We start from the raw sequence: 246810 nt of genomic DNA, 5'->3' as shown, positions 1-246810 counted from the left end.
TCAGTATGTTCAGGTGTCATATCAGTATGTAATGTCTCTACTTTAAAGAGTCCTCTCCTACTGATGTTCAGGTTGTATTATCAGTATGTAAGTGTCTCTACTTTAAAGATGTCCTCTCCTGCATGATGTTTCACGGTGTATATCAGTATTCGTAGTTTCTCTACTTTAAAGAGTTCCTCTCCTCATGATGTTCAGGTTGATATCGATATGTCAGTGTACTCTACTTTAAAGGAGTCCTCTCCTGCATGATGGTTCAAGGTGTATAATCAGTAATGTAGTGTCTCTTACTTTAAGAGCTTCCCTCTCCTGCTGATGTTTCAGGTGTTAATCAGTATGTAGTGCTCTTACTTTAAAGAGTGCCCTCTCCTGCTGATGTTAGGTGTATATCAGTATGATGTTGTCTCTACATTTAAAGAGTCCTCTCCTGCTGATGTTCAGGTGTTATCTCAGTATGTCAGTGTCTCTACTTTTAAAGAGTCCTCTCCTGCATGATGTTCAGTGTATATCCAGTATGTAGTTGTCTCTACTTTAAAGAGTCCTCTCCGTGCTGATGTTCAGGTGTATATCAGTATGTAGTGTCTCTACTTTAAAGAGTCCTCTCCTGCTGATGTTCAGGTGTATATCAGTATGTAGTGTCTCTACTGGGACATGTCTCCATGCTTTAATGTTCAAAAAGCCCATTTTTTTATTTTTCTCATACTGCCTGTGCTGCATTACCTCTTTTCACCCTCTGTCTGAAACCAGAGCCTAGTCTGCTCTGATTGGTTAGCTGGCCGGCTCTGTTGTGATTGGTAAACCGCTTAAAAAAGCCCCCCCCTTTGCATGCCACGTACAAAGTGTTGGAGCGCTAGCCAATAGAAGCGCAAGTGTTACAAAGCAATTTCACTATCGTCAGGAAGTCCAAGGGCAACATTGGGATTTTAGCCTTTGCAGACCGTTTACATGCACCAAAACCTATACAACACACTTAAAGAAAGGGAAAATTGCTAAAAGCATAATAGAGCCCCTTTAAAAAACCCTTCCAACTAAACGGTACTAATTTAAAAGTGAATTTCTGAGTTACGACATATCAACTTAGATTATTTGACAATGTTAGTAACAGAGTTGTGTGACGCTGGAACAAGCCACTTATTACTTGGTACCTTGAAATGAAAGGTGACTTTGTAACTCATTATTATTCAAGAGGATTAACAGAGAACAGTGACTGATGACTTTTTAAACTACCGTTACAAACACCCAGGCCCATTTTCCCCCTGCATTCAGCTCCATTTACATCAGGTCACCCCCCCCCCCCCCCTCCCCTCAGTAGCACATTGATCCCCTGGGTGCTCCTCATGAGAAACAAACACCGAGGCCAAGTCTCTCGGCTTTCTAAAGACAAACAAACGTCTCCCTGAGCTCAGTACACAAAGCTTTCATGACGCATTGAAGCTGCCCTCCTTTTGATTCAGAGAAACCCCCCCCCCACTCCCAGCTTCCAATTTCAAAATACAGATTAAAGACAAAGTCATGCGCCGCATATCAATGGGAGTTTTTTTAAAGCCATGCTTTTCAGAAGCACAGAAAAAAATGGGGACTTTTTTAATGTTTCCCCCCTCAGCACAGCGAAGGTTTATCTCTATTTGTGAGGGCGCAGCTTGAATTAATCAGTGTTCTGACACAGGAACGCCATTGTGCTCGCTGCCAAACTCCACTTGGTGTAAGCTGATTAGCCAGGAGCACTTTCACTCTAACTATGTCTGTGTGGTTTATGAAGTCGCCCTTTATTTTGTTGTTTTGCAAACTTGTTCTTTGGTAACGGGTTCCTGCAGTTTCATGCTTGACACGTAAATACATCTGTTACTGAGGGTTTGGTGCATAGAGTCGTAACTCACTAACTTTATGATTAATACTACATTTATAATATTGTCCTAGCGGCTACAGTTGTGGTCAAAAGTTAACATACACTTGTAACGAACATGTATTTCATGACAGTCTTGATTTTTCAATACAACTCTTATGTGATAGTGATTGGAGCACATACATTAGACGCTTTCACACCGGAGTACTTTTCCCGTTTAGTTCTGATAGTTCCTGGGATTTTGCGTTCACACCAAAAAGAGAACTTAGTTCAGAGAACTTTTCCCCCATTGTTGTCCCTGCTAGAGAGGTGGTACTTTCCTGGGGAGAAAAAAGTACCAATTTCTGAATGGCTGGACGGATTGCAAACCACGCCCCGTAAAACTCGGGAAAGTTTTTTGAAGCCGCCATTTTATTTGCTGGCATTAGCATTATTAGCATTAGCATTAGCCCCGCGCACCAACGGAGAGAGACTAACTTATGGCAACACAAAATAAACCATGGGAGCGGTGGAGATGAGGAGGTGTCGGCGTTCAGTAGAAGCTGCTGGGAGTCTCTAGTTCTACTGAAGTCAGTCCCCAACTCCGGGGACTTCGGGCGGCAGTATACGCCTTGAAGTGGTTTGCGGCCTGCCAGTAAACCCAAAGCAGAAGAAGACTAAGTGACGTCAGCGGCTTCATTTGCGTAATCTTCACTCAGGGACTTATTCCTGTGTGAACACGATCTGCTCGTTAGTTCCATGGGGGTACTGAGTGCTGGGAACTAAGTGCTGGGAACTAAGTGCTGGGAACTAAGTGCTGGGAACTAAGTGCTGGGAACTAAGTGCTGGGAACTGAGTGCTGGGTACTAAGTGCTGGGAACTAAGTGCTGGGAACTGAGTGCTGGGTACTAAGTGCTGGGAACTAAGTGCTGGGAACTAAGTGCTGGGAACTGAGTGCTGGGAACTAAGTGCTGGGAACTAAGTGCTGGGAACTAAGTGCTGGGAACTAAGTGCTGGGAACTGAGTGATGGGTACTAAGTGCTGGGAACTAAGTGCTGGGAACTGAGTGCTGGGTACTAAGTGCTGGGAACTAAGTGCTGGGAACTGAGTGCTGGGTACTAAGTGCTGGGTACTAAGTGCTGGGTACTAAGTGCTGGGTACTAAGTGCTGGGAACTGAGTGCTGGGTACTAAGTGCTGGGAACTGAGTGCTGGGAACTAAGTGCTGGGAACTGAGTGCTGGGTACTAAGTGCTGGGAACTGAGTGCTGGGAACTAAGTGCTGGGAACTGAGTGCTGGGAACTGAGTGCTGGGAACTAAGTGCTGGGAACTAAGTGCTGGGTACTAAGTGCTGGGAACTAAGTGCTGGGAACTGAGTGCTGGGTACTAAGTGCTGGGAACTGAGTGCTGGGAACTAAGTGCTGGGAACTGAGTGCTGGGAACTGAGTGCTGGGAACTGAGTGCTGGGAACTAAGTGCTGGGAACTAAGTGCTGGGAACTAAGTGCTGGGAACTAAGTACAGCAAAGTACTTGATGTGAAAGCGGCTTTTGTCACAAAACAAAAATCATGAAGTTTGGTTCTTTTATGAATTTATAATGGTCTTCTGAAAATGTGATCAAATCTAATACATGTTCTTTACAAGTCTATGTCAACTTTCGACCACAACTGTACTAGGGTTGCCAGAAACTGACCATGATCAAAATCGATTATTCGGCAGCCCTGGCGAATAATAATCGATTAATCGACCGACCCCCCCGCGGGACAAAAAAAAAAACTCAGACAAAAGGAATTCCGTTGTTTTCTTTACTGGAACATGTTTAACAGTACAAACAAAATAAACGACAAAGAAACCAACATCAACATGATGTTGGTTTATTTTTTGTTATTTTCTAAAGTGCCTGCCATTGCCTTTATTTGGAGATGCGCTATGCGCGCACAATGTATTTATTGCAATGCTGCCATTATTAAATACAGGCTACAGCTTGTATTAATAATAGCAGCATTGCAATAAATATTATTATAGCAATTTATTTATTGCAATGCTATTATTAATACAGGCTGTAGGCTGTCAAATGCGAACGCATTGCTGAGGTTGAGCTATGATAGACCAACATCTTTTCGCAGAGCCTGCATTTCACTTCCTTTGTACTTATAAGTTCGAAGTAGTTCCACGAGGAGGAACTCTTTTTACCTGCCGCTTTGTTCATCTTTAGTCGCACGTGTGAGGGAGGGCGGGGGCGGGGGCGGGGGCGGTGTGTAGCGTGCTTCCTCCAAGTTTACAGTAAAACAAACTGGTGGTGTGACCAATGGCCATTTACAATTGTTAATACTATTATTAGCATTAGTCTATATTTTGGTTGAAACTAAAAAAACATAAATAATAATAAAAAAATATATAAATAAAATCGATTTTTAAAAATAATATTCGATTATGGAGACTGTAACGAATAATCGAATAATCGCTGGCATCCCTAAACTGTACATAAGTTAGAGTTATTTGAACAGACCATTGTCTAATGTTCCTATATCTTAAATATTTCAATGAAATCACACATGGAATAAAATTGAGCTTTGATCAATTGACATAGCTCTCAATCTGCAGCGTGTGTGTCTGTGACGTAAACTCATATTCGATGCATTATGTAGACGCTAACACGAGTCCTTTCACAGTGATTGTGGTTGTTGTGCGGAGACATCAGCAGCTGTGCAGTGATTCATCATCGATATCCATGTTTGCTCTGAACGGTGAAAATGTGCCTCATCGCTGGGTTTGTTATGTACTCACGACTTAAAAAACGTTGAGCAGAACAGCTAAAACAATAGACCTCTCACTGTCTAATTGTTCTGCATCGGACACAACTAGACAAGAGAAATAAGAAAGGCCATTTTATGATTCACTTTGAAGACACATTTATTCACAATGTTTATTATTTGTGTCAATAAGTTGGGGAAGCAACAGCGCTCTATGCTAAGTCTCAAATGACCCCTGGTTTCCTGTCAATGTGCTGAATTAGCCGAGTCATTTAGTACATCCATGATTTTGAAATGATAAATTCTGTGTGACAAAGGCTGATTGTGTTCTGGTCATTTGAATATGTGAATGAGTCCTTTTGTCACTAAAATGATGTACCTCTCTGTGTATTATTATATTATATCAGACACAACTAGACAAGGGAAAGAGGAGATGCTCTTTGATTCTGAAGGAGAGTCTATTTTATAATATGGGGTCACAGATAGGATCAAGGAGTCAGACTGAAACATTCAAGTAACAGCTCCTCTGCTACGAGAGGCGTTAACAATGGAGATGACATCACAATGATGATGGCTGCCGTGTCTATGGCTCCTCTCCATCTCTCTTCACTATTGTATCTGTTTGTTCTATGTCCTATATATATGTTGCACTGTTGGAGGAGCCCGTGACCTACGTATTTCATTGCCATATCTACACTGTAGCTAATGTGCAAATGACATTAAAGCCATAAAGGTCCCCTATTATACTGTTTTTCATCAATATATTACAGGTCTCAGATATATACAGAGCCTGTCTCTGATTGGCTGAAACACCAAACAGATCATTGCAGCATTACCCATAATCCCCTCTGTTTCAGCCCTGTTTCCAAAGGGCTGATTCTTTGTCTGTTACTTTAGATGAAATTAAGGAGCCCCTCCCCACGCCCCTCTGAGAGAGATTTGGTTACAAAGTAACTCAATGGTGCTCTAGGAGGAGATTCAGGTGATAAGGGGGGGGGGGGTTACCTTGGTTGCTGATTGGCTAATGGTTACTCAAGACAAAACATCGTTATGACATCATAAAGTGGCCAAAATCTGATCAGCTCATTTTCAGACAGGTTTTGATAGAAATGGATCAAAAAGAGAGAGAATGTTTGTTCCTGTAACTTTCAGAGTCTCTTTCCACAGAGGGGACACATGTTGATGTAGAAGAGACATGAAGAAGAGGGGACACATGTTGATGTAGAAGAGACATGAAGAAGAGGGGACACATGTTGATGTAGAAGAGACATGAAGAAGAGGGGACACATGTTGATGTAGAAGAGACATGAAGAAGAGGGGACACATGTTGATGTAGAAGAGACATGAAGAAGAGGGGACACATGTTGATGTAGAAGAGACATGGAGAAGTAGATTTAGCATAATAGGTGAGCTTTAAATGGTCTCCTCATCATTAGACTGATCGTGGACACGGCAGCAGAAAGCACTGAAACACTCAGAACATGAAGAGAAACGTCGTCAATCAACAAATGGAAAGATGTGAGGAATAAAGACATGATGTTTTCTCCTCCAGGAAACTACCAGCTGTCGCCCACCGTCAACATGCCGCAGGACGACACGGTGATCATCGAGGACGACCGGCCGCCCCTCCTGCCCCCCCCTCTCTCCGACCAATCATCATCCAGCTCCCACGATGATGTGGGCTTCACCGCCGACCTGACGCCGCCCTGGGCCAAAGAGCCGCCTCCTCAGAGCAACAGGTGGGCAACAACCTTCACTTTCCCTCCCTCAGTCTTCAATTCAATTCAATACGCTTTATTGGCATGAATGTCACATGAACAATATTGCCAAAGCATCAAGGATAATACAATCCAATAGTGAAATGATAAGAATTCATTCATTAAACAATTTACAACAATATATTATTACAAAACCACAAGTATGAAATGTAGAAGAAGGAAACAAAACAAAGACACATGAAGTATAGTGAGCTGTGAGGAGATGAACAGCTGTTGTTGTGCTGGTTGTCTCCTACGCTGTGACATCAGACTAACGTAGTGTTTAGATGTACAGGGTGGTGCAGGAATAAGTCCTAAAACTTGGCAATGAATCAGCATTTCTGCACTTTTTGTGTCCCTCGTCTTCAAGCCACTGCGTTTTAAGGAGTGTCCGGCCAGATGCCTGAAATAAGGTGTGGAGATATTCACATGTTGTCCTCCGACATAAGCAAAATCAGCTTATAGTGTATGCTATGCCTTTATGTGTCATGAGTCTCAGTGTCTCAATGAAACTGTTTAACGCCATCTCGCTGAACATTAGCGGTGGTGACAGGAAGTCATGTGACTGATTTATGTATTTTATAACCTAGAGTTAGCGTTTTACTTCTGGATATTACATCTACGCTTCAACCGTCATCAAGTGGTTGACCTCCAAAAAGACGCTATCAGTGCAGAACTCTAATCAGGAGATGTTCTGTGTAATTATATTAAGGCATGCTTTGCAAACATTTGACATTTCAAGTTAATTCTAAGGGCATGGACAAGCCTAGAATTTCAATAATCACTTATATAATAATCCTCTTATGAGAGCTTGTAGTTTTGAACGAGGTCAGTGTGTGTCCTGTACAGTGTGTGTGTGTGTGTGTGTCCTCTCTCTGATTGGCCCCTGATTGTAGGCAGCTCTCATCCGTATGGCCTCTCAGATGTGAAACACACACACACACACACACACACACACACACACACACACACACACACACACACACACACACACACACACACACACACTGCTGCTGTGTATGCACCTCAATGTCAGGGGAACACATCGCATAACACTGCAACTAATCATTATCAAATAATATGATACATGTTATATATTTTTTGTAAATTCAGAGTATTATATTATATGATATTACAACATGTATATTTTCTACATTTGTAATGCTGTTTTATTTCTATTTGCGATGTTTACATTTTAGAATTGTTTATTTTTACTCTTAATTTCTCTTATGTGCAATGCCTTGTCCTTTATGCTGCGACGCAAACATTTCCCACATTGGAATTAAATAATTTACATCTCATCTTATCTTAAACACCGGCTACTGTTGCAACTTAAAGGGGACCTATCATGCAAAATGCACTTTGTGATGTCTTTTATACATCAATATGTGTCCCCGGTGCGTCGAGGAAATCACGCAGCGTCAGAAAATAAAACCTTCTCTCTTTTCCTCCGTACCCAAATCTTTTAAAAACGGGGGTACAACGAGCGGATACAGATTCGCTGCCGATATGACGTCAAATCGGATGGCGGACCCGCAGAGAGTTGCTATCAGAAACAATGCCTGACCTGTTTTGGACGTAATCTCGTCTTTGTTTACATTAGCATCGCTAACACTCAGAGCTAACCTGTACTGGAGAGCACGTGTTTAAAAAGCAGGAAATAAAAAAGGAACTCACCTTGTGATAAACCGGCAAGAGAAAAAGCTTTTGAGCTCCATACTGTTTCTGACATAATCCTTGATGTGGTTTAGAACAGGATGGCGTTTTATCACAACCAAATGTAACTTTTATTTGTATCTCCGGTAGATTTCTGATCAGGCATTAGCTCCGCCTCCTCTTTTATTTTTTAAAGCTAAGGACCCAAGATCTGCGTTTCTCTAACAGGGCTGCAAAAGAGGGGTTTGAGCAGTTTGAGCTACAATGGGGGATCTGTTTGGGATTTTAAGCAAAAAACCTCACAGACATGTTTTGTATAGGTATGGCCCTATATGTTTCCAATATAGCATGATAGGTCCACTTTAAAGATCAAATGCAAAGCTTTTTGTATAATTGCCAGTACAATCGAAATAATATAGCTACAACACTATCTAAGATATTGCAGTATTAAAATCGGAGATAATATGAGTCTGGCAATGCGCAATATTAATTTTGTTCAACCCCCAACACCAAGTCCGACGATTTATTTTCTCCGCCGCTCCTCCGCAAGATGGCGGCGCGTGACGTCAGATGTGCCAAACATATTTCCACCTGGCTTATCAATCACAGCGGCTTCCGCCGATAGTACAACTAGTTTCGTCTATCATGTCTGATTCTGAGTAGACTATAGACTAAAAGCTTTAGGAATCCAAACTATAACATATAATAAGTACCCTGTATCAAGATTGATGCAAAACAAGTGAAATTTGACCTTTTTAGAGAGGTTTAGAGAAATAAAGTCCAGGCGGACTCACCTCACAAGGACGAGGTGGATGGGAATTTGTTCAATGCCTAACATATTTCCACCCGGCTTATCATGTCTGATTCTGAGTCGGAGGCCACCCAATATCTGGAGTATGTTGTCGACATCCAACCCTATCTCTACGAGCCTCTGATGTCGAAGAGGAAATACTATAATCACTCCTAGTTCCCTTATTACTTATCCTAGCTCCACATCCAACACATTGTTTATGATCGTAAAGACACATAATCTAACGGTGCCCACCTCTATAAGCAATACAACTTAATAAAACTGAAATTCCGTTATCTGCGTTATCTGCTGTGCTCCGTGCGCTTTGAAATCTAATCAAAAGTTGTTTACCTCAATTCTTTGGCGTTTCTGCATCGCCCGGCTCTTTCGTTCTTTCAGTGGTTTCTTGTGCTGAAATATGGAGGGGACGGCTCCGGGTTTCAGCCTCCGACGTGCTATTAATGCTTCTCCACCAACAGACTTCATGATAGCAGGATCAACGTCGTATGCATCACACGCGAAGTGATCAGAACACAACCTGCTCCATTTTGTCGGTTGCCAGCCAACACGATTCACTAACAAAATCCATTTTTTGCGGATGATTTGGTCTTTGGGAAATACATGAAAAACTCTCCCAGATCCCGCACCGTTCGTACAACAAAAAGCACAACAATAACCCATGTTAATTCAGTTTTCTTGTCGAAAAACTTGTGACCGAGACTGCCGAGTCGGGATGTTTGGTCCAGAGACTGTTTGGCATGTATGACGTCACGCGCGCGGAGGCTGCTGGGGAGGTCATGTCAGAAATTCAGACGGCTTTGGGTCGAGTTTTGTATCAATAAAAAGCTTTTTTTCGGGTGTATTATCTCGATTTAAATTTTTTAAATCTTAAAAACAACATTTCTATAAAAATGTAGCATATTTGGAAGCTTTGCATTTGATCTTTAAGTGTAATCTGGTCAGCGATGAGAAATACTTTGGCTCTCCGATACATTTCTATATAATGTTTCTACAGTTTCTATGTTTTCTCATTCTGTTCCTTGTTTGTTTGTCTTTCTTCCCCGGTGTGATCTGGTGTTCCTCTCTGTCCCACACCACCTCTGAAGCTGCATTCCTCTTTTCTTCCAGCCTCCTCTGATCGCTCTGCCCTTTCCTTTTCTTTCTCTTAATATTCCCCCCCATGCTCATTTCCTGTCTCTGACTTTGTTCTTTTTAGCCTCAGTCACTTATTCCTCCAACACTTCATTTTCTTTCATTTTTCTTACTTTTTAAACCCTCCCAATTCTTCTTTAGATTTCCCTCCATCTCTTTTTTCCTTTTTCAAATGTACGAGTTGAAAGAAAATACGTTCTTTGAACATTTGTCACCCTATTGTACTTAAACCCACCACTTTCTTACTTCCTCTTCCTCTCATTACACCTTTCCTCAGTCTCCATATTTGAGATAGAAATTGCTAGAAAAGTGAGTTATCGAGCTTCTCATCTGTTCGCATGCTTCCTTTTAGAGCTGTCACACACATTGTGTCCTCTGTGGGATCATTACAATCCTCTTATCGTACCTTTTCTCCAGCTCGGTGAATCCAGATGAAAACGATCCGGACGGCAGCTTTCAAAGGGAAGGCTTCGGGCGCCAGAGCATGTCGGAGAAGCGCACCAAACAGTTTGGAGACGCCGCTCACCTCGAGATCATCAAGACACGCAAGTCCAAGAGCATGGATCTAGGTACAACACTTTAAAAACCTCTTCATTTAAGATATTCATCTCATTACAGGGAGGTAACACATGTTGTTTCAGAGCAGGGCCTGAGGCAGGATGTGAAACCAGTGGTGGATAGTGTAGATTTTATACTTAACTAAAATTAGCAATACTAAATTAGACTGTTACAAGTTAACCAGTTAAACCCCGGGCGGGGGAAAAACGCAACATCTTGCAAGAAACGGCGTCTGAGGGCTTCTTAACATTTAATAAAGTATGAATGTGTCATACCCACTTACTCAGAGACTCAGCTTTCAGACGATACTAACCATTTTTAGCTAAACGAAACATAAGGGTAATAACAAAGGCTCTGAATTAGCCCTGAGCGAACAAATGCTAACACACTTAGCACAGAACTCACGTTTAAATACCCTTGTTACTTATCGGATCTGCACAAACAAGATATCGATTAGCAAGCTGAGATTCCACAGATTCCAGACATATAAGTATCACCACTGAGCGATCCGAACCCAGCTAAAAACGTCTTAACTTTGTGGTGTTCTGATCAGAAGTTGTGTTCAATGGCATTACAACGATAAAAACGCGGCTGAAGGATAATCCAATGTGTCCAGGTTAGGCTCCTTCTTAGGTAAAAGTAGTATTGGCATAAAGTATATTTAGGTTTGTAATTACCCATGTCAGAATAATATGAAATGATTGGATTGTTATCAGTTATGCCTTTGTGTCAATGGTGGAACAGATTTTAATTAGTTTTAGTCACGTTAATCACAACACTAATCCGTGAGGAATCACAAGTTTAAAGTACTAGTATCCATAGTATAAAACACTGTTATTTGTAGTATAACATACACTTATTGTGATCGGAGATGAATAAAATATATTCGTAAATTGTCTTGATGCTTCTGCTGGATATTTTAACATGAATAAATAAACATGTATTTCAATGTTTATTTAGTAGTGTACTTATACTTTCTTTTAGATTATAATCGGAATTAGGTAGTTGTACTTAAGTGCAATATTTGAGTAATTTAAATTCCACCACTGGTGAAAACCTCCGCCTGGGTTCAGTCACACATTATCATCACGTTAAACCTTAAATGGTCATTTGACCGGCTGTCTCCATGCGCGATATGGATGTAATATTGTGACAATGGGTGTAATAACAGTGTAGTAATATGGTTTTAATATGTGTGTCTCATTTGTATAAACGGTGTAAAAACAGTGTTATATGGGTGTATTGTAGAAAATAGCAATCGCTTAATTTTACAAAATATTTAAGGGTTAAATTCCACCATCGGTGAAAACCTCATTCAGTCACACATTATCATCACGTGGTATCAGCTATAGGAGGTTCAGATATTACAATCTGTGGGTCATTTTGAACTTTCCTAGCACACCTCAGCTCCTTCAAACTCTGTAAAACCTTTTTAAAAAACCTCAGATTTCCTGTAACCGTTTCCACACATCCCTGCACATCTCCCCAACACTCGTTCTATGTAAATATATTCTGCCTCTGTACGGGACACCTCTCGCCAAAAAGTGGAGAAGTTCCCCCGAGTTGATTCTCCTTGAAATGGCTCGGAACAGTCGCTGATTGCTTTGGCTGCACCAGTCTCCCCGCTCTCACTCTCTATAATCATATCTAATCTTCCCGAGCAGATTGCCGCTCTGTGCCGTGTTGATACCACAACAACGTCTTGATTGCTATCCTCAGAAACCCTCCTTTCATCCCCCTCCACCTCCACCCCCACCCCCTCGTCTCGCATGGCGTCCCGTCCTAATTGAGATGAAGCATTGTGTGATGTGTTTGCAGCGCTACCTGGATGTTGCATGAGGAATGTCATTTACTAACTGAAACCCCCAAATGTTTGTACCCCTCCCTTTCTTTCCTTCCACTTCCTTTAACAGTAGCCGACGAGATTAACCTCACCCCTCGTGCCTCCGACTTCACAGGTAAGGACCGGGGAGAGGAAGGTAGAATGGAAAGAACATTACCTTCACTTCCATCCCATCACTTTGTCTTCTTAAGGTTCATATCTAAAAGCCTGGGACTGTGGAGTAGAAGTGGTGTTTGACTTAGAGGTATAATTAAAAGCCCCCAGGAGGTCGGATTTACACAGAAAGTATTGCTGTGTTATGGTTTTATTCCGCATAATATGGTGTTATCCAATCACATTCAGCACTTATACACCGTAACTCATAAAGCAAAGTAGAGAAATTACCTGCACTATAATCGCTCGTATGGCACATTTTGTATTAGAGAGGTTCTATTAAGCTTTTTGGGTTTTTCCCTCTCCTGTGTTTATAAAGTGCTTTTTGAACATGAACTCGTGTCAGAGTAGAGACACTAAATACCAATATGAACCTGACAATGGTCATAAAAGGGCCCTTTAAAGGTGGGGTAGGTAAGTTTGAGAAACCGGCTCGAGATACACTTTTTGTTATATTCCATGGAATGCTCTTAACATCCCGATAGCTGTGTGTGTGTGTGTGTGTGTGTGTGTGTGTGTGTGTGTGTGGTGTGTGTGTGGTGTGTGTGTGTGTGTGTGTGTGTGTGTGTGTGTGGTGTGTGTGTGTGTGTGGTGTGTGTGTGTGTGTGTGTGTGTGTGTGTGTGTGTGTGTGTGTGTGTGTGTGTGTGTGTGTGTGTGTGTGTGTGTGTGTGTGTGTGTGTGTGTGTGTGTGTGTGTGTGTGTGTGTGTGTGTGTGTGTGTGTGTGTGTGTGTGTGTGTGTGTGTGTGTGTGTGTGTGTGTGTGTGTCCTAGCATTAATATACTTGTGGGGACCTAAATCTGTTTACACAGTCACGTGTGGGGACTCGCCTCCCTTATGGGGACAAAATGGAGGTCCCCATGAGGTGAATCATTAATTTTAGGGTGAAGACTTGGTTAGGGTTAGGGTTAGGCATGTGTTGGTTATGATTAAGGTTAGGCTAAGTCTCCAGGAAATGCATGTAAGTCAATGTAATGTCCCCTGAAGTGATGTTTACATGGTGTGTGTGTGTCAGGATTATACATATGTGTGTGTGTGTGTGTCAGGATTGTACATGTGTGTGTGTGTGTGTCAGGATTGTACATGTGTGTGTGTGTGTCAGGATTGTACATGTGTGTGTGTGTAGGGAGAGGAACAGCAGAAAAAAGCACTGTGTCCTTGGTTAAGGCATCGAGCCGACAGAGTCATCTGTCTTTGTCAAAGTCCTGTACGTTTACACCGTCGCCTGAGTAGAAAGACTTCTGAGAGCATCAACGTGAAAAGGACGTGCAGACACGAGAGGTTTAGTGTCTCGTAACTTGTTGGTTTGGATGTGAACTCTCACTCCGTAGTAAAACAGAAACGCAGAGGAAGTGATGTGGAAAATCTGAAAACTGTATTTATCCGGAGAGACATGATAGGGTTTCATGACAGTGGCTCTGATTTCAAATATAATGAAGTCAAATAAGAGAAGAATAAATAAGAAAATGAAATATAAATATTTATATTAACGGCTAGAAGTTGAAGAAGGTCTGTGCAATACGAACATTTAATTAAATTGTAATGTTATTAAAGCATGTAAGGTTAAAGTAAATGTCCAATAAAAGAGAATCATAATAAAATAAACATATTTATAGAAACGTAAGAATTCTGAAATGTGCAATAAAATGATTAAATCAAACGAAATAAAGTTGATATTAAAATAAGAAAGTACAAATATGCACATGATATATGATATGTTCATTGCAATGTGTACAGTGTTAGCTAGTATTATAAGTATTGAATACAAAATATTCTATCAAAGTTCAAATAAACCAAAAATATAAAAATAAGAAGTTTATTAAAGAATCTGCAATTAAAAGTCAAACACAATAAAGTGATTAACATAAGAAGTTAAAGTACAAATGTACACATTGTAATTCAATATAGAACAAGTACATGTTTATTAAAATGTATACAGTGTTGTTTGTAGTACGATATAAAAGCTAAATTGCACAGTTTTAATTTGGTTTGCTGCCGATGGCGAAGTCTACGGACTCAGTGACTGACGCACAACACTCTGACTGACTGACATTGGTTGTGTTGAAGCGTTTTAGAAGTGTGTGGGCAGCCGTGAGATGGAGAAGAGATTGTTTCCAACTTTCTGTCACATTATGATATCATGAGTCGGCAAAGGATGAGATTGTGTGTTGCATATTTTATAATATCTGCCAAATGGAGGCAACAGATGAGTCGGCTGTTTGTTTGCATAATGTCACAACACTTAGGAAAAGTTAACAACTCAGCAAGCAAAATAAATCCTGAAATCCACACAGTCATCATCCCTAAGTGACAGAATAGGTAGTTTGTCAGTGTATTTCAAAATAAAAGCATATGACAGTTAGAAAGAGGATTCATGAGCATTTTCTGCATAATCTGCAATAATCTGACCACTTATTCAGACCTGTAATGACTTCCTTTCCATCTGACACTTCATAGGATCTAGTTTCATCGTCAAACTCTTGAAATGTTCAGAATACTTATTATTATACTGTATTCGTCCCACAGAGAGGAAAGTTGCATTTGTTACAGCAAAAAAAGACAGATTAATATTACCCAAGAAGCATGCATTAAAACATATTAGAGATATATATATACAATTAAACAATTTACAAAATACACATCCTTCAAGCACCATTGTTTTGTCTGAATCAGTGATCTAGTTTTACTTTGAAAATCTAAAATGTAGTCGTTAAATCTGCAGGTTTCTAGGGTAAACATACTGATGTATAATATATGTTTTAAGGTAGATGTTAAGTGTGAAGAAGATATGTTTTCCTTTTTGGAATCTAATACCCTCTCAATTCCCTTAATGACGGCTGCTAATAGATTTACCCTGTTGTCTTAAGTGTCCGGGGTTTATTTTCACTTTGTGGCCCGTGGTGTCCCCTTACCAGCATTCTAACAAACCCTAACCCCCAGTAAGTATACATGATCCATGGTCCATTTCCCCAAGCCAGAACACAACCATCCTGCTGAAACCAAAGACAGTGATACCTCTGAGAGGCGGGATGAAGTAGACATTGAATCCTGAGCTGTGATTGGCTGAGAGCTTTATTGACACAGGCTTTGGCCACATGTTGGATGAAGACACTTCAGTGATGGAGGACAATGCAGGACTGTTGGCAGTATCCACAACTTAATGCAGAATTTGTCTAGACATGTATTAATACCTGTGAAGAAGCGTCCTGTTACCGATCCCATGTAAAGGTCATCTATTATGCAAATCCACTTATTCACGTCTATTCACGTCTATTCTACATCAACATGTGTCCCCTCTTCTTCATGTCTCTTCTACATCAACATGTGTCCCCTCTTCTTCATGTCTCTTCTACATCAACATGTGTCCCCTCTTCTTCATGTCTCTTCTACATCAACATGTGTCGTCTCTTCTCAGTCTCTCTACATCAACATGTGTCGTCTCTTCTACATCAACATGTGTCCCCTCTTCTTCACGTCTCTTCTACATCAACATGTGTCCCCTCTTCTTCATGTCTCTTCTACATCAACATGTGTCCCCTCTTCTTCATGTCTCTTCTACATCAACATGTGTCCCCTCTTCTTCATGTCTCTTCTACATCAACATGTGTCCCCTCTTCTTCATGTCTCTTCTACATCAACATGTGTCCCCTCTTCTTCATGTCTCTTCTACATCAACATGTGTTCCCTTCCCCACATCTTCTTCATGTCTCTTCTACATCAACATGTGTCCCCTCTTCTTCATGTCTCTTCTACATCAACATGTGTCCCCTCTTCTTCATGTCTCTTCTACATCAACATGTGTCCCCTCTTCTTCATGTCTCTTCTACATCAACATGTGTCCCCTCTTCTTCATGTCTCCTCTACATCACCATGTGTCTCCTCTGTGTCAAGAGACTCTGAAAGTTTCAGGAACAAAGATTCTCTCTCTTTTTGATCCATTTTTATAAAAACCTGTCTGAAAATGAGCTGATCAGATTTTGGCCACTTTATGATGTCATCAACATGTGTTGTCTTGAGTAACCATTAGCCAATCAGCAACCAAGGTAACCCCCCCCCCACCTTATCACATGAATCTCCTCCTAGAGCACCATTGAGTTCTTTGTAACCAAATCTCTCTCAGAGGGGCGTGGGGAGGGGCTCCTTATCTTCATCTAAAGTAACAGACAGAGAATCAGCACTTTTGAAACAGGGCTGAAACAGAGGGGATTATGGGTAATGCTACAATGATCTGTTTGGTGTTTAGAGCCAAACACTTCAGAGACATGTTCTGGATATATCTGAAACCTGTAATATATTGATGACAAACCGTATAATAGGGGGCCTTTAATACCTGTGAAGAAGCACCCGGCTGCTCATCCCATTTTAAATGAATTTTGGGAAGAAGGACGTTTTTCCTAGAGGTAATAATACTCTAATCCTAAAACAGGATTATGTTTCGTTTTGTGGATTAGTATGTTAGCGTTACCGATAATTTACACATCCTGGGTTTCAGATAACAGGAAATATGTTAAGAATGGAAAGGCTCTATATAACTGTTGTTTCACCATCTGACTCTTCACATATAGAGGTGTCAGAGCCGGCTTAAATAAAGAGAGATTTCCTTTCTCCTCTCTGAATCAATATCTCCAGTCTGACCTCTGCTCGTTTCAGGCGCTACACGGACGCTCTGTGTTTGTTATTGTAAGCCAACACTGCTTAACTTGGTGGGATCATCTTTATCCGTCTCTCTGAACAAACACACTGACAAAGATTACTCAGAACTCACTCACCAGATTTTAAATAATCCATTTAGCTATCTTTTAAAATGAGACTGTACTACTGTGTGCCGTTTGGCCTGACATGATTTAATACCTTTGATGTCAGAAAAGATATGCAAAAAGGCGAGAACTTTATTTGTAAAGTATTTTATGGCATATTTTTGGACATTGTCACAAAACCTCCTCACTAGGTTGTTATGATGCGATATTATGCAATAAGATTTGAAACGATTAGATGCAATATGGTTGGATACCATACATTACGATTCTATAAGATAAGATTAAATGCGATACTTATCCGATACAATGCGATACAATGCGATACAATGCAATACAATGCGATACATATCCGATACAACGCGATACATATCCGATACAATGCGATACAATGCGATACAATGCAATACAATGCGATACATATCCGATACAACGCGATACATATCCGATACAATGCAATACATATCTGATACAACGCGATACATATCCGATACAATGCAATACAATGCAATACATATCCAATACAATGCGATACAATGCAATACAATGCGATACATATCCGATACAACGCGATACATATCCGATACAATGCGATACAATGCAATACAACGCGATACATATCCGATACAATGCAATACATATCTGATACAACGCAATACATATCCAATACAATGCGATACAATGCAATACATATCCGATACAATGCGATACAATGCAATACATATCCGATACAATGCGATACAATGCAATACATATCTGATACAATGCGATACATATCCGATACAATGCGATACAATGCGATACAATGCAATACAATGCAATACATATCCGATACAACGCGATACATATCCGATACAATGCAATACAATGCGATACATATCCGATACAACGCGATACATATCCGATACAATGCAATACATATCTGATACAACGCAATACATATCTGATACAACGCAATACATATCCAATACAATGCGATACAATGCAATACATATCCGATACAATGCGATACAATGCAATACATATCCGATACAATGCGATACAATGCAATACATATCCGATACAATGCGATACAATGCAATACATATCCGATACAATGCGATACAATGCAATACATATCTGATACAATGCGATACAATGCAATACATATCTGATACAACGCAATACATATCCGATACAATGCGATACAATGCAATACATATCCGATACAATGCGATACAATGCAATACATATCCGATACAATGCGATACAATGCAATACATATCCGATACAATGCGATACAATGCAATACATATCTGATACAATGCGATACAATGCAATACAATGCAATACATATCCGATACAACGCGATACATATCCGATACAATGCGATACAATGCAATACATATCCGATACAATGCGATACAATGCGATACATATCCGATACAATGCGATACATATCCGATACAATGCGATACAATGCGATACAATGCAATACATATCCGATACAATGCGTTACAATGCAATACACTGCAATACACTGCGATACACTGCAATACAATGTGATGTGATGTGATTTTTAAGGTTAGACACTATACGATGCATTTTGATACAATTTGATTCTATTTGTGGGGGCACCGCACCGCAACCTCCCGGCAAGAAAAGCCAAAGGCCCCTTAACCTATTCGGGTGGCCCACGCATCCACCCCCCCCCCCCCTCAAATAACAAAAATACATGCGAGTTCATGGCTACTGTAGACAACGTTCTTGTTGCTCTGTGTTGCGTTGTTAATGAGTGAGACACACCGGAGTTGAGGATCTGTGGGGTTTATTCTCCCAAAAATATCATTTACAATTCAGGCATTTAGCAGACGCCTTATTCCAAAGCGACTTACAATGACCGATTACAGGGACATTCTCCCTGGAGTAACTGAGGGCTAAGTGCCTTACTCAAGGGCACACTAGTAGTGGTGTTCCAGGCGGGATTTGAACTCACAACCTTCCGATCATCAGCCCACCTCACTATCCATTAGACCACCAACATTTATAAATAAATTATATTAAAAAAAATAAAAATATATATTATTTATTTTTATTTTTTTACGAGATCCATTTGTGGTGGACGATATTTAATTGAGGCGGCCTGCCACAAATAAATCAATATATGGGAAACACTGGATTCTAAAAGATAATATGATAATCTATACAATAGAGTAAGATTAGATCGGATAAGATCAAATATAATAAAATACAATAAGCTACGACACGATAACATAATCCTTTATTAATCCCCTCAGGAAAATCCAGATGTCAAAGCAACAACAGCAATAAGATTGAAACTCAGGACAGATAAGAGTTGAGATAAGATAACAATATAAATAAGAGTAAACATGTAAGTAACAGTGTCAATACAAATACAATCGACCTAATACTGTCACAAAACTGTTGTAACAAATTAAACTTTTCAATACATTCGTCTTACTAAAATAAATACATATTTAATAAATATATTTGTATGTGACAATTCCCCCTTTGAGACAAATATAGGATGTCCGATTTCTAATCAACAATTAGATAAGGTTAAACTATGTTGCTAAACCTACATACATACAGATTATTATAAACAAGAATGAATAAGTACATTACAAGTCTTTTGAAAATAAAATGTGTTTTTGGTGTTTGAGTAAATGCCATTGGTCAGATCTCCAGCGCAGTGTAAATGATCCTGTTTTCAGGCGCTGTGTTGACGCCTTAAAATAAAGTGTGTGTGCAGCGTGAAGTGTGTGTGCAGCCAGCGTGAAGAGCCTATCAGCCGCTCTCAGTGAGACGTTCAGGGAACAGGGCACACTGATGAGGATGAATGGGAGGTTCCACCCGCTTGTTCACTCTGCATTCATTCAATTTTCCACTTCTTTTTTTGTCTCGGTCTTCATACTTCTCTTGGTCAGTCTCTCTGTAAACAAGAGGCTTGGCAATAGTTTTTAAGTTTGTTTCCAGGCTTGAGATCATTCAACCACACTGGCAGGTAATTACATGTGATACATACCTTAATTAATGATGTCAACATTTAAAGGTGGGGTAGGTCATTTTGAAGAAAGCAGCTTGAGTGCGCTAGAATTTGAAAATACACAACCGGAACAAATCTGCCACTTCCTCACAGAGCCCCTCCTCCAACACACACGAACGCGCACATGACCAATGAGGGCACGAGATAAGTTTGTGCCCAGATGGAAGGCTGACAGGCAGGTAGGCCATCCAGTTACTTTAGCCGGCTCAGATGATTGGTCGTGCTTTTTACAGCGCCACGGCTTCCAGAGATGATGGCATTTGTATATGTGTTTGTTGTCAAAGCCCTTCAGATATTCATTGCTATCGGGATGTTGAGAGCATTCCATGGAATATAACAAAAAGTGTATCTCGAGCCGGTTTCTCAAACTTACCTACCCCACCTTTAAGGACAATATGCTAAGAATAATTATTGAAATCTTAAATAGAAAAAACAATAGAACTGAAATATGTCCTTTTGCCACTACTGAACACACACATTTATATATTTAAAAATATGTTTAATTTATAAAGATATATGCAGACATTTCTTGGTAAAAAGCTACAGGCAGCATACCAGGTGTAATATTTATTTTATAAACATTTGTTTTCCTTTTTAATTGTTTACTTGGACATGGAAAGGTGCCTTGTTGTATGCCCTATATCTCAAAGTTAAAATATTGTAATATTATACGTACAGTATTAATCCTACTATGGGGGATTATAATAAAATGTAAAACAGTGAAATATTTAGTTTTAGTACAAAGTTTATTGCAAGACAGAGGTATACAAAGTAAATAAAAGTACTTCCGATAGCTTAACTTTATAGAACAACATACTTCACCAATGGCAAAGTAGCATATATATGATTATACATATAAATGAATACCCTTAAATAAACATATAAGCATTTCAAAAACAATAAACTTCTGTCAGACTTCTTCTGTTTTTGCAAACTTCTCCCACAGTTGCTCTACAGTGACACCTCCCAGGAGATTAGGCTCTTCCACTTACCTTAACTCCTCGTCACCTTATCTCCTTACATTTATTTTCCACCGTTCACATTCTTCAGCGTGTGAAGGGAGCCATATGGGAACAGAAATTATGCCTGTACCGCCGTACAAATAGTCTTAGTTTAATTAAACTGTCATGTTTCTCCTATTTTGCTGATGGTTATTTTCATTCGGAGGCACATCTTGTAATGAAATGTGTAGTCAGTCAGGAGGAATGTTACACACACACACACACACACACACACACACACACACACACACAATCGATCATCTCCTTCTCGGTGAAATGAACAGTTTCCAGGTTTAAATATGTTCTGCTGTTGTCAGAGTAGCTTATTGGTCCTCTGAGGTGTTTCTTTACTCGGTGAGGAGAGATGCTCCTTCATACCAAAGAATGGAAGACTGATTTGATTTTTTTTGTATTACTTATACAGAGCGGCTTTATATGATGGTTTGGATGTTCACTGGGCAAAGGAGCCTTAAAGGGGCCCTATTCTGCTCATTTGAAGGTGTATATCAGTATGTGGTGTCTCTACTTTAAAGAGTCCTCTCCTGCTGATGTTCAGGTGTATATCAGTATGTAGTGTCTCTACTTTAAAGAGTCCTCTCCTGCTGATGTTCAGGTGTATATCAGTATGTAGTGTCTTTACTTTAAAGAGTCCTCTCCTGCTGATGTTCAGGTGTATATCAGTATGTAGTGTCTCTACTTTAAAGAGTCCTCTCCTGCTGATGTTCAGGTGTATATCAGTATGTAGTGTCTCTACTTTAAAGAGTCCTCTCCTGCTGATGTTCAGGTGTATATCAGTATGTAGTGTCTCTACTTTAAAGAGTCCTCTCCTGCTGATGTTCAGGTGTATATCAGTATGTGGTGTCTCTACTTTAAAGAGTCCTCTCCTGCTGATGTTCAGGTGTATATCAGTATGTAGTGTCTCTACTTTAAAGAGTCCTCTCCTGCTGATGTTCAGGTGTATATCAGTATGTAGTGTCTTTACTTTAAAGAGTCCTCTCCTGCTGATGTTCAGGTGTATATCAGTATGTAGTGTCTCTACTTTAAAGAGTCCTCTCCTGCTGATGTTCAGGTGTATATCAGTATGTAGTGTCTCTACTTTAAAGAGTCCTCTCCTGCTGATGTTCAGGTGTATATCAGTATGTAGTGTCTCTACTTTAAAGAGTCCTCTCCTGCTGATGTTCAGGTGTATATCAGTATGTGGTGTCTCTACTTTAAAGAGTCCTCTCCTGCTGATGTTCAGGTGTATATCAGTATGTAGTGTCTTTACTTTAAAGAGTCCTCTCCTGCTGATGTTCAGGTGTATATCAGTATGTGGTTGTCTCTACTTTAAAGAGTCCTCTCCTGCTGATGTTCAGGTGTATATCAGTATGTGGTGTCTCTACTTTAAAGAGTCCTCTCCTGCTGATGTTCAGGTGTATATCAGTATGTAGTGTCTCTACTTTAAGAGTCCTCTCCCGCTGATGTTCAGGTGTATATCAGTATGTAGTGTCTCTACTTTAAAGAGTCCTCTCCTGCTGATGTTCAGGTGTATATCAGTATGTAGTGTCTCTACTTTAAAGAGTCCTCTCCTGCTGATGTTCAGGTGTATATCAGTATGTAGTGTCTCTACTTTAAAGAGTCCTCTCCTGCTGATGTTCAGGTGTATATCAGTATGTAGTGTCTCTACTTTAAAGAGTCCTCTCCTGCTGATGTTCAGGTGTATATCAGTATGTAGTGTCTCTACTTTAAAGAGTCCTCTCCTGCTGATGTTCAGGTGTATATCAGTATGTGGTGTCTCTACTTTAAAGAGTCCTCTCCTGCTGATGTTCAGGTGTATATCAGTATGTAGTGTCTTTACTTTAAAGAGTCCTCTCCTGCTGATGTTCAGGTGTATATCAGTATGTGGTGTCTCTACTTTAAGGAGTCCTCTCCTGCTGATGTTCAGGTGTATATCAGTATGTGGTGTCTCTACTTTAAAGAGTCCTCTCCTGCTGATGTTCAGGTGTATATCAGTATGTAGTGTCTCTACTTTAAAGAGTCCTCTCCCGCTGATGTTCAGGTGTATATCAGTATGTAGTGTCTCTACTTTAAAGAGTCCTCTCCTGCTGATGTTCAGGTGTATATCAGTATGTAGTGTCTCTACTTTAAAGAGTCCTATCCTGCTGATGTTCAGGTGTATATCAGTATGTAGTGTCTCTACTTTAAAGAGTCCTCTCCTGCTGATGTTCAGGTGTATATCAGTATGTAGTGTCTCTACTTTAAAGAGTCCTCTCCTGCTGATGTTCAGGTGTATATCAGTATGTAGTGTCTCTACTTTAAAGAGTCCTCTCCTGCTGATGTTCAGGTGTATATCAGTATGTAGTGTATCTACTTTAAAGAGTACTCTCCTGCTGATGTTCAGGTGTATATCAGTATGTAGTGTCTCTACGTTAAAGAGTCCTCTCCTGCTGATGTTCAGGTGTATATCAGTATGGAGTGTCCCTACTTTAAAGAGTCCTCTCCTGCTGATGTTCAGGTGTATATCAGTATGTAGTGTCTCTACTTTAAAGAGTCCTCTCCTGCTGATGTTCAGGTGTATATCAGTATGTAGTGTCTCTACTTTAAAGAGTCCTCTCCTGCTGATGTTCAGGTATCAGTATGTAGTGTCTCTACTTTAAAGAGTCCTCTCCTGCTGATGTTCAGGTGTATATCAGTATGTAGTGTCTCTACTTTAAAGAGTCCTCTCCTGCTGATGTTCAGGTGTATATCAGTATGTAGAGTCTCTACTTTAAAGAGTCCTCTCCTGCTGATGTTCAGGTGTATATCAGTATGGAGTGTCCCTACTTTAAAGAGTCCTCTCCTGCTGATGTTCAGGTGTATATCAGTATGGAGTGTCTCTACTTTAAAGAGTCCTCTCCTGCTGATGTTCAGGTGTATATCAGTATGTAGTGTCTCTACTTTAAAGAGTCCTCTCCTGCTGATGTTCAGGTGTATATCAGTATGTAGAGTCTCTACTTTAAAGAGTCCTCTCCTGCTGATGTTCAGGTGTATATCAGTATGTAGTGTCTCTACTTTAAAGAGTCCTCTCCTGCTGATGTTCAGGTGTATATCAGTATGGAGTGTCCCTACTTTAAAGAGTCCTCTCCTGCTGATGTTCAGGTGTATATCAGTATGTAGTGTCTCTACTTTAAAGAGTCCTCTCCTGCTGATGTTCAGGTGTATATCAGTATGTAGTGTCTCTACTTTAAAGAGTCCTCTCCTGCTGATGTTCAGGTGTATATCAGTATATAGTGTCTCTACTTTAAAGAGTCCTCTCCTGCTGATGTTCAGGTGTATATCAGTATGGAGTGTCTCTACTTTAAAGAGTCCTCTCCTGCTGATGTTCAGGTGTATATCAGTATGTAGTGTCTCTACTTTAAAGAGTCCTCTCCTGCTGATGTTCAGGTGTATATCAGTATGTAGAGTCTCTACTTTAAAGAGTCCTCTCCTGCTGATGTTCAGGTGTATATCAGTATGTAGTGTCTCTACTTTAAAGAGTCCTCTCCTGCTGATGTTCAGGTGTATATCAGTATGGAGTGTCCCTACTTTAAACAGTCCTCTCCTGCTGATGTTTCAGGTGTATATCAGTATGTAGTGTCTCTACTTTAAAGAGTCCTCTCCTGCTGATGTTCAGGTGTATATCAGTATGTAGTGTCTCTACTTTAAAGAGTCCTCTCCTGCTGATGTTCAGGTATCAGTATGTAGTGTCTCTACTTTAAAGAGTCCTCTCCTGCTGATGTTCAGGTGTATATCAGTATGTAGTGTCTCTACTTTAAAGAGTCCTCTCCTGCTGATGTTCAGGTGTATATCAGTATGTAGTGTCTCTAATTTAAAGAGTCCTCTCCTGCTGATGTTCAGGTGTATATCAGTATGTAGTGTCTCTACTTTAAAGAGTCCTCTCCTGCTGATGTTCAGGTATCAGTATGTAGTGTCTCTACTTTAAAGAGTCCTCTCCTGCTGATGTTCAGGTGTATATCAGTATGTAGTGTCTCTAATTTAAAGAGTCCTCTCCTGCCGATGTTCAGGTGTATATCAGTATGTAGTGTCTCTACTTTAAAGAGTCCTCTCCTGCTGATGTTCAGGTGTATATCACTATGTAGTGTCTCTACTTTAAAGAGTCCTCTCCTGCTGATGTTCAGGTGTATATCAGTATGTAGTGTCTCTACTTTAAAGAGTCCTCTCCTGCTGATGTTCAGGTGTATATCAGTATGTAGTGTCTCTACTTTAAAGAGTCCTCTCCTGCTGATGTTCAGGTGTATATCAGTATGTAGTGTCTCTACTTTAAAGAGTCCTCTCCTGCTGATGTTCAGGTGTATATCAGTATGTAGTGTCTCTACTTTAAAGAGTCCTCTCCTGCTGATGTTCAGGTCTATATCAGTATGTAGTGTCTCTACTGTGACATGTCTCCATGCTTTAATGTTCAAAAAGCTCTTTATTTTTCTCATACTGCCTGTGCTGCAGCACCTCTTTTCACCCTCTGTCTGAAACCAGAGCCCAGTCTGCTCTGATTGGTAAGCTGGCCGGGTCTGTTGTGATTGGTCAACTGCTTGGAGATGTCCCGCCCCTTCGCCACATACAATGTGTTGGAGCGTGAGCCAATAGTGTAATTTTGTTTCAGCATTAGCTTCAAATAAGCGAAACCTTTCTAAGTGCTGCGTACAGAAGTTGTTTTTTGTTATGTTTTTTTGCCAAGCTGCAGTTACATATGGTTGGTTTCCAGTATGTCACAGACGGTTTGGATAACATTTTAACCTTTTTAGCTATAAATATCTTATACATTTAAAAAAACAAAACAGCTGTAGAATGCAGCCTGAGATTGGTGTGGTTTATTTCCTGGTTCTGTGTTGTCGACATCACACTTACTGTGATGTTTCCAGTGGCTGTTCACCTTTGGGGTCGTTAGAGGTCGGCTGGAGCAAGTCCCAGAATCTACCTCGTAGACAAAGTACTAAAATGACTGAGGTCACACTTGGACAGCTTCAGTCGCTGGTCATTTTGATTTGGCAGGAAGTGGCTTGTTGTGTCACTTTGCTCAGTCGGTTGTTCTGAAAAGATTTGTCATTCTCTCCATCCATCCCTAAATCATCCTGTTGAGTCATGTGGCATCAAAGCTCTCATGATAATGTTGCTTCTCTCTCTCACTACATCATCCTGTAACACAGCCAAGGTCAATGATGTTGATTCTGGACTCAGTTTGATATGTATTTCTGCACTAAAAGGTGTCATCAAGATATGTTGAAGGTTGTGTAAACATAGAATACATGCAGGCCAGTTAAATCACAGAAGAGTATCCAGAGTGTGGTTTTTTACTCCAATAATGATATCACAACTGATAAGGAAAACAACAATAATATAAAAGACCACATATTAAGACAACTTTTCACTATAATGAAATGCTTTTGACCATATTAGTATATACTTCCAAGTCTCAGTGGTGGAATGTTATTAAGTACATTTATTCAAGTACTTTTTTGACATACTTTACTTAAGTATTTCCATTGTAAGCTACAGTACATATACAGTACTCCATGCCACTGTTGTTCTTTTTACTGCACCACATGTATGTAGTAGTAGTAGTAGTAGTAGTGGTGGTGGTGGTGGTAGTAGTAGTAGTAGTAGTAGTAGTAGTAGTAGTAGTAGTAGTAGTACCACCAGTAGTAGTACCACCACCAGTAGTAGTACCACCACCAGTAGTAGTACCACCACCAGTAGTAGTACCACCACCAGTAGTAGTACCACCACCAGTAGTAGTACCACCACCAGTAGTAGTACCACCAATAGTAGTACCACCACCAGTAGTAGTACCACCAGTAGTAGTACCACCACCAGTAGTAGTAGTAGTAGTACCACCAGTAGTAGTACCACCACCAGTAGTAGTACCACCACCAGTAGTAGTACCACCACCAGTAGTAGTAGTACCACCACCAGTAGTAGTACCACCAGTAGTAGTACCACCACCAGTAGTAGTACCACCAGTAGTAGTAGTACCACCAGTAGTAGTACCACCACCAGTAGTAGTAGTAGTAGTACCACCAGTAGTAGTACCACCACCAGTAGTAGTAGTAGTAGTACCACCAGTAGTAGTAGTAGTAGTAGTAGTAGTACCAGTAGTAGTACCACCACCAGTAGTAGTAGTACCACCAGTAGTAGTACCACCAGTAGTAGTACCACCAGTAGTAGTAGTAGTACCAGTAGAACCTTTATTTAACCAGGAAAATCAATTAAGAACAAATTCTTATTTACAATGATGACCTGACAGGAGGCAAAGGCTTCCTGAGGGGATGGGGTTTGGGAGGAAAAAGACAGACTCCGGGCACTACAGGAGACAACCCAAACACATAGAGCAAAGATGGCAGACATAGCAGTTAAACTTATAAAAACTCTAAAACAATATTGCTGTGGTTCAATCAGTCATGAAAATCAGCATCAGGCGAAGCAGCTACATGTGTGCACCAGGGTGTCAGTAATAGTGACATTGAAGGTGCGGGGGGAGACAAAGGTTTTCATTTTCAACGTTTTTTGAATGACATTATCACATTACATTACATTATCACATTACACTACATTATCACATTACACTACATTATCACATTACACTACATTATCACATTACACTACATTATCACATTACACTACATTATCACATTACACTACATTATCACATTACATTACATTATCACATTACACTACATTATCACATTACACTTACATTATCACTTACAGATAAGTGTTACTCTTTACGTAAACACATTAAGTGCCTGTATGATATAAATCGCGACCCCACTCATAATGTACCCAGTGCTAAATAATATCTTTAATTATCTCCACCTTGACAACTACAAAATGTAAATGCTAACATGTATTTTAGTTGGTGATACAAATAGGATATAATATTGAATAGTAATAATATACTGTGAAAAGAGACATTTGTTTTGTATCGGGCTCTTACATTTAGCTGGTAATACTTGTTAATTATACGTAACATTTTAAATGAATGACCTTTACTTGTACTTTATCCACCACTGCTAACGCTATCTTGCAGCGTTTTTGCTAAACTACTTCTGCACATTATATTTCTGCTCCATCCTCCCATTGATATTTGTTTAAGGACACATAGATGTGCCCTTTGCAGTCTTTTGAAATGAATAGGAATCCAGAAATAAATGTAGTATAGAAATGTAGTAATGTGACACTACAGTATGCAGTACTAAGCTAGCACCACCATTACTTTCCTCCAGTAGCAATAATAATACGTTTATTTAGTATAGCACCTTTCCCAGAAATGTAATTCGCAAAGTGCTTCACAAGAAATAACAAACGTTAAAATTAAGACCACAGAAACATGAATACAATAACAACATGAGGCAGAAATGTCAAGGTCAACATAAAAACAAAACACAGACCACATAGAGTCCTGAATAATAGTACAATCGTCTGTCTCCCCCCCCCATCACATTTTTGCTCCATCCCCCAAGTGATATGTTTTTAAAGAAACCTTTTGAAATGAGTAGGAATCCAGAAATAAGTGTAGTATAGAAATGTAATAATGTGACACTACAGTATGCACCACCATTACTTTCCTCCAGTACAATCATCTGTCTCTGATAACATGTATTTTAGTTGGTGATAAAAATAGGATTATATAATATTGAATAGTAATAATATACTGTGAAAAGAGACATTTGTTTTGTATCGGGCTCTTACATTTAGCTGGTAGTACTGCTCCACCCCCCCCTGTGATATTTGTTTAAGGAAAAGTAGGTTTGCACTTTGCAGCCTTTTGAAATGAATAGGAATCCAGAAATAAGTGTAGAATATAAATCAGAATCAGGTGTATCACCAGATAGGTTGACACGTACGAGGAATTTGACTTGGTGTCGTGGTGCATACATAAAAGTAAAACAAAAATGAAAAACGCAGATAGAGAACTATTTTAAGAAAACTATAGGAGCTCTTCCCTGGTGAAAGAGTTTGATGTACTGTACGTAAACACTGAATTAAGGCACAAGACAAAACAGAGCGCACCAAAACACCTAGTAATGTGATACTACAGTATGCTATCACCACCATTACTTTCCTCCAGTACAATCGTCTGTCTCTTCCCTTCAGGTTCCTCCACGAAGGACGTGGGACCGTCGCTCGGCCTGAAGAAGTCCAGCTCTCTGGAAAGCCTCCAGACGGCTGTTGCCGAGGCAACCCTGAATGGGGACGTCCCCTTCCATAGGCCACGCCCCCGAATCATAAGGGGGCGGGGCTGCAACGAGAGCTTCAGAGCCGCCATCGACAAATCCTACGACCGCCCGGCGCCTCCGGAGGAAGACGACGAGGGCATGGAGACACGTAAGAAAACTCAGATTCAAAATTCAAGGTTCAAGGCTTTTATTGTCATGTGAACATTAGCTACAGTGTAGTTATGACAATGACAATCTTAGGTCACAGGCTCCTCCAACAGTGCAACACAATGCAATCGTTAAAATAGTGTAAGTTAAGCATGCAACCAAGTAGATTTATGAAGTAATGTACTCTATGTAAACGCATAGGATATGCTAATAAGATCTACACATTATTCAAAGTATGGGAAATGGCTTAACATGTACCAACTATCCCATTAAGACAATATGATTTGTTGAGACATGTAAGATAACTAAGTACATTTTATGAAGTAATATACTCTATTTTGACATGTTGAGTATTTCCATTTTATGCTAGAGATATTTCTACTGCATTTTGAAGCTGAATATCATAATGTTTACTCCATTACATCTATTAAACACTCATAGTAAAAAGTTGATGTTCAAACACATAGGATATGCCAATAGGATCTACCCAACATATTAAACGTATTGGAAATGGCTTAAATTGTACCAACTATCCCATTAAGACAATATGATGTCGGTGATAAACACTGATAAATAATATTTCATAAAACTGCGACAAGATATATTTTGCAAACTATTAGCTTTGATATACACATAGTACTATTGCTGATAATACTTCTGTAGCTTACATTTTCCAAACAGCACTTTGACATGGAGTCATTGAAGCCTGAACTATTCCTACCGACAGTAAACAGGAAATACACGGCAGCCATATTGGTTTCATATCCATCAGTATTAGAGTCCTGTCATTTCTCCTTCATCTCTGTCCTTCTATCCCTTGTTAACATGTCTCAAACTGTTCTCCAATGACGTTGCATTATGTCACACTGGAATGAAACTAACACAACAACCATGAACTGATATGGAAACCTTTAACGTGTAACTAAAACGTGGATATGGCTTCCACACTAATGCATGGGAGTGACAGCGTTTTGACTAATGCTCAATATGTCTTGCAGCGGATTGTATCACTGCTTCTGGCAATGGCGTATCGCTGACTCAGGATGATACGAGCTAATGTCAGATGTATCAAACTGTCAATATGAGGGAGGTGGGAGAATCTGTGATTAACTAGCTTATCGTCGGGTAATTGGACGCCCATTAAGCTGAACAGAGAACACCACACATTCATACCCACTATTGTTAGTCTTTCCTTTATTTTCTATGAAGTGCTTCTTTTAAGGCTAAAAATAATTGTATTTATTGAAATGTTTAAGTAAATGTGAATGACACGCAAATACAATTGTATTAGGATAATACTTATATGGCTACCTCGATACAAAATGAATGTAAGAACCGCACATATACAAAACAACAAAACACCCCACAATGCCAACTTGCTCCAGATTATTTTCTTCTTCAGTCTATTTTCCTTTTTCAGCTTTTCAAACGTCATACCCGCATAAAAATCTAGTAAGAATCGGGCACGAGACGGCAGTGTGCTCATATCAATCTCTCACATTATTAAAAACAAAGAGTTGAACTCTATGGCCCAAATAATCTGATGCTGAATCTCATATGTTGTCAGAGTAGCATGCTATTATACCGTCACATAATAATCCATGTGTAGCTTTTGTTCATTTGAAACCAGTCAGTGTCTAATGGTCTCTAAAGATTACTATCTGTTATATGAAATTGAATTATACTAAGCCCCTTTTTGCGTTGAGGAGACATAATTGCACATTTATGGGGCTTGCAGATTGTCATTATCAGGCTCATGGATTCCTGTATGAGTGCTACTTAAAATGACTTAAAGCTCCCTTCTCATACTGTTTTTCATTACTTTATTACAGGTCTCAGATAAATACAAAACATGTCTCTGAAGTGTTTGGCACCAAACAGATCATTGCAGCATCCCATAATCCCCTCTGTATAATAGACATGAGGAAGTGGATTTTGCACAATAGGTGACCTTTAAATATAATAATATGTTCTCCATTCTCCCCATGTGTCTTTCTATGGCCCTCTTCTTCTTCTTCTTGTATATGTTCCTGCAGTGGAGGAGGACACGGAGGAGAGTTCTCGCTCGGGGAGGGACTCGGTGTCCACGGTGGCCGACCTGACCCCGCTGTCCGGCTCCGAGAAACCCTTCGTCAACGGCACCAATCGCACCAAAGAGGAGAAGAAGAAGGACAAAGACAAGACGGGGAAGGAGAAGAAGAAGCCGGAGGGAGGGAAGGAGAAAGACAAAGACAAGGGGAAAGCCAAGAAGGGCATGCTGAAAGGACTCGGAGACATGTTCAGGTGAGACTATAGAAATAACTTGTTGTTACCAAATCAGACTGTTACAAAGTGCTTTTACAGAGCCGTCAAAGAAGTGAACTTTAATCCATTTAGTTACATTCTACAGGTATTTCTTTCAAAATTGTAATTAGGCATTTTAAATATACACAAAGTCTCTTTCAATTGTTTTATAGCACGTTTTGACTTAAGGTTGTTTAAAGTGCTTTACAAGAAACCTCGAACACATGAAGACATAGAGTAACAGCAACACTTTATGAAGTTACATTAAAGGGGCCCTAATATGCTTTTTGGGGTTCCTCTAGTTTGTTATTTAGTATTTGTGCATGTGGTCATCAAAGGCTAACATCCCAAAAGTTCCCTTTGTTGTTATCTAAAGGACTTAAATATATAATCTACTGGTACCAGCGTTAGAACAGACAGTCATAAGTAGTGTTCACAGCTTATCTTGTGTTGCGGACAGATCAGTTCACTTCTGCCGTTTTATTATCTACCCATTGCACGATGTTAGCACAACACTTTCCTAAACTATGCTAACGTTTGCTCTGAATCAGAGATTAGGGCGAGATGTGTTCAATATCAGTGCAGCTGTGCGAGACACACTGATCGATATCTACTGCAAACCGCTGAGTCATCCTTAGCGAGTGTTATCCTCCTGTGGGAAAAGGAGAGCCTTAACTATCCAGGTGTGTGAACTCATGGACAACTCGTTATTGTCTTTAGGTTTGAAAACATTTGACCACATGTTTGGGAAGCTTCGGAGTCTGAGATCTGGTCCTGCAACACGTTAATGAGAGGAAACTCTAATTAGACTCCAAACAACAAGTTGACCGGTTTATTTTCCCGGTTGTTAGTTCTTCTCTCTCTGCAGCCGCTAACATGTTAGCCGTCAAACAATCCTTAAAAGATAAACGGACTACTGCACACACACCCCCCATCAGTGTGTAGTCCTCCTCACCTCTCTCCATCCCCATTACCACAGGTGTCAAGGTCACTTTACCTGCCCTGCCTCCCTCTGATTGGTCGGGAAGCCTCTGGGGTCGGAAAGTAATATAACCGTATATCATATTAGCCAAAGTGGCGGTGACAGGGGAGGAAACGCAGTGACTCTAGTCTGACAGAGGAAGGTAATGAGCCCCACAGAGGCAGAACACACAGAGGAGGGGAGGGGGTACAGTTTGGTGGAATAGGTAGTGGAGGAATAACAAAACGGTTTTGTTCGAGACAGAAAGACCGGGGTAAGATGACCTGTAGGAGGATGTCACCACTGAGAGGAAGTGCATTTGGATTAAACCTATTTTTAACTAATGTCCAATTATGTCTGTGTAAGAACGTGTAACGTTGCTGCCTTCTTGGCCAGGTCAGCATTGTAAATGAGATTGTATCTCAATGTTTTTATCTGGTTAAATAAAATAGTGTTACGGTTTATTCTTGACCTTTCTTTAAAAAAATAATTAACTCAAGGACCATTTACGGGTTTTATTTTTCGGCTTTCAGCTCAGTAGATAATATTATTTATATACCTCTATTCATATGAAATCATAAACCTAGGAAAGGTCACAAGAAGGCAACTACTAGCCCCAGAGAAAGCTAGAAAGTGGTCCTTAAATTAAGATTATTGTTGTCAAATGATTGCTCTCTTTTCCTGTCAACTTTGAAATAAAATAAAATCACAAACAAAGATTTTCATTCTCCCTAAATAAAGAGTTCACTTATGACATTTTAAAATCACATTTTCTTCAAGTAATACCTGTTGTTTAGCCATTAAGAGTCATGTATAAAATAAGTGTAAACTTCTTCCGACCCCTTTTCGGACGTGTAATTAGCTAAAGCTGTGTTGTTTATTGATATCAGACAATGACACTACAGATTATTCAATTATTAATTAAATATTTCGTTTTGTTATTCGTAACATTATCATTCATTTTTTGAAAAACACAACCTATAAATTCATATTCACTGCACTGTCATGGCATATATAACCGTGGCATAACCGTTAAATACACATACTAAAGACTTTCTTCAGAAATAAGGGGTTATACGCAAAGTAGGAAAAGAGGTAGCGGTAAATGAGTGTCTACTTTGGACAAAGGGGTGAAGGAAGAAGCATTGTTTGTGAGTAAGAGCAATAGACTGGGCTGTCAGGAGCTCAGAAGAAGCTGTTTGGCCCTCAGGAGCCTCCTAAGGCTTGGAGTCAGACGGGTGGAATCGCTTCAGATGGCATCAGGGTGAAACTAGAGCAGCAGAGAGACTTTAAGGAGGCAGGCCACACACAATGGAGTAATCAGTCTAATGCACACAGACAGATGAATGCAGGCAAGCTGGAAGAATCAGAAGGGAACACACACATGCATAGAGATGTATTTTGAACTCATACGAACATGGGAGGGTGCACGCAGAAATGTTTAAATCACAAATCCACTCAGTTCACACACACACACACACACACACACACACACACACACACACACACACACACACACACACACACACACACACACACACACACACACACACACACACACACACACACACACACACTCTGTCATCTTCACACACACTTGAATCCAGTGTTCCTCTCCTCCCTGACAATCGTTGAGCGTTGTCTAAACATCAGTCATTTCACCCTGATTGGCTTACTATTGGCCACTTAAGATCCGCTCCATTAAAACTCTTTTGATCAGCGCTCAGTGTTTACTGGCAGACATCTGTGTGCTCCGAAATAATGATGTGAGATATATTCCCTCCATCTGCACGTCTTGTCTTGATCTCACACACACTCAACGTCAAGGAATAATCCACTAGAGTAAACTTGTGCTCCTCTGAACACGATGTGAGGCAGATTTTAAGCACAGAAACTCCTCTGGAACAAGGAGGTGAAATGAATGGAAGACTATTTCTGTCACAACAACCTCTAGCTGACTATGTCAAGGTTTACATCATTTGAATAAGTTAAAATACTAAGCTACTAAGTCAAAATAATGTGATTAGAAGTTTAAATAATGAGATAATAAGTGAAAATAATACGATTCTGAGTCAAATAAATCAGACACCGCGTTGTAATAATGACATAGTAAGTCAAAATGCTAAGTTTCTGAGTCCAAATAATAAGATCATGACATGAGTCCAAATAATGACATATTATTGTGTTAATTTTAACGCCTTCCAGGGCAATGGTTCCCTTTCAGTGGAAAAATACGGGCTTCCATACAATGACTTGATATAGGAATATTAATCAGCTTTTATTTAGCCTTGTGGGTTTATTATGACACATCACACTTAAACAGAAACAAATCCAGAGAGCAGCACATTCAGACGCTCACAGATTTAACACAACATCCAAAGATAAACACCCACATGGTTTGATTGACAGGTGATATATGGGAGCTTCACCACAGCAGTGAGCACTTAGCTGAATATGTCACTAAAAAAGAAAAAAAGATTGCGCTATTTGCATGTTTCACTTGTGTCGATGTCAACATGTCATGATAAAACAGAATCCGTGTGTGTGTGTGTGTGTGTGGAGAAAAAAAAAGCGTATTAAAGTGCGTCCCTATCAATCTACCGACTGTGATGTGAGCAAGTTGTTTCCCCCGAGTGGCTTTAGAGAACGTCAAGAGCTCGCGATGAGAGTCATGTGTTTGAGTGTGTGAACGAGTGAGTGGTGCAGGAGTGTCAGGGACTTTGATGTCTGTTTGCATGTAGGAGGGGTGGATCAGGAGTGGGAGGCCTGTAGCAGTCAGAGGTGTGTGTTTGTGTGTGTGTGAGCTGTGTGTGTGTGTGTGTGTGATCAACAGAGCTGCCACTGCCTGACCCTCTCATGTCTCGAAGGCCTCACACTCAGTCCCAATCAAAGCCTCATTACCATCAACCACTGCCAACAGAGCAGCCTGCCAACTCTGAATCCATCCATCTCTCTCTCTCTCTCTCTCTCTCTCTCTCTCTCTCTCTCTCTCTCTCTCTCTCTCTCTCGGCCTGTTAACTTGGCACCGACAATCTCGCTCCATGCCCAGAAATGTCGAGGGCTGCGCTAATTTTGCAGTGGTTTTAGTGTGTCCTCGTCATGAACAAGCCTGAACACAGAAAAGGCTCACGCTGTGACAAACTTCATGTTGTGTCACTGCGAGGCCCGTTGTGGCCGCTCTGCCAATGGGTTCTCTCTGAAACTCACACTTGCATTTTGGGGGGTGTCATGGCTGGAGGGACATTTGTGAGGGAACAGAGCATGATGGGATAACATGCTTATAGCAGTGGCGAACCGTGTCTATCACAACTGGACCTTCTGTAGACACACCCCTCCCCCCCCCCCCTCCGCGGCATTATAATGTCCGTCTTTTCACTGAATTGTCGTCTTGAAAAGGGTACTCACAACAATTCCGCAACAACTTCATCTTCACCTGTTGCACTTGTCATTTCAACGTTAGAAACAATAAAACGGCATGAATTGCTTCGTCGCATTCATCTAGATCCTCTGTCTCGAGCCAGTTAACTAGCGGGCCTTCTAGAATACCCTGGAACCGAGGGGAACTCTGAAAGAACACGCCCATTGGCTACAAATCAATATCTGATTGGTTGATCAAACTGTCAGTCCAAACGTACGCTCTCATTCAGTGCAACGGCCAGGGCATTCGATCAAGGATGTAGAATACCTTGTTGAAGGATATTCTACCCAGAGACCCAGAACAAGATCTGATTGGTTGCTTTCTTTTCTAACACAAACCCACTGAAATGCGTAGTGCATGGTCCGAGAAGGACAAACAAATCAACGTAACACTGTAATATTACAGATCAACAACACAGATACGATTCTCATTTATTCATTTTATATACATTTTATTTATTTAATTAAATCGATTTTTTGTTCGTTTTATCTGAGTGTTCTAGGGTATTCTCTGCATACCTTGAAGGCCCTGACGGTTCGCCACTGGCTTATAGTCACGCTTAACAAACTGCTGATAATGTTGGACGCATCATAATGTATTGCATGTATCGATTAAAACTGGCCACCACTAGTTTATAAAGCGCGTAACATACTGTATCAATACAACACATTACTTTGTTATTCTCAGATCCCATGAGTATAGTTGTGTTTTTTTTCTCCAATTTAGCTAAACTTTGATTGAGTCTTAAGATGACATTGTTAGCATAACGTTAGCATAGTAGTATGCTATTGGCGGCGAGATAACATAACACACATTTAGCATAGTCAACTCATTCATGTTAAGTATGCAATTTTTAGCTCATAATGTTCTTAGCATGCTAACACAATGATAGCATATTAGCATGCTATGCTATTCTCAGATCCCATGAGCCAGTCCACAAAGTTTACCTAAAGGTGGTGCCTGTACCCGATCCGCATCCCTACCCGATCCGCATCCCTACCCGATCAGCATCCCTACCCGATCCGCATCCCTACCCGATCCGCATCCCTACCCGATCCGCATCCCTACCCGATCCGCATCCCTACCCGATCCGCATTGCGCATGTGCGAGATGGTCCGCCATATTGGACAACTCTATACGGCAACTCAAATAGGACATTTGACGTCTAGACGGCTGCCCGATTTGCATCGTGCATGCGCTAAAATATTTTGTTATTTAATTTGAAATAAAATTGACATTCACCGTTAATGTAATTAGATATAAATGATGAATAACATACATATTGCATACATTCACAGTCAATATTTCTTCAGTACGATAGCTGTCTAACTGAAGTTAAAGGGGACCTATCATGCAAAATGCACTTTTGTACGTCTGTTATACATGAATGTGTGTGTCCCAGTGTCAGAAAACACAACCCTCTCTCTTTTCCTCCATACCCAAATCTCTAAAAACGGGGCTGCAACGGATCTGATACAGACTGATCCAGATTTGAAATTGTTCTGACGTCAGAAAGGGGGGGCTCCGCCTATATGGGCAACTCTCCACCTATCAGGGGAATGAGAGGTTGGCATGGTAACAGCATGGTAACAGCATGGTAACAGCATGGTAACATGACGCTTGTGCCTCGCCCCCCTCCTTTGCAGGGGGGCGTGGTCAGCTGCAGCTCATTTGCCACAGAATCAGCCCTTGTGAAGACAGGGCTGGAATAGAGCAAATAGAGCGAAATGAGGCATGGCTAAAATGCATGATCTGTTTGGTATTTTGAAAAAAAAACTTCACAGACATGTTTTATATAGGTATGGCCCGACAATATATTATTCAAATATAGCATGATAGGTCCACTTTAAATCAATGTCTCACTTATTCTGATAATGTACCCAATAAAAGGAGTTGTTAAATAATAGTGAAGTCACGTTGTAATCACAATAACTCATCTCTCTCGTTCAGATTAATATTGTCGGGTTTTTTTTGTTTTCTTTTTCTTCTTTGCCAAACGCCACTGTGTCAAGTGTCCTATTTGAGTTGCCGTATGTAGTTGTCAAATATGGCGGACCATCTCGCACATGCGCACTGCAGATCGGGTAGTGACAGTGCCAAAGGACATCTTGCATTGAAATCTAAAATGAAATGCAGCGTATGGTAGCCATTTTTGTCCAACCTAGCCTAACTTTTAGGCTAAGTCTAAGATGGCATTTGAGGCATAACGTTAGCGTATTAGTTAGCTAATGAAAGCAGGTTAAAATAACAGTTATCTTGTTTAGCATGTCACACGCTTATGTTTTACAAAATAATAGCATATAAGCATGCTATCAAATCAACACATTTTCATATTAATTAAACATTTTAAGGGCGGAGATTCATGAGCAATAGTTTCATCCAATAACATGACATGGCAAAATGAAAATAAATACCTTAGCCCCCAATATTTGTTATACTCTTTCAAAGTTGTTTTAGGTAGGACCGACATTTCTGGATTATCATTGGCATTGTTGCCATTTGTGTAGATGCCATCTTGCTGTGATCATATTTGAATGACTTTTTTAGCTAGCTTTATCCAATATGCCAACCAAAACCACAAAACCACCAGACTTGTTTTCACTTTCCGTGGGGTTTAAAGGATTAGCAGTGACACACGGGTGCTCTGCTGAATTGAATAAAGCTGGAACCTTGACATTTGGAAGTTGTCTTTTCAAACCACGAAAACCTGTCAAAGCGTCTTAATCGATGGCGTCGGGCACACAAGAACTGTGCCTGGAATATATGAGATTATCAAATGCCCCGGTGTCATGGTTAATACTGTCTGTCCTCTTCAGAGTTTTCCTACTCAGTCATAAATCTTAGTGTGTCTGTGTTTATGGGTGTGTGTGACAAGGAGAGGCGGGCTGTCTTTTAAGGAGCTGTTAATGAAAGTAAGTGGTGTGGAGAGAGAAAAGTGTCAACCGTCTTTCGTGGTGATAGATCGCTCCTGCTCTTAACATTAACGCAGAGCCGTCACTCCGAGCATTTCAGGCGGCCGCAGTCAAATTAATCAGGTAATGGACCTCAGTCTCCGAGCCCCCTCCATCCTCACTGCGGTTTCTCCTCCTCATTGCTACCTCTTGGTTTTTCTTCAGCTTGTCTTTTGAAAACTTGAGAGCTGCTCATTCCCACATTGCCAAGACACATAACAAATACAGTTGGTTCACCACAGATGCTTCTAGTGACCACACATAATGTATTGACTGCACAAAGACATGACTATAAGTAGAGAAGTGACAGGAAATGTGCGGACAGAGAGAGAAAGTGGGAAAATGCAACAGATCTCCAGCCAGAGTTAGGTGTAGAGGTGTTGCATTAACAAGCCCAGTGTCTTCAACATTTCAGCTACCATGATGAAAAGTTATCTTAAAGGTTTATTTTGTTATTCGTTGGATCAACTTTGGCCAGACAAATGGAAAACCAGATTCTTCTGTCGGCCTTGCATGTTTTTAGTAGATGTACCAGATGCCGAAGCTCTGGAAAGCGTCTGTGGCACGCGCCCCTACATTGGGGCGAAGGAAAAACAGGGTGTGTTGCTACTGCCCGTATTTGTGGGCTTTATTCCACTTTGAAACTTAGGTGCTTTTAAGCCAGGAATATTTGTATCATCTTAATGGCATTAAACTGTTGCTTTTTCTTGGTTTTCAATTAACACATTTCAGATCATGGTATATGTTATTCATGTTCAGAGCATTTGCTCTCTTCATATTGGGGCCAAGGGAGAACAGGGTGTGTCCTGCTACTGCTCCTTTGTTGTTGTTATGTTGGGCTTCATTCCACTTTGAAACTAAGGATTTGTTATCAACCTAATGGCATTCAAATGTAGCTTTTTTTCTGTTTTCAATTAACTTTCTATTTCCATCTACTTATCCCGCACACATTACATGAATAGCATGCATAATGTTTAACATGCTCACAGTCTTAGCTTAGTGTGTTTGCATGCTAACACTGGCTACTTAGCACTTAGGTATAGTCAGTATTGCAGGTACATGGTCCCTCATTATAAACACTGTAGAGGAAACTTCTGTGTAGCTATGCAGTGGGAGTCACCGACTCAGGAAGGAGACACGGGAAGAGCAGTAGCTTTGATGTCAAACACATGATGGTTTATTTGGAGTTAACGGCCGGAGGATTCACATCACAAGTCCAAGAGTCAGAGGTTCTGACTCCACGGTAGAGTTGCCACGTCAATTCTGAAGAACTCTACCCCAGACCCATGTATTTAGCTAGTTCAGAGAGCATCATCAACATGCTGCATAACAAGATAGAATGATAACACCTCTATCAGCTGACGCCAACAGGCAGGAACAGGGAGACAAAACACTGAGAGCACAGCAGCCAAGGTTACAGGTGCCTGTGCTCAGTCAGGACAGTTTGAACTGATACACTGGGTCAAAGTTATGGGCCTTGGAAAATATTTCCACAACAAACACCATTAGGATATATCCTCTGGGGACCATTGTGTGATGGGCTGTCGATGTAATCAAGTTAGCGTTGCTTATAACATAAATCAAGACAAAAAAGCAACCCAACTACTAAGATAAGTTTAGTAAAGGATCACGTATCTCATTACAGAAAATACTTATGTTTGAAATTACATGTCAAGATACATTACATGTTACTTGTTAGACGCTTTTCTCCAAAGCGACTAACATACTCAATACTGTGGGCAATCCCCTCAGCAGCAATTTGGGGTGAAGTGTCTCAGGGACACAACGACATGCTGACTGCAGTGGGACTCGAACTTGCTATCCTGTGATTCGAAGATCAGCGCACTAACCCACTGCGCCACACGCTTCCTTAACACATCTCAAATCATAGTATATTTCGTACTCACTTACAAGTATTTACTCACTTTCTCTTAACCTCTTACAATCTGCCTGTTCTGTTTTCGTAGGCTTTAGCAGGTGCAGTTTTAAAATGGATACTGGTATCTTTTAAATAATCTGTTGGTGCCAAGAACGAGGCTAAATAACGATCCAAAGTTACGCTTAATTTAGATAAGGGGAGACTGGAATGCTCATTTTCAAGATAACTGAAGGGAAATAGTTGTTATGGGTACCCACTTTATGCTAATCCCATACAGTTTGTGGCACAAACTATAGAATTTGGGGGGATTTCAGACCATTTACATTCTCAAAAACACACTACAGGAAAGGGAAAAACCCCAAAACCATAATAGGGCCTCTTTAAAAGTCATCTAAATAAAACATAATGTTTATTGCAGATTTTTGATTAGAAGGAAAAGTGCCACAGAGCTTCATCTCAGATTCACCTTCAGGTTTCCAGCTTTCAGATGATGGACACGTCTATACGGCATATACTTCTGACTTCCTGAACATCTCCCGTCCCCCACTCATACCCCTCTAGAAAGGTGGTGAAATGGTATGAGGTTAAACACACTCACTGTTGGGATTTCCACTTCTTTGCTTTGTGTTAGATGTGACTTTCTCTCTCCTTCAATTTCTCTTAATCCTTCCATTTTTCACTTTACTACTTTACATTCTTCACTCAGTTTTACCCACACCGTCACACACACGCACGCACGCACGCACGCACGCACGCACGCACGCACGCACACGCACACAAACACACACACACACACACACACACACACACACACACACACACACACACACACACCTCTTGGGCTTGTCTTTGTATTCTTCCCTGTAGTTTAGTTTTTAGTTCTTAATGTTTCATTCATTGAGTTTCTCTGAAGCGTGTTCAATTTTTCTTCACTGTCTTCTGTCTCTTTCATTAACACACACACACACACACACACCCACACACACACACACACACACACACACACACACACACACACACACACACACACACACACACACACACACACCTCTTTGGTTCGTCGCGGCGTTGTCTCTTTAGAATTTGTAGATATTCTCTGCGGACCAATTTCCCTGTGAATAATCACGGAGGTTCATTGTGGAAACGAGCACGGTGCCAAAGTCATTTCTTCAACAGGCGGCAGCTTTATACCGAGTCAATCAAGCTGAAATATCTCAGCAATGGCTCCTATTTCGTTAAGCGCCGCTCACTCCCTATGAATATAATTACTGCGCTGAGCCGCGTCCACGCCTTCTTCATTTACCATTCCCCAACTTTCAACCATCTGAATTGCTTTTGAACCTGAAATTCTTAGTTTAACTCATACCTGATTTTGTGACTCAATGCGTTTACTAAATTTACTAAATCAGTTGATTTTGAGTAACCTTAAGATGTTGAGAAGGTACCTACTGGTTTATTGTAAGTCCCAATAGATTTATAACAACAATATATAATAATAGGTGAAGATATTTCCTTGAAAATGTTCCGTGAACTCAATCTCGAACTGATCCATGTGTTGACCCCTGGAGGAAATTCATCAGTAAATTGGAAGGAATTAAAATAAGAATTATCTTATTTCAACAACAACAAAGTTATATAATCTTGTTAAATCTTCCAGCACAGTGTCATAAAAGTACCAATAGACAACTCATTGTTGTATTCCAGGTTTGGGAAACACCGTAAGGACGAACGACCGGGGGAAAAGTTGGACCGGAAAGGTTCCAGCAAGTGGAGGACGGAGGAGTCGCAGGTTTCTGATGAAGAGACGATGAAGATGAGGATGGATCAGGAGAGGTAAGGGGCTTCCTGTTGTACCGCCTGCTAAATGCTTTTAAATGTATTTTATTGCAATGCTTAAGGTCCTTTTATCTTTGCACTCCTATATTCTTTGCTACTTTAGCATCAAAGGAAAGTCATTACTACCTTACATAGCCATGGACATGAAAGCTAGCCATTGAGGCATTTACTTTCAATGGTTTTTAAGCTTTAGAGAATTGAATAAAAGCTTGTTATGAATACTCTTGATCGTAGTTACAAAGTTCAAATCCAAACGTGTATTTTAGCGGCCGCGCTCCAGCTCTGTTCCCTGCTTTAATGAACACATCTAGTTTGTGTTCAGTCATTCTAATTTTCTCCCTTAGATATCAGATAATATAGATGTTGTGGCCAACATGTATGTGGGCAACGTTTCACCACTTTGTTGAACATGTCATTTGAAAACCACGGTCATTAATCTGCTATCAACGTCTTCTGGGAAAGCTTTCCACAAGATGTTCGGTTTGCAGGAAGTTGTTTACATTCAGCCGCAGAGACATGAAGTCCAACACTGCCATTGGATGATAATACCTTGGTAGCATTTAGTATTCTAGGTTACCCAAAGGCTTGGATGGGGTTAAAGAGTCCTTTCCTGCTGATGTTCAGGTGTATATCAGTATGTAGTGTCTCTACTTTAAAGAGTCCTCTCCTGCTGATGTTCAGGTGTATATCAGTATGTAGTGTCTCTACTTTAAAGAGTCCTCTCCTGCTGATGTTCAGGTGTATATCAGTATGTAGTGTCTCTACTTTAAAGAGTCCTCTCCTGCTGATGTTCAGGTGTATATCAGTATGTAGTGTCTCTACTTTAAAGAGTTCTCTCCTGCTGATGTTCAGGTGTATATCAGTATGTAGTGTCTCTACTTTAAAGAGTCCTCTCCTGCTGATGTTCAGGTGTATATCAGTATGTAGTGTCTCTACTTTAAAGAGTCCTTTCCTGCTGATGTTCAGGTGTATATCAGTATGTAGTGTCTCTACTTTAAAGAGTCCTCTCCTGCTGATGTTCAGGTGTATATCAGTATGTAGTGTCTCTACTTTAAAGAGTCCTCTCCTGCTGATGTTCAGGTGTATATCAGTATGTAGTGTCTCTACTTTAAAGAGTCCTCTCCTGCTGATGTTCAGGTGTATATCAGTATGTAGTGTCTCTTCTTTAAAGAGTCCTCTCCTGCTGATGTTCAGGTGTATATCAGTATGTAGTGTCTCTACTTTAAAGAGTCCTCTCCTGCTGATGTTCAGGTGTATATCAGTATGTAGTGTCTCTACTTTAAAGAGTCCTCTCCTGCTGATGCTCAGGTGTATATCAGTATGTAGTGTCTCTACTTTAAAGAGTCCTCTCCTGCTGATGTTCAGGTGTATATCAGTGTGTAGTGTCTCTACTTTAAAGAGTCCTCTCCTGCTGATGTTCAGGTGTATATCAGTATGTAGTGTCTCTACTTTAAAGAGTCATTTCCTGCTGATGTTCAGGTGTATATCAGTATGTAGTGTCTCTACTTTAAAGAGTCCTCTCCTGCTGATGTTCAGGTGTATATCAGTATGTAGTGTCTCTACTTTAAAGAGTCCTCTCCTGCTGATGTTCAGGTGTATATCAGTATGTAGTGTCTCTACTTTAAAGAGTCCTCTCCTGCTGATGTTCAGGTGTATATCAGTATGTAGTGTCTCTACTTTAAAGAGTCCTCTCCTGCTGATGTTCAGGTGTATATCAGTATGTAGTGTCTCTACTTTAAAGAGTCCTCTCCTGCTGATGTTCAGGTGTAGATCAGTATGTAGTGTCTCTACTTTAAAGAGTCATTTCCTGCTGATGTTCAGGTGTATATCAGTGTGTAGTGTCTCTACTTTAAAGAGTCCTCTCCTGCTGGTGTTCAGGTGTATATCAGTATGTAGTGTCCCTACTTTAAAGAGTCCTTTCCTGCTGATGTTCAGGTGTATATCAGTATGTAGTGTCTCTACTTTAAAGAGTCCTCTCCTGCTGATGTTCAGGTGTATATCAGTATGTAGTGTCTCTACTTTAAAGAGTCCTCTCCTGCTGATGTTCATGTGTATATCAGTATGGAGTGTCTCTACTTTAAAGAGTCCTCTCCTGCTGATGTTCAGGTGTATATCAGTATGTAGTGTCTCTACTTTAAAGAGTCCTCTCCTGCTGATGTTCAGGTGTATATCAGTATGTAGTGTCTCTACTTTAAAGAGTCCTCTCCTGCTGATGTTCAGGTGTATATCAGTATGTAGTGTCTCTACTTTAAAGAGTCCTCTCCTGCTGATGTTCAGGTGTATATCAGTATGTAGTGTCTCTACTTAAAGAGTCCTCTCCTGCTGATGTTCAGGTGTATATCAGTATGTAGTGTCTCTACTTTAAAGAGTCCTCTCCTGCTGATGCTCAGGTGTATATCAGTATGTAGTGTCTCTACTTTAAAGAGTCCTCTCCTGCTGATGTTCAGGTGTATATCAGTGTGTAGTGTCTCTACTTTAAAGAGTCCTCTCCTGCTGATGTTCAGGTGTATATCAGTATGTAGTGTCTCTACTTTTAAAGAGTCATTTCCTGCTGATGTTCAGGTGTATATCAGTATGTAGTGTCTCTACTTTAAAGAGTCCTCTCCTGCTGATGTTCAGGTGTATATCAGTAATGTAGTGTCTCTACTTTAAAGAGTCCTCTCCTGCTGATGTGCAGGTGTATATCAGTATGTACGTGTCTCTACTTTAAAGAGTCCGCTCCTGCTGATGTTCAGGTGTATATCAGTATGTAGTGTCTCTACTTTAAAGAGTCCTCTCCTCTGCTGATGTTCAGGTGTAATAAGTATGTAGTGTCTCTACTTTAAAGAGTCTCTTCCTGCTGATGTTCAGGGTGTATATCAGTGTGTAGTGGTCTCTACTTTAAAGAGTCCTCTTCCTGCTGGTGTTCAGGTGTATATCAGTATGTAGTGTCCCTACTTTAAAGAGTCCTCTTCCTGCTGATGTTCAGGTGTATATCAGTATGTTAGTGTCTCTACTTTAAAGAGTCCTCTCCTGCTGATGTTCAGTGTGTATATCAGTATGTGAGTGTCTCTACTTTAAAGAGTCCTCTCCTGCTGATGTTCATGTGTATATCAGTATGGAGTGTCTCTACTTTAAAGAGTCCTCTCCTGCTGATGTTCAGGTGTATATCAGTATGTAGTGTCTCTACTTTAAAGAGTCCTCTCCTGCTGATGTTCAGGTGTATATCAGTATGTAGTGTCTCTACTTTAAAGAGTCCTCTCCTGCTGATGTTCAGGTGTATATCAGTATGTAGTGTCTCTACTTTAAAGAGTCCTCTCCTGCTGATGTTCAGGTGTATATCAGTATGTAGTGTCTCTACTTTAAAGAGTCCTCTCCTGCTGATGTTCAGGTGTATATCAGTATGTAGTGTCTCTACTTTAAAGAGTCCTCTCCTGCTGATGTTCAGGTGTATATCAGTATGTAGTGTCTCTACATGTCTCCATGCTTTAATGTTCAAAAAGCTCTTTATTTTTCTCATACTGCCTGTGCTGCAGCACCTCTTTTCACCCTCTGTCTGAAACCAGAGCCCAGTCTGCTCTGATTGGTTAACTTATACATAAGAATGGTAGATTTTACCACAGCTACTTAACAGCTTGTCAAGCCCAACATACGATTGGAAACAATGGTCTTAGTTTTCTGTCTGCACCTCAGGAAGTGTTTTCAAAGTAGCTCAACAGACTGAATAAATTCCCTCTTTGACATTTCCTAGACTAAACAAAATGGATATGTTATACTTTGTTAATGAACTCGATATTTCCAACAGCAGTATGTTAATGGTTTAATAAATGAAGAATGTGTGTAATTACAAAAATGAGTAGATGGGTTAGAGAGCCCATTATTTCCTAGTCTTTCACTGTTATCAGGATAGGCGCCCAAAACCAAAACAGCCCCAGCCAGTTATTTCCTCGCTGCATCACACTGCACCAAACTAAATGTCACTCGGGCGCTGAGCCAGATTTCCGGGCGGCAGTTCATAAATGCCAAGGCCATTACTGCCCTGCCAGCTAATTAATTCCCTACTCTTGGTGTAGGTGCGGGAGTCATTACACCCCCCAACAGTAGCTCGTTATGAACATTTGGTTAGTAATTATTTTCTTTACGCTTGAAGAGAACATAGTCCAATAATATGATAATAGCCAGGTCTTTATTTTTAATTGGAATAGGGTTAACGCAAATGCCACGTCAGATGATTTGATTGTGACGCTGCATGTTGTTAAAAGTTCATAATGGTCCTTTTGTATGTTAATCCAATCTGTTTGAGTCACATTATCACGACGTAGCTTCAAACACCTGTTCAGAAGAATGTTGTAGTATTTCACAGATATCATGCCCCATTTCACTTATTCATTTAGATTCACAATGACAGCAGACGGAGGGTTGCGGGCGAACGTATGTTCATGTGAAAAGCAGATAAACATGCTAATATAGATGTAATTGGTCATTGTGGACGTGAATGTACTTTCTAATGCATTCGGCCTTAATCAGGTTGTGAAATTGGAATTTCCACGGCAATTTAAACAAGAAACCTTCTAGTCAAATACCTTGGGATGCAATCTGTGAGTCTAATTACTTACATTGAGTTTTGTTGCCAATAATAATGTATTTTATGGCGCGTTTCCACTGCAGCGGGTAGCCCCGTTTAAGCGTCCTTAACCGTCCTCAAGCGGCCAGGCCGGTTTTTGGTGGCGTTTCCATATAGCCTAGTACCGGCCAGCAGGTACTTTTTCCGGCCTCATAAAATCGTGGTTCCCTCAGACCAGGGCCAGGGCTGAACTAGTGACGTCAACACTCTCGACTGCTGATTGGTCAGAGAGAATCGTCACAAGATTGCGCGCGAGTTCATCCCTAGCGTCGCATATATATCTAGAAGCAAGCTTGCAGCATTTTTATACACAGCATTTTGTAAACGGAGGAGCTACAAAAATGGCAACGTCAAAGAAAAGCACAACGTGGTCGACCGAGGAGGTGACGACGTTCCTACATCTCATTGGGGATGATCAAATCCAGCGGGAGCTCGACGGAACAACGAGAAATGTAAAAGTGTTCCAGGATGTCTCTGCACAGATGTCCGAGCGCGGATTTTCGAGGACTTTCCTGCAGTGTAGGGAAAAACTGAAAAAGATGAAGAGCGAATATCGCCAAGTAAAGGACAATAACGCCAAAAAGCCGATCGCCCCGCCTACACTGCGTTGCTAGCCCAGGTCCTAAACTGTAATGGAAATGCGCCACGGCCTGGGCCGGCCAGCGAGGCAGCCCGAGGCCAGAGCGAGGACGCTTAAACAGGGCTACCCCGCTGCAGTGGAAACGCGCCATTAGATTGACATTTCCCTGAAAATGTAGATTTAGACCATTCAGTTATGGAGAACAGGACGTTGCCGTTGAGTGAAATAATTGTAAGAGATCATTGCTTTGCTTTGTACAGCAGCAGTTGGTGCGCTGGGCTAATGCTAATAATGCTAATGCCAGCAAATACAATGGCAGCTTCACAAAACTTTTCCGAGTTTTACGGGGCGTGGTTTGCAATTCGCCCAGCCAATCAGAAATTGGTACTTGTTTCTCCTCAGGAAAGTACCACCTCTCTACAGGCACTACAAAGGGGGTAAAGGTTCTCATGAACTAAGTTCTCTTTTTGGTGTGAACGCAAAATCCCAGGAACTATCGGAACTAAATGGGAAAAGTAAGGGGAATGTGTACTTGGCTATATTTTCTATTTACATTTTTAATACATGTTGTGTACCCTACAAGATGTGAAGCTTTTGGGGGATTTTAGCCTTTGCAGACCATTAACTTGCACGAAAACACAACACACTGCAGCAAAGGGAAAACCCTAAAAAGTATAATAGGGCGTCTTCCAAGAATGTAACGCCAATGTTTTTGGTTTTATTTTGGAAGCCACTACACGCGAAAGTATGTGGTCCTGTACTGTATTTCTGCCAATCTATTCAGATGAATGTCAGAGGAAAAGCCTCTACAAGAGCTGAGAAAGAAGTGTTTCAGACTCTTTGTTCATTAGTGCGTTCTTTTGTTTGTTAATGTTTAATGGTTTTGGAGCGCTCAGGGCAAGAGAGAGCTCAGGAATTCAGCCAAGAGAGTATACGAGGAATACAAACCAGCCAAATTAAGGTCTGTGCATCCAAAGAGCAGCAACCATTTTGGGATTGTCTTGACAGTAATTCAATGCATTCATTATTCTGTTCAGAGCTGGGTGTTTGACACACTCCAACCAAGCGTACCTCCTCCCTGAACACCTGAAAAAGCACAAGCACACTTCTCGTTTGAATGCTACCCCCGGCTGAGATACAGTGATATTGACTGGGGAGATCCCACTGAGGATGTGGAAGACTGTGTCTGTTTCGGTGTTAAACAATAATCCAGTTAGATGCGTTTCTCCCAAGGTTCAGCTGGGAGCTTTGGCACCTCGCTGCACAGCTCCTATTGATTGGCCGCTGCTGCCACAGGCTGTGGTTAATCCAGCTGTGATTGACTAAATGGATGGATTTCCTCGCAGGTTTAAGTCTCGGGTCCCAGTGGACTTCGACCGAGAGTCAGACAAACAAATCAAGATGGACAGTTCAGGCAGCAGACGGAGGGTTGCGGGGATGTTTATTTGAAAAGCAGATAAACATGCTAATATAGATGTAATTGCTCATTGTGGACGTGAATGTACTTTATAATGCATTCGGCCTTAATCAGGTTGTGAAATCAATTCGAACTTCCACAGCAATTTAAATAAGAAAGCTTCTAGGCTCAAATACCTTGGGATGCAATCTGTGAGTCTAATTACTATTATTGAGTTTTGTTGTCAATAATAATATATATTTGATTGACATTTCCCTGAAAATGTAGATGTATACCATTCAGTTATGGAGAACAGGTCATTGCCGTTGAGTAAAATGATTGTACTCTATAAGAGATAGAAAAAAACGTTCCTTTGCTTTGTACAGTGCAACATTGAACTGCAAGGTAACACATTCACACACCGTAGGTCATCAGGGAAACTGTTGGTTAAGTATCTTGACCCGAAACACAAAAACAAATTGATTGTAAGGGTTGGGAATCGAAATCGTTGATCTTCCAATCTGTAGACGACTATCTATAAAACCTCAGCTACCCAAACCAAATAAATGTAAATGCATCTATTTAAATGTGACACTCCTTGTTTGGTCAGTCGGGTTTTTGGGGTTTTCCCTTTCCTGTAGTGTGTTTAAAAGGTTTTTGTGCAAACACATTTGTGTAAATGGTCTGCAAAGGCACAAAATACAAATATGAACCTGAAAATGTGCATAGTAGGGCCCCTTTAAGAGTGATGCGGCCAAAGGTTCAACAGTTTAATCTATACAGTTCATCTAACATTGTGCAGTTATCATGCAATGTGTCCATATGAACTTCCCTTGACCTCCACAATCACTACTACTACTTCTCGCTCAAGCCTTTAAATGTCAACGTTCTCCTTTCTTTAAATGTCCAAATGTACTTATAGTATCCGCGGCCCTTCCAAGGTCTTGCAATACTCTCTTTGCATACGAAGTGCTCCTCCCACATAAAACATTTGCACATATCCAATGTTCTTAATCCAAAAGGACCTTCAGCAGCCATCTTATCCAGCTGGACCGTCTCCTTTCATGTACTTCCTGCCTTTCTCCGGGTCTATCAGTTGTGTCAGCACTTACGCTAAGAGGAAGGTTTATTACACGGCGGGTACAATAGCACATAATGGACCATTGTTCTGGCTCGATGTGTTGGAAAGGTCACTCGTCAAACACATTTCTTCCACCGTAATGTCCCATCCTGCCATTTCTATACTCTTTTATCCGCTGTCTCTGCCCTCACCCTTTTTGTTCAACCTCTGACTCTTTTCCTAGATTATTTTTTTTAACATTTACCCTTCACGCTAAGAATATGTTCATCCCTCATGAAGGTTAGCCGTTAGAGAGAAAGCAGGGTTCTTGTTGCGTAAACATGTTGGGATTGAAAGGCCAAGTGTGCTTTTCCTTCCTGTCCCATTTCAATCAGTGTAATTGTATTTGCACAGTTGTACATTTTTAGCAACACTGCTTTCTAAGTGCTTGTCATGTTGACATAGATGGAGGCTTAGATTTTGTCTTTAAAGGAATACAGCTGGAGTCACCCTTGATTTTCTCCAGTTACCCTCGTTCTTCTGCCAAAGAAGGATCAGAACATCCTTAGAAAACATGTCAGCAGTATAATGCTACTCCTCTATTACCATATATAGTTCTGTTTCGTCCAAATACACATTTCTACCCTCCTAAAATAAGTCTAAATACACATCTGCCAAATGCTATTACAGTTAAGTGTGTGCTTTACTGAAAGCAATTTGTGTCCTGACGAAAGTAGATGATGAAGTCTCGGGAAACATGGAAGGTGTTTATTTAGCAATGTTTTAGTAGAAAAATAGATTTTAGAAGTATGCGGCAGAAGTAGTTTTAGGATCAAATATGACTTATGCTAACGGGGTGTATGTTTGATACTCAAAATGTGAAATGTAGTTGAGTATATTGTAAATATGACAGCTTTTCTTTGATTCTGAGAATTGTTAAATCGCAGTTATTATTAAAGACTTGAGGAATGTAGAAAAAAGGTTTTGATCAACTGTCAATTTCAATAATCAATTAATTGCCATATTTAAGCAGAAATGTTGGGACCGGATCTCTAAATGTGAGGATTTGATAAGCCTTTATTGATACCTTGAGGGTGGATTCACAATGTATCATCGTAAATGAACAAGACAGTTGGCTGAAGACATTACCTTGGACTCTGGGAAGAGCTTGGCTTAGGGTTGCCACTGTTTTTGTGTACTGTTTTCTGAATTTGGGACACTTAATGTAACAATGCCATTTGTTTGTAATCAGCAACAGATATTGGATAATGAAAAGTATTCCTTACTTCTGAAATCAGCATATGCACACTTTATATTTCAGACCTGTTTTGACCCCACATGGAGGTAGCTGTCTTTGTTTTTAAAACGTCAGCTCCTAAGAGTTGACATTGTGTCCTTTCTCACACTCCACAACTGGTTCAAAGCTGCTTCCTCCCTCCGTCACAAAGCCTCATTACGGAGCCGGAGAAGTTCAGCTCTGGATTGGTACGTCTGGCCTTATCTTATCAGCCTCTGAGCTTGTGTATACAATCAGGAGCGGCTCCCTCTCCTGCTGCTGCTGCTTCTCTGATGGAAAACACTGGGTTTCCTCTGGGTTTAAAGATAGATCTCTCCAGGGCCCTGCTTCCTGCTGCGCTATTAGATTATTGCTGCGTCCACAACTAATGCAGACACAGCTAGCAAGTCCACAGGCTTTCATGTGACATGGGTTAAGTTATAGGAAGAAGTGCTTATTTAGCAAAAACAGATGTAACCGCTGTCGAGATTCAGTCGGGAGTTAAAGAGGACAGGTTCATATCAGTAGTGTCTCTACTTTAAAGAGTCCTCTCCTGCTGATGTTCAGGTGTATATCAGTATGTAGTGTCTCTACTTTAAAGAGTCCTCTCCTGCTGATGTTCAGGTGTATATCAGTATGTAGTGTCTCTACTTTAAAGAGTCCTCTCCTGCTGATGTTCAGGTGTATATCAGTATGTAGTGTCTCTACTTTAAAGAGTCCTCTCCTGCTGATGTCCAGGTGTATATCAGTATGTAGTGTCTCTACTTTAAAGAGTCCTCTCCTGCTGATGTTCAGGTGTATATCAGTATGTAGTGTCTCTACTTTAAAGAGTCCTCTCCTGCTGATGTCCAGGTGTATATCAGTATGTAGTGTCTCTACTTTAAAGAGTCCTCTCCTGCTGATGTTCAGGTGTATATCAGTATGTAGTGTCTCTACTTTAAAGAGTCCTCTCCTGCTGATGTCCAGGTGTATATCAGTATGTAGTGTCTCTACTTTAAAGAGTCCTCTCCTGCTGATGTCCAGGTGTATATCAGTATGTAGTGTCTCTACTTTAAAGAGTCCTCTCCTGCTGATGTTCAGGTGTATATCAGTATGTAGTGTCTCTACTTTAAAGAGTCCTCTCCTGCTGATGTTCAGGTGTATATCAGTATGTAGTGTCTCTACTTTAAAGAGTCCTCTCCTGCTGATGTTCAGGTGTATATCAGTATGTAGTGTCTCTACTTTAAAGAGTCCTCTCCTGCTGATGTTCAGGTGTATATCAGTATGTAGTGTCTCTACTTTAAAGAGTCCTCTCCTGCTGATGTTCAGGTGTATATCAGTATGTAGTGTCTCTACTTTAAAGAGTCCTCTCCTGCTGATGTTCAGGTGTATATCAGTATGTAGTGTCTCTACTTTAAAGAGTCCTCTCCTGCTGATGTTCAGGTGTATATCAGTATGTAGTGTCTCTACTTTAAAGAGTCCTCTCCTGCTGATGTTCAGGTGTATATCAGTATGTAGTGTCTCTACATGTCTCCATGCTTTAATGTTCAAAAAGCTCTTTATTTTTCTCATACTGCCTGTGCTGCAGCACCTCTTTTCACCCTCTGTCTGAAACCAGAGCCCAGTCTGTTCTGATTGGTTAGCTGGCTGGTTCTGCTGTGATTGGTCAACCGTTTAGAGATGTCCCGCCCCTTAGCCTATCACGAACAATGTGTTGGAGCGCTAGCAAATAGAAGTGCGAGTGTTACACAGTGATGTCACTATGTTCAGAAGTAAAAAAAGGATTCCATTGGAGGCGTGTTCAGGCAGGGAAGGGAGCGTGTGGGAGAGCATTTTCCTCTGGACAGAACACAGGGATTTCAGCATTGCAGACCCTTTACATGCACACAATGGAAACTGAAAGATATAAAAAGCGTAATAGGGCCCCTCTAAAGCCACATTAGCAGCCTCGTTTTTAGTACTTAAACATGTTGTTTATAAAAAAAATTGTACCTCCAATGGTGGAGCCTTCCTACAGTATGTTTAAGACATATTGTTTCATTATGCACACCATGCAATTTTTCTGTATGAAGCATTTAAGTTTTTAGCCCGCTGAGTGCTCGGTGAAGTCGCCCACCTCGTCACGGCGGCTGTCCCATTCTCTTTCCCTCCGCCATTAAAAAGCGTCCCGGAGAAAAGAGAGCAGTGTGATAATTGGTAGTTGTAAAGCTCTGATAATTGGCAAGGCTGTAATTACGGGGCTGCGAGATAGGTAGTCCCCCCGCTGTAGAGGAACCACGTTGCCAGTTACTCACAAGATAATGGCCTACAGAGTGTGTGTGTGTGTGTGTGTGTGTGTGTGTGTGTGTGTGTGTGTGTGTGTGTGTGTGTGTGTGTGTGTGTGTGTGTGTGTGTGTGTGTGTGTGTGTGTGTGTGTGTGTGTGTGTGTGTGTGTGTGTGTGTGTGTGTGTGTGTGTGTGTGTGTGTGTGTGTGTGTGTGTGTGTGTGTGTGTGTGTGTGTGTGTGTGTGTGTGTGTGTGTGTGTGTGTGTGTGTGTGTGTGTTGTGTTGTGTGTGTGTGTGGCCTAGCATTACTATACTTGTGGGGACCTAAATCTGTTTACACAGTCATGTGTGGGGACTCGCCTCCCTTATGGGGACAAAATGGAGGTCCCCATAAGGGGAATCATTAATTTTAGGGTGAATACTTGGTTAGGTTTAGGGTAAGGGTTAGGCATGTGTTGGTTATGATTAAGGTTAGGATAAGTCTCCAGGAAATGCATGTAAGTCAATGTAATGTCCCCTGAAGTGATGTATGCATGGTATGTGTGTGTGTGTGTGTTGTTCTGTATGTCAGACAGAGAGGTGTCAAAAGGTGTGTTTATGTAAGAGAAAATCACGCTAGCTTTACATTAGCAGCACTCTGTATACAAGTCGCTTCCTATTATTAGGTGATGTGGAGAAAAGAGACTATTATATATTGGGCCCCCCTCTCTTCTGTTATTCATAGTTAAAAGGGAACATGACAAAGTGGAAACTAGTAAGGTGGCATTTTGAATTCCCCACGGAGCAGATTTAACCATGATTCATAACTGATTTGTATTTCCAGACGTACCGTTCCTGCACAGTACTAAATATACAGTTATGCTCTGCCTGTGTCATGTGACACGTTGTGCTTTATGTCATCATTTTATATGCTCGGATGTTTTAAGATGAATGATGGAAGCTTGTCAATTACACTGTTAACAGGAAGTATTCTGCACTCAATGTGGATTGAGATGCGATCATCATTGTGATTTTGAGCGATAAGGCTTTGTTAAATATTATTCAGTTTCTATGATTAACTGTCATTTCAATAGAGAAGCCATTTATTGATAAATAACAAGATGTTAATGGTCAGTAATCCAAGCACATCCAAAAACTCCTTCACATTGCTAACATTAGCTACAGTACATATTGTCATGTTTGAATGTGCTTCAGTCACTTTGCTCCAGTAATAGAGGCTTTATTCATCACATTAAACCTTTTCTGCTCAGTAAATATTCTGCAAAGTTAAAATACAACACTATTACAATATTTACAATGAAGGGACGTAAGCATATTCTTCTGCCACTCTTTCTCTGGTCAGTACATATTATGGAGGGAAGTGTTACCTTAAAGCAAAGGTAATTTGCTACCAATTGAGCTTGTTCCATTTTACACTTCATGACAGAATACCTGATGTATGTTGCTCTATGTGATTTTTAAATGCACAAACGATGGATGTGTTTTTCCGTGGACCCTAGGAAGAATGGTTACTACCCTTGAAGCCAAGAAGGAATTTAGATTTAGCCATAAACGTGCAAATAGAAGGAAAAAAGCTCTGTCATTATAACAAGTAATAGTGCTTCTGTCTCTTGGCTGATTTCAATTAATGACGCATTTTCTGCTCAAGACATTTTCTCAAAAATGTATTAACAACACTGGTATAATATTTACAATGAAGGGACTCTGGAGTATTCTTCTCCCAGTCTTTCCAGGGTCACTTTCTTTTATCAGCTAAAAGCAAATGTCATGTTCTACTGCTTCAGATTTCTTGGTATGCATGGTGCATGAATGCAAGAAAGCTGAATGTTTTAACGTGTGTACCCCGGGTAGAATTGTTGCTATCGTCTCCAATCTAACAAATAACGGTACATGTGGCATGACAGTTTCCATTAAACAATACTTTATGGCTACATACAGAAGACAACACAGCACCAAAACTGCATGGATGTTTTTTTACGTGTGTACCCCCGGAAGAATGGTTGCTAACCTCGTAGTAACTAATGAGGATCCAATCTAACAAATAACGGTAAATGTGGCATGACAGTTACACGTTAAAGATACATACAGAAGACAACACAGCACCAAAACTGCATGGATGTTTTTTATCACCCAGAATCAGCCCAGAGCTGCACAGCATGGCACGTTTTTTCTGACCCACCGTTTGTAAATAGAGACAGAAAACCTACAGTGTCTGTCACAATCTGCACCATCAGGATCCAGGCTAAGACCCGGGAGCTGAGGGAGCGCCAGGCCCGGGAGCGGGACTACGCCGAGGTCCTGGACGTCAGCCGGGTGGAGGAGGAGGAGGAGGACCACGCGTACGCTGGGGTCAACGCTCTGAACTGCTCCATGGACAGCGGGCACAGCCGGCCCCACAGCCCCCGGGACGATTACATCCAACACCAGAACATCCACCCCAACCAACACCACCAGAACAACCACCCACACCACCAGAACCAGCACTCTGACTCCCTCTACACCCAAGTGAAGGCCCGCAACGAGCGCCCCCCGTCTGCAGACAGGTAGGCCTGGATTCATGCTTTCGGAGATAAAAAAAGATGGGAGTCATTCACTGGAACCAGATTTATGTATTAAGTCTTTTTTATTTAAGTTAATTCTTTAAGCGGTCACACTAATGAATTTTATCGGACGAAGATGCATCATTTATGATACGATTCACAAAATAAAACTACCGTATTTTCCGGACTATAAGTCGCACCTGTGTATTACTTGCTCTTATTAAAAAATGTATCGTTAAATCCAGCTCGAAACCAGCTCGAGTGGCTAGAATTTGAAAATACACAGCCAGAACAAATCTGCCACTTCCTTACAGAGCCTCTCCTCCAACACACACGAACGCGCACATGACCAATGAGGGCACGAGATAAGTTTGTGTCTAGATGGAAGGCTGACAGGCAGGTAGGCCATCCAGTTACTTTAGCCGGGCCGGCTCAGGTGATTGGTCGTGCTTTTTACAGCGCCACGGCTTCCACAGATGACTTTGTTTATGGATTTTTTGTCAAAGCACTTAAGATATTCATTGCTATCGGGATGTTGAGAGCATTCCATGGAATATAACAAAAAGTGTATCTCGAGCCGGTTTCTCAAACTTACCTACCCCACCTTTAAGAGAAAGAAAACATAAGTCGCTTCGGTGCTTAAGTCGCATTTATCCACTGAAGTCTTCATCCTCTGTGTCGCTGTTAAACACTTCCCCCAACTCCGGTGGAAGATGAAGCAGCCTGTCCGGTTGCCGTGATTTTTTATTTTTTATTTTTAGGATCTGATTTTTAAAGAGGATATGTATGTAAGGAGTATACGTTTCGTGAAGTCTGTAGAGTATGATTTGTAGACCAGGATATATCTGCAGCGCTCCACAATATTTAATTCAAAATGGTATTATAACACTTTTCGACCCTACAACAAGCTTGATGCGAGTTGAAGAGTGCACTAGTCCATATTGCGATTGCGATAAACCTTCGATTAATTGTGCAGCCCTTCAGTTGGAGTCAGAAGACATTCAGGAAGTCGAGTGTGATTCATGCATGGATGTATAATAAGAACTGGATACAGCGTGGGAGGCGGGGTCTCGTTCTTTCCTACAGTATGAGAGCTGCTCATTGGCGCATGAGGACAAAATGGCCCAACTTTTGAGAGAGCGAAACGTCACAGATTACCCAGCATGCCTGGCTGTATGAGCAGAAGAACCTGTATGTGCGCTCACAGAGCATGCGCCCCTTAAGCCCCGCCCCCGAGCTCCCACTCTCGGCTCAATAGAATGAATGGAGACAGAAAATAAATATAGATTCGGCTTTTAGTGCATTTTACAACTTTAAGGACCAAATGATTCTAATAAGGGCTATCAAATAGTTCATACTGGGTAGTTTATTTAGTTTAAAACAAATTATCCGCTGATTTACAGACATCTCTTTCCCCATGTTAGTCAATGGGGGAAAGTGTTTCTGGGCCCAGGGACGTCATGGACTGATACGGAAGTTGTAGTACCGCCGTTTGGACACAACGAATATTTTCATCAGAGTCCTGCGCACTTCCCGGGGGCTTGGATTCATGGTGCTGCAACCTTTTTACCTCCAGTTCTAAAGCCCGCCCCCTCCATGTTGTGTTTTTATTATTGAAGAAATAATTATTTAGGCGGTAACACTAATACATTTTATCGGATGAAGCTGCATAATATATGATATGATTCACAATATTTAAGAGATTGGTTTTTTTCGCATCATTAATCTCATCATGTGATTGATACAATAATACATGATTGTTGGAACGGACAATTATGTTAAAGCCTCTTGGACGTACATTTGATCTGGGATTGACTTTGTATTTCATTTTTAGGATCATGGTCTGATTTTTAAAGAGGATATGTACCCAAGGAATATACGTTTTGTAGAATATGATTTGTAGACCAGGATATATCTGCAGCTCCACAATACTTCATTCAATATGTTATTATAACACGTATCTACCCTACAACAATTGATGTGCTTTTACGAGTTGAAGAGTTCACGAGTCCATATTGCGATAAACCTTGGAGTAATTGTGCTGTCGGAGTCAGAAGACATTCAGGAAGTCGAATGTCATTCATGGTCCAGCAACCTTTTTACCTCCAGTTCAAAACCCCGCCCCTCCATGTTGTGTCACTTAAAGGTCCGTTCAGCCCGATTCTGCCTCCACATCCTCGTAACTCTGAGGCAGCATTACTGCGCCGGCTGGCTATTACACCTGGAGGAGCAAATAATCAGAGCAACAGGAGGCAGGCGGTAAATGTCAGCTCGACACAATGCACCGCTCTCTCTCTCTCTCTCTCTCTCTCTGGGATTACTCTGGGGAGGCAGTGAGTGAACGGGAACCTTTGAATACCCGTCTCTCTTTCTGTCTCCCCTGACCTTTCTACCTCTCTTTCTTCCCGACTTGTTGACTTCACCTTTTTCCTCAGCATTCTGCCTCAGCCACCAACATCTCACACCTTCATGATTGACGCTTTATTTTTTAAAAGATCACCCTCGCCAGGCATGGAAATCCCTTGTTCTGTGTGCAATTGCTTTGTATTTACACTCAGCAGTCGAGTGGTATTACGAATCTTCCAGTGTTGGAAAGTAATTTAAGACATTACCTTAAATACTGCACTTGAGGTACTTTTACTTTCCATGTTATGCTTCTTTATACTTCTACTCCACTGCAATTTGAATGCAAATAATGTACTTTTTTTCTTTTACAATTATGTACAACTTCAGTTGCTAGTCATTTGAAGATACACATAATAATAATACAACATACAAATCAATCTATTATGATGTATTGTTATGGATTAATAAACCTAGAAGTACTCAAATTCATTAACCCTTGTGTTGTGTTCAAAAGCTGTTACCGTTCATGGTGTTCGCGGGTACATTTTGACCCATGATTTATCTCAGTCCAAAACATAAAAAAATAACTATGATCCAATATTGTTTTAACTCCATCATAACTAACTTATAATGCATTCATAACCGTACAATCCTGTTGTAATTTAATGTTATGGCCCAAAACACATTACACCACATATTCCACATGTCCATATATGTGTTCAAGTGTTAGTGTACAAATTATTTGAGAAAGGTCGAGTTCCCGTGGGGGGAGGGGAGACCAGGTGCATGATTGTTACAGTGTATGAAGGGGGTGGGGGAGGGGCGTCTAAAGTCAAAGATGAATCTTGATTGGGCCAAATTTGACCTCGAGTCACCCAAAACTTTGTTTTTAAATCTGGGCAAAGAGTATTTATAATAACTGAGATAAAAGTGAGACTTCAGAAGAAAAAAAATCTTAATTCTGAAAAAAGTCTAAATTCTTTAATTAAAGTCAGAATTCTAACTATGAATTTCATACCAAAACAGACCATATTCTTCTGTATAACACTAATTATAATCCAGAGAAATAAAACTATAGATATTATTCTGAAAACAACCCATTCTGCATAATGAGTACTTTTAGTTTTGATACTTGTGATGCTCATACTGTATTTCTATACTTTTACTGAAGTTAAAACAATGAAAGCATGAGTTATACTTGCAGCAGAGTATTGCTACATTGTGGTATTACTATTGATATTCAAGTATTTAGGACATAAGCACTTTTTCTTCCTCTGGAAACTTGTAATCCCAAGCAGAGTCCACTGCAGTGATAACCAGCTGATCAAAGATATTCTGAACGCCTGCATCTTTTCAGCCGCTCTCAGCACTGCAGGTGTGTTTCTCTCTAATCCTCCTTTCCGATCAATGCTCGGAGAGATTCGCAGGCCTAACATGGATTTGGGGAAACTTGAAGCCGATGGAGGAAAGCCTGCAGCGAAGCAGAAACACAGGAGAGCATCCAGAGCAGAATGAATGAGTGTTATTTGTCTTAGTTTCCCCAGATGGCTCCAGTACCTCCGCAGTGCAGCTCCTATTGATTCATAATGCATTGTGTCACATTATGTTATTCTGTCTCTATTAAATCCCTGATGTGGTCCAGTGTGGAAGTGTCTGCAGATGCACAACAGAAGATAATATACTGGCATTACAGATAGGGAGTCTTATTTAATTAGGTGAGGGAATTCAATCATCATTTATAATAAAGTTAATAGCTCACTAATTCACCATACTGTATAAGCAGTTTTATTTCCCTTCAGTACTCAAGAGAATTTTATACCAATTTGGGTTTATTAAGTTTTGCAAGAAAGCCCACAGCGACAACAGCAACCAGACGTTGCAAAAAATGTTAATACACCAAAAAGTAGGTAAAGTAGGGACACATACTAACATTTCCAGTTGAGAGCAGTGCATCTTTTATCATTGTTTGTGAGGTTATACATTTTACTTTGGGATTCTAGAAATGGCATATTGACTATATATTTACAGGTAAATGATGAATCAGTCTGAATAATAGGAAATACATTAGTGAAGAAGATTGAGCAGCTCTAAAAGGATAACATGACCACACAACTGAAATAGTTTATTACGCTTTATGCACTCTAGGCTTTGTGTTCCTCTTGAGACGTACAGTAACTCTTTATGGCATCTTGTCTCACCACTGAGACATTCAGCTGTGGTTATAGCAATTCATCAGGTCTCACTTTAGTTCGACTCTGGTGGGCTTGTGGGTGTTCAAATACTTTCCTACTTACACTAATAAAGTTGTACATGGGATTATGGACACAGATGTGATACTTAAATGCAGAGGTTGGGAAGTAGTGGAGTACAAATACTTAAGTACATTCTTCTGGTATCAGTACTTTACTCCACTACTTCTTTTTCTGACGACTTTTTACTTTGACTTCTTACATGTTGAACACAAATACCTGAACTTTCTACTTCTTACATGTTGAACTCAAATACCTGTACTTTCTACTTCTTACATGTTGAACACAAATACCTGTACTTTCTACTTCTTACATGTTGAACTCAAATACCTGTACTTTCTACTTCTTACATGTTGAACCCAAATACCTGTACTTTCTACTTCTTACATGTTGAACTCAAATACCTGTACTTTCTACTTCTTACATGTTGAACCCAAATACCTGTACTTTCTACTTCTTACATGTTGAACTCAAATACCTGTACTTTCTACTTCTTACATGTTGAACACAAATACCTGAACTTTCTACTTCTTACATGTTGAACTCAAATACCTGTACTTTCTACTTCTTACATGTTGAACACAAATACCTGAACTTTCTACTTCTTACATGTTGAACTCAAATACCTGTACTTTCTACTTCTTACATGTTGAACACAAATACCTGTACTTTCTACTTCTTACATGTTGAACTCAAATACCTGTACTTTCTACTTCTTACATGTTGAACCCAAATACCTGTACTTTCTACTTCTTACATGTTGAACTCAAATACCTGTACTTTCTACTTCTTACATGTTGAACCCAAATACCTGTACTTTCTACTTCTTACATGTTGAACTCAAATACCTGTACTTTCTACTTCTTACATGTTGAACACAAATACCTGTACTTTCTACTTCTTACATGTTGAACTCAAATACCTGTACTTTCTACTTCTTACATGTTGAACTCAAATACCTGTACTTTCTACTTCTCACATGTTGAACTCAAATACCTGTACTTTCTACTTCTTACATGTTGAACCCAAATACCTGTACTTTCTACTTCTCACATGTTGAACTCAAATACCTGTACTTTTACTTCTTACATGTTGAACACAAATACTTGTACTTTCTACTTGTCTCATTTTCCAAACAGCTGGTTCCTTTAGTCTGAATGTGTGTTTGATGCGTGATCATTATTATTTAGAGTCATTGCGTGCCTATTGATTTGAACACGATCCGTGTATCCATCATTTCCTGGTCTTCTCTAAAGAAGAGGGACCAATGGAAACGTTGTCATGTTGCCGTTGTTCAGCATGGAAACATTCATTAGCTAACAATGACATTATTGTTCTATTAATATAAAGGGAGGTCAGGTACTCTTTAAAACAGCTGCTAGTTATGGGTACTTTTTACTGAAGTACATTTCAAAGCCTCTTTACTTTGAGTTGAGTAAAGAAGTTTAGTCAGTACTTCTACTTTTACCAGAGTATTTTTAAACACGAGTATCTGTTCTTCTACTTGAGTAAAGGATGTGTGTACTTTTGCCATCTCTGCGTTAATGTTACTGATCCTCCTGTACATTCAGTATACTCTCCTCTGAGCCACCCATGCTGCCCCAGAAGTGTCTGTCCTCACAGGGTTTGATCACAGCAGTGAAGCTGCCAGGGACATAAACTCCTCAAACATATTATGTTGCGTTCCCAGCTCCCCAATCGCAATAAAAACATACACAATATACCTCCAGAGAGAACCAGGAAGCGTGTTTCCTGTTTCCTGTCTGCCCCCCTACTGAACAGGAAGTGAATAAGACCCTGCCATGCCAAGCAAGAGGAGGGAGTGTTTGTTATTATGGGATTCAAATGGCAGCACACACTGATATCAGAGCTTTAGCGACGCGGATATTTGATCAAAGTGATAACACGTCTATAGAAACTGAGAGAAAAGGACAATGTTATTCTGTTCCTACACTAACACTTTGTTCTGAAGTTAAACAGTTTTAGATTACGTTGAGTCGGCTCGATACTTCTGGATTTGTGTTTTTCACTTGTTTTTTCTTAAATCAGGAAAGGTTTAAGAATCTAGATCTGAAGTGGTTCTGTTTGTTGCAGAGAAGCACATTCATAACTGTAATCTCTAATTTAGTTTTTTATCATCATGTCATGCCCCAAATCAGATCCGATATGGCTCTCAAAATGTCACAGTGTTATATGTATGTGTATAGTCCTTTTGTTGATGCTGCCAAGTGTGATCGTCACAAGATGATGACTCAGAATCAAGGTCAGAGCTACCAGAGAGATGTTTAAGCTTTATGTACATCCTAACAAGCTTCAGAAGTGTTTTAAACTGCAAATGATACATCGCAACTCGTCTAAATGTGACTATTTAACTATATATTTGCTCCTCAGTTAAAAATACAGAAAGACAGCCACTCGCATGGAAGTTATTGAAGTTATAGGACTCTTTAAAGTAGAGACACTACATACTGATATACACCTGAACATCAGCAGGAGAGGACTCTTTAAAGTAGAGACATACATACTGATATACACCTGAACATCAGCAGGAGAGGACTCTTTAAAGTAGAGACACTACACACTGATATACACCTGAACATCAGCAGGAGAGGACTCTTTAAAGTAGAGACACTACATACTGATATACACCTGAACATCAGCAGGAGAGGACTCTTTAAAGTAGAGACACTACATACTGATATACACCTGAACATCAGCAGGAGAGGACTCTTTAAAGTAGAGACACTACATACTGATATACACCTGAACATCAGCAGGAGAGGACTCTTTAAAGTAGAGACACTACATACTGATATACACCTGAACATCAGCAGGAGAGGACTCTTTAAAGTAGAGACACTACATACTGATATACACCTGAACATCAGCAGGAGAGGACTCTTTAAAGTAGAGACACTACATACTGATATACACCTGAACATCAGCAGGAGAGGACTCTTTAAAGTAGAGACACTACATACTGATATACACCTGAACATCAGCAGGAGAGGACTCTTTAAAGTAGAGACACTACATACTGTACTGATATACACCTGAACATCAGCAGGAGAGGACTCTTTAAAGTAGAGACACTACATACTGATATACACCTGAACATCAGCAGGAGAGGACTCTTTAAAGTAGAGACACTACAACTGATATACACCTGAACATCAGCAGGAGAGGACTCTTTAAAGTAGAGGACACTACATACCAATATACACCTGAACATCAGCAGGAGAGGACTCTTTAAAGTAGAGACACTACATACTGATATACACCTGAACATCAGCAGGAGAGGACTCTTTAAAGTAGAGACACTACACTGATATACACCTGAACATCAGCAGGAGAGGACTCTTTAAAGTAGAGACACTACATACTGATATACACCTGAACATCAGCAGGAGAGGACTCTTTAAAGTAGAGACACTACATACTGATATACACCTGAACATCAGCAGGAGAGGACTCTTTAAAGTAGAGACACTACATACTGATATACACCTGAACATCAGCAGGAGAGGACTCTTTAAAGTAGAGACACTACATACTGATATACACTTGCACATCAGCAGGAGAGGACTCTTTAAAGTAGAGACACTACATACTGATATACACCTGAACATCAGCAGGAGAGGACTCTTTAAAGTAGAGACACTACATACTGATATACACCTGAACATCAGCAGGAGAGGACTCTTTAAAGTAGAGTAACTAAATGTTTGATTTGATTTATTTTGAATGTCTAAAACAATAATACAAAAATAATATAATGTGAGAATGATTATACTATACAAACTTAAGTGTCAAATTGATAAACAAAAGTATGACTGACTCTAAATTATATGTAAACAAATGATCTACTTAATACATATCCGAAAAGGGGTGGGAAGAAGTGTTCACTTATTTAATCCCACCCCTTCTCCCAAAAACTAAATTATTAGCATATATATTATTTTTTTCTAAAATAAATACATTTGTTATTGAAAAAACAAAAACAAACACATCAATATGAATATATAATACAAATATGAACCTGAACATGAGCATCATAGGGCCCCTTTAATCTTTTTACTGTATGATAATAATGAAAGGAAGAATGACAATGATCCTGACTGAAGCTTGTTATCTTAACCTGAGCTGAGGAAATTCATCCTGGCACCGTCACTTCCTCACACAACCCATTTAACAACAGGACCCAAATCCTCTTTTATGTCCAAATGAGATTACCAGAGTCTCTCCGCCCCGTGTCAGCGCCTTCTGGGTGGGTAAAATGCACAATTGCCTTTCTTAGCAGCGCCATGTTTGGCTGTCAGAGAGGAAAGTGAACCAAGCGGCATAAATATCCATTGGAATTCATTTTTTAATTGCCCCTCTTTTTCCTTCAAACATACCGCTGTCAGAAATGTCCATTAACTGCAGAGGTTTAAAAACAAAAACAACCAAAGAGGCCAGAAGGAGCTTCAGAAGCCGTTTCCTCTGCTTTAAGGAGCATGACCACCATATAGACTCCAGTCTTACTGCATCAAAAAAACATTTAGCTCCGTAACGTTTACTTTGAGGATTACACGCGTCTCTCAGAAGTCTTCTTATTTATTCGGTTTGAAGCTACGTGTTTTAACAAGGCAGTGAATTGGAAGTTGTGCATGTTTCCACAGAAGGACTTGATGTTTTCAGCAGTGTTACTCTGCGGTTTTGTGCGTAGGTGTATAGTATCAGGTTGGGAACAGTTTTAAAAGTGTTTTCTGTTTTGCCTCTCAACCAAATTACATAACCTTGCTGCTGCTGGGACCCTGGTGGTCTCTCTGCTCCCTCCTCAAGCTGCCAAGCTAAATATTGTCCAAAGCTTAGTGTTATTATTTCCCCTCGTGTTTTCCCACCATGACGGCTACACAAATATTCCTCACTGGGGTCCTCATTGGCATCTGGGAACATTTGTTGCTAAGAACTGTACATTATAAAGTCACAGTAGATGAATGTCTTTGGCGTAATTGATAAGGTGAATTTATTCAATTGTAGTAGCGTGTTATTTAATAGCTTTATTGCCCTCAACATGTTCAGTAAGACATCCATCCCTGTTGTGTGTGTGCAGCAGAGAGTCGAGTGAATTAGCCGCCATTGTTTTATTTCGCCCTCGCAACTACAAGGCAGCAGTGAATGCTGGGAAGGCTCTGAGGGATTTGGTGTGATTTGATTCTCCGCATTTCCCGAGGAGGCAGCGCTCTTATTGAATCGGCTCCATTACATTTCATCTCCGACGGGGGAATAAGGGTCCCTCAGAGGGAGGAGGAACCAAGTCGTGTTGTATCACAAACAGAAACAAACACGCAGACAGCAGTCGCCTCGCAGCTTTTCACTGGCTGATAAAGGTGTGTGTGTGTGTGTGTGTGTGTGTGTGTGTGTGTGTGTGTGTGTGTGTGTGTGTGTGTGTGTGTGTGTGTGTGTGTGTGTGTGTGTGTGTGTGTGTGTGTGTGTGTGTGTGTGTGTGTGTGTGTGTGTGTGTGTGTGTGTGTGTGTGTGTGTGTGTGTGTGTGTGTGTGTGTGTGTGTGTGTGTGTGTGTGTGTGTGTGTGTGTGTGTGTGTGTGTGTGTGTGTGTGTGTGTGTGTGTGTGTGTGTGTGTGTGTGTGTGTGTTTAAGGTGGAAGGTAGGCTGCTGAATGAGAACAGAGCCTTGGGTAAGATGCTGTAATGATTTGTGGATGGTGTGGTTGAAACTATTTGGCTAATCAATCAGCAAGGTGATCCTGGGGTAAAGAATAGCTTTTTGTCTTCTCACCCTCTGCTATTATTATTATATGTTCCTTGTTGTGTAAACACGCAGCTTATCCAACATTCCTCTCTGTTCAGGAGCCTCTGAGACAAGGAGCCCCAGCTGGGAACTCAAACACAAACAAAGGAGTACCCAAACTCACTCACACACACACACACACACACACACACACACACACACACACACACACACACACACACACACACACACACACCACACACACACACACACACACACACACACACACACACACACACACACACACACCACACAGTTTCCAAGTACAGAGAAATGTAAAAGCCTGGAGAGCTTCAGCAATCTTTAACATCATTTTGTTGGATTCACACAATTATAGAGGAACAGTACTGCTTAATATTGCATGATAGGATCAGTGGAAAAGAAGTCTCAGTATCCCCATAATCCACTTACCCTCAGACATCCTCTGTGTTGTTCATTTCCCTCTCATTCCCGTGTTTCTGTAATCCAACACATGTAATCCGTTAATCTCTTCTGTTTTAAAAAGGTTAGACAGCATGAGGTCATAATGTCTTTGTTGTTTTAGATGTCCTAATATGTTGTTTTAGATTTCCTAATATCTTGGCCTGCAAAATCTTGTTACAAAATCAGCTTTTTGAAAACTGATTTCCATTTTGCCGTGTGACTCAAAAGTCTGACAAATTCAACGTTAAAGCCAAGAACATCAAGTGAACTATTCAGCTGGGAAAGTTTGTGGAAAAGTCGTTTTCTTGTTCTCGGCTGTCTGCTATGTTCTGCCAGACTAACCTGGAGTTGGAGGAACTCACAGCTGTGACTTGTCCCCTCTCCAGAGCCGTTAAAGACCTGAGAGAAATCAAAGCTCGGTCACATCTTCCTGCGCCTCAGCTGCTGCCCTGTCTGGCTCGTAAATGTGCGAATAATTCAAGATGCTGGCTTTCACTGCTGTGTGGAATATGGATCTGAGTTCTCACCACTACCTCCAGAACAGGATGTCTAACTGCAGCTCGGGGAACATCTCAGTTTGAGGGACTGCGTGAAATTGTCAAACTGAATGTTGATACAGGGACAGAATTTTGATCAGCTGCCACCATGTTCGGCCTCCAGTTACAGACATCTTTAACAGAGATATACTTCAACTTGTGCACCAGCAGAAGGTAGCTGAGGAGCTAGAAATCTGTATTGGGTTTGAAAACCTTAGGAAAAAATAAATAAAACAAGAATAATAAAGGAAATCTGAGGTACATTTTGATAGTTTAGTTTAAGTATCTGCGGACATGGCCATGATAAAAGGTGAAAGGGGCCTTGTTATGCTTTGTAGTCACGGCCCGTCCACACAGCGGCGTGCGTTGACGCTTGCCGGCGGGCGTGTCTGAAACTCGACCAACAACCAATCACATGAATCTCCCGCCCCTGACACACAAGCAGCGGTTTGATTGGCTAGAGCTTGTACTGGCATATGATTCGATTGCTTCTGCCGAGGCTTCAAAAGTTGAACATTGCTCAACTTTTGCAGCGAGCCATGCCAGCAAAGCTCCGCGTCGCTTCCCGCAATGCAGTTCGGCGAAAAGTGACGTCACCCCATTCAAAGTGAATGGTGAAGCTTTCAACGCACGCCGCTGTGTGGACGGGCCGTCACAGTAGAGTCGTTACAGACAAATACGAACCTGCAAATGGTTCTCTTTGAGCATCAAGGTGCACAAATTAGATTTTGTATCTCTTCTGATGATGTGTTTGGCACATTGTGTGTCTCCAAACACCCAAAAAGTGAATAAACAGATATAAAATTGCTACTTTGTTATATAAAGTATACATAAAGTATAAATCTGTATGTTCAACCGTATGCTATATCATTTTTCATAATTAAAATCAGAAATCCTGGGGACTTTTACATTGTTACAGCAACAGTACAGTGCAGATAAAAGGTGAAAATGTCTATTATTTGGCATTATTCTAATTAATTATTATTTCAAAAATCCCAAATTGCTGCTGTAAGTGCTTCAACTCTCATGTGCAGTTTTCTATCTAGTACAGATCAGCTGATTGGCAGGGTACAGAGCTCTTAAAACGAACGTGTATTTCTATCACGCCTGCTGTTTTGCCAGCCAGACATCCATTAAGAATAATTTCGAATGGCTTGACACCATCATTTAATCAACATGTCGTACACAAATGAGTATATATGAGCGGGGCGTGAGATAGGTTACGTAAAGTTAGGCTCTATCAGCAGCCATCTGCTCCTATGCGGAGGAATCAGTCGTAGTGAGTGTGAGGAGAGACAGGCCACTCCTAATCCCTGGATCAAGGCCAAGAGCTGCAGTGGAGATATGTTCTTCCCCCGGGAATCCTCTATGGATGGAGAGAGGACGGCTCACTGGGTTTTTAGGGGTCGTCTGGGTGTCCTGGGGAAGAGGAAGACTTTATTTCCACTGTGCTCCGTATTTTGGAAAACACAGAATCCATATGTTCTTTTGCGAAGATGTTTATCAACCTTGGTTACTTTTCATTTGAGCAAGATAACTGTGATTTGTGGACCATTGCATTATGTAGAAAACCCGAAGTGGACCTTTTGGGATTGAATTGTGAACTGTGCGATGAGGAGGGTTTGTTTTGTGGGATATTCGACTTGCTATTCGTGATACAGAATACTTTTGAGTTGTGTCTTTGTTGGCTGTTTGCAGTGAGTTGTCAACACCTTTGTGTAGTAACGACTTACTCAACTGTGACAACAATCTTAAATGTCAGGAGAGAGACCTGACTGGCACCCCAAAGGAAAATCAATACACCTACAAAAACAAGACAAACTGTCGCAACTTGTATGTCTCCTCTGCTTTTAAAGGAGGGATGAAAACCAAAGCAAATGTTCTGCAGGTTAGTTTTAAATAGAGCTGCCCTGGTACAAAAAAGGAACCCGCTGTTTTGGCTATTAGCTTCTTCCAAATCTGTAAGGGCTTGCAAATAAGTTTTGTTTAAAAGCTTGAAGTTAGTTATTTTTCCCAACATGTAGGAGGTTGGAAATATTAGTTTGATCGTGTGTAGAAAACCGTTAAATATGAACTTAACCATTTCGTATAAAATGTGTACAGGAAGTCGAGAGAAGTGTGTCAATGAAGGCTTCCAATCCTTCTTAAATAATCCTAGTAATTGCACAAAAACCTATTTAACACATTACAGGAAAGAGAAACTCAAAATAAAACTATAATTAAATGAATTGAAATAAATTCTGAATAGTAAATGTTAGATAATCAGTCAGTCAAAACAGTCATGACCGTCAGATTTGAACAAATACTTAAACAGCCTGGAATTTAATCTTTTAATTTTCTTTTGAGGCCATGAGCCGGTGAGGCGTGTTATTGGTGTCGCCACTTTGTTCAGACAAATTACTTTTTCTTATTGATACAACGAACACTGAGTAATCCTCAAGCTCCAGAGCGCTTCAAAGGGGAATTTACTACACAGAGTTATATTGTCGTCAAACTGCGTCCCTTGCGATGGGTAGAATAATTAGATTTGATGTTTTCTGATAGAAGTCTGGAAAAAAAATCACCAGGACAAAATTAAGCGACGTTTTTTAAATACCAAAAGCTGCGGGAAAATGACAGACTTCCCTTTTAAGTGCAGAATTCACATTAATGACGAGGATTATGTTTCATATTATTGTAAAGGGACTCCAAGCGTTTTAATAGCAGACGACCTGCTGTGATCACATTCAATAATCACCTCTGATTCTTTATCAGACGCTGAATTAAGTGTTTGATCCAAGCCAAATAAACATGGACAGTAATCCAAGATTAAACTGTCATCATTTTACAATCAAGGGAATATATCCTTTGTTTAACCAGGTTTTCATAATATGTTTCCCTTAGTTATATGTTCATTACAGCTACATTTGAAATGTTCTTCTTTACCTTACCTGATGACACTTGTAATTGCTCCTTTTGTTTATGAGAGGTAGGACATTGTATACTGTTGTGGTTACAGTTTAGGCAGTGTTTGAAATAAAAATGTACATTTATTGAGTGCAGATGACCTGGGCCTCCCACAATCTATGAAATATGTTAAAAAATGTATTTTATTAACACAGAAACGTTTTTCAATGCCGTATCCAGGTTTTATTTGAGTTAAAGCCAGTTTGGAAGTAAAATATGCATTTGAATACAGCTTGAAAGTATCCTATGTCTTAAAAAGATGTCAGTGATTCTTGATCAACATGACTACAGTAGTGTTTTTAATTAACAGCTGTCCAAAAGCTTTATTCCCAATAATTGCGTTTTAAAGTGTGTTTTATTTCAAAAATGTCGGCAGGAACAACTAAAGAAAAATCTATTCTTTCATTATAATGGAAGATACAGTTAACAAAGGCCAACATTTCTGAATTACTGATACCGTTGGAATAAAATCTTGTTTTTGGGAATGTTGTTACAGTATGATCTGAATCCATTTCCATTTGTGAGTAATGTCTCACAAAGCCGCAGACCCACAGGAAAGGCCCCGGGGACGCTGTGAGGTATCAGACTGAACAGAAAGCAAGCAGTGATTAGTGTGGGAACACGCACACACACACACACACACGCACGCACGCACGCACGCACGCACGCACGCACGCACGCACGCACACACACACACACACACACTGCACACACTGCAGGAGATTTGGAGAGAAGAACAGCGTCCAAAATCATATAAACAGGAATATATTGCTAGTTTGTTTGAGTACAATTTTGTAGGTTCATGTTTCAGTGTGTGTGTGTTTTCATGTCTAGGGTGTGTGTTGACAGTCTGAGGGCCATCTCCAGTATTGACCATGTCTGAAAGTCTGATGATGTCATGCTCTCCTATTTGGAGCCAGACTGACTGTACGTCTAAATGACACACACTGCAGGCTACAGGAAATAAAGAATAACTCAATTGCCTCTGAATTTAACAAGGCAACATGTTTTTAAAGCATGGTAATATAAAACACTGCTTTCAACATGGCAGGCTGTGTCACAGAATACGTACTTCTGTACATCTGCTTTTTGTAATATATCCCAATGCGAAAATGCATAATAGGTACCTGGATGGTGCTCTCATAGCGTTAAAAAAGTTGAGTGTGGAACTCTAGAAACGTCACGCTACGACCGCCATCTTGGCTACGTAGCGCATGTTACGCTACCAGTTGCAATTGTGGACACTGTACATGTGGGGTTCACTATTTAAATGACGTACCACTATACTGGTGTCAAAAATAAGCCACCATTACTTTTTAGTAGGTGAATTGAGCAGTCTGTAATGATTTGGTACCGCTAATACCGGTAGATGCTATCAATGCTAGCTAGCTATCTAGCTAACAGCTGTTATCCTCAGTTCAGCAGCCGCGTGCGATTTAAGAAAACACTACACGGTTGAAATTCAAACACTGCGTGTCTATAGTGCATGACATGCTATGTACTAAGGGAAAAATCTGATTTAAGACACGGGCAAGAAACATTACTGGTTGTATTTTGCCTTTTAATCTGGAAGAAAACAACTTTTTTAAACCTGCTTAACAAACATTTACAGTATGATCAAGTAACCACACAGTATAGCAGTATATTATCATATTTGGGCTTCCTGAGAACAATTTGTGAGGTTTGACAGCCCCCAGTTTTGTTGACGAAGGAAAATAATGACTTCCATTTTCTCTCCTCGCTTCGTTTCATGAAGCCAGACCACAGATTCAAGCTGTCAACCTTCAAGCTTACATTTAAAAAAACTCCTAAGTCACAAAGAGCTGGGAACTGCTCAGCCATTAATGTCACAAACGTCTCTGAGGAATCCACTTAAGGTATTTAATATTCATCAGATCAAAGAATTTGCCAACATTCCTAATAGCACTCTGAGAGAGCTTAAGTGGAGACTCTGACAGTATGCTGAACATTAGCGTGGCGTTAATGGTTCGAGGCTGCCGTGACGTCTTTTGCTTTATCTCCCGCTGTGAAGGGGATGCAGTGTGGGAGGGGGAGAGGGGGGTTTAAGTGGGGAACTCTTGGCCATTTGGGTTAAAGCACAGGGGCAGTGTGCGGATCTCTGTGTGACCCTAAGAGGCTGTTGCCCCACATTTGTTGTCATTGATAGCACTTTACGTCACTCAGCTGTCCACTGGAATCCGTGTGTGTGTGTGTGTTAGACTTGTGTCATGTTTTATACATGCAGTGTATTGTGTAGTAGTGTCTGGCCTTCTACTAAGTGCAACACACTTTTTATTCTAGTTTTATACTTTCTTGATGTGTATGTTAAGTGTTCTACAAGATGTAGTTTAGTGTTTAACAGTGGTTGGTTAATATAAGATCAGTAATCAACAACAACAAAACAATGTATATGTATGTATACTGTATGTCATGTATAGAACAACATGGCTTCAAGATATTTGCAATACACTAGTAGAATCAGATCCATATAGACAACCAGTACAGATCATAAAAAGGCAACGCATTAGAATAATATAGATATATATATATTATGAAGAGGTTGTCTGTGGGCTCTGGTTAGTGGTGGCGGGCCCTTATTTGACAGTGGATATCATAGACTTTAATGCAATGCTTGTACTAGGGGATCACATGCTAAAAAATCCCAGACGCAATTAAAACGGAAAGCTGTGGTTACATGGCCACTACAAATACATGTCTTGTATAATTTGAAACACTAATATAATGGTTAGCTGCAGTTCTATTTTAGCGTATGTGACATTTAGTGTATATTCCTGAAAATCAATCTCCACCTTGACATCCCCCTAAAGACACTGACCCACTGTGCATTAACTCATCCTAAACTGGGCCAGACTGAGAAACATGTGACGGAGGTAAAAGAGGGGGATTATATTTAATCTAATAAGCATTTTTGATTTAAGACTCTCGGACCCCTGCTCTGAATAACGGACATAAATATAATACACACTGAGTGGAGAGGTCTGGTTGTGATAACAGAAGATGGGTTGTATAGATGGAGTGTGTGTGACGATGACAGGTAGGTCAAACTGGGGAGTAAGTCACTGTAAATGTGTTTATTATCTTGCTAGAGAGCCTGTGTGTGTGTGCGTGTCCGTGTGTGTGTGTGTGTGCCCGTGTGTGTGTGTGTGTGCCCGTGTGTGTGTGTGTGTGTGTAGTGGAAATGTGCGCTCTACCTGGAATGTCCCCCCAATTTTCTTCAGGTTTAAATCACAGCACGGTGACCCACAGACCCAGAGCCTGCTGCTTTTTATTAGCTCAGCCTGTTCCCCGTTAGCTTCTTCCACTTCCTCGAGACCCAGGAATTGCTCTTGTCAGTCAGCCGCAGAACTCAAAGCACGCCAAACCTGCTGCGATCGTCATCGTGACAGATATATCCGTCTGGGGTCAACTTTCAGGTAGCTAACAGATGGATTTCACGTTTTCCTTTCCATAAGTCCTTCTGCAGGAGGACCCCTGACAGTGCATCGGCCCCTCTCTTTGGTACATTCAGGGTTAGGAGGGTTACTTTAAATATGTATTAAATTACAATTACTAGTTACCTGTAGAAACATTTCATTAGTAACCTAATCTGAGCATCAAAATATAAAAGTAATGATTACTTTCTGTCTGGAATATCAAATGCAATGCAAACAAATACAAAAGAAAATAAACGTCAATATTTGGATTTTTACTTTAGTGTATTATGTAAGACAACAGAACAAAGAAGACACCAAGATTTTTAAATATCAAAACTGATTTTATTTATTAGAAAACTTGCCTTTTATTAAGCATATTCAGGCAGTAGCCGATACACCAACACATGAGCACATACTACTAGGGATGGGTATCGTTAAGGTTTTAACGGTACTACTACTTTTATCGATACCGCTTATCGTCCGGTCTTACGGTACTCTTATCGGTCCGGTCTTTTAACGGTACTCTTACCGGTTCTTTTGGAGAAAGAAATAAGATAAACTAACTTAACAAATTGTGAACAAAACCAACATTGCTTTTTATTTAAATCAAAAGAAACAATAATGTTTTAACAAATCGTATTAAATAATGTGATGACAGAATTGTTAACAGAATAGCTGAAACTTTAACAAAATAAATACCTCAGTTTCCTCTAATCATTAACCCATGTTTGTATCATGTAGTTAACTCTGTGTGTTGCTGCTAGCATACATAACACCTGACGTGGAAACGTTACTCGTGGATGGGGCTACAGAGCTACTAGAAAGACGGTCGAACCCGGTGCATTCCTCCGTCTGGATGTGGAGCACTTTTGCTAAATTGTTACGTTCCCTCCTAATCTAGGGGTACGAAGGGAAGTAACAAAGCACCGAAATGACCAGGCACGAGAAAAAAGGAGAAAACTGATCTTTGAAGCCATAAGCTGGTCCTTTAATTAACCAAAAGAAAAAGGGCTCACCAGCCAACTTGCAAAACAAATATATATACTGGAGACATGGACACCACGCTGCACACATCCAGCCAGGGGAGAAGGGGGGAGCGACTGCAACCTTCCTCCTGTCCTATATGGAGGCCCTGATTGAGGATTGGGAGCACCTGGGGAGAGGCTGCACCTGGGGAATCAGAGGGAGAGAGAAAAAGACACACACACCCAAACACCAGCACCCACTACGGCACGTAACATAAATAATAATAATAATGCATTTTATTTATATAGCGCTTTTCACAACTCAAAGACGCTTTACAGTATGAGGGAGGGTAGACAAACAAGGACAGGCAAACAAGTAAGTAAAAAATAAAAAGGCAGTCAAGAGGAAGTTGATTGAGAGTTTAGAATGTTATAAATGTTTAGACAAATTGCTCGTGTTACCGCCCTTACATGCTAAACTCTTATTGCACTTTTGGTAACGAGCATTTTCCACATCGACGCATTTTGCAGTCTTTTTGCGTATTAGTAACGGAGTTGGCGACACTAAGACTGCTATATAATGTTTGTGTAGCAATAACACACATGACATATATTTTGTACATGTCTCCAGTACCGATAACAAGACCGATAACGTTGGAGCTTAACGGTACCACGGTCTTTAATAATTCAGCCCCGGGGCTCGGTACCCATCCCTACTTACTACAGTTTAAAAAAGCAGAAATAAGTAAAAAAAAATGTTTAGGTTCACCTGTTGAATTAAAATAAGAACAAATGAACCAAAGAAAGTGAAATCCATTCTTCTTCCAGAAATGGCGGAGACTTGCACGGAGTTGTAACCAAAACAACAAAGCCTTAAGACTTACAGCGAGTTCATTAAAACCATGAAGATTCAAACTCAGAACAGCAAGAAAAAGCCATACAACTAGCTCTTTAGTCTCAATTGACCTAAATCTTTAAAGATGACCTTATTCCGAATCTCAAGCTCAGACCGAGATGTCCCGGTGGAGTGTACGTTGGGACTTTGGTTGTAATCGAGGGCTGGCAACTCAAAGTCTTGTTTGACGAAGCGTGTGAAACATTGGAGTCGTTAGGGATGCAGCGGGAAAGTTTGCGGGAGAGTTACAGCGTGTTGCAACATCCTCTGAAATGCCCACGCTCCTCTTCCTCCGCTCCTCATCCCGTATTCTGCCGCTCACAACCTGACATCCAGTATTAATGTATGTATGCGCTCCATGTTCCTGCTCCCCACTGTCAAACATACATAGTCTTTTCATGTCTCTCTCATTTTCGTACAAAATACCTGCAGCAGTGCGGGGTTTAAAAGCAAGTTCAAATCTGAAGCTGTATTATTTACGCCGCTGTAGACGCACACACACAAGACTCCAGAGTGCCTTTATTCAGCGCCGCACACACACATCACTTCTCGACGTCACGATTATTGGATCAGAGTCTGCAGGAAAGGCAGAGGGAAATGAGAAAACACACACAGATGACAGGCCACAGGGCAGCGGGGGAAACTTTCATCACACCGTCGCTTTGAAATAAAGATATTTAGGATTGAAAAGAGAGAGAGAGCTTTTTGATTAGCTGTGATTGTGCTCTGCTTCGTCTTGGATCATCTCCCTCTTTCCCCCAGCACGTCTTCAACCCTTACATCCACGCAAGACATGTTCCTACACCACATAAAAAGTACATCAGAGCCCTCATCTTTAAATAGCCTGTGACATGTATTGAGTGTGCGTGCTCGGCGCCGCTGCGGCTCGGGGCCTATTAGAGCAATTGAATCTCCAGATTGTTGTCTTTTGAAGTGATGTGCGAGCGGCCATGCTGTCCGCACTCTGGTTAATCATTAGCGATAGCAAAGCGCTCAAATGAAAAGCGGTGCTTTAAAGGCAGCGGGGGTGTTATGCCGCTCACAGATAATATCACCTCTGGTTTGTGAGAATAAGAGAAATAAAGCGAGGTTTTGATGCACCAGGCGAACTGTGTGCTGTGTGTGTGCCCTCTCTCCCCCGGGGTGTCACACACAGTGCTGGTGATTAGGGATCGTCTTGTATGTGATGTGGGGTTTGCAGCCATTAGCAATCCGTGTCGTGTTGCTCCCTCTCATAACGTTGCTCTGGATGTGAACTTCTACAAAGGCTTTCAAGGATTTTTGGCCCGCGTTCATTTTCCCATGCTTAGATATGACGTTGGCCTGGAGGCTTGTTTCTCTCATGTGATGCTCAGCACCAGCTCCCGAGCCAAACAGCCGAGCACAGATCCGTCCTGAATCACCCGGCATGTGAACCGCCCGATTGTTGTGGGGAGCCTCGGGGGATGTGAGCTTTTATGCTTTCATGATTGCCCGGCCAGAAGCGTTTTAAATCTTTGAATCGTGCAGCCTCAGACGTCACGTGTCCAGCACACATCATTTTCATCAAATGCTGAACCGTGACTGTGACACTGCGTGGAGATGTTGTTCACATAGTGTAAAACCGGATTAACTGGCCTCTGTCGGATGGGCTCTACTGTCAGGGTGCTGTGGTCTCGGCAAGATGATGAAGGGATCAAATGAGTTGTCGGTGTAAGATGCTTATGATTTTAGCCTCTGCTAAAAGAGGGACAAAACAAATGACTTGTTAGACGCTTTTATCCAAAGTGACTTACATATTCAATACTGTGGACAATCCCCACAGGAGCAATGTGGGGTGAAGTGTCCCAGGGACACGACATGCAGTGGGGTTTGAACCTGTGACCCCCTGATCCCAACACCAAAGCTCTAACCACTGCGCCACACGCCTCCCACACAAATGTAACACATAAGGTCTGAATCTGCATCTGAGTGGATGTATGTGTGCTTTCCATAACAATAATACGGTGGCCATCTTTAAAATCCCCACGTCAACAAGCGCTCCGTCCCAGCTGTGTGCGTCATTTTTAAGTGTCCTCCTTCCTGTTGTGTTTTAAGCTTCTTGTCATTTGTTTTATATTTGAAGCGTTTCTTGTATTCAGCACTTTTCGTAAACCCAGTGCATGTGTTGTCAAGTTGGTGAAGATGTTTGTTCAGTTGCATGTGTTTTTTTATTTGTATTGTTTTTGAAACTGCAGTGCGTTTCTCCTAATGTAAGTGTTATAGCACATTGTGAGTACCGTACGATAGAGATCCTGAAATATCAAGTTATGATAGTTCATATAGGCAAGAACAGTAAAAACCATTAGCGACTTTCTTGTCTATAATTCAGTTTAATATTGTACACCTATCATTTCCCAATTACACTTTGAGTGTGTATCAATGTTGCTGCGTAAATTAGATTGTGTCCTTATAGCTAATATCTAATGTCAGCTATTGAGTCAAATGTGACATCTCTGTATCCATTGTGCTTACGTTTAAATGTGATACGGGACTTTTGTTATTGCTGTCTTTAGACTTCTTTAAGAAGTACAGCACTATTGCCTGACGTAGTTTTTTAAGTTTTATGTTACGGACATTTGGTTTCTACTTTAGATCCCATTAATCAATGTTTCATATCCTGTCTGGATATGAAACATTTTAGTTGGCAAACATTTGATCATAGTGTGTGTTGGTTTATCTAGAAGAGGAGCCATTTCACTATCATTTCCCAAAATGGCTGTTTTGGCTCATATCTGCCACTGGATCAGATGATGTGCGTCTGCTTCAGTTCCCAATCTGAGTATTTTCTGTCTGAGATGAAGATTCGATTGCTGCATGAGTAAATGTCATTAGATGTGTGTGGTTGTGTGTGAGTGTGAGGGGACAGGAAATGGAAATCAGGCGTCCCAGGCTCCATGGCAGCCCGCTCCCCGCAGCGCAGAGGCTTCAGGTTTCAGAGAAAACAGGGAGTCCCTCTAAAGCTGTCAGCAAAGCGAGAGAGAGGAGAGAGAGGAGAGAGAGGAGAAAGGAGAAAGAGGTAGACAGGAATGAGATAGAGTGATAAAGGATTGGGAGAGAGGAATAAGTCGAGGGGAGAGAGGAGAAAGTAGAAAGGAGAAAGGAGAAAGATGAGAGAGGAGAAGGCGAGAGAGGAGAAATGAGATAGATAGAGTGGAGAGTGGAGGTCTGGGGGTGGTCGGAGTGAAGGGAGGGAAGCTGGAAGCAAGAAACAGTTATAAATGGAGGAAGTCATGGTATTGATTGCAGATCTTGGAAGAAAAGAGAGAGATAATGCTTTGTTGTTTTGTCCAAACATGTTTGCATTCGAAAACTATACTTTTTAAACATATTCTGCTATAAGGACTAAAAAAAAAATTTCATTTAAAAAAGATATACCAAGTGCATCTTTCTTTGATGTTATCTATAATTATGAACGATATAAATAGCTTGTAAATTGCTCTAATGGTCAAAAACGTATACTCGTTTACAACTCATTGTTTGTTTAACCTCCCTCTGTTGAAAACACAAGACGTACTTGGAGTCAAACGAACTGAGATTAACGGCCTACTTCCACTTTTATTTTTAAACGATTTTCTTCATATTTGCTTAAAGTTTTGCAAACCTTTCGAGTTCCCAAAGTCATTCGATTGTCACTATATGAGGAATCATGTGCAGAGAACGATATGATAGGATAATACTTTATTATCATGTCAATTCAGATTAGTTTTCTTGCATCACAGATGTTGTTTATTTAAAAAGGCCATTACACTCACTGACAACTATGGGTACCGAGCCCCGGTATTAAACGGGCCCCCATCCCTACTGACAACATGCTCAAGATCCTCAAGTTTATTAAACCTGGGATTTAACAGCATTTCATTTGAGGATTGACTGGTGCACAAATACATTTGTCCCTTAAAGTGGACCTATCATGCTATAATGGAAAAATATATTGTAGGGCCATATCTATACAAAACATGTCTGTGAAGTTTTTTTGCTTAAAATACCAAACAGATCCCCCATTGTAGCCATGCCTCAAACTGCTCAAACCCTTCTTGTGCAGCCCTGTTAGAGAAATGCAGATCTTGGGTCCTTAGCTTGAAAAAAAAGGCGGAGCTAATGCCTGATCAGAATTCTACCGCAGATAAAGTAAAATTCTGCTGTGATAAAACGCCATCCTGTTCTAAACCACATCAAGGATTATGTCTGAAACAGTCTGGAGCTCAAATGCTTTTTCTCTTGCAGGTTTATCACAAGGTGAGTTCCTTTTTTTATTTCCTGCTTTTTAAACACATGTGCTCTCCAGTACAGGTTAGCTCTGAGTGTTAGCGATGCTAATGTAAACAAAGACGAGATTACGTCCAAAACACGTCAGGCATTGTTTCTGATAGTGCCGTGGGTCCGCCGCCGATTTCACGTCATATCGACAGCAAATCTGTATCCGCTCGTTGTAGCCCCGTTTTTAGAGATGTGGGTACGGAGGAAAAGAGAGAGGGTTTTATTTTCTGACGCTGCGTGAGTTCACATTTATGTATAAAAGACATAAAATGTTGCATGATAGGTCCCCTTTAAATTGACAGTTGAAGTAATAGAGACAGATTTTACCAAAGAATTGTCAGCAATTTTGACATAATTTCAGTGTTTCTGCAGATGATACTCACAGACTGTACATCTTGAGTGTTTTTGTTTTCCTCTGTTCTGCATTGAACTGAGCGCCTGTTGTTTCCGCTCCTCTTTGATAAGTGTAACTTCATTTTGGATTAAGAGACCCCCTGTTTCTGCGTCTTCAATGCAATTATCCTCCGCCCCCTTTCCACACACACACTCACACACACATCTCCAAACGTTGTTTTCTTTATTTCATTAAATGCAATAATTTCACTGTGGTAGGGAAAGAAAAAAACCTCATTAAACTAATTAGGATTGCCACAGAAGACTCTTGAGGCTTCTTTTAGACTCTGCTCTGAGGATTGTACCCCAGTGTGTATCTGCGTGTTTGGATCTTTTATTTCAACCGTCTGCATTTCAATGGTGATATCTGCGATCTATCGGCCTTTTGTGGCGGCGCTGAAATGACTTTGCGCTGCTGTGAATGAGGCCGACAGCTGCTGGGCGGAGATTTGCCGCCGCAATAACTGTCGGAACAAAACCTAATCACTCCTTTTGGCCCTCGTTTGCTTATGCTAATCTGCCATTGTGAGGAAGTGTATTAATAGTTCAGCACGAGGGTGGCATGTTTTCATCATGGAGTCGATGTCATGGCATTGAAACGAAGCAGGAGAGAGTAGATGAGCTGTGAACTCCGTACTCTTTAACGGTTCTCTGAAAGCATCGAGTTTACAGGTGGTTTCGTCTTGGAATACTGACTGTGATCCCACATTTATTTTATGTCATGCAGCTCGATCTGAATCTCAGTCCGTTCTGATTGGTTAGCTGGTCTATGTGGTGATTGGTCAACCATGTAGATATTTTCCCGCCCCTTATCACGTACAATGTGTTAGAGTGCTATAGTGATGTCACTAGGTAACGAAGTAAACAAAGGAGCCCAATGGAGGCACTTTAGGCTGTGTCTACAGTTTGTTTAAAACCTATATAACACACTAATAGTCAATCTCAATCTATATTTATGTATATAGCACATTTAAAATAGCCTCAGTTGACCAAAGTGCTGTACAGGGAATAAATACAATATAAAATAACAAAAGGGAAGTCCAATAATTAAAAACACGATAAAAAGCACAATAACTAGAAACATATAAATACAAATGTAAAAATGTTATGTTCAACTAGTATTAAAAGCAAATTATATTATATCAACTCTCTCCTCAAATGTACCATGTTTGTCCCCCAAATACATTATGCTGGTTTCCCTTCATCACTGTGTTTGATTGGGTTGTGATGTCTACGATGAACCCAGGACTAGGGACGCTCCGATCACCAATTTTGGGGCCGATCGCCGGAATCAGTATCGGCCGATACCGATCGCGGGTCCGATCGAGTGGGCGCGGGGATCTTCCATTTAAAGTGATGTTTAGAACTCAGTTAATGCTCATTCCCTGGAGCTTCCACAAACAACAACCAACATAATTATTACATTCAAATGAAGTACATTATTCAAGTTTACATTAACTTTGGAGAATAACACGGGAGAGATGAGCGGAAGCGCTCTCTTTTCCTCTCTCCCTCTCCTGACAGCCTGTCAGTATGCAGCTCACTGATCCAGTAATAAGTGACCCGACAGTGAAGAATAAATATATGTATAACTAGTTTAGTTCCAGAGGTAGATAAAATAGCTAAGTGTGTTAGGTCTAACTCTTAGTGTGTGTTTCGCTCACCGGTCCGTCACAGCAGGTGGAGCGGCAGGATTTCTGCTTCACACACGTTGCATACCGCTATTTTATTGTCCTTTTCAGACACCTTAAAATACTGCCAGACCGGTGAAGCCATTTTGGCGAGCTTGTTTTGCCGCACACAGAGAAAAGTGTCATGTATTTTACGTCATGTGATCGGCTCTCCCGAATGGCCTTTATAGAGAGCACCAATCGATCGGCAGCGAGTGAATATCGGCCGATATCGATCGGCGGCCGTTCGATCGGAGCATCCCTACCCAGGACTGAATCTGCGGTCCTTCATTAAATCCATTCAAGTACGGCGGCCAAAGCAAAAAGAGACGTAAGATAATCTGGTTTAAATGTGAATGTCAGAGCCCGATATGGCAGAAACATCCATCGTTTTCACAACTTGTGGCTTCAACTGAAAATTAACAAATGAAATGTTGATGACTAGAAATGCATTGACACATTTAACTGTCAAATGTTCCCAAGCTGATTACCTTAGCAGATCCTGATCAAAACCTATGAAGTTGACTTTCCTAAAACATTGATATCATAGGAATGAATATGTAACCAAATTGTTGGACTTGAAACAATCGTCAAAGTTGTAACACAGAGAAGATGTAGCCTCCTGTTGCCTCAGAGCTCAACAAACAGGAAGTCAGACAATTTGCTATAGAGGTTGTTTTCCGAGTTTGAAGCATTTCTACTCTTTATGTATAATCTAGACACAGACATATCCCTTTGATTCAATCCCTTAAATCCTCATGCATTCCTCTTTGTTCTCCTATAAATAAAACCCTCCTCCTGTCAGCTTTTAAGGACTTGATGACAGGGAGTCTCTTTGATGGGTAATTGGTCTCTTAAATCACCTCCAAATCACACACATGGAGGAAGCATTGGAGATTAAAGGCAACTCAATTGGCCCTCGTTACCTGATACTTTCGAGACGTCAGACCGCCACCTTCCCCTCTGTTTTCCTGCACATATCCTATTCCACACATCCACAAGAAACAGACATCTACAAGCGGCGGCCCTCGACCACCGGAGAGCTTCATCTTTGTTGTTTCTTGTTATATTCCAAACAGCCTCTGGAGACATTAGGAGAGGAAGAGAGGGATAGTTTAGTGGACGAGAAGGAAGCAGCGATGAAGTGTTGACAGCTAAAGTGACAGTCGTTTTCTTCTTGATATATTTTTTTTTTTTCAGCACTTTTTTTTCCAGTCTTTCAATCAATCGTTTTTGACTGATTGATAAGATAGAAAGGTAAAGATTACGCTTTTTTTAAACTTCCCCTTGTGATTTAAAGCATAGTTTCTCCTTTGCGGGCCTCGAAGATTATTCAAATAAGCAACCTGAGAAGGAAAAATCCCTCTGTGGTTAAACTCTTCCCAACCTTTAGACATTTGCACTCATTGCTTACTTTTAGAGCGGCACTCCTTAAGGTTTCAGTCCCAGCTGATTTGCCGATGTTAGCCAATATTTGCCCTTTTTTATTCTAGTTTATTTTAGTCTAAAAGCTCACTTACTATTTCAGTTATTCCCCGCAATATTTTGAACTAATCCGCTGTCGGAAAAATTCGGAAAATGACCGCTATCTTATTTTGTAGATGATAGGCCTCAGAGCTTAGTTGAAATCCAAATAAATCGCATTGCGTGAATGACATGTATATTTACGTTTAGCCGAGCCGGCTAAACGGATTGGATTGCCGCCCTGTCCGTCAGCCTTCCATCTCGTGCACGCACAAATGTATCTCGTGCCCTCATTGGGCGTGCCGTCATTAGACGTGCATTGCGCGTTCATGTGTGTTGGAGGAGGTGCTCTGTAAGGAAGTCTGAAGGAAGGGGCGGATTCTTTTCGGCTGTGTACTTTCAAATTTTAGTGCACTCGAGCCGGTTTCTGAAACTTACCTACCCCACCTTTAACACGTTAAAAAAAATTACGCAAATTATTAGCATTACCAATTTTGACCCAAAGTTGATCCCCTAATCCCAGCACTGACGTTTAACGTGAATCGCATGGCAGTGAAAAGACAAAGACAGCGGAGGAATCAGCGCAAGAGACATGTGTTGCATCAACTGAAGAACCACCATTACCTATTCATGCCATACATTCAGAAATCATGTTCATCACACATGGCAGTTATATTAAAACATGTACACTTATACTGGTTGTAAAGCGCTTGATAGATTGTGCCTTAACACGTAATACCTTAATGGTTACAAGGCGTAAAGGTTGGTAACCATTGCTCTCACGGTCATTCTAGGTCTTTTTTTTAACTGTAATATGAAAGAGTAGTGGTGTACAGACCAGCCAGACCTGTGCGAGACATATTGACCCTCACACCCCCCACCCTTTCAGATAATTGATCAGCAGCACATCCACTACCAGCCCCCACCCCGCTTCCCTTAGGCCGGTTAGTGCAAATAATGGCTAATCAATACGCGCTGAAGTCCCCGTGAATGTGCTTTTAACACTTGATTTATGTCACAGCAACACGGCAGCGCACTCACTCTCTTACTCACTCCGCTTACCAGCCAATCAATTCAACCAATCACAGTGAGGACCAGTCTTTATGATTTTCCTATTTAATGTTTTTTATTACACGCCATATATAGATCGGAGTGACCTCAGCGACTCGCCGTGATTAGGTGAGATTATGGCGCCGCGGTTAGGTCACGTCTGAGGTTTTATCGACAGCGTATTTGGAGTATGTAGATTTGTATTGATTGGTGATTTTTTTTTGTCCGCTGTTCATCGCTCAGTGTCGCCGAGCAGCTGTCAGCGGACGTGTGCTAATGACAGGAGATCAGTGCATCAAAAAGGGATTTCTCTCTGCTTAGACGAGTGTGAGGTTTGAGGTTTGATCCATCTGTGCTCTCCATCCTGAATACATTTTAATGAGAGGGGCGGTCCAGTATCAGCAGCACACACAGAAGGATGTGAATAATGACCATTCATTTCATCACCTATTGCCAGAGCCCCTGATGAAATATTCAGATTCCTTGTTTCCGTCCAACTTACAGTCAAAAAAACAGAAGTATACTATTTGCAAATATTAAAAATAGAGTTAAACTTCAAAGCTTGAACTCGTACGTTTTGGGGTTTTTTTTCTTGGGGAAAGACTTAAGCAGGTGATCACATGTCAAAGTGTCGTACTTTCATCAATGTATGTACAATTATGATGATATACTTAATTGTCGGATAAAGTTTCAACACAGCAGCTTTATTTGCAACATCAACAAGGACAAATATCAAAAAAGGAACAAAGAAAAACCGACATTTAACATACAATTACTACCACGGAGCGCAATATGTTTAAGACATTTTGATGTACATTTGACCTGGGATTTAACCCCTTTTAGGCTTGACTGGTGCATAAAAGAGACCCTGTACTCGTTATCAATTAATATTCAAATACAAAGACAAGGCTATTATAGTATTGATTTATAGAGTTTCTCAAAGAGTTGACCTACAGTCTTTGAGCGGATTGTGTTTTGGCGGAGGAGTTTTTACTTTAAAGCACTCGATAAACACATGCACCATTACGTTTTTTCAATACTGTAGGACACCAATAATCACACAGGATAAAAAACAAGGAAGAATTTGCCTACTTTTCCCAAAAGAACGATGGCAGCAGAGAAAACACATTGACAGCAAGACGACATCCATCTGTTTGCAACTTATATCAATATTCCAATTACTTGTATGGATGAGAGTAACACCTACGTCACTTCGGGCGAAAATTACGGCCCCGCCCACTTTTGGGGGAAAACAAAGCTGTCATTTGAATGGCGGTCAATACAAATTATGAAGTTTTTGCCAATCCGATCAGAAATGTAAGAAAAACGTAGATTTTTGGATCTTCAAAGAGCCCGATTACGATAACCAGTCAGGCAAACAATTACATTAAATCATTTGAAACCGACGATCGGACTCGATATATGGTTACATTTAAATCAGTAGGCCAGGATGTAATTTTCGCTGGCTGTTACCCTCATGAGCGAGACGGGAAATAATTGTTTTATCATGCCATAAAGCTGCCGTGTCATTTATTGCACCTCAAACATTAAAACTAATCCTAAGTTACGTGTTTCTGTACTTCCTCTAAGACGAAAGGACAGTAACAGAAGAGCTCTGTGGCTTCAGGCTCGATCGCCGTTCAAATGACAGCATTGGTTCCCCCCCAAAAGTGGGCGGGGCCGTCAAGTGACGTTAGATGTTACTCTCATCTATGGACATCGATCGCCTACTGCTATATTTAACCATATATCGAGCCCGATCGTCGATTTCCAATGATGTAATGTAATTGTTTGCCTGTCTGGCCATCGTAATCGGGCTCTTTGAAGATCCAAAAATCCACCGTTTTCTTACATTTCTGATCGGATTGGCAAAAACGTCAGAATTTGTATCGACCGCCATTCAAATGACAGCTTTCTTTTCCCCCAAAACTGGGCGGGGCCGTACTTTTTGCCCGGAAGTGACGCATGTGTTACTCTCATGTAGACTATTCTGCACTATTTCTACTTTATTGTATTTACTTGCACTATTATCTGTTATATTGTGTTGCACTGTTGGAGGAGCCTGTGACCTAAGATGTTCATCGTCATAACTACACTGTAGCTATGTTCAAAGGACAATAAAAGCCTTGAATCTTACCTCTTGAATCTTGAAGAGGAGGGTGGGAGCCTTTGTATTGCCCTCCATATCTATACATATGCATGGGTAGAGTAGAGGGATTTTGGGGGTAAAGGATCTGTCCCAGGAGGGGTGATCCGGTGGCAGCGCGGCCCACTCACAGTGCACCGAGGTTGGGGAAGAATGCCCTGACCTTCCCCTCCCTGTGGATCTGATTTCTGAGCGTCGTTATTCAGGAAGCAGTGATGACAACCACACGGAAACCATCTCTCTCTCTCAATTGCCTTCCTCATGGCCGTTTGACTCTAAAGGAAATCAAGAGTTTCCAGGGTTACATGCTGCGCTCTATAATCAGTTGTCAGCCACACGAGTAGTTTGTCATTGTCGGGGAAATGTGGATATAGTTGTTACAATCTTGATTGCAGGATTTTGTGATGAAATTGACGTTTAAAGGGGCCCATTTATGCTACTTCTCAGTTTCCTTTTTGTATTGAGTGTCTCTACCGTGACATGTCATGCTTTCATGTTCAAAAAGCTCTTTTGCTGTAGCACCTCTTGGATTGGAGGAACTCGTGGATTTTAGCCTCTGCAGACCATTTACATGCACTAACACACACAGAGAAGAACAGGGACCCTTTAAGACGTGTTCACCTCTTCAAGTCTTTACAAACTATGCACTGAACCAGAAGATCTGAACTATAGAAATGACTTTGTGCAAAATCTGAGTTTTTTTTTACATTTGTCGGAAAATCAAGTAATTCAGATTTAATTTTTTTTTAATATGAATTATGAGAAAAGTCAGAATTTTGAATTTTTCAGAAAAAAGTCAGAAATAGAATTTCTCAGAAAATAAATAGAATTTTAGAAAGTCAGATTTTTTTTTTTAGGAAAAAGTTTGAATTATGAGATTTCCCTAAAATAAATTCAGACTTTTTCAAGAAACTCAAAATGTTATGATTTTCAGGTGAAAAAAAAATAGTATTTTAAGATTTTAGAAAGTATCCGATTTTTTTTTGCTGCAGCACCTCTTTTCACCCTCTGTCTGAAACCAGAGCCCAGTCTGCTCTGATTGGTTAGCTGGCCGGCTCTGTTGTGATTGGTCATACCTATAGGTATTTTTGTCTGGCGGGCCACATCCGGCCCGCACGGCGGGGGTGGCGTTGGCGGAGTGGTTAGTGCGTTCGCCCCCCACTCATTATTTTTTTTAAAACGTCTCGTGAGTAATGTGTAGTACCGGAGTCCAACAGAGAGGCAGCAGCTGCGGGACAGTAGCCTGCGTACTGCGTAGCCTGCCCTGCCCTGAAGAAGAAGTGATCCTTCGTTAGCGCCAAGAGTCTGCTTTACGCGCAGTAGCGAGGCTCCGGCGAGTTGACAGTCCGTCCCCCGTCAACAACTTCCAAAATTCTGGGCTATATATAAAAATCGCTGGCCCCGGAAGTGTCTCTTGGATTAATGTAGTTGGTGATCCCTGCACTAGAGGAAAGGGAAAACCCAACAAACAGAATAAGGTCTCTGTAAACTGGTTTTCCATTCATATTTTAACTCATTCTGGTATTAAGGAAATTAATTAAAGTGTATATTTCCTTAAACTAGCTGTGACTTTTTAGTTTTTTTATAGAACTGTTATTCAGATTGACCCATTAAAGCACAAAATGTCAGCGTGAAAAATAAACTGAAAAGCCAAATGTTCCAATACTTTAAAAAATGAGCTGATGGACTCCTGCTGTGATTTCCATATTTTAAACCAGTGGTATTCCCACACGCTGAGGCACAGTTTCCTCTTACTCATTGCATGTGTAATTATAGGTACTTACTTGTCATTATTTTTACTTTATCATTAAGGCACACAAATCCTCGACAAAAGGAAGCTTATGCGTTTTTAGCTGGTATTTCCGTATATTAACATTAATATGTATTATATCCAGATTGTGTTTGCTAATCCCTCTAAAAACAGTAGATTTGGCTCTGAATGCTCCGTCACTAATCCATAGTGACATAAATACTATTATCCCTGTCGTGTTGGAGGTATTAAAGAGGCATGTATGTGAGCTTTTAAGGAACACATGTTGGAATTAACTAACCCTTGTATCCTGTCAAATTTTGTGAATTTTCACGCTCCGTGGACCATGAAAATCCCAGCGATCGCACGCTCACAGAAGAAGGTATGACATGTGGTATTTATATGTTAATAGATAGTCTCTAAGGTATTGCAAGCGGTTATCTTCCTGCAAACCAGATCAAAACTGTGTCATTTGCAAATATTTAAGAGTGGTTTAGTTCTCTTGGGAGTGAGAGTGTGGCACTTGAAGGCAACGCGGATAAATCAAGGACACGGTTTCAGAAACGTCCAATTAATAGACTTTTAAATTCATTATATTAATACACACTTTGCATTGTCCTGTGTAACACACTCCACCCATCTGACCCCGAGAAAGCTGAAACCAACCGTGTATTTGCAAATACTTTGATCCAGTGTCAGATTAGCACTCATGAACTCTCATGGAAATGACAAATACTTCACGGTATTTGAATTTCCCTATGAAATGCTTTCTTATAGAATGTTCAGAAAGGTACATAGTGCAAGGAAAAGCTTAAGTATGATGGAATTAATGTATTTTACTTTATGGAGGTTTTTTAGGGGTTTGATACGAGGGAATATCAGTTTGCTGGAAAAGTTACCTTCATTAGAAACACTTATATTATGTCAGATTTTTTATATATATATCCAATTAAATATTACATACGCTCCTGGTACAAGAAAACAATGTGTATTTTAGTCATATTTACATACAAACATTTACTTATTCTACAGCTTTTGTGTCCCTTAAGTGAATGATACACACTAATATATGAAAATGTATGTAAATATATAAAACATTTTGTAAATAACACGCAGTAAATACTTTATGCTACAACAAAAACTCACAGGCATAATGTTAATGTATGCAAGGTGCTAGTTTGATGTTTTCTACCACTAAAAATCACCGTAATTCAATATAATATGGATATAAAACATACAGGACGTTACCCTCTTACAATCTTATATCTCAGATATGGAAGATGACATTAGTTTCTGTCAATATGTACAACTGTACAAAAGTCCCTGATGTAGAAAGGCTTCCTAACTTAATATTTACATATAAACTTTAACTAATTATTTATTTGTATTGTTCCCTTCTTACATGCACAAATAGGAATTTCAATATAAATATATATAACAACATACAATAGATCCTTAAAGCTACAACAAAGAATCGCAAAAGCACAATGTCCACATATGGAAGTTTACTATATGCTGTAATATATCACGTAAAATACCATAAATCCACTTTAAATATGGTTTTAAAACATACTTGTTACCTTGCTTTAACAGATATGATGTTAAGGCTGGTACATCGCTTCAGTTTCTGTCCTGTCATGTACAAATATCTATCAAAGGGAGGAAGGCAGCCTAACTAAGAAGAGGAGATGACGGGAAACATAAGAGAGGGAACTGGAGAACACATTACATCTCAAAGCTAATGTGTAACTGTAGCCGATATGGAAATGTAGGAGAGGACAAAACGAAAGGGTACAACTTGTAATATCAATCCCACATCCTCCACAACTCAATGTAAAGTGTATTGGCAATGATTGAAGGGCTTTGTTCCATGATGAGATGGCTCCTCCAGCACAACAGACAGCAGAGGAATCGTGATCCTCAGGCCCCTCGCATAAATACTGAGGTTCCCACACACACACACACACACACACACACACACACACATACACATACACACACACACACATACACACACACACACACACACACACACACTCACTTCAAACAGCCTGGACACACAACTAATGGCGAAAGGGTCTCTTAAAGTGGCACACTTAAGCCCAGCACATCCCCCCATCCCATAATGCCTTATTTATGGCCTCCTGGTCCGCTATAAACCCAGCCTGTGTCAGCATCTGACTACAGGGCCTCCAGGGATTAATCCACCCCGTGCCAGAACATAGTCTGCACCCTTTACGTCCCTCTCCTCTTATTCAATTCCTGTCCCGGGGGGTCGGTGTTTTCTCAGCAGCATGACGGAGACTACGTTCACACTAAGATGGCTACAAATGTTTTTCAAATTCAGTCCGTTCACCTCCTCCCCGACATCCTCCATCCACTCTTTGAAGTCTCCTCCTCACCGGACCCTTCCTCCTTTTGTGCTTTCATTCACTCTTATCTCGTCTCCTCTCCTTACTCCTCGCCCTAATCTATAAATATTTCCCTCCAAATCCTTCAGTCCGCCTTTCATCCATCCCCCTTGACTTGCCACTATCTCCCTTAACTTCTCTTCAGCTTCTACTTAAGTGAAACAATTATCAGAATTATATATTCAGAATCAGAGAGACATCCTTTCTCTCCAGCTCTTTCAACCCGAACGGCAATATTCACTACCTGAATAATTCAACAGCTACTTTCAGGCCCTCTTCAAACTTTTGAACAGAAGAGTATTTGGATGATCCAGTCACAAATTGAGGAGAAGTTACTTGAAGAAAGGGTCACTTTGTGTCGTAAAGTGGAGGGGACACAAAGGCTCAGGTTAAATAAGGACATATTATGATTGACATTGGGATTTTAGCCTTTGCAGACCATTAACATGCACAAACACATATAACACATTAAGATAAGATAGTGTAATAAATGTTTGTGTTGCAGCAGCATAAAAAGACATGGCATTACAATACAAATGAAAAGACAAGCAATAAACAAGAAAGTAGAAATTATACATGTTGAAGGGAAAACTTAAAAGGGCATAATAGGACATATATTGTATGTAATGTAGAATTAAATTACTTATAACAACCATTATAACCAATTAATTTGCTTTGTATGAATCGTATACATCCTCAAACCCAGACTATCAGATGCTATCTCTCTATATCTTGTTCCCTTTGCCTTATCTCAGCCTAAGGTATAACAGAAATGGAGAAATGTGTTGTATAACATGTAAGATAATGAGGCTTCGCCAAAAATGTCCTCCTTTCAAGCTGCTGTTTTTAGAATCAAGAGATTATGTAGAAATATTTAACACGTTTGCAGGAGAGCTGTTTGTTTCCTCACCTTTTATCACGTCTTCCTTTGACTTCCTACACAGTCTCACCTCCTTTGTCCCCTCCTTCCTCCACACTTGGCATGTGTCCTCACTCCCCATGCTTCCTTCCTTCCTTTGCTGTCTTTCTTCTTCACTCCTTCATCTGCCACCCTAACCCTCGTCTCTCCCCCTCCATCCTCTCACAAAGACTTCCCCACGCAGAGACCTTGACAGCGTTCTCCAGAGAGGAACCAGCCCCCCAGAGGGAAATGAACCGTGTGACGGGTGTCTACCAAAAACTCTGTGACACCTTTTGAGTTTCCCACCGGGCTCTTTGATGGGCTTTTCATGTGTGTCTCTCTGTTGCGTCAGGTAGAGCACGGGGTTTCAAACAATTGCAATTTAAAATATACCAAAATGCCCTTTTTCTGTCTTTCCATAATACAGTTACAGGTTTATCTTTATAGGACCACTCCGAATGCAAATTAATGGAACAACAAGAGAAAGAAAATCACATTTTTGTCAATTTTTGTTCAACAATTACAATCCTTTTGAACTTCCAAAACGTTTTAGCTGCTATAATTGAAACGGGCGGTTTAGGCTATTCATTTTTGATATAAGTTGGTCTTTATTTCAGTGTAGTGTTACAATACAAACCCCGAAAGAATTGTAGATAAATCCCAGGACAAGCTAGCCCTATTTTATTGGTTGAACATTTGTATAATTCATCGTTTTTTTGGTCCGAATAACAATCCAAAACCTACAGCTATTCATTTCATTACAATGCAGAACGGAGAATATAACATATTATAATATATAACATTTTAAAGCGATGCAAAAATATGTGCCTTATTTAAATCAAAACTACATGCACAAGAATGCTGGAAATATAATGAACGCATCACATTCATATGCATACATTTACAATACACACACACACACACACACACACACACACACACACACACACACACACACACACACACACACACACACACAGCCTTAGTGTAGTCACCCTGTCAACCCTTCAAAAAGACTGTCTGTGTTTACTGCAAGAGTCCAGACACACACACACACGCACACACACACACATACATACACACACACACACACACACACACACACACACACACACACACACACACACACACACACAGCCTTAGTGTAGTCACCCTGTCAACCCTTCAAAAAGACTGTCTGTGTTTACTGCCAGAGTCCAGACACACACACACACACACACACACACTCGCTGGGTGCAGTCACTGCTACCTAGTTAGGAGATATTTTGACAGCAGTCTGGGGGCTTTGTCTGCCAGGAAGTAGACAGTATCCTGGGTGGGAGATGGTGGGGTGGGGGGGGGTCCAGCAGATTCCCTGTATCACCTGTCCACCATAACATGCACTGTTGCCTTTTATTGCTCCATCATACGGGCTGGATTCACCAAGCAGTCTGCCATTCATCCGTTAGAGGAGAGGAACCCGTCTGTGTCGCTGTATTTTAAATCATCTGTAGAGAAAGTGAGCCGGTCTGAAGTGGGTGAGTCTGTCCAAAGGGTGGAGAAAGAGAAAGAGAAAGAGCGGCGACTTATTATTATTTTCATTATCGATAAATAACCCTTTTTTTATTTTGTTCAGCAGATGGTTAACCGGAAAGAAAGGGTGTAAAAACTGTCCCCGTTGTGATTTCCCACCGCTCAGGGAAAGCCAGGCTCTTGTGTGTTTTATTCAACTAATAGTCCAGTCCAGTTTACTGTCATATATGGCAAAGGAAACCACTTCACATTTCAGAAGCTGGAGCCACTGAACCTGTAGCCTTTCCTTCTTCAAGAGTTGCCAATTGATTTCCATTTCATCGATTTTAATATTGAATCAATTAATCATTGCGGCTTTAATACAATTCCTGAGGACAACAGATGGTTGTATTCTGTCATTTATTAGACAATCTTTCCCAGGTCCAGCTACCTCATATCTGTTCTTAAAATGCATTTGATCCGTTTCATAAGTTCTCCAAATGGGGTTATCTTTTATTCTCGATCTGCTATATTCAGATTCCAAATAACTATTCTGACTCTGCAGCGGTTTAAAACTCATGAAACGGCATTTATTTGCTGATTTTCAAGACATGCCACCATCAGGAGCAACCTGCAGTGCAGTCTACCTCAACAACACTACTACCTAACACACACACACACACACACACGCACACGCACACACACACACACACACACACTCACAGATGACAAATTGTAAGCTCTTCCTCCCTGCCACCTCTTCTCCAGTTTACTCCCAGAACTAATTTCCCTCTGACTCACCAAATCCCACAGTTTCCACCTGTGAGCGGTCCCAGTGGTCAGCACAATCGGGAGTTCAGGCTGCATCGAGTTGAAAGCCAGGAAGACGTTAAGGCATGGAGGGAGGGAGGGGGGGAGCAAGAAAGAGGAAGCGTCTGTACCCTGCTGATGCTATGGGTGTTTCATGGTTGGCCTCCTTTGAAACGTTTGTCTGGGGAAGCAGGAAAGTCTTTCTGCTGCAGCTGTGTGTGTGTGTGTGTGTGTGTGTGTGTGTGTGTGTGTGTGTGTGTGTGTGTGTGTGTGTGTGTGTGTGTGTGTGTGTGTGTGGTGTGTGTGTGTGTGTGTGTGTGTGTGTGTGTGTGTGTGTGTGTGTGTGTGTGTGTGTGTGTGTGTGTGTGTGTGTGTGTGTGTGTGTGTGTGTGTGTGTGTGTGTGTTGTGTGTGTGTGTGTGTGTGTGTGTGTGTGTGTGTGTGTTGTGTGGTGTGGTGTGTGGTGTGTGTGTGTGTGTGTGTGTGTGTGTGTGTGTGTCCAGGATTTCCTTTAAGATGACTGCGGCACTCTGGAGGTCTAACAGATGTGAAGTTAAACAACTCTGACATCTGTTCCACCACGCGAGGTTAACCAGAAGTTAAATATTTGGGCGCTTTTTGTTTTACAAATATGTCTGCTAAGAAAGCTCAAACAAACGTTGTGGTTGAGCTTAAACCACAAATGTGTAGGGTCCAACATAATGTTTATAAAGTCAAACATTCCAAAGAATTAACAAAAGCAATTCCTTTCTGTACCTTTTCAAATGTAACAATTATCCAGCATGTTCACAAACATAAAGGATTTACCGAAAGAAGGAATGAAACTTCAGCTGAGTTTTTACCACACTGCGAGCCATACTAGCTTCCAGGTGTTTATACAAGATGATTGCTGCTCTGTTGCCCTTCAAGATCAAACATCAAAGGTAATCAGGGAACGAAAGGAAACCAAAATCACTGTAGCTCCGCTCCTTCTTTGCCTTTTGAGTGTCTTAAGTTACCACACCTCAGCTGAGCGTTTCCTGTGACTCCTTTTGGATCAGTGAGCTTTGGCTTATAGGAATATTCCATATCTGCATGTGTGAGGGTTGGTAAACATGCTAGAGGATCATTCAGTTCTCTAGTATTCATGTAGGCTGTTTCTATATTCTGATTGTATAAGTAAAATAAAGTAGCAGAAATCGCTACACCTAGATGAACATACACTGTAGGTATACTAAGGCTACATTCAGACGGAAATAAACAACTCATTTGAAAAAGGCGATACAACCCATGCTCTGAGGAAGTGCAGGGGGAAGTTTGTAGACGCCAAACGTTGGTACCACTTCTGTGTCAAGTCTGTGACGCCATTTTGTTCAATAATACTTGTTTCCATTTATTTACATTGAGAATGAGACGTCAGTAAATCAACGTGTGTGAAATTAGCTTTACAGGTTAGTCAACTTCCCAGTTTGAACACTTGGAATAGTCCTTAGTTAAAGCTGGGGTAGGTCATTTTGGAGAAACCAACTCGAGTGCGCTAGAATTTGAAAATACACAAAATCTGCCACTTCCTTACAGAGCCCCTCCTCCAACACACACGAACGCGCACATGACCAATGAGGGCACGAGATCAGTTTGTGCCCAGATGGAAGGCTGACAGGCAGGTAGGCCATCCAGTTACTTTAGCCGGGCCGGCTCAGAGGATTGGTCGTGCTTTTTACAGCGCCACGGCTTCCACAGATGAAATTTTTTAATGGATTCTTTGTCAAAGCACTTCAGATATTCATTGCTATCGGGATGTTAAGAGCATTCCATGGAATATAACAAAAAGTGTATCTCGAGCCGGTTTCTCAAACTTATACCCCACCTTTAAAGTCATCATTGTTACAAAAATGTTAAGAGTTGTTTTTCTGATAATTGGTCGTGATGCGAAGGATCGGAGGCGGGGCTTAAGGACAACCCAAGTGTGCATGCTTTATGGGACCGAATTCTGATCCATGGTCCAACCAAAAGTGCTTGGCATCTTTCAATTACTGTAACGTCCTGTCTCATAGTGTTATGAGTTTTGTATCTGAAAAGCCTTCAAAACCATGTTCTGCTGCTCAAACATAGACTTAGTGGTTTGGATTGTATGTCTAACCAGAAACCTTTTAACACAGAGATGTTTTCGGTCTGAACGCCCTTGCATCTCTAACATGTATTGCAGTATGTTAAAAGCCCAAGGTCTCAACGGTCAAAGAGAATGCTCTGCTTAGCCTTTGAAAGTGAAATAACAAAGAATGAATCAAGGCTGTTTGTGAGGGAAGTAACTAAAGTGCTTCAGGTGCAAAACAAAACAAAATCACATTTGATGGTGGTCTGGAAAATATGTCCTTGCCTCCAAAAGCTACTGTATATTGAATATTTCATGAAGTCGGTGAAGAGTCCCAGTTTTTAATGAATGTTCGCTGAACCAGTGCTGCACTTTAGCTCCACTCCCAGGAGGGGTTGTTTGGAATACACATGTTTGGCTGTTGGCAGCTTTCGCACATTGCATGATTTGGTAACAGGATTTTTAAGGGATCAGAGTAGACATGAGTCATTCGACATATTATTTGAAACTAAAGTAATGTTTGGACTATACAGTATATGCATCATCTTGACCTTGAAGCATAGACCAACTAGACTGCCGCAATAAACATAAAATATATTTATTTTATTGTATTTAGTGATATAGGAGTTACAAGACAAGTGCATACAGTGTCACATATACACAGAAGACAATAAGGAGCATTTACAAGACAAATAACAAATGACAAAATACACATTAATGGAGAGAAAAGAAAAACAGTCAGTGTGCGTTTGAGGGATTAGACAAAAAGAGAGTAATAGATGACAAAATTATAATTAAAATGATATGAGTGACAATATAATAGTCATGTATCCAAGGGGAGGGGGCTGAAGCGGCATAAAAGATATCTGACCGTTGGCTTTGAATTTAATATCGAGAGTTCATTTTTTCGAGAGTAGTGATATTGAGTGCACGTGAGAATGAGCTCATGTTATTATCATGGTTTCAGCGAATGCCAGTCTGTGTCTGAGCAGTATTCCTGGCATCTAGGACAGACATTACCATGGCAATCATACATCAGATACTCTTTCTCTTACAAAATTGCCTGCTGTCACAAGATGCCTCAAGTCTAATTTTCCTTTGGCTGCAGCCCCGAAACAGAGGCAGAAGAGCCCCCTGCCTCTTGATGATAATGGATCCTAATTTGACTTAGACTATGATTTATCAGATGCTGCTGATGCTTCCGTCAGCCAGTATTATGGAGCTCTCGGAAAACTGGAACCATGACGAGTGAGATGCCATCCGTCTCCCCCAGCCGCCATGACAGAAAGGAAGAGAGAGCGGGCTGGACCATGATGCCTTCCCCAGAAATTAGACCGCTCCAATTCGATTTCCTTTTCCTCTCTCTATGTCATCATCCCTCCCCTTCATTTCTCCCTGCTCTCTTTCCCCCCCAGACCCCCACAGTTATCAGCCAGCACTGGAGATAATGCATCAATGAAACCCTTTACCTTTCTCACCAAAAGTGGCATTGCGTTTCTAATTTAGCCTCGCTCTACTTATTTCCTTCGGTTAGAAACGCCTCAAATGGCTGCTATCTCACTATTCCTTTATCTGGCACTTCCTTCTTTTTTCCTTCTGCCTTTAGGGGGTGATCCATTCTTCTGTCACAGAGCAGATGAATGCTTTCTGTGGTTGCTGTGAATAATGTCGCACTCAGACCGTCCGCTTCCTAATGTACAGATCATTGTGGCAGCTGGCTAATGTAGGCAGCATTGTGTGATTCCCCTTCTGATACATGCAAAGATAAATCAGAATTTCTTTTTTCAGTCTTTCTGACTCTGTGGATTCCTTTCATCCACAGGCATCAAAGTCATTAGGCGCTTTCACACCGGAGTACTTTTCCCGCTTAGTTCCGATAGTTCCTGGGATTTTGCGTTCACACCAAAAAGAGAACTTGGTTCATGAGAACTTTTCTCCCCTTTTTAGTGCCTGCTACAGAGGTGGTATCCAATTTCTGATTGGCTGGGCGAGTTGCAAACTACGCCCCGTAAAACTCGGGAACGTTTTTTGAAGCCGCCATTGTATTTGCTGGCATTAGCATTATTAGCATTAGCCCCTCGCATCAACGGAGAGAGACTAACTTATGGCAACACAAAATAAAACATGGGAGCGGTGGAGATGAGGAGGTGTTGGCGTTCTGGCGATTTACTCGGAAGGCTTCAGTAGAAGCTGCTGGGAGTCCCAGCAGCTTCTACTGAAGCCAGTCCCTAACTCCGGGGACTTCCGGCCGGGGACTTCGGGTGGCAGAATACGCCGTGAAGTTGTTTGCGGCCTGCCAGTAAACCCAAAGCAGAAGAAGAAGAAGTGACGTCAGCGGCTTCATTTGCCTAATCCACCCCAGGAACTTATTCCGGTGTGAATGCGATTGGCTCTTAGTTCCCAGCACTTAGTTCCATGGGGGAACTAAGTGCTGGGAACTAAGTGCTGGGAACTAAGTGCTGGGAACTAAGTACGGCAAAGTACTTGGTGTGAAAGCGGCTATTGTCTCCCAAATCCCAATTGCCTCTAAACTGCACCCTCCATCCTAAATCGATTTGGTTCTTGAAGAGGATAGGTCTTCACATTGGTTCCATCTTATTAGACTCCAGTATGGCCCTGTTTCTCTTGCTATTTGGATCTACATGTATATGGGTTAACCTAATTTTGGATAGGATCTATTTTCCTTGGGTTTGTGTCGCACTGGACCTGCCCTCGGGTCCTTTTCCCCATGAAGTGTAACCCTGAAAAGTATTTTCTACATTGCTAATATTGAGACTCACCTGGACACAGTTTACTCTTTAGTTTCACCCCCACTGTGGAGGAGCTTTTCATGATGTAGAAGTACTTTACTTTGTCATTTTTTAACAAGTTAAAGAAACATTTTAGGTAGATGCGTAGTACGTAAAAATGTACCAGACTGGTATCATTTATTTTCTACCCTGATGTCTAGCAAACTTCAAGAAAACATCAATGAGGCTATTTTGGGCAAACATTACTCTGATGGTAATATTTAGAACAGTTGGGACTGGAATTAAAGGAAAATACTTCTGCGATGTATGGTTCATCAGTCAGTCATTCAGTCGTTGAAAAACTGGCCTATTTAGCCATATGTACTTTATGATTTATATATGTTAGGGGTCATTCTGATGTGCTAGTTTTACACTGACATTACCTTTGTCGACTGCAGTATGACAACAAAACCAAACCATACCCAGGAAGAACTGGAAACTCCTTTCTTTCATCAATTGTTTAAACAAGTACAAATATCTTTCAGTAAAACCCTGTGATGCTCTGACAGCATGAAAAGACAGGCTCCAAAGAACTTGTGCAAATGTCGTTCCTCATTCAGATTGAACTTTATTCATGAGCATGAAAAAGTCAGGCCTTTTTATCAATGTTTAGTTTAGCTGAGACCTCATAAAAATGTAAAAAAAAAGAAACCTCTTCTCTAATGCCTCCCTAATCCACTGCTGATAAGACGGCTCTCTCACCCTGCTGGTTTGAAAATCCTCTCCTCTTCCCCTCGCACTTTCATCTCACTTTGCTTGCTCAAACTCAGCCAGTAATTTGCACAACCTGTAGCAAAACACAGCTCTTGTTGGCGCAGGCGGGTTGAAAAAACTAGTTTTCGCTTCTCTACAGAGTTGTAAAGCACCACTACACGTTAATGGGCCAGAAGAGCCTACTTTACGACCGTGTTGACACAGAAAGGAGTAATTAGTAGGTGTGATTCTGGCTGTGGTGAAGCCATTAGCTCACAAGACCTTATATCCAAACCTTGTTGCCTGGTAACAGTTTCCCCAGGTGACTGAATGTGCTGAGTCATGGTGTTTGGCTGTGAATCACACAAGCTACTGGCCTGTAGGCATTAGATATGACGGGTGGGATAATAACGGCATTTTGAAAAGCAGATATATTACAATGAGTGTCTTATCTGACAGCACGGATCTGTTCATTGACGGATGGGATGGCGGAGGTGTGATGGATGCCGTCTGCTGTTAACCCTCAAGCCAGTGTCGGTGTGAAGGGGAAAGAGCAATGGAGCAAGGTGCGATAGAGACGGAGCAAGTGTGTATTTTTATCTGTGAGATTTATAGGGAACAGGACTAAGACAGACGTGAATTGAAAGGCAAGTTTGTTTATATAACACTTTCAACACAAGGCAATTCAAAGTGCTTTACAAAAATGAAAGACATTAAGTGCATACAACACATTAGAAACATTAAAAAGCTAAATACAGTTACAGTGCAGTGTGATATGTGAATAGTTCGATTAAAAGCAGAGGCAAAAAGAAAGTCTTCAGCCTGGATTTAAAAGTAGTCAGAGTTGCAGCGGACCTGCAGGTTTCTGGGAGTTTGTTCCAGATATTTGGCAATATTATTCCTTTCACACATGTTCCTGTTTTACTGTTACTTGAACCCACCTTTGACCTTTAAAACATCTGAAAGAATCCATAGAGAATGTTTTCTGTGCGTGGACATGTTTGGTTTGATGTATTCAATGCCCTCCATTACATCGATGTCCTGCGTGTCTTTATTGTGCTACCCGACTCAGGAGAGCATCATCCGTCAGAGATGGATGAGAACAGACATTGTTGTGTCACCATTACATCAAAGCACTGTGATGGCATCTGAGATCGGGAGCCAGTGTTAACGTGGATTCAATCAGATATCCATTTACATATTTGGCATTTTAATGTAAGAACAGAGGGAGGAACGGCAGCAATGGTTCCTTAATGTTCAAAATGCTGCAAGGCTACGAATGCATTTCATTTTGAAACCCTGTGTTGAAAAATGACACTAAATGATCCTAAAACCTTGGTGAGAGAGACAAGGAAAAGGCTCTTAAAGATAATAATGTAGATAGTAAAATATTCTGAAGGGGAATTACCTGCAAGAAAAAGACATGAGATTGTTTCAGCACTTTCAGGGTTCACAATGACGGAGGAATAGTGCTATTTAAATGCAACCCATTTACTATTCACCATCAACTGAATGACTTATAAGTTCCATTGTTTCCACATCTCTTTATCCCCCATAGGTGTCATGCTTCAGACACCAACGCTGTCTCTTGACACGGACCATATATTGCAAATCAAAGTCTCCATCGCCATCCACTCTGACACCCAATGATGTTTTTAAAAGCTTTGACAAGCCACACTACTTCTTAATGTCTACTTAGAATACACAGTCATGCTCTCACAACTGCACAAGGTCATTTACTAGAAAACCACCGACAACTATGGTCAAAATAATAACTGATAACAACCAATGCAGTCATTTGTGTGGTGAGGATAGTCTCAAACTATTTGCTGTTTCCATGATATGTCATTAAGACCTTTCCCTGTTAACTTGGACACAACATGTTTTATATAAGAGAGAAGCTTGATGGACCGTTGTTTTAAATTACATCTAATCCCATCGTGTGTTCCACTGAATGCATCCGTGCGATTAGATCCAACACGATCTCTCATTTTAATCCCGATGTGACATTCAATCTCAGAATACATTAGAACAACCGTGTGTGAAGCATCTGTGTAGAAATGGGATTGGAGCTCCCACTAAATCAACATGTGAAATGCCCCGGAAGATATTGCAGTGACATGTTCGAATGTGGCTCCACCACGCAATCCAAAGGGGGATTTGGGTGAAACTGAAATGGCTCACATAGGACACTCTGCTCTCCACCTTTGGTTGAAAGTAGGGCAGGATTGCAGATATAAGGCACGCAATCCAATGTATTTTCTTGTAATCGAGCTGGCCTGCATCGATACGCTGATGTGTGCAAGCATGAATTAAAAGCAGGGACATTGCCTACGTTGTTCATGGTGCCATTGTTTGAAACCGAAGACCAGTTACACATGTGTGCGTGTGTGTGCGTGTTAATATCAGTCAAATATTATATTACCATATGACATTTTTGACCGGCAGTGGCCCCTGGAAAAATACAGATGCTATATAAAACCTCAAACCAATTAAATTCAATCCGTTCCGTCGATGGATTCCAGTGTTTACTGTCTGCTTTGCACAAGTGTTGACACGCTGTGGGATTGCGAAGGATCAGAATGAATGCTACTGTAAGTTTGTGTGTGTGTGTGTGTGTGTGTGTGTGTCTGAACTGCAGTGACTCATCACACAGCGCCATGGATCATGACCTATCATTCAGTTTGTAATGCCAAAACCACCTACATTTCTCCGCAGCTAGTTGCTAAGCTGCCCAGTGACTGCTCCTTCTCCGGCAGCTTTTCAACAACTACATTGCCATATTTCTCACACACAAATACACACTGATCCTCTAAGCTTGGCACGTTGTTTCGGCGATGCTTCAGTGCTGTGCCCTCTGAGAAAAGTGTGTGTCGATCCCAGCCGGGCCGCGCACTTGCAGATGGTGTCGGATTCGGCCTGGGTTACAGAACGTGTTAGCTTAGATTCATTAGCCTCTTAGTTTCCCTGTCAACACAAGCGCTTACACAGAATGGTAAATTCCTCTTGGCCGTTTGCCTTCGTCTGCATACTAACACATTCGTTTGTGCACTTTATTAACATGCAGCCCCGCTTTATTCCTAGTTAGTCAATTGACACGCCAAATGAGTTGTGGAGATATTGTATCGATTTGCGTCTAATTGCTGTTTCTGCGGATCAATCTGGCTCCATCCGTGTTCCAGCGTTAAGCCTGTAATCCAGAGTAGAAGCAAGATCGGGTTAATGAGAGCCTAAATGGCCCCAGACACACCAGACGCTGTGGCCCCGCTAAGCTCTCAACAGACACCAGTGCGGCTGTGAGTGGTCAAGCATCTGAGCTAATCCTGTTAACCTTTTAGTGTCCAAAAAACCCCAGAACATGCGTCTTTCTTTCTCAGTGATTCACCCCTCGATGTAATGGAGTGTGTGAAGTGACAGATCTGGATAATAAGTGTAATCCAGTTGCTTTTAGCTTCTAGTGTTTTGTTTTTTGTCTTAATTGTTACGTTTACTCTGTCTGCCCACATCGACTTATGAGACTCCAATTATACAGTGGTGAAAGAACACTTTAACTAACAACACAAAAAGGAGCATAACTTATTATACAAAACATTACTTTTTGAACAATGAACATTGTGTTCTCTCTGAAGCTATACAAATACAATCTGCCACAAAGAAAAGTCTGTTCCTAAACACCAACTGAAGTCAGCAGATATGTCAGACTTTTAGCTAAAAGGGCCCTATTATGCAAATGTTAAGGTTTATATTTGTATTTAGTGTCTCTACATGTCTCCATGCTTCAATGTTCACAAAGCTCTTTATTGTTCTCATACTGTCTGTGCTGCAGCACCTCTTTTCACCCTCTGTCTGAAACCAGAGCCCAGTCTGCTCACATTGGTTAGCTGACCGGCTCTGTTGTGATTGGTCAACCGCCTAGACATGTCCCGCCCCTTAACCTATCACGCATGTTGGAGCGCTAGCCAGTAAAAGCGCGAGTGTTCCATGTGTGTCTTAAAACATATTATAGATTCCATCTTTAATGAAACAAAACTAATTAAACAACCTTCCTCCTTATCAATATGCTTTCTAGTTTCTATGGGTAATAGTATTATATTTGAGTATTTGTTAGTAATGAGAAGGACCATCTGTCTGTGCTTATTGTGTGTTGCTTGAGAAAGAAGACCGATATTTGTGGTTTCTGCAGTAGATAACTCGCCCATTCATCAGCTCACAGATGGAGCGTTAGCCGCTAGCACCAGTTAGCCGGCGCATTAGTCTCCCTCCTAGCTGTCTGTGAGCCTTCGATCAATAGAGCTGGATTATCATCTCCAGCATCTCAGTTCATTTTTCACAGCAGAGAAAGGCTCCACTAGCAGCTCTCTCTTTGTCACAGTGTGTCGGGTCTAGTTCCCCATCTGATAAGACGCAGAAACTAACCGCCAAAGCTGCTGCGTTCATGGAAAACGTATTCACGACATGCGCTGTTTTCTCACTGTGCGTATCGGCACATCAGTAAATGTTTATTTAACAGGCGTCAGAGCTAGTCAGTACAACAGTCACATTCCAGATGGGAATCCCATGACTACCCATGCTTAATTACATGTTTAATTAAGACGGTGGCTTTTAATTAAAAAGCTGATTATTATGAAATAGGGATTATTGGCAAATAAAATAGATAGGGTATCTCGGAGTACAATACGTGAGGTGTGATTTCATTTGAATCAGCAACTGTTAATTTGCATAATGGCAAAAGATGCCCTCTAGCTTTTCCATGGAATAGACTTGGATAAGATTTAAGAAAATGTCTTTTTGAATAGTCCCTCGCAGAATGGGACGTATGTGAGCCGAACGCTTGGGGAGATGCTTTCAAGTACAACTTTGAAGTGTGAACCTACAATGCTCCCCTTGTGTTCTCAAGGTCATCCCACTTGTAACCACTTGCCAAGAGTGCCCTTGTCACAAAACAGACACAAGATCCACTTGAATCTCTCCACCACGTAGGCCCTGGCACTTCATGTTCAGATCCTCTGTGTCGGCCAGCTGGTGGCTACTGGGCTCCCAATCCAGCTGTTTTCTTTTTCACCGTGCAGACACCCTTAGCCCTGCATTCGTTTCAAGGGTACGTAGATCCACTATAAGTCACCAAATCCTCTAAACGAGTGGACAGTTCTTAAATTTACAGCGGTGTATAGTCGTTGGTAGGTCCGCAGGATGCTCATATAGGCATGGGAAGAGAGGCCTGTGTGAATGAGGCCATTCTTTTATAATCCTCAGGATTAGGACCCTGTCTTTCAGCTGTTTCTGTCACTTACTGTACATTTCCCCATAGAGGCCTTCCCTCTTTTGGTTGTCATGCTTTGATTGGGATCCGTGTAGTCGACGTCAATGTCAAAGGGGATTTTGAAGTGACAGCACGGATCTGATAAATCCTATTAGTTGGGGACCAATTTGAACAACTTTAGCTTCTATGCCAAATGAAGCAAGACTTGTCTGGCCGTCTTTAATGTCTTCAATCCTGCTCCCAAATCTTTGTTTCTTTTTAATCTGTGTGTTTTCCCAAGCGTGTTCAGAATATTGGCGTTGTCGTTTTTAGATCCAAGTCTTGGAAGAGCAGACTTCTAAAGTCCTAAAAAAAAACACCATCCTTTCCAAGGGTTGAAGGAGAATTCCTGATCACCAGGGACGTGCACAGACATTTGGAGGGGCTATTGCTCTAAACTGGAAAAAGGCCCCCCCCCCCCCCGAAAAAAAACACAAGACCTTTTGAAAATTCTAACATAAACTCATCAAATAAAAACACAACACTGTCATTGCAAGTGACACTCAGTTGACTTTTATGTCCAACTGCTAAATTCGTTATTCAGGCACATTTTTTGTTGCGTTCCATATCTCATTAAAATATCTAATGTTAGTAACTATTAAAGAAACAATGGGGACAATTCTGTTTTAATGTAGTTTTACCGTTGTTACTGCTGTGCAGACATAGGCTACTGATAACATAGGGCTTCTATAATTAGCAGTGATTCCCACAGCATGTTAATACTTTGGGGGGCCCCCAAAGTATAATGGCTCCCCCAAAGTATAATTTGTGTGTTTTTTGTTTTTTTTTACTCAGTGAGCACTCATTTGCATTTGCATTGGTGGCAATGAGTGCTCAGTGAGTAAAAACTTAGAAAACCATAAATTATACTTTGGGGGGAGCCACCCATAAATTATACTTTGGGGGGAGCCATTATACTGGTAAACAGCCTCTATGGGTCCAGACCCACTTTTGGAATCAAATGATGACGTCAGTGGGATTATCTCCTTTATCAACTCCTAAGCATCCCCGGGACAACATCACTAGCCCCGCCCCTAAAAAGGTGTGAACTTGAGCCAATCAAGGACTACTACTACTAGGTCGTCCTTAGACGAGTTTGCCAACGGGTTCGCCAATCCTCACAGTCCTCCATACACCCGGCCAGCTCTGTGGAGCTTTCCACCCCCACATCCTTCCTCAGCACCTCCACGTATGTTGGCGTGGGGCGCCCTCTTGGTCGGTGCCCGTGTGTTGGCTCCCAGAGTACTAACTTGCCAGCTGGAAGTTCCTGGTGTCGATGGCAGTGACCTGAAAATGTCAGTTTCCTGGATGCCACCTTGTCACTCAGCCTGGGTAGCCCACCAGGACTAGCCCCGCTCCTAAATTTCACCAGTTTGTATATAGTTAAAATAAAGTTATCCGGTGATTGACGATCAGATACCAGTGTGGAGTTTTCTGTCTTAAATTTGATATAGATCATGTTCTTTGTTGGTTTGTGAGGATGTTCATACACACTTGGTAAGATGTGTGTGTGAAAGAAGACCACAAAAAACAGCAGTGACTGCTCTCAGCTGTTTAACACTTAAAGACCTAGACACCATCACCAGTTGTCTGAAGTGCAGTGTTACTATGAAAATTCACTAGAATGCAGGAATTGAGAAACCCCCCCCCCCCCCCGCTCCGAGTCGTTCCCCCAAAGTATATTTCATTTCTGCGGGAATCACTGATTAGGCTACCTTAAATAAACTCACTAATTAATTAAACCAGTTCAATACGCATTATTCTTATCATTCTTTATGAGCGTAGTAACGGTAAGGTATCTAATTACTTATTTATTTAGAATTCCATAACTTAATAACAGAGATGATCAAGCTAAAGTGGAGACATGGCAGAAATCCTACAATAAAGCGGGACAGTGAAGTGTTCTCCGTGAGAGGGCGATCAAGAAAAGAGAGCGAGGGTGAGGGAGTTCACGGAGCAGAGTAAAAGACACAGAAAGACAGAAGCACAATAACAAGTATATTTAGGTGGTTTTTTTGTAAGTAACCGACGGTGTCAAGAGGAAGTAAAGTCCCCTGGTTTGTCCCCTATACTCTAACGGGCAGGAGCCAGGGCAGGCGTTTGGTGTGATCACCATAGCCATATGAGGTTGGACTCGGAGGGCTTTCCTTTGCTTCCAGCTGTCAGATTGTAAACAAAGTCACGTGACTGGGGGCAGATGACAGCGCGGACAAGGTGTGTTTCCCGCAGCGAGACGCTACAATACTAATTGTGGGCTTATCATGTTGATTCGGCCACAATAGAAAACAAAAAAAACTCTTGCTCTCTCCAGAGGGGCAGGTCAGGCAAAAATGGCAAAAGGGCCGTTGCCCGGGCAACATTAGCCCGTACCTGTGCACGTCCCTGCTGATCACCACCTTAGGTCTTGACTTCGTACTTCTGGCCCCCAATCATATCTGAAATAGTAGCATTGTTCTACCCATTGCTTGCATCTAGGACCTGGACAACAAAAAAGTACCAGAAGCGGTTAAATGATCACCGATTTGAGCCAAGCCCTTCAGATTAGCCACTTTAATTAGGAAGACAACAAAAAGTGTCGATTGGTACGACTTTTCTTCTTTTGCTCCAAACCAGCTTCCTGGTTCAATGTTGTCGAATTCCAAATAATGATAATTTAAAATGTCCCTTTGATTTCACCAATCCAAACCACTTTTGAAATAACATCCATGACACTCATCTGTTTGCAACCTATATCAATATTCCAATTACTTGTAGAGTATTCTGCACTATTTCTACTATATTCTATTTGATTTACTTGCACTATTATCTGTTGTATTGTGTTGCACTGTTGGAGGAGCCTGTCAGCTAAGACTTTCATAGTCATAACTACACTAGCTATGTACGATAGACAATAAAAGCCTTGAATCCTTTGTTTCCCCATGTTTCTCCAGTACACAGTGTAGCAAAGTCTCTATGAAGTCAAAGTCTGCCCACAGTGCAGACATTACATCTCCTCAAAGCTCCCTCCTTCCCCGGGCTTAAGGCCGAGACAGACATCTTTTCACGAGGCACGCCCCGGCCATGAATGGCTGGGAGCATCTCAGCGTAAACAGCTTTGCTGGCAGCGCAGTCAGCAAAGCCACAGCGCTGTTATTGAGTCCCACAGACACTCCACTCCACAGAGCCACACACTGACCTTTCAGCCCCATTCAGCGGTGCCAGATATTGAGTGAGTCCGCCCCGAGGATGAAGCTCATCCCAAACTAAATCTCAGCCCACTATTCTCCACGTTTTCTGGCCGTATGGATGCAATAGAGCGTTGTTGCCTTTTTGATTGATTTACAGTGTTTTGTCGGAGTAGAACGACTCCTTTATTTGAGTTTCTCTTCCCTTCGTGCAATTACGTAACTGCCACTACGTTTTAATTTTTGCACTACTAACTACTAAATACTGCTAATAATAATTGCATTGATTGTGTGACCATCTATGTTTCTACGTTTCATGTTGTCTGTGGATGTTTAATTGCTCTTTTTGCTGCACTTTTAGTGTACAGTTTTGCTGCTGTGTTTATTGTATTTTGTTACTCTGGCACAACAATTTCCTTCGGGATGAATAAAGACTTATCTTATCTCTCTTATCTCCGGTCTCATGGATACGATTGGAGTTTATAGGATGGGTCTATAGGTTGCTTTAATGATGACGGCCTTTAGGAGACATCTTTTATTTGACAAATATTGGACATGAATTCTGACTGAATCCCTGTGAGCCCAATCATTCTTTCTTTGAGGTGTGTTCTCTTTCCTGTAGTGTGCTATGTAGGTTGGTGTGCATGTAAATTATCCGGCTAAAATCCATGTGTTCCCTCGACATGAGTTTCTCTTCCACACACTGCCTGAAATGCCTCCATTAGACTCCTTTGTTTACTTACCGGACGTACTGTACTGATATCACAGTGTAACATTCGCTTTCCATAAGTTTCTTTCAATTCTTATCTATTTGTTTTCCTTTCTAATGGTACACACATCTGTTTACTCAGGATCAGATGTGAGTCTTTCTGTTGAAGCTGCCTTGACCCATAGCCAGAGGGTCACACATTTACCTCCTATCAGGTCAGCTGTGTGCTAAAGAGGCCAAGCGGCTGTGTTACATTTCACAGAGATTAGCGGGATCACATGTGACAGGTTCCTGCCCTTTGGAAAGGCTGACCGGCTCTGGCTTGTGTGCGTCTGGACTTAATAGCTGGCTAAATTGGTGCTTCTGCTGTGTTTGAGGTTATAGCATTATAAACCCAGACTATCTGGTTGTTTTGTGGTGGATGCAATTATTTGAAGTTGTTAATGCAGTACTTTTAGGCCTATATTGAGTCATAGTTTTCTTATAAATATAAATTCATTATATTTGTTACTGGAGATTTGTATTTCCACATATATATTTTTTCCACATGTATACAGTATATATCTTTGGTTTTTTAACTTTTTAATGGTATTTTATTTATATTTCTGGAATATATTGGACTGTTTATTTCTGTGTATTAGTTTGTCTTATGTACATTGCCTTGTGTTTTGTATGCTGCTGCAACTCACAAATGTCCCAATTGGGATCAATAAAGTATCTATCTATCCATCCATCCATCCATCCATCCATCCATCCATCCATCCATCCATCCATCCATCCATCCATCCATCCATCCATCCATCCATCCATCCATCCATCCATCTATCCATCCATCCATCCATCCATCCATCCATCTATCTATCTATCCATCCATCCATCCATCCATCCATCTATCTATCCATCCATCTATCCATCCATCTATCCATCTATCCATCTATCCATATATCTATCCATCCATCTATCCATCCATCTATCCATCCATCTATCTATCCATCTATCCATCTATCCATCTATCCATCTATCCATCCATCCATCTATCTATCCATCTATCCATCCATCTATCCATCCATCTATCCATCTATCCATCCATCTATCCATCTATCCATCCATCCATCTATCTATCCATCTATCCATCTATCCATCTATCTATCCATCTATATCTCTATCCATCTATCCATCTATCTATCCATCTATCCATCTATCTATCTATCCATCTATCTATCTATCCATCTATATCTCTATCCATCTATCTATCTATCCATCTATATCTCTATCTATCCATCTATCTATCTAAATGGATATTTTGGTCTTTAAGGTAGTACGGTTAGGGTTTATTTATTTATTCTTTAACTGATTGTAATATCTGCATTTCAATCGTACCCTTCAACAAATTCAGTTCAGAATGTTTATGCTGACCCTAAAGTTTTCCTTTGTAAGCAAAACCAAACTAGAGGGATCTGTGGGACTGGAAACTGTTGAAAGTTTGACCTTTTTGAGTTTTAGAGATCAGAAAGTCTCGAGGAATTTGGAAAGTTGAAAAGTGGAGCTCAGAGTCACCGTTCCCCCCCGCTGGTCCTCGACTCACAACTTTGACACCTTTATTCACACACACTGTTTGAGAGGGAAACGTGTTAATTACTTTCCTCTTTAGGCCGTATACATCCAACACCAAACTGTCTTCCCCTTGTATATGCTTATCCTACATTCCTCTCTATTTATGGACAAACTGAAACTTCTGTGTGAGAGAAAAACTCTGTTGATTGTCACTGGATGGTTTGGAGAAAATGAGCCTATACTGAGCCTGATGGTTGTTAACAATTACAACGTTTAATGTCTAAAGTGTGGTTCAGTCCAGACCGTTTGTTTACCACTGGAACACTTAAAATAGTTTTGGGATACATTAAAGAAAACCAAACGTGTTGCGTATGTTAAATAGGACTTGCAAATATGGTATTTATCTCGTTTTGATATCCTGATTACAGTATAGGAAGTTTTTGTTGGTATTTGAATAAATAAGTACTATATTCAAACCTATTTTTGTAATCCTGTGTAAATTAAATACACAAATAGGTAAACAAATGTGTTCTCATTTGATTAAGAACGTATATATGCAAAAATAACAGTAACTCAATTCCAGTGAAGTATAGAGAATAAGAAATAAACAAATACTCACTCACTAGTACAGAGAAATCTAATTAAGACAATATATGCAAATGTTTAAATCTCATTACACTCCGTTGTTATGTAATGTCAAAACAAAACCACAACCTTCAAATAAATTATATTTCAGTAAATAATTCACAACTGTTTTTCTGAGTCAGTAGGTGCTTGTTATTATCAAATTAAAATACGTCATTGTAATATCTTTCCATATCGATATGATTCCATTGAAACACAATAAAATGGTCATTGTCGTTGAGCTTGAATGTGAGCTTACGCTTCATTGTTTCTTTTATAACTGCATACCATCTAATATACAGTAGTTACATTTGTTTAGCAAATCATTGTGAGTGCCCAGCAGAGGTGGGAAGTAGTGGAGTACAAATACTTCATTACTCTACTTAAGTACATTTTTCTCGTATCAGTACTTTACTCCACTACTTATTTTTCTGACGACTTTTTACTTTGACTTCTTACATGTTGAACTCAAATACCTGTACTTTCTACTTCTTACATGTTGAACACAAATACCTGTACTTTCTACTTCTTACATGTTGAACCCAAATACCTGTACTTTCTACTTCTTACATGTTGAACACAAATACCTGTACTTTCTACTTCTTACATGTTGAACACAAATACCTGTACTTTCTACTTCTTACATGTTGAATTCAAATACCTGTACTTTCTACTTCTTACATGTTGAACACTAATACCTGTACTTTCTACTTCTTACATGTTGAACACAAATACCTGTACTTTCTACTTCTTACATGTTGAATTCAAATACCTGTACTTTCTACTTCTTACATGTTGAACACAAATACATGTACTTTCTACTTCTTACATGTTGAATTCAAATACCTGTACTTTCTACTTCTTACATGTTGAACACAAATACCTGTACTTTCTACTTCTTACATGTTGAACTCAAATACCTGTACTTTCTACTTCTTACATGTTGAATTCAAATACCTGTACTTTCTACTTCTTACATGTTGAACTCAAATACCTGTACTTTCTACTTCTCACATGTTGAACACAAATACCTGTACTTTCTACTTCTTACATGTTGAACACAAATACCTGTACTTTCTACTTCTTACATGTTGAATTCAAATACCTGTACTTTCTACTTCTTACATGTTGAACACAAATACATGTACTTTCTACTTCTTACATGTTGAATTCAAATACCTGTACTTTCTACTTCTTACATGTTGAACACAAATACCTGTACTTTCTACTTCTTACATGTTGAACACAAATACCTGTACTTTCTACTTCTTACATGTTGAACACAAATACCTGTACTTTCTACTTCTTACATGTTGAACCCAAATACCTGTACTTTCTACTTCTTACATGTTGAACTCAAATACTTGTACTTTCTACTTCTTACATGTTGAACACAAATACCTGTACTTTCTACTTCTTACATTTTGAACACAAATACCTGTACTTTCTACTTCTTACATGTTGAACACAAATACCTGTACTTTCTACTTCTTACATGTTGAACCCAAATACCTGTACTTTCTACTTCTTACATGTTGAACCCAAATACCTGTACTTTCTACTTCTTACATGTTGAACACAAATACCTGTACTTTCTACTTCTCACATGTTGAACTCAAATACCTGTACTTTCTACTTCTTACATGTTGAACTCAAATACCTGTACTTTCTACTTCTCACATGTTGAACTCAAATACCTGTACTTTCTACTTCTTACATTTTGAACACAAATACCTGTACTTTCTACTTCTTACATGTTGAACCCAAATACCTGTACTTTCTACTTCTTACATGTTGAACACAAATACCTGTACTTTCTACTTCTCACATGTTGAACTCAAATACCTGTACTTTCTACTTCTTACATGTTGAACTCAAATACCTGTACTTTCTACTTCTCACATGTTGAACTCAAATACCTGTACTTTCTACTTCTCACATGTTGAACACAAATACCTGTACTTTCTACTTCTTACATGTTGAACACAAATACCTGTACTTTCTCCTTCTCACATGTTGAACTCAAATACCTGTACTTTCTACTTCTTACATGTTGAACTCAAATACCTGTACTTTCTACTTCTCACATGTTGAACACAAATACCTGTACTTTCTACTTCTTACATGTTGAACTCAAATACCTGTACTTTCTACTTCTTACATGTTGAACACAAATACCTGTACTTTCTACTTCTTACATGTTGAACTCAAATACCTGTACTTTCTACTTCTTACATGTTGAACTCAAATACCTGTACTTTCTACTTCTTACATGTTGAACTCAAATACCTGTACTTTCTACTTCTTACATGTTTGAACACAAATACCTGTACTTTCTACTTCTTACATGTTGAACACAAATACCTGTACTTTCTACTTCTTACATGTTGAACTCAAATACCTGTACTTTCTACTTCTTACATGTTGAACACAAATACCTGTACTTTCTACTTCTTACATGTTGAACTCAAATACCTGTACTTCTACTTCTTACATGTTGAACTCAAATACCTGTACTTTCTACTTCTTACATGTTGAACTCAAATACCTGTACTTTCTACTTCTTACATGTTGAACACAAATACCTGTACTTTCTACTTCTTACATGTTGAACACAAATACCTGTACTTTCTACTTCTTACATGTTGAACTCAAATACCTGTACTTTCTACTTCTTACATGTTGAACACAAATACCTGTACTTTCTACTTCTTACATGTTGAACTCAAATACCTGTACTTTCTACTTCTTACATGTTGAACTCAAATACCTGTACTTTCTACTTCTTACATGTTGAACACAAATACCTGTACTTTCTACTTCTTACATGTTGAACTCAAATACTTGTACTTTCTACTTCTCTCATTTCCCAAACAGCTGGTTCCTTTAGTCTGAATGTGTGTTTGATGCGTGATCATTATTATTTAGAGTCATTGCGTGCCTATTGATTTGAACACGATCCGTGTATCCATCATTTCCTGGTCTTCTCTAAAGAGGGACCAATGGAAACGTTGTCATGTTGCCGTTGTTCAGCATGGAAACATTCATTAGCTAACAAGGACATTATTGTTCTATTAATATAAAGGGAGGTCAGGTACTCTTTAAAGCAGCTGCTAGTTATGGGTACTTTTTACTGAAGTACATTTCAAAGCCTCTTTACTTTGACTTGAGTAAAGAAGTTAATCAGTACTTCTACTTTCACCAGAGTATTTTTAAACACGAGTATCTGTACCTCTACTTGAGTAAAGGATGTGTGTACTTTTGCCATCTCTGGTGCCCAGCTATATGTTCAGTATGTTCAGTGTACCATGAGAGTAACACGGCAGCATTGTTTGATGTAAGCACTGCAGGGCTGAAACAAACAAAAGCAGGACGGTAGTTGAATTATATGAGGCCGCGAGGGTGGGGGGGGGTGGGTAGTGTAGATGTTGTGGTACTGCTCACCATTCACCACTAGTCTTTGTTCAGTAGATAGTGAAAATGCAGCCCACTTCACAGGGTTTCATTTATTTAGTTGGCAGCTCCATTCCTTAAAACATATTGCTTATAAAAAGAGGAAATATGAAGGTTATAGTTCAAGCTTGTTATGTAATTAAGTCATTGAGCTTATTTGTATCAACTAAGATTTGTTTGAAAATGTTTCCAACTTGAATCGACTGAATTTATTTGAAAAGTGGGCCTTTTAAAACATGAATACTTTGTAATATAAGTTTATTTTTGTGGGCCATATTTCATCATACTTTTCGAATTAGCTGAGGGCCGTTTAAAAATGGACCACGAGCCGCATTTGGCCCCCGGGCCGTAGTTTGGCCACACCTGCTGTAGGCCATTTCCGCTGATGGAACCAGGTCACTTGTTCACAATGGAGCCTCTCACGCTAATCAATCCTAAACCCCCCCCCCTTTCTCTTTTCCCAGTAGCCGGCTAGCCCCCAGCAACCACGACCGGATACAGCGGCTGCGGCAGGAGTTCCAGCAGGCGCAGACTGTGCCCGACGACCCGGACGACCGCAGGAGGACCTACAGCTTCGAGCAGCCCTGGGTGAGTGTCTGAAAAAAGACCAAATCCAGTCCAATCCCAGCCCAGGAAAATGGCTGGACTGTAAAACTCAAGAAAAACCACCTCTTCCAGACCAAGACTGCACGTGTTACCTCCAATGCCTCCAACCAAACATTTCTGGAGTATGGTGCTAAACGTCACTAACAACACTACTACTACCAGCCATGAACAAGACTGATGAAATCACCCTATCCCCACTATAGGGTTAACCTCCATCGGCCTTCATGGCTAATTGTGCTAATGCTAATACCCCCCACCCCCTGCATGCAGGAGTTTGCACACCTCACTAACCCCCGTCACACCCACCTCTACTCATCCATCGTCGTTGTTTCTGTATGTCCGTCATCCACACAGCAACTCATGGACTCCTGTGGGGTGTGTCGTCACATAGTTTCTGTGCATGGGGGGGTCTCATGTGTAAACCCTTTGTTTTAACTGTGCCTTTTTACACATTTAGGTACATTTTACTATTTAATTCACAGCCTAAGAAGAGGCATAATTAGTGCATTCTGAAGCAACAGGGGGTAATTACAAGCGAACAAAACCTGAATGCCTTCAACGTTTTTTGGGGGTGATGAAATCGCTTTTCAGTATTTATTTTTTCTCTCCCTGCTTCCTTGCACCCAGCTCAAGTGTACTTGGTTTTACAGCATGTTTTTGAATAACAAATGATGATGAACGATCAATTTTTAAACCTTAAAGACAGTTTTTATGACATTTTTCCAACTGGTAGCATCTCTGTGTAATTTTGTATTATATTATTGTTTTACACATAATTATGAGTCATTTTCACCACCTGTCTTCATCTAGTTTGGGACAACACATATTTTTGTTGATTTCACACACAAACACATTATGTCACAATACATATTGCTATGACTCATACACTCTGGTGACAACGGCAGAAATGTGTGTTGTCCAAAACTAGACAGCATGTATGTCGTCTCTTATGAATTGTCCTTGTGTTTTTGTTTTCTCTATACAAGGTCATTTTGATCACCCTTGTGTTTTTGTATATCTCTGTATCCACACAAAATGGTCCCCACTGTAGCTTTGGTGTGCAATGGGAGAATTTGATCCTACGATTTATAAATGAAATGATAAAGTGAGAGCTCACGAATCAAATCATCTGTGCTCTGGCCTTTCTTTTAAAGGTGATGAACCCAATAAAAATGTATTTTTGTTTCGCATTGGGCAGTATGAAACCAGAGTGATGCGTTTTAATGGGCTCCACACACACATTCCAGCTGGCATTGTGTAAAAATAGTGTGGGAAAGAAGAGCGCAGGTCGTCCTCTTGCTTTTGTCTCTCATCAACCAAGCGTGCTCTCAATTAGAGAACTCAACAACACTGCAGCATTATGTTTGTTTACATCAATGCCGCACATACTGTCGCTTTTTCCCATGAACGCTCAGTGCTAAGAAACCCACACTGTGAGAGTTAGCGACTCCTCTGTAGACCAAAGAGCTTTAAACATGTCAGGGCTCATTATTGAATGAAAAAGCTCACATACATGTGTGGAAATCCCTGAAAACCAGTTGTTCAGCGTCCTACTGCATGCATTCTAGTTCGACATATGTTACATTCATACACTTTTGCTCGTTTATTGGTTTGAGCCATTATTTTCACTGCTCTTGTTTGATTTGGTGTACCTTGTTGGAAAAGGGGAAGTAAGAAATACGCACTTTTTGTATTCTTTTAACGAGATATTTGACTATATTTTATAAATGTTCCATTATTGCACATAGAACATATTTACAGGGTGTCCGCGGGGTCTTCAAAAGTATTAAAAGTTGATAAATCAATTTAGCGAAAATGAAGGCTATTAAAAAGTATTAAACGGCATTTTCCAAGGTATTCCATTTTGTAGCTTGTTTTCAATAAGTATATAAATGGTCCAAAGAGGTTGTATTCTACAGTCTGCCTGAATGTAATCATTGCGTAGGTGTGTAGTGTGATTCTGTGTAGTTTATTGATGGCATCCCGTTGGGTTTGACGTCATCTGAACAGGACATCGCACGCTCACTGCTTGATAGCGAGCGAAGGTCCGTTTACGCCGGTTGCTAAGCAACATCGTTATGGGGAAATGCAAGTCTGCGTCCAAATGGTTGGAAGATAAGGAGGAAGGACAATCAATACTGTATATAGTCAATGTGAGGTAAAGTGTGTCGCCAAGGTAACCGGTTAAAACTCCAAGTGGCGATGAGGTCTTAAAATGTATGGAAAGGGTCTTAAACAAGGTCTTAAAAGGTCTTACATGTGACTTCAGGACTCCTGCTTATACCCTGATATCAGCTGGTAAAATGTATTAAAAACCGGTAAATTCAAAACCTGCCGGTCAAAATGTCTGGTAATAATTAGGGAGGCTCCGATAGATCGGCCACCGGTCATTATCGGCCGATATTCACTGTTAATAGTTTGATCGGTGCTCTCTATAAAGGCCGATCAGGAGAGCTGGATCTGATCGATATGGACATAAACGCGAGTGAAGTATAACCGGACGCGAGAGAGATCAGATCAGCTGCTGAGTGAGACAGAGACACGCAGCTCTGCATGATCACCTGAAGCCCCGCCCACTGTTTAGCGTGCTGCATGAGAAACTGACGGGCTGTCGAGAGAGAGAGAGAGAAGAGAGAGAGAGAGAGAGAGAGAGAGATAGATCGTAGGGGATAGAGCTAGAGATAGCATCGAGAGATTATATGCGATAGCTCTATAGCGCTCTCTATCTCTCTCTAGTCGCTATCTATATCGCACTCTAGCTCTCTATATCTCTCTCTCTCTCGCTATATCCGTATTCTCTCGCGCTCTCGCGCTCTCTCTCTCCTCTCTCTCTCGCTTCGCTCTCTCTCGCTCTCTCTCTCTCTCTATCTCTCTATCCTCTCTCTCCTCCAACTCTTCCCTCAGAGAAATAAACAAACACACAGCAGGAGGGGGCTGAAGTAGCACACACACACACACACACACACAGAGAGAGACAATGACACAAATGTAACAGTTGCGTTAGTGCAGTAAAGGTCTGAGTGTGTGAAGGGCGTGCACTCACACACTTCTGCAGAGAGATTATTCAAAGTTAATGTAAACTTTTTACTCTGCCACATAACTCTTATTATTATTATTGGAATGTGACCGGTAAGTTTCAAATGTATCCGGTAAAATAAATTCATTTGACCGGCGAGAAAAAATCCTAGCGGAAACCCTGCCTGATATATGTATTTATTTGTTTTAGGATTATAATCTTGTTTCCACAAAAACAAATCGTTAATATGTCAAATGTTTTCCAACAACAATATGATTTAAATTAAAAGCTTTCCAATCAAAGAATAAGCAAACAAGTCTGCAAATTAGACTAAGCATTTCATCTTAACATGTTGATGTTTTCTACCAAAGTACATACAAAACAGTCTCAATATCCAATACATGTTTTTGTATTTACTCCCTGATATGTAATCCTATAGATTACTTGATGATATGTAAGTGTTCGACTCCTATAAAAGGAGATTTCCCATGATTCCTCTGTGCCTCACGCTGGTTTGCATGTGAGGAACCCTCTGGAAGTCTCTCTAAATCCCCTTTTACTTTAGAGTGCAGCTCACACTCAGGCTCTCTGGTAATTGCACGTTATTAGACTCATGCCCCGGCCATACTGGTGGGCCATATGGAAAACAGCAGAATGTGTCTTTGAAATTCAATTACCTTCCCCATGCATTTATTACATGCTGTTGCTTCATCTCTGTGATGTGCTGCAAACCTCAAGGAGCCCGTGTCCTTTTCATTATTCACCTACAACTGCCCCACTTACAGTCATTGCCAGGAGAGCGCTGCTTATGAGGGACGGCAGGCTGCTTTTATACCACAGAAGAATGGTTGAATGATACAAGCAGATGTCAAATACATTACATAGTCGTTTTATTGAGGATAAAATGTATTTCAGAGCTGTAACAATTTTACAAATAGTAATTTAGTTTAATTGAAAATCAAGTAATGGACATTGTTTTTGATTATCATTGGATTTTCAAGCCACAAATCAGCATGGATCGAGATTCTCAGATGTTAAAGGGGCCATATTCTGCACATTTTCAGGTGTATATCAGTATGTAGTGTCTCTACTTTAAAGAGTCCTCTCCTGCTGATGTTCAGGTGTATATCAGTATGTAGTGTCTCTACTTTAAAGAGTCCTCTCCTGCTGATGTTCAGGGTGTATATCAGTATGTAGTGTCTCTACTTTAAAGAGTCCTCTCCTGCTGATGTTCAGGTGTATATCAGTATGTAGTTTCTCTACTTTAAAGAGTCCTCTCCTGCTGATGTGCAGGTGTATATCAGTAGTGTAGTGTCTCTACTTTAAAGAGTCCTCTCCTGCTGATGTTCAGGTGTATATCAGTATGTAGTATCTCTACTTTAAAGAGTTCCTCTCCTGCTGATGTTCAGGTGTATATCAGTATGTAGTGTCTCTACTTTAAAGAGTCCTCTCCTGCTGATGTTCAGGTGTATATCAGTATGTAGTATCTCTACTTTAAAGAGTCCTCTCCTGCTGATGTTCAGGTGTATATCAGTATGTAGTGTCTCTACTTTAAAGAGTCCTCTCCTGCTGATGTTCAGGTGTATATCAGTATGTAGTGTCTCTACTTTAAAGAGTCCTCTCCTGCTGATGTTCAGGTGTATATCAGTATGTAGTGTCTCTACTTTAAAGAGTCCTCTCCTGCTGATGTTCAGGTGTATATCAGTATGTAGTGTCTCTACTTTAAAGAGTCCTCTCCTGCTGATGTTCAGGTGTATATCAGTATGTAGTGTCTCTACTTTAAAGAGTCCTCTCCTGCTGATGTTCAGGTGTATATCAGTATGTAGTGTCTCTACTTTAAAGAGTCCTCTCCTGCTGATGTTCAGGTGTATATCAGTATGTAGTGTCTCTACTTTAAAGAGTCCTCTCCTGCTGATGTTGTAGGTGTATATCAGTATGTAGTGTCTCTACTTTAAAGAGTCCTCTCCTGCTGATGTTCAGGTGTATATCAGTATGTAGTGTCTCTACTTTAAAGAGTCCTCTCCTGCTGATGTTCAGGTGTATATCAGTATGTAGTGTCTCTACTTTAAAGAGTCCTCTCCTGCTGATGTTCAGGTGTATATCAGTATGTAGTGTCTCTACTTTAAAGAGTCCTCTCCTGCTGATGTGCAGGTGTATATCAGTGTGTAGTGTCTCTACTTTAAAGAGTCCTCTCCTGCTGATGTTCAGGTGTATATCAGTGTGTAGTGTCTCTACTTTAAAGAGTTCTCTCCTGCTGATGTTCAGGTGTATATCAGTATGTAGTGTCTCTACTTTAAAGAGTCCTCTCCTGCTGATGTTCAGGTGTATATCAGTATGTAGTATCTCTACTTTAAAGAGTCCTCTCCTGCTGATGTTCAGGTGTATAATCAGTATGTAGTGTCTCTACTTTAAAGAGTCCTCTCCTGCTGATGTTCAGGTGTATATCAGTATGTAGTGTATCTACTTTTAAAGAGTCCTCTCCTGCTGATGTTCAGGTGTATATCAGTATGTAGTGTCTCTACTTTAAAGAGTCCTCTCCTGCTGATGTTCAGGTGTATATCAGTATGTAGTGTCTCTACTTTAAAGAGTTCTCTCCTGCTGGTGTTCAGGTGTATATCAGTATGTAGTGTCTCTACTTTAAAGAGTCCTCTCCTGCTGATGTTCAGGTGTATATCAGTATGTAGTTGTCTCTACTTTAAAGAGTCCTCTCCTGCTGATGTTCAGGGTGTATATCAGTATGTAGTGTCTCTACTTTAAAGAGTCCTCTCCTGCTGATGTTCAGGTGTATATCAGTATGTAGTGTCTCTACTTTAAAGAGTCCTCTCCTGCTGATGTTCAGGTGTATATCAGTGTGTAGTGTCTCTACTTTAAAGAGTCCTCTCCTGCTGATGTTCAGGTGTGTATCAGTATGTAGTGTCTCTACTTTAAAGAGTCCTCTCCTGCTGATGTTCAGGTGTATATCAGTATGTAGTGTCTCTACTTTAAAGAGTCCTCTCCTGCTGATGTTCAGGTGTATATCAGTATGTAGTGTCTCTACATGTCTCCATGCTTTAATGTTCACAAAGCTCTTTATTGTTCTCATACTGCCTGTGCTGCAGCACCTCTTTTCACCCTCTGTTTGAAACCAGAGCCCAGTCTGCTCTGATTGGTTAGCTGGCCGGCTCTGTTGTGATTGGTCAACCACTTAGAGATATCCCACCCCTTAGCCTATCACGCACAATGTATTGGAGCGCTAGCCAATAGAAGCACGTGTTACATAGTGATGTCATTATTACTGTGTGAACTTTGGGATATTAGCCTTGGCAGACCAATGACATGCACAACAACCTATATAACACACTACAGGGAAGCGAAAACCCCCAAAAAACCTTTAATATTTGTGGATTTTCCCAAAGATGAATGAATCAGCAGTTCATTTTTAACAATTTCTTCATGAGTAATGAGTCGCAGCCCTATTTTCAAGCTGTTTTTCAACCAACACAATTACCCACATTAAACATTCATCAGAAATATCTATACTTTCTCAAAGGAAGCCCTCTTCTGCCTTTTCCTCCATAGCAGTGGAGGATTGTGGGTAGCTCGGTCTAATTCCATCAGGATGACTGATGGACGCTTTCCGGCTGCAGCGCTCCAGCTTTATTGCACTCATTTATACCACTATGGGAGTAGAGGAGTTCATTCACTTGATGTTGGGGGTTTAGAAAGGGCATAATATTGCCTCTTGTATTTTACTGCAACATTTTAATGCTGCTATTATCTGTATTCCTTAAGGGCATTTCTCTCCTCTACAGTCATCGTGTTCTGGCAGAAGATCCCATTTTCCTAGGAATATTCAACACTTGTGAAAAGATATTGGGGCAGTAATTTACCCACGGGCTCGCCCCTCCCTATTGGTTGTCTGCCAGCCTGTCCTTATTGTCCCCGGAGCAGCCAGGCAGTGCCAATCAAGCCCAGAGATTATTGCCCCGGCTTCATTTGGTTAAAAGGGGAATGTCTCTTTAGCACTCTTAATCGTTTTATGGCCTTCCCACAGACGTGCACAGCGCTCCCACCAGGACCTCAATACGGTGCACAGCCATAAAAGTAATTAGATTGGCTTTGTGCTACAACTGATCCGCACACAATTATTGCACCCACACCGCTAATGAACATTGGAGGAGCGGAAGGAGTTGTGGTAAAGTGTGTGCTGGACCCTGAGGTGGTGCTCTGCTACTGGGAGAGATATTAGTGTGTATCGAAGGTGTGTGTTCTCTTTTTATACATCTATCCATCCAATAGGACTCTTATTTTGACAACGTTTTGACTTATCCTTATTATAAGGCAGGGGTGTCAAACTCAAGGCCCGGGGGCCAAATCAGGCCCGTGACTTAATTTTATGTGGCCCCACAAGAGCTCTGAAAGAATATAATATGTTTATTATACATGCCGATTTACAGAAGCACGTTGCCCATAAACTACATGTCCCACAATGCATCTACATTTTAACTCAGAATTTGACTTGTTTCTCAGAATTTGACTCTTTTTCATCAACATATTCATTTTTTTCTCAAAATCTGCCTTTTTTTTTCACAATTTTACTTTTTTCTTCAAAATTTTACTTTTTTCTTCAAAATGTCACCTTTTTTTTGTTGGGACTTTTTTTCCAGAATTTGGCTTTTCTTTTGAAATCATTTTGTGACATTCTCACTGAAGAGACTTGCAATTATTTGCCCTAGACTTCTGCTTTCAGACGTAGTGATTATAAAGTAATTATGAAGTTATTATCCTATCCGATAATAATCCAATATTATTTTATATATATTACATCTTTATATATGTATTTTAATATAGTCTTATATACAAAACTGCCTCTTTGAGTGCAACCATGATGCTAATGTGGCCCGAGATAAAATTGAGTTTGACACCCCTGGTCTAAGGGCTTTGGTAAGGCAGGTTGATACAATTATAGAAATGTAAGTGACGGTGAATATGCTTCAAACAAAGTGTTACGGCCCGTCCACACAGCGGCGTGCGTTGACGCTTACCGGGGGGCGTGTCTGAAACTCGACCAACAACCAATCACATGAATCTCCCGCCCCTGACACACAAGCAGCGGTTTGATTGGCTAGAGCTTGTACTGGCATATGATTCGATTGGCTGACGCTTCTGCCGAGGCGTCAAAAGTTGAACATTGCTCAACTTTTGAAGCGAGCAACGCTCCACGTCGCTTCCCACAATGCAGTTCTGCTAAAAGTGACGTCACCCCATTCAAAGTGAATGGGCAGAAGCGTTGGAAGCTTCAACGCACGCCGCTGTGTGGACGGGCCGTTATCAATCCGTTTAAACGGCGTCAGAAAGCTTTTCCAATGTCTTTTCAACTTCCCAATTTGTGGGCATTGGATAGCGTCCAACTTTTTTTAAAACAGGCATTCTATCAATCCCGGCAGTTTGCAATATCGACGTGTGATGCAGGAAAGTAGGCGAGATTTAAACTACTATCAAAGGTTTTTCGACGACTTTCCATTTCTATCCATATGTCAATCCAACTGCTTCACTATGAGTGCCTTTTAAGGAGTAAGTGATTGAAAGTGTATCCAATATCTGAGCAGAGATCGCTGAGATAAGAGATGGTGTAAAATATAGGATGCAGCCACAGTGAGGCCAATAACAGGCAATAAGTGTGGTTATTAGGAACATGTGTTAGGCAAGGCAAGTTTATTTATATAGCACTTTTCAACACAAGGCAATTCAAAGTGACATTAAGAAAATGGCATTTAAAATCAGTCATTAAAAAGAAAAGCTAATGAAATAAACATTAAAAGAAAAAATACATGGATAAAAGTTACAGTGCAGTCTAAGATATGAATAGTTCAATTAAAAGCAGCGACAAAAAGAAAAGTCTTCAGCCTGGATTTAAAAGTACATACACAATTTAGCTTTTAAACATGGCTGTGCAAACATTGTACAAACTAGATAGTGAAACCCTCGGGGGCAAGGGAATGCTTTTCATAAATCCTCACAGTGTAGAAATACGAACATACAAGTGTCTGTGTGTTGTCTGTTTTGATGAATGGCTTGTGGGACATACAGTCAAAACACAACCATTCAAATCAATACAAGGTTGCAGATACTTACAAATGTACATTTCAACGCCTGCAACTGTTGCTCAGACGGTAAATATGCATCTACCAATCAGAGGATCAACGGTTCAATGCCCAACCCCCCTGCTATTAACATATACAGTAGAAGTGTCCTTGGGCAAGATGCTTTACCCAAAATGGCTGTCTATGATATTCCATTGTATGTAATTCACTTAAGATCAAAAACATGTACAAAAATAACAATATATGGTGTTTTCCATACAGCCTGTACAGGAAGTGTTTTATATTGCTGTGTTGGGGAGGGTTGTCACATTGTTCACAGGTTGTTGTCTCCTTCATTAACATCCACTAATATCCACCTCATCTCATCACTCCCCCTGCTATGAGTCTCCAGCATGAACCCTGCCTGTCTGTCTGTCTCTCTGTCTCACCTTCATACTGACCTGAGGAGACGAGCTCAGGGTGTGTCTGCCCCACTGGCTGCTGGTAAGTGTCTGTGGTTTGGACTGGGAGGGGGGATAGTGGAAGATTTTGTGAGGTATCTGGTGTCGGGGACGGCTGCTACTTTTATTGGGCTATACTGTGTGGAAACTATGACTCCAGTTGTGGTGATTTTCATGCCCTTCAATTTGAAACGAGGGATCATGTGTTCATTTTATAGACGTGTATACTCGGTTAAAAGCTGTGACCCTTTTCAATAGTTCATTCATACGTACTTCTGAAAGTCCAACATTCAAGACATTCATTTGTTAATCAGAAACAAATCTCCACTTCACAGTAAGATGAGACAAGATGTACTTTATTGATTCCAATTCGGGAAATGTTTGCGTTGCAGCAGCATAAAAACAAAGCATTGCACATAAGAGAAATTAAGAGTAGAAAAAAGAAACAATTCTAAAATAACCCTAACCCTCAAAATAGAAATAAAACAGCAATACAAAAAGTAGAAAATATACATGTTGAAATCCCAATTTACAGTAAACAAAATATAATCAGTATGGTGATATAAGACTATAAGGCATTATGTGTAGGCAGAGATAAGCTTTTCGTTAAAACGATTGTTTATACGGTTTTAATTTCCTGGTTCGACTGAATACATGTCTCCAAAATCTCATATCGGATCTTGATTAAACGCTTCAATGCACGTATTTATCAAATAACCACAAGTTTCTTCAATAGAGAACCGCAGTGACGCGTCCTAACACCCGGAAGTAAACTCCTTCCGGTTCCTTCGTCAAAAACGCAATGCAATTTCTCCATAGGATTTAGGAAAATAGCTGGAAATCAGGTCTGTGGTTGAAACACATTTAAGAGACGGATCACGTTTTGTTCAGCCGGATAATATCCACATGTCTATCCTACTTTTATAATTTTCGAAGCATAAATCTAGTCGCAAGAAGCAAAATGCTAACGTTATGCTATCAAGGAACTACAGCAGGGTCGCTGCTTCAACGTCACGCCAACTTAAGATCGGTATTCAAACATACAGATTGTAAATGGTACAAGTTGAAGTGTTTGAACAGTTTGCAGGAGGCAGGTACTTGCTTTCAAGCAGAACAGGGCAAACTAACTTAGAGGAGTGTTTACGTGTTCGGTGTAATGACGTACAACGGCCTGGACAACTTCTGTAGTCCTATTCAGCCACTCGGTAACAACCATCGTTTTTCAGACACGTCAACTCTTCAGAAATCACCAGCGGGGTCACTGCTGATGTATTTAATGTCGTAGAACAAAAAAAACATCTGTCTCTTCAATTTGTGTCAAACACAGACCTTATTTGGAGCTATTTTCCAAAACCCTATGGAGAAATTGCATTGCTTTTTATCGAAGGAACCGGACGTTGTAAAAATGCTAACTTACTTCCGGGTTTTAGGATGCGTCACTGCGCTTCTCTATTGAGGCACAATACAGGATGAAAATCACCATGACTGGAGCGGTCAAACAATTATTAAGAGCTATTATAGAGAAAATGTTGAATTGTTAAATCTTGTCTTTATCAAAGTAAAATTGACTTGAGGTTTTTTAATGTAACGCAGCTCTTTCTTAAATGTGGATATATGATTATGTGAATTGATTCTGTTATTATCAAATCGTTATTAGAGGTTATTTATATTCTGAAGTGCAGCTTATAGTTAATGTCTGAAACATGTGGAGGACAAATGACATCAAATAGATAGATCTGATTGACTCACATAAAACCACTGATTTCACAAGTTGGCTCCTTAACATCTGACTTGTGTAAATCTATCTTGCAGGCGGTTCATCATTGGGAGTGTTTCATTTAACTCTGAAAACCCTGGGAGTGTAAAACTTCCACTTGTCCCACAGCCATTTCAGCTTTACCAGAGAACAGTCGTCTTCACCCAAATGACCAAAGAACTAATGTTTATACTTGGATGTATTTATATTAAACCAAGTGTTATGGGACTATCTACAAGATGGCGAAATAGTTCCATAACTTCAGATGGTGATGTTGCTCTTAAAGCCACAATAAGGCCGTGATTAAAGGGTCAGTTCAGCCAAATGACGAAGAAAACAGATTTGTATTCTTGCATCGAGTCACAAGAGACATGTCTTTCCCGCAGACTTTACTGTAAACCGTTTCTTCTGGGACTGGGACTACTTCTTAGGAAGAAAGTAGTTCCAGTGAAAACCGTTCAAAGTTAGGTTTTGGGATTATGCTTTCAACCCTTTTAAGAATTACCTATTTTTAACTACGTTGAGATATTGTACTATAGATGTCAGTATCCTTAAGATACATCAAATGGGAAAGTAGATTAAATACAGCACTATTGCAACACAATGCTGCATTAAGAATAACATAATATCACATTTGTTCACCCAGTGCACATTTCCTTTGATTTTATTGCACATAATTTCCATTAAGTGTGTGGAATAATGAGTTAGATGATACTATGACGATCAGGACGTGACATCAGAGTTAACGGAGCTGCTGTCTTTCTGTTTTCAGACGAACGCCAGCAGTAACGGGCAGGGCGGGTACAGCCAGCCGGGGCGCCACTCGGTGTCCGTGGAGGTCCAGATGCAGAGGCAGAGACAGGAGGAGAGAGACTCGTTCGCCCAGGCGCAGAGACAGTACAGCTCCCTGCCACGGTAAGAAAGACGGACTCAAGAGCGAGACAGGCTTCATGTGTTTTGTTAGAAAAATATCACTCGTCACGGGCTTGAGCTTCAATCGGGTCTTGTCGGTAATCATACATCCTGTCATGTACAAAATACTGAGTTTTTTCTCGAAATGTTGGCTTTTTTCTGAAATCTCAAAATTCTGACTTTCTCTAAAAATTTCAAAAGATTCTGACTTTCTCTAAAATTTCTGACTTTCTCTAAAAATCTGAAAATGTTTGACTTTCTCTCAAAATTCAGACAATTTCTCAAAATGTGGACTTTTTTTTGGATACTTGCCTGAAAAAATGTTAATAATCACTCGTCACCAGCTTGAGCTTGAATATTAAAGATCCATGTATTTATTATCCTCTCAAGAATGGAAGTAGTCATCACATACAGAGCATTTGGTACAACTAGTTCCTGAACAGTGTCCTTCACATGCTGATATACAAGAGTGTAATGTTCAAAATACTGAGTTTTTTCTCGAAATGTTGGCCTTTTTCTGAAAATCTGAAAATTCTGACTTTCTCTAAAAATTCTGACTTTTTCTAAAAATTCTGACTTTTTCACAAAAATCTGACTTTCTCTCAAAAATCGGATTTTTTCTGAATACTTAAAAATGTTAATAATCACTCGTTACTGGCTTGAGCTTCAATCTCAGGATCCATGTGTCTGTGATCCTCTCCAGAATGGAAGTAGTCATCACATACAGAGCATCAACTAGTTCCTGAACAGTGTCCTTCACATGCTGATATCCAAGAGAGGGAGTTACACAGTCACAAGATGGAGGAATAGAAAGCAGTATTCAATGTTTACTTCAGATTAGCTCCACGTCAGAAATGAGCATGCTTGATGTCTCTCTCCATAGAGGCTGAATCATCATGTTAATCACATAGCTATCATCTGCCTCAAACAGTCCTGATGCTCTTCTAGGTAATCACACATCCTGTCATGTTCACAGCTACAGTTGGGATACCTTTGTTATCATGTGGACTCTGAGATAGGAAGAGTACATTCAGTATTTTCCCAACATGTTTGTTTCTGTCTGTCTTACAATCAATATGTGCTGCTATAGGAGATGTGTGTGCTCTCGTGTTCCTGCCGTCTAATGTAAGATGCGTCCAGGAGGTTGTGACTGTGTTTGTATCTATTTTAGATCTGTGATTTAACGTAATGTATCTCAAGAAGTGATTTGTGTGTACGCCTGTCTGATTATGTCACATTCACTGTGGCTTATTATAGTCATGAGAGCAGATTATATACGAGTAAGAAAGAGGGTCACAGCTGGTCAATTTCAAACCACACACCTATACACACACACACACACAGACACACACAGACACAGACAGACAGATCATGTTACCCTCTCACACAGATCTGACATGATTGCTTTCCTCTCCCTTAATGTAATTCCCTTTGATCTGCGTGATATGACTGCTTGTTGTTCCAGGAAGTGCTGTGTGTGTGTGTGTGTGTGTGTGTGTGTGTGTGTGTGTGTGTGGTGTGTGTGTGTGTGTGTGTGTGTGTGTGTGTGTGTGTGTGTGTGTGTGTGTGTGTGTGTGTGTGTGTGTGTGTGTGTGTGTGTGTGTGTTGTGTGTGTGTGTGTGTGTGTGTGTGTGTGTGTGTGTGTGTGTGTGTGTGTTGTGAACTATTTAACTTCCAGAGTAAACCTTTGATGCATGCTTTCAAAGACAATAGACAAAACCTGGCTCTACATGATCTGACACCCACATGATGTAAATGTGTGAAAACTTTCAAAAGACCCTTTAATTTTTCATCCACTTTAGATGGAACACTCTGAAAATGTACTTTTACTGTGAACTTTAACACAAAATGTCAAGATGAAACAGACTCTCTAGTGTTTGCTAATGAGTTACTCGGTTTCATCAAGTTGCCAAGAAACTTCTGACTAGTTTAACTATGAGTAATGTCAGTATTTATGGGGAGTGCAACGCCCAGTATCAATATGTCCCCACGCAGGGCTCGACATTAAGGACTGCCCGATGGCCCGGGGCCATCTAGTATTTAGCTCGGGCAATGAAGCCTCACCTGCTGGTTGCCCGATCGGGCAATCTATTATGCCAGTATCATGCAGCTCGCGGATCCAGTAATGAGTGACCCGACAGTAAAACTAAACATATCTGTAACTAGTTCAGGTAGTTTGAGAGGTAATTAAAATAGCTACGTGTGATATTCTAACCTGAAGTGTGTGTTTTGTCCGCTCACCGCAGCAGCTGATCTCTCTCTCCCGTCAGATTAGACTTCACTCGCGTTTATGTCCATATCGATCAGATCCAGCTAGTTCTAGATGATATGACTACCTGCTTATTAAAAGACACCTAAACAATAAGTGTCGCTATGCAACTGTGTGAGGCCACAAAGTATAGCGCAGCATTATGCATTTGTTTACATGCCCACCGGAACCCCGAGGCATTACCAACAGATCAACGCACAATCAACCCATACAGGAAATCTCTTTCTCCACATTAAGTGTTAGACATTAGAATTGACTATTCATGTCTGTCACATACTCTTCTTGTCTGTCACATAAGTGGCGCAACTGAAGCGGTATTGCGCTAAAGGGAAATTATTTTGACCGGACATTTTGACCGAAGAGATTTAGATTTGCCGGCTAACGGGAACTCTGACGTCGCCATTTTGTGTGCTTCGCGGATGCGCTCGGCTCCTCTCGACTACTGCTCGGGTCTGCTCGGTCAGCTTCCGGATGAGAAGGCATTCGTTCGACCAACTTACAGTAGATAACATTACAAACATTTTTAACAGGGGCCATAATAGTGTAAATAATGTTTGTTTTGGCATTAATAACTGAATGTAATGTTTTCTACTTGTTTCCATCTGGGAAGGCATTTGCTTTCATCAGATGGAAAGTGTCTTGACCAACAACTTAAGTATTTCATATAGCTATGCAGGGCATGCAAGCGAGCAAACAAACAAGAACAAACAAACAAGTGAAATGAAGAATAAACTTGAAATTGTATAATATAATATTGTGGTGGTTCATCTTATAATTCAGTCTAGAGAATGCACCAGACAGCATCTAAGACCTGTACAAATCTAAATGTTCTAGGGGGAGGCCCCCCAAAACCCTTCGTGCGTCATTATGTCCGCGCACATTTTTCAGGGCAATCTCCATTGGGCTCAGGGCCATCTGTAAATTAGCTTTGACGGCCCACAGGGCCATCTCCCAAAATCCTTAATGTCATGCACTGCCACGTCTACATTAGCCTTAAAGTTCATATCAATAATAAAATACAAGTTCGGAAGAGTAACTTGGATTTGGCCTGGTTTCAGACAGAGGGTGAAAAGAGGTGCTGCACAGGCAGTATGAGAAAAATAAAGAGCTTTTTGACTTAAAGGTCCCATGTCATGCTTTTCCGGTTATCACCCGTCCCCTTGTGTTATGAAGGTTTTTCTGCATGTAAGCGGTCTGCAGAGTCACAAACCCTCAAAGTACACCCTGTAGCGAGTAAAACTCTAACACAGAGAAGACCTGTCTGTGCTGCCCCAGAACGCCTCGTTGGACATTTCTCTTTTTCCATTTATTTCTTCCGGGAACCAAAATGGACCAATCCGCGGAGCTCCTCACACACCAGGACCTTTAGCGTATATTTTCAACTAACAGGGAGTCCCATTGACTTGCATCGAGCTCCCTGAACGCTGGTAACAGACGAGTTGGGATGGTGGAGAAATGCTCTCCGCAGACCCATTCTCACAGCGTTAGAAACCTTTTTCTTTCTCAATATCAAGCCACACTTATTGTCTTTACTTCGGCTGTGAGTGTTTGTGTGCTCAGGATGAGTTTCGCTTTATCGCCGACCCGGAAACCACACCAGTAAGCCAGATCATTGAGCAGCGAGCCTCGCAAACGTCCCGACCAATCAGAGCACACTGGGCTCACAGGGGGGATCAGTAGAAATGGCCATGACATGGGACCTTTAAAGCATGAAAACATGGCCCAGCAGAGGCACTAAATACTAATATGAACTTGAACATTTAAGGCACACTTGTTTTCCTCAGGGTCCAGAAGAAGATATATTTTTTATTATTTAGTCAGTTCAGGAAGGAACTGTCCAGGGGGAAATGTTAATCAAAGTTATGTTTCCCTAAGCCGTCAGTAATTACTCTTTGAAATCCTCAAACACCCGCCATAGTCAAACCAAGCAGACGTGTCCTGGTGCACATCATCAACTTGCACTCACAATACATACAACATTAGAAACTTATCTACTATGACTTCACCATCTTACTCCTAAGCCTCTGTTATCGACGTAAAGCCCTTCCTTGATAAATATTGCAGGCAGCTTTGCTGAAAGATTAATGAACTCCAGTCTCGCTCCAACGGTCAGAAGCAACATCCTGTGGCCACGTTCCTTCACTCTGCCGCTAATTCCATTAAGAGACTGTTCTGTTTGGATAACCCCCGCTGTACTATCTTGAGAACACTAACTATTGTTTGACTTAGAGCATACCATTGAAGGAAATCAGAGACATAGAGTAAATATGGCGTTTAGCGGATCACAGGCTTGATGGGATTCATATGTTGTTCATGCAGGGCGGCGTTCTTCATGAGTGGATTGTGAATGGAGACGTGATTTATGGCTGTAACATTCCTTAAAAACAGCTTTCATTTTAGATAAAGGTCAGTTTCCTTCTGGGGGAGACCCTTTTCCTAAACAAGGAGCTGAGTGACTATAAACCACTGCCATTCAAAACAATGACGGCCGGATGAAGGGCCTTCAGATCCATCACCGACGAGCACCATTGATCTCAGAGCCAAAGCAATGTCACTATGGCGACCAGAGGTTGACTTCAACAGCTGCAGTGGCATTTGCTCTCACATGCATGCATGTCACAACCACAAGTCTATATGCCCTGCACTGCAACCTCTCACAAAGTCTCCCTTTTTCCCCTCAATCTCACTCTGTCACCTTTCCTCCCTTTCTGTTGTATCATCTGTCATGCTTCACAGTGTGCATGTACAGAATACAGAGCCGTGTACATCTTTCTGCATTTAACACACATGTACATGCTCCCCCCTTGGCACGGCATCAGACAGAGGGAGTGATCTGGTTTGCATCTCTCAGCAGGGAGGCACACCAGCTTTGGCCTCTTTGTCAACATATGAAATGAAATCAGATGCCGAGGACGCCTGTCTCTGAACATTGGAATCAGTCAACCGTGTGCAAGAATAAACCTGGGCTATATTCTCCTATCTCACCGATCGGGAAGCGTATCCATTCCCAATTGCATTCAATTTCAGTTGAATAAAAACAAAGGCCTTTTATATTCTCATTAAGGGTTTTTCTTTCTCTCCTTCCTACTCAAATCCAAACACAGGAATGACATGATTTCTTCACAGCTGGCTGATAAACCTGCTAATTATGCATGGCTCCGAGTCAAAAGCCAATTGATGTTTTTGTGTGTCGTCTTCTTCTCTCGCTGCTCTACTTTTGCCCTTGAGATAAATGGGTGGAGCTGTGGGGCTTGGGACACTCATGCATATCGTATGGACTCACACACACTTACAAACTACGACACACTTAATACACAAAGGCAGCGCTGCCACAAAGAGGCTAGCCAAGCAGAAATGAGAGGTGATGTCACACATCTGGATTTTTTTTCTGGTAAAGGGCAGGGCAGGTCCTCTGAAGCATAACAACCAACCGTGCCTTTAAGACAAGTGTCAGCCGTCATATATCGAATTCTATACTCCATCCAAAGTGGACAAGATGGTTGCCTCATTTATCCACCTGCGGAGGGCCTGCAGTTACTATCTGTCAGATCCCATGGCTGTTTCCGTCTGTCTCGAAATGGAGCTAATGGGCTGGAAGGGGACTTTGACATGGTTAGCTATCCCTGTATCTTTTTACCGTGGGCTGATACTTGCCCAGAGGCGCTTTGTGAGGCTGTAATGGTGTCTTACTTATATTAAATGTGATACTTGGCTACCATATGGCTGACAGTATAATCACGTTTCCGCAGAAATACAAAAACAAAGGCTTATCCCAAGAGGTAATAGTCTTTAAACTAATATTTGTGTCGGGGTGAGATTGTTCCTACCAGACCGGAGGACAATATGTGGCAAAGAGGGTTCAAAATGATTGAACAAGCTCTCCATTGATATAAGGACAGCAAGAAGGCTACACATTTCCCGTCACAGTCTGAAAACGCACTTGTACCATGGCCGTTAAACCCAACACACATTTGAAAAAAAGCAAATATGCCTACATGTTTCTTAATGGTATCTATATGGTTGATTGTATTAATTGTTACTTGCTTTGGATGAGTGTTGGCTTAATGAAATGTAAGCGTCTTCACTACACACTGGCCCATATTAGGGTTAGGGGTTCACGGAGTCACATCTGACATGTTCCTCTCTTGTTCCCTCTTCCCACACCAGGCAACCCAGGAAGAACTCCAGCACCGTCTCCCAGGACTCGTGGGACAAAGCCTGCCCTCCTGGCGAAGTGTTCCAGACGGCAAAGGACAACCCACGGTACTCGAGCTACCAGGGATCCAGGAACGGCTACCCTGGGGGGGGTGGTGTCAACGCACGCGTCCTTCTGGAGGCCCAGGAGCTCCTGAGGCAGGAACAGAGGCGGCGAGAGCAGGAAGCCAAAGGGAAGTTAATGCAGGAGAGCATTGTTAGCAGCAGCTATGAAGGATACCCCTCAGCACACCTGAAGGACCCAGCCTCCCCCAAGGGTCCGTACCGCCATGATGTGCCGCCCTCACCTTCGCAGTTAGCAAGGCTTAATAGAATCGGTTCAGAAAAAGGAAGACTTTTTTATTCTTGAGGAGTATTCTTGGACTAATGGACAAAATGCTGATCAGAGAACTTGCTACAGGAGCTAAGGGGATTACCTTGAAGAGACAGCAGCTACAAAAAGGGACAACCTAGAGGTCTTATAGCCTAGCGATGATCTTAGAGGTAAACAGATGTGAAGTGTGCTCAGTATGTGGCTGTTTGTGTTAAATCCCTCACTGTGCCGATGACCTAAACCCGTCAGTCAGTCAGCCTCCTACAGACGCTCAGTGCCTTCTCTGCATTCACAAACACGATGCATGTTCACATTTGTCCAGGACTCTGATTCATCGAGGTCTGGCACCACCGTGTTCTGACAATCAAATGGGCAGACAGGCGAGGGAGTGGGCGTTCTGATGAGCCCATGGCGAGGCGTTACCTTCTGTGGGTTTATGTGTGGGCATGTGACAACTTACATGTTTCACCATCAAGAACGTGGCTTTCCAAAGCGTCCCGTGGATGACTCGTCCCGTCGCTCACAAATCATTTTCCATTCATTTCTTTTAACGTTCAACCCCCACCGATACTTCTCCTCCGCATTCTGTTTTCTCCACTCCTCAGCGATCGAGCATCTCTCACTCGAGTGCTCCCCGGGGAGAAGAGAAAACAAGGCAAAGTGTATGAAAAAAGGAGGGCACAGTGTGTGTGTGTGTGTGTTAATGATAAAAAGCCCCCCTCATAAATGATTCATACCGTGTGTTATCTCCGTGGAGGAGACCCAGGCTGAGGGTAGACAGCTCTGATCCTCTGCCTGGCCCCCCTGCTCCGCTCTGGGCTTGCTTGCTGGCCCGTCTGTCTGGATCTCTGGCTTCCTTTCCTCCTCTTGTCGCCTTTCGGTTTGTTACCTTTCTTTCTTCTACCTCAACACCCCCACCTTTATCCTCCTTTCCTCTTTCGCTCATTCCCCACCTTCCTCTCATATCACCCTCCCCCCCCCCCCCCCACCACCCTCCCCCTCCTCCTCCCCACGTCTCCCGAGTCAGGCTCTGCACTGAATGTTTCATCACAAGCCACCTGCTGCCTGCCAGAGCCAGCGAGCGCTGCCACCAGAGGAACCGACAGAGGGCCCGGCTTCTGACATAAAGGGAGGAATTAAAGCAGCAGCAAAAAAAAGAAATCCAGAATAAAGATGGGTAGCGAGACAATAAGCCAGTGTGAGATTAGCTGGAGCTTTTCTCCTGTTTTTCAACAAAAGGGTAGTGCAATTGTCCTCAGGAGTTAATTGCGTTCAATTGCTTTCTGTATTTTAACCTTTTTAAGCATTTAGCCGACACTCTTCTCCCAAAAATGACTAGAACTGCTTTCTTCCAGACATTTTAAAAGAAAGTAAGTGAGGCAATAAAGATTAGAACCCTACCTATGTTTTCTTTGACGCGTGTCAACCTAAAACCGAGATTTAGTAACTTAATCGAAGGGCTAATTAGCCCGCCAGAACATTGCTAGCAGTCACAATAGCTCTCTGAATTGGCTAGCTTGCTAACTGTCAGTCCGCTGACTGACAGTTAGCAAGCTAGCCAATTAGTGGTCAGTTACGTTTGTCACTGACAGCACAGTAGGCTCTCACTGCTAAATAAGTATTTGGATGCATCAACTTCTGTGTAGTTATCATTCCTATTTTGTGGAGCAGTTGATGCTACAGAGAGTTGGACAGCCAGGTAGCATAATTAGCTTCCTCCTTTTAAAAATAATTGCGTGGTAATAGCTCAACCTGCGGTGCCAAAGTTTCACGCAGATTTAATTGCCTGGAAAATGTGATAAAGGCTGTCTCGACTGGGCCTAAAACACGACACTTCAAGAGACAATGCTATGTTTGGAATCTGCTATGAGGACCACAAATGAAATGTTAACTAACCTCCACTTTAATAGGGTCGAGACAATCTCAACAAAAGTAATAAAAACGATTTGAATTTCTGTTATTTGGGTTAAACCAGTTACGTTTTCATTGTGATTCATGCTAGCCCACTGTGTGCGGTCGTTTTAATTCAGGAACAAAAAACATGGGAATTGATGAGACACGCTTTAAAATTCCTGCCACCATCCCACCACCGATTCTCTGAGTCTGAACCTTCCCCGCATTGAAGTCCCTAATGTTTGTGACATCATGCTCTCTGCCTGTGAGCAGACAGATGAGATCGAGCTGAGGTGAAACTTAAAACAAAAGGGAAATACAAAAGAAAAAAAAAAAGACGGCCATCATCGAGCTGTGGAAAACAAACAAGCGGTGTGTAATTGCCCTTCACTCCTACACACTCCATATTCAGAGCGAAGCCGCATGACATGCATTATCTCCTATTGGTTAATGAAGCCCCTTGCTGGGAAAGCTACAGGCTGAGTAGGGGTACTAAATGAAAGTAAGAAGATGAAGAAGAAATGACCTTAATGGCATTTCCCGGTGTTTAAACCTGTATTTTAACCCGAGGAAAGTTCACAAATCTACTCTGCTATAAGCTAAACTAACAAATCCTTTCTGCATGCTTTTAGGTAAGATGACACGAACGCAATATGGGGCTGATGAAACTGTAACCAAATAATCAAAGCAGTGTAGGGTAAAACATATCTCCACTCAGAAAAAGTGCTGTGAACACTAGGGGCGTCTCGATCGAAGGATCTTTTCCGACCTTTGCTCACAACGTCATAAGCCACGGGGTGTGATGTCGATAAGTGCCTGATATATATCACGATATTTTACACAAAGAGGGACACGATGTGATTTGTTTGTCAGTGACACTACAGTGTGATCTTTAGACATTTTTAATATCATATGATAATGTGTCATTCGATGGGGTACTCCTTCCTGAAGCTTTTTTGTATTTGATGTTCCAGAGCCAACACTTTACGAGCGGATATCAGTGTATTTGTATCCCGTTTGACATTGCCTTCAACCATGCTGTAACATGATGTGTTTTAAAGTATAAAAAGAAAATGGAAGCTGATGATGTGCAATTGTTTTTGCGAACTTTTACATGATATATTAAGAAATGTATGCAGCCACTTTTTTCCTGTACATATCAAATTTAGAATAAAACGGAAGGCTGTTCCATCCTGTTTACAACCTTTGTCTGTTTTGCTTTTTCTTTCCTCGACCCTGGCTTTAAACCGGGATCAAACAATGGTTTCATTAAGCAGAAGAGAGTCTGTCAGGTCTGGCAGCCGATGTCTTCTTCTGAGTCCAACAGAGGGGTTTATGGACACAGATACTAAATAACATGAAACCACATTAAGCTGTGGCACAAGCGTAACTGGCTTTTCTGCAACAACCTGTGTAAGTGATCTGTTAAACACACCGAGGTAATCTCCCTGAACATCACTGTTTCCTGTTATTAAGTCCAGCTTTGTTCCCATTGTCTGCTGAGCCGCTCACTGCTACTGTTTTTGTTCAGAGGGGTCAAAGGTGACAGCCTAACCAAACACCATTAATGCATTAAAGCCTACCGGTGTTGGAAGAAACTGATCTGATGACAAGAAGTAGACTCAGAGAAATCCCTTTGGCACATCTTGACTTTTTATCCGTTATTGACTTGTAGTATTTGAATAAGAAAGATAACTTTAGAGAGGGTTGTGCAGTCAGAAAACATGTCGTCATGCCTCGGACAGAGTCGACCATCAGAGCTTTTGCTTAAGTTGCACTGAGGAAGCACACCGGGGTTTGCATTAGTGAGGCACTCACAGGCGGGGAGATACAGGACGTCTTTTCAACTGATCCTCTTTACATTGGTATTCAAATTCTGCTCAAATGTGGAACATACATCGTGCCCCTTTACTGCAGTAAATGTCAGTCAGTTTGTGAATCTGAGCTTCATCTCTTGAGTCTATTAGAGTGATTCTTTGATGCTGTTGTTGCCCAAAAGCACAGTTACATGATAGGGTAAGTACAGTTTGACTAGGGCCTTTTTTGTTCTACTATGTCTTTTTAACAAAGTAAATTGTCTTGGATTTTGTTTTTGCATATTGAAGAGTCTTTGTGTCAACAGTGACATTTAAAATCTTAAATCCATAACATAACGGACATTTCAAACATACGTATTTTCTGTAATGAGATACGTGATCCTTTACTAAACTTATCTTAGTAGTTGGGTTGCTTTTTTGTCTTGATTTATGTTATAAGCAACGCTAACTTTATTACATCGACAGCCCATCACACAATGGTCTCCAGAGGATATATCCTAATGGTGTTTATAATGAGGGACCATGTACCTGCAATACTGACTATACCTAAGTGCTAAGTAGCCAGTGTTAGCATGCAAACACGCTAAGCTAAGACTGTGAGCATGTTAAACATTATGCATGCTTTACAAAACAATTTTTTTTAGCATGCTATAATAATGACATTTAGCACAAAGCACCTCTGTGCCAAAGTGGAGCCACAGATAAGCAGGGCTGTACTCATTAAGTGTTGTTGTTCAAGGCAATATCATGTAGCAAAAAGATGTATTACTTTGTGTCTATTGTTAGCATTAACCAGATTTAGTTTTCAGTGTAATGATCCATGAAATAATCAGTATGCACCCCCATGTGTTTGTCCGCCTGCAGAAGTTCCTTTAATTGATGGGCTTGTTTCTCTTGGCTCCATCTACACAACCACAATCTTTCCATTACCCCGTGAGCACTTTGATCTCTCACCAATAAAAGAACCCTCTTACAGGTGATCCTCCTTGCACAACCTTCGCCTGGTTCAGCTCTGCCAAAAGCTGCACACTGACATCCAGAAACCTGCGTGATAGATGGGATGGCAGCCCTCCAGTGCAAGAATTAACCTCCATTACATCAGGTCTTTATTAACGGTAAACATCAGGCTAATGTGTTTGGGCGTAAAAGCTTTCATCACAGCATCATGCTCGTGACACTTGGCCAGGTTTTTATAATGCCTGTGGAAAATTATAAATAGTCTGCATGAGTGTTGGTGCTGCTTTGCATTCAGAAACTAAAAGCAGGTACGTCTTCAAGAAGCCTACAGGTATGGAGACCAAAGTGTGCCATTTTATTAACGACACATTACAACAAATTAATAAAAAGATGCTTTTATGAATTGAAAAACTTAATTTGCATTTCAATGATGCATTCATAAGTCTTCGGAAATTGTTGTTGTTTGATGATTATAATCTCCTGTTCTGCCTTCAAATGATTAAAGCAATAATTGAATTTTAATAGGTAATTGCGAAAGTAATTTTAAATGCCTCTCAGTTCATTTCAATTTTGTAATAACTAAAACATTTGCCTATCAAACTTTATCTCAAAAATGAATTTGTTTTTTCTCTGTTTTTGTTTTGCCTTCATTTAAATACACTGAACAAAAAGATAAAAGCAACACTTTTGTTTTTGCTCCCATTTTTCATGAGATGAACTCAAATATCTAAAACATTGTCTATATACACAAAATAACCATTTCTCTCAAATATTGTTGACAAATCTGAAAAAATCTGTGATAGTGAGCACTTCTCCTTTGCCGAGATAATCCATCCCACCTCACAGGTGTGGCATATCAAGATGCTGATTAGACAGCATGATTATTGCACAGGTGTGCCTTAGGCTGGCCACAATAAAAGGCCACTCTGAAACGTGCATTTATGCTTTATTGGGGGGGGTCTGGGGGGGTCCGAAAACCAGTCAGTATCTGGTGTGAGGGGTAGGGTTAGGGTTAGGGTTAGGGTAATGTTGTGAATTGAGTGGCCTGTGTTCGTCGTCCATAACATAACCCCACCACCACCATGGGCCACTCCATTCACAACATTACCCTAACCCTAACCCTACCCCTCCGGTTACTTATGTTGTGGCAGATATTTAAGTAAGCTTTCTTAACGCTAATGTTATAATAGTCAGATTGCTCTGAAGATGGAGGTGATATTCTATTAATGTTCACGTTCACACAGTCAGTGATTTTTGCCGGCCGTCTTTCCTGCAACAGCAGTTTTTCTGTATTTCCTTTCTCCTGTAATATGACTTGATCGCTTTAAACTCCGCACACTGAGCTCTGATTGGTCAGCAGGCAGTATTTTCACTGAGTTGAGCTCTTAGCCTACAACCTAACCTGCTCCGGGGCAGGTTAGCTGCACAGCATAAGTTACTATGGAGATCTAGCCCGCTAAAAAGAGAACCAGCGTCGTAGGACCGGAAAGCCCGAGTTTTCCCTGAAGTTAGCCGGCTAAGCGAAAATCCTGCGTCGTAGTACAGGCCTCAGGGGACATTACATTGACTCACATGCATTTCCTGAAGACTTATCCTAACCTTAACTATAACCAACACATGCCTAACCCTAACCCTTACCCTTATCCTAACCCTAACCAAGTCTTCACCCTAAAATTAATGATTTCCCTCATGGGGTCCTCCATTGTGTCCCCATAAGGGAGGCGAGTCCCCACACGTGACTGTGTAAACAGATTTAGGTCCCCACAAGTATAGTAATGCTAGGCCACACACACACACACACACACACACACACACACACACACACACCACACACACACACACACACACACACACACACACACACACACACACCAGCAACATCCTGCTCTGGAGCCCAGTAAACTTTCCCTCCTGCATTATTCCTCGTTCTCCTTTAAGCAGCGCAGCAACATTTGAATGTGCGCCACATCGCCCCGGAGCAAAGTCACGGAGCATCTCAGCCGTAGCCCCTTTCTGTAAACAGAGCGCCACAACAAGAGGCTGCTAAACCCTTTATTTGACAGACACAGCTCGCTTCCCTCTGTGCAGCGTGTCGCCATTAACCCAGCCTATCATTTCCTTTAATGTCATGCTCACCTCTCACGGGGGGGGGCGGTTTAGCTGCTGAGCTTACTGGGAGGTCGGATAAGCGGCTGTTTCGGAGGTGACACCTGTTTCTGCTCACTTAGTGGGGTTTTGTCTTTCTTTATGTTGAGGATGGATAACTCACAGATTACAACATGCTCGTGGAATTTGGAGAGGAAGCTGGAGAAGTTGCAAAAGAGGGAGAAGACACAGGACCGTAAATCAAGATTACAGACACAACGAACCGAGGAAGTCCTTCAGATTTAACCTCCTTTCCTCTCGTCGGACATCTGGAAAGAGTTTTCTTTTACTGTGATATCCTGAAAGTGTTGACCTTTAAAACTATAAGGGCTCAACAATCTTGTAAATCTATGTTGCTGATATATTGCAAGAATAAAACGTTTGTCCATGAGCGTTTTCTCTTGTGCAGATTTAGGACATTTAAACCCATTTGCAGTGACTTTTCTAAAACACTGAATGTGAGTGAGTGTTATTGTGGTGAGATGAGATCCCTCTTGTCTGTCTCCAATACAAACATTTATCAGTCACATTTTCTCTATCTAGCGTATGTACTTTCTAGATTTACTTCCTACGTTTCCTTGCACTGTTTAATATTTAAAAAAGGGTTATTGTTGTTTTTTTGCAAACAAGGCTCTGTTCACCTGTTAAGCCCGAAGGTCCCCGCCGGCGGGGACCCTGTTTTTTTTTTCACGACACTGTGTCTCAGGGCATCTTAATATTTAAAAACCTATTAATGTGTTATACCAGATTAACGAGAAGAATCTCAGCTAACTGACGATACGAACCATTTTTACCGAAACAAAACACAAGTCTCACAAGAAGCGTTAGCATTAGCCCTTAGCTAAAACGGGCAGATGCTACTTCCGGTGCTAACTAGCAAAAACGATCTTTAAAACTTAATATGTTCTGCACAAACTACATATCATCTGAAAGCTGATACTCCACAGATTATTTCGTTATAAGTATCATCACTGTATGACACAAATTTACTGAGCAAGCAGCCAGAACAGAGAAGAAAAAAAACAACAGTTTTCAAAACCATAACAATAATGATGTCTTACCGTTGCTGTTTTGTGATCAAAGCTCTTGTTCAAGGGAATAAAAACGCTGCTTAAGGTTAATCCAATGTCTCTTAGTCACTTTAGAATTGTTCCTGATAATCTATCATTACAATCATGGCAGCAGAGTAGGTATAACGTTTTGCAGTCCCGAGCTAATGCTGTCTCACGTGCTGTTTACGCAAACCTCTCTCTACTTGACGTAAGTGTTTAGCGGGACTTACTAACTGTCACTCGATTCTATTGGCTCTAACGGTTCAGAAAAGGTGTCAATCACCCAAATCGACCAATGGGTTCCAAAGATATGATCCTGCGTAGTGTAAACTACGCCCGCTCCGGCTCCATTACGCAGCCAGAAGGGAGAGCTTCACCACCGAGCAGGTGCTAGAGATGCTAGCGGGGCTATGATCATACCAGATGACTCTTCGTCGGATGATGAAGATCTCCTCCAGCCAGACCTGGATCCGGATAGTAGTGACTCGGATGTTGAACTTCCACCACGGGAAAGGTATGTAATCTCTCTGTTTTTATATATTACTTTTGTGTTTGGTGGAACTGCATAACAGTGTTAGCTTAGCCAACAGGAATGATTAGCCAAAATGCTAAATAGTGTTACTCGTCTTTTTGGAGTTACATTTTCTAAATGAATGGCCAGTGAATGAATATATATATGTGTTTACTTATTTATTTGGTGTAATATTATTCATTTATAGTCCAATATTGTCCTTTTTATATATTACTTATGTGTTTGGTGGAACTGCGTCACAGTGTTAGCTTAGCCAAGAAGCTACAGGAATGATTAGGCAAAATGCTAAATAGTGTTACTTGTCTTTTTGGAGTTACATTTTCTAAATGAATGGCCAGTGAATGAATATACATGTGTTTACTTATTTATTTGGTGTAATATTATTCATTTATAGTCCAATATTATCCTATAAGTATAAGCCAGTGAATTAATCTAATCTCTTTGTCTTTCCACATTTGTTAGATGAGGAGTGACCCCAGCAGGACAAAGCCACACACCCAGAAGACTTTCAGGGAGCAGCTTGCTGCAGAATTGTTGGAGTTTGCTGAAGGCCCTGCTGAAGGCCCTGCACCTCCACCACCCCCTCCTCCACCACTCACATGCATGCCCGAGTATTATGGGGAAGATGCCACCAAGGTCAGGAAGAACTGCAGGAGGGGCCTAGATGCTGGACTCAAAAGGGTGAAGACACCTGTGTACTGCAGGAAGTGCCAGGTCCCTCTGTGCTTCACTGTCAAAAAGAACTGTTTCAGGGAGTGGCACGACCTAAATACTGGAACATTCAGGTAGGTATAAAGTTCAGGTAGCGTAGGTATAACGTTTTGAGTGTTTTTTTATTTTTTTTAATACTTGTTGTTTTTATATACCTAGTGTGATTTTATTGTATAGTGTGTTGGTAAAATATTTGTTTTTACATGCCTATAGTGTGTTGGTAAAATCTTTGAAATAAATCTGCCCCAGTTGGAGTCAAATGTTACCTATGTTTCCGTTTTTTTTTATTGTGCAAGTACACCTACACACAATGACCTACAGTGTAGTTTTATTGTATAGTGCGTTGGTACAGTTACATACACACACAGCTACACTTACACATACACACCTACACATACCCACACAGCTACACTTACACATACACACCTACACATACACACACACACATACCTACACTTACACACACCTACACACACTCACACACAAATATTACAAAATATATATATATTTTTTTTAATATTTTTTTGTTTTGGGTGGAATGAATACCTATAGTGATGATTCAATGTAATACAATGATTTTTATAGTCTGGTACCTGAAAAAGGTCAAATGGCACTGATGGAACCAAATGTGCCCAAATGTGCCCAAAGCGTATTCCGCCTGGACTTTATTTTCATAAACCTCTCTAAAACGGTCAAATGTCACTTGTTTCGCCTCAATCTTGATACAGGGTACTTATTATATGTTATACTTTGGATTCCTAAAGCGTTTAGGCTACTAACCCATCATTCAAGGTTGGTCTTCACTATAAGTAATGGGTTTTCTTTAGGCAGAGACAGGAATTTACATTTTTTTGCTATGTTCCATCTGAATTTACTCTGACACAGAAACATCTATATTGATTCTGACACTTCTACATCCAACTCACAGATGTAACCTTGCTTTGATAACAACAATTATTCATATAAACCTTTTAGAAGTGAAGTTATAGTAATTTGTTCTGGGAATGTCATTTTCGAGCCTGAAACCTGAAAAACAGGCTCGGGGTTTAACAGGTCTGTTAATCACATAGAGAGGCGAAGTCCCTCCCTTTCCGGGGGAGCTCCATGGGACCTTATTTTGGAAAAAGTATGCATTGAAGTCAATGGCGAGAGAAAAGTTATCTTTCGATCCCTTTTGAATTGTGCCACGAATTACACATATGATGTTTGTCAATTTAAAAGATAATTTTACAAGTCAAAACATTTTTAAATGTGTCGTAAAACTGTGAAGTAACACTTTCTTGTGTGAAACGCTCAATGAACTACATCTCCCGTCTCGCACCACACACCAAGATGGCCGTCCCATTGGAACATTTCACTCCTTTCTTTCAGAATGAGGCGGAAAGTATTAAAAGAGGTGAATATCACTCCAAGTCTGGGCGCGTTGAGAGCTGTGCATACACACAAGGGGAGTGAGTCGGTTCCGTAAGAGCCAGCAAGAGGGACGGGGATTCTGGGATTTGTAGTCTTTCTAGTTGCGTATTTTTCATAGTCTAACCCTTATTTTTTAAGATTGACAAACATCATATGTGTAATTCATGGCACAATTCAAACGGAATTGAAAGATAATCTTTCTCTCCCCATTGACTTCAATACATACTTTTTCGGAAATAAGGTCCCATGAGTCGGAAGTAAAACTATAAGGATGTTGATGGGCGGGACTTCGCCTCTCTAGTCTCTCATGGTGAACATTATGCAACAAAGATGAATATCTGCAGAAAAAAAGGCAGCTACATTTCCTGCTTAGCTTTATCTATTTTAGTGCATTTCATTGGACGTTGTTTAGCCTTTGTTTCTTGAGGACTTAAGGCTGGACTATCTGTCTCTTTTACTCAGGAGGTAATGGTGACATAAAGCTAAGGCGAGAGGAAAACCATGGACAGGAAATAGAGTTTAAAGAGTTGTCTCGATAATACAAACAGAAAAGTCATTAGAGGGGCTAAGACATAACATGAATATAACACAGTACTATCCTAAACACATAACATATAAACTATCCCCAAAATAAATTACTTAATTTATTAAAGGGGCCATATTATGGTTTATATTTGTATGTAGTGTCTCTACTGTGACATGTCTTCATGCTTTAATGTTCAAGAAGCTCTTTATTTTTCTCATACTGCCTGTGCTGCAGCACCTCTTTTCACCCCCTGTCTGAAACCAGAGCCCAGTCTGCTCTGATTGGTTAGCTGGCCGGCTCTGTTGTGATTGGTCAACCACTTAGAGATGTCCCGCCCCTTAGCCTATCACGTACAATGTGTTGGAGCGCTAGCCAATAGAAGCGCGAGGGTTTCATAGGAATGTCACAATGTTCCGGAAGTAAACAAAGGAGTCCAATGGAGAAGAGAAACTCCCTCTGGAGGCAACTTTGGGATTGTAGCGTTTGCAGACCATTTACATGCACACAAACCTATATAACACATATCACACCAAAAAGAATAATAGCGTATTTTCTGTAATGAGAAACATGATCCTTTACTAAACCTAGCCAAGTAGTTGGGTTGCGTTTTTGTTCTAAATGTGTTTAATTCAAACTGCAACCATAATCCAGGAGTAAATATGTTTACCTCGAAACATAATTTATTATGCAGATTAGTTTCATTTTGTATGAGACAGGGCTTTGATTCAGAAAGCCTACAAATGTCCATCTTTATTACTCCAACATCCCATCAAACAATGGTCCCCAGAGGATATGTCGTAATGGTGTTTATAATGAGCGACCATGAGCAAAACTGACTATACCTAAGAGCTAAGTAGCAAAAGAAAGAACATGCAACATGCAATTCTAGGAAATGTAAGGGGTGTATTGGTAGGAGGTGGATAATTACGGCGTGTCTATTACACTTGCAGACCTCCATCGAGCACATTGCATCAGAAAGGGAAAAGTCTCCTCAAGGAGCCTCAAATCCCACAAACATTGACTCCGACAGGATTCTATGCACCTTCCCTCCGTCAAATGCTGCATGAAATGTCTCCAACACGCCCCGCTCTCCTCTGCTTCGCCCCACTTAGCCATGAAACCCCCTTCCTGGATTTCATGGCTCCTGTAGCCGGACACTGAGCCGTGAGCTGGCTGGATCCCAAGATGGCCTCTGAGAGGATGAGTGGATCATCTCTGTGCTCTCCTGAAAGGAATGAAAAAGACACGAGTCAGAGAAATGTTGTGTTTTTATAGGAAGACTTCCATCCCTCGGACTGGTGACATACACTGAAAAAACTGAAACATTGACTTTAAATGTATTATGTCAACAAATGCCACATTTATTAGGTCAGTTGAAAGCAATAATATCAAGTTTAAATACACAATATTAGGTTCAACTCAATATTATTGCTTTCAACTGACCTAATACAGTTATGTGAAATCTGTTGACATAATACATTTAATTGAAGTCAACGTTTCAGTTTTTTCAGTATTTTTCAGAATTACACACGAGGTCTCTGATCCCTGCAGAGGAATACACCATTACTTCCTTTTGTGATTGTTATAATAAACAGTTAAATAATAATACAGTAAGGGCAAACAAAAGGGTAATAACACAGGCTCTGAATTAGCCCTGAGCGAAAAAATGCTAACGCAATTAGCACAGAACTCAAGGTAACATACCCTTATTACTTATCGGATCTGCACAAACAAGATATCGAATAGCAAGCTGAGATTCCACAGATTCCAGACGTATAAGTATCATCACTGAGCGAGGAGAAATGCTTACCTTAGCTGTTGTTCTGATCAAAAGTTGTGTTCAATGGCATTAAAACGATATCAACGCTGCTGAAGGTTAATCCAATGTGTCTGAAATGATTACTGATAATAATCCATCTTCATATTTATGTCAATAACGGAGATTTCATATTAGCTGCTACCAGAGTGTATGACAGCTTCCGGTTTTGGGCATTCTGGCTACGCAGCACTCTATTCACCAATGGGTAATGTTTAGATGGATTTTAGGAACCTCCCCTCGATTCCATTGGCTCTAACAGTTCAAAAGTGGTGTCAATCACCAACATCGACCGAGGGGGGGCAGAGATATGGAAAATGCACCCAAATGACCCCAGAAGTGGTTTTTTTCTTCTTCTAAATCTCTCTAAAAGGTCAAATGTCACTTGTTCTGCATCACTCTTGATACAGGGTACTTATTATATGTTATAGTTTGGATAAAACTAACGCTTTTAGTCTACTATATGAGAAAAAAGATTATTAATTTACCTATTTTAGAAGTGAAGATATAGTCAATTGTTCTGGGAATGTCCTTTTCGAGCCTGAGGCCTGAAAAACAGGCTTGGGCTCAACTGGTTAATAACCTTTTGATGAAGTTGACTACACACTGAAAACATTTTTTTTAGGAGAAAGCTCCAATTTCAAGGCAACATGATGCTATAGATTTTTACGTTTTCTCAACTTTTGACTACTGTTGTTGACTAAACTAAGGTTTTAAAGTTTAGACAAGAGTTCTGCCAACTTGGATGTTCTTGTTGAACCTAAATATGATATACCTGTCCCTGAGGAAGACGCCATTACTTCCTTTCCTGGATGTGCTACAAGTATTCCTGGTGTGGAAAGATCTTTGGGTTTTCGCCCAAAAGTTGGCAGACTGGTTGTTTTTAATGGCAGTCTGTCATGAACTAAATATAGGCTGTATCCATATTGTGGTGCCAATTATTAATGGAGAGAAGCAAAGCAGCCATGAATCAGTTATACACATAAAAATAAACAAAGCTCATGTGGAAATGTTGATGAGGTCACGCATCTTTTTGCCTTAACTATAATACAGATAAAAGGTGGCCAGGGTTAGGATTAAGACATGCAACAAAAATAAGTAATAAGAGACAAATATAAGAGGCATTTATAGTACAACATATAATAACAACAACAGCATCTTACTTTTATGTATCTTTGTAATAGTGCTGCAGTTAAGGCTTAGTGGAATTAATGACATTACAACTTAAATAAAAGCCTTGCACAAACTGAACGGCAAACATCATTTTTTACAATCTCACGTTCATGTTTTTATTGACAATTTCTCTATTTTGTGTTGTGTTTCTGAAGAGTAGCAGTTCTTGCCTTTATCTTTTTGACTTTCTCTTACAATGTGTATCGTTATGCATCAACACTAGGGCTGTGTAATTAATCGTATTTTAATCGCGATTACGATTATGGCTTGCGACGATTAGGAAAACAGCATAATTGACAAAATACGATTATTTTGCTGGGTGCGTTTTCGCCCCTCCCTAAAAGCCCACTCGGCCACGTGGGAGTGACATGTGTTGTGAGTGTTCAGCGCAAGCGAAGATGTCAGAACAAGAGCAGCAACTAGTTAAAAAGAAAGGTCGCGGGGAGATTCCCAGTCGATCGCGAGATGTGTCTAAAAATAGAACAACAATATTCTGTTTTATCGTTAATGTCCTGTAACATAATGTTCCCGTGCCAGAATAATGCACTTGAACGCATCAAAGCTTTGTGATTGGCCGGCCTCACCCCATGTGTCCGGGCGTGGCTGGTGAGCACTGAGCAGTGCACTAGTTCGCTGATGTTGTCCGTGTCAACAGCATGGATGGTCAACAGGAGTGACAGTCCGCACACACACAAGACCGCAATTATGGCAGAAGCAAAAAAGCCCAAAATATATAATTTTCACTCCGAGTGGGAGGATCATTATTTTTGTATCTATTCCAATTCAAAGTCCATCTGTCTCATCTGCAATGCGAGCGTGGCTTTATCGAAGAAGGGTAATTTAGGAGCGGCATTTCAAAACAGTGCACAAACGCTGCGAGACGGAATTCCCTCCTGATTCTGCCCTACGCTCCAAAAGGGGAGGGGCCTGAAAGGACAGCTAAATGCACAGCAGTCCATTTTCACCAGGCCCAACAACAAGAGCAAGGCTGCTACCAGAGCATCTTATCGTGTCAGTCACGTTCTTGCGAAACACATGAAGTCTTTCGAAGACGGCGAAGTTATGAAAGAAGCTTTCCTGGAGGCTGCGACGCGCTTTTGTGGGACTGTAAAAATAACAGAAGCATTTCAACAGGTTTTTGATATAATAAAAACTCAATTTAGATACCGTTATTAATCAGCTGTAAGTTTTAGTTTGTTTGAATTTATTCATTATAATTATTGTACAAAATGGTATAAGAATGCAAACATTAAGATCTGTTCTGTTTAAATTGATTATAGTCTATCAGTTCAGAAACTAGTGTTGCTTGCATCCTATTTTAAAGGCATTTCTTTTTATACTCTAATAAAATGCAACAAAAAATGGGTTTGATTCTATTAATGTTGTCTTTTTTATTGCACTGTTGCTGCAGCAGATTACTGTGTAGCTTCAGATCTGAGTTGTCTTATTAGTAAGCCTAATTTATACTTTTGTAGCAACATTATTTTTATATAATGGCAAAGAAAGGGTTCTTCAGAGTCTTTTCTTTTTGTCCTGTGTCATATGTGGCAGCACTGCCACAAGTTGCTCTTCAGAGAGGGTCTTCAGTACAGGTGGCAATATTGTCCCCTGTCTGCGCTCATCTCTGAAACCAGACCATGTAAACAGGCTGGTGTTTCTTGCAAAACATCTTTAAGAGATGACACGAGCAGCCCTACCAGCATTTACCATGGTGGCCTAAACATTTTTATTTGGTCTTAAATTGTAGTTCAACATTTATTTCCTGTTACTTCTGGACCATGACGGTTGGCCAGCCTTCAACGTTTAACTGAGTGGAATATGTTGAATATGTTGAACCAAAATGTTGGCTATATATTAAGGAGTTTTCAGTAGGTTGTGACAGTGCACTGCATCATATTTGATTTAATTTATTTTGGTCTAATTTATTTTTATTTATCATATTAATAATATATGTTTAGTATGGTTTTGGAAGTGCGCTCCAACACATTTATTGATCTTGTTTATTGGTAAAATATTATTTGTTTTAAAGTTCAATAAATGGTCAATGAATAATCGTCAAAATAATCGTGATATCAATTATTGACCAAATAATCGTGATTATGATTTTTGCCATAATCGCACAGCCCTAATCAACACTAAGACATGTTCCTTGCATTAGAGCCTATTTCGCAATAAATCCGATTGTGATTCTGCCCTCGGGAAGAAGGTATAGATTACCAAACTGTAAATTGAACAGGTGTAAGTTTTACTTTGTTCCGCTGTCAATCAAGTTGCTGAACAGTCAGGAACAATTGTGATTATGCTGTTAGGAGTTGTTGGGAGGTGCAAGGTTTACAGTGTAGTTTGTGCAATCGAGAAGGTTAAATAGGGGAAGTGCATTATGTGTAAATAGGTATGGACACAATAGGGATATGTGCAATCTGACAGACACTATGCATAGGTGCAATATATTGATTTGTGTATAAATACAATAGGGAAAAGTGCAATATTTGATTTGTGTATGAATACAATAGGGAAAAGTGCAATATTTGATTTGTGTATGAATACAATAGGGAAAAGTGCAATATTTGATTATGTATAAATACAATAGGGAAAAGTGCAATATTTGATTATGTATAAATACAATAGGGAAAAGTGCAATATTTGATTTATGTATAAATACAATAGGGAAAAGTGCAATATTTGATTATGTATGAATACAATAGGGAAAAGTGCAATATTTGATTTATGTATAAATACAATAGGGAAAGTGCTGTACCTGTGTGTTTCTTGTTTGTTTCTTTGCCATGTGATATGTGATCTCTATTCTGTGTCTATGACTGATTGACCTGAATGTTTTATGTATTATCTCGATGCATAAGACACATTTCTCCTAAGGGAGACAATAAAGCTTTATCTTATCTTATCTTAGCTTGTGTATTTGGGGGATTCACCTGTCAATCATGCAATGAAGACACGCCCCTTTGTGATGTCATAACCAAGAGGTCAAACATTTGCTTCCTGCTCTTCTGAACACAGATGAAGGTGTCCAACCCGGATGAACCTTAAAAATACATTAAAACTTTGACACTTCATATTAAAGTGCCTGAAGTTCCTTTTTTGGATGCAACACTCTCCAATCAGTCAAACTCACCACAGCTGCTGGTCTCTGCACACGTGAGGTAATGCAATGTTATGTACATGTTGGGAAACTGAACTTCACATGGAGGTGTATTTGTCAGCTACTTCGACTTCTCTGGAGGTTACAGATTATGACATTTTACCTTCTAGTGATTCTTAAATGCATCTTGCTTTACATCTAGTAGATAACGATGCAGTTGGTTCACACTTTGTGCAATGGATGAGATGAGATTGCAACTTTGCAATTACACCAGCTGAATGATGATAGCCTGAATAAGACTCAATCATTTTAACGGCGTAGATCCTCAAATGAATAATGATGTGTTGGAGGAGATAGTGCGAGGATATGTTGAAAATATGAACATTTAAGGTTGTTTTTGACTTCTTGGCCTTTGAACCTTGTCTGGTGGATTGTAACTAAGTAAATGTGTTATTTTGTCATAGCAGTACTTTACTTTTGCATGTTATATTCGCTTATACTTCTACCCCACTTCAGAGGGAAATTGCATTTTTCCCTCCCCTTAACCTCCATTAATAGTGATTTTTTTACTTACACATGATGCAGTACTGTGCTTCTTATCAACCATGTATTTTTAAATTGGCTCGTCGTTCAGACAGCATCAAAGTGCTCTTACATGTATGTGTTAGTGTTACAAACAGGATAATCTAATAACCATATTAAATAATACTGTAAAAAGAGCCATTCTGCTTAACAAGTACTTTTACTTTTGCTACTTTATTTAGCTGATAAGTTATCTGTATACTTTATACTATTCTGAATACGACTTTGTGCTGAATGAGCACTTTTTTAAAATTTGTAATCGAGGATTAGGGCATGGACATCTCTAAGCGGTCGACCAATTACAACGAGCCGGCCAGCTAAGCAATCAGAGCAGACTGGGCTGTGGTTTCAGACAGAGGGTGAAAAGAGGTACTGCAGCACAGGCAGTATGAGACACTACATACTGATATACACCTGAACATCAGCAGGAGAGGACTCTTTAAAGTAGAGACACTACATACTGATATACACCTGAACATCAGCAGGAGAGGACTCTTTAAAGTAGAGACACTACATACTGATATACACCTGAACATCAGCAGGAGAGGACTCTTTAAAGTAGAGACACTACATACTGATATACACCTGAACATCAGCAGGAGAGGACTCTTTAAAGTAGAGACACTACATACTGATATACACCTGAACATCAGCAGGAGAGGACTCTTTAAAGTAGAGACACTACATACTGATATACACCTGAACATCAGCAGGAGAGGACTCTTTAAAGTAGAGACACTACATACTGATATACACCTGAACATCAGCAGGAGAGGACTCTTTAAAGTAGAGACACTACATACTGATATACACCTGAACATCAGCAGGAGAGGACTCTTTAAAGTAGAGACACTACATACTGATATACACCTGAACATCAGCAGGAGAGGACTCTTTAAAGTAGAGACACTACATACTGATATACACCTGAACATCAGCAGGAGAGGACTCTTTAAAGTAGAGACACTACATACTGATATACACCTGAACATCAGCAGGAGAGGACTCTTTAAAGTAGAGACACTACATACTGATATACACCTGAACATCAGCAGGAGAGGACTCTTTAAAGTAGAGACACTACATACTGATATACACCTGAACATCAGCAGGAGAGGACTCTTTAAAGTAGAGACACTACATACTGATATGGACCTGAAAATGAGTACAATAGTGCCCCTTTTTAAAGACTTAGTATTTTAACTTGACGTTCTGATCTTCCACCTCTGGCTTCATACTGCTTGTGTGCATGAGGATGCTCATGTTGGAGGTGAAAGATACAAACCACCTCGCTGAATTGATTTGCTTTTGTCCCGATAAAATGTGTTGCTATTTCAGTGTGAGATTGAGAATACATTTGCTGTTGGAACAAAGGCGGCTTTCTTGTATTGTGTTGGTCTTTATTCTGGCTGTATGTTTGATTGACAGCTCCATCTCTCTCTGCTCACGTGACCTCTGATCCGCTGTGAGGTCACTCTGACTCTCACCTCTTTCAGCTCTCTTGCCTTCACCTCTCCCGCTGCTTCCTGTCCTCATTTTCACCATCCGGCGCAGAAAAAAATACGGCAAATAAAAAAAGGAAATGACCTCAGGGTCCAGTCCAAACTTTGTATTATACGGAGACAAGTATATGGTGCGCTGGTGGAAGCAGATGTGTGATCATAGGGCAGAGGAGAGGAGGGGAACGCAGGGGAAAGTACCACCACCTGTGGGGGGAGGCGCCATCTAGTCGAGGTGCTGAAAGTAATGATCATATGCTTATAAACTCTGGGTGCGTTGGGGTGAAGATTTATTGCTTTTTCTGGTTTGAAGACGAAGATGTACTTTATCAGAAGAAGTTCAGTTGTCACTCTGTTGTTGTTTTACAGGTACTGTTTGAATTTAGCCATGAAACCAATAAACATGAATCCCGATCAAATGCAAAATCGCATGAAATAACAAAGAGGTTATACTGGAGAGCAAAGTTGCTGCAATTGTTTAGCGCCCTGGGGTTTGGTGCCTTGCTCAAAGTGGCAATTCTGCAGCTACAAGTCCACACAATAATGTTTTTGGATGCACAGGAACACAAACCATTGACCATCCAATGATGTTGACGAGTCCAATCCATGTCCCGCCCCCAAAATATGATATTAAACCATAAAAGCGCTAAAGCTATAGTTATTGGATAAGGCTGATAAGTTATATAATATCTTCCTTTTGTCAACAAATCTCATAAAGATACTTTTTCTGACTTTCCTACACTGTGCATTTCCTCCAAAACTACTTAAGTACTTAAAAAAGACTAATTTCCTAAAACAGTTAGGCACTATACTTTCAGCAAAGAAAACAAATAGTGCGTTTAATAGGGACTATTTTAATTGGTGGATTCATACACTTGTTGATCCAGAGAGGATTTACAGCAGAAGAATAGTGATTATTAAATTGAGTTAATATCATACTAGTAGAATCAATTAGTTGTTTGTTTTGGTCTTTTCATTTTTGACAATAAGACTCTTTTGAATATTTCCATCCTTTTTATATTTGAATATATTTTGCTGTTCGGCTGTTAATTTGTATTTAAGGCCATATTTATTATTTAAATATGCTGGAAATTCATTCATAATTTTCTATTATGTTTGAATATTCAAGGCTTAATAGTGAGTGGCAATGTTGGCCTCTCTCGTGCATTATAATTCCGTATTGCCAAAGGATAATTAGCTCTAAACAGGGAGAGGAAAACATGATTTCTCGCCATAAACGTTGAAATGTAACCATTAACGTGTGAATATATGAATCATTCACTGGTGGATTCCTTTTCAAATGATACAATATATTTTAATGGGAAAAAAACACAAAGCCAGACATAAAAAATGGGTTTTATCCAGTTTCAGAACATTCTTCTTAAATGACCCCAACTGACCCACCTTTCAGTAAGTATTCCATATGTGTTGACAGTGTGTGGGAGTGTGTATTGGATCAGAGGGCGAGCATGCAAATGTATGTAAGGGAACAGACATATTTTTCTGTGCATGTACTTCACGATAGTCCTAATGCACCTCTGAGTTCCCATTATTTCCTCTCCTCCTCCCACCTGCTGATTTGAGGCGCTGATAAAAAGAAAAAGCATTGCCTGATGATTCATCTCTGTCTCCGACCTGCTTCATGTCTTTTTTTTTATTTCCATTGACCAGACAGTGAACGTCTTTATCCGTGTAATGTCAGAAGCTGCAGTGCGACACTCACTGTCAGCGAGCCTCCTCTCAGATTCCTCTCTAGATCCAGTCCATTCACCGCAATAGACTCGTGGATCAACCCCCGAAGCAGGCTGTGATTAATCCCGAGGCACCGGACCAGGTGTCATCCTCTCTCCTTGTCCCATTCGTCATGTGATGCCGCCGGATGTTAATCACTTCCAACGTCTCTCCGTGACCCTGCAGATGGTCCGTTTTGGTGCAGGAACCCAATCAGAACCCGAGGAACCGAATTCTGCTTCTTTTGTTGGTGTTTTTGACAAGGAGATGTGTAGATGAAGCAGAGGGAGTGAGTTCTTTGATGGTGCCATGCAAGGGATGAAGATTAATGACACGGCCAGGCCTGTGTCTCCTGTTTAATAATGCTTATTCATCACTGTCATCCCTGCACTCGGCAAACACATACACACAACTGAGCTACACACACACACACACACACACACGCACACGCACACGCACATCCACCATGTACAGTAGCAAGAAAAAGTATGTGAACCCTTTGGATTCTCCACACATAGCGTTGTGTGTTCCTTCCAAACAACTCAACGTTGGTTTCATCTGTCCACAGAATATTTTGCCAGTAGTGCTGTGGAACATCCAGGTGCTCTTTTGCAAACTTCAAACGTGCAGCAATGTTTTTTCTGGACAGCAGTGGCTTCCTCCGTGGTGTCCTCCCATGAACTCCGTTCTTGTTCAGTGTGTGACGACCCCTACACACCACGTGGGGTGCTGTTTCTGTGTGTGCTTTGTGGGTGTGCTTAGGTTCACAGGTTCAGGTGCTGATGAGCCACACCTGGAAAGGATATAGGAGGAGCCCAGCTGGTTACGTCGGGCGGACTCCTCTGGGCACTCTCTCCGTGCCAGCCTCGGGGACCTGTGGCTGGTTCTGTCATTACATTGTTTATAAGAAAATAAACAATTGTTATTTTCTTACCCTTCGTCTCGCCTCCCTGCTTTTTTGTTGCAGCCCAGGAGGAGCCGGGTTTTAACAAGTGTTTTACGATATCGTCTTCTTCACCTCATTGAGCATTCTGCGCTGTGCTCTTGCAGTCATCTTTACAGGACGGCCACTCCTAGGGAGAGTAGCAACAGTGCTGAACTTTCTCCATTTATAGACAACTTGTCTTACCGTGGACTGATGAACATCAAGGCTTTCAGAGATGCTTTTGTAACCCTTTCCAGCTTTATGCAAGTCAACCATTCTTAATCGTAGGTCTTCTGAGAGCTCTTCTGTGCGAGGCATGGTTCACATCTGGCAATGCTTCTTAAGAATAGCAAATTCAAAACTGGTGTGTATTTTTTATAGGGCAGCTTTAACCAACACCTCCAATCTCGTCTCATTGATGGACTCCAGGTTGGCTGACTCCTGACTCCAATTAGCTCTTGAAGAAGTCTTTAGCCGAGGGGTTCACATACTTGTTCCACCCTGCACTGTGAATGTTTACATGGTGTGTTCAATAAAAACATGAAAACATATAATTGTTTGTGTGGTATTAGTTTAAGCAGACTGTGTTTGTCTATTGTTGTGACTTAGATGAAGATCAGAACACATTTTATGACCAACTTATGCAGAAATCCAGGTAATTCCAAAGGGTTCACATACTTTTTCTTGCAACTGTATACATCACTTCAGGGGACATTACATTGACTTACATGCATTTCCTGGAGACTTATCCTAACCTTAACCATAACCAACACATGCCTAACCCTAACCAAGTCTTCACCCTAAAATTAATGATTCCCCTCATGGGGACCTCCATGTTGTCCCCATAAGGGATAACCGATTTAGGTCCCCACAAGTATAGCAATGCTAGGCCACACACACACACACACACACACACACACACACACACACACACACACACACACACCCTTCATAACCAGCTCGAGAGACTTCCATTACTGACAGATTATGCAAGTTGGAGAAACCTAAACGTGTGAAGTCCCAAACTGTGTTCTCATGAAAGTGTTTCCTCTCATTGCAGTGATCCGGGTTTTATGTCGATTTGCATTCAATTCCACAAAAACAAGCTTATCACGGGGACTTGTGGGGCATGTGTAAACATCTTTTATGTGATTTTGAAAGTGCGGCGCACAACCATATGCCTCGCAGAGGAGATGAAAGCGGGGTAGAAATGAAGAGAAAGAAGCAGAGAGGGAGAAATATGGGACCTCTGGCCTTCTGCTGCTGTGCGAATGAAAGCCATTTTGTCTTTGGCGTGTGTGTGTGTGTGTGTGTGTGTGTGTGTGTGTGTGTGTGTGTGTGTGTGTGTGTGTGTGTGTGTGTGTGTGTGTGGTGTGTGTGTGTGTGTGTGTGTGTGTGTGTGTGTGGTGTGTGTGTGTGTGTGTGTGCGTGTGTGTGTGGTGTGTGTGTGTGTGTGTGTGTGTGTGTGTGTGTGTGTGTGTGTGTGTGTGTGTGTGTGTGTGTGTGTGTGTGTGTTGCCCTCTCTTTCTATTGGCTTCCACTTTTCTTGCACAGACATTTCTCTTCCTAATGGAAAATAAAGACTGGAGAGTGGCCAAGATAGGGGCTCCGAATGAAAAACATGGAGTCAGTGACCTGAGGCCAAACCCTGTCCATCTCGACCCGATCCTGAATCAGCCCTGCTCTCCGTCTCCGCTGCCATCGATGCTGCCACGGGGTTTAGAATAAAGATGTTTGGAGAGTTTCAAGGCTTTTCTCAGGCTGTAGGAAAAAAATGTATTCTAAATTTAAGACAAATGCAAAAAGCTAAAAAAAACTACGGAAACGGGGACACTACAAAGTGATGCACACAGCTGGAGCACTTGTTGACGTTGGGGGATCAGGTCTGTTTCATAATTGTAGGTGTTTGTCAGCATATTTGAAATGACTAGGTCAGATAGCTTACAGCAGATCTGCAATAATATCGTAAGGAATCACGCAATCACATTGTTAAAATAAGCTCAAGTCTCAAGTGACAGTTGGTCAACCTTATAATCCCGAACGTCAAGTGCTCCGGTCCCAGCTGTGTGCATACGTTTTGTTTTCCGTTGTGTTTTGAGCACCGACCGGCCCAACGCGGGGGGGGGGGGGGGGGGGGGGGGTGGGGGGGGTTGCTAGTAAATTGTCCGATAGGCCCACTTCGGTACCGGTATTCCCACTGGCCAGTCCGCCCCTGGTTTGGGGACATTTGTGTTTTTTCTACTTTCATGGTTTTTGAAAGTGCAGCGTGTTTCTGCTCGGGGAAGTGTCATGTTTGACCCTGACGGCCACCGTAGTATCTCTTCAACACTCTGCTGGGATTGTCATTTAATCTCTTGGAGAAGTAGCTTCTTTATTAGTTCAGCCAAAGTGTGTTCTCCTATAGGAAGATAGGAGGAGAATGAAATGACTGTGGAGCCACTGAGATTTCAATCAATAGAAGTGCTCACTGTTGTTAAAATGTCGTGCTGCAGAGTTGACGGCATGATCGATCAACAGCCAAATGAAAGTTGATGCCAGAGTGTGGCCTTCATTTAAGATATAATGTTCCTTTTAAAGTAGTTTGCAGAAATCTGTATTATTTACAGTCAAGGGGGGCAAAGAGCCTTGGCTGCAGCTTGTTCTCTGATAAGATTCCCCCGATAACGGCAGATTTATGAAATGTGGACAAGATTGGATTATAGTCACGGTTTCTTCTATCCTCCTTTACATCTCAGTCTGTGCAGCCTGCAGTGTCTTAGTCCTGAAAACATGGCTACTTCGCCCACCTCCCGACCGTCATTGTCCAGATTTGGACAGCGGTCACGGCATGTAATGGCTGAGAGGGTTAGCCTGTGCTTAGCCCACACATCGAGCTTATCTCGGGCTGCAGGGACCCAATAAAACAAAAGGCTGAATAAGGGATTTGGCCAAGACTAACTGTTCTCCCAGCAGCCAACAATCAATCAATCAATCAATGTTTATTTATATAGCCCAATATCACAAATGTTACATTTGTCTCAGTGGACTTCACAGTGTGTACAGAATATCAGTATACGACACCCTCTGTCCTTAGACCCTCACATCGTACAAGGAAACACTTCCGGAGAAAACCCACAGTTTAAAGGGAACATGGGAGAAACCTCAGGGAGAGCAACAGAGGAGGGATCCTTCTCCCAGGACGGACAGACGTGCAATAGATGCTGTGTGTAAATTGAAAAGATAATACATTTGCAACATAGGTAGTCCAAATGTTTGGAAATGCATGTGTGTATAATAGGAAGATGAATCCACGAGGATATCCATCCAGGACCTATGATCCAGGACCACAGCCACGACTCAAGATCCAGGGCTCGCGATCCAGGACACAGGACCGCAGGATCATCCATGTTTCCGGATCCCGGCGTATATAGACACCAAAAAGAAAGACATTTGGGGAAGCTGGGTTAATCGGAACATGAGAGTACACAGGTATAGACAGAGAGAAGGAAGAAGTAAGATGTCCCCCGACAAACTAAGCCTATATCAGCAAAACTAGGGGCTGAATCTAATCAGCCCTAACTATAAGCTTTATCAAAAAGGAAGGTCTAACACGCTTCTACGGATTCAATCACACACTGTAGGCTATAGTTCTACCGCGGTGTCCTAATGTGGCTCCACGGAGGGAAATTGTCAGGTTTAACCCTCCACCCACTGGGGTAAGAACGCTCAAAAGTGCATAAGGGAAAGATATTTGGAAAATTAAACCTATTTCAGTCAGAGAACTCACGTGTTTCTTTAACGTGTATTAGAAGCAGCATATAGTTGAGTTTGGCGACTAGGCTCGGGCCTCATCACTCCACAGATACACATAGCACCATGAGTGATGATTACATAACTAACCCCCCGAGCCTACAGGTGGAAGCTGGGGTGGTGGGGGGGGCAGCGAGCAGCAGTGACGTAGAGGTAGCTGCAGCAATAGCAGCAGCAAGCAAAGCATAGAGAGAGATCTGGCAGGTTCAATAGAGCGGCATATCAAGGAGACTCTGTTTGGTTGGCTGTAGAGGGGCAAGGGGGTGTTATGAATGAATGCAGCACAAGTGCTCGAGTTGACTGCCTGAACAAACTCGCAGGCTCCGCCCCATTTATTGGCAGAACAATTGTTTTTCTCTCTAATTATATTGAATACAACAAACCATATGTCCAATATGTATCGGATTTTCAAGATTCTGAATACAAAAGACACAAAAATAATAAAATAAATAGATACAAAATATATTTCTTCTGCAGATCTTAATACGGAAATTTAAACACATTTAAGATATATATATTTTCAGATTAAAACTAAAATCTAACCTAAGAATAAAGGACATATTCTTTCACACACAGTGACGTCACAAGCTACCCACAATGCAACACGCGCCATATATATATATATAAATACGCCATTTTCCTGGAGGTGCAAATATCCTGGAGGTGCTAATATAAACAGCTAGGTAATGTCGCCAGGCAGAGCGCACTAGGTTTTTTTCTGAATTAAGGACCGAAGAAATCGCTGCATGTCTTCGGATTACATCTCTGGACTTGAGGGGTGTGCTCCAGGTCGTTACCAGCGTAAACTAGAGCTGTGTGGGTTGTTACAGACTGCCTGCAGATGTATGGAAAAACGACAGTGGCCTTCGTCGATTTTGGCTGCATCTACGTCTATCTTCTGGAAACACCAGGTGAATACCCCACTTGTCACAATAATATTATCATGCCATTGCATATATGTGGTATTTTAGAGTTGACTAGATATTGATTAAGGCAATAGACTATGATATTTAGTACAGGAAGCTTAGCAACACCTAGACGGTGTACGGCTGCTTGCACCTCGCGTAAAACGGTGGATACCGGAAGTACGGTGTCGCGCTCGGCCCAATACCCGTATGTGTGTGTGAAAGAATCTTATAAAAATGCTTCCTGGAATGGTGTGTGTGTGTTTGTGTGTGTGTGTGTGTGTGTGTGTGTGTGTGTGTGTTTGTGTGTATTGGCAGTTGTGATTGACGATCTGTGTTTAATAAGAAGCAGGTAAAATAAGACTTTCTTTGTCCTGCTTCTCTCCATCATGGGTAATATAACGTGCCCCTAACGTCTCCTACCGTTTTAGATACCGGAATTAAAAACGTAATTTCTACGGTATGGACAGAACATAAATACATATCACAGTTTATGAACATAGTAAGCATTGTTGACTATGTTGCAAATAGCTTCTTCATTCTTTACTTTGACTTTGTTAAAAGTTACTGTACATTACGTTCGGCTACGGTCTATCACACACGGTGTCTGTCACACAGAGGTGGAACCAAGAGCTGAAGCAGATCAGACGAAGCCTTCCTGCTGTGGACTTTAATGATGCTAATGATGTTTGCGTGGGCTGTTATGCATGCATACGATCTGTATGAGTTTACATATTTTAGGGCGGAGACGCATAATGTGTAATGCAATTTGTGTAATTGCATTACACGTTATACTCTTTAATGTAATAGAAACCTCTTATCAAATCATAACGACTCAACCATTTAAAGTTAAATTGCAAACACGCTGCCTTGCATATGGATGTTAAACGTATAGATTGTTTTTAAGGGGGTGGTAATAGATGTATTTCCTTCATTTAAGTCGATGTAAACGGAGGAATGTAACAAATGTGTGTTCAGCTTCTCCTCGACCTGCTGTCTGTGCCGTCAGCCGAAACAATTAGGCTTCCTGTGGTCAGAGAGTAAAACGGCTAATTACATCGTCTTCTTCCTCTGCCAGCATTCAGCGCAGCCAATTGTTGGACGACTAAATTATCCATCCGGATCACCAAAGCTGTTTTGGGGAAATGATGTTATATTGAGTGTGTGTGTGTGTGTGGTGTGTGTGTGTGTGTGTGTGTGTGTGTGTGTGTGTGTGTGTGTGTGTGTGTGTGTGTGTGTGTGTGTGTGTGTGTGTGTGTGTGTGTGTGTGTGTGTGGTGTGTGTGTGTGGACCACAACTCCTCTGTAAAGCTTCATGTTCGAATCTGAAAGCTTTTTAATGTTGGTATAGATTTTTCTTTGTTGCCTCCTTTCTTTTGAATCCGGTCTCCCAGCCCCGGCCTCTCTCATGCTGAATTTATGAGATACTCACAATACAAAAAAGGGAATTCAACTCAGTATATTGTGGAAAACAGACTTCAAAAGTGTTTTGAATACAGGTTGTGCTCGGCTTCTCTCTGTAAAATGTGTCTTCTCTAATATCTAGACTTACAAACAAAGCCAGCCATATTTTTGTAAAAACGATTTTCCTTTTTATGCAACTAGCAATCTTTTGGATATATATTTTTAGTTACATTTCTAAAAACAAAGTGTTCAAAAAATAACACCTGGTTGGATTCTGATAGTTGCCTAGTGTGACATTTTACATACATTTATGATAAAGTAATGGGAAAAAAATGTTGGGACTGATTTTGCCATTTGATTGCATGAAGAAATGCAGCATTTAAGATTATATCTTAAAACGTCCAGGTTAAAACTAACATTATTTAATGGTGTTGCATGTAAACAAATGTTCGCAGTGCGTGGAGATTGTTCTGTGTTTACTGTACCTGCTAAAAGACTACATATTGTCTAATCTGATATAACTGATCTCCTTTCAGTTTAGATTGGTTCTAGTTTAGTCAAGACAAATAATAATGTGCCACATTAGGGCAGGACAACACTTTGGACACACCACGATAAGGTTGGTGTGACAATATTAAACGTTTGACAATTGATGCTTTCACACCATACTTACACAAGGAGAATTAGATAAATAACATCAGTAATGTGCCTTACTGTAGCTAGTAGAGGAAAGTAGTCATACTGCTAGAGAAGTCTGGTCAATGTTGAAAATGACATCCCTTTTTATAGTAATGCAGCCTTTCATAATTAGCAGCACTTTCAATATTTTGACATCCAAAATCTAAGACTATATATCCAGTCTCATATCACGACGTTGATGTTGTGTGTGTTTATATATTCCCAGTCCTAAACCACACCATAGTTAGCCAAATTAGATTTTGTCTCTAAATTACGCAGGTTTGAAAACGATGTAAAAACCCTGGATTGATTGAATCCTGAAAATCGTGGTTGCTGCTACTTCTAGACATAGTCCGTAAAAAAGTAGTTAAGATCATTTGATATTCTTTCTATATCAACTACCAGTTTTAACACAACAGTTAAACATATGTTTTGATCTGCAAAGCATCATAAATGGAAATTCTCACTTTGGCATTGTGTCTTTTACATATAACAGCATCTGCTCTATGCCTCACGTTGGTCTGTCGTATTGTCTGTGGTGGTGAAGGCAGCGTATGCAGACTTGTTCCGATCTGACAGGCTCTTTCTGCTGCACTGATTGTGACCTGACCTTTCCTGAAGCTGTCTAATGACACGGAGCTCACACCCTGCTGCGTATGGATCTCCCTTTAACTCTGGGATGTTTTGCGGTGCTTTGACATTTAACCTTTGCTCACATCTGCTCGGGTCGATCTGCCGCCAAATCTGCTGATATCATTGATTTTTGTGTCGCTCGCAAAGCTTTTTTTATCGGCTCGTGGTCACTTAGACGTTCCTCTCAAAAGATCTCACTTAGCTCTTGACATGTAAAGTGGCGCCTGAACTCGACTACCTTTCACACCTTTCTGTTCTGCCTAATAATTGCTGACAGTGCTGGTATCATATTCTCTAAAGGTAAAGTGAAGAGGATGCAGTTGTGTTTGCTGTGTCAGCGAATAAAGCGGCTCAAAGCTAACTTGGCGTGCTCAGAATATCATAATTCACTGCATTATTATCTATTATATAGTAGGGAACATAACTTTCATATATTAGAATTTCACACACAGCACAGAGCATTAACGTTCAATTTTAAGTCCCGCTAAATTAATTTAAATGCCTTAGGCACAGCAGAAATGATCTTTTAGCCGCCTCTGTGGGGTCAATCTAGTTAAGGCACTGAACGCAATGAATGTTAGCTCACAAGGCAAAAAGGAGCTACAATCCTGGAACACATTAGCGTCTAGCTTAGCTTAGCGTCTAGCTTAGCCTCTGCTAGCGTGGACAAATTGCAACCAAACTAAAGTCCTCTGGGTACAACTGAAAAACAAAGTTCGTAAACGTGCATTATAGCATTGTAGTCAGTCAGTCATTTTGGACGCTAAATTATTTGGTTATTCCTCTACACTGGCTTCCTGTGTGTCAAAGAATAGATTTCAAAATACTGCTGCTGGTTTATAAAGCACTGAATGGTTTAGGCCCAAAATACATTTCTGACCTCCTGCTAAATGATGAACCATCCAGATCTCTCAGGTCTTCAGGGACTGGTCAGCTTTCTGTCCCCAGAGTCAGAACTAAACATGGTAAAGCAGTGTTCAGTTATTATGCTCCAAATATCTGGAACAAACTCCCAGAAACCTGCAGGTCCGCTGCAACTCTGACTACTTTTAAATCCAGGCTGAAGACTTTCTTTTTGTCACTGCTTTTAATTGAACTATTCATATCTTAGACTGCACTGTAACTTTTATCCATGTACTTTTTCTTTTAATGTTTATTTTATTAGCTTTTCTTTTTAATGACTGATTTTAAATGCCATTTTCTTAATCTCTTTCATTTTTTGTAAAGCACTTTGAATTGCCTTGTGTTGGAAAGTGCTATATAAATAAACTTGCCTTGCCTTGCCTTACACCACATGTGTCAAACTCAAGGCCCGGGGGCCAAATCCGGCCCTTGGTGGATTTAATTTTGGCCCGCAGGATAATTTCTAATTACTATTAGATCTGGCCCGCTGGTATATTGCACGCACACCTTCCCTCCATCCTGAGGGTCTCCTCCGCTCAGAGCCTGACCCCAAACATTGATGAACTTTCACCCAAGATGAGATGCCAAGTATCTGAGCTAGCATCACAGAGCAGCACACTAAGTTCAATGGATGTTTCCTTCTGCACTTTCTCTCTCACGACAACAGGGCATGTTTGGTTTTTTCTTTGAGGGAAATAGTTTTGTTGAAGCTGTTGTTGGCCTGTGGGAAAATGTAATCATAAGAAATGACTCTGGAAAAGCTGCAGATAGAGCCATAAGAAATGAATGCAACTGATTATTTAATGTTTAAAGTTGTTTGGCAATAATTTAAGCTTTGTTAGTTCCAGGTTTAATATGTGCAATAAGTTCATTTCAATAAGTTCTGCAATAAACATTGAACCAGTCCGGCCCTCGACTAGTACCCATTTTTTTTATTTTGGCCCACTGTGTATTTGAGTTTGACCCCCCTGCTCTACACCAATGCTAACAAGTGTTATCTGCAGTTGTTTCTCGGACTTCTAGGTGGATGTTAGCTACATTTAAGACCACTTTATTTGTCCACCTAGCACACCCAATGGTATGCCTTCAATGTGGAGGTAAAAGGAGAAAGTTGGTCACCAAGCAGTGGGTTGAAGTACATTTACAGTCTGACCAGTATGAAAACATATTAGTTAGGGAAGTATTTAAATCCAATATGTATGCAGACCGCACCATCTAGCTCCCTCACTTTCTAAAGGCTAGAGTTTGTTTGTTGACCTATAAAGGTCTCGTGTGAAGCAGTTTGGACACTTCATTTCTTTCAAGCCCTAATGTTGGGAATAAAGCATTTCTGTGAGAGAACACCCGGATGAGCCTGGATAACTCTGGCAAGTCAATGAAAAGTGTGAAATTGTCTTGTTTTGTTCTTCCTCCCGTCCTCTGTAGAAATCTCATGTTCACAGCTGCTCACATCCTTTCTTATTCTACTTTTCTTATCTGCTTTTGAAGCGAGGCTGTTTGACATGCATTAGATTATTCTGTCCAGCTTCACTCAGTCAAAAATGAAAGCTGTGGCTCATCTATCCGCAAATGCTGCTTTTCTGGATATAATAATGATAGATATTTCTGCCTCAGTCGCTGCAAATTGAAGCAATGTTGGTGCCAAAGACTGCAGCATACAGAGGTCTATTTTTAGAGAAGGTTTACTATTCATTTCCACAAAGTTTCCATAAAACGTATATAGTTTAAAGTAGAAGAAGCACACGAAAAGAGTACTAATATAAAGTATACTGTATGTAATGTGATATCTACCTAATCTATTTGAATGTATGCAATGTTAAGACACAGAACTCTAGGCGAAACGACACCAGAGAATTCATAAATAAAGACAGGGTGACAACAAACCAAATGCTTATCCAAAACAACTGTTATAATTGTGTAGAAACTCCTTTTATACCATCATATATTAGTCAAGTATGGAATAATGTTTGCATGGTTTTACTTTCTATAGCAAAAAACGAATGGCCGCTCCCATTTCTTGTCTACTTTGACTTTTAATTAATGTCGGATCATCCCACCTCTCAGTTGTTAACCTGATGGGTACAATGGTATCCTTAAAACCAGAAAAATGGGCCAAAACTTACAAAATAAGGAAGCACCTGGTTCTTTTTGAATTCTTGCATCACTATTAAGGGTCTCTGATGAATTATAACGATTTCAAAGACTATTAAAAAGTAAGAAAATGGTCCTTCTATACTTCATCACAGCATGAGCCCCTTGAGATTGCAGATGGCCGCTGTGGATCCATCTTCCTGCCTCTGTGTCGGTTCCTTCTCTTATTTCTATTACATGCTTCAATGGGAGTTACAAGCCACTCAATCATTGCCTTCCCCTTTGATCGAAGCTGGTGGAGAGAAAAAAAAGCGCCCTTATTGTGCTGGGACTCTGGGGTGAAGAGGTTGGGCCTTAAGGGGTCAGCTGCTCTCTCTCCAGATATTACATCATGTTTATCCAGGAGGAGGTACAAACAGCCGTATGGGCCAGTGTCCTGCACAATGACTTTGATCTTCACTGCTTCCCTAGGGTCAGATACAAGTAAAGGTCATAACTTCTCACAGATTAAAGCTGCTAAACCCCCGGTTAACGGTTAACCTTTGACCTGTCCCACGAGGGCTGAAATGGAAAAAGTAAATCCCTGTTAACCGTAATCGTAGAGTGACGAGCAGCTGCATGGCTTCGAAGCAAAAAGGGTGAAATTAAAGTATCAAGTCGGCGTGTTACCTGTTTCTGTTTTTATCCCTGTCTTTCCGCCTCTTTACGACCATCTCTCGCTGTCAAGGTGATGTTGCCGGGCAACAGCCAAAAGGAAATAGGATTCGGCATGGCAAGGTCAAGACTGAATGCCTCACATCGCTTTCTTTTTTTCTCTCACACACACACACACACACACACACACACACACACACACACACACACACACACACACACACACACACACACACACACACACACACACACACACACACACACACACACACACACACACACACACACACACACACACACACACACACACACACACACACACACACACACACACACACACACACACACGCAACCTTGAGCTTGATGCTGCAAATCCCCTGAAATCCTCCTTGACTTTTTATTTTCATCTGAGTCCGAGCCTCCTGACTCTTCGCCCTGCCTTCATCCGCCTCAGACATTACGTGTCTACAACACTTGTTATAAAACTGGTGTGGGAGGATGGGAGGAAGTGGCCTTATTAATGAGCAAGGAGACTTTCGAGGGTGTGGAGGGGATTACCGTGCTGACCTTCAGTGGACACGGGTCACAGAGACAATCACTGTCGTTTGGTCATTACCCAGTCAGGCTTTGATTGTGGTGTTTGCTAAAAGCTGAGGTGCAAAGATGGTGGGGGTCATTGGGAAGAAGGAGGGGGGGTTTGGAAAGTATGGAATTGCATTACTTGTTGAGGCTGTTGAATGCTCTGTGGGTTTTAATGCATTGGGTTTATGCAACGATTGGAGAGTATAATGTATGTGCATCATGATTGTATTTATTTATACTTGTATTAGCTAAGAGCACCATGCAAGTGTTTCTAGATCAATAACAAGATTATCCATCCATGCAAAATAGACTTTAGCAAATGTAGAGGGCTTACACTGTTTTGTGAATATATCAGATAGATACTTATTCATTCAAAATACCAAGTAATTAAGGACTTGTATTGGGGCACTTTGTTATGCTTTTGGTTTAATGCATTCAGCAGTATTTCAACCATCCTATAGTTGATGCTTATAGTTTAGTTTTCTTTCTCCTGCAGTTTTCTTTTTGTCTCACTTACGGTTTCTTACTTTACTCGTTTTGTCACTTTTGGAAATAACTTCAACATGCTGTATACATGAAATCCGTCTTGTAGCTGGAGTGAAAAATGAGTCATTGGCAGCAGATGTTCAAGTGTCATTAGCCGCTCTTCCACATCAGGTTTCTGCTGTATCAGGAACTTGCAATTTAAAAAGAACACTCACCATTTACTTTACTTTACGTACCATACCCTTGGCAAAGCATGCAGCATCTATTTCAAAACGTCTGTGTATCTACATCGTACATACATATGCCTAGTCGCTTTGGATAAAAGCGTCAGCTAAATGTAATGTAATGTACATTTGCACCTTCAATAATAATACTGCATTTTCTTTCAACAATCAGTGTCTTGTATTGGAGCCCTTCAAGAGACATGGACACAAACAAAACAAATACTTTCCCATGTGCAAAAGGTAGTTATTTGTTTTTTGCCCAATGTCACCTTAGGGGCTCTGTATCTTGGTTTATAATGTCAGCTTTAATGTTGCTGCCAAACCGCACCTGTTATCTTTTGATGTCACACCTGAAAGTCATCCAGAGATTGAAGTCAATTGGAGATATGCGTGAGCTCGTAGCGTTAGCCTGGAGCAGCTAGTCTTTTGCCTATAGTATAATCTACCTAATACATTCTTTAATCAGCCAGTGTTGCTGCGAGTGAGCAGATAAAGAGGGCAATTCGTGCAAAGAATAAGAACAGCTGTTGACGAGGAACAAGCCTGAGACATGTCAGCCGTCACAAACTGACTCTTTCAACTCACTGGAAAAAATGCTGCTCTGAAAACGACTTAAACAATAATGAAAACAAGGTGTTTTCACTTGAAATAAGTACAAACATCTGACAATAGAACAAGTGAAAATTAGCTTGGTAAGATTCCTTGAAATAAGATGTGATATTTAGATGAATCAGATCTTGTAATTAGCTGGGGGAACTCATTTTGAACTATATTTGACCGGAATCAGGAAGTGTTAGAATATAAGCCGCAAATGCTCAAAGATTTCTGTTTTCTGATGTTAGTTGGTCATTTTTCTAAATAATTGTTTCATCTGAGATACAACTCAAAATAAGATTTTTTGACTCAACAAGAGGATGCATTGTCCAAAAACAAAACCCGATATCTCACTGCAGTTACTTGTGAAGTTATTATGTCTTAGCAGGTGTCAAGACATATTCTGACATTAGACAAATACACTTGGCAAGATTTTTTGGATGCTTTTGTGATGTTTTTTCTCCGGCACAGGTATTTAAGTTGTCTGGCAGGTATGCAGGGAGGGGGGGGGGGGGGTTTAGGGAGGCCTCATGGGTATCAGGCAGGAGGGTAAACAAGCTTCAAAGCCCCAGCAGAAGCCTCAGACTTGACCCGGGGTGAAGCACGACTCATTAGTTTCATGCCAGGCAGCATCTGGAGTAATCACACCAAACACCACGGACCATATCTCTCTGAACTGAAAACACAGAAGAGACATGCTAACAGGGTGCAACATTTACAAGTAATGTGCTTTTTAAATTCATAGATAACATCTCCAAAAAACATCAATTCAAGTAAGCTTAGAGGTACTTCATAAAAGATGTGATTGATGGTTTAAGTTAAACGGCTTTTCCACTCCTAGCCTCACATTTCTCAGGAAAAGGAATTGGTCAAATTCGTCTCTGGTTTCTTTTCTCTCTGCTAGATCTCTCTTAATTGAATGAGGTTGCACAGATTTCCTTGCTGACTGAAAACCACTCTGGTGAGATGACAACACAGCATTTCTCCAATTTCATTTCCCATATTTTTAAATAAGATTTTTGTCTAGAGTGATACGATACATTTCAGCTTTATTGAGGACGTTTGCTTCCCCGGAACAACCTCTTCATAGATCAGATAAACCTGGTTGTACAGTGTAAACCCGAGGCACTTGCTCAGAAATCCATCAACGCTCTCTTATCTTTTCTATGAAATCATTGATTTATTACAGGCGGAGAATACTGTCCTTGTCAAATCGTGCTAACCCGTCCTGCTATCACTTTGATCATGTAATGACAAAATACTGTGATGAAAACCTCAAAAGATGTTGTCCGCCGAAGACCTCGTGGCAGAGACCATCGGTCCATCTGACGGCTTCGGTGGTCGGAGGGTGATTGATAACCGGGTGGCAGATGTTTCAGGAAATAGGCCATTGATAACAGTCCCAAAGGAGCCCCTGATTGGAGTTCAACATCCCCCCCGTCCGTCCGTCCCACCATCCATCACTGGCTGAAACTGAGAGCTGCCCTTGAGTGTCAGCGACCAAGTGTTGATGGAATAGGTGCTGATGAGATGCACAGATTTGCGTGATATCCTAACAGGGTGCACAGATGCCCACAGTTTACATTTGGCTTGGTTGATGCTCTTCTTAGTCATAGCAGAGATTCAGATGCTAGCTGGACAACATGTGGTGTTCACTTACATGTACTGGATGTAACCACGCATACACATTGCAAATCAAGCTGCTGTAAGCTGCGCAGACATCACTGCAAGACAGTAGGAAGTGTTGCATTGAACACCAGCCAACCCTCACCTAGGATTCAAGAAGTCACAGGCTCGTCCAACAGAGCAACATTACATTACATTATATTGCATTACATTGCATTACATTACATTACATTACATTACATTACATTGCATTTAGCTGACACTTTTATTCAAAGCGACTTACAATAAGTACATTCGACCAACAAGATACAACCTTGAAGAAAACAGAATCATATAAGTACATCAGGCTTCATAGAGCCAACACATTTCAAGTGCTACTCAACTGGCTTTAGATAAGCCAGTCCTTTGTTAGTATATAACATGAATATATATAGGTCATAAAACAATAAAATAGTGCAAGAGAATATTTTGAGATGTGCAAGTAAATACAAATAAAATAGAACTAGTGCGAGGGGTATGTTCATGAGTTCTTATTAATGATCAGAAGGAACAAGATCACAAATGCAAGGTGCCAGACCGATGTTCCTTTGAAGGATATCCTGTATTCAACCGCATTTCTACGGGCTTTGAGCAGAACCAGTTGGTTTGGACAAGTAGGGGTGCCTCCTAGTTGCCTGACATTGAAACAATTACAAAATGTTCAATCCTTGCTGTGTCAACAAAGGAATGGAAGCTGAGCAATTTGGTTCCACCAAATGTTTTTAAAGCACAGATAGATGCTATCCAATCGGAAACGGTTGGAACCTGTAAATGTCACTAGCTATGTAAACTGTAGTCGCTGTAAATATGCTGTACGATGTCCTTTTTGTTTTTCTGTTATGTTTATATGTATTCGTGTGGAACCTACTTGCAGCAGGTCACCCTTGAAAAAGAGATCAATGATCTCAATGGGATTCACCTGCATAAATAAAGGTTTGCAAAGAAGTATCCATGCTCAACATCAGGATGTCATCCAGACAGAAACAGTAAATACACAGTTTGAGTCGAGAAGTTTGAGATGCATTTCTCCTTTTCCAGGTATCCCCTGAAATGGCCCTCTTGTTCATTTTGTTAGATGAGGAGCCCCTCTTCACGTTTAGGGCAAAATCAAAACCTTAACCTTATTGTGCTGCTGTCCCTTAAGAGTCTTACCCTAACACTGCACTTAATTAGAAGAGGAGAAAGGTTACCAAAGTGTTGGCTTCTGACCCTTTTGAATCGAGCACTGCATAACGTTCGTCTTCCATATATCTATTTGCTGTGAGAAGTTCAACTAAATAAATGGACCATTCCTATGAAAATAACCTCTGATCTAATACAACAACAACAACAACAACAACAACAACAACAACAACAACAACAACAACAACAACCAAGCAAACAAATCCTTTGCAAAGACGATAATGTTCAGTGTTTGGCAGAGGGGCTGGTTCAACATGAGGTCATTTTTGAAGCACTATGGTGGTGGTTGTCTTATGAGGCTAATGTGATCCTTTCTAGCATTGTGTACAAGAACACACTGAAGTGCTTATCCCCGAAAATGTCTTGAGAATAAGAAACACAAACAGAAACTCCCGGATTACCGTTGTAAGAGAGACTTGCCAGGTAGATGATGTTTCCTTTCTAAGCAGACAAAGAGATCTGGCCTTGGTGTGCTGCTGTTGTTCGTGTTTTCAGCTGAGCCTGTCAGCGGGGTGCAAAAAGCATTCAGCTCTGAAGGATTTGAGAAACAGTGCAATCGTCCTGAATTTAAATGGGTTCAGGGCCCGGCGTGCAGATGGCTGCGTACACCGCCAGATACGCCGTTCAACAGTTCAGAACCCGCTCTTTTCTCTCTCTAATCGCACCCTCTTTTTCTCATTGCCGTCTTTCGCAGCCTCTTCATCACTGTGCTTCTGTACGCACCTTGTGTGTGTACACTCTTAAACACACATCCAGAAGCACACACTATTTTACTCTTGTTCATTCTCTCGCTGTCTCCCTCACCCTCTTACCCAGCATTGCCTCACCTTCCTTCCTTTTTTCTCCCTCCCTCCTTTCCTATTTCCCAGTCCTGAGATAAAGACATCGTTTTTCTTTCACCGCCAATCAGGTCAGCACAATTACACAAACCAGCAAACACGCTTCTCTCTGTGTGTCGCTCTAACATCATCTCTCTTTTCCTCCCCTTCCTTCTTTTCCAAGTTTCCACGCTCTGAGAAATGAGATAAAGAAATCACGTTTTGAGCGAAGTGCGAATGGCACAAACTAGCAGGCATACACCTCGAACTCTGCCTCTATCCATCACTTTCCTTGTCCGTCAAACTCAACGACATCATGAGATGCATTCTTTATTTCTACTCAATAGAACAGTTTTGATACTTATAAAAAGGGTCTCCAACTCACGTTTGGTAGACGTTCTTTAAGATTTGGCCCAAGACCCATTCCTTATATAGTCAAATGCGTCAACCTCATCTCTGTAATGTTCTACGTTAAAAACTAGGATTTTTTTAATACAGTATCGTCCACCACAGTCCCGAATAGTTCCCAAATAAAACCTTAGAGATTCAGCAGCAAATATGGTGAATGTCGAAAAACCCTGTGCCCCCCCCTCACTGTCAACAACACATTGCCAAACCAATTTGTTCGTCATTCAACTTTTCTTCTTGTAAACCACAACATACATGATGAAAACACATCATCGATGTCAACTCTGTGTCCCTTGTCATGTTACCTCAAACAACTATTCTTCTTTGATTCTCACGGCCCGTCCACACGGCGCCGTGCGTTGAAGCTTCTGCCCATTCACTTTGAATTTGAGTGGCTCGCTTCAAAAGTTGAGCAATGTTCAATTTTTGAAGCTTCGACTGAAGCGTCAGCCAATCAAATCATATGCCAGTACAAGCTCTAGCCAATCAAACCGCGTGCTTGTGTGTCCGGGGCGGGAGATTCAGGTGATTGTTTGTTGGTCGAGCTTCAGACGCGCCCGCCGGCAAGCGTCAACGCACGCCGCTGTGTGGACGCTGCGTCATTGTGGACATAAACCAGTCAAGACTTTCACGTTTCAACTTACAAAGTCTGACTCAAGGAGAGAGCTGAAACTGAGTGATTGATAATCATCAAAGGACCAGATTGAAACAAACGAAGACCAGTGAAGGCTTCCAGACATCTCGGATCATTTTTCAAGGCCTGCGTCATGCATGCTGAAGTTACTTTTAATAGATGCATAGGAACACATCAGTCTCCAAGGATGATGCATTCAGTAAGACTTTTTGAGGTTTTCCCCTTTCCTGAAGTGTGTTATAGGTTTGTGTGCATGTCAATGGTCTGCAAAGACTAAATTCCCAAAGTTTCTCTCCATCATTAGTGATATTGAAGTCTCTTTTGGTTATTAATGTTTCTTGCTTTAGAGAAAAATGACCACAGATCGTAAGTTTTCCAGTATGTACAATTCCTTCAGTTAGAATAACATCCATCTCATACTTTCCTCAGTCTTTTCTGCAGCTGTTTTCACGACGGCCCATGCATTTGTTTGTTTCTCACCCGGCATAATCCACACAAGTTAATTAGCTGGGAGATAGCATCGGTACAAAACGTGGCTAATGAAATAAACACTGTCCTAAAAGAAGAGCTTAGCAATTAAGCTATTGGAGCGCAGAGTCATTTATGTTCCTTTGTGCTGTCTTTTAATGTGACACGGTAATGAATATTGCTCCTGCCTTTGTGTGTGTGTGTGTGTGTGTGTGTGTGTGTGTGTGTGTGTGTGTGTGTGTGTGTGTGTGTCCGTCCTAGCATTACTATACTTGTGAGGACCTAAATCTGTTTACACAGTCACGTGTGGGGACTCACGTCCCTTATGGGGACAAAATGGAGGTCCCCATAAGGGGAATCATTAATTTTAGGGTGAAGACTTGGTTAGGGTTAGGTTAAGGGTAAGGTTAAGGGTAAGGTTAAGGGTAAGGGTTAGGCATGTGTTGGTTATGGTTAAGGTTAGGATAAGTCTCCAGGAAATGCATGTAAGTCAATGTAATGTCCCCTGAAGTGATGTATACATGGTATGTGTGTGTGTGTGTGTGTGTGTGTGTGTGTGTGTGTGTGTGTGTGTGTGTGTGTGTGTGTTTTTGGGGAATAATAACCCTCTCTCTTATTTGTTTACTGATGGACAGTCTGGCTATCTTCCGTTTAATACAATGCTGACACTTGGTGTGCAAACTATCTTACACTTCCTGTTTATGAGACGATGTATTTATATTAGAAACGGAGAGTTATGGATGATCTTATGGAGTTTGTTTTCCCACTCGGTACACTGTTGTGAAATGTGGCGGGTTTAAATAAATGGTACTTTAAGAGGGAATGCCTCTGCTCACATATTTGTCCCCATATGTGTGTGAATTCCTGCAAATGCACAACATAAACAAACCTTTGCGTAACAAAGTTCAAGTGTTGTGCATCCTCCATGTGTCTTCCATCTGTCAGTGTGTACAGTATATGTCATTAATGCACAGGAAACACACACTACTCTCTGCTGCATGTGTGTGTGTGTGTGATCCATCTGGTCTGCTCTAGTTCTCTTATAGAGCGTCTGATGAATGGTGAGCAGAGGGCTGTACAGCGACCGGGACACATGGCAACTCCCCCTCGACTTAATCAGCCACAACAACGTTCATTCCCCGCATCTATCTCTCTGTCCGACAAGTCATTAACCCGCAGGGCCACCACGTTCCAACACCACTGACCACAGAGAGGGACAGAGAGAGCAAGAGAGGGAGAGAGAGAGCAAGAGAGGGAGAGAGAGAGCAAGAGAGGGAGAGAGAGAGCAAGAGAGGGAGAGAGAGAGCAAGAGAGAGAGAGAGCAAGAGAGGGAGAGCAAGAGAGGGAGAGAGAGAGCAAGAGAGGGAGAGAGAGCAAGAGAGAGAGAGAGCAAGAGAAGGAGAGAGAGAGCAAGAGAGGGAGAGAGAGCAAGAGAGGGAGAGAGAGAGCAAGAGAGGGAGAGAGCAAGAGAGGAGGCAAGAGAGGCAAGAGAGAGAGAGAGCAAGAGAGGAGAGAGAGCAATAGAGGGACAGAGAGAGCAAGAGAGGGAGAGAGAGAGCAAGAGAGGGACAGAGAGCAAGAGAGGGAGAGAGAGAGCAAGAGAGAGAGAGAGCAAGAGAGGGAGAGCAAGAGAGGGAGAGAGAGAGCAAGAGAGGGAGAGAGAGCAAGAGAGAGAGAGAGCAAGAGAGGGAGAGCAAGAGAGGGAGAGAGAGAGCAAGAGAGGGAGAGAGAGAGCAAGAGAGAGAGAGAGCAAGAGAGGGAGAGAGAGAGATGGAGTATTGAGGGCTTTTCTAGGATTTTATATATATAGGGCAAAATACAGTATTTTTTCTGGGGAGGATATTAATGCGAATCGGATTTTTTTTCTCAGATGTATCAAAAACTGGTGAACAATGGAAAATGTATTAATGTGATTGTGCAATACCACTGCTCATGTACATTTGGCCGGCTCTGTTGTGATTGGTCAACCGCTTGGAGATATCCTTCCCCTTAACCTATCACATACAAGGTGTTTGAGTGCTAGCCAAGAGTGTTAGACAGCGATGGCACTATGTTGCAGGAAGTAAACAAAGGAGGTGTTTCCGGCAGGGGGGAGTGTGTGTGAACGAAACTCCCTCTGGAAGGGATTTCAGCCTTTTGTTCAGACCATTTACATCCACTAAAACCTATTTAACACACTAAAGGAAAGGGACAACCTCATATAGGGCCTCTTTAAGTTTCTGAGGTCAATTTTTAAATGATCATTTGCGCTAATTCTCTTCGTGTGAATGTGTCTTTGTCTTATGTGTTACATTTAAAAAGACCAATTCACATTGAGACACTCGCATTTAAGAAAACCTCAGTGTCTACATTTCTGTTTGTTTATGTGAACATCCCAGCATGTGTATTTCATTCTGAAAATATGGCTTTGTGTGAGTGAGTCGGTGTGTCTGCATCTACCCATTCAAGCTGTAGTTAGTGTGTGTGTGTGTGTGTGTGTGTGTGTGTGTGTGTGTGTGTGTGTGTGTGTGTGTGTGTGTTGTGTGTGTGTGGTGTGTGTGTGTGTGTGTGTGTGCTAGCATTACTATACTTGTAGGGGACCTACATCTGTTTACACAGTCACGTGTGGGGACTCGCCTCCCTTATGGGGACACAATGGAGGTCCCCATGAGGGGAATCATTCATTTTAGGGTGAAGACTTGGTTAGGTTAGGATTAGGTAAGGGTAAGGTTAAGGGTAAGGTTAAGGGTAAGGGTTAAGGTTAGGCATGTGTTGGTTATGGTTAAGGTTAGGATAAGTCTCCAGGAAGTGCATGTAAGTCAATGTAATGTCCCCTGAAGTAATGTATACATGGTGTGTGTGTGTGTGTGTGTGTGTGTTGTGTGTGTGTGTGTGTGTGTGGTGTGTGTGTGTGTGTGTGTGTGTGTGTGTGTGGGTGTGTGTGTGTGTTGTGTGTGTGTGTGTGTGTGTGTGTGTGTGTGTGAGAACATAAGAGACAGTGGCCCCTGAACAAAAGCCTATTGTGGCACAGAGGCAGACTTGACAGATTCAATATAGCCCCGGCAATAGAAAGCAGATGAAGTCACTGCATCGTTGCTTACGGCTCCTTTTTAGATGCCATTAATTGCCTTCATCATTGGCACTCATTCTTTAGCTTGAAGTTAAGAGGTTTAAGAAAAATGAGCGCTTTAGCAAGAATGGATATCATCGTTTCAGAAGCGTGAGCTCATTTACTTGTATTGTTTGGGGTTTCTTTTCACCACAATGATGAAATAATAAAGTGATAAGGTATCAAGTCATAATATAAAAGGTATCACTTTGGATTAATAAGGAGGTGGGAAGCATGCACGAACAGAGGGAAGAGAATAGTGCAGATAAGACAACAGTTGCAAGAGTTATAACATTTTCAAAAGGTCCATATCAGTATGTAGTGGCTCTACTTTAAAGAGTCCTCTCCTGCTGATGTTCAGGTGTATATCAGTATGTAGTGTCTCTACTTTAAAGAGTCCTCTCCTGCTGATGTTCAGGTGTATATCAGTATGTAGTGGGTCTACTTTAAAGAGTCCTCTCCTGTTGATGTTCAGGTGTATATCAGTATGTAGTGTCTCTACTTTAAAGCGTCCTCTCCTGCTGATGTTCAGGTGTATATCAGTATGTAGTGTCTCTACTTTAAAGAGTCCTCTCCTGCTGATGTTCAGGTGTATATCAGTATGTAGTGTCTCTACTTTAAAGAGTCCTCTCCTGCTGATGTTCAGGTGTATATCAGTATGTAGTGTCTCTACTTTAAAGAGTCCTCTCCTGCTGATGTTCAGGGTGTATATCAGTATGTAGTGGCTCTACTTTAAAGAGTCCTCTCCTGCTGATGTTCAGGTGTATATCAGTATGTAGTGTCTCTACTTTAAAGAGTCCTCTCCTGCTGATGTTCAGGTGTATATCAGTATGTAGTGTCTCTACTTTAAAGAGTCCTCTCCTGCTGATGTTCAGGTGTATATCAGTATGTAGTACTCTACTTTAAAGAGTCCTCTCCTGCTGATGTTCAGGTGTATATCAGTGTGTAGTGTATCTACTTTAAAGAGTCCTCTCCTGCTGATGTTCAGGTGTATATCAGTATGTAGTACTCTACTTTAAAGAGTCCTCTCCTGCTGATGTTCAGGTGTATATCAGTATGTAGTGTCTCTACTTTAAAGAGTCCTCTCCTGCTGATGTTCAGGTGTATATCAGTATGTATGTCTTTACTTTAAAGAGTCCTCTCCTGCTGATGTTCAGGTGTTTATCAGTATGTAGTGTCTCTACTTTAAAGAGTCCTCTCCTGCTGATGTTCAGGTGTATATCAGTATGTATGTCTCTACTTTAAAGAGTCCTCTCCTGCTGATGTTCAGGTGTTTATCAGTATGTAGTGTCTCTACTTTAAAGAGTCCTCTCCTGCTGATGTTCAGGTGTATATCAGTATGTATTGTCTCTACTTTAAAGAGTCCTCTCCTGCTGATGTTCAGGTGTATATCAGTATGTAGTGTCTCTACTTTAAAGAGTCCTCTCCTGCTGATGTTCAGGTGTATATCAGTATGTAGTGTCTCTACTTTAAAGAGTCCTATCATGCTGATGTTCAGGTGTTTATCAGTATATAGTGTCTCTACTTTAAAGAGTCCTCTCCTGCTGATGTTCAGGTGTATATCAGTATGTAGTGTCTCTACTTTAAAGAGTCCTCTCCTGCTGATGTTCAGGTGTTTATCAGTATGTAGTGTCTCTACTTTAAAGAGTCCTCTCCTGCTGATGTTCAGGTGTATATCAGTATGTAGTGTCTCTACTTTAAAGAGTCCTCTCCTGCTGATGTTCAGGTGTATATCAGTATGTAGTGTCTCTACTTTAAAGAGTCCTCTCCTGCTGATGTTCAGGTGTATATCAGTATGTAGTGTCTCTACTTTAAAGAGTCCTATCATGCTGATGTTCAGGTGTATATCAGTATGTATGTCTCTACTTTAAAGAGTCCTCTCCTGCTGATGTTCAGGTGTTTATCAGTATGTAGTGTCTCTACTTTAAAGAGTCCTCTCCTGCTGATGTTCAGGTGTATATCAGTATGTATGTATCTACTTTAAAGAGTCCTCTCCTGCTGATGTTCAGGTGTATATCAGTATGTAGTGTCTCTACTTTAAAGAGTCCTCTCCTGCTGGTGTTCAGGTGTTTATCAGTATGTAGTGTCTCTACTTTAAAGAGTCCTCTCCTGCTGATGTTCAGGTGTATATCAGTATGTAGTGTCTCTACTTTAAAGAGTCCTCTCCTGCTGATGTTCAGGTGTATATCAGTATGTAGTGTCTCTACTTTAAAGAGTCCTCTCCTGCTGATGTTCAGGTGTATATCAGTATGTAGTGTCTCTACTTTAAAGAGTCCTATCATGCTGATGTTCAGGTGTTTATCAGTATATAGTGTCTCTACTTTAAAGAGTCCTCTCCTGCTGATGTTCAGGTGTATATCAGTATGTAGTGTCTCTACTTTAAAGAGTCCTCTCCTGCTGATGTTCAGGTGTTTATCAGTATGTAGTGTCTCTACTTTAAAGAGTCCTCTCCTGCTGATGTTCAGGTGTATATCAGTATGTAGTGTCTCTACTTTAAAGAGTCCTCTCCTGCTGATGTTCAGGTGTATATCAGTATGTAGTGTCTCTACTTTAAAGAGTCCTCTCCTGCTGATGTTCAGGTGTATATCAGTATGTAGTGTCTCTACTTTAAAGAGTCCTCTCCTGCTGATGTTCAGGTGTATATCAGTATGTAGTGTCTCTACTTTAAAGAGTCCTCTCCTGCTGATGTTCAGGTGTATATCAGTATGTAGTGTCTCTACTTTAAAGAGTCCTCTCCTGCTGATGTTCAGGTGTATATCAGTATGTAGTGTCTCTAAATGTCTCCATGCTTTAATATTCAAAAAGCTCTTTATTTTTCTCATACTGCCTGTGCTGCAGCACCTCTTTTCACCCTCTGTCTGAAACCAGAGCCCAGTCTGCTCTGATTGGTTAGCTGGCCGGCTCTGTTGTGATTGGTCAACCGCTTAGAGATGTCCCGCCCCTTATCACGTACTGTACAATGTGTTGCATCACTAACCAATAGAAGCGTGAGGGTTACATAGTGATAGCCTAAACACCTTTCTTTAAAAAAAAAAAAAGCCTTTGATTAAACTTGTGTTTCTTTTTTTTCTATTACGCCCTTTGTAGCACTTTGTGATTACTTTTAGCAATGAAAGGTGCTTTACAAATGAAATGTATTATTATTATTGATGTCACTACGTTCCGGACATACATGCACAATTAACTAAAACATTTTATGAAAAGGAAAACCCCAAACAATCATAATAGGGCCTTTTTTAAGGCAAACTGCCTCAATATAACCGTCTTTATACGATATGCCCAGATGAGTGCACACTGTCTCTATATCAAAAAAGAGCAACTCGAGGAAGATAAATGCCCTCTGCTCTCAATTTCCTTTGACTCACTTGACTGACTCAGTGCACCTGGGGACAGTTTTTGGCTGTTGGTCCCTTTGTGATATCATTTCTCTGGGATTCAGTGTCCTTCCTGGCAAGCCTGGTCAACTCTCCTCTAGGACAAAAGAGAAGGCAGCAAAGGGACTCCCACCCGGCCTGATTCGAGTCAAAGCATGCCAAAGTTCATCCAGTTACATGAACTTTGAGTGTTTATATGAGGAGACTGTGTTATGCAAGCTCTGATTTCCAAACTCACTTAGAAATATCCGGTATTAGTCAGGGAAGAACAATTTAAAAAACATTCCCTCAGTGTTTTAGAGGGACTGTGTCCAGACCATTGCCAGCTAAATGAACCATGATAATAACATAAAACCATAATATCATAATACCATACAAGTCAATAACTTGTTCAATACGTAAAATAAACCATACGCACTACTTCAATTACACTATGCTATTTAACTTCCACAGCTTATTTTATCTTTGTTTTAGTTCCTCTGATTAGATCTTCATCTCCTTTTTACATGCAGCATATTACGCAGGCCTTAGTCAGACGTACTGAGATTCATTTGATAGTAATCTGGATCAGACATCTTTGTTGTTTGTTCAAAGAAATCCCTTTTGGCTTTGGAGTTTAGAAAATCATGCTGCCTGAGCCGAGATCAGTCCAGGTTGTCTCTGGTGCCGAAAATCTCCATCGTTTCCCCTGCAGATACAAAAAAGAGCTGTACTCGGGGACTAAAACCTGTCATCTCCCTTTCTTCTCAAACACGCATGTTAAATTACCAAGTAGACATTTTGGACAAACTAGAGCGCGGTGCAGAGTGACATTGAGTAAAGTGAGAAGCAGCAGGCGGCTCTTCACTTCGTCTTTTCCATCCATATTAAACGAAATCAGAGCAGGGAAAGCACTGGATGGATTTTTGTCGTTTTCACCTGCAGCGCAGAAAATGTCGACGGTTGGAAATAGCTATTTACAAAAAGCCATTTGGTTTCAGCCTCACACTGTCATCGAGGTTTGATGAGATCCTGACCCCCCCCCCCCGGTGACATGAGAACATCATTTTGTGTTGCCTCTCATTTCCCCTTCTTTACTGCAGAAAACATTGGTGTGTGTTCCTGTAAATGTGTGCATTGTGCTCATTGTTTTTATCTTCATGACTTAGTTGAAGACAAACAATAGAATGGGTGGGGGGGGGGAGATTACATTACATTACATGTCACTTGTAAGACGCTTTTATCCAAAGCGACTTACATACTCAATACTGTGGACAATCCCCACAGGATCCATTTGGGGTGAAGTGTCTCAGGGACACAACGACATGCTGACTGCAGTGGGGTTTGAACCTGTGACCGCCTGATCCCAACATAAACGCACAACCCACTGCGCCACCCCCCGTACAGATTACAGATAGGAACACATGCATGTACTTGGTCCTGCATCAGTATACATGTGATTTTAATCTTGCAACAGAACATGGCTTTACTATAAAACATAGACTTACTTTAATTTAATTATTTATTGATTTACATATATTTGTAGTTTATATTAGATTTTTTTATAATCTTTTACTATTTTATTTATTTACCTATTTCATTTTTTATAATATTTATCTATTTTTTTTAATGTATTTATCTAGTTTTATTTAATTTAAAATGTATTTTCTTTTTTTAAATCTATTTATCCATTTGTTTTTATTTTTGTACGTGTATTTATGTATGTATTTAGTCAATTGCATGCTTATTCTGACACTGGACCTCTTAAATTTTTACTTCCAACTTCCAATATTTTCCCGTATTTTAAATAGTATGATTTAAACACACAAAAAAAACAACCCTTATATGTTAACAGGATGTTAATGTTCCAATCAGGTTACAGATGCAGGACGATTGTAACTGATGTTTTCTTTTCAATCTTTAAAATGCACCGAATAGCAGGAAATCCATCCCTGAATGTTCCCTCTCAAATGAACTTTAATACATCGCACTCTACTGAAGTAGCTCCATCTCCAGGGCGGCACACTGTGCTCCATAATATAAAAGCCCGGTGATTTCATGCACCTTGATTAAATTTGGTTGCAGATCACATATTGTGAGCAAACGTGTGTTACCTTGGCAACTGTTGATCACACTTCAACCCCTTATTATTCACATCGAAAGGCTGGCGTGTGTTAAAGGCACAGGAGCTAATATTCCTATTTCCTGGGAACATTTCCAGATTTTTTGTTTATTCCAGACAAATGGATGCAAAGACCTTTTTGTAGAGTGGCTTCATTTTTAATGTGGCTTTTTGTCATAGTATACAGCAAAGGTGAGGACACTCTCAATTTGGGATTGTATCTCTATTGATGCATCATGAAAGAAGTACAGTGTTAGATGTGATTAAGCTGAAACATTCATTAAAGAGGACATATTAGGCTCATTTTAAGGTTCATATTTGTATTTTCTGCCATTACTGTGACATGTCTCCATGCTTTGATGTTCAAAAAGCTCTTTAATTTTCTCATACTGCCTGTGCTGCAGCACCTCTTTTCACCCTCTGTCTGAAACCAGAGCCCAGTCTGCTCTGATTGGTTGGCTGGCAGACAATAATGTGCTGTTACATAGACCCCATTTTCACGCAAACGAACCGAATACGATATCAAAAAAGTCTTCCGTTCACACGAGACCGCTCGAAAGCACTGGAGACGCTGCAGTACATATGCCGGGCCAGTAAGTGGCGCTGTACTTTCACCACAAAATACATCAAAAGCAGCGAAGAAGACCCCCGAGCATGGTTGCCATGGTTGCCCTTCTGTTTATGCCCCACGGTGGATTTAACAACATGTAGTTCATGTAATTCTCCATATCCACTTGTTGCTGATGGTTGTGGTAGAGGAGCTGTAGATGTTGCTCTAACATCTGTAGCTACTGAGCATGCTACAGCAGTGAGCAGCAGAGGTGGGGAGAGGCGGGGCTATTGCTTCATCGTTATCAGGAAATGATCGTAGAGGACGTACACACCGAGCCGTTTGACCCCCCAGAGCGTTACGTTTGCAGATCTATCCACCTTCGGACACGTTATCGTTTGCGGGGTCCGTTTGCGCGTTTCCGTTACGGCCTCGTGTGAACGAACGAACGGGCTAAACGAAAGAGAAAAGTAGCGGATACAACCGTTTGCATTCTCGTGGAGGCGTTTCAGGCAGGGGGGATTTTTGTGGGAGAGAAACTCCCTCTTGAAGTTACACAGGGATTTTAGCCTTTGCAGACCATTTACATGCACTAAAACCTATATAACAATCTACAGGAAAGGGAACACTCCAAAAAGCACAATAGGACCTCTTTAAATGTTATACTTGAGTCTCTCATTTCGTCTGCGCAGCCTTTACTGCGCACTGTGTTTCTGCCTTGTGCGATGAGAAGAAATCTCCGGATCAAAAGTTTGTTAATTGACACTCTTCTTCCTGCTCTCAGCATATGGAGAGCTGATGCACTGCTTAATGTTGATTCCCAGGCGAGACATGCCTGGTGAATCACAACACACACACACACACACACACACACACACACACACACACACACACACACACACACACACACACACACACACACACACACACACACACACACACACACACACACACACACACGCTAATGAACATGTCCAATGATAGATTACAGAGAGGAACATCTCCAGAGACGGATCAAGGGAGACTCTCTTAAATAGAACCCACCAAACCATATGCATGCACACTTTGCCGTGCTTTGTTCTGCGCTGTGTGTTTGTTCCCAAAGAAAGCCGAGGTAAATTCCTGACTAAAGGGATGTGTGTTCACGCATTAGCATAAAAGACGGAAGCAGCAGCAGCGGGGATAAAGCAGGCAGAAGAAAGATAGTCTCTCTGGTGTTTAAATGAGGTATCTGATGGTTCAGCACGGGAAACGCTACGACCAAATCAAAGCCTGTGTGTGTTTTTCAAGCAACAAGTTTGTGTGTGTGCGTGTGTGTGGTATGTGTGTGACGGAGTGGAGGATGTTAACCAGGCAGCACAACAGGGAATCTTTTTGCGTCTATGAGGTTCAGTCTGCTGTGATTTCTGCTCTGTTTTGATCAGAAACATTTGAAGCGTCTCCGCCTCTCGTTTCTCAGCAGCAGCGTGGCTGGATCTTCTTTCCGAACACATGGGACGGGAGCAGAGGCCTCTTCTGCTTCTGTAAACAAGCTCTGCTATTGTTCAGTGAGAAAAGGTGCCGCCACCCAAAGTCTCAGCGCAAAGCTGACTCGGAGAGACAAGCGGCTTGTTCTTCTTCTTTTTAACTCCCCACATGCAACCAATGACTTCTCTCACTTGATTCCTGTTGGCAGACAGCATGCCAAAGCATAAGATAAGTGACAAATACAATTCCCCCTGAACTGTCTCAATGAGAGGTGGCTGTATAGAGCAGATCTGACCAATAGAAGGACACGTGGGAGGGTAACATTCATTAGAGGGTCAGTTTGCCTTGATACTTTCAGATGAGCCAAGTAGGCCTTTGGTCATGGAGAGTTGCTCCAAAGCATAACCTAAAATGCTTAGACTAAAAGTGGGTCACAGGGATGGACAGCCTGGAGACTATATGCTATTTAAAGAAGGATCAGTTACTAAAATAATAAGTTGAAGTTTGAAAAACTGTCGCTTAACAACACGACTCCTTCTCCCCATGTGACGAGGTCTGTTTTAAAGCTGCAGGGTTGGCTGTTTGGCGAATGATTGACTATAATAATAACATTTTGGATATTTGAATATTCAATGTAGTAATGTTATCATTTTGTTCTTCTCAATACACATGACATGCATTGAGATGGATTCCTCTCCAGAGCTTTCTTCAATTGTTTCCTTGTTTATTATAAAAAACGTGTAACTAACTATGATTTGATTGATAATTGTATGATAGATGATGTTGGAAATGAATGACTAGTACCTCTACAGGTTATTGTGTGATGCTCGGGTGGATGTTGTAATTCATACCCTTGGGTACCAGTTGAATATCAATAAGCTGAAGTGTTATTTCGGAACATTTCCCCAAATAGAGAACCGCAGTCCTAAAACCCGGATGTAAACTCCTTCCGGTTCCTTCGTCAAAAACGCAATGCAATTTCTCCATAGGATTTAGGAAAATAGCTGGAAATAAGGTCTGTGGTTGAAACACATTTAAGAGACGGGTCACGTTTTGTTCAGCCGGATAATCTCCACATGTCTATCCTACTTTTATAATTTTCGAAGCATAAATCTAGTCGCAAGAAGCAAAATGCTAACGTTATGCTATCAAGGAACTACAGCAGGGTCGCTGCTTCAACGTCACGCCAACTTAAGATCCATATTCAAACATACAGATTGTAAATGGTCCAAGTTGAAGTGTTTGAACAGTTTGCAGGAGGCAGGGACTTGCTTTCAAGCAGAACAGGGCAAACTAACTTAGAGGAGTGTTTACGTGTTAATGACGTACAACGGCCTCGACAACTTCTGTAGTCCTATTCAGCCACTTGTTAACAACCATCGTTTTTCAGACACGTCAACTCTTCAGAAATCACCAGCGGGGTCACTGCTGATGTATTTAATGTCGTAGAACAAAACGTGATCTGTCTCTTCAATTTGTGTCAAACACAGACCTTATTTGGAGCTATTTTCCAAAACCCTATGGGGAAATTGCTTTGCTTTTTATCGAAGGAACCGGACGTGGTAAAAATGCTAACTTACTTCCGGGTTTTAGGATGCGTCACTGCGGTTCTCTATAAGCCAATAGTAAACGGCTTCCCCTAGCTTAAAGTAGAGCCTCTGTTTTGGACTCAACCACACCCGGATAGAAATATCTGGCTGTCTCGCTCAGTGATTCTCAAACTTTTTTCAATAATGTTCCGCCTTTGAAAAAAAATGCAGCCAAGTACCCCCTGATCAGCACACAAACAATTTGTTAGGGAAGAAATGCCTATATAAAGAGGTACAGCACAGCGCTGCACCATCGGTGTCTGATTTATTAAAACAACAACCTTGTAACTGAGAAACACTTAAATGCTACATTTCAAATGTTTACAATCCATCTCTAAATTCATGGCAAACCAATTTTAACATCATGCAATAACACTAAGACGACATTAGTTGCATTGAACTGATCTTTTTAATAAGTTGTACAATGTAGTGAAACATGGGCTTGTGCTTCACTGAGGATCTTTGTTATTCTCAGTGACAGGAAGGCCACTGCAGTTATTACACTTCGTGTTTTGAAATATGTGTTAATATAAAACCCACTCTGCTCAAACTTCGTTACATTTCCTAAAATTGGTATTTATTTTTTTTTTTCATTAACATAAAAATAAATCTCACGTACCCCCTGCAGTACTCCAACGTACCCCTAGGGGTACTCCCATTTGAGAACCACTGGTCTAGCTGATACAAATTAATATAAACACACTCTTCAAAAATGTCCCACAGAGCAAAACGTGTTCAAGTGTCACTCTTAATGTACACTACTGGAGACTCTGACATTTGATAAAGGAATCCACTAATACAGTAAACCTCTCACACCTTGTGCTAAATGCGAATAAAAGCATCCTTTGCCATTGTCTGATATAAAGGAACAGGCATTGTCTGATTGCTAAAAACATGTAGTCCAACGCTGGGTTTGTATTGGAAACACTCCTATACACAAAGATAGGGTTCTGTTACTATTTAACATATTTGTTCATATTAAACCACCGATGTAGTGAATCCCGCTGGGTGACTTGGAGTTAATGGATGGCTTCAGGCTGCGTGGGGCCTCTTCTTCATCGTGACTAATCCTGAAGACTAATCCAGTTGTAAACGATAGACCCGTCACTCTTTTCTTTACAATGTGTCTCACCCGGCCTATTTCTGTACAGTAACATTCACACGGCTGCTTGGAAGAGATATCAGAGGGGTTTTTAAATGCTAAGAATGGAAGTTGTACTACTGATGTCATTAAGAGTGAAATGTATATCCGGTTTTATGTAGTGAGGTTTTTAAATTGTCATCTATACGCCGGGATCCGGAGTCGTGGATGATCCTGTTGCTGTGGTCCTGGATCATAGGTCCTGGATGGATATCCTCGTGGATTCATCTTCCTATTATACACACATGCATTTCCAAACATTTGGACAACCTATGTTGCAAATGTATTATCTTTTCAATTTACACACGGCATCTATTGCACGTCTGTCCGTCCTGGGAGAGGGATCCCTCCTCTGTTGCTCTCCCTGAGGTTTCTCCCATGTTCCCTTTAAACTGTGGGTTTTCTTCGGAAGTGTTTCCTTGTACGATGTGAGGGTCTAAGGACAGAGGGTGTCGTATTGTCATACTGATATTCTGTACACACTGTGAAGACCACTGAGACAAATGTAACATTTGTGATATTGGGCTATATAAATAAACATTGATTGATACTTTTTTGATTGATCTAATGTCAGTAATGGAGGATTAATGAGTAATGGAGGATTCTCCACTTGTATTCGTTATCACTTTTGACCCTTTGCTTTCCTTCTCTTCTGCCCATTTTCTTGTCCTACTTCAAACTTATTCACTTAAATTGACTTCTACAGTACTTTCATTTGCCAGATCCCTCTACAGGAAACATAATGGCTGTTTGAATACCTGCTTGAAGCATTTTTATTTTCTGAATAGCACAAAGATAATGTGTAGAGGCAGTTGGAGATAATAGGTTTACAAGGCACAAGACTTTTAAGATAAAATATGCAGGCGTTTATAGCAGCAACAGGGTCAGAGTGAAAAACAGGATTTACACAAGGTAAAGATAAAATAGAACAAAAATTGAAAAATAAAGTGATGTAACAGTTGAAACAAGATATCACAGTAAAACGTTGGGCATTTGAATGGACATACAACAGACACCTGGTTTTTAAACCTTGCATACATGATAAGACTTGCAATACCATGTATTAGCATATTGTAGTGCCGTGAAAAGAGAGTCGGAGGCGGTGTATTAAGAATGGAGTTCCAATCTTTATTATCCATTACTTTCAGAGAGGTTAACACATGCACTGCTCTGCCTGATGAGCTAGCAGGAATGGCAGCTAAAGCTACAGGTGTTCCCCACTAAAGGGTCCGTGTGGCAACACAATAAGTAAGGTGAATTATGTCCAATATCGTGTCACCACAATATTAGCTTTTTAACTTTTTTAACCAGGAGTTAAAGGAAGAAATTGATACCACCGCCATAACAGTCCAGTAAACATATGGCAACAACTCAAACGTATGCTGTGTCCCAATGTGCGTACTTCTAATCACATTTGCTATTTTGCTGCAGTTGCTCGACCAGCCACAAATACGGTTCCTCCAGAAAGCACAAAATGTACACATGTGTTTATTTAGTATTTATTACTGTACTGTACCACTATGCTAGGGTCAAGAGAAGCCACTGTTATTGTATTGGTTTAGTGAAGCACTCTTCAATGATCTGCTATGATAACAATGTTAGCTAGCTAGCTAACAATGCTGATCGCCGTGATTAGACGCAGGGTCGGCTCTAGAACAACTTGAATGGGGGGGCAATCATTTACCAAGGGGGGGCACACACTGCCGTCAACAACCAACACACAAACACCAACTTCAATTTAAAAAAACATGCTGTAAAGTCTATTGTCTTTCACACACATTGCAGGGGTGTAGTGCTATTGTATAGCGCACCTATGACTTGTGCATACATCCACGGTTGTGGCACGACCACCAAAACAGAAACATATAAGGACAGAGGGTGTCGTTTTCTCATACTGATATTCTGCACAAACTGTGCTGTTGTATTTGCTGTAAAGTGTCTTTACTGTAGGTTATTTTTGTATTATACTGTATATACAGCACTTTGGCTCGACCAAAAATCGTTGAAAAATGTGCTATATAAATAAAACTTGATTTGATTTGGACATAGGCCATCATATAAAAAGTGTGCAAATGTATTTAGTATCCTATCCATGTGAACATGTTTTAGGTGGGGGTGGACCTAACCTCCTCTAGGAGGGTCTGGGGGCATGCTCCCCCGGGAAGATTATTTTTAAAATATTGAAGTTAAATGCATCAATCTGGTGCACTTTGAGAGCAAAGTGAAGAGATCTATGGATAGCCTACATCTCTCAGCATCCATATGAAACAGAACTGTACACAGATTTACTTTTTCTTTATGGATATTTCACTAATCATTCCCCTTTTAAACTGTATTCTTGTGTTACTGTCCTATAGTATTTCATACCCGTTTTTCATTTATTCTCTCTTTAATAACTATAATGATCATATAAAGGTATTCCTCGAAAATACTTACATAAATGGTGACCAAACCGTTTGAGACCCACTGAGATAACTTACACTAAAGTGAACTATCTAAACACTGAGAGAGTCCTTACCTCACTGAGCTGACGTTATAAGATCCTCTCAGTCTGACAGGAGAGGACTGTCCTCCACCTTGGTGTAGAAACAGCTCTTTATATCCGTTAGCATAGCTAGCTAACCAGATGCTAACCACAACATTCCACGTTACCGCTCGCGCACTCACAAAATGCGCTCGTGCCACACACACACACAGAGCTTGAATGAAACACAGAGACCCATGTACTTGTACTGTACTGTATATCATATTATTTTTGATGGCTTTACTGTATAATCAGTGTAACAGATTAACAGATCGCCACTGGGCTTTCATCTAAACACTCAGCCACGTAATGATAACAAAAAAAAGGTCGGGGGTCATTGGTCAAGCAACACACCAATCAGAGAGCAGCAGTGAGCACACCTCAGGCTGTGTTTTATAATTGTATTATTTATTTCTGATGTATTTCACACAAAAAACCTTTAGTGGAAACGTTTTCACTTAGCCTATATGATAAAAAAAAGAAAAAATCGGCAAAGTGACAAGGCTTGCCCACCCTGCGTTGGGGGGGCACAGTGACTCATTTGGGGGGGCATGGCCCGCGAATGACCCCCCATGACGCCGACCCTGATTAGACGGATGAAATTCTCACACTGCGCTAGTGTTCACAGGGTACAACATGTAGGCTAAAGTAAATGTCAGAATTTAGACAGCACATAAGTCAGTTTAGCGAAAAGACTGTAAACCGGTGAAAACAGCCTGTCTGAATCCTTCAGCTCCTTACTTTTATAGTCGCTATCCCGGTGTTTAATCCATGACATGTTGCATTTCAATAGGGGGTTATGGACTGTTTATTTTCAGGGCAGTGGAACCAGTAACCGTTTTCTAGTCAATGGGTGCGTTTCACCTCTATTATTTTTCATTTCCTCGCTCCTCGGTATCACCGGAAGTTGATTTGTATAGGCGCCATCTTGAGTACCGTCCCAGTGGCCTTATTTGTGCCGGCGGACCGAGGATCGAGGAGCGATAACGGAAGAGCGATAATCGAGGAACTACTAGACCATCCTCCGGTGAAATCCTCAGACACTCGCCCCGCCCCCTTACTGTGTATCGCTCACTGATTGGACGATGCAGCGCATGCACTGATCTGGCTGCTGTCAGACGATCAGCTGTGCGGCGTCATCACAAACGGACGTCGCTTCACGTGATGCTCCGGAGGAAACAACGTCCTGTTGCTCTTAAAACTTATTTCCCTGCTTCTCGTGGTTTCCTTGCGTCTCTCCGTGCTTCCCTGGTGGGAGGGACTAGTCACAGGGAAACGACGCAAGTGAGGGACGCAAGGAATCCATTTAACCGAAGTGAAACGCACCCAATGTGTTTCCAGACAACCAGCTAATGCAAATTAGCCGTATATGAACATAACATTATGACAGTTGTAATTTGGTGATAAATGTGATGCCAAATATAATCAAGCTCACTTTAGCGCTCTCTTCTCCGTCCTCAAAAACTCGATTACGGCCTTTGGAGGTTTTAAGGCCTTTATGACAGATGTTTGTTCCTAGACTGATTCAATAGAGGAATGAATTTAATAAGCAGCCCCCTCCCACCCATCCCTTAAACCCATGGAAACCCCACGTTAATGAAGGTTTATGTGACGTGTTACTGCCATAAGCTCGCTATAAGTCTCATTATGGAGGCTTTCACAGGCAGTTAGCAGCTCCTCAGTCCGGCTTCCATATCAGACAAATACGAGAAAATTAAATCAGGTTAAATGGAAAATAAGATGGATGTTTCAATGTGTATCACTTTTGATAGTTGAAAGACGCATACACCACTTACAAACAGTCATATATTATTTCTACATATTTATTTTTGCTACAATATGCACATTTAAGTTAACTTTACTTAATTATTGTTATTATTTACTGCTACTAAGCCCAATTTCCCTCGGAGTAAATAACGTTTTCTGAAGGTAAAAACATGAAAATAGATTAAAAAAGAAATATATATTTAATTTAATATCCATATTGTAATATTTATAACCTGTTTTTAATTGGCTAAGAGTCATCACTGGGTCATCTGATTGTATTTTTGTGTAAAAGACGTGTGTTGTGTTTTGAAAAGGCCACCCAATCTCACAGTGCTGCATCGTATTGTAATAACAGTGTCTTCTCAGTGTATCTTATGTCATCACAGATCTGTTTGAGAGTACATTCACATGGCTTCCCGTTGTATATCATTGCTTGTATTATGGTGAAAAGCAATTTCATGGCATGTTGGTGAGGCTCCATTATATCTGAAGATGAATGCTGTGTTTGTACGGAGGTTTGGCGAGGAGGCCGATGTTTCTATGAGAGGAACAGAGACGATTAGTTCGACGTCCACTCATCGCCCATTTCAGTCCTCCTCAGTAGATTGCTATTTCAGCTTGTTGCTTTCCATTGAAGGATGCAACAACACACTCTTGAAAAATAACAGGATTTCAAACAAAATTATATATTTTTAAAGCAGGCCTAAGGCAAAAAAAAACAAATGTTAGATGATATGCTAATCCATCTGGTTATGTTATGACCAGACTGTGATACAAAATGCTTTCCTTTGGCTTCTTAAATATAACACCTCAAAGAGTTACATTACATTTAGTTTTAACACGCTCATAGTAGCTTAAAATACGATTTGTTTATTACAGACAGACTTTGTAAAAGTTACATCATCTGGAGGAAACGTTGGTAAACATGTTGTAAAATTAGTGTAAGAATAACCTCAAGATAAAAAAACGATGAATTAAACTAATAAGAAGTGTGTGTTGGCAGTGGCAACACGGAAAACAACGTGCCAAAGAGTCGTGAATCGATCCATGCATACAAGTAAAAAATGTCCAACTTCAAAAAGTATTTTTTAGCCCAAAGGCTTGTGACTTTAATTAAAGTCAAGCACACATGAAACTTATCAAATCCTCAACCTCAAACAGGGGGTGTTTCTCAATGTGGAGTAAAGCTGCTCCAGAGCCACTATTTCAAGCATACTAAGTCATCGAGTGCCGCCGAAGGACTGTTCCAATGTCCAGCATTCTACCGAGCCCGGCGTACTTGGTTTGGAGAAATGTCGAGGCTGCACATGTGTAGACTCCGCGGTCTTAAAATCCCCACAATGCTTTGCGCAAGGACCAATTTTCCCAAATCTGTGGCGGAAAATGTAAGGCGGAGCCTCTCATATGACGCACACCTGCACACTTGCTCGCCTGTTCCACTCTTCGTTTTCCGAATGCCAGGAAGGATTCTTGCCTAGCTTCTGAAGCAAGTGGCTCGGAAGACATGTGCTACCAAGCAAGCGTACTCGACTTGTCGTAGAAGTTACTTGCTAGCTAGAGCAGAAGTGCAGAAAAACACTGAAGTACCCAAAAATAAACTGTCCACAAAAATAATCACCATTTTTATTCATTTTATTTTTTATTTTCTTAATGTGCAGTGGTTTAAAAAATATGAATAGATGAATAAATAATAATAATAAGGTTGGCAAATAAAATGCGTAGAGTTGCCCTGGTTTGAGAAAAATCTGAAAAGTGTTATATTCTTTCATGACGTCGGTGAACTGTCCCTTTGTAAAGCAAGCAACACAATCAGGCTCTAAGATGTTTTGAGAATGTAATCTTTTCACAAAACAAACGTTTTTTTTCATTATTCTTTGTCCCTTTGCCTCATTCATTCCGTACACAGCACGAGATGCATGAATACACATCATAATTGAAAATAGAAAGTAACAAAATGTCCCAGTTTTTATGTTTTGAAACCCTGTTGACCCCCTTTTTTCATGCACTATCTACAAGGAGGCACACACACACATACACGCACACACACACACACACACACACACACACACACACACACACACACACACACACACACACACACACACACACACACACACACTAATATACACACATACATGCACACACACTAATACACACACATACACACTAATATGCATACATTCTCACACACACACACACACACACACACACACACACACACACAAACACACACACACACACACACACACACACACAATAATATACACACATACATGCACACACACTAATATGCATGCACACTAATATGCATACATTCTCACACACACACACACACACACACACACACACACACACACACACACACACACACACACACCACACACACACACACACACACACACACACACACACACACACTAATATACACACATACATGCACACACACTAATACACACACATACACACTAATATGCATACATTCTCACACGCACACACACACACACACAACCACACACAAACACACACACACACACACACACACACACAATAATATACACACATACATGCACACACACTAATATGCATGCACACTAATATGCATACATTCTCACACACACACACACACACACACACACACACACACACACACACACACACACACACACACACACACACACACACACACACACACACACACACACACACACTCACTATTACCTCTGGAATGGCAGTGGAATTGAATTAGCCCAGGGTGGCGTTAGCATGTGGGCTCGTGTGAACCTGTTAGCGGGTGCGAGAGCTTCATCTTTCTCACTCAGCCGGCTGTGATGTACCCGGGAAAAATAGGCTGCTGTGGCTCTGCAGATGGAGCGGCGCCTCGCTGGTGAAAATGTATTCACTGGGTTATTTATTTATTTTGGGGGTGGTGAGAGACAGAGATGGAAGGACGAACAGTGAAAGATCAGAGAGGGACAGAGGCTGAGGAGGACTGGATCTGTGTGTCAGTGATAAAATAACACGTTCATGCCTTTTGGGGGGGGGGTTTCTCTGTCCTGTAATGTTTTAAAATTGCACTGCTCTTCCACCTACATTTTGATACACTTGACATATTTTCTTAAGTTTAAATTCTATTATAATCGTATTTACTACATTAATAGCTCCTAATTCTAACCTACCTCTGATTCTGAATACTCGAGTAAAGGGTTTAAAATTCCCTTTCACCATTGTATGATAAGCCAGAAGTGAGTAAACATTAAACAGTGTTTCATCACCTGCAGGCCATTGTGCATGCCACTTTATATCCCCTCTGCTTCCTGTCCGTGTGATTTCAGTGTCTCCTTTGAAAGCCCTTCAAGGAAGGGAACGTAGTATTCATTGGACCATAGAGACTTTGCGGTTGTTCCCTTCATTTTAATATAGACTATTGTGTCTGACGCACTTGACAGACAGCCTTGAGAAGCCCTTCATCCAATCTTAGTGTGTTTTCTTTACTAAAATTACCCCAGAGTTTCAGGGCGGTCTTTAAGACAGGAAGTGCTCATGCTGCTCAGTGACAATGTTATCACAAGGCAATCCAGGAAGTGTCACCCCCTCCATTTTGGGCAGTAAACAGTTCTGCGACTACGCTATCTCTCTGTTCCCATACCACCACGACCACACCACACTTCGTTCATGTGCAGATAATCTAAGGGTTGCTTTAATCAGCAGTGGGTTGGCCACAGATTTTGAGATGAGGTTTTTATTTCAGAACAGACTGCCTAGAGATAATCTCTGTTGTGAGTTTAAGGTAGGGCTGCATGATGTGGAAAAAGGTTATATTAGGATGTATAGCAAACCAAAACAACATTTTCCAAGTCTGTATAATAGGATTTGTAGGCTGGGATATCTCTGCAGCTCCATAAAACACATTTAAATATTATTTTAACACCTTTTTAGCCTTTACCAATGTGCTCTTTGTAAGGGAAACTTCTACAGCAATGGAGAGTCAGGATTCAGAGAGACACGAGGAGAGTTGGAGCTTTGATGTCAAACACTGGTAGTTTATTACAAGTCAACGGCCGGAGAATTCATATCACAAGTCACAGCAGTAAAAGGTTCTGACTGCACGGGTGGGTTGTCAATTCTGCCCAGCCTCTCTCTCGATCAGAGGTTGCGCTAGACTTTTTCGCTGCCCTTCATTATGACGGACAGGATTCTAACATTTCCCTCAAAATCCATTATTACCCGTCAGTCTGTACAACTCTGACAGGGGGGAGGCTTGTGAACTATCAACGGAGGGAGGGTGTGGTGGCGCACGCTCGTGAACTGTTAGCACCGTGTTATGCATGCCCACTGCACCTCGCGGGAGCGCGCACAGCGTAAAGCAAAAACTCACAGACATTTCAATGATTTGTACGGCAAAGTATGGTTTGGAAACTATATGTAATTTCCTTTTTGGCGGGCATGCATAACACCGGAGCCTCGCTGCGGGGAAACTTTGGCGCTGTTCTGAGTTTGTTCTAATCCGTCAAAATGACGGACTGCTTTCAGGTTTTTCCGTCAATGTTAAAAAAAATCCGTCATTGACGTAAAATATTCGGTTAACGCGACCACTGCTCTCGATAGACCTTTTAACTAGTTTACAGAGAGTTAATCAGCATATTGGGGGAGGCGTAAACATCTGTGGAGCTACAGGAGATATCCACCAACTAGAAATACTCAATCACTTGTCAGTGGTGTTTAGAAGCCAGCATTCTCACAGTCGTAAACCCCCCTATCAGGCCATAAAACTGACACTTAAGTGCTGGAGCACATTCCTTAAAGGAGATAACAGAATATTGGTTGGTTATTAACGTCAACAGGCAATAAGGTTAAATATCTAGGAGTAAAGACAAAATTATTCCCTCACACTATCTGCAATTTAAATATTGCACTAGCCTATATTTGATTTAATTATGCATCCCCTTTTTACGATGAGGGTTAAACAATTAGGAAAACTCCTAATGTTGCAAGAATGAAGTCACAATTTTGCAAAAGAAATATCAGAATATGAGAAAAACATCTATTATTCATTTCAAATAAAAAAATATTTAATAATATAATTACTTTTGATTAATCCGATCATGTGCATGTGTTGGAAATACTAATTTTTTCTCATGAAATTATAACATTATTCTCGAAATCTCAAATCACTGTTGACTTTATACCCGATTGTTATCTAATTATCACTATCATTTATATTTGGCCAGTGAATGGTATCTTATCAGGTTAAACACACCATATTGTAAAGGTTTTCTTTATTGAATCAATCAAACACTCAACCCAGCTTTCATTAATAATGTTACAACATTTACAAATATCATACGCAAATCTTAAAAGACTCAACTAATTATTTACCTATTTTTCTTAAAACATGAATCTTAATTGAGCAGCCACTGGCGATGTAGGGATGATGGATTTATGTCGCAGTTTTCCGTGCTGCACACACTCTTTATTGAACTTCATTTATAGGCTCTCAGCAAAGTCAATGAGAGCCTCTTTAGCTTCGATGCTCATGACATACATCCACACACACACACACACACACACACACACACACACACACACACACACACACACACACACACACACACACCACACACACTCACACACACACACACACACACACACACACACACACACACACACACACACACACACACACACACACACACACACACACACACACACACACACACACACACACACACGTGCCGTTACATTTGATGAATCGGATCATGCGCATGTGTTGGAAATGCTACTTTTTTCTCTTTTAAATTATAACCTAATTCTCAAAATCTCAAATGTTTCCATCACTGAGGACCTAATACTCAATTTGGTATTTTTTCAGTGTTTCAGACGGAGGAAAACTCCACGCATCGTCTCCCCGTCAAACGCTCTGGAGAGCAATCAGCGCTGATACACCCGTCACAGTGATGGATCTATCAGCCACTGGCTCAGCTCCCAGAAGCCCCTTGGCTTTGTGGTTGGGCCATATTGTCAGCCCAGTTTGAGACCTAGCTCCAGGAATACTAATCCTCCGCTCCAACCACCTACTGACAACTTTAATTACCACCTCAAGGCTCAAAGAGAGGGCTTTCATGAAGCTCCTTCATACCAGGGACTAATCAGAATCAGAATCAGAGACAGGTTTATTAGGTTTACACGTACGAGGAATTGGACTTGGTGTCGTGGTGCATACAACGTGGTGAATTAAAGACACAGGTAGAGACAAATATAAAAAATAATAAAACATATATGAAATAGAGGAATAGAGCTGTAATACAATGCCTTCATGCCTTGGATTCAGAACGTGTTTTGTATGTTGTGGCCTTTATAGAGTGAGAAGAGATTCATTAAGATTTAGTGGATTTTTCGTTGATTTAGGTTTAGTTATTGACAGTTGCATCGTTTTTGAAGACGTCCTTGGTAATTACAGTCTATAGAAGCAAACGGGAACACTTTGTCTTGCGAATTGGAAATCATTTCCTGTTGCGCTTATGTCTGTATTTTAACAACAAAAGGGTCACTTGTGTTGAACAGTTTTTATTTGGTAACACTTTATGGTAAGACCGGGTCACCACTTTATTTGAAGGGGCACAAACATGATGAAGCATGCTTAGTTAATCATGATTACAACACTTGGAATTGCTGTGACTGGTCAGTTTTTTCGGCTCTCACTTTAACTGCAGATCTATATGAAGAAGATATGAACATCATTAATAACTCAGAGGTCATGATGATTGAGATACCTTAGTTGATGCATTAAGGTATTGTTCCTGCATTAAGTCATGCATGAGATACCATTAATCCTTGTACATTACTGATAGTTCAGGAAGTACTACATGAATGGATTCATGCTTTTTCATGCATTAAGTCATGCATGAAGTCATGACGATGTACCCTTACCATAAAGTGTTACCTTTTATTTTATAATAGGACGTTTGGAATGAGGTAGATAACATGAACATTTTTTGCAATGATTAGGAATATATTTAAAAATAGACACCAGTTTGAGAAATGATTTTGCAAATGTTGTTTTAATTTAGTATATGGTGCATATGGAAAACAAAAGACAATCCAATATATTCTTCTTGAGGTAATATAAGATGCAATTAAGTGACTTAAATTCTGGCTCATTTGCATTTAGTTCAGGATGAAAGCGTTTGATATTCTTTACTTATTTATTTTAACTGTTTGAACATGTAGTGTTACCACTTCCTGTTTGATATTGGGTGAAAAAGCACACTGCACATATAGGGAAGCTATTTTTGTTGTCTTTTATCAATTGATATGGCTGACAGTTGGACTTTTACCTAAGACATGTGTGTACTACTATATGACAAAAACGATGACACTATAATTTGAAGAAGCTGTCAAAAACAGTTCTTATTTGTTTGGACAACATCTGTCAAGTGTAGCTCCAAAAAAACTCTGTTACTGAAAGTATCCCTTTGTCAGAATGAAGTCCCAGAGCTTGTAATAAAATAATTCAGGAAACATTTCTCCGTCTGACGTCCCCTGACACCTCAGTTTCTAAATGATCCTCCTACTTTTTGGGCTGAATAGACATGGTTCCTTCACTGTGAAGCGCTAAGTAGCCTTGTCTCCTCCTCAGACCTTGATAAGGGAGCTCTTTGATCGGCGGTCCAGACTGCTTCCTGTCACGAGAAGGCAAACACAGGAAGTGGTGGATTTGGGGCTTTTTTACACCGTGGTAACAATAAGTGCAGAGTAAATCGGTGCTTAGCGACAAGCAGCCCCTAAAAGGTCCATGGGAAACTTCCAAATCTGTAATGGGCAACAGTGAAGTATAATTACTGATATGGAAAATGCAAAAAAGACCCCAAAATATATCAAATTACGTATGTTATTACTCAAGGAAGCCCCTGTGATCAGCTGATATTAAATACCAATAATCCCCTTGCATAAACTACATTACAGGGCGCTGTTTTGCTCATTTTCAGGTTCATATTTGGAGGGAACACAGGGATTTTAGCCTTTGCAGACCATTAACTTGCACACATACCAATATAACCAGGGGTGCACATCACTTTTTTGCCCTGGTTCTCAAAGGAGCACCTGGAGATGTTGCTTGGTGCACATCCTTGAAATGAAGCCCTCATGACCCTTATGTCACGTTCACACCAAAAAGAGTACTTAGTGCCGGGAACTTTTACCCCCATTTTTAGTGCCTTGCTAGAGAGGTCAAAAAAGTACCAATTTCTGATTGGCTGGGCGAATTGCAAACCACGCCCCGTAAAACTCTGAAAAGTTTTGTGAAGCCGCCATTGTAGTTGTGGCATTAGCATTATTAGCATTAGCCCCGCGCACCAACGGAGAGAGAATAACTTATGGCAACACAAAAGAAAACATGGGAGCGGTGGAGATGAGGAGGTGTCGGCATTCTGGCGATTTACTCGGAAGCCAGTCCCCAACTCCGGGGACTTCCGGCCGAGGACTTCAGGCGGCAGTATACGCCGTGAAGTTGTTTGCGGCCTGCCAGTAAACCCAAAGCAGAAGAAGACGAAGTGACGTCAGCGGCTCATTTGCGTAATCTTCCCGTGTGAACGCGATCTGTACTTAGTGCCCTGGGGTACTAAGTGCCGGGGCAATAAATGGGAAACCCTGCTATCTTACCAGTTCTTATGCAACTCACAAATCTCTCTCTCTCTCTCTCTCTCTCTATCTCTCTCTCTCTCTCTCTCTCTCTCTCTCTCTCTCTCTCTTCTCTCTCTCTCTCTCTCTCTCTCTCTTTTCAAATGATCCGGTGCTCTTTTTGTGGCGGGGGGTGCGCATGCGCACCTGCTCACCAGTTATGTGCAGCCCTGTATATAACACACTAAAGGAAAGGGAAAACTTCTTTACCACCACATTTACAAACATGAAAAATCACATTCAAGATACTGGAATAGCTGCAGCAGCATTTTCCAAATCATGCAATATCTGCTTTGAAATCTCCACCATCTCGTCGTATTGACCTCCTCTCTTGCAGAAGGTGACAATAAGCCTTAATGATGATTATTATAGCATATGATAGCATCGGCTTTGAATGTATAAATCTCCCGTTTAACTATAGTAAGTATTGTAACAGTTGTGGCTTAATACCCGCTCATTAATAGCTCAACTGATGTCCCTGTGTAATCTGGAGACACATCTGCTGTATGTGATGTGTACACTATATTCATTTAACATCTGTTTACTTCCCCTGTTGATGTTTTTGAATTCAAAATTACAGCTAGAGCGCTCAGCACAGATCCTTTATCATTTGAAGCTTATCTTTACCTTCTGCGTAATAGTATATATATAAGTTTGCACGATTGCAATAAGTAAAACACAAAAGACACATACATCTATGTACAGTATTTGGCTCAGACAATTTTATCTAATTTAATAAATGTGAGTATATTATAACTAAATAGATTATTGGAGGTTTTTGAAAACAATACAAATCTTCTTTACCATCGGTTCCATCATGTGGTATCGAGCACGAGATTTGGCAGTGAGATTGATTTAAGCTTGGCAGCCTGTATGTAATATATATTGTGTGTATGCCAACCCTTCTTAAGTACTTATATACTGTATGTGTATATAGATGTTTGGGTAAAGTTGTTGATATATTTTCAATACTCTAAAAGCATTGTTTAACCTTTTTAAGTACCGTGAACTGTAACTCTTAACCCCTGCCAGTGTGGGTGTCATCCATTTATCTACATAAAACCAAGGCGATGACCTCCAATGTTAATGTAACCTTTTCATATTTTCCCCAAATACCAGGCTTTGCAATGTCAACAGATTCTGCAGAACAGCTTCATTATGGGGGCAAGTGGATGCTAAAGGTCCCTTGATCTCTGAGTCAAATCTGGGTCATGGACATAAAGCGACTCCCTGCACAGTAAATGGATCATATACACTAAGAATAAGTGTATAGGGAGTGCTTGGATTTTGTTTAACGGTGAAACATCAATTTCACAGGATGGAATAAAGCCAGGGAACAAGCAGGGTTGCATTTAGTCCATATACAGAATATGTTTTAAGACACTTTCTAACCTTAACACATTCTTTACCATATAGGATTTAGAGCATATAATGTTAGAAAAACCACCATGAAACTTTAAAGGGGCCTTTATAAGCTCATTGTGGTTGTATGTTGTATCTCTGTGTGACATGTCTCCATGCTTCAATGTCCAAAAAGGAAAGGGAAACACAAAAGGGCCTCTTTAAGTAGATATTTTGCGTTCGCAGGGTCTCATATAAATAGTTTTAGTAACACTTTGTGTTAAGGTACACATGTTCACCATCAACTAGTTGTTAATTAACATGCATATTTTCAGTATATTGGCTCTTTATTAGTCATTATAAAACACTTATTAATGCCTTATTCTACATATTCTACAAGTAATAAGCCATTAGTTGAGAGTTTTTCCTCAATAACCCTCTAATTAGTGCTGATTTATTACGAGTAGGGAAGTTGTTGTACATGAGTTTTGGTCTTAATATGCGCTGCTCAATATGGCAATAAGGCAGTAGAACCACAAGAATTGTAATTCTCCCATAATAACACTTAACAAATATGATCTATTCTTATGTAACAAGACATTAAACTACAAGTGTTAATTGTGTCAAAATAACTCAAAATGAGGTATTTATATCTAAGAACATGTTCCCTGTTTTAAAGTGAAGTCTTGTTCATAACAAACAAGCTAGTAGTTTGACTCTAATATGCATGTTGTTATTTATCTTCTTTACCTGCTTGTAAAGCGCGTTGAGCACCATGTTAGTTATATTAATAACATGTATTATTATTATGTTAAAGGGCCCATGTCATGCTTTTCTGGTTATCACCCGTCCCCTTGTGTTATGAAGGTTTTTCTGCATGTGAACGGTCTGCAGTCACAAACCCTCAAAGTGCACCCTGTAGCGAGTAAAACTCTAACACAGAGAAGACCTGTCTGTGCTGCCCCAGAACGCCTCGTTGGACATTTCTCTTTTTCCATTGTTTGCTTCCTGGGTTCTGTGACATGTGAACACCCAGATCAACAACAAATGGACCAATCCGCGGAGCACCTCACACACCAGGATCCCTTGGCTAACTAACAGGGAGTCCCATTGACTTGCATAGAGCTCCCTGAACGCTGGTAATAGACGAGTTGGGATGGCGGAGAAATGCTCTCCGCAGACCCATTCTCACAGCGTTAGAAACCTTTTTCTTTCTCGATATCAAGCCACACTTATTGTTTTTACTTCGGCTGTGAGTGTTTCTGTGCTCAGGATGAGTTTCGCTTGTTCTCGCTGTATCGCCGACCCGGAAACCTGTCCTCCTCACAGCAACGAGCCTCGCAACGTCCCGACCAATCAGAGCACACTGGGCTCACAGGGAGGGGGGGGCAGGAGCTCCAACAAGCCGTTTAGGACAGAGAGTGAATACACAGACTTTACAGAGATGCTGTGAGAAACCAATGTGAGTTTGGAACATTGAACAATGTAAATCTATTCTAGTCGACCTCAACAAAGGAAATATGATCAGTAGAAATGGCCATGACATGGGACCTTTAATTAACAACTAGTTGATGGTGAATAAGTGTACCTTAATATAAAGTATTACCATAGTTTTTTATCAAAGAACTTTGCATAGCAGTAACCAAAGAAAATGAAAAGATGAGGACCTCATTTGTAAATGAACCATTGTAAATCTCAGATTAAGATCAAATCTCTTTAACACACTAGGGTGCATTGAAGAAACCTCGCCTAAGAGTCACTCTCCTCTGCCTCCCTTGTGACTTAAATGTCTTAAAAGGAGTCTTGTTTGTGAACGCATAAATAACTCCTTTACTTACCTGCGCCAAAGCTGACAGGCGACTAATGACTCAAGACAAGTGTTTCTTGCAAACAGCTTCATGAATTAGTCATAGCCTTCTTTTGACCGGTGCGCCGATCCAATCTGCGCGAGCCTCCGTTCCTCCTGAGGACCACAGAGGTGAGAGGTTGCACTAAAGACGTCTTGCAGTTAAGAGCTAAAGATTTGTTGTTGATGTTAGCAATCAGCTGATCGTGTTATGTGCCCTAATATACAATTTCATGCATTTGAATTGTAGATCTTGTATTTGCTCGATACGTCACTAAATGAAGGTCTTTGTACTTATACATTTAGCAAAGATTAGAAAGCGGATACAAGCGGCCGAGATGGGTTTTCTCCGCAGGGTGGCTGGTGTCTCCCTTAGGGATAAGGTGAGAAGTTCGGTCATCAGGGAGGGACTCGGAGTTGAGCCGCTCCTCCTTCGCGTCGAAAGGAGCCAGTTGAGGTGGTTCGGGCACCTAGTTAGGATGCCACCTGGGCTCCTCCCTAGGGAGGTGTTCCAGGCACGTCCAGCTGGGAAGAGACCAAGGGGTAGACCTAGGACCAGGTGGAGGGATTATATCTCTTCGCTGGCCTGGGAGCGCCTTGGGATCCCCCAGTCAGAGCTGGTTGATGTCGCCAGGGAAAAGAAAGTTTGGGGCTCTCTGCTGGAACTGCTACCCCCACGACCCGACCACGGATAAGCGGGAGAAGATGGATGGATGGATAGAAAGCGTTGACAACAACAATGGTTTTCCACAAACATGCATCAGTTCCTCAAAACACGTTTTATTTTCAGGAGTTTAATTTCTAGCTTTTGGATGTATCGCACATGATCCTCAAATAACAGCAAAGTTGAATGGTCCTAAATTGTAGTGTAGAAATGAAGTAATGTACTTACTATTGATAGGGTGGATAATATGACTCGTTTCTCATTAAAGACGTCTTGCAGTAAAGAGCTGCATTTTTGTTGTTGATGTTGGCAATCTTCTGATTATAGATGTGCCTTAATATACACTTTGGTCCACTTGAATGAAGACACACTGTAGATCCTGTATTTGCTCGATATGTCACTAAATGAGTGGTCTTTGTACTTATACATTTAGCTATTAGTGACCCCACAATCACAATGGTTTTACCTTCAAGTTGTCCACAAACATGCATCAGTTCCTCCATCAAAACATATTTTATTTTCACAAGTCCAGTTTAATGTATATTTTTTGGATTTATCTCACATGATCCTCACATAACAGCAAAGTGAAATGGTTTTGAGGCAGTGTAGAAAATAAGTAATGTACAAACTATAGATAGTGTGGGATACAATGACTCGGTTTTGATGTGCACATGCCTGCAGGATGTCTTACCTGCAGGCATGTGCACAGATAGAGCTCAAAGGAGACTTGAACAGCTGCCCTTTGGCACTGCTATTAGAGAAGTGCCCTTTTTCCATCGTGCATGTTCCTTTACCTCACATCTGAATGGCTAAGGCACCTCTGTGTTGAAAACTCTGTGAGGTTAACCCTTTATGACCTGGGTTACATGCCTGCAAACACAGATGTATGGATCCTTAATGAATCGTCATGTAGTGTCTGAAGCAACATTAATCATGGCTTTGTTTTAAATAAATAAAACGTTTTAATCGCCTTTTAACACGGTCACAAAAAGTAGTCATACCAGGCATGTATTTATTTAATTATAAACAGAAATCGCCAGCATGCCCTTTTATAGATTTGGACCGCCTGCCGCCTGCCATTCCTGCTTACCTGAACTTCATCTGTAAATGTAATTCAAAACTAAAATGGTCCAACATCAAGTATTGCGTTGCTGACCACAAGTCTTGACATTTGCTTTAATTTAAATAGATAGATTCAACTTATTGTCATTACGTAGTACAGGTACCATGTAACGAAACGGTTTCTCTGCATTTGACCCATCCTAGTGTTAGGAGCAGTGGGCTGCCATTATGTACGGCGCCCGGGGAGCAGTGTAGGGAACGGTGCCTTGCTCAGTGACACCTCGGTAGCAGCTTGGTCTTTCCGGGACTTGAACTGGTGACCTTCCAGTTGCCAAGCCAAGTCCCTATGGACTTCGCCACCACTGCCCTATCAATCAAAGGAATCAATCTTATAAATAAAGTATATAAATATATATATTTATTTATGGTTGGCATTCATTAATAGATTAACTTAATAGCTTTCTTTATAAATATGAGAGGTTTTCTACATATTTAAACTCAATTACTAAAACAATATGCAATGCTAATGGGAACACACTCACTAATTCATTACCCGCTTGTGTTTTATGATGCCTGCAATAATGACTGCACATTATAATGTTACCAAAGGGCCTTAATGAACAGAACCGAGTGTAAAGGGTCCACAGAGCACAACATGGAGTGTAATTACTGTGTCCTACAATGAAAAATGATTCTCATGAAGACGAAAATGGCAAATTGGGTCATGTTTTTTGCCACTCCAGGCCAAATGTTATTTCAAATCAATGAGGTTATTCCCCCCGTGTCTGTAAATTAATAATCAGGATCTTTATTGTTGATTTCTACAGAGAAGTAGTGATTTAACCTATTTAAAATGTACTCTGTCGTGATGGTTACACATGTGCTACATCAGAGACAGTACTGCAAATAAGAAATGCCTTTAGCCTCCAGTATGTCACCTATTTGTTTGCACTTTAGACTACGGCTTCAAAGCCACACGTTTTATTGCATGTGTTCCTGTTTCAGCTCGTTTCTTTTAGAACTACAAGTGACACTTAGCCTGAAGAAGATATTTTTAGGCTGCTAAAGTTCTAAGACAAAAACAGGGACAGTCAATCAAATGGTAACCTCACCTTAAAATATACTCTACTTATCATCTATTTTACTCTAGATGGGACCATCATGCTTTATTGGAGAAAGCTAGTACACTGAACACGTCAGGAAATCATTTTATACTTTAAGTGAGAAGAAGGTTAATTTTCTCATACAACCACTTTTCAGACCCAGATGTTTCAGCTTTTATTGCACCGTGTTTTTTGGGTGAGCTAGTATGTAGCATGTAGCAAGGAGTTAGCAGTTAGCATTATCAAAGTAGGTCTACCTACAGAAACAAAAATAAACAATGAATCCACTTTGTTGTATAATGTGTAACGAATGACCCTTCGTAGTGCAAACATCTGGATAATTAGGAAGGACTTTAGCTTCTTTTAGCGCATTATGTTTTGGCTTTTTTTTTCAGCAAATGTATTTTGATGTTAAGACTCACCAATATTTGCTCCATTGAGCAGTGGAAGTTAGCTTTCTTTGGCAAATAGGTTGGACTTAATAAATCAATTTTACCTGCAGAGCATCAAATGAACGATAAACGGCTGGTGGAGACCAAAGCAGAGCTATAAGGAAAGTGAATATTATAAAGTTCCTTTCAAATCATTCCTATGTTGCTCAACTCATAGCTCATCCAGAATGCAGCGGCTCGTCTGGTCTTCAACCTTCCTAAATTCTCCCACACCACTCCGCTCCTCCGCTCCCTCCACTGGCTTCCGGTAACTGCTAGAATCCACTTCAAGACAATGGTACTTGCGTACCATGCTGCGAATGGATCTGGCCCTTCCTACATCCAGGACATGGTTAAACCGTACACCCCAGCGCGTGCACTCCGCTCTGCATCAGCCAAACGACTCGCTGCGAAGGGGACCCAAGTTCCCATCAGCAAAAACACGTGGGTTTGCTATCCTGGCTCCAAAATGGTGGAATGAGCTCCCCATTGACATCAGGACAGCAGATAGCTTGCACACCTTCCGGCGCAGACTGACAACTCATCTCTTTCGACTCCACTTCGAGCGATAGAACTATTAACAAAGCACTTATATACTAACTAAGGACTGGCTTATCTAAAGCCAGTTGAGTAGCACTTGAAATGTTTTTGCTCTATGAAGCCTGATGTACTTATATGATTCTGTTTTCTTCAAGTTTGTATTTTGTTGGTCGAACGCACTTATTGTAAGTCGCTTTGGATAAAAGCGTCAGCTAAATGCAATGTAATGTAATGTAATGTAATGTAATGTAATGATGTACAGTAGGATGGGTTTATTTTATCTCATTTTAGAGATCCTCCTCCCCTGCTGGCTTTTAGAAAATAGATTAATGTTCCAGCCAACACAATTTGATAAGCGATGTCTGGGACGAGTAGAGCAGAAAGTCCTTCTTTCAGACCTTAGCACTTTCGAGGTCACAAAAACAATAGTCCATCGTCCAGACTCTCTGAGGTTAATTTATACATAAATAAAAGCCATCAGCCATGTCATGTCTTGACTGCAAAGTGGGTAAGATGGTGGCACATTTATCAGAGATTGTGTGATACTTAACTGAGCAGTCGTGTAATAACAAATTCCCACCTCCAGGATGGGTCATATGGGACGTAGGACTGCGGAGGTTGAGAGCATCACGACCCGCTGTGCCCGCGAAGTCACAGAAGAGTCACAATCTGTGGGACAGATGGGAGGGAGGGGAGGGAGTCATCTGCTCTCACCGTGGAGAGAAGGGCAACCTTTGTGTAATTGGACTGAAGCTCTCTGAGGGTTAGCTGCTGAGCTCACTCTGAAACCTGTAGCTGAGAACCAAAGATACTGTGTTTCCCTGATCTTTACCCTGCTGTAAATTATTTATTATTCATCTATCTATCCATCTATCCATCTATCTATCCATCGATCCATCTATCTATCCATCTATCCATCTATCCATCTATCCATCTATCTATCCATCTATCCATCTATCTATCCATCTATCTATCTATCCATCTATCCATCTATCTATCTATCCATCTATCCATCTATCTATCCATCTATCCATCTATCCATCTATCTATCTATCCATCTATCCATCTATCTATCCATCTATCTATCCATCCATCTATCCATCTATCCATCTATCCATCTATCCATCTATCCATCTATCCATCTATCCATCTATCCATCTATCCATCTATCCATCTATCCATCTATCCATCTATCCATCTATCCATCTATCCATCTATCCATCTATCATCTATCCATCTATCCATCTATCCATCTATCCATCTATCCATCTATCCATCTATCCATCTATCCATCTATCCATCTATCCATCTATCCATCTATCCATCTATCTATCTATCCATCTATCCATCTATCTATCCATCTATCCATCTATCTATCCATCTATATCCATCTATCCATCTATCCATCTATCCATCTATCCATCTATCCATCTATCCATCTATCCATCTATCCATCTATCCATCTATCCATCTATCCATCTATCCATCTATCCATCTATCCATCTATCCATCTATCCATCTATCTATCTATCCATCTATCCATCGACCGACCGACCGACCGACCTACTTAATATTAATTGTTGTATGTTTATTGAGTATTAAATGCCGGCTGTTTGTTAAACTGAACAATGGTTCCTCTGTTTTTATTCTTCTACTCATCCTTAAAAAAACATTTCACTTTTGCATATATATACAGTATATATAACTATATTGTGTATTAAGTCACATATAATAAAATGTAACAAAATAATTTTAAAAAAACGTACAGAATCAAACAGACATTAGTAGTAAATAATAAAAAATTAAAGAAACATTACTGTGTTAGTTGATTGAATTAACACACACAAACGTGCAATTTTAAAACAGTTTTGAGTCACATTATTTCTCAAATCTGAATATAATATATATTCTCAAATGACAGGTCTTATAAATGTGAAGTGGATGCATTTCAACGAGCAGAGCATCTTCGGAAAAAATTACTCAATATGCACACGTCCAGAAACATCTCCTCCCCTCAGTTTTCCACATGTTGACTCTGTCAATACTATATCTATTATTCGATGTCTGCTGTCCGTCAAAGTCTCTCTCTCTCGATGGACCCAGGGTAATATTTACTAATGAGCATGCTTCTCTGCTGCCATGGCAACACTCCCAGCTCCACAGAGTGTGAAGCAGGAGTGGCACCCCTGACACCATCCCATAATACGAGGCTGATGATCTGCAATGCATAATGCAGTGGCATAACCCTCATCCAGCTGTCTGTCTGTCTGTCTGTCTGTCTGTCTGTCTGTCTGTCTGTCTGTCTGTCTGTCTGTCTGTCTGTCTGTCTGTCTGTCTGTCTGTCTGCCTGCCTGCCTGCCTGCCTGCCTGTCTGTCTGTCTGTCTGTCTGTCTGCCTGCCTGCCTGTCTGTCTGTCTGTCTGTCTGTCTGTCTGCCTGCCTGCCTGTCTGTCTGTCTGTCTGTCTCTCCGTCTGTCTGTCTGTCTGTCTGTCCGTCTCTCCGTCTGTATGTCTGTCTGTCTGTCTGTCTGTCTGTCTGTCTGTCTGTCTGTCTGTCTGTCTGTCTGTCTGTCTGTCTGTCTGCCTGTCTCTCCCTCATATCTGTCTGTCTGTCTCTCCCTCTATCTGTATGTCTGTCTCTCCCTCTATCTTTCTGTATCTCCCTCTATATGTCTGTCTCTCCGTCTGTCTGTATGTCTGTCTGTCTCTCCGTCTGTCTGTCTCTCCATCTGTCTGTCTGTCTCTCCGTCTGTCTGTCTGTCTCTCCCTCTGTCTGTCTGTCTGTCTCTCTCTCTCCCTCTATCTGTCTGTCTGTCTGTCTGTCTGTCTGTCTGTCTGTCTGTCTGTCTGTCTGTCTGTCTGTCTGTCTCTCCCTCCCTCTGTCTGTCTGTCTCTCCCTCTGTCTCTCCTTCTGTCTGTCTGTCTGTCTTCCATGTCACTATCTTGTCTTCTCATTTTTCTGTAACTCCATACAACGTTGTTTTTAATCTGTAAATCCCACTGAGACTAATGTGTTTTGTGATATTGGGCTATACAAATAAAGTTTGATTTGATGTCTCACTCTCTGCAGCCCCCGTGTTTCTGAGTGATCCATCCCATCTGGTTTTATTCACGTCTCTCTGCCCTCATTAACATCTCATATCCAAATCAGAAGAAGAGACGGATAAAAAGGTAGAAGAAATCAATCAATCAAAGTGTATTTATATAGCCCAATATCACACATTTTACATTTGTCTCAGTGGACTTTACAGTTTGTACAGAATATCAATAGTTGAAGAATCTGAATCTGAATACCTTTATTAGTCCCACAGAGGGGAAATGTACATTGTTGCAGCAGAAAAGAGCCAAAGACAGCTTAATGTTAACTAAGAAGAATGCATACAAAACTATTAAAGATTAAAAAAAACTATAATAAAAGAAAAATACACAATATGACACCCTCTGTCTTTGGAGCCTCACATCGGACAAGGAAACACTTCCAAAGAAACCCCCCAGTTAACGGGGAAACATGGAAGAAACCTCAGGGAGATCACCAGAGGAGGATCCCTCTCCCAGGATGGACAGACGTGCAATAGATGCCGTGTGTAAATGAACAAGATAATACATTTACAACATAGGTTGTCCAAATGTTTGAAGATGCACGTGTCTATAAACAAGAAGATGAATCCAGGTGGATGACAACAATCCAACCAAAACAAAATAAATACTGTATGGATAAAGCTTGGTCCAGGTGGACACTGGAAAGAACGCTGCAACGAAACAAGTAAACTAATTATAAAAACAAGGTGTTTTCGCTTGTAATAAGTCAATCAAATCTGCCAATAGAACAAGTTAACATTAGGTTGGTGAGACTTCCTGATATAAGATGGGATATTTAGATAAATCAGGTGTTGTAATTAACTTGGAAAACTAATTTTGAAGTGTTTCTATTTTCTGATAATAGATCCCACTGCGCCACACGCCTCACAGATACAACTCAGAATAAGACTTTATTTTTTCAAGAGTCTTATCTCACTGCATTGTTACGTCTAATGTTATAAGGTCCTATATCTTTTTGTTTTTATTTGTCTTTATTAGGATCCCCATTAGCACTAGCATGAGCATTGGCTTTTCTTCCTGGGGTCCTCACATACTCAAAACATACATAAACATACATACAACAAAATTAAAACAAAACAGCTCATAATTTCATGCAATTTACAGTGAAATGAAGTGAAAACTAAAATGGTCATCCAATTATCGCCATCCTAAGGCCAAACAAAAGTAAATACAAATAAGTGTACATAATAATATATGCATACATAGCCACAGGCACAGTTCAAATTTACTTTGTAATACTTAAATAATTTTTTACCAACCTTTTGAAATGTACTTGAGAATTTTCCTGAATGATGTGAACCGGTAAAGAGTTCCAGCTGATCATGGCTCTGTACATGACTGTTTTCTGTCCCATATTTGATTTAGATTTGGGTAATACAAACCTTCCTTCTATTGTATGTCGTGTTTGATAGTTATGTTGTGCATATTGCGCTATAAACCTTTGTGATAATATATCTGGTGAGTGAGTCACTGTAATATTTCTGACAAAATGTAATAAAATATAAGTTGGCCTCTGTCTGACAGTTAACCATTTCAGTGTCTCCAGCATTTCAGTGACTCTGGTTCTGTAGGAGCACTGCAGTGCACATTGTGCTGCCTTATTTTGTGCTACTTGTAGTTTGTTTAAATCTTTTTCAGCAGCACTAGACCATATAACCAAACAATAATCAAGCTGCGACAGAACCAAAGCATCCAAAACTTGTCTACTGACATCCATAGGCAAATATTTTACAATTATTTTTACAAGTGACACACCCCTTCCCATTTTACATACAACATTATCAATTTGTTTAGACCAAGATCATTTATGATCCAGGGTTATACCTAGCAATTTTGTCTCCTTGACCTGTTCAATTTCAATATGGTTTAAATGTAGTTGCAATTTTGGTTCACCTTTTAACTGATGATTTGATCCTATTAATAACGATTTTATTTTTCCCGCATTAAGTACCAACTTATTATTTATGACCCACTCTGATATCAGTAGTAGATCTTTATTCATAACATTTGTCAACTCTCTTGTAGTTGATGCTGCATAATATATTGTTGAGTCATCTGCATACATTACAATTTTAGCTTTTTCTAACACTAACGGTAGGTCATTTGTCAAAATAGAAAATAAAAGTGGTCCCAAACAACTACCCTGAGGTACTCCACAAGTGACTGTTTTCATCTTTGAGAGACTTCCATTAAAAAAAACAGTTTGACTTCGATTTGTCAGGTAACTTTCTAACCACTTCAGCGTTTCAAAATGAAAACCATATTGTTCCAGATTGTGTATCAACAAAGAATGGTCAATGACATCAAAAGCAGAACTAAAATCGAGTAGTACTGCACCCACTAACTTCCTATTATCTAGTTCGCCCTTCCAGTCATCTGTCATTTGTGTTAAAGTGGTGCATGTGGAATACATGTTGATACACAGTATTACGTTTGTTACCTTCAAAGTGTTTTTGTATTTGATTGAAAATTATTCTCTCCATTATCTTTGCTAATGCTGGTAATAAACGTATTGGACGGCTATTTGTACCAGAAAATGGTCCAGCTGGATTTTTGCAAGTGGAATAATTGTTGCTATTTTCCATGCCTGTGGGCAAATACATTTATCAATACTCAAATTTATAATATGACAGATAGGCTCTGCAACAAAATTAGCAACATATCTAAGAAATGTACCAACTAAATGATCCACTCCTGGTGGTTTATCATTACATTTACCTAGTAGACATTCAACATCTGTAATTGTCACTTTTTCTATTTTAAATGTACACTTCTTATTTTTCATAATTAAATCCTTTATTAGAAATGTGGAGTTACTATTTATAGTTTGATTCATATTTCTCCTCAAATGTTTTACTTTATCAAGAAAATAATCATTCAGATGATTAGCAATTTGTACTGGTTTTGTCAAAAATGTCCAATCCACCTCAAGATATGTTGAGGTGGATTTCGGCTTACGGCCCATCATGCCATTCACTAAACTCCACAGTTTTTTCTTGTCATCCTTTATCTCTTTAATTTTATTTCCATAATACAACTGTTTTTATTTTTTATTTAATGCTGTAACATAATTCCTTAACCTTCTATAAATTTGCCCATCTGACTCATAACTTGATGAGAGAGCTACATTTTTTGCATCATCTCTTTGTTTCATTAGATCCCTTAATTCCTCATCTAACTAGGGTGCTCTAAAGTTCCTTACAGTCTGTTTTCTAAGTGGAGCATGTTTATCAATCACCGGCATGAATAACAAATTAAAGACATCAAGAGCATCATCTGGATCGACTTTCTCAAAAACATGTTGTATAAATGACTCTTCACTAAAATATTTCATTGATCTCCTCACAATTACTTTTGGTCCAGCTTTTGGCACCTTTGTCTTTCTCACGATAAATATTAAATTATGATCAGAACACCCTACTGGAATTGATATTGCCTGAGAACATACATGGCTAAAATTAGTAAATATATGATCAAGACAAGTTGCACTTTTTGACCCATCTTTCTTTATGCATATCCTCGTTTTAGGTTTAGTCACCATTTGTACCAAGTTACATGTATTAATTATTGTCTGCAGCTTGTTTTTAAGGGCACAGTGCAACCAGTGATTCCCGCAGAAATGAAATATACTTTGGGGGAACGACCCCCCCCCCCCCCCGTGAAAAATGTTGAGATTTTTTTTCTCAATTCCTGCATTCTAGTGAATTTTCATAGTAACACTTTACTTCAGACAATCTACAACTGGTGATGGTGTCTAGGTCTTTAAGTGTTAAACAGCTGAGAGCAGTCACTGCTGTTTTTTGTAGTCTTCTTTCACACACACATCTTACCAAGTGTGTATGAACATCCTCACATACCAACAAAGAACATGATCTATATCAAATTTAAGACAGAAAACTCCACACTGGTATCTGATCGTCAATCACCGGATAACTTTATTTTAACTATATACAAACTGGTGAATGAAATGAGCAACAAACTTAATGGTTGCACAGACGGCACAGCCTGTTTGAGCAGTGGATCCGTCGCGGCTTGTCAAAAAAAGTATAATAGCTCCCCCCAAAGTATAATTTATGGGTGGTTCCCCCCAAAGTATAATTTATGGTTTTTTAAGTTTTTTTTACTCACTGAGCACTCATTGCCACCAATGCAAATGCAAATGAGTGCTCACTGAGTCAAAAAACACACAAATGATACTTTGGGGGGAGCCATTATACTTTGGGGGCCCCCCAAAGTATTAACATGCTGTGGGAATCACTGGCAACATATTCCAGTCAATATTTAAATCTCCGATAAAATAAATCTCTCTGTCAAGATCACAAACTTTGTCTAACATTTCACATCATTTGTCTAAATAAATGAAGTTTGCATTTGGAGGTCTGTAACAACATCCTACCAACAAAGGTTTCAAGTGAGGTAAATTAATTTGCAACCAAAGTACTTCAATATCAGCAGACATCAAATCATATCTCACTTTAGCTGGTATTTGCTTTTGAATGTATACTGCCACCCCACCTCCATATGCATTCCTGTCCTTTCTAAATATTCTATATCCATCAATATCCACAGCAGCGTCATTAAATGTGTCATCTAAGTGAGTTTCAGATATTGCTAACAAATGAATACCACATGATAATATTTCCTCTATCTCAGACACTTTATTTCTTAGACTACATATATTTATGTGACCCAATTTAAACCCTTTACTTGCTAACTTATTCAACACTAAGATGGCAATTTAAATGTTATCTCTTTTTCACTTTCTATCAAAATGAGAGCTGAACTAAAACATACATGTAACACAATTTCAACCACACACACCATCACATACATAACCCAACATTTATCTGCACATAGATTGCTATAAATGTGCATACTCACTCGCTCAATTAGACGAGCCTCCCTGTAGCTCCCAAACATTTTTAAATAATGGTATGAAATAGATTCATGGTAATGTCTCGCAACACTAGATCTAATCAATACATCAAAATTATATTTTAGGAGGAATAAACAACAATAGAGACAAGTTGAAATTTGTCTCTATTCAAAATCTAATAAACATAAATTCATACTCGCAGATGATGAAGTAACTTCAAATAAATGAGTAGATAACTCATAGACCAGTGAATATTGGCCTACAAGAAAATAAAACAATTGTGGAGATCACCAAAACTGCAACAATTCCCATTTTCATAATACAATTAATTTATTCTCCTATGTATAATCATACCATCTATCAGGTCGTGTCAATCAGTCATTTCCCACCTTCATTTCTGGTTTGAACTGAAACCGGGCTTATCACTGTTTTATAGAAATGCTCAGCTTCACTACAGTCCCGATAAAGTTTGGTGTGTCCATTGAAGGTTACGATGAGCGTTGCGGGGAATAGTCCATGCCTCACCTCAGCCTTGCGCAGCTTCATCCTGACGTCATTGAATAGGGCTCTCTTCCTGGCAATATCCGGAGTAATATCAGGAAATATCTTCACTCGCATGTCACGGAAAATAATCTCTCCCTTGCTTCTTGCCAGCTTCAAGATAGCTTCCTTAGCTTGATATCTCTGCATAGTGACAATCATAGGTCTGGGTCTCAAATCAGTCCCCTGCCCAATCCTGTATGCAATCTCGACTGCCGGTTCACATGAGAGCTCACTTCCGAACACCTCCTTTAAAAAGTTTGTCACAAAGGCAATGGGATCGCTCTTCTCAATGTCCGTTTTCAGTCCAATCACACGTAGATTAAACTTTCTGCTTTGAATATCCATCCTCTCTATTTTGTCTTTGAACTCTTTGTTTTCATTCATTAGATTGCCATTTGCGGTTTCGAGTATAGCAACCCTACAATCCATGTCGGTTATCCCCTCCTCCATATCACCGAGCTTCTGACAACATGAGTCAAGTTCTCCCTTTAAAGCATCAAGCTGCGGCTGGAATTTCTCGAAAGCAGCCCCTATCTCCTCTCTTATTATGGAGTGTATTAGTACCGACAGCTCCGAGTGGTTCACCTGCGAGGCCCCGCTCTCCATGGCGTTCTCCTCTGCTGCTTGTGTGTCAATCACACCCGAAAGACCGCTGCTCTCATTCAATGGCACTTTAGCCTTTTTGTTTAGTTTCTTCGGTGGCATTACATTCCCCACATCGTATTTCGCTATAAACTTTGAATGATCAACTTGCTCATCTGATCATAACCTGATTTCTCAAAAAGTTTGCTACGGGAGCTACACGCTCTCAGACTTCACACACAACTTCCACACACGCGCATCAGAGCTGGTGCATCAGTTATATATATATCAAGTGTCAAGAGATATTCTGACTAGATATTTGACCCATACACCTGGGAATATTTCAAGTTTGTGTAGTGTAATAGGAGTTGGAAAATTCAGGTTAAGTCTGAAATTAAAATTGACACAATCAAAGGTTCGAAAATTAAAAACAACATTTTTACATTTCTACAAATTGTACATATCAATGCTTTGTCGTTTGCATTGAAGCTTTATTTTGTGTTTCGGCAGAGATTGACAACCTTTCACTGTTTTTAACTTCAATGCATTTCCCAGGAAGGAAGATAAATAGAAAATACCAATTTTCTTAATACTTTGAACCGATTTGAAATATCAAGGGGTCATTGAAGTCGACCAACACAAACTGTAACCTTCAAAACTTTCCCTTAAAAGAAGCAAAAACACTAAAATTGTCTCTTTCTTCTTCCTCTTACAGATATGATTGACTGCTTTGCACGGCCCTCTTCTCCTCTGCAGCGGTGCATCATGGGAAACGGCTGAGCAAACAACATCAAACCATAAAGCGCCAGAACATCCAGAGCCTCCCTTCAGTCTCACAATCACACTTCAGTACGTGGAAGAATGAAAAAAAGGAAAGCCTCCCCGTGGATGTGTGATCCCTCTAATGAAAAATAGTGTATAATCGAGAGGAGAGCTAGTGAGCTCATGACAAGAGTAGTGGGGTGACATTTTCAGAGTGACATCTGAAGTAGGATAACATTTGCAGAGAAGAAGCCCCAAAGACTGAGAAGAGGCCTCTGTATGTTGTATAGGAGGAGCTGGTTTCCACTTCAGTTCCTCTCCAGGTACACAGCATCATTCGGCTGGGAAATGTTGCACAGATGGACGATAGCATCCATGTTGATTTCGGTTTTCCTTTTTTTTTTTATTATTACTGCCGACTTTTATTCCATATTTTACTCCTTTTTATTCAATTTCTATGTAAATACTGTTATATTTTACTATATTTTGTATTATTTTTTATATTTTTCTAGTTCTCTATCTGTGTTTTACATGTAAATTATAGTTTCCGTCCAAAAAAAACCCATTACTTATTGTGAAAACCACCCTTGAATGATGGGATCGGAGACTAAAAGCTTTAGGAATCAAAACTATAACATATAATAAGTACCCTGTATCAAGATTGATGCAACACAAGTGAAGTTTGAGCTTTTTAGAGAGGTTTAGAAAAAACAAAACACTTCTGGGGTCATCTGGGTGGATTTTCAATATCTCTGGAACCCATCGGTCGATGTTGATGATTGACACCACTTTTGAACCGTTAGAGCCAATAGAATCGAGAGGGAAGTTCCTAAAATCCATCTAAACATTACCCATTGGTGAATGAGAGTGATGCGCAGCCAGAACGCCCAAAACCGGAAGCTGGGTTGTAGCTCTCATACACTCTATATGAAATCTCCGTTTTTGACAAAAAATGTATGATGGATTATCAGTAATCAATTCAAAGTGACAAAGACACATTGGATTAACCTTCAGCAGCGTTTGTAATCGATGTAATGCCATTGAACACAACTTTTGATCAGAAAACAGCAAAGCTAAGACGCCGTTTTGGCTCCGTAAAGCTAAGTTGTGTGTTGTCTGGTTTCGCTTTCGCTGACCTGAGTTTTGGAGTGATGATACATATAGGCCTACCATTAGAATCTGTGGAATCTCAGCTTTCATCTGATATCTTGTTTGTGCAGAACCGATGACGTATACAATATTTCTACCGTGAGTTCTGTGCTAAGTGCGTTAGCATTTTTTCGCTTAGTGCTAATTCGGAGGCTTGGTAATACCCTTGTGTTTTGTTTAGCTAACAATTGTTAATATTGTCTGATAGCTGAGTTTCTTCCCGTTAAGTGGGTATGACACATTAATAAGTTGTTAAATGTCAAGAAGCCCTGAGACCAGTGGCGGCCGGCCCATAGGGGTGCTAGGGGCGCCGCCCCACCTCTTCCCACATTAAAAGAAAACAATTTAAAAAAAAATTAAATTAAAAAATATATATAAAAAAAAACAATATTAAAAAAAAATATATATTTTATATTTTTATTTTTAATGAACAAGGTAAATATCATACAATTGGTATCAGTAACATGTATAATCTACAATAAAATCTCGTTTAAAATTGTGTTACAATGTCTAAAGTTACTGATAAGTCACATGTTTCCTGCCTGGCCTTGCCCATGGCATTAGTTTATCATTACCGGGCGGAGCCCCCGAGACAAACAGCAGCAACCAGCACGTTGCAAAAGTCTCAATAGTAAACTGTGCCGCCGAAACATAATTTCAGCCAATCAGCGCCGTCAAATATTTTGGTCACGAGGGCGCTCACGTTGGCGCCCACGTTGCTTACGTGACTTGAGTTGTTTTTTAGACTCGTGAGTGACCAAGACGACGCAGTATTTAGAATGGTGTGCAGGTGGAGTCGCCGGACCTCGGTCCGCACCCAATTCCGTGCAAGAGCTACTCTCCAATCCTTTCCAAAGGAGAAGTTTGGGAGATAAATTGATACTTAAAGACCTTGGACCGGACCAACCCGATTTGTATATATCACAGCAAGCTCGTGAAAAAGACAAAACATATCATCGAGGCTAGCTGGATGCAAACGATGCAAACAGGTAAATGCTATCTTTTGTTTCCCATGCTTGCTCTTCAAACAGCCGGGGACAGATACGATCTGTTCAGAAACTAGACAAAAGTTAAACAAGTACAAACCACAGACTGTCTGTGTCATGGAGAATACAGTCGCTGGTTTATTTATGTCTGTATAGGCCGTTGTTGTGAGTGTGGACGGTCGGAGCATATATAACGTTAGCTTAGCCAAGCTCCATTCAGAAAACAAGCATTCTAAAAGGCCTGCCGTCTGTCTGCAGACTTGTCAAAGCATTAATTCATGGTTTTTACTAACCGGTATCAGTATGTTGTTACGTCGGCATCATTTAGAAACGTGTATTACATTTAATCACGGTAAAATATGTTCATTTTGTTGTAGTTGTAGCTCCCGAGCCAGCGCGTCTTGTTTGAATGATGCGAGTAAACACAGCTGGCAGCCGCGGTGAAACTCGAGCGACTAGAGCGATGCGATAGGAGCGTTTAGAGCGAAGCGAATATTCGCATCGCGTCCGGTCTGAACGCAGCATTAAAGCGAGCTCCGCGCTGCACTGGAAACGCGCCATTACATCACCAGAAGTCCTAATTTAAGGGGTCATTTTTCCCAAAAACATTTTTTTTACTCACTATATCAAAAGCCCCACCAAAAATATTTTCCACCAGCCGCCACTGCCTGAGACACAGTTTCGTGCAATATTGTTGCTCAAATATGCCGGCGGGGGCATGGGGACTTAACAGGTCAAAGTATGCACCACAACATGTCAAATTCCTCGTACGTGTCAACCTACCGTTTCTGATTCTGATTCAATTTATGAACAAACTTACATGTATTGCACATTATCCAGAAGAGACCATTGGTAACATAATATTTCTTCCATTGTTTTATTTAACTGAGAAATGTGTAAACCTAGCATCATAGCTACGCCTACGTACCTGCAGGTGTGCAAAAAAGAGTCCTTTGTTATGATTGAAGCCAAAGCATATGATATAGCTTCCAAAATAAATCCAGGGTGTATTAATTGGCTGGGCAATGTTGCACAGATGGACGATAGTAGGCTATCCATGTTTCCTGTAGAGGATTATAATCAAAATGTCATACATGGCGCAGGCCAGCTCACTGTTCCATTTGTGAGATCAAAGCGTGGGAAAGCAGCCTTCTGCATCTATGCTCCTAATGCTTGGAACAAACTCCCAGAACATCTGAGAATGGCTAGCACTTTAGAATAATTTAAATCAGGTCTAAAAACATTTCTTTTTAATATGGCTTTTCAAATTTAAATGTTCTAATTTTCGAACTGTTAAACATGGTTTTCTTTCTTTTAATTAATTATTTTGTGTGTTTTGTATTTCTTCTCAATGTATTGTGTTTTCTGTGTTTGATCCTGTAAAGCACTTTGAATTGCATTACTGTATGAATTGTGCTATACAAATAAATTGCCTTGCCTTGCCTTACATTCAATTTAAGAACAAACTGACATGTATTGCACATTACCCAGAAGAGATAAGATAAGATAGTACTTTATTTATCCAACTTTTGGAAATGTTTGTGTTGCAGCAGCATAAAAGACATGGCATTGTACAATACACATTTTAAAAGACTAGAAATAAACAAGAAACTAGAAAATATACATGTTGAATTTACAAATCAAGAAGAGACCAATGATAACATAATGTTTCTTCCATTGTTTTATTTAACTGTGAAATGTGTAAACCTAGCATCATAGCTACGTACCTGCAGGTGTGCAAAAGAGAGTACTTTGTTATGATTGAAGCCAAAGCATATGATATAGCTCTCAAATAAATCCAGGGTGTATTACTTGACTGGGCAATGTTGCACAGATGGAGAACAGGTATCCATGTTTGCTGTGAAAGATTCTATAATTATCAAAATGTCATGCATTCAAGAAAACATTAATTGCACAGTATCTCAAAGTCAGCAAGGAGTACACCATTGGTAGTCATTTTTAAAAGAAAGGAGTCATGTTAAAATACCCAGCTACATATCTATCAACAGGTATGCAAAGAACATTACTTGCTTTATTGGAAGACAGAGCATTTTACGATTATTTTATTTTATTTTTGTGTTTCCATTTTGGGTTATAACGCTCACTCAATACAAGACAACACATGATCTTCAAAGCATGCATTTCAGGTAAGGCGATGACAAACGGTAAACTAGCACGTGTCAGTTTTACCAAGAGAGAAAGATCCTCTTGATAAAATTGGCTTTGATCCTTATGGCAAATGCTTATATTTGGTTGAAGAGGCTACACTTTTTGAGGGAGTTTTCAAAGATGTGTAGGGCAGGAACACGATTCTACTGAGCAAATGATGCCCCCCCCCCCTCCGCCTTAAAATGTAGACATGAAATCCGACTTAAGTCAAAAATACTTAAAGTTCATCACTTAAAGGTATGGTAGGTAATTCACTTCAGAAACACTTGTTGTTGGAATGCTCTTAACATCCCGATAGCAATGAATATCTTAAATGCTTTGACAATAAATACATACAAAAAGTCATCTGTGGAAGCCGTAGCGCTGTAAAAAGCACGACCAATCATCTGAGCCGGCCCGGCTAAAGTAACTGGATGGCCTACCTGCCTGTCAGCCTTCCATCTGTGCACAAACTTATCTCGTGCCCTCATTGGTCATGTGCGCGCTCGTGTGTGTTGGAGGAGGGGCTCTGTAAGGAAGTGGCAGATTTCTTCCGGTTGTGTATTTTCAAATTCGAGCGCACTCGAGCTGGTTTCTCCATTCTTACCTACCTTTAAGAGAGGAGGTTTGTGAGAAGAGTCATGTTATGCTTGATTACATTTCACATTAACATCGCCCTATGGTCTATAAAATAAAAATACTCACTTCTTTACGTAGCACTTAGAAGAGTTTGGCTTATTTGAGGCCAATCCAGTAGCACCTTCAAAGGCTTATTAAAAGCTAGTGTACTTGCAAGATTCTTGTTTGTTTCTCAATATATTTTTTGGGCAACCAGTGCCTTTATTGAACTGAGGGCAGCCCTGGGATTCTTGCTTTTTAGGTTTTCCTCATGGTTGAATGCACTTAGTGAAAGTCACTTTGGTGAAAGAGTCAGTTAAATGTAATGCAATGTACACGAATATACCAATCTGGAAATGCAAGCATAAGGCCATGACACTTTTAATTTCATGCATTTTCAAATCCTCCAAAAGGTACATTTTTCTCAGATTTCTCTCAAATATGCCTTTATGTTGTGTTACTACTTCTTCTATTGTATTAACATGTATATAGACTTTTTGCACTAGTTTTTATGTTGTATTTTATTATATATGTTGGATTGTTGGAGGAGCTCAGGTCATTGCCATTTTTACACTTTGTGCATTTGACAATAAAACCTTTGAATCTTGATTGATAAGTTATGTAATCCAGTCCGGGAAAACACACTTTATATGTGGTTGAAATCTCATTCGAATGGTCCATTTGTACTTCAAATATATGTGTACATCTTCATTAAAAGGCTACCATGGAATTGTACACTTTTTCAATAGAGACTGAAACAATGACCTTATAATAGTGAAAGGTATGGAAACACACACACACAACAACACCTTTCATATAGAAAGGTCACACACTTTTATCTTCTCCCTTGTGAGTGTCCTTTACTCAGAAACCTTTATCCAGCACATTTCCTATCAGAAGCCTTGACATTTCTTCCTATATCAAAACTCAATATATTCTCAGAGATCTAACATTCTCTTAAATCATAATCCAAGTTATTTAAGGTCACGCCAAGAGCACCACGTACTGCAAAAACTTTGTGAAACAGAGACATTAAAAGTCCGACAAAAACCCCGGGGCTCGCATGACATTTCGCTCAAATTCATCGTGAAATGTGACAAATGCATGAAATCTTTGCAGAGGCCTTTCTCTCACAGAGGACATGTCTATTGGGGGGGGGGAGACGCCCTGAGAGACACAGAATCAAGGAAGGGAACATGTATCTGCCACATGGGGGACTTAATCAGGACAGAGACTGTGATCCATCTCCAGAGAATGGAGGATGGCGAGGTTTGAACCTTTGATGTCTCCGCCAATGGACTAGCCGTGTGTTTTCCTCTGAGATAAATTACCTAATAAGCATGTAATGACATTGGTCTGAGCGGGAGAAGGAACAGATGTTTCTTATAATTCCATATTTGCTCTAGTTACATGATGGAGATTGATTGGTGAAACGTGGAGTAGAATTTCCTTTAGGGTCGAGGGTCATCATCAGTTTACTTGAGCAGCTAAATTGAATTTGAAACGGTGAGGATTGTTCCTGAAATTCATGGCGATTACAGTTTAGATTAGGGATGCATGATATTGGTTTTTTGAAACCGATACCGATAACTTCCTGCTTCTCAAGACCGATACCGATAACCGATAATTAAAACATTTTTACGCCACTAATTATTTTAACGCGATTAACGCATGTGTATTTTTTTTCCTTGGCCGCCCCGTAGTTTCAGAGCGCATCGAGTTTAAAATACCATCAACAAGCTGATGCTGACAGCCCCGCTCCTGCCGCCCGCTTGTGGCAGACCACACTTCCACGCTCACCGGCAGGCACCGACTGGCCATCTGGAGGACCGGGAGGGTGTGTGTATGTGTGGCCCGAGCGAGCGAGAGAGAGAGACCTTACGTGCATTGTTGTTGTTAGCATCTGGTGCTAGCTAGCTGCGCTAACGGATATAAGGAGCTGTTTAAATGAAAACAGAGGAGCGACATTTCGCCACAACTGCGCCGAGCACTTGACTTTATGCAGGAAGCCAGACAGTGGGTCTTGTAGGAAAAGTCAGCACACTCAGCACGGATAGTGCGCAACATGATTGCAGCGTCCAGGCAGCTCCGGTTCGAGCATATGCCTTGAGTTGCACATAGCTCCAACGCCCATACCACCGATGACATGTTTGTTTACTGTCCTGGCTTCACGGCCACACACCATTTACGTCACAGCCAGGCATGAGTTAGGGAGCGCTGGATTTGTGAAGAACTCCCCTCTTCCTAAACCACTAATACCACAGTACTGGCAAAACGGGAGGAGCCGAGTGAAAAACAAGCGCCCCTCATCCCAATCCACCCACACCGCAGTATTTTTTTCTTTTTTTTTACCCAAAAAATATGTTTTATATTATCGGGGCTATTAATACTGGTATTGGGTTTATCGGGATGACGTCATAATTCCTAATATCGGACCGATAATTATCGTGCATCCCTAGTTTAGATGCATCTGTAACAGTGTGTCCCCTTATTACCTTTTTATAAGAAGTATTTAAACATACAACTTGTGTAAAAGTCCATGAATGGTTTCTAAATGGTTTTATGAATGACGATACTTTAAAACCTCCAGACCAAAGTGCTGTAGAAAGAAAAGAATGGACAAATAAAATACACAAATCATTTATCATCAAGTAAAAATAAGTGAATAAAGTAAAACAGAGTTACTTTTATTTACTAGAATCACGGTCACATGCTTATTGGAAGATTAAGCAATAACTTGCGTTGTTCGGCCCGACGCGAAGCCACAGCTTTGTCCTGACACCAGTCTTCAAAGCACTTAACTGCCCATGTTGTTTGCTTCACAATGTTCTGCTCGTTTCCTTTTTTTCTCCAGTTGGTCTACCTGCTCTTCACGTAGCTCTGCATGTCGTCGTTTAGGTGTTTTTTTTTTCTGGAGATAGGCCCTGCTCAATCCACTCCTCCATAGTGAGGCCACCCCGGAGGTCCAAGTTAACCTTAAATGTTTCCATCTTAAACTTTGTTAGTTAGTTAGTTTCGTAACGGACGTAATGTAACAGCTGTAACGGTTGTAGCTTTTCTCAGACGCAGAGGGATACTGACTTGTTGTGAAAAGTAACTACAATTCTACCCGTGGTATACGCTCATTATAGTTGTTGTGCTCCCTCTCTCTGTTTCTTATCTATATCTAATAGAACTGCTCGGGTCTTGATATATTGAGTGGGGAAGTTCATGAGATCTTTCTAGAGGGTTATCAAGAATAACTTTTATCCAATGACCTTTTCCCTCTCTATCTGTGTCTGTGTATTCTCTTGTTCCGATTAACCCAGCCAAATCTTTCTTCTTGTTTTGTATCTATATCTACGCCGGGATCCGGAGTCGAGGCTGATCCTCTTGCTGTAGTCCTGTGTCTTGGATCCTCTATCCTGAGTTCTGGATTAAGTCGTGGACTTCGGGTCGTGGCTGAACCGGTCTCTGCGGTCCTGCCTTGGGTCTCGTCATGCTGCTTCCCTGATGGCTTCCACAGGATTGTAGCTGACATCCTCGTGGATTCATCTTCTTATTACAGACACATGCATTTCCTAACATTCGGTCTATATGCTGTAAAATGTATTATCTCTTCGATTTACACACGGCATCTATTGCACGTCTGTCCGTCCTGGGAGAGGGATCCCTCCTCTGTTGCTCTCCCTGAGGTTTCTCCCATGTTCCCCTTTAAACTGTGGGTTTTCTCCGGAAGTTTTTCCTTGTACGATGCGAGGGTCTAAGGACAGAGGGTCTAAGGACAGAGGGTCTAAGGACAGAGGGTCTAAGGACAGAGGGTCTAAGGACAGAGGGTCTAAGGATAGAGGGTGTCGTTTTTCTCATACTGATATTCTGAACAATCTGTGCTGTTGTATTTGCTGTAAAGTGTCTCTACTGTAGGCTATTTGTATTATATGTACAGCACTTTGGCTCGACCAAAAATCGTTTATAAATGTGCTATATAAATAAAACTTGATTTGATTTATATCACGGCTAAGAACCAATCAGATTGCTTGATTTGCCTTTTCCATGCTTTACCTTCTGTCTTTTTGTTCAGCCTTTCACTCTTTGTCCCTCTCTTTTACTCCCTCCTCCACTGTATCTCTCTTTCACTTCCACTCACTCACTCTCTTTCTTCCTCCCTGCTCTCTATGTTGATAGTAAAACCATTTCAAGGTCCTTCAGTCATAAAACACCAGTGGCTGTCATGTCGGATGCACACAGCCAGAGTAGAAGATGCATACAAATACAATGATGTGCACACAGCCATATGAGTGGACTTGCACGTTGTTGACACACAGATCAATGTGCAGAGACAAAGACATGTGTAATACAGAAACAACTGCCATGTTTTGTCAAGATGTACATCAGCATGCCCACATCATACTTATAAATGTGTTACACAGACAAAAGAACCTCCCAAAAATGGTATGCAGCAATCATGATCTTTAGTATTGATTGGTTAGTCATATGTTTTACAAGCTGGTCGTTTGCTTGAGCCACAAACCTGAAACTAACAGCTGTTCAAGAGAGCCATCGAGGTGTTTGACAGAAAGCCAACCACCACTGTACCATCCTGGGAAAACACAATTTATTGAGCTTTGACAATTTTAAGTCTTTTAAAAGTATGTGTTCTATTTATAAATGTTTACATGGACTGCCCCCCCCCCCCCCCCCCCCCTTAGGGGAATTCATCCACAGAAAACACACTGGACGCTGCACTAGGCTGTGAGGTCCATCGCAGACGGACCACTTTTGGACAAAATGTCCTCTCCGTTAAGGCAGCTCGTTGCGGAACAGCCTCCCAACTGAGATAGATTAGATGACTTTATTGTCATTACAAAATGCAAGCACAGTGTAACGAAACTAAGGAGGGTCTAACCAGAGGGCAAAACAGTCAGTTATACACAATTATTAGTATGATACGGGATTGTCCCACTCTCAATAGTTTAAAGGTCAACTCAAAGAATGGTTGAGAAACAAACAGACGTGCGATCACCGCTAAATGCACTTGAACACAGGGGCATCTCCTCTTGCACTTTATGTAGCTCTTGTATCTCCTCTTGCACTTTAGGAAGCTCTTGTATCTCCTCTTGCGCTTTAGGAAGCTCTTGTATCTCCTCTTGCACTTTAGGAAGCTCTTGTATCTCCTCTTGCACTTTAGGTAGCTCTTGTATCTCCTCTTGCGCTTTAGGTAGCTCTTGTATCTCCTCTTGCGCTTTAGGAAGCTCTTGTATCTCCTCTTGCACTTTAGGTAGCTCTTGTATCTCCTCTTGCGCTTTAGGAAGCTCTTGTATCTCCTCTTGCTATTTAGGTAGCTCTTGTATCTCTTCTTGCTCTTTAGGTAGCTCTTGTATCTCTTCTTGCTCTTTAGGTAGCTCTTGTATCTCCTCTTGCTCTTTAGGTAGCTCTTGTATCTCCTCTTGCGCTTTAGGAAGCTCTTGTATCTCCTCTTGCACTTTAGGAAGCTCTTGTATCTCCTCGTGCACTTTAGGTAGCTCTTGTATCTCCTCTTGCTCTTTAGGAAGCTTTTGTATCTCCTCTTGCTCTTTAGGTAGCTCTTGTATCTCCTTGTGCACTTTAGGAAGCTCTTGTATCTCCTCTTGCACTTTAGGAAGCTCTTGTATCTCCTCTTGCACTTTAGGAAGCTCTTGTATCTCCTCTTGCTCTTTAGGAAGCTCTTGTATCTCCTCGTGCATTTTAGGTAGCTCTTGTATCTCCTCTTGCACTTTAGGTAGCTCTTGTATCTCCTCTTGCTCTTTAGGTAGCTCTTGTATCTCCTCTTGCACTTTAGGTAGCTCTTGTATCTCCTCGTGCACTTTAGGTAGCTCTTGTATCTTCTCTTGCTCTTTAGGTAGCTCTTGTATCTCCTCTTGCACTTTAGGTAGCTCTTGTATCTCCTCTTGCACTTTAGGAAGCTCTTGTATCTCCTTGTGCACTTTAGGAAGCTCTTGTATCTCCTCTTGCACTTTAGGTAGCTCTTGTATCTCCTCGTGCACTTTAGGAAGCTCTTGTATCTCCTCTTGCACTTTAGGAAGCTCTTGTATCTCCTCGTGCACTTTAGGAAGCTCTTGTATCTCCTCTTGCACTTTAGGAAGCTCTTGTATCTGCTCTTGCACTTTAGGTAGCTCTTGTATCTCCTCGTGCACTTTAGGAAGCTCTTGTATCTCCTCTTGCACTTTAGGAAGCTCTTGTATCTCCTCTTGCACTTTACATGTCGTTGCTGCTATATTGTATTACCATGTGATAAATACTTGTGTATGCTGCTCTTGCTCTTTTGCACCTTTTGCATATCATGTATTTTGTTTTTGCAATGTTTGTCAAATGTAAACTTCTTAAATGTTTTATGTGAGGGACTGCGGATGGAAATTAGCTCAAAGCTAAATATGTCACTGTTACGCTTGACACATTTGAATGTTTTAAGTTCATTACTGTTCATTGTCCGTGCTAAATAAACGATTAAATGAAATAAATGTGTCACTTTCATTTTTAAATAATAGGAAAAACATCCACATTTAATTTCACTAAAAGTACCTAAAGTATTGTCATCTAGTTCTTGTGATGATGTATCTTTCCACCATGGGATACAAAAAAAGTGTACATGTTTTGTTTTAAAATAACTGCCATGTGTGGAATAAACAAATAAATAAAACGTGGTTTTGAAAAATGTGTCCTTTGAGAACTGTGGCATTTCCAATACACTAGATAGTAATCGTCATTTCATTTGCAGTCCTTTTTTCCTAGCAAAGAACATGGAAATTATTCACCTTAAATAATTCAAGTTCTACGAGAGCTTGTTTCTGGAAAGACGTATTTCCTGTTGAGCTCAACTCTCTAAATAGCTATAGCTCCTTTGCTCGATTAATTATTATTATTAATATTAATAATGTAGGCCTTGTAACTAATTCACCAGCACTTACTATGGTATGATCTAGCTTGAAGTGAATATATCTGCACTTTCCTTGTTGTTCTGAGTTTGATTCTTTATAATTGTTGCACTTATTGTAAGTCGAGTTGGATAAAATAATCTAAATGATATGTAATGTATGTCAAATTAAAGAAAATAGACTTCTAATGTGTGGATGACACTGCAGTTGTGTATGTTGTTGTATGATGAGACATATTTCATTGATCAGTGTAAAACAGGATGACTTCTCCTATAAATTGGACATTCGACCCATTCGTTTCTTGCTTGTTAATGAAAGGAGATGAAATGTTGTATCCGTCCGACTTTCAATCTACTTCGATACAGGCATTTATATTTAATACTGAAGTATCTTTTTAGAGTTTGCTACCAGAATTTACAGCACCACGTTTCAGGAAAATTAAAAATATCTCTACGGCTTGAAGACAGAGAAGACATTTACCATAAAGTACATTTTGTACCACACAAGTGTCATCAAAGTGCATCACAAGTGTGGCAAATTAATGTATGATAATGATATGGTAATTATATTATAATCACTACCCGTTAATTTTCTTCATTTTGTAGCAAGAAATTCATTACATGGCAAAGGGAAGTGATACTTGGCGCCTCAAGGTGCATTTTGTGCACATAATGCATTCTGGGTCATGAAATATACATTTTTTGTGTTAGGGGACATTTTGTGCATGAAATGCAGCGTGAGACATTTGGTCCTCGATAGTAAAGCATCGTTGATCTGAAGAGGGCAGCGAGAAATAAGTGAAGTCATAGGTAATAATAAAAAGGTTTAATTGTTAACACTATACTTCACTTGAGTGTCCATCATCACCATTGTATTTTTTTATAAATGTAGTTTTTTTGGGGTCCTATAAGAGGCTGTACATTCATTTGTAATCACTCAAATGCACACGAAGATACCTCACATGTTGATATCAAATAATCCAGCATGCAACTTGTAGGTAAAAGATAATTAATGCCATGTTAGGCTGCCAAAATTGATCAATATCTTTCGATGCTCCCACTCTCCGTCAAAAGGTACCATTTATTGTGAAAAGGACTCAATGTGTGTTGCTTTGACAGGTTATAGTTAGAGGCCCTATTAAGCTTTTGGAGGTGTTCCCTTTTTTGTAGAGTGTTGTATGCATGTAAATGGTCTGCAAAGGCTTAAAGGGGACCGATCATGCAAAATGAATATTTTTGATGTCTTTTATACATAACTATGTGTCCCCGGTGTGTCAGGGAACTCACGCAGCGTCAGAATATAAAACCCTCTCTCTTTTCCTCCGTACCCAAATCTCTAAAAACGGGGCTACAACGAGCTGATCCAGATTTGCGTCCGATATGACGTAATATCTGAAATGTGGACCCACGGCCCAATCAGAAACGTTGCTATCAGAAACAATGCCCGACTGTTTTGGACGTAATATGGTCGGTATGTGACCAATCACAACAGAGCCAGCCAGCTAACCAATCAGAGCAGACTGGGCTCTGGTTTCAGACAGAGGGTGAAAAGAGGTGCTGCAGCACAGACAGTATGAGAAAAATAAAGAGCTTTTGGAACATTAAAGCATGGAGACATGTAGAGACACTACATGCTGATATACACCTGAACATCAGCAGGAGAGGACTCTTTAAAGTAGAGACACTACCTATTGATATACACCTGAACATCAGCAGGAGAGGACTCTTTAAAGTAGAGACACTACATACTGATATACACCTGAACATCAGCAGGAGAGGACTCTTTAAAGTAGAGACACTACATACTGATATACACCTGAACATCAGCAGGAGAGGACTCTTTAAAGTAGAGACACTACATACTGATATACACCTGAACATCATCAGGAGAGGACTCTTTAAAGTAGAGACACTACATACTGATAAACACCTGAACATCAGCAGGAGAGGACTCTTTAAAGTAGAGACACTACATACTGATATACACCTGAACATCAGCAGGAGAGGACTCTTTAAAGTAGAGACACTACATACTGATATACACCTGAACATCAGCAGGAGAGGACTCTTTAAAGTAGAGACACTACATACTGATATACACCTGAACATCAGCAGGAGAGGACTCTTTAAAGTAGAGACACTACATACTGATATACACCTGAACATCAGCAGGAGAGGACTCTTTAAAGTAGAGACACTACATACTGATATATACCTGAACATCAGCAGGAGAGGACTCTTTAAAGTAGAGACACTACATACTGATATACACCTGAACATCAGCATAATAGAGTACCTTTAAATGTTCTTTCATTGTTTCTGCATTAGTTTATTCTTGCATTTCCTGGACCTGGTTCTTTTTTCATATTGTTTCTAATTAGTGTCAGACTTTCCACAGCCAGAGCTGACCATCTGAACATCCATGCAGATTTATTGCGTTTCCTCCCTTTGAACTATCTATTTTGCTATTATTGCGTAATCCCACTTGATCATCGTCCGCCCCTTCAGGGAACTCGCCTCACAGTTTTCATAATTTATTAGGCATAACATATTTCTTGTCCATTGAGCTTTATCCACAGTCATTATCATGTGATGTACATTCACTCGTTAATTATATTGTTAAATCGCTTTGATCTGCTTTTAACCTGTCAGAGCCCTTCTTGAAAAGACCATGCTCATCTATGGTACAGTACTCCTGAGTCATTCTGCTGACATAGACAATACAATCCACTCACAAGGTCTGCCTTAATGCAGGTGATGACCATTAAAACATAATAAAAGATTATCCGTCTTTCTCACTGCTCAAGTATTCATCTTTTTCTACAACATCTCCTTCAAAACCTGTTGCTTACCACACTTAACGCGTAAGAGGTTTTTTTGGGCTGTTTTATAAGAGGCTAAACAAGCTTTAAATTCATTTGTTCTCACTCACATGCACACGAAGATACCTTATATGTTGATATCAAATAATCCGGCAAGCAACCTGTAGGTAAAAGATGATGAATGCCATGTTAGGCTGCCAAAATGAATCATGTTTGGATTAGATTAGAAGCATATACAAGTACAACGAGAAGAGTAAAGCTACTCCTTTTATGGTGCCATCAAAACAGTCAGAATAGACAACGCACAACTAAGACACGCAGCATTCATACATACATAAAATAACTAAATAAAGAAATAATTCAATTTGTAGAGTATAGTAAATATGTATGTAACATATATATTGCACATGTATTGGTTATTGCACAGGGGAGGAAGACTAAGCGGTAAAAGTGCAAGAGTTGATTATATCTGTCCATGTACATGCTCCCACTCTCCGCCAAAAGGTATAATCAAGTAAGTTGTTCAGAACATTATTTACATTCAAGGATCTTCAATGAAGAAATTCACTTAAATCTCATCCAAACAAGTCTAGAGACATAACTCAGTGATTCAGAATCTGTTCCTCTCCAAATCTCCTCTGATTAATTCCTAATATCCTCTTCTGTTTATCTCAACAGTTGATGTGATTTATGTGTGGCAGACGATTGTTGCTCGGAGGTGAATTCCAGGCACATTGTGCTACACTGTCAGCGAGGATCGCTGCATTTTTATGGTGAAGTTTCCCCCCTTGGGATGTCATTACTTTAAACCCTCCTGCAATACATCAATTTCTAATTAACATTTGCATACTAGATCATCGGGGGGTACCGGAGAGGAGGAGGAGGGGAAGAGGGGTGGGGGGCAGGGTGCTGAGGACTCACACACATACATTTATGCTAATTAATTGAAATAAAATGAGCCTGGAGCTTTAGGAGGGGCGGAGCGATGCAATGCTTCAACACCCAGTGGGAGGGGCAGGATGGATGCTCGAGTGCTGCCGGCATCCAGAAGAAACATCACTCTGGAGACACTAGTGGATGGAGAGTGTGGGGAAGGGTTCTGGGTTGAAGGTTGTTTGTTTGTGTTAAAGGTCACCTATTATTCAAAGTCCACTTTTTCATGTCTCTTCTACATCAACATGTGTCCCCTCTGTGGAAAGAGACTCTGAAAGTTTCAAGAAAAAAGATTCTCTCTCTTTTTGTCCTGATCCATTTATACAAAAACCTGTCTGAAAATGAGCCGATCAGATTTTGGCCACTTTATGATGTCAGAACGATTTTTTTGGCTTGTGTAACCATTAGCCAATCAGCAACCAAGGTAACCCATCCATCCATCTTCTCCCGCTTATCCGTGGTCGGGTCACGGAGGTAGCAGTTCCAGCAGAGAGCCCCAAACTTTCTTTTCCCTGGCGACATCAACCAGCTCTGACTGGGGGATCCCAAGGCGCTCCCAGGCCAGCGAAGAGATATAATCCCTCCACCTGGTCCTAGTTCTACCCCTTGGTCTCTTCCCAGCTGGATGTGCCTGGAACACCTCCCTAGGGAGGCGCCCAGGTGGCATCCTAACTAGGTGCCCGAACCACCTCAACTGGCTCCTTTCAACGCGAAGGAGGAGCGGTTCAACTCCGAGTCCCTCCCGGATGACCGAACTTCTCACCTTATCCCTAAGGGAGACACCAGCCACCCTGCGGAGAAAACCCATCTCGGCCGCTTGTATCCGCGATCTCGTTCTTTCGGTTATGACCCATCCTTCATGACCATAGGTGAGGGTAGGAATGAAAATGACCCGGTAGACAGAGAGCTTTGCCCAAGGTAACCCCCCCCCCCCCCCCCCCCCCTCCCCTTATCACCTGAATCTCCTCCTAGAGCACCATTGAGTTCTTTGTAACCAAATCTCTCTCAGAGGGGCGTGGGGAGGGGCTCCTTATTTTCATCTAAAGTAGCAGACAGAGAATCCGCACTTTGGAAACAGGGCTGAAACAGAGGGGATTATGGGTAATGCTGCAACGATCTGTTTGGTGTTTGGAGCCAAAGACTTCAGAGACATGTTCTGTATATATCTGAGACCTGTAATATATTGATGAAAAACAGTATATTAGGGGGCCTTTCATTTCTATGATGTCCCAGATAGCTTGTGGGCTGGATCAGGGATATTTCTTTCAGCCTTTGTTCATCTACAGATTTAATAATGTTTTGTAAGTTGCCGATATGTAAACCAGGTGATTTTAGGTGGAGTTTTGCTCAGATTGCATGCATGCATGTAGGCAGGAGAAAGGTTTCCTCACCCTGTCACTTCAAATAAATATTTACACCAATATGTGTCCGCTGTGTACCAATATGTCTTTTGGTATTGTATGCTCCATATGGCCAATTTAAAAATGATATATTGATGCAATATGTTTGTTCCAATTGGTCAAGGTAGAGTTAGGTGCATTTCTTTATATAGTGCTGAGTGGCTTTTTCTCCAGACACAACTAGAATAATGTACGTGTCGATTATAAATCCTATCAGTATTCTTAATCTGCAAAGTAATTTAAGATATTAAATGAATGTACTGAAGTAAAAAGTGAGTTATTCCCCTGATTAAGTAGAAGTATAAAGTAGCATACTGTGAGCATAATCAGGAACCTCAAATGTGTAATCATGTTCAGTTTTGACTTTATGGTTTATAATCATAATTCATCATTTAGATAATGCCAGAGTTTAGCATTTTTGCATCATATTGTGTGTGTGTGTGTGTGTGTGTGTGTGTGTGTGTGTGTGTGTGTGGGTGTGTGTGTGTGTGTGTGTGTGTGTGTGTGTGTGTGTGTGTGTGTGTGTGTGTGTGTGTGTGTGTGTGTTCTGAGGAACTAACAAGATGAGTCATGACTTTGCTCCTAGCCAAAGTTCTGCAGACACAGACGTGCTTCATCTTCTCCACGTCGTGTTGTTTTCCTTATCTGAGTGTAAATTGGAGTTTGCTTCAAAGCAGATGATAAATCTCTGCTCTGTATGCAGATGCTCTAAAGCAAGCAATTTGAAGTCTGGGAAATGCACTTAAGGGCAAACTCATTTTGATTCTGGTTGGGTTATGAAGTCAAGAGTTACAAAAACAATCCAACTCATCCTCCACGGTAACACTAGCTCAGCTAAATACACTAAAGCATTAAAGGGTTTAACATAGTTCTTTAAGTAGACCAGAATTGAACTGAAATTAGTATAGTGAGTTATTGATATTCCACCGGTTTTCACTCCATTTGAGGGACTTTCAATTCTACAACTGCTGTAACTGACCAAAATCTTCTCCCAGAAATGACTATGTCTAAAATGCCGTATCCCAGAGTAGATGTTTGGTGGTATCGTGGAACTAAAACCTTGTACTCAGTCTTGCCACAGGATTGGACTGGGACCTGTGCACTGGTACAGCCAGTGATGTTTTGTATGCAGTACCAATGACAGCGGATCAGTTAATCGACATGGCAAAACACCCCAAAACCAGTAGGGCTAAGAGACCAGTCCCATGAGGGAGTTTAGGCTCCACAGCGTACAAGGATAGCATAGGGGTGCCCAGGGGAGTGCTAGATGTTGTAGTTGCATTCCATGTACCCGCACCCTAACGTACCGATTTATCACCACAGCCCTTTCTAGAGAACATATTACTTACGTACCTTAAAAGGTATAAGGGAGGGTGTAGAGGAAACTTCTGTGTAGCATGCAGTGGAGTCACCGACTCAGGAAGGAGACACGGGAAGAGTCGGAGCTTTGATGTCAAACCACTGTGATTTATTTGGAGTTGGTACCAGAGTATTCACATCACAAATCCAAGAGTCAGAGGTTCTGACGTAGAGTTGCCACGTCAATTCTGGAGAGCCTCTCTCTTGCCAGCCCATCTAACTGGTTTCGCAGAGAGTAAACAACATATTTGAGGAGATAGCCTAAACAGTGTGGGAACACAGAGCTACTTGCCTCGGACACTTATGACCTCGAAGATTTTACCTTGGAGTCCACAAATACAGAGAAGGAAGTGTCCCAGTGTACCCACAACACAGACCATCTGTATCCCAGTATTGACCGGTCACAGAATGGGAACAATAACATTATTGGCTAAGCCGCCTGTGTCCTTAAAGAAGGTAAACAGACATCGAGGTTTGTCCTGTATGTTACTAATTGGCGTCTTATGATAATTATTTCCACAACAGAGGGTACATTTCTCATAAGGAAACAGTTACAAATGCTAGCAGAACAAGACAACCCACCCCCATATACAGATATTGATGTAAATGATGAGATTGTTTAAAAGATGTTAAATGATACGGATGTTCAATGATGAGATTGTTTAAATTATATGGATGTTCAATGATGAGATTGTTCAAAGAATGTCCATATGATGTGATGTGAAATCATTAGAATGAAGAACCAGCTACAAAGTAGTAGTACTTTCTACTATTCTAAAATAGTTTGTTTCTTTTTATGTTTTGTAAAAACAAGTGCCTTAACACTGAATGTGGTATGGGAACGATTTCTGTGAAAGGAGGGAGTAAGAAATGTTCTGATACCAAGCTAATTGCTGCTATTTTTTGAGTGATATTGAATGTTAACACTAGAAGTTATGCACAAAGAAAAACTTTTATGTTGAAGACCAACCAAAGTAATTTGTATTTTTGATGACGGTTATTGAACCATTCCATTTTGATTGTATGTTTTTGATATGAGTTATGTACTATGCAAAGTTCAGATGAATAACTAATTGATTTCAGTATTATTTACATACTTTAATAACCAGGACATGTTGAGATGTGTATGAATCAAAAGGACCTGAATCAAAATACTTAATTCATCATGGGGTAAATTGGGTTTCGTGACATTTGCTCTATTTAAGAACGAAAGAGAAAGAAAAATCAAATCAAAAATATGTATTTAAACTAAAGTCAAATAATACAAATAAAAAAGTCAGATAGTTATATACATTTCCAATAAAAGGTGAAATAAAGATGGGGTGCTGCAGCCCCCTCAGCAACCCCCCCCCCCACCCTTCCCGCGTCCATTCGCGCTCTCTCGCTGTCTCGCAGACCCCACGCAGCAAGCAGGAAATGAACCCAGCTCACACTGTCCTCTCCTCGCAGCAGCGAGCCGCGCAACGTCCCGCCAACACGGCACCCAGACCCCACGCAGCATTATCATCTGTTTGTCATTACTTGGTTGCTAACGCCATAAACACTGATGTTCCGCTGTAACGGTGGTGGACTCATCAGAACAGAGTGGGCGAGCTGGCCAATCAGAGCACAGTGGGCTCACAGGGAGGGGGGGGGGGGCAGGAGCTCCATCAAGCCGTTTAGGGCAGAGAGTGAATACACATACTTTACAGAGATGCTGTAGGAGAAACCAATGTGAGTTTGGAACATTGAACAATGTAAATCTATTCTAGTAGACCTCAACAATGGAATTACGATCAGTAGAAATGGCCATGTCATGGGACCTTTAAAGAGCTGGATATTTGTACTCCTTAATTGGAGGCAAAAGTACAATTTGCACCCACTGTTTCTACAGCCCCTAAATTGCCAAGAAATCCATAAATGCGCTTTAAATCAGAGCATAATGTCATTCAAACTCCTGGTTCTTTTACCATGCCAAACTGGGCTAAAAAATACTCCGTTTTTGAATAACATTATAAAACCAGTGTAAATCATATGTTAATATTTCCTGTCAACAGCATCCATGTGATAAAAGAAACCTCCTTGGATTCTGCCAAACATCAGATATACTTCACATTGTGTCACTGACCTCAGGCCGCTACATGCTATCAATCATTTTAACAAGGCATCCATATCAAGGGTCACCAGATTAAAGTCATTATTTGGCGATGATTGTCAGCTCGCCACGTTTAAGGTCACATCAAACAGGTGTTATTAATCCACAGGAACAGTCTGGGTGACATTTGGTACGGAGACATCCCTCTGTTTTACAGTACTGACACATGTGGTTCAAGGACAACAGGACCTTTTTCATGATAATGTTCCCCCTCCTTGTAGTTTGATGAATCTACTCCCCCTTTGGGATGAAATTACATGTTGTGTGTTATGCGGAGGCAGAGTAATGCGCTCTGATTATCAAGCAAGGCACCGAATCTTCGACTATCTCCAAGGAATGCTAATCACTCTTCTATTGGATTTTTCTGTGACGCCTGCCATTAATCCTCGCCGCGGTCTCGTGATGAAATTGCGGCACTCTTTTGAACGTAATTAACTCCCATGATCGCTTTTGAACCTCACTGCATTGAGTGCTCTGATCGAGAGAAATTACACCGGGCTATTGCGAGTATTTAATGGACCCACGAGTGTCAATTCATGTGGAGAAGCTTTTCATTGCGCTTTCTTTTCATGTCCGCTAGCCCAGGTTTTATTAAAAAGCACTTATCCCGAGCCTCTGCTTTTGAAATGAACAGCCTTGTAAGGCAGTACAATAAGCCACGTCCCGTTGTGATGAGCCTGAGGGGGCGAGACTTCCATCACTTTGACTTTAGACCCAACTCTGGTTTGAATTGACCGCTTCAGGCTAAGAGTTTGTGGACGAGAACAAGTAGAACACTTCTACTTCGACCGCCTCTGATATGCTGGCCTTGGACTAGGAAGTGTGTGTAGAAAGACCTCATTTTGGAATTATCCTTTAGTGTGTTAAAATGGCGATTTAGAAAACTACTACATGACTTTAACTCTGGCATCTTCTTCATCTATCATGTTAGGTTCATTCTGTTGTGTTTTGATCTATATAAATCCATCTAAATAGCAATTTTGGCAAACTCATCATAGTGTTTTAGGGGTTAAATGATAAAGCACCCAGTCCAACTTGCTTGAACTCTGGAGTAAGTTAAGACATTTTATTTATCTGATTTCACCTTTTCTCGTGCCATTTGCGTATAATACGTTCATGGTAGACCTAGTGCAGTTGTGAGTTTGGAGGGGAAATATCCTTATGTGGACATTTGGTTTAAGGATTGTTTGGCACACAAGACAACATGTTGTTTGTCACAGAGGAAACCTGTGTTGACTGTTTGTAGGAAAGGGAAGTCACATCACTTTGTACCGCCTTTCATTCACCTCAACTTCCTCTCTGTGACTTTTTGCCGGGCTACAAGAATGTCCCATGACTTCCTGCTTTGGTAATGCGCTTAAACATGGTAAAAACAGACGATGTTTTTGTATCGAAACACTGCAATGTGTGCACATGGAAACACAGAGGTGGGAAGTAGTGGAGTACAAGCACTTTGTTACTGTACTTTAGTGTTGCTAAAATGAACCCAAATGTGCGAGAAACGAGAAACAACTGCTTCGGGAATCCAAAAAAGATACTGTAATAAACCACCCATTGTGTCTTTTAGAGGGGCATGTCTTCATTGCCACAAAAGTCCCAATGTGCCAAAAAAACTCATGTGATGTTGTCGTAAAATGAGGAAAAACACTCTGCATTTGATAAAATATCTAAATGATTTCACGGTTTGCCATGAAAGGGTTGCAACATTTCAGCCAACGTATTAATGCAATTGAACAGTCAAGCTGTAGAAAAGCACGTGTGTGTGTGTGTGTGTGTGTGTGTGTGTGTGTGTGTGTGTGTGTGTGTGTGTGTGGGTGTGTGTGTGTGTGTGTGTGTGTGTGTGTGTGTGTGTGTGTGTGTGTGTGTGTGTGTGTGTGTGTGTGTGTGTGTGTGTGTGTGTGTGTGTGTGTGTGTGTGTAACAATATGGGCCGCATAATTAATCAGAATTGAATTGAAAATCGCAATAAGAAAACTACATTATATGACAGGAGATGCATTGTGTGTTAAATATTGCAAATAATATATATTTTAGGATTTGGGTGCTGCAGAGATATCTTTGCCAAAACAATTATTTTTGAAATGTTTTATTAGGGGCACAAAATATATATAGTATATAATATTTTAAGAAACACGCCATGTTTATTTTATGTCAATATTTCACGATAATAAGAATATTATTTTCAAATCCTGCAGCCCTAGGTGTTTCTATTTAAAGGGTGCTTTCACATCAATATCCAACATGTGCAGTTAAACATATCTATTATTAGGTTTGTTTAAAGCCATGTCATTCAAACTCTTTTGAACCAAACACATGACGAAGAAAAAGCTAATTACAAATGTTCATTCATCTTTTGATCATGAAAAATATAATGTAAGAAGTCTTCCAAACAACTGTGAACAAATATTTAGCTATCCATATGTACTTAAGTGAATTGTTCTGGTATCAGTACTCCACTACTTATTTTTTTGACACCTTTTACTTCTTACATGTTGAATACAAATACCTGTACTTTCTACTTCTTACATGTTGAACTCAAATACCTGTACTTTCTACTTCTTACATGTTGAACACAAATACCTGTACTTTCTACTTCTTACATGTTGAACACAAATACCTGTACTTTCTACTTCTTACATGTTGAACACAAATACCTGTACTTTCTACTTCTTACATGTTGAACTCAAATACCTGTACTTTCTACTTCTTACATGTTGAACTCAAATACCTGTACTTTCTACTTCTTACATGTTGAACTCAAATACCTGTACTTTCTACTTCTTACATGTTGAACTCAAATACCTGTACTTTCTACTTCTTACATGTTGAACCCAAACACCTGTACTTTCTACTTCTTACATGTTGAACTCAAATACCTGTACTTTCTACTTCTTACATGTTGAACCCAAATACCTGTACTTTCTACTTCCTACATCTTGAACCCAAATACCTGTACTTTCTACTTCTTACATGTTGAACTCAAATACCTGTACTTTCTACTTCTTACATGTTGAACCCAAATACCTACTTTCTACTTCTCACATGTTGAACACAAATACCTGTACTTTCTACTTCTTACATGTTGAACTCAAATACCTGTACTTTCTACTTCTCACATGTTGAACACAAATACCTGTACTTTCTACTTCTCACATGTTGAACTCAAATACCTGTACTTTCTACTTCTCACATGTTGAACTCAAATACCTGTACTTTCTACTTCTTACATGTTGAACTCAAATACCTGTACTTTCTACTTCTTACATGTTGAACTCAAATACCTGTACTTTCTACTTCTTACATGTTGAACCCAAACACCTGTACTTTCTACTTCTTACATGTTGAACTCAAATACCTACTTTCTACTTCTTACATGTTGAACCCAAATACCTGTACTTTCTACTTCTTACATGTTGAACCCAAATACCTACTTTCTACTTCTTACATGTTGAACACAAATACCTGTACTTTCTACTTCTTACATGTTGAACTCAAATACCTGTACTTTCTACTTCTTACATGTTGAACCCAAATACCTGTACTTTCTACTTCTTACATGTTGAACCCAAATACCTGTACTTTCTACTTCTTACATGTTGAACTCAAATACCTGTACTTTCTACTTCTTACCTGTTGAACCCAAATACCTGTACTTTCTACTTCTTACATGTTGAACACAAATACCTGTACTTTCTACTTCTTACATTTTGAACACAAATACCTGTACTTTCTACTTTTTCAGCCAACGTATTAATGCAATTGAACAGTCAAGCTGTAGAAAAGCACGTGTGTGTGTGTGTGTGTGTGTGTGTGTGTGTGTGTGTGTGTGTGTGTGTGTGTGTGTGTGTGTGTGTGTGTGTGTGTGTGTGTGTGTAACAATATGGGCCGCATAATTAATCAGAATTTAATTGAAAATCGCAATAAGAAAACTACATTATATGACAGGAGATGCAATGTGTGTTAAATATTGCAAATAATATATATTTTAGGATTTGGGTGCTGCAGAGATATCTTTGCCAAAACAATTATTTTTGAAATGTTTTATTAGGGGCACAAAATATATATAGTATATAATATTTTAAGAAACACGCCATGTTTATTTTATGTCAATATTTCACGATAATAAGAATATTATTTTCAAATCCTGCAGCCCTAGGTGTTTCTATTTAAAGGGTGCTTTCACATCAATATCCAACATGTGCAGTTAAACATATCTATTATTAGGTTTGTTTAAAGCCATGTCATTCAAACTCTTTTGAACCAAACACATGACGAAGAAAAAGCTAATTACAAATGTTCATTCATCTTTTGATCATGAAAAATATAATGTAAGAAGTCTTCCAAACAACTGTGAACAAATATTTAGCTATCCATGTGTACTTAAGTGAATTGTTCTGGTATCAGTACTCCACTACTTATTTTTTTGACACCTTTTACTTCTTACATGTTGAATACAAATACCTGTACTTTCTACTTCTTACATGTTGAACTCAAATACCTGTACTTTCTACTTCTTACATGTTGAACACAAATACCTGTACTTTCTACTTCTTACATGTTGAACACAAATACCTGTACTTTCTACTTCTTACATGTTGAACTCAAATACCTGTACTTTCTACTTCTTACATGTTGAACTCAAATACCTGTACTTTCTACTTCTTACATGTTGAACTCAAATACCTGTACTTTCTACTTCTTACATGTTGAACTCAAATACCTGTACTTTCTACTTCTTACATGTTGAACTCAAATACCTGTACTTTCTACTTCTTACATGTTGAACTCAAATACCTGTACTTTCTACTTCTTACATGTTGAACACAAATACCTGTACTTTCTACTTCCTACATCTTGAACCCAAATACCTGTACTTTCTACTTCTTACATGTTGAACTCAAATACCTGTACTTTCTACTTCTTACATGTTGAACCCAAATACCTACTTTCTACTTCTCACATGTTGAACACAAATACCTGTACTTTCTACTTCTTACATGTTGAACTCAAATACCTGTACTTTCTACTTCTCACATGTTGAACACAAATACCTGTACTTTCTACTTCTCACATGTTGAACTCAAATACCTGTACTTTCTACTTCTCACATGTTGAACTCAAATACCTGTACTTTCTACTTCTTACATGTTGAACTCAAATACCTGTACTTTCTACTTCTTACATGTTGAACTCAAATACCTGTACTTTCTACTTCTTACATGTTGAACTCAAATACCTGTACTTTCTACTTCTTACATGTTGAACCCAAACACCTGTACTTTCTACTTCTTACATGTTGAACTCAAATACCTGTACTTTCTACTTCTTACATGTTGAACCCAAATACCTACTTTCTACTTCTTACATGTTGAACCCAAATACCTGTACTTTCTACTTCTTACATGTTGAACTCAAATACCTGTACTTTCTACTTCTTACATGTTGAACCCAAATACCTGTACTTTCTACTTCTTACATGTTGAACACAAATACCTGTACTTTCTACTTCTTACATGTTGAACTCAAATACCTGTACTTTCTACTTCTTACATGTTGAACTCAAATACCTGTACTTACTACTTCTTACATGTTGAACACAAATACCTGTACTTTCTACTTCTTACATGTTGAACACAAATACCTGTACTTTCTACTTCTTACATGTTGAACACAAATACCTGTACTTTCTACTTCTTACATGTTGAACCCAAATACCTACTTTCTACTTCTTACATGTTGAACCCAAATACCTGTACTTTCTACTTCTTACATATTGAACACAAATACCTGTACTTTCTACTTCTTACATGTTGAACCCAAATACCTACTTTCTACTTCTTACATGTTGAACCCAAATACCTGTACTTTCTACTTCTTACATATTGAACACAAATACCTGTACTTTCTACTTCTTACATGTTGAACACAAATACCTGTACTTTCTACTTCTTACATGTTGAACACAAATACCTGTACTTTCTACTTCTCACATGTTGAACACAAATACCTGAACTTTCTACTTCTTACATGTTGAACACAAATACCTGTACTTTCTACTTCTTACATGTTGAACACAAATACCTGTACTTTCTACTTCTCACATGTTGAACACAAATACCTGTACTTTCTACTTCTTACATGTTGAACACAAATACCTGTACTTTCTACTTCTTACATGTTGAACCCAAATACCTGTACTTTCTACTTCTTACATGTTGAACTCAAATACCTGTACTTTCTACTTCTTACATGTTGAACACAAATACCTGTACTTTCTACTTCTTACATGTTGAACTCAAATACCTGCACTTTCTACTTCTTACATGTTGAACACAAATACCTGTACTTTCTACTTCTCACATGTTGAACTCAAATACCTGTACTTTCTACTTCTTACATGTTGAACACAAATACCTGTACTTTCTACTTCTTACATGTTGAACTCAAATACCTGTACTTTCTACTTCTTACATGTTGAACTCAAATACCTGTACTTTCTACTTCTTACATGTTGAACTCAAATACCTGTACTTTCTACTTCTACATGTTGAACTCAAATACCTGTACTTTCTACTTCTTACATGTTGAACTCAAATACCTGTACTTTCTACTTCTTACATGTTGAACTCAAATACCTGTACTTTCTACTTCTTACATGTTGAACCCAAATACCTGTACTTTCTACTTCTTACATGTTGAACTCAAATACCTGTACTTTCTACTTCTTACATGTTGAACTCAAATATCTGTACTTTCTACTTCTCTCATTTTCCAAACAGCTGGTTCCTTTAGTCTGAATGTGTGTTTGATGCGTGATCATTATTCTTTAGAGTCATTGCGTGCCTATTGATTTGAACACGATCCGTGTATCCATCATTTCCTGGTCTTCTCTAAAGAAGAGGGACCAATGGAAACGTTGTCATGTTGCCGTTGTTCAGCATGGAAACATTCATTAGCTAACAATGACATTATTGTTCTATTAATATAAAGGGAGGTCAGGTACTCTTTAAAGCAGCTGCTAGTTATGGGGACTTTTTACTGAAGTACATTTCAAAACCTCTTTACTTTTACTTGAGTAAAGAAGTTTAGTCAGTACTTCTACTTTCACCAGAGTATTTTTAAACACGAGTATCTGTACTTCTACTTGAGTAAAGGATGTGTGTGCTTTTGCCATCTCTGTGGAAATATCAGTAAGGAGCAGGAGGACATGGCTCAACAGGTTCATTCATTAACCCTATATTTACATTCAGCTGTGGTTAACCTGTAGTCGAGACATTTAACGTCTGCAAACGAGCTGTCAAATGCATGTATTGTGTCTGTTCTTATTCATGGCTCCTGTGATGAGCACTGACATCAGAGCATCTGGCTGCACAATTATTCCCACAATTCCCAGGAGAGATTGAAATGATTGTTCCTCCCCCCCCCCCCCAATGAGCACTGCAGCACAGCGCTCTCTGATTCAGTGTCTCCAGGGGAAGCATGGTGCTGGAAACACAGCAAATGACACGACATTTAGTAAAAATAAATATATTTTTAAGTTTATGAAGAAATTCCTCGTGCTTTGGTGTCAGTCTACATTACCTGGATTTGATTTGGGGCCTTTATTAGAATCGATGTGGTTCTTTAGTGTTACATCCACTCACTTCTGGGACATTACCCAGGATAACCACACTGCTGGCCACTCTGCAGTCCTCAGCAATTAGAGGTGAAAGTGATAATTAGGGTTGAGATCAAAAGCCGCTCGAAGGCACCTGTCAATTAAGGAGAGTGTTACTGCTGAGTATATCCAGACCAGATTCCTGTTGCCAGGTACCTGCAGCCTTTCAAATCCTCCTTGTGTTACTTCAAGGCTAAAACAACTCCATTGACTAGCCACTGCTTTTACTAAAGACTCTGAAGTAAGATAAACCAAAAACCAGCTGTAGTGACGATGGATGTTCAGTCAATCAAACACCTGTCCTCAGACTCTTGCATTAACAGGGAAAAACTCCCATATCAACAGGATGGAAGAAACCTTAGAGATGGCAACAACATGACATTACATTTGACTTGTTAGACGCTTTTATCCAAAGCGACTAACATACACAAAACTGTGGACAATCCCCACAGGAGCAATTTGGGGTGAAGTGTCTCAGGGACACAACGACATGCTGCCTGCAGGGGTTTGACCCCCTGATCCAAACACCAACGCACAACGCACTGCACCACACGCCTCCAACAACCATAACATCCTGCACTATCTATCTATTTTATATGTTTCGTTAATTGGATGTTGTTTGTTTGATTATTTAAGTTGAAGGTACATTTCAATTGTGATATTTGCGACAATTTTCTTTCTTTGTTTTGTCCTAACTGATCATCTAGACTTAACATTTTGGCTTTTCATATACAGTCAGATATCAAAATAAATGTTTTAAATGCAGATCAAAGATTCATTTCAAGATTGCTGTCACTTTGGGGCAAATTCACTCCTGATTGTGCCAAATGCTTCAGATACAGGCTTATGAAATACTCTGGATGGTGAATTAGAGGCAAAAAGATAAATATGCTATGCCACCTTTTTATAAATACCTTCTGCACTGAACCTAACCAAGATAATATGTTTCTAAACTCAGTCTGGTACCATAAGAGAAGTTTATCATTGAGTAATTTGGATGAAAAGGACTTTTTTTTTTAGGGCTTCTGATATTGGGAACATGGGTTCT

At 40.6% G+C, this 246810-nt stretch overlaps 1 protein-coding gene across 2 annotated transcripts; it reads left to right on the top strand.

Annotated features, from left to right (window-relative positions):
* Window positions 1–6121: 6121 nt before the first annotated feature.
* Window positions 6122–137654, top strand: LOC117560643 (partitioning defective 3 homolog; the record flags this gene model as incomplete). 2 transcript variants are annotated; one of them, XM_034237576.1, is given in 10 exon segments in its annotated part: window positions 6122–6308; window positions 10342–10493; window positions 12396–12440; window positions 29385–29615; window positions 31651–31897; window positions 42811–42939; window positions 56335–56643; window positions 115412–115532; window positions 127618–127760; window positions 134194–137654. In XM_034237576.1, coding segments are annotated over 10 exon segments (1961 nt in total), but the record flags the coding sequence as incomplete, so codon positions are not given.
* Window positions 137655–246810: the final 109156 nt, after the last annotated feature.

The sequence above is a fragment of the Gymnodraco acuticeps genome, unplaced genomic scaffold, assembly GCF_902827175.1.
Source record: "Gymnodraco acuticeps unplaced genomic scaffold, fGymAcu1.1, whole genome shotgun sequence".
NCBI lineage: Eukaryota > Metazoa > Chordata > Actinopteri > Perciformes > Bathydraconidae > Gymnodraco > Gymnodraco acuticeps.
This window is presented reverse-complemented; position numbering and strand designations above follow the sequence as displayed.